The sequence below is a fragment of the Coturnix japonica genome, chromosome 5, assembly GCF_054131305.1.
Source record: "Coturnix japonica strain WE chromosome 5, WE-NBRP24, whole genome shotgun sequence".
Lineage (NCBI taxonomy): Eukaryota > Metazoa > Chordata > Aves > Galliformes > Phasianidae > Coturnix > Coturnix japonica.
The window spans coordinates 23828246-24073494 of record NC_140667.1 but is presented as its reverse complement, the minus strand read 5'-3'; the positions used below and the strand labels follow the sequence as shown (position 1 = coordinate 24073494).

Here is a 245249-nt window from a genome sequence, read left to right as displayed (position 1 = left end):
ATGAATTTTGTTTTTGCAGGCATTTTCTAGAAATCTATAGGGTTCACAGCAGAAACTGGTGGAGAGAACCTTCTAAGTATTTCACTACAAAGGTTTTAACTGGCATTGAAGTTTTGCTATGAATACTTTCATTTAACCACACTGATAGCTAACCCCTAAACTTTCTAAAGCATTGTACGTTTCTGTGACATCCAGAATTCATTTAGTTATCATTTTCTTGTAGGTTATACTCCCATAACAAGTATAAAGGATTCTTTTTGCCCTTGGTGGATAATAGGATGAAATTCAGAAGTCCTCATTAGTTAGTTATGCTGCTAACCAGAGGCCCTCCTGTACAGTTCTGAGCAACCTCAATGTCTACTGAGGAACCAGGTACAAAAGAGGCAGGGGGAATCACAGGAGCACTCTGCTACACATCACAGAATGATCAAGGAGAGAGCAAAAGTTATTAGACAATAAAAGCAAGAGAAAAAAAACAGATCACTGTGCAGAGCCTGGAGCTGGGTCACTCTGGGTGAGAATCCATAGGGCTAGAAAAGATCTTTGAAGTTCTGCAATGCAGTTTTGCATATCCATTCCAGGCAAAGCTGTAATGCCTTACTGTCTCCAGTTGCAGTCTACAGACAGGAGTAACTCCTGAGTCAGGAGAGTTACTGCTGCTTAATTCATTTTCTTGACTGTCAGAAAGAATTAGGTATTTTTCAGGTTTCAGATCACCTGCTAACTTCACACATTGTCAGCAGTTATTTTGTAGATACAAAAGATTTTCAGTACTGCTTGCTTACACTATCTAACTTTTTGCTTGCTTTGACATAGTAGAATCTTCAGGTGTTGGGCTCGTTATCTCTCCAAACAATTTGATTACACACCTGTAATCTGTGCCCTTTCTCCTGTGTGCCCTTCCTCTTATACCATCTAAGGACTTTTGTCCTTAGCCATGCTGTTCTTGAGCTGCCAGATATTTTATGCTGGTTTTAATAATATATGTTTATGACATTCTTAGTGATGTTTATTTAGTTTCAATTTCATCCCACAGCAAAGAATGAGCAATGAACCAGGTGGGTCAGACTGATCTCTATCTTCCCTGCTCCTGAAAAATCTGATCAGAAAACCAATCTGATCTAAAACCATAAACATCATCCTGACACTTCATTTTGTTCGAAGTTGTTCTGATACGTAACAGAAGTACTATGCTGCTCTCTAGTGGTTTGCCGTTGAAGTAAGTGGGACATTTTACAGGAAAAAAACAGGAGGAACTTCCCATCACAATTCAACCTGCTCACTCCTTTTTCTCCTGCTTATGCAGCATAAAGCAGTAGCTGCTTACTGCAGAAAACACCTGGAAACATAAGTACCTTACCTGTTCTACAATCTATACCAACAAGCGACCACCAGTTTTGGCCCTGAATACCTCAAAATTTTGCTCTGGTAACTGCAGCTTTTGACTTTGACACTCATCCTCTTCAGATTCACACACTGATTCAATTAGCAGCTCTCAGATGCTCTGGCAGTCTAATAGGAAAGCAAACCAATAAGCCCTCCTGGAATCAATTGTACAGTATATCTGGTGGATCTCAAGTTCTCTTCTGACTGCAGCAAGCTCCGCCTTAACATCATGAGCTCCACATTTCAACTTACCCATGTGGTTCCCTCACAGACCTTGAATACAAACCAAAGCATCTTGGCCAGGAGAGAACAGCAGAAGGGCTGCCCCACAGGGAGAACTCACTAGGATCTGTACCCCAGCACATTTCACTAAACATAATGTAGTCCCACAATATCTAAGAACTACAGGAGTGGGCAACCCACAAACAAGGCCAAACAAGACAAGGCACTGAATTGCACACAGAGCTTACCAACAGAGATAAGGCTAGGAACAAAAACACACAGAACTGAGTTCCAGGAAGGAAACTAAACCAGACAAGGCAGCCTAAGCAGAGTGAGTGCCCAGGACAGAACTATTGGAGCCATCCAGCTCTGACAGTTATGTGTTGCAACAGCCTTCCATGTTTCCTTTAGCCCTAGTGTGGTCTGCCCAGAGAACACAGCTGCAGGCTGGATAACCACATCCTTGGGGTCACCCTGTAGATCATCACCCAATTCTTCAGTGGCCTCTCAAACAATTATATTTTAGAATAGCTGTGAAAGCCATGTTGACTCAGCCTTGACATATGACATTTATCCCTGAGTCTAGTGCTTCTATTTTTACTATATATTTCTTCTAACCATGGGTATGAAAGAAACACAATCACTCATCCTGGATCCTGTCAATGTTCGATTGCACTTTCCCACAGCTCAGGCACAGCAGTGATTTAAGCTGCAGTTACCCTCATTTGGCAGCTGAGCGGTTTCATACGTGAGCTGCCTTGGAACTCCTGCATGAGCATCATCTGCTCCTGGCAAGTCATTACTCTTCATTGCACTGATTTGTGCTAAAATCTTTTCTTCTGAGTACAGATATATTTTTTTTATGAGGCATTCTTCCTGAATCTGAGATTTCTGCACACTCAATCTCCGTAAGGAATGATCCGGTCAGTAACTTTCCTGCCCTGCTCTGTCAACCTCGGGAATGCACAGCTTTTGTGCAGTAACCTTATCTTCCCTGAGGGCCTGTTTTATGTTTTGATTACCTATTGACAATGCTATCATTTAAATATATTTATACATATATATACATAGCAAATTATTACATTTTTATGTGTGTTGTATGTTTTCATATGTCAGAATGTATTTTAGCATTCAGATATGACTTCTACTCTTTTTATTTCTACTGTTTCCCATGTCTGAGTGTGAATGTTGCCTTCTACAGTGTATGGCATACACACATTATATTTCTACCTCTGGTACATCATTTTCATGCCACTTCTAAACTTTCATCCATTAGCTGCTTGTTTTATCTAACTTCTTGGTTTTTGTAAATTTTCCTTTTTAACACCTCACATTAATACTGAGCATTTTTCATCTCTTTCTGTACAATGAGAAGCATAAAACAACTATGTCTCTGGAGTGGCTTTTGAAGAAAGAAACATTAACTCTTGCTAAGAAATAAAGCTAATCCCATATTTAATTGTAGCAGAAATGCTAAGTTATGGCCTGAAGCAGTGATTGAGCACCTGGTGGGAGGCAGGACCAACCCAGGGGTACACAGGTGCATGCAATGCTCTTGAGTGACTGGAAGGGCTGGAGCCAGGATCCACCCCTTCCCAGACCTCATTAAAGGTCTGGCAGTGGGGGTGAGGGTGTTTTGCTGGAGATCCTTGTGTATCTGAGGTCTTCTGAAGGTGGGTGTCTTTTCCTTTTTTCTGTGCTTATGCTATTGTATTTGAGCAAATGCTTGTTGCTTGCTGGGGTGTTGCTATTCTGTTGTCATTGCTGCATTTTTTTAACTGCTTTTAGGTAAAATTTCTTAATGAGTAAGCATTGAGCAATTGAGTATTTTTTTCATAAATCCGTTAAGTTGAAGATTTGAAGGTGGAATAGCATGTTTTGTAGAGGTGCTATGTAGTTTGGAAATATGTGATGAAGATGGGCTATAAATGACACAAGGTGTTCAAACAGGTAATAAGAGTTGCTATTTTCTTTGTGGATTCTATCTGCAGTATTTTGAAGGTATTTTGAAGCACTCTTCTGAAAAATGGGATGTCTAGTTGCTCTTTATGACTACAGAAATTCAGATGCTGACTTGTGTAAAAGCTCCAAGGTTGTTCACTAATGGAATATAAACTGTGTAGAAGCTAAGAGTTCTATATTCCTTCCCACTATGGAAGGAGGAATATTTGCTTTCCTTGCAAGTAGTATTTGGTAAAGGAGCTGAGCATCTGGTCTTCATATGCTCTCTTACACAGGTTTATGAGGCAGTTGAGTACTATTAATGCTCTAGGTTAGGAACCAAGTATGTAATTAATGTCAGGTGGTCAAAGCTGACTGCTAAAAAAAAAGAACACCTTCTTGCAGATTTAGGATTGGAAACAGATGTTCCAGTTTTCAGAAGTTTTTATTACCTGTGGCTCTTGGAAAGCCTGAACATTCAGTTCTGAAAGCTTTATCTGAAGGGAGGTGACAAATGCTTGATAGGTAGAGTCTTTTCAGTGTTTCTGTGGCTCATTTCTATACTTTATTTGAAGAAGTGCTTTGCCTCAAATCCTGAGTGCTGTTGGTAGCAGTTCCTGTGGTTCTGGAGCATATAGTTTATAGTGGGAAACTGGGTATTTTGTATTTTGAGAGAGGAGGTGGTTATCTGAACATCATAAATAGTTATTGTCTTAGTGCTGAAGACTTTCAGTACCAAACTATAGTGTGTACAGTGATGTCTATTAATATAAAACAAGCACAGTGAGTGTATGATGTTCTAAGTGTGTATTATTGAAAAACCTAGAAGGGATCTTCTAGACTGAGTCTAGTTACAGCTGGCCTGTGTGCTATTATCCCGTTAGAAGAATGGGACAGTCAGAGGCAGTATTCATAAGCATAGGAAAATGGTGATTTTTTTTTTTCTTTACAAAAACATGGGAGAGACTTCTAGGGCAATGTGGTTATATGAGCTCCCTCTGTTTACTGATGTTTTTAATGTTTTGAGTCATTTATGCTGTGCATGGTGATGTGTTAAGAGGCCTTCTTGAAAAGCACATATATGAGGTATTAAAGATCTCTTTCAAAATGTGAAGCATACAGTCAGAAAGCATTTCAAACATAGAACTGTTAATGTTAGCTAGCTGTAACTTACAGGAGAGAAGGCAATATATTCAGTAATCTAGGGTTTCTTCTGTCTTTCTCAACTGAAAAATGTTTTTCTACAGGTTTGTTTGTTTTTGAAAGTTGATTGTCTTGCATAGTACTTGTACAGGAGATATGAAGGTTACCCTGATGTGCCATATTATACACACAATCCTTTGCTGTGAGTCAGGGATGAAGTGGGATTGCAGTCATAACAAGGGTTACATAGCATATCATCCCCTGGGAAGTGTTATCACCTATGCTGTCTGCAACTTCAGTTGCTTCTTCTTTATAGTTGTGAATATTCCAGAATTTGCAGGCGCTACATCCTACACAAGAAGAGAAGCCATGGAGAGGGTCTGTCAGAGCATAAGAACACTCTCCTGGTTAACTGCTTTCCTATTCTTTCCTATTTCCATTCCTAGCAGAGTGTTAACAACCTCCCACTGCCCTGAAATACTTGGTTTAAAGCCCTGCTACTCCTTGTAATTATTTCTTTTCTATGTCCTGTGTTCAAATGCATTATATAGGAGCCCTTGTTCTCACTGAAGTAAGACCAGCACCTAGAAAATGAAAATAACTCCTCTAGAGTTAGTTTACAAACCAAAGAGAGGAGCTGGCCTGAAACTCAAAGTGGGAGTCTGTCACTTGTGGCAGCCAGCAACATCTGTGTTGCTGATAAGCTGCAAAAGCCACTTGTGGATTGTGGATTGCACAGAATAAGGGCATATCTGTCCCTGTTGATTGTTTAGTACTAGTCATTCTGGAATACAAATTGTTGATTTGAAGTGTTCACCTTCCCTTAGGACTAGATATCATACCAGACACTGAAATTTGTGCTACCCTGAAATAGACAGCTTTAACACAGGCCTGTCTGTGGAAGATGTGCTGTAGAAAAGAAAGTAAAATTGCCTAATGATTGGACTTTTCCATCTATATTAATGTGTAGCATCAGCTGCTCTCAGTAGAAACTTGTTTTGAGCAGAGACTGTTAAATGTAGATAGTATTTAAAGCTACACAAAGCCTGCTTGTGTGAAAAGTGAAGTATCTCTGTCAGTTATTGTATCAACACAGTGACATTGATGTTCCTCTTCTTGCTGTAGATTGCCAGGCAGTTAGTCTCCGCCAGCTTCAGAAGGCAGTTCAACAGCACTGTCAGTTGCTATTCCAGAGCACATTGGAACATTAATATTGGCCTGATCCAGAGCAGTAGATGTTCTCTCCAGCCTGACAGTCAATCTACAGAAGGCCATGGGAGTGGTGCTGAGAGGGTGCTGTCAGGGTACTGGCACATGTCTAAAGCTCTGAGCAGATAGATCTGAAATAGTTCACAGCCCAGAGCAAGTCTGTAGGGATTCAAAGAGGTCCCTTGGTTTCCATCAGGAAATCCAACTACAGCTATTAAACTCTAGAACTACATTAATAAGGTATTGATCAAAGAGTGATTGGTATGTGTTTGGTGTATTTATCCTAATGAGCGATACATACTTATGTAGCTCCTTCCTGTCATGCCATTCAAAAAGCATCTGAGTCAAAATGCTTTGCTGTGGGATAGCAGATTGGCAGTAACTCCTGCTCAAGCTATGCTGGATGGAGTGTGGGAATTAAGCTGGAAAAGGTTCTTTGGAGGTATCCAGAAGCTCCTAATAGAGGTACAGGGTGGTATGAGAGATTGAAAAGACCAGCATTTCATGTCTTGCTTATTTCTAACCTACCATTGGCTGGGCTGAAGAGGCTCTGCTCTAACAACTGGGAAAGAGGTTGTTTTTACCTTTTATTCTCCTCTGTCTCAAGGAACAAGCTGTTTACCTGTTCTACCTGCAACTATGGGACAAATTAACTTAAAGCAATATGTGTGTGAGTGCAGGAGTGAAAAGGTGAGAGAGAGTATTTTGTGGTGAGAATGTAGGAAGAGAAAATTCCATATACTCCAGAAGCAGCTTGGAATCTCAACAAAACATTAACCAAGCCAATATCTAATTAAGGCTTAATACTGTAAGAAACAGCTTATGCTGAAATAAGTCTCACTATCTCAGTTCAGCTCCACTAATATTGTTCTTCCTGTGTTTTGAGCTTGGAGGCTGCTAGTTGACTTCTCCCCATTATTAATGAGAAGAAAGCTTAGTATAATGAAGGGAAATTGCAATGTGTGTGATAAGTTCATTACAGGAATTTGGCCAGGAGCACAGGTTAAAGAAAAACTATAGCTTTGCAAGCATTATGTATGGATGTGTCATGTTCTTGTAAAAACAGTTATATTGCTAGGGTGTGCTAAAAGGAAAAAACAAAACAAAAAAACAAACCTTTAAAATTAGAAGTTTAAAAATACTCTGAGGAGATGGGAATAACTACATAGATTGCATTGTTCATGATATAGATGAAATATTACCTATAGCCTTGTTCTGGCATCCTGAGAACAAATCGCTGGTGATTCCAAATGTCAGCAGAATCTAGCAGCTGAGTTTTGCTGCCTGTACTGTTCACAGTGTTTGGCACAGGTTCAGAGTAGAAATGTATCTGAATGCTTCTGAAATCTGGGAAGCCCATATGTGAATCCAGTTATGTATCCTGGCATTTTGGCAGGGAGAGTTTTCTATTACAAGACTCTGAAGCATACAGAAAAATATTGCTTTCATGCCCTGTAAGTAAGGGCATGTGGAATGTAACAGCTTTGTTGAAGTAAACTCAAAAGTTCAAGCCCACTTATTTTCATTTCTTTTTCCTCCCTTAAATTATCAGAAATGGCTTTCAGTGCCAAATACGCGACTTTTCATGAAACGCAGCTTCCAGTTTCTTTAAAGGCATGTGAGTCTGTAGATTTTTCAATTCATCTCATATGGTTTCAAAATTAAAGCTCAGACAAGAGTGCACGCTTTCAGTTTTCTTTGCATGAAATGCTCTCATATCTTTTGTTTTTCTTAACATATATTTAGTTTTGCACCATTATATGGTTGAACTGATAACTTCCATTAAGTTTTAAAATTAAACTTAAAATCTTCACTCACAGAGGACAGACTCTAATTAAGGAAGTGAAAATATGTGAAATTCAGACAAAATGCAGCTCTTGAACACTTTGAAAATGAAACACATGGAATATCTGAGATGTACATACATATATACTTTAAACTGAAGCCAAGTCTAACCCATCAAAACTAGAGGAAATTTTGCGTGACTTCAACAAAAGGATCTTACTCCTCAAATGCTCCTACAGCATTATCTAATGAATGTGAGATGCTAGCTGTGCTTCTATAATGACTATTCTTACCTTATTTTTTTTTTTAATCCTTCCAGTTGTAGTGTTCTCTACTAATCACACACATCCATGGAAACAATATATGTTACGTGGTGTATGGAAGGAGGGAAATGGGCTGTGAGAATCCTTAGCTGCCAATAGTGTGTCCTTTCTCATAAAATTCCCTTTGTAAAAATCTCCCTAGAAGGTGCCATCATCTGGCATAAATGCCTTGGCCATGTAATATAAGCACTGTGAAATTCTTCATGCTGTAGTGTAACTGGAAAATCTCTTTTGGTGTTCTGATGACAACCAGAAGATAGTCATAGTTGAGTGTCTCTTTGGTATATTTATTTACTTGTCATGTAACAGTTTGTGAAAGGCACTGCTACAGTTATTAAATACCTAGCCTCATTTGATACTTAATAAAAGAAAACACAAATCACAAACAAACCGATGAGGAAACAAAGAACCAAAAATGCCAGAATAAGTGGACTTGCATGTGGGGTTCAGCATTTCACACAACAGTGCAAAAAACGTCTGCATTCTCTTAAGTGGGCAGGCTGGTAAGTACAGCTCTAGAAGGTAATTAGCACTGTATCTTTATGCAGAAGGATCTTTACTAAAGATGGCTAGAACTGACTTTACATAAGAACTTTCCAAGTGAGAGCAAAAACATAACAGGCTAAAGTCAAAGTGCCATTTGTTATCCAAAGCAGTAATGTGTCCCGAGTTCCTGTCATATATCTACTTGATAGCTAGACAATTTCAGCTTGGAGAGAAGGCTAATAGGTTTTTCTTTTTATTACTGTCATTTTTCAGTATTGTATGAATAACACCTTTATAGTCTTGCTTAGGGCTCTTCTATAAGAGCAATACATTCATATTTAAAATACCCAAGCCTCTTAGTAAGGTAACAACACAGAATGAAGGGGGGAAAAGGAGAATTAAAAACACTATGGAAGTCAAGGTCAAATCAAAAGTAGTTTTCCATCACATTTAACTCTTAAAAATTCTACTATCCCAGTCATTAATAGTAACAATTTAAAAGAAATAGTTCAGTGACAAATCTGCCAGTGGCTTTGTTTTGTTCTCCCATGATAGGGAAAGGATGCTTACATGGACCTGAACCCAAGATAAAGACCATGAAATAGGTTCCACAAGCTCTGAACGCTTTCCTCAGGTGTTTTCTACCACACTGTACTGCAAGTACCTTCTAAACTTTCTTCACAGTGGAGTTACTAAGATGTCTCGGCATGCATGAGTGTGTGAGAAGTGACTACAAGCAAAAAGTTTAGAGCAGAAATGAAAATGACAGATCTCTTTGGAGATCTCTTTAGCTGTCTAGTACCTGTGGGGAAAAAAATACCTTTGAGGTTAAAAGAAATGTGTTCTTATGACTCTTTATTTGTGAAGAGGGAAAGATGTTACTGATTTAATTAACAGCTCTCTGTCCCTGCTCTTTATTTCTTCTTTCTGTTTGCACAGTGAAAATAGCAAGTTAAACCTGGCTTCCCCTTGCCAATGTTTTATGCTCTTTGTAAGAGTTAAGAGGTGCAGTTGTACCAGGGATATCTTCAGGGTTCTCTGTTCTCCATTTTCCTTGTAATGACAGAGCGTCAGTGTTCAGTCTTGAGTACACCAGTATACAAAGTTATTTCTATTTGAGGCATTTTTAAAGTAGATCTGCTCGCTAGAAAGATTCTAAGAGTCGCGGGGAGGAAAATGCTCCCTTACTTTTAGGTTCCAGTTGTTGCCTTTTGCATTTGTTTGTGCAGTAGTACTGTTCTAAGCATCCATTTTTAAGACTGCTTTAAACATGAGGAGTGTAATGACTTAAAAATAGCAAAACTCACAAATTATGAATGAAATAGGCAGTAATTTTAAAAAAAATTAGAACTTTATGGATGAATCACAAGATTGTTTAGGTTTTCCTTGTTACACTGTTAGGACTGATTGATGCTTTACAACAAATGGGCAAGTATTTAAAAGATGCAGGTTTCACAGTTAGGGTGTTACCAGTCCAGGATGTGAGAGAGACTAAGTGATGTTCCCTGCTCTGTCACTAATGTTTTGTGTACTGGATGCTTATTCAGGTTTTGATGTATGGTGTTGTTCAGGCAACTGACTGCTGCAGGTATGCAACTTCCCTTGATTTAGTCACCTTTATGCCTTTCACAACTCTGAACTTAAATTCTCAGAGAGAATTTCATGTGTACATTCCTGCAGTCCAGCTACCTAATGCAGCAGGCACCTCCTGGGGGTGTGGTAAGGGTCAAGGGAAGAGACTTAAATTCTACTGTGATGAGAGATCTATCTATATCTAAACAAATCTAATGGCTAATTTATCATTGTAAGGCAGGATTTTTTTTTTATCTGGAACAGGTTTTCTGGAGGAGTTGTACTAATCAGCAGCTACATTGCCTGGAAATAATTTCCTTTCTATCAGAACCCTTTAGCACATGAAACAACCACTCTTTTAATGCTTCTTTACCTGAATGCTTCATAATATCATTATTTATCCTTGTGTGTTAAGATGCATCCAAAGGAAAGCATTATAATTGTAGGGCTGAGATCTGGATTCTCTGTTATTGTTCAGATATTTATTGCTGAGCCATGTCTGTTCACAAGCATAGACAAAAAGTGCTGAAGTCTCACCTCCTAAAGTTAGCACATGTGACATGTTGTGCTGAATGATGTGCCTCCTAGTCCGCACAGCAAAAATTATGCCCATGTATCACTCACCATTCTTCACACAGGGCTAACTTCATGAAGCTGCTTTTGATTTTGTTATAAGTCATTTAGGGGTGTACTGTGACTAAATCTGGAGGTCAAAATATTTTGCTACTGGTTTTGACACCTTAAAAATATTTATTATGTATTTACACCATGCTGTATTAACTCAATGTTTTGGGTGCTCAGCCTTCACTGAAAATTCTGGACAGGAAAATCTCCTTGTCTTCTCTGTCCTTCAGAAGGGATGGGAGGGTAATTTCTATACTATAAAGGCACAAGCTCTACTGCTTGCAAATAATAATAAAATTAACTGCAGGTGTATATATGTACAGTAACATTTTTCTCATGCTTTTTGAGGAGATGCTTATGATCAGTGCTACTTGTCATGCTTTGCTTCATGTACCAGAGCAGGCTTGACTTGTGTGAAATGAATTAAATCCACCTGGATGGCTTGTTAAATTAAATGCAAGCACTAGAAAGTTCTTTGTACTCGTGATCTGACCACAACATAAATTGCTATTTAAAATGATGCAACCTAATTCTACTAATACTGCTGTCAGTTTTTTAAATATAATTTTATTAGATGATGTGTTGAGGGTATTTTAGTTGAGTAATTATTGTTAGGTGTGAGAGACTGTGTAATACTACACAACTGTGTATCTGAGTGCATGTCTGTGGAGATCTGTGCAGTATGAAATCTTTCCTGGATTCACTGTCTTGTGTTACTGCTCTTCTGAGAAGGTTCATATGCTGGAGTGAAGTATGTGCATGTATGGGGGAAAGTACCAATGAATTCTGCTGTGACAAAGGGCTAAAGGGTATTTCTCTGAGAAGTGACCCAGTTAAGGACTTAAGGAAGGGAGAAGCAAAGGAAAAGGGCCTCTGGGGATGTCAGCCCACGTGGGAGAAGGGAATTGTTTTGCTCAGTGTCACTCATGAGTCTCTAATTTAACTGAAAAACGAAAACTAAACATAGGGCACAGCATTACTACTATTGCCTGAGGGATTTCTGTGGATGAGAGGACAGCATGAAGCAGATCAAAACAAAAACCAATTGCTTTTCCTGTGTGCTGAGAGAAGGCACGCTGAGGTTTTAAGCCAGCCCTTTCTCACCCCCCCCCCCTTTTGGTTTCTAACTAAATAGGTTTCTTTGTACTGGAGAACAGCTAGGAAGATTTAGATAGTCAAGGGCACGTTATTTAGAGAAGGAACTGAAATGCTTCTCAGTAACTTGAAAAAAAACAAAAGGGAGCTCTCCTTTGGGTTCAACCACTTGTCAGGTTGAAGTTGTGCTGTGTATTAACCTCTTAAGTCTTCACTTCTGCAATTATGTGAAATCAGATCGAATGAAACTCATCACCATTTGCTTAATGCTGTTTCCCAGTTCCAGAGATGGTTGCTTCAAATCATCCTTTTTGCACCTTGTTCGGCTGTCGCTGATCGCATCAAACCGTTCGCTAGTAGAACTACCCCTGCATACAGATGCACGCCTGTGCATGGTGATGGTCTTAAAGCAGCACACCTGGCAGCACAACCTGTGCGCTGTTAAAGTGGTGCAGCTGACGGCTAAGGAGCGAGGCTGGCTGCCTCTCTCAAGGTCTGCCCTTCCAACTCTGCAGCACTAGATGAGATGCTGCTGTACATCTCAGACCACCCAAGGTGGGCACCTTCCCCTACGACGGCGCGGCCGTAATGACTCGCAGCGCAGCATCCCGACCCCGTTAAGATGGCTTCCCCTGACCCCCTCGCTTCCTCTTCCGGCCGAGGTTGCCATGGCGCTGCCCCCCCTCGGCCCACCCTCAGCCGCCGCCGTGTGTGTTTACATCGGGCGGGAGGAGCCGGAGCGCTGGGGGAGAAGGGGACGCAGCCGGCGACGACGGCCGCCCGCCCTCCATCCCCCGAGGGCGGTGCGCGGGGAGACGCGGCATGAAGGTAAGGTGGGGCGGGGGGCATCGGGCCGGCACCGCAGCGATGGGGTTCGGAGATCTCCTTGCAGGGCTCAGGGCTTCGCGTGTGGTTCTCCTCTCTTGGGCCCTTCCGTAGGCGTCCGTCCCGTTAGCTTGCCGTGCAGCCCCTGGTAGGGATGAGGTCCGTCGTCTTGTTTTGAACTTGGTGTCCGGGTGGAGGTGGATGCTGGGATGGGGTTATTAAAGTTGTAATGCAATAGCTCTCGCTGGAAAGGTTGTCTTTGCAGTTGTTGTGCTGGCTTGAGGAGTCAGACAACAGATTGCATTGCAAAAATGACTTAAGGTTGTGCCAAGGTGTTTCCTTCTATTGTGCTGGATCTCTTGTTTATAAGTACATATCCTTATGAACTGCTCCCCTCCATCAATCACTCTGAAATATGTGGCACAGCAGGTGCTCCCTGTCTCCTTGGTTTGTCTAGCAGTGAAAATCTTATCCATCCTTTGCATTGTAAGCTATTGGAGGCAGAAAAACTGTATGTGCCTATGGCCTGCACCTGTCGTGATGGGGGAATCCTGACTCAGGCCTTTCTGCAAGCCTCAAAGCTGACTGTGAGATGGAAGTTGCCCAGTTTATGAATGCTTTGAGTCCTGGGCTACGCGACTTTGCTCAGGTTCAGTCTCATCTGCACATGTATGAGGGGCTCCACCTCTGAGTGTGCAGCTCATGGGTGGAGGAAGAGAGGCAGTTTCCAAGCATATGGAGAAAAGTGTATATGAGTCACAGAATTGCAAGGAAGGAACCTCAGTATCTTGAGTCCAACCCCTTTGCTGAAGCAGGTTCAATAGTTTATATAGGTAGTCCAGATGGGTCTTGGCATCTCCTCCTACAGAGATATTCACAACCTCTCTTGTCAGCCTTTTCCAGTGCTCCATCACCCTTACTGTAAAGAAGTTATTCCTGCTATGCAATGTCAGTTTTTTATTTTGCTTAACAGCCAAGTGTGTTGATTTTTCTTCAGTTTGATTGCTTGTTCTTATAGAGTGGGATAACAAAAATATGTATGAAGGTATTTGCAAACAGCCTTATGGCCTTGGGTAAGCTGTTGGCTTGCACTGCACAACAGAAATGTTGGCATGTTTGCTGAGTAGTACATCCAGCTTGAGGCCAAAATAGAGAAAAGACTTCAGCTTCTGTGTTCCTGCATTCAGGGTAAACTGCTGATTATTCTTGCTAAGCCCCTTATTTCTGCTAAATTCCTCTTTTGCCTTGACCAGAGCAGGAAAGCTTATGGCTATTTTGAATGGCCTCACAGAAAATAGGGCAATATGTGAGTGAAGTCATGTTGTGGTTGGAAGGAATTTGTGTGTTCAGAGTGAGAGTCTAACTTCTTTCTTTTTCCCCCTTTTATCAACTGTGAACATTTCAGTGTAAGAAGCTCCATAGTTTTCAAGTAGCTTACTTCAGTGCGTATTGCTTTCCACGTGTACCACCCTCTGCTGTGGTTTTTGTCTGAGTTTCTTCAATGTAAGATGCATAATTTAAAGTCTTAAGATGGGTTGTGTGTGATGGAAATAATTATTTTTAATAAGCAACTGGAATACATCAAAATATTTGTGCCCAGTTTTATGAGCTCATATAAATGGGGAAGAAATTGAAGAGGAGGAGGGTTCTATGTGGCATGGGAAATGGATCTGAACCTTTTTCATGGACCTGCTCACAAATAATTTGGTTTGACTTTAAAACAAATCAATGTAAAATTTCAGTGGCTGATCAGTGCAAGGAAATGATATTTAAGAGTCAAGCCTTTTGAAAAGTTAGCTTTCCTATTCCTTCCTTAATTGCTGCTATGCCCTGGGAAGTGTACTTGAAGTTGTGTGCTTCTTATCAGCATTTGTTTTGAGTCTTTTTTTTTTGTTGTTGCTGATTAGCAGGTTGCTGAGAATGCAGGGCTGTCAGAGTAAAACAAGCTGATGCTGGCTTGTATAAGGATGGTCTGTCTGGTTGGAGGAGTGGAAAGTGGCTGAGGAGAAGTGGTAACATGAGGGGAGTTCTGCTGTGTGAGTAATCCTTCCAGGTTCTGTAACTAATGTCTGATGGTTGCTGGGGAAACTGAAGGTTGTGCTTAAAAATAAAGCCAATCAAATAAAATAAGTAATCTAATAAAAAGGTACAGGGAAGGCAACATGGCAAATTGGTTGTTTAAAGCTTGAAGTGCTGAAGCTGGAAGGGATTCAGGATCATCTCGGTGCTCACTTTGCTTCTGTTCCCATCTATTTCAGGCATTGGTGGGGCATCTATGGGGCCTTCCAGGTCACACGGAATATAAAATTGGTTGAAATCTCTATTTCCTGAGGTATAAGACAGGAATGAGATGCAGTAGCTTGAGGGTGGACCAGTGTTATATGTTGGAATACATATGTGATGTGTGAAGAATATCAGAATTGTAGGTGTTGGAAGGGACCTCCAGAGATCACTGAGCCCAAGCCTCTTCCAAAGCAGGCTGCCCAGGGAGGTGTCCAGACAGGTCTTGAATATTTCCATGGAAGGAGCCTACATGACCTCCCTGGGCAGCCTGTTCTAGTGCTCTGTCACCCTTACTGTGAAGAAGTTCTGCATATTGGTGTGGAACTTCCTGTGTACCACTTTATGGCTGTTTTCCCCTTGTCCTGTTCTCAGACCACTGAAAAGAGGTTGGGCATATCCCTTTGTCTCCCATACTTAAGATATTTATGATTGTTAATAAGATCCCCCTCTGTCTTAAGACTTAAATATGTCAAGACCAAATGATTTTCTACAAGCATTAGGAGCCTGGCTACCAAGCCTCTTAGGGCAGGAGGGCTGTTCTGTTTATTGGGGTTGTGGATAACTGTGGGGAGAGGACCTAGCCCTTGCCCATTGTCTTGTCAGCCACCTGTTACCATCCCACAGTGAGTTTCTAGTATTGTTCTGCTGAGCTAAACTCTGTATTTCTCAGGTCTTGTCAGAATTGAAGGATGTGCTTGTCTCCTAGCTAACAACCTCTTTATACCTCATCTTGAGCAGGTGAATGAATTAGGGCATTAGAGTCATCCCTGGTGGCTGCCTATTGCTGCAGCTGCTGCATCAGCTGCTTCTACCAATGCTGATCCTGTTGTTGCTCTAACTTAAAAGCACTCAGGAACAAAAGGCATTGAGTACCGAAATTCTTCTTTGGGAAGGCAGGCTCAAAGAGGTGATTTCTGTTGAAGTAGCTGCTCCCCTTTTCATTGAATTCAGGTGATTCTGAGAATTATAGGGGGAGTTGGTGGTGTTTGTGCTCACATTTAAGTTACAAACTTTGGAATGAGAGTGTGTTGTGTGAAAATGTTTCCACTTTGAGAAACTTCTATAGCTGTAGTTAAGAAAACAAATGGGAACTTGCTGCCTGTGGTTCTGTTTTCTGACTGCTTTTGATAACCTGATGCTGGCAGGTGAATACTAGAGATCTAACATAAGGAAGGCATTTTGAAGATGAGGTCCAATCAAAGGTTCGGGAAAACCAAAGTAAATATTTCTCTTGCTTGCAGTTTCAAACAGTTTGGTTCCTGAAGGCTGCTGTGGTTTGTCCTGCCAAAGCCTGATGGATTGTGTCTGTAATCTTGCCTAGCAGGACTCATGACAGCTGAAATGAAAAGCACTTTGGGAAGGAACAGCTCATAAAAGAGAGCACCCGTGTACCTTGGAGATCCACAGAAACTGCAGACAACTGTCAGCAGAATAAGTTTTTCCTTAAAATCAACAGGTGCAATGTCTGCAGTTGTTATGATCAAGTGTTTTCCTCTATCTGACAGTTGTTTTGTTGCTGGGTGAAGCAACTCTAGCTGTAATGCTGTATGCAGCAACTTATGGTCTTATTTACATTTCTTGCAGTTAATTTAGAAGCAAATGAGAGAGGTTCCTCTGATGGCTGAAGTGAAAGGAGCATTATTGCTAGCAGTGAATCTGACTTTGAGTCGATGCATGCTGGTTAGGTGTAAAACTGGAGAGCACAGGGCTAGCAGGTGTAGTGCTTGCCCTGTATGTTAAGTAAATAATCTGAGTTGCCTTTAATACACTATGACAATAAACACGCAGAACAGCAAGCAATACTCGGAGATTAAAGATCTGAAATGAGAACTCCTTTATGAGGAAGAAAATAGACTTTACTACCTAGCCATCAACAGAAGCATCAGGATAGTGATGTGCAGCTTATTACAATCTCCTTGCTAATTTTTGTCTAAATTAAAAGAAAAAGTTTTGAAGAAGTTAGTGTCTGTTTCAGGCTCTTCCATGGGAAGCTCTGACATTGGGAGTGCTCGTGTTGGTCAGTTTGGATACATGCTTAGATACTTTGCATCTTTTGTCACAGTAACCATTGAGTTCTAGCTGTGAAAGCCCTTGAAGTAACTGTTTCAGCTCATTAAAGCTATAGCGGTAGTTGTGCTCTGTTACAGAAATGCGTGCAGGTAATGTAATTCAAGTTGGCCATATGAAACCACTGTTAAGGAACGCTGCTTAGTGCAGCTCTCTGAGCTTTGTGAAATACTGTATGTGAAAGCCTCACCTTACTGAGGACAACAGCAAGGAAAAAAGTGTTGTCGGTAGTGTGCTTAAGACAGTATTAGTGAACTCTCCAATTGGCCTGAGTCATTAAACAGAGGGCTTCTCATCTGCATTTCAGACAAATTTCTCATGCAGTCTCTGGCTATAGAGATACTTGCATGTCTCATCAGGAAAATGGAAAATATTCCTTCTGTAGTATATGCTGTCCAGTTTCTTTAGTCATTGCCATTAATCACTAAATCTACCTGCCAAGAAACAAGGCAGGGAATATATACTGCTTTTTACTGCTTTTGCTATTTGGAAAAGTTGTGGGTCATAACATCTTGTTAGTGTTTTCTTTTGATGGTAGAAGTATTTCTTCCTCTTCTCTATGATACTACCTATTATTATGTATTATTGTCAGAGCATGACCAGTTGTTGTTAGAGATTAATCGATGTTTTAATATATTGTTTAGTTAATTGCTTTCAGATTTGTGTGCAGTGCTGTGGGATCATGCCTTGGTCCAATATCATTCTGTATCTGTGCTCTGTTTCAGAGTCTGTCAGGTGTTGCTGTAGTGATTTTTTTTTTTGTAGGTATTGGACTGTCTCCAACTTCAATGATTGTTAATGTTTGAATTATGCTGTACAATCACACTTTGCCTTCATAGAACTTATTTTTTTTCCAAGCAAGTGCAATTCTATGCAGCCAGCTTTTCAGTTTAAAAAGAAAAAAGGCATTCTGGATGAGGAATACTCTTCCTTGTGGAGACAGCAGTTCAAACTGGAATTGATAGCAAATTATGGAGCCTTTTTTCTGGGTAATTTTTCAGCTCTTATGCTGCGGCAGTATATTACCTCTTGGTGATTACACTGTTGAACCAGCTCCAAGTGAGAAGTGTTCTTTGGGTCAGGCCAGTACATGATCAGAAGTGAGGTGTTTTGGTTTTGTTTGCTTATTTTTCAGAAACGCTTTCTGTGCTAATGCTAATTTAGTTACTAAACTCAGATGGAAGAGATTTGTCAGTCAAAATGAAACTCAATAAAATTGCTAGCTCAGAAGTGTAGAACTGTCAGAACGACTGCGGACTGTATTGACTTTTTGCTGTGTGAGGGTAAGAAGTACAAAGCAGACTGTTTACTATCTTGCTGAATGGCAAATAGACTGTGGCGCTGCTTTGTTGAGAACTTATTTATGCCAAGTATATCCTAATTGGGATTACTCGCAGTGTGAAGTTGTTGTATTACTGTAGAAATAGGATTTGACTCTTCTGCTGAGAACAACAGAACTTGAGCTTGATTTGGGGTTAGCTGCACATAAACTCAGTCCTGTTGTCTCCTTCCTCTGCAGGCATGTTCTGCCCCATTGTTAAGGCAAAATTAAGTGTTGTTGAAATCACAGCCTTCCTAATGTGTTTGCCCAAGTACAGAGAAGAACAAGTAATCTAAGCAACTTTTTCAGTATGTTCTCAGTGTACTATGAACAAAGTGCTATAATTTTACTCTGCTGTCATCCTCAGCATTTCTATTTCTGTACTTTCCTTTAATGTTCTAGGGGATTTATAACTGCAACTCAAATTCCCCTTGGGCTGAAACCTAGCACAGAAGCTCTCATTATGAGCTAACCTTGTTTTGCAGAATTAAAAGCAAAGCATCCATCAAGAGGCTCTCTTCAACCTGCAGGAAAGTGGGGAGAAAACTGTTTATGGTTGCAGATCAATTTTCCTCTTCTCTACAGGAGAAGCGCAGCCAACTTTGGAAACCCCTGAGATGTGGGTGTGCAGTTAAGTGATGGCTGATTCACCAGAGCTTTTCTGTGGCATTTGGAGAAATTTAAATGGATGTCTTAATTCTACAACATACTGAAAGTTTATTGCTGAAATAAAACCTGCAGCTGCAGCAAACACCTGCCTCCAGAAGGTGCAGCAACAGTGCTGCCAGTTTGTTTCTGCAGTTGGAGAGCAGCTCCCAGTACTGGCATTCAGGTTGGTAGTGTTGGGTAGTTCTATGCCTTAGCTGATGTTAATTACCTGTTGACAATTAGCTCCTGGGAAAAGAGGCTTTGTGTTGATCTACCTATACAGAGTCTACTTGCTGAAAATTCTTTAAGAGCAAAGAAAAATCTTGTTTCCTTAGGTAGACAAAAAGCCTCAGTTTCTATAGATGGAGGAAGGATGTTCCTTCCATTCTAAACAACAAGCACACTTCCAAGTGTGAAAGGTGGGATAACTTAATTTGATTAAACATGAAACTTCGTAGGTAAGTTCTCTGGAGCTTCATTACAGTGGTTGGATAGAGGAGAGACCCCAAATTAATACCAGCTTTATTGATGTCATTGTAGGAAAAGCTGAATGAGATGTAGCTGTTGTTACTGGGTCTGAGGAGTCTTTTGTCATCGGCACACATTGGGCCTAACCATAACATGTCCCATTTCCTTCCTGTCTGGAGGATGAGAGGAACTGCTGGGGGCTTTTTGTGCTTTTAGGAATGGGGAAAGTATGTGATGCACTGGAAACCAATTGTATTTAGTCTTGTGGGCCATGAAATAAGCATTCTTTAAATGTAGGATAGAAAAGGTCAATGCTTTCACTAAGGTTCTTTGAAACTGCCGTAGTTGATTCCCAAAGCTCTTTGCAAACTCTCCTGTGGTTAGGGGTGAGTTCACTTGTTTCTTCACACATATCCATCTAGTTTTGTAACACTCTAGGGACACATCCATCCTTCATAGTTATCAGCTGAGATACATATTGTGCTACCATTTAAAAAAAAAAAAAGTAAAATGATGTTGGACTAGTGCTCAGAGGAGTAGTGGAGCCTTCATTTCTATTAATTTTCTTCTGCTAGCTTGCCTTATTGAATGGTGTTTATGTAGAATACCAGATGTGAACATTGGTGCTGGGCAGGACAGAGGATGTGTATAGGCCAGCAGCTGTAGGTTTGCATAGGATGAAGCAGGAGGTGTGATCTCATGGGTCACTATGGGGCTTTGCTAGGGGGAAGGCAGGTTTGAGCAGGGAAAGAAGTGAAGCTCTAATCTTAAGGGTGGAGCAGGGAAAAATTTGAAGATGAACACTGGAAAGGAGAAACGGCTGTGAAGTGTTCAGGAACAAGAATAGAAATGTAAAATTTAGGTCAGGAAATGTGCACTTTTTTTTTTCTACTCAGAGAAATTAGTAGCTGGAGTTTGGCCAGGAGGCCAGAGTAATTTTTAAAGGCTGGTCTAAGAACTGAAATACACCACTGCTGGTGCAGCCATGGCTTTAGGCTTTAAATTCCCCTAGTTTCAGCTCTGTGATGGGGAAGTGATTTCTAAGAGACTTCACTATAATGGAGAGAAGTATGAGAGTATTCATGCGTGTTGCCCAGTGGGCTCTTTTTTTTTTTTTTTCCTTTGGATTTTTGGCTTTTTCTGTGTGACTTATCTAGGGAAAAATAGTGTTTCTAGGAATAGAGTATGAATGACAAGCAGGGCCAGAATTGTAAGGTATGTGCCTCTTTGTTTGGGAACAGCAGTGAAGCTGTTTTCTAACTAGTCATAAACTGAAGGGAACTTGAAATATTTGCCCAAATTGCTTGACATTTCAGTTATTAAAAAAGTAAATTTTTACTTATTTCACCCCTTGCTGTTGGCCTTTTTTTTTTTTTTTCCCTCTTTCACTGAGCCTAATCATGGCTTGGTGAACAGTAAGTAAAAAGCCTGCAGTTTAAGAGTATACATTACTAGTACAGACTAGAGGAGTCTAAAAGGCCTGAATGTGTGTGCAGAGGGAACTGGCGTTTTCAGTTACTTCAGGAATGTTAGTAGGGACTTGCTAGAAAGCTTAACAATTCCCATGACTTACGTGTTTGGGTATTCACAATGACAGTCTTGTGTCACTGTTGACTTAGATGCGAAATGGGCTGATCATGGTTGCCTAGTGTTGGTAGTGCTCCTGCTCTTTTTATTTCTTTATAATCTGCAGAGAATTAAATGGGATAGGCTGTTTGTGTGGCCTACTGTGCTGAAATCATATATTGATACAGTTGTCCATTTCAGTGTCATCAAGATAACTCAGTGCCTTGTGGATGACCCTCACTGAGTGGGGACATTCTTTCTGTCATTGCAGCATTTGTAAAAATATAGTCTTTAAATATACTGAAAATCCTGGCATAACACTAAGTCCTGAATTATATTCAAGTGTTGTGTCCCAGGGAAAAGTATGAGTTGCTGATAAGTGATTACAGTCCCTTTCATCGCACTTATTTAATTCAATACTGGCAGTCCTCTTGATCCATAAATACACAGCCTCCTGTGAAACACAATGTGAGACAGCAAAATGCAGTTCTTTTCAATTGTATGTTCCTAGGCTCTGTGCCATAACCTCTTCCTATAATAGCACATGTTTAAATCAGTGCTTCTTCAGTGCCTCTAGTGAGGAATTGAACCACTTTCTCAATTTAAAAGACTATACAAGCCTATATAATGAAAAGAATATTGTGCAGTTAACAACCTACCGATGTTTCTGAACTGTTGATGCATCTTCTGGAATAGAATAGTTCAGTTGGAAGGGACCTACAAAGATCATCAAGTCCAACAGCCTGACCTCTTCAGGCTAGCCAAAAGGTAAAGCACATTATTAAAGGCATTATCCAGTTGGAGGAAGCATTGGTGTGAAAGCAATGTCTGCGTGCATTACTTCTGCCATAGCTGGAGCTTGAAATGATTATTACAGAATTGCTGTACATTGCATGGCTGCTCATCTGTAAGCCATTAACTTATACAGTTGTTTGTATCCCACTCCATTATTCATTTGTCAAGGATCCTTAAGAATGGAAAAATAAACCTCACTGATGCCTCATTCTGGAAATAATCATTTAAAATACAAGAAAGTGTAGACCAACAATTTTAGCCATAGCTTAGTTATAAATGTTGTTATAAGAGTTTCCTGTAATTTTTGTTTGCTGTATGTTACCACGCTCCCAGAACTATGGACATCTTTGCTAAATGTTGATGCCTAGCTTACAGCAGGTGAACTCAGTTGATGTAACTAAAAAGGCAATAGACATTAATCTAATGTATGAAGCTGATGTAAAGAGTTTCTATCTCGTGAATAATATCTGTCAATTTTTGAGCCTTAAGTATTACTTCCAGATATGGATACTAGAACTTAGCATCTCATCTGTTGTTAACTGTTTCTCATTTTAATTACTTAGTGAAATTCAGTACTGGCACTCTGCACACTTATTCTGTGCTCTCAGTGATTAAAGTGATATACTGAAGTTTGATAAACACAGATGTTTGAGACTGCATCTCCTAGAGCTCCTTACTTAGGGTAATTAGTGGCAAGATACAAATGTGATAAAATATCACTGAATAATTTGGCTTATACCGTAGAAGACGTTTCCAACTTCAGTTTAGGAAGTAAGAGACTTCAGGGCTCCTTTAAGGCAGCATTTTTATTTTTTGTTGTTAGTTTTCATGTTAAATCTTGAAATATGGGAAGTAAATTCGTGCTTTTTTTTTTTTTTTTTTGCTTTTTTTTCAGTGTTTGGAACATTTATCAAAAACACAAAGAAGTGCTCTGAAAACAGCTCAAGTTACTGTGATTTCTCATTAAAAGATTCACTTAAAATATTCTTTCTCACTGCTAAGAACATTCTATAAAAGTAGGAATCTTGGATCATGTACTTTTCATGCGTGGGACTGCAGTAGCAAATGTTAATGCTGTGAATTGAAAGTGAGTGTTAACAAACAGCACCTCAGCCGCAGACTTCATAGGGATCTGTTCTGGGCTCTGTCTTCTCCCAGCTGAATCCACTGCTCAAGGCTAAAGCTGACCATCAAGCTAAAATAAAGTTTCAGGATTAGTGTTGCTGGTGTTAATGGCTGTAGTGGAGAGCCATGTGGCTGGTGAATGCTAGTTAGATTGTGCTTAAGGAGGAAAACAAGGCATAGTGCCGTGACTCACTTCTATTAGCATTTTGCATCCTTGTGCTGATGGAAATGGCAGTAGATATAAACTAAAGGGACTTCACTGTCACTGACTGTTGTGTTAAATATTGAGCAGATTTGTCTAATGGTAGCAAAGTGAGGCTACTGACTCTTCTGCAGTAATTAATCTGTAGTTGATGTCTGTGTTTTTCTTCACTCCTGGGCAATCAATGTCTCATCAGGCAGCATACAATATTAGTATGGCCTCAAGTGCGCAGGATTCTGTAATTGTGGGTTGGTTTGCTTTGTTTTCTTAAGTAAATTTTGTCTGGCAAACTGGAGAGCACAGGTAGAGGATTAGGAGACCTTGTGGACTGGAACTATTACAGTTGCGTTTCAGAATGTTTGCAATGAAATATTGGTACCTTGTGTCCTACGTGTCTACACTTCTAATATGAAAATACATCTTGTTTTAGTGTACTAACGTAGTTCTCTTTTCCTTTCTCCCTCAGTAGCATTAATGGATAGAAATGTATTGGAATATACTGCCTGTGGCTGATACAGAAACTTACTGAAGTGTATACTCTATTCAGTTTCCTGCTTCTGTCTGGAATTTTCTTTGCACGTTCTTAAGAAAAATAGATCATATTAGTCAGGTGAAGTGATGAGAGTAGACCTTGTTGTCTGCAATTGATTCTTCAGTTTGAGTTTTTGGATCAGGTTTTTTCAGTCCAATTACTACTTATTTATGCTTTACGGTAAATATACTTTTTTTCTGCTTTCCATGATAACTACCGTAAGGAATGATGGAGTGTTTTAACCAGTGCATTGATTAGAGTGGTAAGACCAGTACAAAGCTGGCTGCTCTTGGTATCAGGTGTTTTTAAATGCAGAGAAAATCCTGCTTCAAGCCTCAGGTAAAGCTTGTGCAGTCATGGACAGCTGATATCAAGGTTGCAACAGTGGCACATGCAGTAAGCTTGTATACTTGTGTATGTTGATAGACATTTTCAGGTACTCTGGACTACGAGCCCATCTATGCTTTCAAAGAGCTTCAAAGCTTTGTTTCTAATGGGTTCTATGTTTTTTATTTCATTTGGATTGTATTAGTGTTTGAAAAACTTTTTTTTTAAAAAAGAAGCTCCTTAACTAACCCTACTGTTTACTCTTCTTGCACTTATAGGAGGAGTGGGAATGGGAGGACAGGACCTTGTTTGTTTTAATTTGATTCTCCGAAATAGAGCAATGATATTTTGATATCTCCGTGGTGGATTCAGTGGTGTTAAATATAACTGAATGCTCTCAAAGTTGACAGATCTGATAAATCGGCTCATATCTGTACACAGGCAGCGTTAAAGGCTCTTTCCAGGATCCTGAAGGCTGGGAAGAAGAATTGCAGGGCTTTGGAGAGCAATCTGGTAGTTTTCCAATAGAGATTTGTGCTGCATGTGCAGATACAAATGTGACTGATAGGGGAAGGTTGTGTAGTCAATAGACCTGGTTGGGTTAGGAGGCGATAAACAAGTTTGTTTTGTCTTTCTGTGAAAAATGAAGTGTCGGGGCCATTTGTGTAACTTGTGTTTATCTACTGCATTCAGCAGGGCACTGATGTTTAAGAACCTAGTCTTGGTGAGTTGTATGTGAATCCTCTTAAATCAAAGATCCTATTTCTTTTCTTGAAACTTCCAAATGATGGTGAATTCACTGCCACCCTTGGGAAAGGAGGATTTTAAATGTTTCCATTTTATGTGTTATAAATGAAAGGTGAAAATTTCTTAGGTTATCAGTTTGATCACTCAGACCCTCATACTTGTTTAGTTGCTGCTTCTGCTAGCTTGAAGATTTTTCTTTTTGCCCATCCTTTAAGTAATCAGACCACAGACAAATGTACCAGCAGCATTCTTGGTGAGCTGTAGGGAGCCCCTCGTGTCCTTAACGTCTGGCATATTATCTAATCCAGAAATTAGTTCTGTGGTTCCTTTCTGAATGTTGTCCAACTCACCTCCTCTTGTTCTGTTCTACAGGGACCTAGCATAGAAACACAGATGGTGGAAGATGAAACTGAGACGACAAGTGAAGATCTGCCCCCTCATCTGCGGGAAGAACCTCCTGAAGGTACTGTAATGGCATTCTGTACAAATTCTTTGCATTAAACTGGGGAAGTGATCAGGTCAAGGAAGTACGTTTGTGATTTGACTTGAAGGCCTTTATTTGCCTCTTATGTGCAAGGGATAAGGCTTTACTGAGAGCTGAGCCAACCTCCCACACAGGGCTCCGGCCAGCCCCCAAGCCTACTTTTGCATTTGAAGAGGGCTGCACCCACTGCAGTGCTGATAGTGTTCTGCCTTCTCTTTAACAATGTCTTCTGATTAAAATTGTTCTACCTGATCATCCTGCATGTAGGGTTAGGAATAAAAAACCTCCTGTATTGTTTGTGTTATCTTGATCTATTGTTAGGGAAGACTTCCAAGGTTGTCAGCTGTGTGCCTTTCTGCTATTGATACTGACTGCAGCAGAGCCTGGTTAAAGACGAGCATTTTGATTTTTGTTTCTTTCTGCCATCTCTCTTGGAAGCCAGTTTAGCCATCTGAGGAGGAGGCTGTGAGAGGCTGTCAGCCAGTAGGAGGTTCAGAAATGCCAATTTTAATTAAGAATCTTGTTTAGCGACATGCTCTGGATGTATATGGGGAATGGATTGTTTTCAACTGTGTTGCAAGTGTAGCATGCATATATATATGTGTGTGTGTAACAAAATAGGTGTTACCTTATCTTGAATAGAAGCTTGTAGCATTGTAGCAAGTGATGTTTTGAGCTTTGTTTCCAGTTCAGTGACTTGAAACACAACGGCTCCTAATCATTCTGGACAGCTTAAACAACCCCGAGTGTGCTGAGGTTCTCATTAGCATCTTACTGTTAAAATATCATGACATGTCCATGGGAACCATAAATGTGTTTTATTTTTATTTAAGAGCAGAATCTGTTCTTGATATAGCATTTGCACTGACAACCATTGTTAAAGAGCTTATGAACCAGATAGTTTTACGTGTCTGATGCTCGCTCTTGTTGAGTATTCAGTTACAGTTTCGACATTAAGTTCTGATTTGTTGCTCTGTCATTTTATATACTGTCTGGCAATTATGATGCAAAGTGAGAAGTTGCAGAGACCTGCATTTCACTTACATGGAGCCAGGAGTCGCATGTGGGAAAGCAATATCCTCTGTATGCATATATTAATGATTATAATCCTGATTTTGTTCTTTTAAGTAGTGCTAAGTCAGCATATAATGACAGTGCATAGTTGAAGTCAGAATTCTGGTCAGCAGCCTGAGCTGATGCTTACATGAGCTTGGAGATCAAATTCTGAAATGGAATGTGTGGGGCATCTTGATTCATTGGTTCATCTTAGATTATTGGACTATTTTTTGAATTGTGTAATTAGAAGGGGTTTTTTTTAAATGTGACTGTGTTTTGCAAGGCTCGGTTTATGTCATTGAAAGTTCTTGCTTCTGCCTGCGGTTCTGCTTGTTTGAATACTGATTAGAAGTGTCAGTATTAATATTCCATGTGTGACTTGTTGGGTGGCCTGGGAAATGTGTGTGTCCTGACCATGCCTCCTTTGCTAGTGTGAGGAAGAGAACTGGAGTACTGGAATTGGCTTGCCTAGGTAGTGGTGCATTAAATGCTGTGAGGTCTCTCAAAATCTGAGATGGGAACTGTTTTGACTGGCTGCAATACCAAGACTAACGAAATGGGAAGGATACTGAGAGCATGACAGGAATAGAGATGTCTTGGGAGAAATTGCTCCTGAAAAGTGGCTATCAGGACTGTGCTGAAATGACAGCTAGAATGGGTGGTTCTGAATAGCAGGAATGTTGCACAGAAGCTGCTATCTACCAGCTGGGCCCAACCAGAATTACTGTGGAGATTGTATAGTTGCACAAATGATTGTAGATACGCCATGACAGAAACAGATCTCTGAAGTTTTCAGTATGAAATACCATAAAATACTAACTTTCTGTTGTCGCTCTTTGCTGCTTGCTGGTTTCTTCTGATAGTGTTTTCCTAGTGAAGTCAAATGCCTTGCAACAGGTAAGCCATGTTGCTGTGCCTGATGACTGGGTTAGGGACTGTGCCTCTTGGTAGAGGATGCAGAAGACTGCATCAGTCACTGGCTGCCAGCTGGTGCTGTTTGTATGCCCTTCTCCTGAAAGAGGGCAGTTAGGAACAAGGTGCTTTAGGAATATTGCAGTGAAATAACAGGCTTCTTTTCAGGGCTTGTCACGTTTGTGAGCTGTACTGCAGCGTGGCCTTGTTCAGATGGAGGGGAGATTTAATGAGCTCGCCATGCCTGTAGCTCTTGGATAAGCAGATGTATGACACAGTGGTACAGCACACAATGCTTTCTGTGTGCTGGAGATGAGAGAGGTCTGCTGTGTAAAACAGAAATTGACATGGAAATCCCTGAGAGGTAAGAGTTAGAGATCCAGTGGTGACCTAAATCCATTTAATCTGAGTTAACTGTTTACTCGGTTTTTCTGACAATATTAAAGATTTCAGCTGCGGGAGACCCCTTGTGTGCCCCCGCGGCTTTTCATCGCGTAGTTCGGGTGCTGTGCGGCCGCGGGGGGGTGCTGCAGCACTACCCGAGCTCCGGGCGCTGGGACGGCCGCGGGGCTCCGGCGGTGAAACCCTGCGCTCCGGGTGTCTGCCGGCGTCCGACTTGTGTTTGCCTTTATTCCTTCTGTGCATGTGCATACGTTTCCTTTCTCCCTACCCTTGATAGCCGTGCCCTATATGTGTTAAAAAGCAGGTGTCGGGAGCTGTAGCGATTTGAGCAGTGAAGGGCAGCCGTCTCCGCAGAGGATCAGGTCTGTTTTAAGTAGCGTGAAGCACCTTTGTCTTTGCAAGAGGTGGCACACGGGTCTGTTGTGGTGTGTTTGAACACTGATCTGCTTTCAAGCAGATTGTCACCTCAAACGTGTGCTGTTAAAGGGCAGTGTGGTCACTTTATTGTTGCCTGGGTACAGCAGCTCCTGGCTGTATCTGTTGTTTCTTTTTCTGCTTGTCTCAGGGTTCTGTTGCTGACTGTTTAATACAGCATATTGTTAATTGCTACTACCACCTCACTTTTCTGTCCTTTTCCCATAAATTAACCAAGAAAGGTAATGGCATTGAAACCTTCCGATGATTAGTGTCTATATTGCTATCCATTATGAGTAGCTAGTGTTTCTTGTTAGATGAACTGATCTCTCCTGTTTGATGACTTAGTGACCCTGACCATTCTCCTACTTCTTCACCCTATTGCCAGGTTGAGGGAGATGATCTTTCCTTTTATTCAGACTTGGTGAAGCCACCCCTGGAGTACTGTGCTGGGTTCTGGGCTCACCACTGCATGAGACATGGACACACCGGAGAGAGTCCAGTGAAAAGCCACAGGATGGAGCCAGGCTCTTTTCAGTGGTGCCTGGTTGCCAGAACAAGAGGCAGTGAGCACAAACAGGAACATGCAAGTGTTTGTCTGAACATTGGGATGTGCTTATGTGCTGTGTAGGTATCAGATCAATAGCATAAACTGCCCAGAGAGGCTGTGAGGCCTCTTCCTTGAAGGTCTTCAGAAGCTGCCTGCATGTGGCCCTGTTCTTAGTTTTCCTGCTTAAGGAGGGGTTGGACGTTGTGGTCCAAAAGGCTGCTGCCAACCTAAGCTGTTCCTCAGTTATGTGGTCTTACACCCTGTGTGTAATATTTCTGTGTATTAAAAGTCCTCCTGAAATCTGTGTACACGCTTTGTCTATTACTCTAATTCTTAAGGGAAAAGTGGCTTTACTTTGTCAGACTGCAACTGTTACGCATTCCAGGAATGAACCCTTAGTACATCCTGGGGTATGGCTGTTCCTTTTGGCCCTGCACTGCTAATTAGCATCCGGTGTGCTAAACCTTAGCACAAGATTCTGTGGTCTGGTTGAAAAGCTGTGTTGCTGCTTAATGGCAGGAGGCCCCTCTTGGGAGCTTACAGACCAGTTTGTTCTTCCATGGCCTTCATGCATTAAGCATTAAAATTTTATTGGCCAACCTGCTATGATCAGTCTGTCAGTAAGCATGAGTTGTCTGAACTGTCTGTGTGATCCCTTCTGCAGACCTAGTAGAGATGTTCATTCTTTGTTGCTGATGGATTGAGCCTTGTGGAATAAAACTTTATTAAAAGCAGTGGGTCTTAGCAGCTCTGCTGTGTACAGCAAACCTTGGGGAATTTACTTTCCAAATAACTGTGCTGTTCCTAATTCAGATTTTTACGTTTGCTGTGAGTAAAGAGCGCACACAGTTCCTGTAAATCAGATGATTTACCCAATTTGAAACGTAGTATCTCGTGTGAGCCCTATAATCTGTCTCCATGGAGGCATATAGCCTTTTTTCCCCCTGCTGTTCCGTGTCTTCTGCAAGATAGAATTCTATTGTGTACTTCTGTGGGAAGCTTTAGGGTTATTTATCCGCAGTTTGGGAATCTCATTCAAGGAATCGGGGGATTTAGTGGATCACTCATTCACTCAAAGAAGTGCAAGCATGTCATATTTTACCTGGATGTATTAGTTGTGCAGATCTACCTCCAAAAGTAGAGTTGCATTTTAATTTGGGTACCACTGTGCATTTGAGGTTTCTGAAACTAGCCTGAGTTTTATCCTCATACTGGACTGATGTTGGCAAGAAGATGCCAGTGGAAACATGTCATCTGAGATGTGACGTTCAGTTTGCATCCACACTGTTGAACGAGTGTATTCCTATAAGCAGTTTGGTTTTCTCATGAATATTTTTCCTAGTAGTTAAAGTGTTGTTGACAGAGAGACATCTCCATCAGTGATGAAGTTTTATTGTCGTGCTGTGTCTTTGCCAGTAAGTGCCACACCAAGATGTAAATGCTGCAGACCTGAGCTGTGTCACATTTTCTATCTTTTTGTTCCAAGTAGTTTTGTGTGTTAGTTTCCAAACTGACTATAGCTAAATAAGTGCAAAGGAATCATGCTGGAAAATGGTGTAGTTATAGCCACTAAGTTTCCAGTCAGTCTTAAGCTCTGGGCTGAAAAATGTTACTTTCTTCTGGTATGAAGGAATTTCCTTATAGTTGCCTGTGGCACTTAATGTAATCCACTACATACATACATATGTATGTGCTTACACAGTCTACCATGCTAATATCATCAAGAAATTCTCTGTAGGTGTGCTATTTGCAAAGCCTTGCTCTGCTTTCCCAAGTCAAATCGCTCTTGTTGCTGCGCTGCCTACTGAGGTCCAGCAGTGCAATCCTTCCACAGAGGAGCTCTTTAAGCGACCTGCTTTTCTTGTCTAATGGCCAGTTGGCAACACTCTCAGCCTGGATTCGCCTCTACTCCTGTGGTCATACAGCTAGAGCGAATGGCTGGGAACTGGGACAACAGTGATCTATTCCTAGCTCTGCTGTTGACGTATTCCATGTTAGTATCCAAATGGTTCAAGTCTTCCTTGAACCACGTTACTCCTTGTTGTACGGAACAGAATTGACTCATCTTATGAGATGCTTGAAAAAGCAAATTGTAACTTTTTAAGCTTTTGGAGGTAGGAGATACTTGAGAGCTAATATAGGAAAAAAGAATCGCAATGTATAAATAATATAAAACTTGATATATTGACTTGTCAGACTTTTTTTTGAGCCTGTGAAAAGGTGATTGAGCATGCCAGGTAACATCAAATAGAAAGACAGGTTTCTTAAAGAGCAGAGAAAGAAATTAGCAGTGAGGCTGTCTGTTCTTTGTATCTGGGACTTTATGTACCTGGCATGTCTTCTCATCTGTAAAAACATTTCCTGAGCTGCTTCTGTGAATGTCCTGGGGCTGGAGAGCAACGATTCAGTATCATCTGTCTCTTCTTAAGGCACAGATTCAGTGCAGCCATACTCTTCTGCTGGCCAAAAAAGTTCTCATTTCTGCAAAAAGAAATGACCTGGAGTGTCAGCTCAGTTTTGTACTCAAAGTCTACCTTAGTGTTTCTGATCAAATGGTAAAGCACTTTGACATCTATCCAGATTCTAATACTGTATTTCTGTTTAATTTATTACTCTTATTGCTTTAGTGAAAGCTGAGATTCTTCCTCATTTGAATTCTCCAGTGGCTATATAGGCTTCCTCATGCTTTATTTAATTTTGCTCTCTGAGGGAAATCAGTGGTCTGAAATTGGAAGAAAATACTGACCCAGCGTGTACCCCATTTTCCCCCTCTTTCACCTGCAGCCCTGCTATATTATTGCTAGTGTGTACCTGCTGCTGACAATGTGCATCTTCTGTTCAGCAGCTATATTACGTGGTCTCCTAGAAACAGCATGAAAGCTATTTAAATTGTTTTTATTCCACTTCTCCCTCTGCCCTATTCTTTCCTCTTCACTATCTTTATATGATATAATGAGATGTTGCTTTGACAGCTCAGCATCCCTTTTCTCCAGCCTCCTCCATGCCCTGCAAATCATTCTGTCACTAAGTGTTGTATGTGTGCACAGCATATGCCGTTAATGGCAGCATAAATAGCCTCCAAGTGCCTGGTGGATTCCAGAAGAAAGGTTCTTGTAGCTTAAGTGTGGGGAAACCTCTTATCACTGGATCTTGTTAATACAGTAATGTTGGGAAGCGAGTCAATAACCATCTGTTTTTCCCTGAGGGTGTTTGCACATAGGATGGGGCAGCGATAGTTTTACCACTTGCCTTGGCACACTAAATGTAAGTAATGTGCATCACACAAATGTTAAGACATCTCTGGGTGAAGGGCCAATGAGAAGCTTCTGCCAGAAGATAAATCTGTATCTATTACTAGAGAATGTATTTTATCCTAGTAATAGGGTTTTGAATTGCAAGAGTGTTAGGATTCTGTTTTGTGAGTGAAAGTGGCATACCTTATTGCCTCGCTGAAGCGACAGATGTTTCTCACCATTTATGTAATAATTAGAGGGAGTCACAAATGCAGGAGAACATATATTTCTACAACACATTACTCATTTTGATGTGGATCTCAGCCAGTTGTTTTTTAAATAAATATTTTGGACCAGTAGCTATCGGTCAAGTTCTAAAGCTGAGAAAAGAAAGTGGCTTATATTTATTTCTAATGGGCTGGAAAAAAAAGAGGCAGGTGAATCTCACAGCTACAGTCTGAGGTACTAAATAAGAATGCAGTGCCATAAATCCAGGTCAGAAACGAAATTGAGTCGGTATATCAGTGTGTTAACAATGATGGTATCTTGAACTGCTAAACTATCAGTGTTATAGCAGGCGATTAAATCATAAGGCTGGTACATGAGGCTGTTAATTCTGCCTCAAAATGGAGTGAAATGCCCACTTAACATTTTGTAAGCATCTGTACTCCCAGCCTGGCTGCTTGTCTTGATTCTGGCTGTTTGCAAACAAATTGGAGCACTGCTCTACCTGCCAATGTGACTGTGTGATTAGCCTGGCCTCTCCAGGACTGGCTGCTCTGGATCACAAAGCTGCCCTTATTCTGAAGGGGAGGGCTTCTTTTCAAAGCTGTTCATGAACTTAAGGGTGAGCTGTAGAACTGAGGGCTTGATGTCCTTGCCTTCTCAGGTAGTGCTCTTTCAATAAATAAATAACATTCTTCCTCTGCTACTGAAGCATCAGGTAGAGCTGTAGAGCAATTTTTATTGGGAGCAGTCTTACTTGTGTGTGTGTGTCTTAGTTGTAATTTTCTGATCACAGTGAAGACAAAGGCACTTTATTAACGTGGAGGTTTCTCAAGCAGTTGTACTACTTTCCCATCTCACAGGAGACCTGTCCCCTTTCTATCCAGCAAGCACGTTGTCTAGTTTGGAAGACTTTATCTAAGACTGTATTGTATTTACTTCTGTCTTATTCTGCCCTCCCTGTACAACTAACACACTGGTTTTCAGTTTTAGCTCAAGGTATGGAACATTTGGCAGAATGTACCTGCTGCAAAACTTTTAGGTGACTTTGTGTTTTTTGGGTTATATTAGTTAAAATATATTTATATAATATAAAATATAAAATAAAAGGGGCACACACACACACACATATATACACATACCTTTTTTCCTAGGTCATCTCCAGAAGGAAATAACATGCATTTTCTTCTCATGAAATATTAAATCAAGCTTGCAGGTAATGGCAAAAACTTGGCCTTGATGGTTCTATGACTTGTGAGAGAATCTTAGGATCTGGGTTTTTTTGAAAGAGTGTCTTGGAAGCCTTGTGAAGTAGAGACAATAGATGAATAGACAGGAATTATTTTTTAAAAAAGACCACAAAAGAAACCCAACTTATTTTCTAGCACAGAGACCTCACCTTTGGAACAAGTCTTTGGGGGCTTTCAAGAGGCAGGCAGGAGATGAAGAGACCAAAGTGTGTATCTGTATGTGCCATTTACCAAAAAACCTATTCATCCTTGCATCAGTATCTAAGTAACTGATAATGTAGATGAGTTCTGCTGCTTTCACTCTTCTGGAACTTACCTTTTGTTGTGAAGGTGATAGCCCTATGCAGAATTTTGAAGCCCAAGACCATTTTTTTGTACCCTATGTAAGCTGCTAATGCTTCCTTCTCCCACCCAGCTTCTCCAGGGGCATGAGGAGGGGACGGCAGGTATTCAAGGCTTTACTGATTTATTTATTTTTTTTTCTTTATTAGCTTATTTCCCTCCTCTCCCCCCCCCCCCCCCTCCCCCTTAAAAAATTCTCAATTTCTTAAGCACTAAACTGGGATAATTTTAAGTAGTTATGTGAAGCAATTGTCTTAGACTAAGTCAAATTTGTAAGTGTTCAGTTCTGAAAAGTGATGGTGTGTAGTGCCCTGTACCTCTTATGTGTCTCTCCAAAACCTAATGAACAAGACCCTGAGATTTAATACAGTGTTACTACAACATTGTAAACTTAGGCTTCTGGGAAATGCAAATAGAGTCTGTAAGTTTACTTGAGCGTGGACTGTGTGCACATATATTTTCAAGTTACACATGTATGTATGTATAAATATATATACATACATGTGTAACTTGAAAATAGTGTTATTGTTATTGCAGTGTTATGTTATGAACCGAACTGTAATCAAAATACAGTTTGGTCCTTGGGTTAAGCAATGTGCCAACAGATGGTGGGGCAGGAGATGTTCCTGTGAGCCCTGGTGATGCTCTGCCAGTGCTGCCCCAAAGCAGCTCAGCAGCCAAAGAGAGAGCTTACCTCTTTCTTCAGGAAGTGTGGGCATCACTACATGGAGCTGACTTCTCCACTGGTCCCTTTTAATGTAGATGGAAGGATGTGCTGTCCAGCTGAGCAGAGCCTGTAGCATATGTGTGAACTTGTATGGAGTCTGAGGGCAGGGTTTGGGGATGGTAAGTGCTGTGAGGCTCTCCTGGCATTCTCAGGCTTTAGGGAGAAAGAGATGCTAGCACAGGTATTGTTAAAGATGCCTTATGAGAGCATACAGGAGGGCACTTTTTGATGACTACACTTCTGGCAGCTTGAGTGTAGCCCAGTGATTTAGGCAGTAGGGAAAGAGCAGGGATCTTGGCACTTTGACGTCACTTCTCTCGGCTCAGATCCAGGTATCATTAATATAGCATGAGAGGTTGGTGTTTGATTAACTGGGAGGTTTGCTCCTGTTTTGTGTCACGCGATGCAAGCTAACCACCTGGCATGCTGACATGTGCTATTAAAAAGAAGCACTTAAAGCTTAGTTGGGAAGGGAGGGGGTTGAGAAGCCTGCCCGTGTGCTCTCTGCTGGATTGGCACCTGCATCTTCCCAGTCAGTGCTGTGTTCACAACTGCTTTGAAGCACCTTCTTCAGCTGTCCTATGCAGTCAAGCATTCCTGACAAAACTTGTGAGCAGCAAATGCCAGATGAGTTGTACTGTTCAGGCAGAGATTTCTGCGGAAGTGGTGTCGGTGTCGCTACTTTTCCTTCAGATGGTCCCTGGCCAGCGCTGCGGTGCTGGGACTTGGGATAGGAGTGCTCCAGGGCTGGGATTTTCCACTCGAAGGCTTCGTGGAAGCTCCGGCTGCTGTTGTTGCCGCAGGCAGCCCAGTAGAGGGCTGCCGAGATCCGGGCCCGGCATCCTTCTGACAGCCCAGGTCTGCCTTTGGCTGTTGCTAACCGGTAGGGTTCGAGTTGTAGGGCGGCTCTTCTATGTGCGTTTGCGGCTTCTGTGAGCTGAAGTTTAAGGCAACGACCTAGAGCGTTAGTAATGCGGCATTTCCCTCTAGTTCACTTCTTTTTATTTGAAGTTTTCTTGATGCTTCCTGTTATGATGGTGTCCTGGTGTGGAAACCGTTCCAAATTTCCCCAACAGCAATATGATGATGCTTTTAAAAGGATGTGCTATCCAGACCAAAAATTAGGTTTACGGGTGCTAAATCTTGAAAGGAGTAAAAACTGTAGGTGCTGAGATCTTTGCTTTGCTTTCAGACCAGCCTTGCAGTGTAACGAGAAACCTCCTGCTGATTCAGTGGGTACTTTGAATTCCACTTAAAGTGAGATGTGCCCTCTGAACTGTTTCCAGACAGCTGTGTAAAGCTTGTGAAAATGCCCAAATTGCCTTGTCTGCATCACAGCTTCATGTCTCCTGGTGCAGCTGGAGGTGGGCAGCCCTGGGCATCCTGGATGGGCCAGCAGTTCCAGCGCAGCTCTCCACTGCCCCAGGGCATTTTAGTTTTGTCACCTGCACAGCTGAATGCTTTTTTCCTTGCTTTGCCCACTGATTTATTCCTGAAGCACTGCAGCCCTGTGACCAATGACTTTCTGTGAGAATCAGTTTAGATTTTTGGGAAGGGGAAAGCCCTTACATAAGATGCTCTTTCCTGTTGAAGCAGGTGCAAGAGGAGAATAAGTTTTTAAATGAGCCTGTTAATTTCCATGTCAAGGTTTTAACCTTTTACTTGGAATGTTGTTTTTTTGTTTTTTGTTGTTTGTTTGTTTTTTCCCTCAAGTGAATTGTGTCCTTGTAGATCATGGAGCGTGACTAGGAGAACAACAGCAGTGAGTGAGCTGCTGGCAGGTGAGGGATATGTTCAAACAGCTGTAGAGTTTCCAAGTAGTTGTCTGTCACACCAGCAGCTCTTTTAAATGACCTGTTGAATTAACTTCCAACTTGTAAAGTGTTTTCAGAGTAAAAGAACAGTGTTTTTCACTTCTTCCTGCCAAGTGGAAAAAAAACCAAAACATCAGATGGAGATAAGAGGTTCTGTGAGGACAGTTTGGTATGGAGAATAAAATGGACAGCTTCTCAGGATGATCTGGAGTCCATTAGTAGTCATTAGTTTGATTTGAGATCATGAGAAAGCTTTTAGTTCAGAGAAACTAACTGTCCTTGCCCTCAGTTTGTTCTGAACAAGCACTTGGACTGAGGTGGTGACCTATGCTGAATTACATCTCTTCACCACACTGAAAACCAGATCTATGAGCAATGAGTTGACAGGAAAATGATCTTCAACCCAACTTGGAGTACCTAGGATATATTTGGGCAGTTATACCTGATGAACAGGGGAAGGATGCTCTTCAGATTGTGCAATTTTTATCTGCAGCTTTAGCTTGTTTCTAAAAGTTATGGTCATATTTCTCATTTTGGGGTTCTAGTCCTTCAGGTGTAAGAATCAGTCTCCTATTGAACAACTAGGACATTGACACTTTTTAAGAGGGATTAAAAGGGAAATTTCACTCCCTTTTTTCTTTTCTTTTTTTTTTTTTTTCCTCCCCATTTCCTTCTGTGAACTTGGAATGGGTACTATTTGAATTTAAAGCTGCCTTCATCATAACATGGCAATATCTCCCACTTAGAGAAGGCAATGTTAAGAAAGTGAAGCAGTAAAAACCTCCAAAGCTGAGTGAGCACATGCAGGAAGGGAGGAAAGAGGTACGTAAACTGACTCTGGTCAAGACTTTGACAATAATGTAATAACCTTAAATGAGGTTTGTTCCCAGCAGACGTCGAAGACATCCTGACCTTATTTAACTCTGATTTATTCATCATGGGAACAGATTTTGTATCGCTTGTATTTTGTGACTGATGGGCAGGAGTAATTTCTCTCTCAATACAGATGAGTACACCATGGTAGACTCCATTTGCCACATTGACAGGAGCAGAATGCCATCAGCCATGGCAATAGCTGAAGAAATGTTTTCCTTCTCAGTCTTGCACTCTTAATGTGTGCATGATGCATGTGTAGCAGTAGGACAGAGGGAAGGTTACTGAGTTATATGAAACCTGAGTCATGAATTCCCTTTACTATCTGAGATCTCAAATCACAAGGAAAAGGAGTACAAAACCCTTTTTTTTCCTCTTTGATTTTTTAAAATCTGTGAAGAATTGTCCCTCCTTCCTCCCAACCCCACTCTCATATGCTGTTTTTGTACGTAGTACAATTTTACACATCTTCTGCTTGCAGAGATGCTACTTCTATCTGTAGCATTTCCAACTGTTATCATTCTCGTATGCCAAATTTGTTTCATATGACTACCTTATCACACACATGTCCTTGAAAGTAGTAATAGCCAGCCTTTCAGAAGGGGACAGTTGTACACAGCTTTTCATTTTTATTCCAGAAAATTGCAGACATCAGTTCCCACAAATAAATACCTGTTCTTTGTGGCTGATGCTGGAGCTGGAGTTGGGGAGATGTAGGGAGGGGGAGAACAAGGCAATTGAGCTGATGCTGAAGGAAATAGTGTTAACACTGTTAGTGTTACATTGTGATCTGTGAGCAGAATGAAGTCAGATATGTCAGGTCTCTTCCAACAGGATTCTGCTCTATCAGAGATTAAAAAAATCTTAAGAATTCTGATTGTGGATAAAAAGAGGGAATCTGTTGTGAACAGTTGTAAGGAGAGGGTTTATGAAGTTCTTTCAAGCACAAGTGAAATATTGGCCCTCATCAGCAAACAATCACTATATTAACAGATTATTTCAGGGCTGTCCATTATTTGTTGTACTGATGGACTCTGTAGGTACATTTCATGTCAGGACAGAAGATATCTTTATTAGCTCTGTAGAAATACTTCTATTCTGTGATTCTTTGCTGCTGACAAAAAGTCCCTTCAGAAAACATTGTATGTGATTTGCTTCTATTGATGGGAAGGTGCTATAAATGAAGAGGAGAGAATGACAAGAGACATCTGTGAAGATCTTGGCCTTAGTATGCCAAAATGGTTCAGTACTACCATGAGCTCACATGCTGAACTGCATGCAAGCTTTGAAAAACTTCCATTAAAAAACTTTCTACCAATGCAGTCTTGCATTTGAAGCATTTCTTTCTACTACCAACAAAGCCCACGTAAAGGTGGATAACTTCTACTGGATGTTCTAGGTTTCTTTAGTGGATTCTTCTGAGGTTCAGTAAAAATCAGTTCCCAGTGAATGGAAGGATCTTGGACTACAGGAGATTTTAAATGCTGTTTACTATGGGTGCTCTGCAAAGCAATCCAAATGTGAAACCATAAAGTCTATGATACCTGTCTACTTTTTGAGATTCAGAAGCACAGCTGGGGTGTCCTTCAAACTCAGAAGGATGCTGTGGGGTAGAAAGCTTTGGGTGTTAAAAGGTTCTTAAGAGTCACATGAAGCTGTGCAGGCAGTTGCTACTCTGCAGACATGTTTGGAGCTCTGCTGCTAGCTATTTTTCTGTTTGGAATTTGTTGGTTTTTTTTTAGTTTCTTCATTCGTGAGCCTTTAAAATGGGCAAGATAAGGTTTTGTAAACCTGTGACACAAAACCTGTGGTATCTGCCAAAGTTTGCAGCTTTGTCTGAAAGGCAGGCAAAGAGGAATGGTGGCGGTACCTTATTCATTTTGGTTTCTTAAATCATAATCATAGAATTGCTCAGGTTGGAAAATACTTTCAAAACCATCAAGTAATGTTTTGCTTTTCTCATTTCTAAGATAGCAAATGGTGATTTCATAGCATAACTCTGGGGTGCAATTTAACATTTGCAATGTGCTGTACAGGACTTAAGGTGGAAGAATACAGCAAGACAGTCCGATACTGCATTTCTTTGGCTGTGCAATCCCATCTATGTCACCAGACCATGGTCTGGTTTGTTGCGGAGGAGACTGTAATGCTCAGAACTTATTGAGAGACAGTGTAGGCCTTAAGCTGTCCAAGGACTTGATCAAAACTTGTGTTGCCTTTCTGCCATCTCATTTTTTCCTCTGTAACGACAGATATTTTAATGTAATTGACAATCCCTTTGAAAAATACTCATCTTATTGCTGTATTTATCACTCCAAATCAAAACTGATGTTTATGTTAACTTCACTGGAATTCCTAAATCTCTGATGCTTCTTCTGAGACTGAATTCTGCCTGTCAACATATGCTGTTAGTATGCCAGGATTCTCTGGTTTTAGTATGAACTTGATTGATACTGACCTTCATCTCAAAATTAATGGAGGTCCTGTAACCTGTGAGGTTTTTTGCACTCATATTTAAAAGGGTTTCCTTTTATTTGTATAAATATACCATTACAGAATATGAAAATTCCAGTGCTGAATTTTGCACTTGCCTATTCCATGATAAACAGTGTCTTGATATTTGACAGCTGCATGATAAAAGCTGTGGTATTTGCAGGAGAAGAATGAGGATGCTTGGCAGGGTGGGATGATTTAATTTCATCTTGCCACTTGCTGCTACTGGCATTCTCACGTTTTTTCCCCCTCTTTATTTTTAGTGATCCTTTCCTTCTTTCACTTTCGAAAGTTAATCTTCCACTGTCTCTTTGCTTTCAAGATTGTTTGCTGCTGACCTTTAACAAGCCCTGCAAATGTTAAAGTAGGTCGTATGGTTTGCATAGCTTTTAACAAATAAGGAATCTATAGAGCCGGTGAATGTTCTGACATCAGCCAAGCTTTTTTTTCCATTCTGCAAAGCCCCCAAAGAATGGTTCTAACAGGACAAAAGGGATGGCCATTACAGGAACTTCCTTAGCTGAGGGCAGTTCTCTTTTTAATAGAGGTTCCCTGTAATACCAGCTCTACTTCTCATTTCCCTCTTTTCACTTAAAGCAATGGCTGATATGATTCCTGCGCTTCAAGAACAACTGACACTGTGAATCATTTCAACCAGCTTTGGTTTCTAGACCAGAACTGATGATCTGGTTTGCATTATTTTCTTTTTTCCCCACTATCCATTTGCTTTCTCCCTCTATCTCTGTGAAACTTACGATACAGCTGAAATGTAGTGCAAGATGCTTAAGTAGTTTTTTTTTAATGTTTAATACATTGGGGTATTTAATTTCAAGCCTGACATTAAATTTAATAAGTTCAATAATTCTGTAAAAAATTGTCTTTAATTAAACAGTTTCACGCTGCTATTCAAACACGACTTCCCATTCTCTCTGAAATGTGTCTGCGCTGCTGCTTAGCTTGTGCATTAAAACCGTAATGGCCTGTGTGACAGTGTCCAACATGCTGTGATGTTCCCACTGCTTAAGATTCACTTCAGTTTCAAGAGTGAAAATCTATTTGTAAATAACTGAGTGATTCTGGTATTAACGAGACCTCAAGTGCTGTAGTATTTTCAGCGGATGGTGGGTAATAAGTGTATTGTTAATGCAACGCTGACACCTCTACTATGCGTTTCCTTCTCAGCAGGTTTAAATAATCTTTCCAAATCACTTTTGGAATTTTAATCCATATTAAGGTGCAGTGGTTTTTTTATTGTTTTTTTTTTTTTGCTTGAGTTACCAGAAAGAGGCATGAACCATACAATATTGTTTTTAGCATTGCTATATCAGATAACACAGTTCAGAATTTCTGCTGGCTTTCACGCCTGTAAGAGCAAGGTGTTTATTCCCCCCCCCCCCCCCCCCCCGCCTCTGTAGCACTGCTTAGATGTTCATGGGAGATACAGCTCCTGAAGGCAGATAGGAAGATGCATTTTTTTTTTCTTTGAAGTGAATGTGACCAAATTTGTCTCTCTTTTTTTTGTAGCCAAAATGTGCTGGGGATTGTTTCTGTCAAAGTGGCTAAAAATCTAGACTTGTAAGAGCTGCTGGTGTGTATCTCATTGGCTTCTAACCTACCTGCTGCTTTTAATTAAGTGTGTTAGTTGCTCCAATAATAATGCCTGCTATTTATTTCCATGGAAACTACAACAGTTACAAAGAACAGCCACCACACTGCATCATGGGCTGACATAACAAAATAGGAGGCATTACTTTCAGAGCAGCCCTCATAATCTTACTAGCAGCCCTCATAATCTTACTCCATGGCACCTGTTTATGTTGTAGGATTGCTGGAATGCAAACTCACTGAGGTGAAGAATTCCTCCTTGTAGCTGAGCAGTACCAATTCTTAAGAGATGTAATGTGTTGGGTTCCAGCTGTAGTTCAGTGTGTGTTAATGTCACTATCCAAAGTTGTGCTGTTATTTTGTCTAGTACCTCTCTGGCTCTGATTGATCAACTCCTTATGCTGCTGTCTTAATAGTTTCAAACTGGCATGTGCTAAGAAAGGAAATTCATCCTATTTTTTAATTTGCCGAAGAATTTGTGGTTTTCGTTCTCTCATTAGTCTTTAAATATATTTAAAGTAAAAAATACATATGTTAGAACTTATACTTCTAGTCAAGCAGGACCATTTAAATGTCAGCTGGAGAAGTTTTCCTGAGCATGATGAGCTTCCTAGTTAGACCCATCCAGCTTTTCTGATCCTCTTCAAGAAATCGGCATATCAATGTAATGATTTTCTTTTTACTTCTGAAAGACTACATGGATTCTTGTGCTCTGGTGGCAGTAAGTGTACTTGATCACAGACCGATCTCCTTTCTCCTGTGAAAGGTGTGAAATTGTCCTGAGAGAAATTTACAACAAATCTTGGAAAGAGGAATTCCTACTCGAGCGATGTTGTTTTTTCTATGGAGCCCAAGAGATGTGAATACTGTTATCAAGTTTGTACATATAATTATAAGGCAATGAACTGGGAGCCTTTTATAACTAAAATTTGCAACTCTGGTTTCTGACCTGAGTTTGATCCCTGGGCTTTGGTCTGTGGCGGACTTATCTGCGTTTGCTGTTTCAACATCTGCAACTTTTGATTTAGCAAAGGCAACTGAGTGCACAGGGGGGAAGAAAAAAACAACCCACAAAAACAAACCTGGAAAATGAAACAAAGCCCAAACAAATAATTGTGTAGCTCCTGATGTTATGTTTTAATTGGACTGTTGTATTGTGTAGAGGATGGGCCACAAGGGAACAGCCAATTACTCTGTTTATCTGTCTAAAAGCCTTTTCATTATAGAATACTGATTAAGATTATATAGCTTCATATTGTTTCATGTTATTGATTTCCACCAAACCCAAGTCGATGGTCTCATTAATTGACAATTACCTTTTTTCCCCATGTTTCAGAAAATTGACATGAGCAACCTGAGGTGTTAAGTTTAATTTGAACGAGCTATCAGTATGCCTGTTTAATCTTTAACAAGAGCCATTAGGTTCCCTCCTTTTAATTTTACTCAGGCCTTTAAGGCATCTCCAGAGGGAGGCTGTGACCCTTTCAGCATAAAGGGAGCGAGGCAGGTCTGTAGGGAAACGATGAGTATCTGTACTAAGGCTTTTTTGTCAATCAGTGCCAAAAGGAGGAAATCAATGTTTCACCCATCACAGCTGCTGCAGTAATGTTTGTGGCCCTCAGCATGTACCGGTTCAGTATAGTTCAGCTGGAAAGGACCTTCAGTGATGGAGTCCAACTGCCTGATTCTCTTCAGAGCTAATCAAAAGTTAAAACATGTTAAGTGAGGGTATTGTCCAAATGCCTCTTGAATGCTGATAGGCATGGGGATTCAGCCACCTCTTAGGAAGCTTGTTCCAGTGTTTGACCTTTTGGTTACTGGCAGTTTTCCTAATGCCCTATCTGAACTTCCTGTGTATCCTGCTATCAGAACCAACAGCAGACTGGCCTTGCAGTTGGCAGCCAGCTCTATCCATCCCCTATGGGCCTCAGCTGTATTTTGAGATGGTTGAGAAGTGTGTACCATACTGGCTGGTGTTGTTGCTACTGGGGCTGTTTGGAAGTGAGGGAGTGAGGCTGCTGCTCTGGGACAGAGTGTCATGGCTAATGACTGAAATGCATAACATACTGAAACACTAAGGTGTTTTTCAGTCCTGGATCAGGACTGAGCTGCACAGACAAGTGCAGAAAATGATATTTGGGAGCAATGGCACTTCAGATACTGATGAGAGTGTACCCTAGGTTAATTTCACTCTGTTTTGAGGGGAAAGCTAACAATGAAGTCCAATCAAACTCATAAAGGTGATTATGTATAAACAGGAGGGGAATTTGCATTCTTTCCCTCTCTGTGAGCTGACATAAGCTTACAAACAGAACACTTTTCATTCAATTAGGAGCAGCTCCTGAATGGTATACCTGGTTCTCTCGTGCTCCTGTTATTATGTTGTTTTAGCAAACTGTAAATAGTTTCTAAAAGGCGTTGAATTAATAACTGCACAGGCTGAAGTTCTCCATTTATATTCAGAACAGATTACATTACTGTAATCTTACCCTTCCTTTCCTGATCTTTAAGTGGCTCCCAATAAAGAACAGGAGACATAACCCTTATTTCTGGCATTAATGTCAAAGTACACAGTTATCAATCAAAAAAAGAGAAAAGACCTTCTCTCCAGTTACGGAAGTGAGACAATATGAAAAGTTAAAACAATAGTGTCACTGTTACTATAAAGGTCACATCAAGGTGACAGTTCTGAGTTTTGTTGAATATTAGGATAAAAACTAGAAATAAAGATGTTTCATTAGCCAAGGATTTTAGTTGTCTAGAAACTTACATACTATGATTCTTTTTTTTTTTTTTTTCCCTTTAACTTTTTACTGTTTGGGAATTGCCGGATACCAGAAGTAGAATCTTTTACGTTCCTTAAATTAAGTCATCACAGAAGTGGCAATACAGGGTCGGAGGACATCAGCATGCTAGTGGTAGCACCATAGCGTCATCTCTTCAGGAACTTTCTCAAGGCTTTAACCACAGTGAGCATTCAAGTTCTCTTATGTCTTCGGAAAATATGCTTCAGGACAGAAAAACAACTAGGGCAATAACCCTCTGTGTTTAATCAGAGGAGATAAAAGCATCTGCTTGTGAGCAGCTCTACCTTGCTAAGTTAAGTCTGTTGGACTTGCTTATGCAGGAGCATTGGATATTTCTCCCTGTGTGCATACCAAAGGTGAAATGCCTTATACCAAATGTGTAAAGCAGTGAAAATATTATTTTCAAAGGCTTAAAAGGATCTTCCACTCTATTTTCAAAGCATGATTAGAGATGGTCTTCTAGGTCCCATCCCATCTATTACAGCTATGTATTGTTCTACAGAACTCATCTTTGCCTTCTAGTTGTAGTTCTTTTTCACCAGATAATGTCGGTGACTTGAAATTAGATCATGATCTTGATAGGGCTTCTTAAGAATTTTGTGCAACTTTGATTAGTCTTCAGACTGTCCTCGGTACTTTTCAAATGGAAACTGCAGTCCTTTCCTAGAAGTTATTTGTTCATTGATTGTTGTATCAATGCTATTATTTTGTTTGGGTAACAGTAAGTGTATCGCTGTAAATACATTCTTTTGTTTAGTTCAGTCAATCTCTCTAAGAACAAAGGAGATTTATGGTTCAATTACAGACGCTTCGATCTCTAATGAGTTGTAGTAGAAGAGATGGTAGCAATCTTCTGTGAGGCACAATTTGTTACAACAGTTTTCTAACAATTATAATATTTATTATGCTGATGAATTTAAATACTCTTTTTAGCTTTTCTTTGCTCCATGCCCTCTGCTAGATTCTTTCGAGGAGATACCTGTCTTTCTAGACCCGGGGAGCTCAGAACTGGTTACACAGTACTCTAGATGTGGCCTCCATTGCTGTACTGCTTGTCTTTTAGCATTGCATCAGGCAAAGGCATGTTTCTGAGGGTACTGAACATGCATGCAACAACGTCCTTGTGGACTTCCCACAGCCTCATTTCTAATTTTTGTCTTGACCTGTTTTAGGACTGCATCTCTGTTATGTTTCATTACATGATACTTTATGGAAGAGCTGGTTTTTATTGTTTGGCTATTTTTAGAAGAACTTTTTATTTTTAATCACGTATCTTCATTTTATTTATTTCTTTCCTGGTGGGGTCAAAAGGATAAAAAGTACAATAAACTTCAGTCTCTGAGATTGTCGCTGAAAGAATTAGAAGCTTGATAGGTCTGCATTTTCTCTTCTTTAAGCCACTGAGACATACTGAATTGATGTGAAGCCTTAGGCCTTCCATTGCTGAATTTGTCCAGAGCATGAAGAATCACATTATTACAGAGTGCACTTGAAGCTTGAAGTATAGAGAGTGTGATGACTACATTGATGGTTAACTTCTGCACCCTATGAGTCAGTGTCATCAGCACACTTTAATGTCTAGGTTTGTGCCAGCATTTGCGTTCATGTGCTTGAGTGATGGCAGATGATAGTGACTCATGCTTCGTTTACTGATGTCCTATCACTTTTTCTCTGGCTTCATTGGTCTTTCCTTGAATCTCAAAGAACAATTACTGGGAAGGAATAAAGTCTGTATTCCTGAATAGCGTTAAAGGATTCAGAAGGACTCTGAATGTTGTTTTACCTATGAGAAACGGGTGTTTTTCTTTGGGTTTCCTGAAATACTGGTATCTGTCATGTCTTCTGCTTTTATCAGAGTAGGTTAAGGTCCTATTACAGGCTTAATCTTAAGGTGGCAGGTCCTTCTTTTTGGAACATCCCATGGTTTGAAAGTAACCCCCCCCCCCCCCCACAATGGAAATGCTGGACAGGAAAGCTTGGGCAACAGCTGCATACTGTAGCACCCTATGACTCATGCCCTTATTTAGAGAGCAGTGAATTAATTTGCTTGGGATGGTTACAGGTATCGACAGTTCTGTAGTCAGAATAAAATGTCAAGAGAAGGGTTGAGTTGCATCTGTACTGCATGTTATGCCGTATACTCTATGGGTTTGTGCTACTTCTAGGATCACATTGCATATTTATGCCTAGGTTAAAAATCCTAAGTCTGTGTGTGTATTAGCTGCCTTCTTGTGCTCAGGGCATCAGACTGGTGCTGCTGGGGCCATGCAATGCTTTGGATGCTGGTGACCTCCTGACTGCTGGTAACTTGGGGGTGGCTCCTGCACCTACAGTGTGTGAGCCTGGAAGGACTTGGTTACTCTCTCATGACTTTTCTTAAAAAACAGAGAAATAGATGTGTAAGCTGATTACACGATCTTAACTTTGCAGCAGAATCTTTGCATTTGTGTTGTATGGAGACTACTTTCCTGCTCTGAGAAGTTAGGAACCCAGCTGACCATTGGGATTGTGTCTCAGTTAGATGTGCATTAATGTGCTGGGCTCTGTTGAAGGCAGTACTTCTAATTGCGTATGTTACCTTTGAAACAAGATAGACTCCTTGCTCTGACTTTATTCTGTCCTTTTAGCCATCAATCTTCTAATTGAGTTGAAAAATTAAAAGCAATTAGAAAGTTTTAATAAAAGATTGAACATGAGATAAACTTTGTAACCATTAACAAAATTATCAGAAGAGTGCTTCCTATAGGGAGCAAGAGGAGATGTGAAAAAAGAGCAGGGTTGGAGTTTCTTCCCTGAATTATTGTGCTCTGTGTAATGAAGCAGAAGCTTACACAGCCATGAACTAATTTGTTACAGCTCCTCACGAGATCTGTACTCCAGCTGGAGAGAGCTAAAGAGATGACAGGGGTTATTTTGGAAATGGAAGGAAGAAGCTTTCTTTAACTCATTTGAAGTTTTGGGTTTTCTAATGCTATCTTTGTTCAGAAGCCATTTGATGTAGATCAGTTTGTTTAACCTCTGAATTGTTAGTGCTTGCCTGCTTTTTCTTTCCTTTCTTTTTCTTTTGTTTTTTGAAGGCCATGAATGCAGAAGAGGTGGTGACTAAGTATTGACAGGTGATGCTGTTCACATGCTGATACGATCCGTTACCAGCTTTAGCACCAGGATGTTGTTTCAAATCTGTATAAATGAGAAATATGTTTATCACAAGGGTGCTTAGCTGTGCTTCCTTTTTGATTCCTTAATTTTTAATGTGTAATGATTCTGCTGCAAGCACTGCTCATTTTTCTCAAGGCACCGCAATGTTCATTAGGAGCTGCAGTGTTGTATGGTGCAATGTGTTGCTGATGTATTAAATAATATATATTTGAAAACTACATTTAAAATGATGTTTAGAAAGTGAGTTTCCCATGAACAAAACAGAGGAACTGTCACTTTGCCCTTATCTTACCTTGTTACCTCATAGATTGCAAGAGATGCAAGAATAGAAACATTTGGAGAAAGTTATTTTCTTGTGTTTCTTACATGAGTTGTGTTCTTTACCGTAAGTTGGAGGGAGTTTTCCAGTAAATACTTTTATTAACAAATCTTAATTTATTTTGCAGTAAGAAATCTGACAAAACATGCATAGACAAGAATTTTCTCCTGTAGCTCAGAAATGTGATAGCATATTTCTAGTAAAATGGTATTATTCTTCGCTGTTTTTCTTTTAGTGATCCTTCTTTAGGATTATCAAGTCCTTGACTGAGACTTCAACACCAAAACAAGCATATGTGCTAGTGTGAATCACAAATGCTACCAGCTTTGTTTGCAAGTGGTCCCAGAGTGCAGCTCTGTCTCTTACAATCTGGCTTTTCTGGCATGGGGCTCATCTGCTTTCCCTTGATATGGAAGAGGGTCTTTTTTTTCCGAAGCCCTTCATCACTCAACACTTTTCCTTCCCCTACGTGAGCAGCAGCAAACCCAGGGGCACAGAGCCAAAGTCTGTCATTTGTCCTTAGCATCCCAAGGACTTTTGGAAGGAAAAAAAAAAAAACAAAACACAAATACCAACCGAAGCCTTCCGTGGGGGCAAAGGATATAACACCTGCTTGTCACTCACAAGTCATTCATTCCATAGCTTTTACTAAGTCTTATAAAATGCTGGTGGTTCTTAAGTGCTGAACTGGAATAATCCCAACCTGTCGGTATTACTTGGTATATGTAGAGAGTGCCACTGCTTTAAACAAGCAACGTCGTCTTGTTGTAAATAACTACTCAGGACATCTGTGCTTCCATTTTGAGTTTATCAGGATGAGCTTGTACATATTGGCAGCTGGAGCATATATATATATTTTTAAACATTGTAGCTCTAAACGTCATGCATTGGAAAAGCTATATGTTTCTATGATTTGAATCTGCTCGCATTCTTTGCCCTTTGCTTTTGTATGGGAAAACATGGTGAAGAAAATTCTGTTTATCCACGTTTATCAGGTGTATTTGCCTGTCTGGCTTTTAGCAACTGTGTCTACTGAAGTGCAAGACAAATTATCAGTAACCGGTCATCTGGTTTCTAATTTGTCCTCTGCAGACTTCATTTACCTCCTTGTTTGCTGAAATCTACATAAAATCAGTAGAAGGGAAAAAACAAAGCAGTGAATAGAACACCAGTGATAAATGAGATACTAGTGTTGGCAAAGGTAGCGAGTGCTGTGTTTGCAGCTGAATTCTCTGGCAGGCATTTAACACACAGAGTGTAGTAGAACAGTATCTCCAGGAAAAGTAGAATTTGGGGTCATAACAAAAAAAAAGCCTCATGCATTCTTGTATTTTCAAGGCAAAATATGGTCTGAGCTCCTGATGCTGGGTTCTGACAGGAGGAATCAGGATTGGTAATTGTGATAAAATCACAACTAACTTTTGTAATAGCTTTCTCTTGGGTGAGCATCCCTTCAATTTAATGAATCTGGTTGTTCTGGAAGTTGGTATAGAGGAGTAGCAGGGAAAAAAAGTCAAAGAAATCTAATCTCTACAAGGATTACATTTTGACTTTAGTGGTCCTGGGTTAAGTGTGTGGACCTTGTACAAGAACATTGTGTGCACTTCTCACTAAAAATACATACATAAAAATGCACATACTCAGCAGAGGAAATAAAAGCCTTGTTAGACTGAAGGAAAAAGATGATCTCATAAGAAAACCAAATATACTGAATGTATGCAGAAGTGAAGGATAATGACTGTTACTTAGGCAAGAGGAAGTGATCTGTTCCTTCATGTAAGACTATAATGAGTGGCAAAAAGGAGAAGGGAAAACCTTTTCCTTTTTTCCATCTTTCACACAATAGCAATCCAGAACAATGATTCTTTTGTATGATTAACTCTGAATATTGATGTCAGGTTCCAAAAATGAATCCACGTGGTTCCATGGTGGTAGATATTGCCCCCACTTGTGCTGTTGGCTAAATGAAATGTCCTCTGTGAGAGCCTGTTTAATAGCTCCTTCGATCATTCCATATAACACAAGGATTCAATCCCACAATGTCTGTTCAGAGTTAACGTACCATTTTGATTTCAGAACAGTAAAACAATAAGCTATTGCAACAAGTCAGGCATTTCTAGATCATGGATATGTACTGTGGGCATGGGAAAAGGCACCTCTCCAGAAAAGAAAAGTAAAACTTCACCATGACTCGGATGTGCTGGTAAATAACAGAGGGGGAGAGTGTTTTAATGATGTTCTTCTGAATATCATCTTAGGTTATTTTGTTCAGCATGTATCAAGCGTAACTTAGTTATATATCTTCCTATAGACACTGCTTTGATTTGTACTCTTTCCACCAACCTTCCTGGTGGTACTTGAAGAGCAGCTCACTTAAAATCTAAATAGGCTGCTGTTAAACTGCTTATTTTAGGCAGTTTACTTAAATGTTAAGTAAACATTAAGTACAGGTTTTAGGACCTGATGGATGCATTTCTAAAACATGCAAGAGCAGCAGCTTAAGGTGTCTATTTGCTATAAGCAACTATTTCTGTGATAGATGAGGGAAACATGTCTTTGCTAGCTGCTTCGGTCCTGTCCACTTTCTTTTGTCTTAAATTGCTGGTAAAGGTGGGCTTGACATGGATTGTGAAGTAAGGTACAGGCACACACTGGCTTCTCTTGGTTCTGTAATGGAGGTTGTGACCTCTGAGACTGATAACATTCCTACATCTATTTTCCTGGAGATTTTTTTTGTAGGTACAGTATTGCCCTCATAAGTCACCTCATTTGTAGCATGGTTTTGGGTCATGGAGTGCAAGGGTCGCTTTCAGTAGCCTAAATACTGGAGGATATTGTCATTGCAAAATGTCCTCAAAGTAGTGCTCTGGAAGAAAGATGCTTGCTTGAAGGAGTGTTGTATATTGGGAACTTTACTTTCTTCACTGTTTTGTTAACACATTTGAAACCTAGATAGAAACTTGCTTTCAGATGGTGTCGAGGCTTTTACTTTACATTAGCCAAGCAGGCTTACTGACTGCCTGGCTTCAATAAACAGTATGTATGCATGTGGTTTCAGAAAACACATAGGGTGCTATTCTTCACATTCCTCAAAACATTGCAAAGGAGTAATGGAGCTGCATGTTATGTTGCAGTTGGGCACCCTCTTGCTCTGCAAGGTTTCTTTCAAAAATGCAAGACATGGCAAATGTACTATGTTATTTAAATAGTGTATACAACCAGAGTCTCTTACTTCAGTTCTGCTTGTTGCTTGTCCTCATCCCACTGTCATGCTTAGTTTCCACTACTCTGACTTATAACTTAACTAAAAAAGTGATACTAGCTCTTTTTAACTTCAAAATAACATGAAAATGAGCTTAGAGTTATGGGGTTGTATTTAAAACCAACCATTGCAAATAACACATGCTTGTAATAAGCAGAGTTGAGAGCTCTGCTCCTGTGTTCTGGTTTCTTCTGAATGCCATCACTTGGCACTTTCTGTAATTATAAAATTTTCATAAGTTGATTCTAAAGCTGTAATACTTTGTTATATTTAGCTGTTTGACTTAATATGGGCTGAAGCAGTACTTCTCTTCACTGTGCTCCGTTGCTTCTCCTCAGAAGTCTATGAGTGAAACGATCTTGTCCGACTGTGAGAGCAGGGTCTTTTGACTGTTTTTCTGCATTACAAGGCAAGCAAGCTCAAATCCTTACTTTGATGAAGAGTACTTTATCCTAGCTCACGCTGATTCAGCTGTGCAGGTACTCAATCTGTGCTCCCTGCTTTGCAGGCTGACATTCTAATCTTTTTCTTTTGTTAGTCTCAAACCACAATCCAATTCTGAGAAATACTGGTTCAGAGCAGTGTTTTTCATCACATTTCTTGGTTAGTGTTCGTGCTGGTGAGTTAGGTATGCTGTAGATCTCCCAATTACAAAGGGAGGTCATTTTGTGTGGTACACTGTGGTCAGTGAGCTGAACTTCTAAACTGAAGGTCTCCGAAGTTCACAGCACTTGCTATTGTTCTCAGCACAGCAAGAGCTGTGGGTGCGTTTAGTTCTTCATTCCAGGGACCATCTGTAATGCTAATGGAACATCAGGAGTGTCTGAAGGATGCACCCTATCTCACAGTTTGGTGGTCCCAGTCTCTACTCTTTTTCCTCTAGGCTGCACTGCTAGATGCTATTGACATTGCATTGCTTCCGAAAGTAGCCTGCTTTGTTTTTGTGCTAATAGTGAAAACTGGGGCACTTCCTCAGTGTTTTTATCTAGAGAACTAGTAATGTCTGTGATATTAAAGCCATCCGCATGTTAGCAGCCAAATAGCTGTGGGCTATGCTGTTATTTTTTTTGCTTCTAAGGCGTTACCTGTATCTCCAAAAGAAAAGTACAAGGGCTGCTCCAAAAGTAATGCCTCCAGTGCTTTGTGCTCAGGGAGGTGGTGGAGTCATCGTCCCTAGGAGTGTTAAAAAAGTGTAGATGTGGGACTTAGGGACATGGTTCATTGGGTAGTAATGGTGGTAGGTTGACATTCGGACTGGGTGGTCTTAGAGGTCTTTCCCAACCTTAATGCATCTATTCTGTGATTCAGTTTTGTTACAGATGTCAGAGGCAGATGCTGTGGAGGTATGATAGTAGAGGGTGAATGAATAAAATAGGATACTTGAAATGAGGACAGTTGAAGACAGGAAGATTGATCAGTAATGGAGGCTAGTTGTACTGTTCTCCATCTAGGTTGTTCTTTGTCAAGTTATGTGACTATACCAAGCCCTAAATGCCAGAAAGCAGTGGCTGTAATCTGTGCTGGAAGGAGGGAATTATTTGTTTCACTTCCTTAATTTTCCCCCTCTCTACAGATTCTAATCTTTCTGGGAACCTGTAACTGTCTTTGAGGGACTGTATCCTTGGCTAGTGGCTGAAGCACGAGGTGGTGGTAGGGCCTTTTCACTGGCTCTTACCTTCTTCAGCCATTGTTTGATTCTGGAACTTAAGAGTTAAAGGTAGAAAAGTCCTTAAAGTCACACTGTCCATCCCACAGTTGATGCTTGTGGCACGAAGCATCGGACCCTTGTGGCATTCATTAATGCTGCAGCATGAGATTGTCTGGACAGATTTGTTCATCCACCTATCATTGTCTTGGCTTGGAAAATGGTGTCGGATGTGATTGTCATCCTGGTGCTTTGCGTTGGCAGATTAGTGTTGCTGGTTTCTGCTATTCCATTGAGTCAGACAAAGAAAATGGACTATTTTCTCCCCTCCACAAATTCAATTACAGCTTTAGTTGTGGATAACAAATACATTCATGATACTTAATAGCATCAAAGAAAGAAAATAATCCAAAAATGTTTGTCATAGCATCATAACCACAGGCTGCAATATTATACTGAGTCATTTCTGCATGTGGTAAGGAGTTGGGGGGGAGGAGGAAACAGGGAGATGAAGCAGTGTGCAGATGCTGTGTAAGTCTTCTAATGCAGAGAAATAGATGAGTGGTTTCTGTGGGGCTGGGCCTTTACTCATAGGAAACCTTGAATTTACAGATTTGTTCAAAATGATTTGATCTGTACTGTTTCCTGTCACACAATGTGCTGTGTTCAGATACTGCACTGCATCTGTTATGAGAGATATGGTGGATTTGGGGACTCATGAATAGAGAGAAGTGGAGAAGCTGAGCTATTCATAACACTTTCAGGATGGCCACCGGAACACAGCCACTTAATTTTGGGGATGGTGTTTATTCACTCAGTTCATCTGAGTGAAAAAACAACGCACTCTGGCAATCTGCATATTAACCTTTGCTGAACTCTTGCATAGAGCATTGTTGCTGCTGCTTTTGGTAGTGTTTCTGCCTGGGTCTTTTTTGCCTTCTTTGTATTGTACTTTCAAATGTCTTCTGTGTTCCTAGAGATAGGAAGCATGGCTGGTTGTCTATTTTGGTCAACCTGTAGAGGCTTTTTGAATGTGTTGTCAGGAAAAAAGGGGAAAGAAGAAAAAAAAAGTGCCTGCCAACTAACAGGAGAGGTTGCTTGTTCCCCTGTTGATACCTTCCCTGTTTGTTGGCATTGCATTACAAATGGATTTAGGAAGAGTTCTGTGCTAAATTTCTCCTCTGCCACACCTTTTTCATCTTCTGTTTCTGCTGTGTAGATCTTGTTAGAGTAAACCATGGCTGAATTAGCACTTCAGAGATTATATGATGCCTCAGATGTCTTTGGTTCTGTACTTAGGTACGTAGGTTTTCTGCCCTTCCTACCTTCCTCCTATTAATTAGTGCTGTGTGGAAAAGCTGACTGCTGGTCTTTCATTACTGAGTTGTAGCACTAAAGCAGTGTCATTATCCCATGAACCTACTTTGAAGCCCTTAGTCAATTCACTCTTGCTAGTTCATGCAAGGTGTATTGGAAAGGCTCAAGATGAGAAAGCACGTTCCTTCACTAGGTTGCATTAGTCTCCTTCTGAGCTGCTGAACCTTGAGCCCCAGGCAGAAGAACACATTTGTTTAAACCATGGCTTTTCAGAGGAAAAAATGGATGTGTATTACATTGGGTACCTCATCTTTGCAAAACAGAGTGATTACCTTCATTCGAATCACAAGCCTTATCAAGTAGCAGATTGATATTTTCCTTCTTCAGTTGAATGTGTGTTTACGTGTATGTTGTTGTATGTTCATGCATTCCTAATGTCAGAAATTAAATATGAGAGCTTTTTGCTCAAAGACAGGCTGGCTTTTCTTTCACTTCAGTTTTTAGTAGTTGTACAGTCTGACTATGCATCTGTGTACTAAGCAGTCCCACTAGGAGAAAAGGCACTCTTAAAATAACCTGGAAAGGTGAAGTTGAAAGAAATCTTAAAACTAATGCTGTTTTTCTTAAACTACTTCTGAATCTCAGCTCATACATGAACTGAGTCCCAGCTCTTCCATAAGCACAACAGAGTTAGTGAATCAGTGCTTGCTTCCAGTTCTTCAGAGCACACATATTAGAAATCCATCTTCTGAGCAGGAGTTTTCAAGCAAATCTGAAGTCTGTGCTTACAAGTAAGATTGATCACTCCATCCAGAAGGGTGGAGCAGCAGATCTGTGTGCATATTCTGACAAAATGGAAATGGAAAATGTGTCAGTTTTTAGCATTTGCTGGTCATTATAACCTAGAGATTTTGTTCTGCACTGATACTGAATGATAGAGTTGAGACCTCCGTCCTTACATTCATGACATCTTCCCATCACAAGCACAGGCAGAATGGTGGCAGCCAAGCTGATGTAATTATGCAAAACAATGCAATTGATTAAGGATTTACCAGGATTAGAGGAGTACTTTCTTTTGTAGCTATACTGTTGTTTCGTCTCCCCTACATGTGTTCATGAGAAAGACGGCATGTTTTTATCACATGGATAAGACTGATAACATACTGTTGCTGGCGTGGAGGATGAACTTCTCTGAGAAACTTGTAAAATCCTCTCCTCAGATAAAGTTATTGTGATTCCCTCTTGTGTCAAGTAACTCCATCTCTCAAGTACATGCTGCCTTAGTAAGGGCATGCCCTTCAAAGCCAATCTTTCATCTCTTCGATCCAGCTTTAATTTTTGGCATGTCAATCACTTCCATGGGTTGTGTCATTGTAACTGCAGGATTATACTGGATTATTCATTTATTAAACTTTTCTAAAGTAACATTTGGATGTAACCAGAATTAATATAGCTACAGAAATCTGAAGTAGAGTTGCATATAGGCTTAGAAGCTGTCATATTTTGGCTAAAGCTGTTTAGAGCAGCAAGTTCTCTAGTAATACTGAGCAACATGGAGACAGCAATACGGCTATTGGCTGCTGTTCATGTAATTGCCCAGTTTTCCTCCCTTTGGCATCCCCTCTGAACTTAGCAGCCTGCGTGGAGATCTTAAGATTGTTATAAAGCAAGTGATGAAAGTAGAAAGGTGGACCTGTGTTGGAGATAAGGTAACAAGGTAGTAACTTTGTCTTATCAGCCAGAGCAGATTGGGAAGGAAGTTGCCTTGGCATTTGCATCTTAATTGTTTGCTTTTAATAAACTCTCGATTTACTGACTCATAAAGGTTAGAGTTAAATTCATTCTCTCTCTTAGCGATAAACTTCCCAGGGAGGATTCTGGAAGTGCTCTGTGTGTGTAGTAAAACTGTCACATCTTATGGAAAGAAGAGGCTGAGGTGTGTGCAGCAGGGCAATGCAGGGCATGGCTGTTGCAGCCTTTCACGACCCATGAACTTTCTCCTCCTCAGTCTAAAGCCTACAAAACTGAATGAGGAAGAGTCTTTAGGAGGAGAAAGTTACAGTCATTTCTGTGCGTGCTTTGTTAAAGTATGGTTGTGAGCCTTCACTGAGTATTGATCCTCATGACTTTTGAGCAGAAAAATGCAGTTAATCCTGCTTCATGGGTGAGGAGACTGAATAGAAAAGAGGCTTATTGAGTTGTCCTAAACTACACAGCAAGACAGTGATGAAGGCAAGGAATCCCTAATACTCAATCTGTTACTCTGACAATTTATTCTCATGGCCACAGCAGCATTTATACAGCCTGAAAGTTGTGATCCAGCCGGGTCTGTTCCAGAAGCACATGATCTGCTATTGCAGGAATGCATGTCTTTGCTCATCCATCTCCTTAAATCAGAACAAATAAGGGCTGTCGCCCATTTCTGTCAATGGCCGTGGTTATTTCCCAGTGCCCTGTTCTGCTGGCTGTGCAGTGCTGCTGCTATCTGCTGAATCCTATTCAGGGCTCTGGCTCAGCATGATGCTGAGAACAACTTCTGTCTAGGGATGGAAGTTTGAGGCAGCAGGTCTGGGCTGGTGGAGTAAACCATCATGTTGAAAGGAGCACAATGCAGTCATGGTGAGATATGTATTCTCATGTTTATCATAGCTATTTTTAACTGTGCCTTCCTGCTGTTGCTCAGAATAAACAAGAACTCTGATTTACTGCTGAAAATAGGTTTTGTTTTGGAGATTGTTCTTGTCGAATGGGCTCTTTAATGTTTTCTTTTTTCCTGTTCCTGCAAGGACACAAGAGTAGCTCTTCTATCTAATGGAAAAGAGCTCTTTATTAGGTGGTAAATTAATGCAGGGTGTTTAAAGCTCTCAAGTGACTCTCTGGCTATAGTGAAAGTACTTTTTTCTTTTATGACTTCACTGTGTGTGAGCTTTGTGCTTTTTCTCTAAACTTAAGTAACGATACTTGGAGAATTGTTCTTCTATGCTACATCTTGCATAGTTGCAGGTGCATCTCTAATGTAACCTACTCTTTCTTTTCTTTAGAGTCTTCCTAGAAGTCTTTGTTTGAAGATGGCAGTTCTACTCCTTGATACTACCATGTAGCACTTCTTAGCTCAGCCTTTCCCTTACAGAGCTCCCCTGTGAGTGGCTTATCCCCTAGCTTAGATGTTTTAAATGCTTTCAGGCTGAAATGAAATGTATGAGTTCTTTGCCTAGAAGCAACTCCCTCCCTAAAATTCCTTCAAAAGCAGGTTAGCTGTAGAGTGTAATGTAATCCTCCGCCTGCTTTCAGCACTTCCAGCTGCAAGTGTTTAAATGCTTTTCAAACATTAATACTTGCAACACTACTGTCAAATCAATGTCTTGATGCAAAGGATAAATAGATTCGTTTTGCGCATCTGGAAAGAGAAGCTAAGAGCAGAGTGGCTTACAGAAGGTCATGATAGTAAAGCTGGGAGTACAATAGAGTCTAGTGTCAAAGTTTTAATCTGTTTTAAAAATTAGATTCCTTTAAACAGCTGACGAATTGTCTTATTTTTGCTGCATCTTTCTGAGATTATCTTATTTTGACTTGAGACCTGCATGTGGTGATGGTGAGGCTGTTTTTTAATGTGTGTGTATGGCTCTTGACTAATCGAGCTGACCTCTTGACCAAGGCTTCTAAAGGCAGCTTTAATAAAACAGTAAACTGACTTTAGACTCATTAACAAGTGACCTAATTACATAGCACTGTAGGTAAGAAATGCAGTGGTTTAGAGCTGCTCTGTCTTCTTTCAAGTACTTATTTTAATGGTTGCATACACAGGATGTGCACTGCAGTCAGCCACGATAAAGCCAAGCGTTACCTTGCATCTGCACTAAGAAACACAGCATGTTGAGGATGGACTGTTTTGTTTAAACTTGACATAATTATGTCAGTTTCTCCCAGAGAAACAAGCCTTTGCTGTCAATACTTCTGTGCTTGCAGGGTACAGCAAGATTGTTGGGATTTTAGTAACAGTTGAAAGAAGAAACTTACAGTCTATGTAGACTGGATGGATGAGATTTCTGCTTTAGTTTCTGTCCTTTCTTCCTTTTTCTGTATTCTGTTCTAGTTCTGGCAGATAGAAAAATCAAAAATATGCTTCTGATTTGATCTTTGTATGTCAAGTGAGCTGTCTCTGTCATTTCAGTGCATATGTCCTCAGGACACAACTTTAGGCTGTGATTTCCTCAGGCTGCTGTTCTTTTTCACTTGCCTATGGATGCTGGTTGGCCTCTTCCTTGTTTGAAGGTCCTTCCAAAAATGTCATTCTGTAAGCAATTGGTCAGTTTACATCTGTCCAGTGACCCAATCAAAAACCAGCAACTGCAAAGTCAGCTATTTGGAGTGGACATTTAGAGAACTGTGGGAGCCTGGGGTGTGCAGAAGCCTTGGCAGATGCTTGAGGTGATCGTTTTGTGTGTCTAACCTGAAATCTCTCATCTGGGACAAGAAGGAGATGCATTACATCAGGGAATGAACCATTTCTAAAGTGAATAAAAAAAGGAAATGGCAAATTTAAACTTTTACAGAGTCTTTAGCTCAAGCCCCATGTACCTGCCTGTTAAACAACTCTTTGCTATGCAGCAAAGACCAAATGGCAGCATTTATATATTTGTGTTTAATAATATAGAATTGAGTGCAGGTCTTTATTTTCATGCAGAGACATCAGCTGAAACCTGTAAAGTCTACCCAAATGCATAAAAAATATGGAAATTGACTTCCTTTATGAATTCCAGTAGGCCTCTGTTTACTATTGCATGCTAATAGGAAGATGGAGGAGGAAAGTGATGAAGGCATAGCATGTGTGAAAATAGAGTTTCCATTAACCTGAGGTCTTGTGGCTTCCGATGCCTGAGCATCACTCGGGATGCATCTGCTCCTGAGACCTCATTACTTCAGGGCACAACTTCATGTATACTGATTAAGGGATCCAAGGGTGGTTTCCCAGGTCTCTTCTGCAAGGCTACTGTAGCCAGACAATTGCAGTGACTTGAGCAATCATCTGAGGGCCTGACTACATCTCCTGCTTGTTGCTATGACTTAAACAGGGAGGAGATCTGAAGTAAGGAGGCTAAAGGAGACAGTGCATTCAGAAAGAGTAGCGGGGGGTTGTGCAGAGAAGAAAAGTCCAAGAACAACTAACTGTTTCAAGTCCAAAATGTACTTGCAAAGGTAACTTGTAGGGTTTTTGACTTGAAGGTGTTACTTTTCAATTATTTTCTCTGCTAATGAATAAATTAAGACAGCTTTCAAAGGGAAGTTTGCAATCTTTTCTCCCCTGGTTGCAGCTCTGTTTCTGTTCTGGTATTAATCTGCTTTCATGTGGCAACATATACTAGATGCAGCATTTCTTTTCAAAGTGGTTTCTGGAAGTGCCTACCCATAAGTGAAGGCATTGCTCCGTTGCTCTGCTTTGCCCGTGGGAAGTGATGGAGAACTTCAGGATACATATAGGACCCAAGGATCCTAGACTGCAACCAAACCTACTGTATTTTGGCAGGATTTTATTTATTTATTAGGGCAAGTCAGTGGGCTGAAGACAGGTGCTTTTTTTTTTCACTTATTCTATAAAGGTTACTGCTATTCCTAAAGTCAAGAATAAGGGATTTTGATGCTTTATCTGAACAGCCTTCTTTGCGTTTCTAGTAGTCTCTGTCATGTATTTGGACAGATGTGTGACTCAGTGATGAGTGTGCATGCATTTCAATTTGCACTCCTTTTTAAAACTCCCTTGACATACAGTCTCTCCTATGCTCTCAAATAGCTTCCTGTGCCCCAGCTCTCTGCAGGTGTAAGGCTGTAACCACCTGACAGGGATCCTTTAGAAATTCTTTATATAGTTTTGCTTTATGAGATCATTTGCACGTGAATCCTGTAGCAACACTTCCTGCAGTCACCTCACAGAGCAGGGGGCTATAGCAATATCTAGCACAATAAGCACTACTGGCTTTTGTGTTGTCTGGGCTTGCAGATCTGCTTTTCTGTATTGTCAGAAATCAACAATAAAAGTGAATGGTCGTGTTTAAATGCTTTTATAAACTTCAAGTAGTTCTTTGTTTATGTACTCATTGCCCATTTCTTTTACTGATAGCTGGAGGAGCTTTAGGAAAGTCATGCTTCTGTCTTATCCGTCTGCCTTTACTTCTCGATGGTATGTGCTCATGTGAATGTTGTTTTGTTGGTTTGTTTTGGGGTGGTTGGACTGAAAGATAATGCTGCTTTTGAAGAGAAAAACTTGGGGAAAACTGAGTAAGGGGAGGGAAAATACGTTATGATCAGCTGGTTGATAATATTCATTCTGACTTTTATGCAGAGAATTGCTCATTATTTTTTCAAATTAGCCCCAGAAGTAGGTAGTCATAAATTATGATCTGGAGGATTGGTTTGGCAGCCAGATTCAAGTTACTGCTCCTGAGGAGTCATACTGCAGAGAGGAATAGCGTCTGCACAGTTGAGCCAGGCGGATTTGTCATCCAAGAGGTCCTCTAGAATCCTCTCTTAGATCCTCGGTATCGGATTCAATGACAAACTAATTTGAATGTCTCAGCTTGTCTGTAACGAGCAAATCACCGAACCTGAGAAAACAGCTGAGCACACGCTGACCTTTCATAGCCACTAGGTGTTCCCGTGTGCTGTACTGGTCGCGGTGGTTTGTCCCCACTGTATAGCCCTTGGCTGTCAAACTTAGGGTACCATCCCTGCCAAGGGCAGCACATGTGTTCTGAGCACGGCGGTGTGGAGCTCTGCATGTCAGCAGTCAGTCAATATCAAGTGTCACATTAGAGGTGGCAGCTGCTTGTCACAGCAAGCAATGGGGGGCCACAGGGAGAACAGCAATTAACCTGTGAGAGCCAGCCATGTGTTGGCAACATGAAAGATTTGGGGTGTCAGCCTGTAGTAGGGATATAGGGATTTGGAGTCAATTGTCTGTCTTTTTTTTTTTTTCCAGCCTTGTCTTGAAATATCAGTCTGAATTTGTAGAAAAAATGTGAAAAACAGAACTGCTTTTTTTCCCCATATGAGTATGAATAGTGTCGTGCAAAACCTTTAAAACATTTTTGATATCTTGTTTTCTAAGGTGCTTCTTTCTCATTGCTTTGTATGTTCCTATTGGATAGGATATCCTTACAGCCAGTTAATCAGATTCTATACTCCTTCAAGATGTGTTTTATCTGAAAATCAACCAACATCAGTAAGGGCATTTCTATCAAAATTTAGTCTTATCTGGGCTCTTGCAGAATCTTTCTTTTAACCTTTTCCAAGCTTGCAACTGCATGGAGGTGTCCAGTGACAATCTGATCTTTGCTTATATAATGGTTTCTTAATAATGAGTGTCAATAGAAAGCAAGAATGTGATTATATTGTCACTTTGTAGGAAGATTATAAATAGAGTTTTAACAGATTCTATATCACTTGGAAGGCTCCTGCTGCTCACCAGTGGTGGTGATGCCTTGAAATGTTCATTAAAATGACTTGAAGTGTTGTTTGAGCCCAGTGTGTCTCACAGTCAGCTCAGTTGGCTGCTGTTTTCAATTCACTGTATCAATCAGACCTCAAGTCTCCACATTTTAATTTCTTTTGCAGAAGAAACAACTTTCTTGGCTCGTTTGTACACCACAGTTGCATAAATTGCCTTCTCAGCTGTCAAAAATAGGTAATGGACTGCTTTGTGAAGAGTCTGTACTCAAAGGAATCTGGAAAGCTGTTTCAGAGTCCTAAATCTGGGTTGATTATGTACAAAACTTTGTTTTTAAGCTTAATCTGAAGTTTAGATATTATAATTTAGCACCTTCTAGTATCTTTAGTAGCAAGCTGTAAAGGTTCAGCCATAGAACCTGCTGGTATGTTAGATGCCGGATGCTGACAAGCACTGTCAAACACTGAGCATGTAGATGAGTTTGGCAGGATTTTAGGATTCTCATCAAGCACACAGAAGTAGTTTCAATGGGTATCCACAGCACAAGTGTTTTTTTTTTTTCCTACCCACTTGAAAAGGTGAAAATCTAGGCTTTCACCTTGCAGATTAATTCTCCCTTTGAGAAGCAGCAAATAGAATGCTGAAAGCAATTGCCCCTGGACTGCCATAACCATGAGCTTCAGTAATTGTAGCATTTGATACAGACACTTTGTTTTAACTCATCTGTTATATTCCAACTGTAAAACCATAAAATTGATCAATGATTTGGTATTTTTACAACATTTCAACCCTTTGAGCAGTCTTTGGAAGAAGCCTAGCTCTCCTAGCTCTTCCTAAAAGTTCACATGAATGAGTTTTCTTCCTGTTTCTTCATTGTGTGTTACCATGTACAAGTGCAGTACCCTGGTTACATCAGGCAAGGCACATAAACTTCTATGTAAAATGATGAAAGGGTCTCTTGAGGCTAGTTAAATTAGAGGTCCTTGGAGTAAGCATCTCCTTCTGTACTTAGAAGTCTCTTAACTCCTTGCCCAAAAGGGCAGCAATATGCGTCAACAATTTGGATCCTGGAGACCGCACGAGTATTAGTCACAACTTTCTTCTCCAGCTTCAGAAGTGGCCCTTTGATGAATACAATCCCTGGTTTAGGTGCTAAAAACTAAAATGTACGTTTTGTTTGCCTATGTTCCCTCTTTATCTCTTAGACGAATAATTCAGCTTTGACTAGCTGACTCATCCAGCTATCAAAATCCTGTTGTTTTTCTAGGTAATGCATGCACCAAACATAGAGTATATTTTGTGATTTGAGGCTTCTGTTTTTCTTGCTCTAAAGTATTCCAGCTGTTTCAGTTTTGTGTCACCTTAAAAGGGGTGAGCTCTCTGGATGACTCCTCAGGGACAGCCAGTTCTAGCTCAGCTGCCCCTTGAGATGAGACTGCAGTGAGCTTGATGACTGTAGGAGTTGCAGTTTCTAATGGCTGTCAGGACAGAATGGTCTCTGTATTAATACAGCTTGTGGATACTGCTGGATGGCAAGCTGGATGTGAGCCAGTGATGTGCCCTCACAGCCCAGAACAGACTGCCTGGAGAGGTGGTTCACAATATTACTGAAATAGGCCTAGAATCATAGAATTGTGAAGGCTGGAAAAGGGCACTAAGGTCATCTAATCCATTCATTAACATCCCTATGATGTCCACTAACCACATCCCTCAGTGCCATACCTACATGGCTCTTGAGCTCTCCAGGGATGGTGATTCTACCACCTCCCTGGGCAGCCTGTTTCCATATCTCACCACTCTGAGAAGAAATTTTTCCTTATACCCAACCTGAACCTCTCCTGCCCCTAAAGTTCCAGTGGCTATATATATATATCCAGACTTAAAGGTAACATCTGTGAGCGGTGATAGTGAATGGTAATTTGAAGGTTTGTTTGAGGAAAAATTCCTTTTTGAGTTCCTTTTTTTTTTTTTTTTTTTAAAAAAAAAAAAAAAAGGAGACGGGAGCAGAGAACAAAGTGCTTTATATAGCTGAAATATGTGCTGGTCTGAGACTGGGATCTGTTGCATTTAAGGACAGCTGGTTTCACCCAGAGCTGTGACCAGGAGGTGGCAGTGAGCTCAGGGTAGCTGCTGGGCACCTCCTATTGCTGCTATGCCCCTGAGGCCTGGCTCTCACCTGGGCCACCCTGAACTGGGCTTGTTCTGCAGCTGGAAGGCTTTGTCAGTGTTATGGTGGCACAATAAGCAGCTCACACCAACAGTGTTTTCTTGGGGTTTGCATTTCTGCTGTTACTAGAGAAACAGAGCTCACAATAACCCCAAGCTATGAGTAGAGATTCCATTTACACATGATGCCACCCTCAAATTCTTACTTTGCCATGGTCATTTTTTAGTAGCTCATTGAAGTGCAGCATCCAATATGAAATGCTTCTTTTTGCAACTGAAATGAGATTGGTGAGACTAGACTGGCTTTAATTGCTTTTGGTTCACAACGCACTCTGTTGCTAGGTGCTACGTAGCTCAGCACTGCATCCGTCTGCTGAAATGAGTCCCAGGGGAGAAATAACAGGGTTGGGGAGCTTGCGAATTAGGTGTGATGTACATTGTCAATGAAGTGGGGGAGGAATGGGCTAGAATTGGCCTTCAGCAGCTTTGTCTGGTCCAGGATTAAGAGTCTGGCGTGGGGGTAAATGTAATGCATAGGGTCACAACTGCAGTAGCTGCCTGGGCCACAGGTCATGGCCAAGCTGTGCCATCAGAGCTCTGCCTGGAGGTGTTAGCAGCATCTGTCCTCTCTGCTTTGTTTAGTGTAAGAGCTTGCTTTCCTGAGTGCTAAAATATGCTTGTATAAAAATATCCACTGTATACTACACATAAAGACTTGCTATAGATTTCTCAAAGGAGAGGTGAGGAGGGTGTAGCTGCCTCTTGCTGTGTTTGTGTGGTGATGGCAAGTCAACTTTGTCAGTTCTGCTGACATCCTTGAAAGGGCATGCTCTGAGACAGCAAAGAGCAAAGCACTTAGGGGATAAAGTTAGGAAGAAGGGCGTCTATGAGATGAATACGTTGCTGACAGCCCCATTGTATTCCTAATAATCCATCTCACCAGAAGAAAAACTTCAGTTCACAGCCCTGAATTTATTTTGCATCTTTCACGTATTGTAGCTCTGCTGCTGTCTCTGATTCAGTTTTCTCCTACACTCCATCTCTCAGGTAAATGAAACAGTATTGAAACAGCTGTCTGTTGCCTCAGAGAGTATTGCTTCTATGCGAAAGACAGCAGTTTTCCATAGGATGGAAATTATATAGGCTCCTCTGGGGATAAATATTTGTAAGTCTGAATGTCAGCCAGCTGAGTGCAGCACCCATATTCTCATGCGCTTTTCAGCACTGGTGTCTGCTGTTATTGCTGAAAAGATGTGTCTAAGGGAGGCACCTAAGAATGAAAAGAGATAAAAAGATGTACTTCAGACAGTGTTCCTTTGGAGTATTGCATGTGTTTGACCTGAAACTTTTGCAAACTACGTATATCGGATCACTTTCATTCACTTACCGCAATAGTTCTACCACAAGAAGGTATGCAAGGCTTTTAGCACACAGGCCTTGTGAACATCATGCTGCTTTGTTTGCTCACAGTTTTTTATCCCCTAGAAACTGCAAATACCCATTTTTTAAATATTTTTTTCCCTTTAAATCCGTCTGTACACAGATCTTAGTGGTTTGTGTAGAACCTGAGCCGCCTTCTCAATTTTTTCCTTTCTCATTCTCTCCTTTTTCTATAATACTTGAAGAAAAAGTTATAATGCACTTAGCTGTGCTAGCCAATATGTTGACATTCTAAGTACTGCATATATGCAGACTATGTTAAAAGTACATGAAGTGATGCACTCGAGCTAAAGAATTGTTCAGGTTAGGCTCCCTTGGCTGCTTCCCCTTTTCATCTGCATTATGATGGTGATGGGCTCGCATATTTGTGTTGTTTCTTATGGAACGCCCACCTTCTTCAGTGCATTTGCTTGCTTTCATTTGTGTGAGTCTATGCTGTTAAGTGCCACAGACAGTGCAAGTGGTAATGTAAGGGCAGGAATATTTTTTTCTCATGGACAGCTCTGTAATGTTAATGCCATAGCAGTGTTGGCACGCATGCATGAAGCTGCATTTGTAGCAGGGACATGGGGAAGTGTTCTTATCCTGACTAACATAAATTGAAGCACAAAAGGATCTTCTATTCAGTTGCGTATTAGGTTCTGTGTTCCCCTGGGTCAGAGCCTTGGCCTGAGTGAGTGCTGTGGCTGAGAAGGGCTCCACTCCGTGGGGCTGGAGAGTCCAGAACTGTCTTCTTCCTTCCTGCCGAGATGAGCAAAACTGACATTTTCAACATCTTGTAGTAAAATAAAAACACGGGGCTTTGGATGTCGTAAGAGAATTCATGGCTGTCACTTGTTTTGCTTCCCTTTTGCTGATATCTTTAGAAGTTGATGAGTGGTGGCTGGCCTTTGATTGTGTCCTGATGCAAAGCCACCCTGGTGTTGACAGTCCTCAATAATTAATTGGTAGCAGACCAAGCATTTCAGTATGACTCATTCTCATGTTTATTTTCTAATTCCACCTGCCATCCGGAATGTTTTCATTACAGCAGCTTACATCACAAAATCAACTGGATAAACAAATTACTGAAGTTTTCAGCATCTCCTCCATTAAGGTGGATGAGAATTGTTTTCCTTTAACAAGAATCTACTTCTGCTAGAGAACTGTAGAGAGACTCTGCCTTATTGACACTTCTGTGGCTGTCTGTGAGTCTGTAAGAAAAAATAATGGCCCAACAGAGGTCCTAGGAGAACATATATGAACGTTTCATAAAATGGCTGTTCAGTGCCAGAATGTACAGAGGCAACAATAAACCACTTCTGTGGGCTTTCCTTTTGTGTTTCCATTGACAAGTATAATGGATGCTGAGGCAGATCCTGCGTAGTCCAAGGTTTCTTTTCTTTTTCTTTTAAAACAAGTGGATCTCTTCTGGTTATTCCATTTATATTTTTGCTGGAACGTAATAAATAGCAACCACACTGTGGAAATCTGTAATGCTTTGTTCAGTTATCATCAGGTTAAATATTTTTTTCTTTGAGGTCAAGGAAAAGCTTTGTCTTTCCATCCTGGATAAAACTGTTGGAAGCAGTTGCATTTAATTCTGATGTGCTTGAATAGCTTTTCTACCAAATAACTTTATTTCATATTCTGCCTGGAATCAAAACAAAAAACCACCCTTATTTCTACATTTAGCTCCCTTGTCCAACTCACTGCTACTAGAATGTATTCCCATTCCCAAAATTATGATAAAATGGATACTTATTTGATACAGGCAGAAAAATAATTTTGACTCTTAAAAATTCTGGAGCCATCTGACAGAAGGTAAGCACAGGAGATTCTTGGGCATCAGAGTGCTTTGCCCAAGAGTAAATGAGGATCACGTAAACAAATGGGATGTGGACAATTGTCCTTTTTCATTCTGCAGAAGCCAGGAAACAACACAGCCGTCTGGGAGTCGTGTAGCTGTCTTTATGATGTGATCCATCAGGCTGAGACCTAAACGCATGGAGCCAATCTTGCACGCATTTAACAAGAGAATTAGCTTATAAATCTGCAGCTGTTGTATGCCGAAGCACAGGATGTGTGAGTTTGCTTGCCAGGCTTTAGAATTTGAGCTGCTTTTTCGCATGAACTGGGAAATCAAGGTCTTATGCAAAAACAGGCAGATTGGCAAGAACAGAGGTGAAACTTATTGAGTTGGTACAGTCCCATCTATGCTCCTGAAGGCTAGTGATAAGAGCTTGGGGTCAGATGGGTTGTTACCAGCATGTAACATCATTAAATACAGTGGGAGTCCTCGTGCCCAGGGTAACCCCCACTGTTTTCAGGGTGCCTGATCTCTTGGCACAGAGCAGTGCTGCCTGAACCAGGTGTCTGCAGCAGTGGTTTGGGCTGCACACAGCCTGCGGGTATCCTCTGTGAGATGTACCTGTGCTAGCTCAGCGCTAAGGTGGATCTCTGGGAAGCTGCTACTTTTCAGTTTTTCATGCTTCATTAGAGCTGAAAGTTCCTTATACGCAGCGTGTATAATCCCCTCTGAAAGAGAGGCACTGGCACCAAGGAACAGCCTCCAGCTGCAGATGGTAGCTTCTGTAGCTCCTGGTTTGATCCAAAAACATAACAAAGTTAATGCAAGATGGAAATTTTCAAGGTGATGCTTGCATGATTTCTTTTGTTGGAGTGGCAGGAGGAGGATATAGCAATGTGGAAGTGGGGGGTGCAAAAGTTTCTTCATGGTACGTTGAAAGAAATGCTCAGTCCTAACCTTTACATGGCATGAATGAACCAAGTTCCTGATCGGATTAACTGATTGTCTGGGACAGTGAGCACTGTTTAAATTAATAATACCACCTGAATAGTAGGCTTTATGAGAAAATAAGCTGAAATTTAGTACTGTTCTTTGTTCACTGCCACAGTATGGCACAGCTCCTATCTTTGCTACTCCTAGCAGGTTTCTTCTATATTGGTGTTGGAATATATCCATAGATGTCCCCACTTCAGCTCTGTTCAGATTTTTCAGGCTAATCTTAATCCTAGGTACAAGAGGTAACAAAGACAGAACTGGGTCCCTCTGATAGGCAAGGCTGTCTCTACTCAATACTTATGAGGGCTTATCTATTTTATCCCTGAATATTTATCCATGAGTGGGTGCTTGCACTCCTGCCTTAAAGAGCATACCATGTTCTTGTTCCTTTAACAAGATTTCACAGTAGCAAGGCTCAGTTCTCTCCAAAAACGTTTTGAACGTATCAACAAGTCATTATGTTGGCATCTAATCTTTTACCTTCAAAACTGTGGGGTTTCTTTGTTGTTGTTGCTTTTTTTTTTTCTTTTCTTCATGCATCTTTTTTTTGCTCTTTGTGGTGTTCATGGCTACCTCTTTCCATTTGGTTTCCTTTTACCTGAAGTCTCTCACCTTTGGGTAAGATGTTGTTCAGACCACAGCATACTGAGCCAGATAATGCATTAATGGAACAATTTCAGGAGCCTCTCATTCTGCTTGCAGCACAGCACTGATCCCTCCCTCTTGCTCCCCCCCCCTCCCCCCCCTCTTCCATGGGCTAACTAAGTCAACTTCTTTCTGCTTGGTGAGGTCTCAGGAATGTCATTTCATATTTTGAGTAGCTTAATGAAGTTTGGACACGTTTTCTTAGCCTGGGTTTTCTGTTTTGGAGTGATAGTGTTAGCCAAAGCATTGTTGCTGTTGAGATGGCTGCTACTGATGCTTTGCTCTTTTCATTGCCCAAACCATGCATGTTTTATAGATAGTGATTTTGTAACTAGAGCAACAGGAGCGGAGTACAGAAATGGGCATATTTCCAGCCCATCATGATTTGAGCACCAAAGTGAGGTCTGGGAATTTGTTCTCAAAACCCCTCTCTTTCCTTAAGTTTTGGACAAGTTGTGTGTATTCCTTGTCTTGGCTGTTCTGTCATTAATAAATAAATAAAAGAAGCAAAACAAAACTACCTAATTCCCTCAAGATGTTGTGGAGGTGTTTTGTGCATTAATAAATGTCTGTTAGTTGCAACAAGCAATGCTCCAATAAAGCAGTGCTGGAAGAAGCCAGAGGAGGAATGATCCAGAAGTCTTCCTCAAAGATGTGCTGTGCAGCATAATGGCCCAATGGCTCATTAAAAGTTGACCATCCCTACCATCTATTTCATAAAAAAACAAACAATAAAAAACTAGTTGGAAACATCACGTTTAAGTGAAAGCTGGGAAGAAAAATAAATAGGAAGTTAAACTTCATTTCTGTAGCTGTTTCTTAACTTAATTCTTCAGTGCTTCCTGTAAAAATGTTCCAATTTCAGTCATTGTTGTGGATATTCGGCTCCCATTCGGACAATAAAGGGAAATGGTCATCTGCCATCTGCTAACAGCAGTACCAGCTCTCCCTGCAGTGTACACAGATGCGACTGGAAGATCCCACTAAACAGCCAGATATTGCATGTGTGAACTTGAAATAAAATTGGCGAGTACCCGGGGAGTGTTATTTTCTGGGAGTCATGCCCATCACCAAGTTGATTGCATCCATGTGTTTCAGTGCTGTACAGCCATTAAAAGAAGTCTGAAGCATTGCTTTTGAATATCTCTAATAAGGGAGGATGTGATTTCAAAGGCACTTCCAAAACTATCTAGGTAAAAATAAGTGAAATATGCTAGATAATGAAAAGCCTTTGAACTTCAGTGATGCATCTAGAGTGGTAATGTTGAGTACTTGTTTTTATCTTATGAAATGTATAGTAGCACTTAAATTGTTTAGCTTTAGCACCTCCACGTAGCACAGGCAGTAAAAAATGGAGAGTTGACTTCACAGTAACTATTAGCAAGGGATTCTCAAGTCACACAGCATTATCACTGTTATTGCTTATTTCTACGAATGCAGAGATGATGGGAGGGACTGCTGGATCATTGAAAGTGCTTTCCCCGTAACAGCAACAGCCATGTGCTAGGCATTAAGCTTGGGAGCATTCACAGAATATGAACCCCATGTATTCTAGGTGACTGTATGCTTCTTAACAACTTAGCAAGAGTCAGTAAAGTGTAGTTAAGAGACCAGAAGCTGCAACAGTGGCGTACCACAAATTGCAGTGGGAGGGTTTGAGGGTATCACTAATATCTTAGTCATGTGTTTGTGCATAGAGCTTGTTTGCATTAGCTAAAAATTGTAGGTTAATCTAGGAGTTATACCAAAGATATTCAACCTTTTGGCTTGCCTGGTCTGCATTGAATGAAGAGAAATTGTCTTGGGTTGCATATAAAATATATAATATAGTTTAACCAAGTTTTGTTACTTATTTAAAATATTTTCTATTAAAGTGTTAAAAAAGGGCAACAAAAGCATTAAACTAGCAGGACAGACACATGAATTAGACTGCATACCTCTTTAAAGAGGATGGCAAGAAATCCTTTCATTCTGATGGGGATATGGGGTAGTGGCACAGTATAGAGTTTCCATCTACTCCTAATTTTTGTGCATGATCTAATGTGAAATATTTATGGGGTGTACTGCTTTTACTTTTGTCCCTGTAGTTGTACTAACAGTAAAACATCCTACCCAAATTTCTGTCAATCTGTGGGCATTCTTTAGCACTGTGGAAGGGAACAAAAATAGAAAAGTAATATTTTCTATTCTGAATCCTTCAGATAACTTAGAATCTGAGTATGGTATTAATAGAAAGGAGAAATAATGCAAAATGTGATCCAGTCATTTATTTTTTTTTTTTTTTTTACTTCTTTAGAAAGCCAGTCACTTGTACTGGTTCTTTCATAACCTTGTCAAGATGTCTTCAAACAACGTAGATTTCTCACTTCTCTTCCTCCTCCTAAATGTATAAAAGCCATTCTAGAGTTTCAATCCTGAGCCTTCGTTTTCTTAACTTGGCTACCTGGACTTGGATACAACCACTTTTATAGGTGCTTGGTCTGTAAGTGAATCACTGTTCTTTGTTTGAAGTAGTTGGTAGATCTTTCTGGATGATTGTCTTATCCATCTTCTTTCTCTGCATTGGAAAGAGGTTGTTGTAATCTCATCTGTCTGTAAAAATGCTCAGGAACAATTAGCTGAAGCACACAGAGCGTGTGAGAACAGGGGATGAGCAGCCAGCCATGCCCTGGGGTGCCTAGCTGTGCTGCCTCTGCAGTGGGCTGGTCTGTGAGGACCCTGACATGGTGCTCACAATCTCTACTCATTCCACATGTGCCCAAAGTGGTGCCCTTTCCCCTGGTAGGGAGCAGCAGAGGCTGGAACAGTGAGCAGGGTTTTATCTTACAACAGCTTTGCTTTCAAAATGAGGAGATTTGGGAAAGCAGTTGGCAGTGGTCCTCCCTCAGCCCTGGGTTTGACGGGATCATTTAGGTTAGAGTGGGTTCCTCCATCCTGTGCTCCTGCCATCCCTAAGCTCTTTCAGCCTGCTAATCTCTATCTCTCTCTGCAGCTGTTTGAGTAAGCTTTCCTAGCTGAATTCCTCCTATCTTTTTGCTGCTTTTGTTCTGCTCGTCTGTCCTGAAAACAGGGTAGTGTTTTACCTTCTGATCTCACATGCAGTCAGCGTGCAGTCTCTGCTGAGGAGGGGATGTGAGACTGGAGTGGGAGGCTTGCGATGACAGCAGATCAGGTCCTTGCACACCATAGGAAACATGAAGCAGGTTCTGCTTAGGCTTAGAGCAGGTGCTACTGAGGTCAAATGTGCTGCTCATTTGCAGATCTGTCTTGAAGCACACACAGATGCCTACTGATCACCTGCGTCAGATGGAGATGAAATAGAAACAAATCTGCTTCATAGCACCTCAAGTTTAAAGTTAGCAGGTGTGTGATTTTCTTCATCCTGCTGTGAAATCCCATACCTCAGTGCTTGCGACAGAGTTACCAACATTGGCTGCCTTTTGAAATTTGCCTTTGTTTTCTTCATGCCTTTGAACTTTTTCTGTACTGATGTTTTTCACCTACTGGATGAGGCATTGACAAACAAAGGAATTTTCTTCCTTTGCTTCAGAATGGTGACAGATAGGGCTCTGAAGTTGCACCACCATTGCTCAGTTATAATATGTTGTTGCTTCCATTTTTTCCATTTTCATTCTAACAACCTGAGGGTTAGGGATGCTGGGAGAGCATGGGGCAAGATGCTACCAGAGGTAGGAAGCCTAAGGAAGTACTGCTGTTGTGGCTGGGTAGAAATGGAAAGAAGAAGGTGCTGAGCAGAGGCTGGTTGTGAGAGGCTGGGAGCAACAGCAGCAACATGAGGAGCCCAGGCGCTGGGGTGCTGGCAGGTGAGGATTGGGTTGGAGCTTATCACTGTGGGCACAGCGGTTGTGTTGAAGTGGTTGCAGAACAGAGATGGGCTTAAACTTGGCACAAACTGAAGCATTTCCTTAAAGCACACAGATTTCAAATTATTGTTTTTTTATTGCACAGGAAGAACTGTGTGTGCAATAGATCTCTACCAAAACAGAGAGCTAACGTGTTAACCTCCTTCTTCCTTTGGCTCTGCGGGTATTTACCATGATTTCCACAGAGCCATGGAGCACGTGCCCTGCTTGCTGGTGCCCTGGCACTCAAATGAGGTCCCAGCCTGCATGCAGCTGAGAGATGGACAGAGCCTTGCAGTGCAAGCATTTCCCTTCATCTTCTGGTAAAATGAATGAGGACCTCTTAATTGCTGGATCAGGTAGGAAAGGAGTTCTGCTAGCCAGGTGTTTCAGGCAGCACTGATGCCCTGTTGGAGTCAATGCACCTTGGGGATACGCTTGAGTGTAATACACAAATTTGACTGCTTTGCTGGAGAAGAATTTAGTATGGCCTTTCCAAGCTCACTTTTCTTTAATGCACCCATTATTACTCAGAGAAGCGACAGAGTAAACAAAACATTTGCTTTACGTGAATAAAATATTGTCTGTTGAATTTCTGGGAAACCATTTTTACCCTTTTCACCACTGGTAGAAAAAAAATAAATTTTCAATTTTCAATAGAGCTCTTGGAAAGCCGTTTTCATCCTTTTCAGCATGGGGAAAAAAAGAAATTAAACAAACAAACTATTTTCATTTTGGTGGGATTTATCGTTTTAATAACACCACATTCCCCACTAGCACTGCCATCCTACTTTGTTCCCTCTAAGGATCATTTGGAAATTAAAACGTATATCTGTATTTTGTAGAATAAATCTGATAATGCTAAATGGAGCAGCCATAGTTTTCATAGGAGCTGTGGCTATGTTTGTTGAATTAGACACGAAGAGGTTTTTTTTGAGCCTTTTTTCTTTCAACACCCAGAGCTCTCCATTTGAGTGATGAAGTTGAAGCTAGCCAGGCTGTGGGGGCTTGTATGTGATTTGTCTGATGCTGCATTAGTAACATTTTGCTTCTGGTGAACTCACTTCAGATGTACACAGTCCTTCATATCTGTATTTCACATGTCTTGCATGTAAACTGAGGAGCAACAACTGTTAGTGTGTAGAGAATGGAGGGAGAGTAGCTTTCAGTATAGCTTTCAGTAACTCCTCAAGCATATCAGAACCTGATGTTTGCTTATCTCGGGAGTGTTTGCAGTGGTACTGGAAAGACTTTTCCAGAATTTGGGTATTTTATTAGTGGGAAACACTAAAGCAGCCTGTTTTCTAATCTCTGCTTGTATGACGCACAGTTAAAAGGTAGAATCCATTTCGTTCCTCCCTCAGGGGGGGAAAAAGAAAGAGGTCAGTAAAGTTTGTGATCTCCTGTGTTACATGTGGCCAAAATCAGCGGGCCTGCTCTCCTGACTTGATGTATTATAAGTTTACAAGTTAGTAAATGACAAAAGCAACATGATGTGGGGTAGTGACTTAAGTACGGAGTTTGTATTGTCAGTTTTATTAACATGTAACCGTCTGTTATATTGCTGGTAGCTTACACTGCATCTCTTCCCAAATTCTCACTGATTCTCATTGCAAGGCAGTGCCTCTTGTGACTTTTATCAGATTAAGTATTTTCATTATCACAACAAAACATTTTCTAGTGAGTGTTGCAGGAGGAAGTCGTATTTCCAGTGTATGGTCCCTTGAAAGCCACAGCCCCTTGTTGAGTGTTTCCAGTTTTATTAGTCGATTAAAGCAAGGTTTTGCAATGTACGGTTCTTCTATTGTAAAGTTATTTTTCCCAAATGTAGCTCGTGGAGGTAGGCAGAAGGCTTTGAGATGGAGGATTAGAGATTACATTGAGTGAGATCTCCAGGTATTCTGAGTGTGAGATGTAAAGCTCTTTCAAGGATAGAAAATAAATGCTTTCTCACAGGTTGGATGGGAACTAATTCCCTTTGTTGCTCGGGGTGGTAAACATTGATTTCCTCTTGGATTCAACAAGTTTAGACAGTGTGAAATTGTCTTCAAGGCAAGGAGCACCCACTGCGTCGGCGGGGGCAGATTTTGCCGCGGTTACTGCAGGTTACTGCAACGCTCGTTCTGCGGTGAATCTAGCAAGGCATTTCTTCTAGTTTTTCTAAGTATATAAATTTGCAGAGATTAAGCTGGGAAGCAAAAGGTCTGTCTTGTGAAATGCTTTTGGAAGATGTTCTGCATGTGGCTGTTTTCCAGTTTTATTCTTAATTTTAAAATCAATACAAGTTTATGGTCTAAACCTCTCTTGCAAAAGATTAATTGATGGTTGGTTATTGAGAGCGAATTACAGCTGTGCTATTTTGGATTTTTAAGGGAGACAGATAGGTGTCCATCTAACATTATTACTGCCATTCTATTTTAGCAGATGTCTTCTCGTTCGCTATCTGTCACCATGTTGAAGAAATAAATGAGCTTGTACTTCTAATGAGCTAGATGCATTCCTCAAAAGCTAGGGTATGTTCTAGAATCCCAGGGTGAATAAAATGTCCTTTTCCTTTTAACTGTGATCTGAATTTAACAGCTGTTGGTCTCCCAAGTTCTGTGTTCGGTTCTGCCACGGTCACTAAATGTCTGCTTCACAAGGAAGTGTCTCAGGAAAGCACTATCATTAGGTAATATACTTCATCTTCTTTGGAAGTGTCACCTTTTTCTCAATTTCTCTGAAGTCAGATAATATAAAAACAAGAGCTGGAGCAATGACGGATGCATAGATAATATTTGTTTGACATCTCCTTGATGAAGGCTGTCAAGAACACTTTGTTTCTATGGACGTAACCAAATGCCTCAATTCACTTGAGGTATGGAGAAGCCAAAGCCAAGCCTGTCCTCATCTTTCTCAAAGAACATAGAAGTTAATATACAGTGAGCACTGTTAGTGCAAGTGTATTCATAAGCCCTGCTTTTGCAAGCTATAGAAATATTAAAGTGGTGGATTCTGAGGGGGCTGTCAAGTTTCCAGCACCTGCATTTGTTAATAGCATGCTCTTTTTAACTTCCTACATGTGAGGATACATCTGCTGGTATCTAAAGATGCGTTGTCAGATAAGGTTTGAGGTGGAGGTCCTCTGGTGAGGAGCTGCTAGATGGTTCTGTTTGTCTCTGCCTGCACAAATTTCAAAACAAGGTTTAATAGTAACTGGGTATTATTTTGGGAGCAGTTTGAGTGTCTGTTGTAGATACAGCTTGGGAAATAAAGCAGCAGACTCCTGTCACAGCATTTATATCTGGAAAAGAGAGAAGTTTGCAGAGGTTTATCAGCACGGTGGTCTCCAGTGTGAAGGACTGTATATTTGCAGAGTGCTGCAGAGGCTGTCAGCCTGCAGTGGGGGAGGCTGCAGTCTGCTATCCACCTCAGAACAGGGCTTTCAGAAAAGGATGTCAGGCTGTATCCTGGAAGATGCATGAAGGAATCTCTCATGCCTGAAGGTGGAGCATGGCTTTCGGTCCTGGGCATGGCCCAAGGGGATGGGGAGTAGTGCTAGATGGGCAGTGGGGAGCCGGGAGGCTGACCAGCCTACCAAGCTTGCTGTTTGAAGGGCTGAAAGATTCTTCTATGGACCTTAGGTGGACCAGATAACTTCTTATGACCTCCTGGTAGCCCTGCTTTTTTCTCCTGTAACACGCATGGGACTGCAAATCTGTTTCAGTTGCTTTTAAGGGCAATAAGTGTTGTAAATACCCTAAATGTGTGTGCTAATACAAGTCAGACTGCCAGTTCTGAATTTCTCACTGCAGTTCTGTGCAAGATTTGGAAGGAAAAATATCCTTAGAAAGAATAACAACTTTTAAAGGCAATGAAGACTGGGTAATTTTCCTCTGGAGAAGAGTGATTTGAGAACTATGACTAGGGGTCACATCAAAAACTGCAAGCAAATTCGAGGGTAAAATTGTTTCATTGTCCCTCGTTCTTTCCATTTTATCAAACTGACAATAGTGGAGGGACGTTTTAATTTTTCATATTTCACTTTTTAATTTCATCTATTAAATGAATTTTTAAATAGAAACTTACTGCTTGCACTTAAGACCCTTCTACAATCTGAATATCTTGGCACATTTAATGTAAGTGGTAAATTGTATGGAAGTTACCTGATCATCTCTTCCATATTGCTTTTAACTGCCAATCTCATCATTCAAAAACACATAGCACGTGCCCAGCTGGTGGAACTTAATTATGTTCAATTTGTCTACCTTAATTATTAAAGACCAGTTTTTAGAGAGTTGACTTCTATGCCTCATCCAGCTCTGTTGCCGGCTTAAGGGAACAGCTCTGTGAAAAAAACATGCTTTTGAGGAAGTGCACATTAAAATTAGGCATTTATTTTCCATTCCTTCTACCTTTTCTTTCTAAATATCTAATTTTATATTCCTTTTCTTTCTAAAATTCAGTTAGAGCAGTAGGATAGTATCTTAAAACAGACAAGAACACCAAGACATATGGAACAAACAGAAGTGGAAGGTATACTTTGTGTAAAATTAATGGGCAATCTGACAATGTAATGGCAGGGCAGTTTTTTCTCCTGCTTCTTGACAGAGCCTCCTATGAGTGGTTCTCTTAATGCAGCGCAGTGAGGGACTGGTTAGAAGTTTGTTGCTGGCATTGGGAGGTGACACAGCTTGCTATGATGGTCAATTTGTGGGGTGGGATCACGTTCTGTAGGGCTGGAACAGGAGCTCTCAGTTGACCACAGAAATGTTTCTGAGCTTCTATGATGAATGTTTATCAGCAGAACACGCATGTCGTTTTGAAACAAGACATCCGTAGTGAAAGTGTTGAGAAATGTTTTAATTGCTTTGCTTGAGGCTTGGCTTTATTCCAGGAGGAAAGATAATTTCAGATGCTTTTCATTTCCACTGATTCATTTTTTTCTATCCATTCATTAACCACAGCAAAAATGTTTGCCCTGCTTTGCTAGGTGTGTCCTCTTGGACTGCATCCTATAGGCTGTGCTCTGAATAAATGGAGAGGGAGCTTAACCATTTGTTCCAGCCCTCTAATTATAACCACAACAGTCAGAAAATTGATCCGAACTAAATTAAAAACCAAATTGCTGCTGCTGCTCCTACTGTTTGGATTTCCTGAATATTAATTCAGCTGGTGATACTTCTGAAATCGGAGGATTGTTTGTTTTGAGGAGAGAGGGGAGGAGGACGTTTAGCCCGGCTGAGCTTTGACATTGGGAATCTCTCATTCTTATCTGGAGGTTGGATTTGGTGATCTCCAGAGGTTCCTTCCAACCCCTGCAATTCCGTGACTGTGATTTTTTTTACTACTATTACTATTTTCTTTTCCCTTTTCCACCTCCTCCCCGTTCTTTTTTAATCCATTTGTGAACCCCCATGGCAAAGTACACGCTAGCCCTGCTGGGGAGAGGGCTTCAATAATTCAGAGCGCATTATGCTGGCAATTCAATCAAATACAAAGTTACCTACGTTTCAGAGACATTTAAAATTCCTAGTTACGTAGGAAGTTAATTTGAAGGAGCAGCTGAATGCCTCCTGGAAAACACGGAGTTTCTCTTTAGTACCCATTCTGCTTGCTTGCTCTTATCGTATATTTTCTGCATTTCTCTAACCTTGTTCTTGATGACAAAAGACATTTGCATGAAAACAGGATCTTTGTTTCTTAAGTGTTCATCTGTTCCCGCTGTTTATTTCCCACCTAAAGCCATAATCCTCTGTTTGTAGCATCACAATTGGTTGCAGTGGAAATTATTATGTCGTCACAAACGGAGGATTATGACTTCAGGTGGGGGGATAAGCAGCAGGAACAGATGAACTCTTAAAAGCAAAAATGCTGTTTCATGTAAATGTCCCTGGTAATGAAGAAGAAAGGGAGGCAAAACATGACAGAGAAACAGAAAATTGGTATGAGCAGACTTGAGCCTGAACAGTAGGGCAGCAGATTTTCCTGGAGGCAGGAGCAGCTATTTTAAATTAGGGACATGTCCATGTAGAATTTATTCTCTCTCTCTCTCTTTTTTTTTTCCCCTCAACTAAAAAAACCCAACAAAATACTTGTGTTGCTACTCAAATACAGAAACGGCTGCTCAGTTTTGAGGGAGATTTTCATCTTTGTCTTATTCCTTTGTGCATGCATTTGTCGAATAACTTTCAAACTTAGGGGGTTCCCCTTTTTGTGCCCGCTGATTGGGGTTTCCAGGCTGAACCCCACCATTTGCAGTGGAGCATCTGCGCCGTGTAAAGCAGGATGACCCTGCTGGAAGCTCATCTAAACCACACTGCTGAGCCAATCAGCCAAATGCTTTTCACGGACTGCTTCCATTTAAAACCACAAGCAGCAAGCTGACATTTCTCTTCAGCATCATAAGATGGAAAGCTCTGAAATACCCAGTAGCAATCTCAGCTTGTACCTTATTTTGGTTTTATCTGAGTTTTTTTGTGGTTTTTGTTTTTTTTTTTCCTCCTCCATGTTGCAGCTGCTCTATTCTTTTGTAAAAAGACATTAAAAAAATTATTGGTGCAAACCAAAAGGTTCATGAGAACAGAAACTAAAATACAGAATAGAAACGAGCATGGGGAAAGATTAATAACAAAGCCTATTGTGCGCTTTCTGTGGTAACAGCCAATTTGACTTGCTTTCATTAAAATTCTCCTTGTTAGCTCGGGTGATGTGTTGGGGTGATGGGCTATTTGATGTCTAAGAAGTGGTGAAAAGTTAGCTGTCTAATGATGGACTAATTAGAAAGCCCATCCTAGCAGGATCCATGAAAATTGATTTGCACAGTGCCATTTTTGCTAATGAGAATCATGAATACATGTTTGCAGTCCCTTACTTACTCTCCCTACACACAGCTAATGAAGGAGAAGCAATCATTAAGAGCTCGGCTACAATCTATCCAGTTTCCTTTGCCTTTTAGGAATAGCCATACTTTTAAGAAACTGAGCTTAAAATCATGCTTTTCACAGTGAAACAAGCTCTACACATCCCCCTCCTATAAAATGAATATATTTTCTGATGCTCCTCTCCTCAAGTTATCCTCACTGAGCAGGGAGCCTGTTCTGTGCGCAAGGTAGAGAAAATTGTCGTTAGGGTGCGAGATGAGAAGAAACCATAAATACACGGTTTGAGTAAATTAAAATTAATGAGATGATTTTTCCTACAAGGGCATAACATGTACATTCACAACTAGGTCAAACATCTTTAATATTTATATGTCTAAGACAAACAATAAACCTGTTACTTTTAGTATCTCATTGTATGTTTTTATTTATTTATCCAGTTGCTTTCAGATGCTTTTAATCTGCCCAGACGGTGTATGGCCAGCCAGGCCCATATGGCACAAAGGAGATTATCCACAAAATTAGAACTCTTGGCAAAAAAAGACCTCCTGAACAAAATGTGTTGTTGATGAGTGTGGTGTGGTTACCCTTAAGGAAATCCTCAGTTGTCCCTGGGACTCTGTCCTCCCTTCACCTCCCCAGCATCTTGAGGCTTGTGTCAAACTGGCTTTCCCAGGCCAAAAATGATCAGGAGTTGCCTTGCCTTTTGCTTTCACCTGCATATGTTCCTGTAAATTCTACCATAATTAAAGAGATCTGTAGGGTTATTCAATTATACTGTAGGTTAGCTCTTTTAAGGGCATTTTGACTGATGGAACCAATAGCTGTAAGTGTAGCATTGCACTCTAGGAACTGGCTGTTGAGAAGTTTTAATACATTTTTAGTGAAGTGAATGTCCCATAAATGCTATTGAGGAAATAGAAGCTGAAAGTGTAAGCAGATGAGGAGCTGAGAGTTACAGAGAGCCAACAAGGGGCTGATGAGATGTCTTTGTAGGGGTGCAATGAGGGAGTCAGCCTGAAACTCTGTTGTGAAAGCCAGGAACAGGGGGAATGGGTAGCTTGAAGGTAGTGTTGTGTGGATGGCTTAGAAGAAGGAGGCATAGCAGAGGAGTCTGAGAGTGAGTTATCAGAAGAGAAGAATGGAAGAGGAAGGAATAAGAGCGTACCAGTTTCTTAGGTTTTTTTGTTAGTCGAAAGGGAGATATTACTAAGAGGACAGTAATTTGTTCTGGGATGGAAGATTATATTCAGACAGTATCACAAATTAATACAATATTGGTGCCAATACTTTAAATTTGAGCAAGAAAAGTCCAATTTATTTTAAGGTAACTAATGAAACTGAGTTGTCTCAGTATAACCAAGAAGAAAGGTTTTTCCATCTTGCAACAAAGGAATTTGGGTGAAGTCAGCACTTCAGTTTCTTTCTGAAGTTGAGCCTGCCTGGTTTATCTTGCAGTAGGAGTGCATGCATTTGCTGTCTTAGTTCAAGGAAGCTCCTTTTGCATTAGTCCCCTGAAGCAAAAGCCTTATCTGTTTTTAGCAGTGAAAACAACTGTAAGTGCATTCATTTAATGACTTGCTTTTTCCCCTGAAAGAAGAGATTTTCTAATTTAAAAAATTACTTTTAACTCCTCCATTCTTGCATTGTGATGTAGCATCTGTAAAACATACTGCGTACGTATGTTTCATTTCCTTGTTTATATAGCTTCTAATGGTAGGTACAGGATTTTCAACTCTTTTCATTTTTTGCATTTATTCCTTTTTGCTTCTGTAATGGAAACTTCATGAGAGATTAGGAAGAAATGTCAAACCCATATGCACTTTTTGCACCAGGATGGGTTTTCCGTCTTCTTATAATGCACACCATTTAAGATCTTAAGCCTGCGACCAATATGTTAGCACATAAAAAGAAACAAAAACCTAACCCTTTTTTTAAAGTAGCCTTTTTTGGACTTTTTTTTATGTTCAGGGGGTTGAAAAAAAGCAAAAACAAAATGAGTCTGCAAAAGCAATTACATTGATACATAGCTCAAATAGAGATAATACAAAATGGCAATCAAGGAAGATTATCCAGTACAGCAAACTAGAGAAGATTTATTTGTAGGCCATAGTAGGACTTTCGGAACTAATAATTCTTCTGAAAAATAAATGATGAAAGGTATGGGCATGCAGTAATGTGGTCCACTAGCAGAGAGTAACATACAGTGTTGATGACTGATTATCTTTTTGACAAAATACTGCTAAACATGAGCTCAGACATTTGGGTTTAATTTACAGCTCATGTCATACAGCTGTTAACTTATAATGAAAATACACTAGATTAATGACTTGTTGGCCTGCTTGGGACAGAAAAAGAATGTTGATGTGGGGAAATGGTTTCTATTGTCATTTACTCTTGTACAATTTTGATAAACATATTAGTTAACTGTAATATATTGTGTAAAGCAAACATAAAAGCATATTGCCTGATAGGGTTTTGCTAAGATGCTGTTGAAATTGGACATGTAGCTAAGTATCTATTTACAGCTCTGAAGCCTTCTGTATTTTTTCTCTGTAGAAAACACCCATGCATACAAGGAGCTGCTGTGTCGTAAAGGATTTGGTAGCTGTTTAAAAATAGATGCAATGGGGAATAGGAAACCACTGGACAGTGAATTGCCTGTAATAACTATGGAGTGATCTGTGGACAAACTTCTTAACCTTCCCTTCCAGTGGTCAGGGCAGAGGCATAGGCTTCATGGACACACAACTACTTGGCTGTAACAAACCAAACCAATAAAGGAAATGCCACATTAACAAGAAAGCAAAAAATGATGTTAGAATCTACCTAGCAGGCATCTTGTGTCCAGCTAGTTAAGAAATTGTCACCTCTGTAGTTCTGTTCTCCCCTCAGTGCAACTTTTGTGATACTTTGCGCTCCCACCCCTTTACATGTGCTACTCAGCTTTCTTCTTTTAATTTGTCTTTTCCATCTAATTCTTCCAATGGAGCTGTGCCACCTTCTTTGCACACAGGCCAGCTTTGTGTGCTTTAAAACCAGGAGCAATGCCATGCACAACAGATTATGAATCTTTTGTGTTTTGCAGAAGATTTTACCTTTATGATAGTGTTAAAATGCAGCCTTTCCCAACCATGGAAATCAAAACCCTTAAAAAACAGTAAAGCAAGCATTTGTATTTTGAACAGTCTGTCCTGGATTTAGTCATTTATTTAGACTGGTCAAAAATTGGAAGTATCTCCATCATTTGCTGAGCTGTAGTTGTGGGAAATGATTACAGAAAGCCCAGTCTGTGTTTTCAGTGGAATGATTAGGAATCCTACTGCCATGGAATAGAGGAAGTTTTTGTAATTAAGGTGATGAATCATGTTAAAGTAGCAGTGATTATTAGAATAATTTTTGAGGAACTCATGGATAAAAAACTATTTTAATCATCGCACTTCATATTACACATTAAAAATACTGAAACCTTCATAATTTTTTTTATATATAAGGGATGCATATAATGATAAGTAATTTATATTGAGTTATGGGTACCATTACCTAGTTGTCAGTCATATAAATTTGCTGTGCATTTTGGTTTTATCAGATAGACTTTTGTTTATCCCTGGGGAACTGGAATGAGCTTGTAAGGCACCCTGCATTGTAGGCCTCCCCACCTGCCTTCCTCCAGGAACCTGTCACAGTTAAACCTAAAATCAATCTGCTTTGCACTTTAGGGTCTTCTCACCTTGCCCCATGTGTCTTTTGACTGAGTGAAGTCTGCTGTAAACCAGATGAGGTGTGGAAGAAAACCCCACAGGATTTTCTTGCTTGCCATGCTGAGGACCAGCTGGCTTATGCGCTCTGCCTTCCCATAGCTGTGATTTTCCCCCACCTCTTTTATCCTTTTCACAGTTGGGTAGTATCACTTAAAAAAAATAAAAGTAAATCCCCACAACAACTTGATAATAAGAAAGTAAAGAAAAACATCTGTAGCTTTATTCTAAACTTCAGTCAGAATAAAAAAGTCTCATTTGTAGTTTCCTTTGCTGATGTTTTTCAGTCCATGCTAAAAAGAAATGAAGACACTTGCCTAGGGAAATATCTTGGAGAAAATAGGGAAAAATAATTTAGTTGGTAGTACAGGATTTTTGATTCATTTCTTGAGTTTCTGATTTTACCCTAGAGCTTGAAGTCTGCAGGTCATTATGACTGGGTGGAAGTGGCTGTAGGTCTTAAAACTCCAATTTTTAAAACTGCATTTTATTTAGGATTAAGTCTTAAACTCTCGCTGTCTCAAGAACTCTGTGAGTTTGGTACACCAGAAGTTCTGTATATGAAAGTCAGAAAGCAGTGCTGATAATGTGATGATGATTGGATCCAACATGAATGTAATGCTTTGCTCCTATAGCCTCACTTGCTTTGTCCAAATGGCTCAGCAGCACAAGAGATGGAATTCTGAAAACCACAGCTCAGATATGAGCCATCTGTTAACACCAAGCAATTAATTAACTTAGCACTGATTGTAGTTGGTTTCCTACATTGAACGTGCATTGCGTATACAGGCTTTGTACGCATTGTCTCTGCAGCACAATAATTTAATTCTTAGTTAGGCATGGTTCCATTTAATTTCAGCATGGAAATTTTCATCCACATCCTGTTGCACAGAGTAGCTTCTGAAGTAAAAAGTTAAGTTTTGAATGTCCTAGCCCTTCGAGAGAGTCTGAGGCAGAAAATTCCTGCAGGAGCTCCAGGTACCTGAGTTCAGTACCCAAATTCCAGTAGGCACACTGTATCCTTTGTTTACTGTCAGAATAAGTAAATATTTATTTTCTTGTAACACTGGCTATTGCTCACATACTATATTTTCAGGTAATTTTCTTATTTCTGAGACTTCAGTGAAAGAACTGATGCTTGTACCTGTGTTTTTTTCCAAACATACCAGGCTTTATGAAGCCTGTTTTCAGTGCCTCATATCATATGCCACATAGGAGAGGGTTGCTCTCCTAAAGCTATAGAATACTGCTGGGCTGTGATGAATAGTGACAAAACAAGAAACTGCTTTATCACTGTTGGGGGAAGAAGAGGAACTCAGAGTGTTACTGTACTTGCTGTGACAGGTAAACCTTTTAGATAGCACAGTTATGCTTTCCATTGTATTATGCGTGCGAAGAAAGAAGTGGAGACATAGAGAGCAGCTTAAATGGGTTTTTGTATTTCACATGTTTCATATACTTAGAAACTATTAGTAATTGGTAGTGTGCATGGGGAACTGTATGTTTTGATTCTCAAAGCAACAGTCATATTCAAACCAAGTCAATGCAATCCTCTCTCTTTCTCTCTTTCAATAAATTTTAAATACGAGGTTATTTTACCATATAGTTATCTATTATATGGGATAAGGGATGTAAGAGGTATCTTCTTGTGCATTTCACGCTTTCTTCTGTGCAAGCTGATCTCTTCTAGGGTAAGGCCACTGTTATTGGAAAAAGAGATTGAGTGACTGACATCCATCCAGTGATTAAAGTGCTGGTTCTTCTGACACTACTGGCTGCTGTCAGGAGAAGCCAGAAGTGAGATGAAGTGAAGGACTAAGCTAGGAGAAATACCTCTCTTGACAGTAAAAATGTAGGCATAACGTTCTCACTTTCAATTGATTTTTTTTAATCTTAATTTCACTATGTGAAGCAAGTCTTGTGATATAGAAGAAGCCAAAGGGAGCAGGCAAGCAAGGTCAGGCAATAGACATTCATCTCAAAGCTACTGCAAAAATATTTCATTTGTATTTATTATTTATTGACTAACTTATATTTGTGTAAGTAGGTAGAATGTAAATATTTTGTTTCACAAACTTGGAACTGTATGCTGCAGTATTAGTTTCATCTGTTTGCCATGCTATGCCGCAGGCCAAGCATGAGGCAATCAGGAACATACCATGAAATGCCTTTATTAAACAGCTTTCATCCTAGGTGCACGTTGGACTGTATTGAGTAGTACAGTGGTGTTACTCTGAGTGTGATGGTGTACATGGTGCTTGAGCTACTACTTTAAGTCTTCAGAGAATGGCAGGGTGAGGGAAGGATGGATGAATGTTCATCTGCCTCCATATTTCTCTGTCAAGTTTTTAGCTGTATATTATTTGGATATATGATGAGCTGACTTTGTTGCAACAGTGCCACAACTGTCTTGTGAGGACTGTCCTCCTTCAGGTCCCCCCCTCTTTTCGAGTCTAGAAGCTTATGAAGGAAATTGGGAAAAAATTGGAGATTTACCTGGGCTGCACCTCCAAATGCCTGCTTTTCATGAGTGAAAATGGAAGATCAATAAGGTGAGGGTTCAGAACATGATTCTCTACTCTTGTGGGATGAGTATATGAGTCAGAGCAGCATGAGAAATGCTTTCTCTTGCTAGCAATATAAGTTGGACAATTACTTGGGTGAAGAAGCAAAGAATGCTTAGTGGCAGGTATTATGTTGCAGCACGGTAGCAGCCTGAATGTACTGGAGTAGAAAAATCAGATGAGATTAAACACTGTGTAGGATTGCTTCCAGTAGAGGTAGATAGAGAACAGGGACAGCTATGAAGACAGCTGTCCAGCTTCTCCCTATTCCTCAAAGGAACTTCACAACAGTAATTTTTGAGGGAGGAGGGTAAATACTAACCATTTTTTCTTGGGTGTTCTCTGAACATAAGGTGTTATGTTAGACTCATGGTGAAATGAAGAAAATCATGGCTGAACTTATGGCCATCAGAATTGAACTTAGGAAGAACACAACAGAAAAAAGCTTGCTGAAGCTCAGAGCATTCTAACAAGATCAGAGACAAGGCTTTCTGTTTTTTATGAATATAAATAGCATTCAAAATTACAACTAAATAGGCTTCGAATAAGAAACTTCATGTTAGGAATATTAGTGACTGCTAGGAGGGAAGCAGGGAATAAAATAGGAGAGACTGCTGTAGTGCAGGAAGAATTCATGGGGCATCGTCATCTCAGTGCTTCGTGTGGTTTGGGTTCCTTTGTTCTTCTTATCATCACTCCCCCCTCAGAAAAGAGATAGAAGGACTAGCAAAGATGTGGAGAAAACTGTCAAGAATAATTCAAGGTCTACAGCAATTTCCATATTGAGGAACAGTTGTAGACTGACTGTGCATTGTGAAAAAGAAACTGCCTGGAGAAAATCTGGGCTTATTAAAACATGAGTATCAAGAACAGGGAATGGTTGTTAACTAGCTCTCCTTGATGAAAGAACTGCAGAGATCGTTAAGGAAATTGTTAGCTGGTGGGCTCAAAACAAATGAAGGACGGTATCTTTGTTCAGAGCACCAGTGAACTGTTATCATAGTGCCACAGGTTGTTTTGATGCAAATGTTTGCATGGATTTTAAAAATGAAGAAAGAAATTTGTGGAAGGAAGATCCATTAGGACCTATGGAGCAAAAGGCTACTGGATATAGCTAAGTCCAAATGCCTTAGCTGGGAACAGTTAGGAACTTGGGGAGTATGCAGATGGAGTGTTGTTTGCTATGAACCTGCCTTGTACTTCTTGGTTGTGCTCAGGCAGTGTTACCCTGAGAGGCCAGTACTGGGCAAGGTATTTTTTTTAGTGTGATCCAGTTATCAATCCTTCTCCTTTAAAAAAGAAAAACAAAACAAAATGTAAGCTTGTAATTGATATTTTCTTTGGGCTAGGTAATTCCTTCGCATGCCTTTTTGACTCTGCCTGTGAAGCATCTAATAATGATGTTGGGAGCAGTCATGCTGAATGATACCTGTTGTCCATTTCAGCCAATGGATTGGATCTCACTGTGCCTTTGTATTCCACTGGGTTTCTTTTTTTAATCACAACTACTTCCATAGCTGTGGTACTTCAGTACAGTTGTGGGAGATGATAGAATTGTTAGAAGGATACTGGGAATTTGAAATCACACAGGTGCTTACAGGCTATGGCAATATGCTGATTAGGAATGCTTTATTGAGAGCGTTTAAATTCCTCTTCCTTTACTGACAGTCTTAATATAAAACTGAAGCGTAGAACTACAAAAATTATGGAGTGTTACTGCTTTACATAAGTACAGAATTCAGATCCTCATCCTGTGTTTGCTCTTTTTAAACTCCTTGTGAAATAAATGAACAACCAAAAATTCCCAGGTATGGGAACGCTTCCGAAGGACATCTAGACACCATTATATTGTGGTTATAAAAGCAGCAGCAGTGTACATGCAGCAAGAAACAATATATATGGGCCCATTTGAAACTCCAACTGCTCTGGACATCCTACCCACAACCTAGCTTAAAGACCCTCCGGTGGCCAAAGCAGGTGTGCTTGGATCTGTGTCATGCAGACCTCCCTCTGCAGCATTTCTGTCAGCCCTGGCTGGTAGGTAGCATCTTGGAAAGCATTGCCTGCCTTCTCATTTGTGTTTTTGCCAGATTTCTTCAAGTTATGGTGGGGCAGGATTATAATGGAGGATACAGTGAAATAAGCAGCCTATTTGTCAAGTAATACAAGCATTGCATGATGTCTTTTTATTCAGCGTAAAGCATTTACAGAACTGTAGATAAGTAGATACCCAGCTAGAAGAAAGTCCTCTGCCTTCCATCCCTTCCTGCAATTATGTACATCTCCCTAACCAAGAGGATGGGGTAAGTGCCTCCTGCTGGAGCTGGCAGTGGGAAGAGGAGCATCAAAGTGCCTGTCACAGGCTGTTTTGCACACATGGACGAAAAAGACAGGTCAGTAGGAAGGCTGCAGAATCAGTGACAAACTGAGCTACAGAACAAATGGTGGTTGCTTCAAGGCTGTGGAAGGCAACACATACAAATGTTACTTCATGATGTTGATGTGAATGCTGTCCTCGTCAAAGAAGCCTTGGGATGCCCTCAGCCATGTGGCTGTCATGTAAGAACACATGGCCCTTTCTAACTTCTTTATTAGTATTACGTTGCTAATGTGGATAATATTTTGCTTGAGCTGCAAATGTCTCCTCCTTTACTCGCTTTTTCATCCAAGTAGATTCTGTCTCTCTCACTGAGGGCAATTCAGGTAACATAACTCTCCTTGCCTTTGTGACTTTTCACCCCTCTGTACAAGCAGCCACAATGAGACTTTTGTTTAGATTTTCTCATTGTCGGAGTAACTAAGTATGAAAGTTACTAGTGTTAGTATGTTCAGGTATAGAAGGGTAACTGACATAATTGAAAGAGAATTCATGCTTTCTGGAGCCATGGTTTTGGGAGTAAGATGGTATTCAACTCATCTTACATCTGGAAAGGGTAAGGAGGAGTTGATTGTTTTCTCAAAGCTGGAATGACTCGGTTGAATCTTGGTCTGATACCTGCTGGGTGCTCTGCTCACTGAAGGAATGGAGAATTTTGGCAAACGGAGGAGACGGGAGGTCATTGGCATGTAGGACAACCAGAAACCTGCTGCTACTGGAATGCAGACAGCATTCCAAAGAAGGAGCAGTGCCGAGCAGTGTGGGTGGCCCAAGGCAAGGATATTAAGGCATTTGTTGGGTGAGGAGTTGGGGGCACTGGCAGCGTGGGCTTTGTTTGCCTTGGGTCAGTCTCACTGCTTTCTTAGTTTGAGCTCAGCTCAGGCTTAGCTCTAAATTTGCCTAGATTTTAAAGCAAGTTGGGGTGATTTTTTTTTTCATCTAAATGTGTCTATTTTGTTCTTTTCTGATAGTGAACAAGCCAGGCATGGTTAATAACAAGTGGCTAGTTCACTTATTTGGGATTGTTCTTTTCAAGCTTAAAAAAAAAAAAAGAAAAAGGTATGTTTGGAAACTGTTGTGAGCTGTCAGCTCAGATCGAGTATGGTCTGTAGCTCAGCGCAGCGTGCAGTGTTTACTGCAGACAAAAGAAGGAAGTATTGTTAATTCTTGCTGCACCATTTTCAGTGCAACCTGAAGAGAACTGTTCAGAACAAGCCAGGTGTCGGCAGAACCCTGACAAGAACTCAGCCCTGCCTTCCCCAGCATTCGTGGCGCGTTAGAAGCCTGGCACAAAAGTCCTACTCATCCATCCTTATTCCATCCTGTTTACCACAATTTCCCCTCAGCAGCAGCCCAGCAAAGTCCCATTCCACGCTAGTCCTGGCTGTGGACTTTTCAGTCAGCACCGATAATTAGACTTTGAGATAAGCCATCTGTTTGCCAGCCCCTGTGGTCCCTAGGTTTGGCACAGGGCTGCGCTGGCGGGTGACAGGCCTGCAGCGGGAGGGGGCTGGCGGTGACACAGCAGCTGCTCACCGAGATACCGAACGCTCTGGCAATCGAGCACCTACGTGCAGGGGGTTTTAAAATGTCACCGGCCAGCAGGAGAAAACAGTGCTCCCAAAAACAGTGCGCTCTGCTACTCTGGAGCTCTGGTGAGGAAATGGAAGGGAACAGCCTGCGCTAATGAGGGGAAGGCAAGGTGGGAGGGCATGGAGAATGGGTTTGGTAATGAATCCATGATTTCAGTGTGCTTCTGAGCATCTGGGAAGGGAAGGCAGGCCCAAGTTAATTCTGGCTGATTGTAGATGGAGGAGAGCAGGAAAGACCTGCCTCTGAGATGTTGTTTATTCAGTGTGTTTGGCAGTCCCATTCCTGTCCCTTTCATGCAGATCAGCACTACCTGAAGCTCTGTTTATGCTGAAGTGTCTCAAATTAGCATCTTCATAGAGAAGTTTAAAAGTAAAATGCACATGTACTGAGCTTTATACTGAGGCTGGGAGACCTGCTGACCCCTGCTTCCAGTTTCCCCTTTTATTTTTCCCCAGCCTGGAAATCTCTTTCTCATTGCAGACTCCTGTCTCCTCAGACTCTGAGGTTGGAGTGCAAAAGCTTAATTATTGCTGGTATTATTTGTTATTATTAAAGCTCCTATCTAGTCCAGTTCCTATAGGCAAACAAAATCTGTTTAGCCTGTTTTTTTCCTTCTGTTTCCTGTTGTGCAGAGAGCATCTCGCATGAGCAGAGAGGGATAAATATTTGGTTTCTTTCTTTCCAAAAGCAAGTGGAAGCTTAGCTCAAATCAGTCACTCTCCACCTAGCTGGATTAACAGCAGCACAGCTGCAGTGTTTGTTTATGAGCCAGGAAATTTCTTACTCATAAGGGTAACCCCATGAATTCCAGCTCTGTGGGCTGGCTGGATTCAGGGGTGCCCCAGAAGTGTAATGCCTCACTCTGGACCTAGGAAGAAATGGAAAACATTCTGTTGTTATAATGGACGGAAGTGTACATCCTATAAAGGCTGATTTCATTTATTTTTCTGTTGATGAAGTGAAATTGTCAACAATTGAGAAGGGAAGATGAGGGGTCCCTCTCTTCCTTAAAGAAGAAAAAAACAACCAACCCGGGTGCAGAAGTGTTAGCAGCATTATGCCAGTGACCCGGGAGGCACTTCATATTAGCCATACTTAGCCATGCCGACACGTGGATGCTGAAGCAGCTGCAGCAGCATGGGGCAGAGCGGCATGAGCCGGCGCCAGTCCATCGACCTGCCTACAGCTGGGCTCTGGCTCTCAGACAGCAGCTTGTCTTCGTGCCTTCCCTGCTGCAAGAAATGAGGCTGCTGGGAGAGGAGAGGGACTTAGGAACAAGCTAAGGATAACAGGGCAGAGGGGAAAGAAAAAAAGAAAAAGGGCTATCAATGGAAACCGTATCAGATTAGTGAACTTTAATTACATTTAATTTTAATCCTTAACATTTATCTAAAAGGTGATTGAGGGAAGGTTTATTAGGATTCTGCGTCCCTATAGCCCTTCTTTGAAAGAACACTGAACAAGATGATTGCTTGCGTGTCTAATTAGAAGTTTTTCCCCTCTTGATCACCGAAAGTCAAATTCATTTACTCTGCTTGAAACAAGGATTTAATTTGATATTTTTTTTTGCATCAAAAGATGTCTCTCAGACTTGATACAGAACCGCAGCCTGCTAATCAAGACGAAACCCATTACCAACCCTGTTTTATGAATATTCACATCAGAGGGCAGCACCAACCTCATTAGGAAGGGTGTTGCAATCATTATTAAACGGTTGGAGTCCATTATGATTCAGAGTACTGTAATGATGACAGATACCCACTGAGGGCAGCTGAGAAGAATACTGGAGCATAATGACCTCGCTTTTTTTTTTTCCATCAGCCTATGGGGCTTTTCAGGGCTTTCAGCTTATGTCGTTTGTATTTTTTTCATCAAGTGCGTGAATGTGGTCTTAAGATCCCCGACTCTCTTGCGCAAGTGGTATGGTGAGAAACAGAAGAGCAATTAGAGAGCCTGGAGGTTACGTCTGGGTGATGTGGTCAGTCAGTAATACTACTAATTCTTTTAGATCTTAGAACTCCATTAATGAGTTGTTTCTTGCCAGTTAAAATTGAAACTTTTAAGCAGGATCAAGCCTTTTCTATTCCTTCCTTGTAAAATGAAAAGACTGTGCTGCTGTTAAACCTGAGTTTGATCATTCCAGCAGCACAGCTGCTGTAGTTAATGGACCATTGGCACTGTCAGCATAAGCCCTTTCTCCACTCTCTTTTTGCTCTTCTGCTCTGCAAATAAAATCCACTTGAGGTTAAATGTTACTACAGACAATTTACTACCTCTGTCTTGCTTTCTTCGGATAACTGCTTTATTTGGGAATGGTGAAAGGTGAGCCTGAACTCTCCTGGCTTGGTTAAATTTACATAAATTAATGTTGTGCAAATTAGCATAGCATTTTTTATTTTTTTTGGCATTTACAATAATCAAGAGGGTTTATGTACCTGTCAGTATACTTTCAGAGCTCAGAAAGGGAGGTTTCTGATCACAAGCTTTGTGTAATGTTTAAGTAACTCTACCTAACCAAAGGAATTCATGTGACTCTTGCAGTCTCCAGATGTCTTCTGCTTTTTTTTCTTTTGTGTGTGTGTGTGTGTCCTCAAGATAATTTGCTGTCTTCTTTTAATGATCCTCCTCTATTCTCCTTCATCCTGGAGATCACCTGTCAACCTAGAAAGATGTTCTCTTTGGAGTCCTTTGCTCACCCATGAAGGGTGCTGGAAACAGTGTAGAGGCTGCATGTGCCACTTCTATTTCTTCTGCAGGATGGGGCTGGAACTGGGCTGTCTCTTGGAGTAGTGCAGTCTCAGTGCATCTACTGTAACGCGTTTTTAATTGACATTTCTTGCTACAATGTTCTTTTTATAAACTTGCAAGAGACTTAATGCAACTGGTGAGGCTGGCTGTAAATTATTCTGTGATAATGATGCTATGAAAAGGAAGCATTGTGGGAAATTAACAGTAAATTTTAAGCAGGGCAGGTACATGTCACCAAAGACTATCTTTCTTTGGTCTTTTTTCAGCTTGGCTTCCACACTAACTTGTGTGACATCTAACTTGAGAGCCTTCACCTCTCCAGCTCCCCCAGCTACCATCTTGAGAAATATGAATATGTCCTTGTTACTTGAAGCAGAGGCACTAGTAACATTGGAAAAGTAACATTGGTCTTAAAATAGAATAAGCTGTTTCATCCAACCACAATATTAATTAAATCTAGTGAGGGGAGTCGAAATGCAGAGGGTCTTGTAATAAGCAGGGCAGAGTCCACCCTTGATTAATGATATTGCCAAGTAGATTAATTAAAAGATTAACTTGAATACCACCTAGAGGAGTCTGTGGAGAAGAATGTCTAGCATTTCAACAAGAGAATCTGCATTAGATATCTTGAAGGTTGGGGCACATCGCCTTTACTGTGGTTTGGCAGAAATACCAAGCTGTGAAGCGGGCTGCCTCTGGCAGCAGAGAACACTTCCTAATTAGACTATTTGCACAACACTTGTTGGCAGGAGAACATGTCTTATTTAGGATCTTTGGGGACACCCCTTAAGGAAACCTTTCCAAGATGAGTATTTAGACCAAGCCATCACCTATTTGTCATGTCCAGATTCACTTTGGTCTCCAGAATGTAAAACTGGTAGCTGTTTATCCAGCAGTGCTCGTGTTTAGCAAAGGCCGCCTCTGCTCTGAGGTTAACCTGGGCCTTGGGGGAGGTAGATTTTGGGTAAAGCTTCACTGGGTGACAAAATGACTGTTACCGTTTGCAATGGGAAACTTTGTATTTTGCTGGCTAAAGCAAGGTCATCATCTCAGGTTGATGTGTTCCTTCATTATACATAGCAATATGCAACAAGTAGAAAAACTGCAGCCCAGACTTTTCCTTTCTCTTATCATTATAATATACTTCTAAAACAAGTGAAAGAGGTTCATGACAACTTGGTTTGGGAAGCAGCCATTTCTATAGTGAGATTTTCCCTTGCCCTGGATTAAACTGCTTTTTTTTTGTTTTGAACAGTGTTATTTCAGATAAGTCTATCTTAATTGATCCCCCGAGAGCCTATGAGAGGTTCCCTGCTGCACTGGCTCTTGCTTATTAACGCATCTTACTATTAATGAAGATATGTAAATACCAGGTTGTTTAATAAAGGGCTTCACTGTTATTGCACGCTAGGCCTGCCATTTTTGCAGATATTTGCTGATGTTGGCTAACCGCAATGCCTGCTCCTTATCATCTTTTTGCCATGTAAGGCTACTTGTGATGCATTGCAAGGAGCTGTAGAATAGGTAACATGTCATCTCTGGTAGCAACATCAAGTGTGCTAAGGGAAAGAGCAGTTTTATCTAGGTGTAAGTTTTCAGGAGACCCTTAAGATGCTAGCTTCCCACTTGCATTGATTTCTGAATGTATTTTAGTGCTTGACTCTTCCTCTATGTACTTCTACTTTTGTGGTTTGTGGAACCCTGAGGTTCTTAAGGAAATTCCATCCTTGTATGCCTCTAAAAGTTGTGTTACTGACTGTTGTTCTCACTCAGAACACAGCTGCCATTTGTTGTAACTCATTTTGTTTGTCTGCTGACGGATTGGTATAAACACCTTGCAGGAAGAGTATGGAAAAGTAGAGGAAATGCCACTCCCTTATGAGTTACAGTGATTGTCTACAAGACAGATGATGCAAATGTTTCTTAGCAGGTTCAATTAAAGCACTGACATGCTAAGTACAAGAACTGAAACAGTCTTATTAGTGTCCCTTCAGCATCTTTTGCAATTGGTCCTTCTTGCAGATTGTCCAGTTTCCTCTGTTAGGCATCAGAGGATGATTAATCGACTGCAGTTCAGAAAACCTAGGCTATTTATTGATGGTAGTCTTCCTATGCAGCGGTAATGCTATTTTTAAGTTATAACATGCATTATGCACATAAAACTGCTCTCATTTCACCGTACCTTTTTATTTATTATATCCTACAGAGAGCACAGTAGCCTAATTCCTTCTCTGACAGTTGATTTTAAGTTATTGGTGCTCCACTGATATCTAACCTGATGTTTTCAGGAGCGTAAGACATCTGCTTCTCTTAAAAATTTTAGTGGGATCTATTCAGTGCTTATGAGGAATGCGTTGCTTTAAGTGTTCAAACATACAGCTTGGAGTTCAGCTTTCAGCTCCTGACTTCAGCAGCTGTGATTCAGCTCTTCTGAAACTTGCTGTAGGAATTTTGTCCCTACTCAAATAGACAAAACTTATGTGCAGGAATTTCCAAGGGACTTGGTTATTCCAGAAACTGCAGGGATGATGGGAATGCAGTTATGCCTGTCCCTTCAGCTGGTCACAAGGACTGTGAAGGCTGGAGTCTGGCACCATTTCCTCCTGAAGCACTGAGAGAAGCAATATATACTGTGTTGTCCATCTCCCTCTTCCTACCAAATGTGAGGTTTCACAAGCAAAAGGTGTTAGGAATGTAGACTCTAGAAATGCTTTTCTTTCTGTTTCTCTCTGTGAAGTGACTGTGCTGTAAAGCAGGTTGAGTAGAAGCAAGCAGTTCTGTGGTATTCACTTACATTTATGGGCTCTTCAAGTGGTATGTCAATGGAAAATGAGTGTTGAACAGGTACTGGCTTATTTAGTATCACTTCAGATTGAAACACAGTTGATTTTACATGTGCAACTTCAACGTAACTGGAGGAAAAATGTGTTTCTGACATGTTCTTTTTGATAAACCCCTCAACACTCATTGTCTTGGGGGATAGGACACATTCCCCACATATAATTAGCCTGTCTCACTTGAGTCTTCACCAGAAAATGAAATGAGTACTTTTCCATCATATTGAAGTTATCCTCTTGCTTCCAACCCACACTCCAATTTCATATGTCAGTTTCCTCTGTGAAGCTGGAAGTCTGTTCTCAAAGAATATAAAGGAAGTGCGTAATGAATCCATAATAGACATTTTATGTCTAAATGCAGTTGGATGTATTGTTTTAGTATTTGTGCATATATGCATAACGGCGTGTAACAGCCCTCCCTGGCCTGCCAGCAGTGTCTGTTCCTTTCCCAGAGCAAGGATCTCTAATGCATAGCACAGAGGAGATTTCAGCCAGCTGGAATAGAAAGGACGTTCCTATCTGTGAAAAGGGGGAATGGCACACATTTTTGTCCATCCTGTTCCATGTATCTTTACACTATTTCCTATACATACGTGGCATCAATTCCCTTTGGACCTACAGTTACCTAAGTGTTCTCAGTTCAATAAGCTGCACCCAGTTACTTAATTTTGCTCATATTGTCAGACTAAGTTTTAAATTCTTGGGCATTTTCACTTAAAGGTAAATACCCCTGAGAAATTTCAAGAGGACAACTTAGAGTACCAAAGGGGTGAATAAAATGTCCCATTGGTCCTTGAAGGCAATCACTGTTTTCAGAGCTGTGTACTATCAGTAGGATTGCATGAGTAGGAAGTTAATGACATTTATCATGGAAGCATTCCTTGGTAAGATGTGATTCTGCTTGCTCCAATGAAGACTGGTTTGGTGCTTGCTGTGTGATTCCTTGAAGACCTTCTACCTGATTTTTTTGCATGACCTCTCCAAGAAAAAGTGTCTGGTTCTGAAGAAAACAGGAGAGACACACTTTTGATTTGCTGGCTTTATAGTTCAGAGGGCCCTATGATGGACTTTGGTGTTATGTATGGAGTCTTCTATCGCTACTTATCATTTCTATCTGTCCATTATCAAAAAGCATTGTAAAGAGAAGCCTAAGAATGCTGTTCATTCAGAAGTCAGGCAATATCAGTATTTGTGCTGCGTGTACAATCTGGTTTCTTTTTCTTTAAGTGAACATATATGTGCATACTGTATTCTAGTTACCTGGTCACGTAGTGCTTCTCAGATATGTGCATTTTTGTATAAACCTTAGATCCCTTGGATGGTACATTTTATACTCCTTTAATCTTCTCTATTTCTGCTCATTTCACTATTGTTATGGTTTCAAGTCTTTATAGATTTTTTTTTGTCTGTGACTCCGATCTTGTAATTGAATTCATTATATGCAGAAACGGTGACATGGAGAGAGTAGTAATGAAGTGAATGTGGTTCTTCAGAGGTACGAGTATTAGCTCAAGTGGTTACAACTGTGTAGGGTTGGGGCTGCAGGCCATGGGCACCGGTTGCTCACTTCTGTTTCAAATAGCAGCTTTGCCTATTTTAGGTAATTTCCAGAATTGCAAGAGGCATTAAAAGGCAGTTTTATTGGAAAATAAAAAAAAAAACAACAATGTTGCCAGAATACACACATTTGTTTCTAATCCTGGAAGTTGCCAGAATATCTGGGATTTTAATAAAACCCGATTTTATTTTATTTTGTAATATTTGAGAACTATTTTAGTGACGTTACAGGTTGTAAATATAGTTACAGTTTCCTTTTGCTTCCAAGGCGTGCACAGTTGGACTTGGAGTATTAAGGTGACCTGGTTTTATAGGCCATATGGAAAGTAGTACCAATAAAATACCTCAGAACTCTTTAAAATAGCCTAAAATAGAGCAGCGTGGTGGATGGCATAAAGAATTTATTTCTCTCTGTTTGAGATGACCAGTGCAACTTGTCTGCCACCTATTTAAGTCTTTTCTGTCATGTCACACTACCTTGTTGCTTGGTTCCAGTTCTTTGGAAATTCCTGTATTCTATGGGTTCTCAGGATATGAAATCTGTCGACTGATTTGTTTAACATGTGCACAGGCTGGAGGAGGAGGGGTTGAATGGAAGCTGGGACTGGGCTGCCAGGATCCTGGGGGTTGCAGTCACTGGGAGAGGAAAATCCTTGTGATGTCTCGTCCTGGTGAGATACCTACCTGTAGGGATTTTCCCATGGGTAATTCAGTCTAGTTACACAGAAGTAGTGTTTGAGTTGAGATAATGCGAATGTCGGTGACATGACAAGCCATCTGGTTTTATAGGCATTTGACTGCCTCATACCAGCACTGTTACAACTTCTCAATTTCCCCAATGAAAGTGAAGCCCTGATGATGAGCTCGTGTATTTGCTTTGTAGCTGTAATGTCTGTATTACTCTTTAGCATACATAAATGCATGCAGGTGAGAGGTTAGGACCCTTTTGTTAGGAAAGCTCCTACAATTGGATTTGCATCTCACAACTCAGACCCTACAGCAAATCCCAGTCATGCTGGGATTCAGATCCGGATGAGATCCTGAGGAGGAAAGGTCTCTGGGCTTCTTTGCGAGCAGTTCAGCTGTCGGAGCACTGTGGAGTAGAAGTGCACAAGCAGAAGCATTCTGTAAGGCTTGGAAAGTATTCTGTAGGGCTACTGAAGATACATCTGTTTTTGTTCTGTTTTTTAACCCAAATGTTGTGTGGGTGCTTCAGCCATATACGGGTGATGAATCCAAGGGAACCACTTATCAGTCAGATCACTTATCTCAGGGGCAGAGGGCACATGTGACAAATGGGTGTACCCTGTGTGTGGTAGCCTGAAAGGAAAGAGAGAGTAGCAATGTTTCCTGCAAAAAAGGACTCCTGGAATTTTAGTCTGTTGTAATGGATCGGGTTAGTAAACATGGCTGTTCGCACATTAACTAAAGCAAGTGGATAGGAAGGGTGACAAACTGGATTAAAATGCAGAATTTGTTTGAAGTGATAACCTTGTTGGTACGCATAGCCTAGCATTTCAGGCAGATAGCAGTGGGAGCCCGGCTGTCACTCAGAGGGAGAATTTGCATAGGGAGAGAAAGACTGGCGGCTGCCTTGGGATTTTTTTCTTAAACATAGCAGCAGGATGTGTGTCTACCAAATGCCTGTCTGTTTCTAGAGGATTTCATAGAGAACGGGTGTGCCACGTTAAAAAGCGCTGGAGCAGTGGCTGGGAGAGATTGACTATCAGGTAGTGCTGGGTTTTATGACATTTAGCTGTAGCAGAAAACAGATCACAGACCAGAGAGGAAACAGCCTAATGAGAGTATTCAGAGGTGTTGAAATAAAGTTAATATTGTCTAGGTGATGACATAAAAGATGACTTTGTGTCTAGAATGGTAATGAGGATGCTCCCACCTTTTTTGCTCCCGGCAGACTGAAGCGAGCAGGAAAAGCAATATAGAGAAAAGGGAAGTGTCAGTGCTGGCCTGAAGACAAGGCTGGAGAAATCATAAAGTGCTGGCAGTGAGAGCTACCAGCAAGTGCAGGGAACACTCCCAGCCTGCACCTTGCTCTGTGTTGCTTTGTGTGTTTTTTTTTTTAAAAGAAAAAATGGGAAGGTTCTGATGGCATCATCCATGGTCTTTGGCTGATGGTTGACCCCAGCCCACAGGACCATTCCCAGCACCTTCATGGGGGATCCCACAGCCCTGTGCTGCAATGATATAGCTATCTGCAGGCACTCCAGCCTGGGTCCCAGTGATGAAGCCTGGTAGCTTGACCTAGAAACTCAAAGAAAATAGGCTGAAGAAAAAGGAGAATTAATGGATTAACTCTGAGGAGACAGTGAGAGGAGGCTCTGCTTCGTTCTGCTGCTGCTGCTTCTACAAAGAGAGGGTTTTCTGTAAGCGTATGCTTCAGCCTGTGTCAATGGATCTCTGCTAGCTGGTGACCCAGAAGAGCAAAGCATTTTCCTCTGGAAGAAAGGAATGTACAGGCCCTTTTTCTCCCATTTACAGAAGCTTTCAAAAATACAGTTCCATCTCGTTTAGAATAATGAAATGCAGAAGTTGAGAGGTTAGGAAGACACAGGTAAACAGCAGAGGAAAAATGCTTTCTGATTAGCCTTATGAAGAACACACTTGGAAAAAAGAATTGTTGCACACGGTAGGGACTACAAGGAGAGATGCCTCTACACAGGAGAGAAAAATAAGCAGGGGGAGCAATTCAATGACCACGTTTTTCAGATGCCATTTAAAAATAAAATCTACAGTTACTGTTCGTGTTCTGAAAGTACTTGTGGCGGCTTTTGTATATTGTGTGGGAGGGTCAGTAGTAGTCTAATCTCCATGTTGTTATGAGGGGTTTGGAGAAAAAATCAGTATCTGCTTACTGCAATGCAGGTGGCAAAGGTCTGCAAATTTCATTCAGATAAGCCTGTTTCATATTAAGAAGATGCTGATCACTGATATTTGACATCTGTGACCAATACAGAAATCACAAAGTGCTCTGAGGAAGCTTAGGTTTGGGAAGGAGCCTTGAAAGGTTTGCCTGATAAATTATTCTGCTGCTTTGCTTGACTCTGTGACTCAAAAGAGGAAAGATAGTATTTTCACTGCTAAATGAAAAATGCAGGGACAATAAGTTGACTGTCTCTCTGTCTGCCTGTGCAGCGGATTTCTGCACTATCCATCTTGCACAACAGTGTGCTTGTTTGTGACCTAAGAGATAAACCCTGAGTCACAGACTGTACCCTGCTCCTGTCCGGCTGTAAAATGATCATTAAAAGAGCTCTGACCTTTCTTTTTCTTTCTCATGTAGTTTCTGGAGTGATCTAACCAACACTAAAGGAATAGCCATGGAGTTCTAAGTTTCCCTAAATAATTTTCATTCAGACCCATGGCATGCAGTTATTTTTAATCTGTCATTCTTTCTTTTATTTTGAATATGAAAACTTTAATTTGATTCTCTTGTAGCTTTTTAAATGGAGAAAAAAAAAATTGGTATTTTTCTTTTAATCTTTTGAGAACCTTTGTGTAAGTTCAGTCTTTTCAAGTCAAAGGGCAGCTCAGGTACCTGTTCTTTCTTTGCATTGAAGCAGTGTTTGAGTTGTAGGTCTGCCATTTATGAGAGAAATGTGATGTCGCACCCCAGCTCCCTTGGCCCTGCAGGTAATACTGATTATCCAGATTTTCTTACAGTCTTGTCTCACTTCTGAAGCATTTCAATGACAGCGTCCAGGATCATCATCTGCTTATGATTTCTCTTCTGAATCAGGGACTCGTGCTACTGTCCTGGAATGAGTGTCCCTACTTTTGTTAATGGCCAGTTCATGAATTTGTGCCCTGTTTCAGGTGGTTTGCTCTCATTTCAATCTCTTTCATGGTCACTCCATACCAGACAATGTATTTAGCTTTGTAGACCACTTGTTGTAGATGATAATGTAGCTGAACCTCATGTGCATTTCTCCAAATAGAATAATGTTTCTGGTGTTACCCCTATATCATTAGCCCTTGCCCTTTCTCTTTGTACTGGATTGAGACTCTATTGTCAAGCACAAAAATCCGTGTGTTGGGAGTGGTGGAGGTTTTAGCCTGATGCACATACAGAGCTGATCTTCAGTACTTTGTATAATTCCTTACCTGTACATTGGCAGATTTTCTAAATCATGACGTAACTGAAGTTATTCTTGTGCTAAGAAGATAAAAACTCAAATATTAGAGTGCAGACATGGGAAAATTAAATAGGCTCATAATCTTGTCCCATGTCATAATACCCAGTGTCTGTTTTAAATACTCTGAGATAGGCTTACGTCTGAGAAATAATTTTGCACTTCATTTGGCGGATGATGCGGTCTTCTTGATCCTGATACGAATGAAGGCTCAAGGCAATAGGTAGCACTTTTTTTAAAACAATAATTAAAAATGTACGTATGCCTACAAGAATTGAAGTTAGACACCAGAGGCTTTCAGCTATGGTCTGTAGAGAGGACAGTCTAGTCTCACTGTGAGAGGAGAGAAGATTCAGGAATGTCAGATGTCATGCTGAGATTGCCATAATAATGAGTTGATACAACTGTGAATTTATGTGTGTGTGTACACAAATAATACAAAGTAATATCATATGTTATTTATGTATTATATTAAAATAATGTATGTGATTTGGTTTTCTTCTTAATGATCAGATTAGACACAAGTTGTTTTTTTACTTATACTTGACATGAGATTCTCCTCTCATATTCTCTCACATAACTGGGATCTTAGGCTTCATGCATAATGCTAATATTATACGGTGTGTGTCAAAATCCAAACGACTGGTAATGTTATAGTTAGTAGATTAAGTTGCTTGAGACTATAAACACAATCAATTTGCAAGACCTATGGTGACTTTCAAATAATCTTTTGTTCTGTGTTTTTGAAGGATGCGCATGAAAATGAACTGAGAGCAAACAGCATGTAGAATGGCACAGGAGGGAGTTTTTCATTACTGTTGTATTTATCATTTAGTACAACCCTGAGCTCTGTCAGACTTAAATGGCAAAGTCATTGTTAATTTCAAAGTTCAAAGTGTTCTTTAATCTTTCCCTCACTCATAAATAACATGGTTTTCAGTGCACAATTCCCGGGCTCTCTCGCCAGTATTCTCAGGTTGTCCTTGATAGGTGGGAAAATCCGTCTCGCTAAAGGAGCTGTGATTCAAGAGGTCAGAGCATTGTCTGTCTCTGGAAACAAGGCCCATAAAATACTGCTTAACAAAGGAGTCTATTTGCAGTGTGGAGCCTCAACATATATCTGGTAAGTGCCTGGATGTCAGACCTGAAGAAAGAGATGAAAATAAAGAAAATAAATACCCTGCGCTGCTGAACACTTGCCAGTACACGGAGAAGAAGAAAGAAATCCACGAAGGGAGTCATTTCTTCTTTTTATTGAGGACTTTTCTTAACAAGGATAATTTCTTTCTTTTTCATGGGTCCAGTGTGTTTTCATTTTTAGCTGAATGGAAAGGAACATTTTGTGACAGGCTCTCTCATTCATTTACAGCTTTCATACTAATAAGGCACACAGTTCCTAGAAGCTGTTTTCAGTGTGGCTCTAACAGGTCTGCTAGTAGATTAAATGGTCAAGGTGGATTTATGAAGGGATTTAGTATGGTTGGAGCTTCGGAGAAATTTTGAGTTCAACTGAAGTTAGTTATTCCCAGAAGACAGAAAGGTTTGTCAAAAAATAAAGAACATTTTCCATTCTAAGCCACCCATTCTGATCATTCAAGATCTAATTGTAGTGAGGAGAAAGATACTTATGACTTTTTACATTGCTTTGGTGAAAATTCAGTAATTCTGTCTAGAAACTCCACTTAGAACAGAAGACTACATTTATCTATACATATAATATATATATTTGTATATATATTATATATACAATATGAAGATGTGGCTGGAATCCAGCCTAAATTATGTTCAGATTAGTAAACTGGAAATGAAAATATCCACTGCTGATGTGCTGAGCTGGCCCTGTATTATACTGATTAACGGTGTGCAGTCCTATGGACCAAGCCCATGTCAAACTTGAATGAACGCTCATGTAATGAGTTATGTCACCCCCTTCTTAAAAGCCACTGGAGTCTTATGATGTATTGTTATGCATTCATACAGACATTCACAAGCATATAGTCTCTTTCTCCTTGCACTAAAACCTCTTGAAGTAATTCTAATTATTTTGTCTTAGATGTTGTCTGTATTAGACATGTTTTCTGTATGGAGACCACAGGACTGAAACTCCTGTCCACACAGTGTCAGTTGCAGAAGACCACTGGTTTAATGGAAAAGCTCTTTAAGCCATTTGCCTTTTTCTCATGTCAGTAGCTGCAGAACTCTCTTGAATCCCAGCTCACTAACCCCTTTTGGATTGCAGGCTGCCTGGGATGGCACAAGTTAAAGCAGTAGGGATCAAGGGGAAGATGGCATGCAAACCAGTTCTAGCAGGGAACTAAGAGATGATGGGAGCAAGAAAATGTCTTCATCAATGAGTTGCTAAATAAGGTGATCTTTTTATTGAGTGGTTGACAACTGAAGTCTGTCTAGTCATGCAGAGTTCTGGTTGGGCTTAGGGAAGGTAGACAGGTTTGCTGGTTTTAGGTTGTCTATGTCTTAAGGCCTATTTTTCCCCCTTTAATCCTGAGATTCCAGAGCAGATCACAAAGTAAATTCCTTTTAAATGATATCTATTTCATATAGATTGGTGTGAAAGAAGTGAGTGAAGAAAAATTCCTTCCTGATCACCCAGTGGTCAGTTTAGGCCAACCAGCCTAAAATTATTTTCTCCTCTCATTTATGCATATGTAGCTGACTTCTGTGTTAATTAATAGACTCTGAAGAGAAAGAGCAGTTAGCCCCTAGAGCTTCCTCCCAACCCAAGCAATTTCCTAGTTCTGTGCTCAGGCTCTGCGGGTTCCCAGCCCCACTGTAGCCACTCCTTGCAACAGACAGCTCGATTTGCTCTTGTGCTATCTGAAGCGACCAGCTGTAGTCATTAGAAATGTTGTCTTTATGGAATAAATCACGAGGTCTTTTGTTTCCTAGCATGAAGGGCAGTGGCCATTTCCAAAATGATATCTATTTGTCTTTCATGCCTAAGTTCTCCTTTGCCTGAGACTTCATATGCTTTAGGATGATTATTGCTGGTTTTGGAAGTTATAATACTTCTTCAGGCTAGCAATAGCTTTGTTCTTGCATAAATGTTGTGGTGTTTTCTGCTTGTTTGAAAGAGAATTTCTGAAACTCTCCGGCTTCCGTATTATGATGAAATATAATTGTTCTCAAAGCACAGATTATAATGTGGAAAAGATGCCAATTCCTATGAATGCTTTTAGTTGCAAGTAAATTCACACTGATGCGTGTAATCTTGTTCTGATGTAAATAAGGTTGCTGTTCTATCAGTAGATGCCGCAGTACCTTGTCACAGACTAGGGAGATGATTTACTTGATGCAAAGTGGAGCAGGTTTTATTTGTTGTTGTTGCTGGGTTCTGAGCTTTTGCATTTTGCTTTGTGGTTGTGTTTGTTTTAAGTAAGCACATCATACAGACTGCAAACTGGGTGTACAATGTTTTCTTATTAAGGACAGCTCTACTGCCGTCTGTTCGCGGCTTTTATGGTAAACACACTGACAACTGTGAAGCAGATTCTCTGCTTTCAAGAGGGGAAGCTCAACTGTGGGCTGTAAGAAAGCCATGCTGGTTAGGTCTGCAGTGCAGGTATGTTGTTATACATGTAATTACGTGTGTGTGTAGCTATTTGTCACCAGAACCATTCTCATGTGAGAATGGATTTGCTGCTGCCCCTGTATTCAGAAGTATGTCAAAGAATTTCTGCTTTACTCGATGAAGCAGCTCAAATACTTCTCTTAATGTTTCGGCTGTGGTTCAACTCCAGCATGATAGAGTCTGTGGTAGCTTTGCCTCCAAAAGAAGTTGCTTCTGGCCCAGCCATACGTTCCCTCAGTCCTCTCTGCTGTCAGTGCAGAGAGCTGTGCAGCTTTGCGATTAATCAGTCCAGGAGCTGACTGTGAGTTCCTGCCCAGCCCCATTCTTTCATTCCCAGCCCCGCGGGATGAGAAGAGGCCGGAGCAGGATTGCTCCCAGCAGTAGTGCCAGCTTCTGCCAGCTCTGAGAGCTCGTGGGACTGAGCCCAAGGCCCTTGGTGCTCTGAGGCAGGAAGCATCAGTCTTTTCCCAGAAATTGTTTTGCAGACAGTATAGACTTATGTGAGGTGTACTGGAAAAGCAAACCTGTCCAAATCCAAGGAACCTTTTTCCTCTTGTTAATACCTTGGCTGGCTGTAGTGTGTGTTTGACCTTTTCAATCATCCTTTGCATTTGCCTTAGGTGCATATGTGCCTGCTCTAACAGCAAGGGATTACAAACTTAGTTTCGGGCTCCTCGGTTGTGCTCTGAATCACGTCATCCACAGCATGACACAGCTCTAATTCACTGTGTGGGTGAAAAGTACCATGCATTTTGCTTAGGGAGTTAGGAGTCTGTGGGCTGACCAGTTGGCTGGCAGGTGCACAGCCGGAAGGGACTGAGAAGCCACACCAATCAGTTGCTTGTTTAAAGAGTAATGGTTATGTTCAAGAGGATAAAGCACACATAAAAAGAGAGAGAGACAACCCTTTCCCCTTAACTTGTGAAGGTTTTGGATTGCAGCTGGAAGTAAGTGATAAGGGACATAGTAGAGCTGGAAATGAACAGTGACCATCTTAAGTCATTTCAAGTGTGTTTTGCCCACGTGGGATATGAAGCAGCTTTCTGGTTTGCAAAGGCCAGCAAATGGATGATTAGTGAACGTAAGGAAGCTCTAAGTCCTTCCAAAAACATTCTTTGTATGTTTATTAAATAGAGTCGTTGTGAATGACATATGATTCAAATGTCCTTGTATTTCATGCTAACAAAGCTGATTGATATAGCTGCTCACTGCATAGAAATGCTTTTTCCCTCCTTTTATGGCTTCATCTTAGTCTGTTCTAGATAGAAAGCGGCTCCTTCTTAGATACTGGCAATGACCTTCAGGGCCAGTAAATGAGAGAAGCAGAAATAAAATCCTTTGTCCTTTTTCTGCAAAAAATCAAGATGTCCTCTAAGGCTACCCACTAAATATGGCATTATTTATGGGAGCGTTTGCTCATTCAGTGCTCTAGAAATGAGGAAAATCTTAAAGCCAGATGAACTTCATTCCACTTGAGCTGTCAATACAGTCATGCAAATGGTCACTAAAATTAGTGAGCATAGCAGAAATAGGTAGGAGCCACAGATGGCCACCAGTCCCTTGACAGCAGCTCTTTATGCTGTCAGGTGAAGAAAACTGGACTGGGATTTTGGTGCCACCAGGCTAAACTGAAGCATATCTTTTGAGAAGTGGCCCTAGTGGACTGCAGGGCTTTTGCTGACCTGCCTTGATTCTTCATTGCTGGGAATGGTTTTGAAAACTTTCCCTGTTTTCAAGCGAGATAAGTTAACCAGCAATGAGGCTGCATCCAGGCTTTTCTTTTACAGTTACTTGAACAGAATGTATTTATTTCTTAATTAATTGAATTACAAATGTGATTAATTTTATTGAATTACATCAATTGGAATGAATACAGTCGTGTGGAGAAAATACCTTGAAGTAATGGACCTGAATTTTTTTTGAGCATTTGGAGTCAAGGTAATACTTAGTTTCAGTGCACAGAACAAAAATAGTTTGAGTTCAATTAGTTCTGTTTTTTAGGCTGTTCCTTTAAAATTCTTAGCAGCTGGTCAAAGAGGACAATATTTTACGAGTTTGCTCTGCTTTAGTTGAGTTTGGGGTGGTGATTGCTGCTGCAGTAGCAAGTGAGTAGCTTGTCCCAGTGCCTTTATGAATATCTATAGTATTATTTGCCTGACATTTTCAATCCTCTTCCCTGTTTCTTGCTATGTAATAACCCATATGCATTTTCTCCATCATCTGGGCATCCTCTCCCTGTTCTTTGCTTACTGATTCCTTTGCTCTTTTCTTAAGTGTGCTTATTATTATCCTGTGCTTACGGAATCTTAAGTGCATATGGCACTGCTTGGAAGACTTGACTAGCACCTTATTGTGTAGTCTATGACTATGCCTCACAGAAGAATTGTGTGCTAACTGTTGGAGAGGGTCTCTCAGCTCACCTGATGCAGTCATCAACATCAGAGTGAAGGAATTTGCTTTGTAACATGCTGGCATAGCTCCTTGCTTTGTTTTACATTAACTCAGTAGCTTTATCTCCTCTGTCGATTTGCAGACTGACATGGTACAAAACGTTTTTCCTGTCTCTAATTTTTGTTTCTTCTCCTATCTGGTTGTGCTGGGATACAGAAGAGATTCACAAGGTGCAGTAGGGTTATGTTAGTGCTTGGATGCTGTAATTGCCTACATAAAACCGGGCTGCTCTTTGAACTGAACCACTGCACTCAAATGTTGCTTTTTGCTATGCTAAAAATACTAGAAAGCTGTATATCTAGGTCTGCTTTTCTTCTTTTTTTTTCCCCCTCTAATTTTCTTTTTTACTCCACACCACAGCAGGTAGGATTGCCTATTTGCTTACTTTTTTCCTAAGAGGAAAGAGATGCCGGGCCCTGTGCTGCATTAAAGCAACCCTGATTTTCCGTTTTCTTTCACTTTGCATAACAGTAACTAAAGAATTTGTAGTGCACTGAGAATCAGCAGAGCTATTCTCTTCCCCTCATAAATGCGCTGTTCCCCAAATGAAAGGAGAACAGGACGGAGGAAAGGAGAAGCCATAGACCCTTCCTGCAATAAAATGATACAGTTCACCTTGGTTTTAAGAAACTGTCAAAGAAAAGATGTGAGGATAGTGCTGGATTTGGAGATTTTAGTCTGATAGTCCCTAGAATAGATGAATCTTTGCTTGTGTTTCTTGATAGTGTGCTTCTGATCTACTCCAGTGAGAAAGGAAGTAGCCGGGACTTCAGATTGAGACAGTTAGGAAGTGTGATTGCAAATCCACATGGGTTGGTTGGTTTGTTTGTTTTTCTCTCTGCATGAAAACAATAGTTGTTTCTTATTGGTTTTTCAACCAAAGGAACTGCAAGAGCTAGTATACATCTTATCTTGTAGAAAAGAAGCTAAAACCTTGTTTCTTCCCTTTTTCTGTTTTCCTTTTTTTTTCCTTTTTTTTTTGTAAGAGTGTGTGTTTGTGTGTGCTTTTTTTTTCATATGGCTCTGTTTTTTATTTCCCATGGTTGGTAATCTAGCAGTGCTTCCAAAGTGCAGCTTTCAGTGCACAATGCCTCTACCTAAAATCGAAGGGAGACTGAGGGTTCACAAAAAGAAGCTCAAGACTTGCAGAATCAGCAGTGATGCTCTGCCCTGCTGTCTTCCTTTTTATTTCTTCTAACTCCCCATTATGTCTCCTTTCAAAACCTGCCTTTAAGTCATCTTCTGCAATGGTCATAAAAGCAGCAATGAATTCTCAGAGCTACCTGAAGGAAGTGGTAGGTCTGCTGAGAGAAATGCTGGCTGTTGGCCTCTTTCCTCTGTGCTGGGAAGTAGGCCATGCCCAATATCCTCCAGGGAAAGCCAGCATGTTCTGTGGCCCATCCATTGAATGAAAGCATCGCTACATCTGTTTATTATATAGATAGAATTGCAACAGGAAATGTGACCTGAAGACAGAGGAGAAAGCTTTGTGCAGGCTTCAGAGAGACCTTGCTGCTTGGCAGGGTGGTTGGTTCTCCCTGCCAGCTCATTGCCTCCATGCCATGAGGTGCCTCCAGTTCCAGGAGCCTTCTGTTGTGTCTGTGATGTCAGTCATCTGCTTCTTTGAGCAGACTGTAACAATTGCTGGAAAGGGAGTGAAAAAATGGAAAACGTTATTTGGAAGAAAGAGATAAGAGGTAAAGGAAAGGATCGCAATTTAAAATCTTTAATGATTCAGTAGTAATGCAGCATTAAGTGATGTATTTTTGTAGTCAAACAAGGCCTTCACCGCATACTGGAGATTATTTAATGCTTACTTTGCTGTCTTGAGGTTGACTAGAACTTAGAAAAAGTCCTTAATGGGAGAGAGGTGATCGGACTTTTCACTATGGTTGGTACTTTCTTTTCTGAGTCTGAGACTCAGAGCATGAGTTCTTGATAAGATCTATGAACTGCTTTTCTCCTGTGATTATTTTCGTAGGGTGTCCGTGCAGCTGAGAGGAAAAACAGAGCATGAGTGCCAGGTATTAGTTCTGGAGAGCTTTGCTGTGCGACAGAAACAGAGTGGTTTGGGTGGTGGTTCATCTGTTTCTTCTGCTGACTTGGAAGGGAGTGGATTCAGAGATGAATCTACTCAGTTGTTCTCTAAACAAGTCTCAGGTTCTCAGTGTCAGGGAAAATCTGCTGGGGAGAGCAAGCCATAGCAAAGAATCAAAATGGGAATGCCTTGAGCCCGGCTAATCACAAAAACAAACTGAATACATCAGAATTCCCTAAGTACCGCAATATGATTTTTATGCTAGATGTGTATGAAAGTGCAGGCTTAAAAAGAACTAAGCTGATGAGTTAAGCTGTCTGGAAATTTTTGTTTGGTTTGGTTTGTTTTAAAAAACAAAACAACAAAACTTCCCCATGTTTGCCTAAGATACTCCAGACCAGACCTAGGAAGAGGGAGTGAAGTAGCAGGATCCCACATGTGTTCCCCTGTTGGTGTTTTTGCTGGCACAGCTAAGAATAGGGTAGTTGTGAACCGTTACTGAGGTTTCATAAATTGGAAGCGAGAAGCACATTGCGATGAGATGAAGTTGTAATGCCCTGATACGTATGGTCCTGTTGTGCATTACTTCCCCTTTTAGTATTCTGCCTGCATTGCATACAAGAGTCTGTAATCTCCTGAAGTCAGTTCTGTTATCTTGGAGATTGTGAAGCACAATGCAACTAGAAAAGGGGCACAGGACTTCCAGTCAAAAGAATTAATTCATTTTCCAGCTCTGCTGCTGATTCTTCTTAAGCTTTGGCACATCACTTAATTTTCTTGGCTCGGTCTCTGTGTCTTTAAATGCCACCGGTCCCTAAAAACAACTTTGTAATTAAAATGTTTAGAGCTTCCTTAGGAGAGAACCTGAGGGCTGTGGTTGTATGAGACCTAGTTTTTGTAGGACTGCTACACATTCATAGGAGAGCCCTTGCATTAGCAGAAACTGAATTTACGAATTGCTTTCACCCTTTCCCAAATATTCACTGAGTTCTGTTACACTTAATCTGTGTCAAGAGACCCCCTACTCCTGTTGCTTTAAAACCAGCACTCTGAATCTGACGTTCTGTTTCCCTTTAAGGACGCTACTCCCTGTGCTTTGTGGGCTCTCTTCTCCACCTCAGGCTCCTGTCTCTCGCTCTGACCGTGCTGCTGATACTGCTGTCTGGAAGCTGCACAGCCTCCTCTCTGTCCCTTCTAACTCTTATTAAATGCAGTTTATCTCTCTACTGTTAAGTAGTCTATTGATTCACTTTAGAGTTTATTAGATTATTACTGTCTGGGGTTTGATTTTTTTAGCGTTTTTTCTGGTGTGTGCATGTGCACATATGAGAACAGATCAATGAGCAGGGACAATGCACAATTATTTACATGGCTACAGCCGCCACTCTAATGTAATATTGTCATTTAAATGCTTGCTGTGTATTCAGACAGTGAAGGTCTGTACTGCCTGCTCTGCAGTGCTGGAGCCCTTGGGTAATGTTTTTCATAGCTGTTTATTCCTAAATACTCTTGATGGAAATACAAATACCACCAAAGCTCCGTATGTGGTTTCAAGTACTGGGAAGAGAGAGGACAGAGGGGTCCACACTGTTTCAAAATCAGCACTGAAACTTTAAATCTTGTCTGAAAAAAGGAAAAAAAAAAGAAAAAAAGAAAAAAACCTGAAAATCATCAGGTCTGCTTGTGAGAAAAGAGTGATAAAACCAAGTAGAAAATTGATCTGCAAAGCCTGCAAGTTTATTTGTAAAATTCCCCTCCAGTAGAAGCATAGACACTTGAGTAAAAACGTACTGCCAGTGCTGAGCTTAACCCTGTGCAGCCTGGCAGGTGTTGGGAGGACCTGCATTGCTATTTTGGCAGGTTTTCTCTGGCTAGGAAAAGTAAATCATTCTCAGCATTGCCTTACAGTTGAACAAGTGATTTGCATTTGTGAAATTTACAAGCACTCGGCGTTGTTTTGTATTGTGATGGAGCCGTGTATTTTCCCTGTGCTCACAACAGCAGACTTCTACTGGATTGGTTTCCTTTTAGCTGACTGGTGGGAACAGTGGCAGGAATTTGAGGGTTTCAAGTGGTGTTCAGCCAAAAGGGATACAAGCCATGTTCAAAGGGATGTTAAAATTCTATCCCAGGCACCTGGCTTTTGTTCTCATGAATATAGGAAGATCTCCAAAGGCCTCTTAGCATTGCCCTCCTTCCACCCTTGGTGATCTGTCCTCCAATAAAATAATCTTCATCTGGAGATCTTCTGTGCAGCTAAAAGGACTCCACCCTTTTATGTGCAGCCTCCGTTTGTTGGTGTGTTTGGCCAGCCAAACTCAAAACATATACCAAAATACAGCCAGTGCTGACTGAACATCTACTGCACTTGGGGCTGCACTACTGTATTGACAAAAATGTGGAACTATGCACATGGGTATTTACCCAAAGGAAAAGAATTCATATCTAGCGTTATAACAGTTGATGTGGGCTTACGGTTTATTTGTGGAATGAAGTCTTTCTCTTTGTCACCTGATTTTTTAACTAATTTGTTTCTTTACTGACTCATTCCTTCTCCATTGCAGCAGTTCTTTTCTTTCTGTGGTGCAGCCATTGGTGCGCTCCACTCAGAGCTCCTTACTTCTATTCTTCTCCTAACTTAAGCTCCACTGTAAAGTTTGGATTAGTTCAGCTGGGAGAAAGCAGCTGGTCTCATTCTATACCCGAGCTTCTCTGCTGCTATATAGCATGCTCTGTTTTATGTTCATATGGTTCTCACCTAGGGCTCACCGGCATAGCCTTGGGTTTTCACTTTGTTGTCCTCTACCTGTGGTTTTGTTTATATAAAACCAAGGGTAAATTGTTGATGTTATCCAAAATAGATTGCGTCGCCTGAGGTGTGCAGTTTTCATTTAGGGTGTTAAGAATTAGAATTCTGTGCTCCACGCTTCTTTCTGCTTCTCCCCTTTTCTGCACCTGCTTTGCTGGAACAGTTTCCATAGCAATAACCTCTTCAAGTTTTCCAGGAGTGTTATAGGAATGATTTTCTATCTCCTCCTCCTCAACAATTCAGGAAAATGGAGCTTATTACAGATACTTTTTGTCCTCTGCGCCTCGATGGGAGCCTGGCAGGGGCACTCAGCAATCCCAGGTAAAGCTGTCTGCAGCGCACAACTGCTCTTCTGTGATGAGGAGCCCAGCTGGGCTGCCCACTGCTGCAATTTGCTTGACCTGATATAGGTTGTCTTTCCTCCTCTGCTGACTCGGCCAGTGGCATTTTTACACCGCTCTGACTTTGTAAGTAGAGTGAGCAGGACAAATGTAGCAGAGAAGCATTCTGAAAATGAGGAAAAACTCTTATATATCCTTTAGAATAAGAGGCAATAATTCAAGTTTCCATCACGTTTCTTTCTTCTGGCAGACATGTGAGATTCTACACAATAGTTCAACTTGCAGCTCACTAGCATATGGGAAAATATAAATCCCTGGAGAAAGCAAGCATTAAGCAGCTGTCTGGAAACCCTCAGGAGTCTGACAAAAGGGGGAGGTGGATGTTAACATGTGACAAATGGTGATTATTTGGAAAAGCAGGGCATCCAGGGGCAGCTACCGGGTTGTGGTTTGAATGTGAGAGGTAGGAGGTATCTGTGAGGCTGATCCTTAATCTGTGATCTGCTGGGCCAGAGAGAAATGTGCTGGTCAACTTAGGTATCTGTGTTAGGAGCATCCAAGGAGTATCCTGAGGTTCAGTCAAGACTTGCATGACTAGGACTATATTTTAGTTGTATATGATTGCATACATGAAAAGCGATCCCAAGTACAACTGGATTGACTCCACTGTAAGATGTGTTTGTGTAACAAGGAAAGGACATTGGAAAGAGCTGATTTTGTCTGAAGGACTGCCTGAGATGAGAATCTGTATGGCTTGATGTTCACAATTGGAACTGAAATGATAGGACTTCACTTTAATTCCCATTCTTCTTCCAGATTTGTCACCAGATTTGTGATTTCTTTGGGAAAAGCCTTTCCTTGGACACAAGAGATGAACCCCATCCCAATGCTAAGATCCTCTGTATGCCCTTATCCGAACTTTGCCAGTCCCCTCACTGTGTAGGCTTTGTATTTCACTACTAGTTTCAGCCTCAAAAAGACATTTTTGAGTGTTTTAAAATATCCATGTTGTCATTTCTTAGTTATCAGAGCTTTTCTTCCTTCTGTTTTCCCCCTCAACCTCAATTGTTTAGACTCTTTAATAATTCATATCCCTTTTGACTTCACACGCTTTCTTGTGCTGCCTGTGGTGCTCAGTCAGAAAAGTGCTCTTTGCAGAGCTTGAAAAGATCAAATGAGAAATTAGTTAAAGCCAAGTAGGTGGAGAGCATGTTTCACCTGCTAATTGGAGTACTAAACCTACAGGTGTTAGGGCTTCTACAGCAGCACAGCCAAACTGCCCATGCCGTTTATTACTGGCTGATTTTTCTACTAATTATGGATCCGAGCTTTGTAGAAGTGAGTTGCTGCTGAAGAGACTATGAATTCAGATTTCCCTATTTCTTGTATTACACCTCAGCTGTAGCACTGTGCTACTGTCTTTTGCATGCAGTTATATGCACAGACTACTAGAGCTGGGGCTGGAGAACTTCACTAGCCTTTCATCCCCTTTTTACAGTTTCTTTAAGCTTCTTTTACTTGAAATCCCGTGTGATGCTCTCTCACAGGCTTTCAAAAAAAAAATAAAATATCATTTTGACAACCTAATCTTGCAAAAAGACAAAGTAAGAGTATTTCTTCAGGAAAGTGTCATAGCTGCATACATACAAGATCTGGTTTTTAATTATTGCTACACCCTCTAGCTATAATAAAAGACCTGTCAGTGTATTCATTCTGTCCCTATTCATATTCAGAGGGTTGGAAACTAGAGTTTGAGATTCGTTCTGGATTGAGGTTAGGCAAGCAAGGTCTTTTCTTCAGCATAATGACTTTCAACTCAGTTTGGTGACTGATCAGTTCAGCCATCTGAATTGCGTATGCGCAAAGAGAAGCGGGGTTGTGCTTTTGCATACATTCAATTTTCATATTTATAAATCAGTATCTGCCTTCATTTAAAAAATGAAGTGTCGTTGCCTTCAGCTTATAAAGAGCAGCTGCCACCTCCATTAAAACTTTGAAATGTTCCCTTGAGAACTGTGAGAGCGCATCTGTCTGCGCCCAGCAGTGGTCTGAGCTTACAAGTGGGAGCAAAGTGTCCCTTATTACTCGAGAGTTTAGACAATAGATCAAAGATTTGAAGTATAAGCAGCTATCTTTCTTGGATGAGCCTGTCTACATGGGTAATTGCAAAGTTCTAGCTGATAAGGATAGTCTTGCTGCTGCTGAACTTAGGTAGAGTACTGTTGTTATCTTCTGTGGAAACACACCTTCACTTGACTGTATGAAAGACTGAGGTAGCAGGGGGTGGGTTTGCTCCAGAGCTGGGAGCTTTGGTGCAGAGCTGCAGTAGCACTGTGTGGGTGATGTGCAGGGTGGAGGAGCTCAGGCACGCTCCCTTGGTGACTGCCTTGCTTCTGTCAGGACATAGGCTGGTGTTTCAGAACTGCTGGGGTATAGGCACTGCCAACAGCAGGAGGGGGCAAGAATGAATATCTCTTCCTAGGGCCGTGCTCTGCAGGGACTGCACTGCCACTAAAAGCCCATGCGCAGCTCTGAGCATCCTGTCCCACCAGGTTTTGGCTCTTGGTAGCCAGTTGTGCCCTGACTGGGTGAATCACCCGGGGAAGGAACCCTTTGTTCTGTTCATACAGATATTGCTTGCTATGGCTGCGCTGTGAGGGTTTAACCGTGCTCTTGGATCACATTTGGAGATGTTGCGTTTACCCCTAAAGAAAAATACATCACAAGAGATTTAATTGTGTAGTGAAATATCAATATGCCGCAGCTTCTGCAGCTGTGAAGTGGAGACTACAGCTTGTGGATATTTAAAAATTAATTTTTAACTAGGACATCTTCATCTATTAAGTATTGCAGTTGTCTGTACCTCTTGTCTTGGCAGGCACAGTCACAAACAACCACTAGTGCTTCAAGTTTGAGTTAAGAATCAAATTAGTTTTAAGGACTTTTTCTCCTGGACTGAGATCTCCTCTGCCTTCATACTTTCTGTACATAAAGTTGTTCGTTTGTGTAATTTCATGGTGTCTTTCAGCTTTCTGGGTTTCACATCTAATTAATGAACTCCCTTGGCATCTATGTAGGTTGTTCAGCTCTGAGCTCATTATTGGCACCTTCCAAATGAGGATTGTAAAATGCTCTGGAGAAAGTGGTAGTGGCTGGGTAGTTTTTTATTTGCTTTACTAGCAAGGTCACCTAGATTGTCTTCTTGCGTCTTTTCCTCATTCTTTTTCTTTCCCTCTTTGTGTTTGAAGCTCTTCTCAAAGAGCAGCATGTGACAGAGGGCTGTGGTGAGTGTGGGTGCTCCTTCTGCATGGGGCACTTGTGTGGGTGAGCTTGAGCCTTTGAGACCCCTGTTATCCTTGTAATTTTGGTGGCTTCATTCAGAGCGATGGGCTCACACCAGTGCTGTTTGGTTAGATGAACAGGCTGTGAAACAAGCATAAGCTCGGGCTGTGACATCAGTTATTTCACCTCATGGATTGATGGGTGTTATCTGGAGCTCAGCAGCAGAGGTGAGGCAATGCTGGCACTGTCCGGGCTCTGGGCTCTTTGTGCGTCAGCGTCCTTGAGGCCGAGGGAGGCCAGGGCGGGCTCGGAGGTGCTGGGCACAGGGAACGGTGGAGTCACAAAGTGATACGTGTCAAACCTGCACAACTTCCAAGTTCAAGTGTCTGACTTCACTCGAATTCTCTCCCCTTGGGGGAGAAGAAAAAGCTTTAATTTATGAAGTGTCACAACACATTACAGCACATCACATCCCAGCACGCCGCTGCATGGAGCTGACATTTGTTTGCTTTAATTCCTCAAAATAGCTTTTATTTAGAGCAAATGTTCCCTGTTAATTCAAACAGTTCTCATTTTCCTGTGCTCTGTACTTGCCAGTTCCCATGGGGATAGTTGTTCCTGCAGCGCTTTGCCCTGTGTTGGTGAGCTGTCAGGCCTCGTCAGGGGTTTTAATTATTTTTCTTATTAATAATGAAGAACTTCTTTGTTGCCTCCAAACCCAAATACTCACCAGATAGGGCACAGCGATGCTTATGCTTCTTAATTTAGTCCTCTGACATACCAAGCACTTGAGTTCTGCCAGTCTGGGTAGGGATGGGGTGAGGTGTCAGAGGAGCAAATGCCTCATCAGGACTGATGTCCTGTTGCTGTAGGTTGTGTGCAGGTGCTGAGGAGGCACATACCTAGTGGAGAACAACAGAATATTGCAGCTTTTGTATTCAGCAGGAAACATGGTCAGACTATAGAATTTTTCTCTGCTTTGCAGAAGGGTGGGGAGCTGTTGTCCCCTGAGAACAGAAAGCACTGCACACCACTTGAAAGGCTAAAAAGAAAGGAGATGGGAAGCTCAGTCACCCATCTTGTGGTGTGCAGTATGTCTTTTGCCTTTTGTGTGAACAACTTCAGTACAGTTACAATATTCTTAATCTTAAGAACAGGCAAACATTGCCTTTTAATAAATCTAGAATGGCCCATTTAACACTTGTCACATCTGTCTTTACCTAGAGATTCAGTGTGATACTTGCTTTTTAAAAGGTGGCCAAAAATACATGGTAGCTGTTTTGGATGTGCCTATTTTCTTTGGAGAAGGAGGTATCTTGTCTGCTTGGAAATTAGTTGTTGGACTGTTTGCACAACTGTATGTGGACTCTTGCTCTTTTCTAACAGCTTTGACAGTTTGAAAGTTCTTGGAACAGGAATGATCTTCAAGTCTCTTTTAATTTGGAACAAGCAGATAGATCAGATGTTTGTCAATGGTATTGTTCTTTGTTTCCTTAATCTTTTTTCTTTTCACCCAGTCTTCTGTTGTCCTTCATTTTGCTGTGTCTCCTTTGAGGAAAAAGCCAGAGCTGCCTGTGTTCAAAAAGGATTTCTGCCGCTCACTTCTCCGAGTGGTTCAATACATTAGCAAATCCCAGGTCTGTGTTGCATCAAGCCCCGTGTCACACTAATTCTACTGGAAATGCTGCTGTCAGAAAGTGTGACTACAAGCAAGGTGAGAAGAGCACTAAACAAGCAGTGGAAAGCACTGAAAGTCTTGATCGTTCTTACTCTGTGTGCATTCTTGGAAACATTTCTGCTGTTTCCTCTCTTGATACCTGGAACCATTTGCAAAAGCAGAATGGAACAATTTCAATATGACCAGCAAGCTTGAAACAGTCAAGCATAGTAAGTGAGGGTCTCCGTGAAGACCTTGTGTCTCTGGTGCCATCTCAGATTACCATCTGCTGGGCTTTGGGAATTTCAAATTAAGATTTCTGCAAACAACCCCTCATACAAACAAATCTGCCTCAACTTTCCGAGCGTGTTTGGATACTCTCCTTGAGACTGAACAGCGGCTTGAACTGTTGAGGAAAGTGAGAGCTTGAGATCTCAGAATAACATCAGAACAGTTTTATTTTTAGAAACATTTTCCCTTATGGTTGTAAAAGCTAAATGAGTGAAGGAGACTGTTTTGGAAGAGTGAGTGGGGGAATGGTGTGAAACAGGAACGGATAAGTGAGTGAGCAAGTTGGTCTGTTGATATGGGAGTCTCAGCACAATCAAAAACAGTGCTGATGTAATTTAATAGCAGAGTGTGCCTCTTGCCTTCCTTTTCCTTGCCTGAAACCTGTTTTCTCATATTACGTTGTAAAGTAACCTGCATACATTTAATCGTAGATTGTCACGCTTTGTTTTCAGTAGTGTCTCCAGATGTCTATGTAGGACTTGGCTCCTCTCCTGAAGTGGAAAACAAGTCTATAAGGAGACTAAAATGTTATGGCCCAGGCTTTGAGCATTGGGAACAGCCCTTTGTGAGAAGGAATCAACAGCTGCTGCTGCTGCTCAATAGTTATCGAAATATGCCCACTGTGAGTGGAAGACCTGGTTCCATAAGATGTTTGTTTACGCCACAGTGGTAGACTGCCTTTAGGCCGGGGTTAAGGGATTGTTTATAGATAAGTACTTATAAAATTTGTGTGTTTTTTTTTTCCCTGTAACAACATGTTCTTCCTCCAGTCTGTTGACACTTGTATACAACTGATCTTGTCCAACCAAGTATCGTCCTCTTTCGCTGGTCAGATACCCAAGTCCCTTCCTTCCCCTTTTCCCCATTTCTATTCATCACTATTCTTTGTGTTGAAAGGTAGATAAATAATATCTTCAGTAGAAACCATGATAGATTGGTTTATTCCATGCTGCTTTTGCTCCCTTTTCTGCTCATTGAGATGGGAATCTTTTGTTAGTTTTGGAGCTGTTATTTATGAGAAAGCTTTCCAAATGCTACCGTTTTCCTTGCTCTGGGCATGAAAGACTTTAAAGTACATATATATGTACTTTATATGTACTTTATATATATATATACACATGCAGACATATGTATATATATATATATATATATATATATATTTGAAAATAATAATTTAGAATAAAAACAAATCCACTCAGTTAATGTAAACCAGTTTCTAGTTTGTATTTGAGGGACCCACTATATTACCCATTGAGTCTCTCACACCCAAGAGCCATGGCAAAATTCCCACCAGTGCTGATTTTCTGTCTGTGAGGATTATGTGTGACACTGCTTTTGACTTGTGCATCGTCTGAGATGTGTTTCTCTCAAGGGAATATGTGACACTTACGCCCCATGCCTGTCTTGCATTCCCTGTGTAATTTAAGGTGTTGGCTTTGACCTTTAAAGCCTGAAATAGGATGAATTGTGTGCAGTGAATAGTTGAGGTGCATCTGTTTGTTTCCCATCCTACTAACAGGCAATTGCTTTAAGGAGGAATGGGTTAACTAGGGGGATTTGATTCTGTGGTACCTGATGTGTATTGACTTGCCTATGTCTGAATTTGTAATCTTTTGAGATAGATGATGGATTCTCCTGTCTGTTGCATTGAAGGCAAGGGAATGTTGGCTGTGGTGGGGGCACAGTGGGGGAAAGTCCCTGGCTCTGCACAGCTCTGTGGTACTGTGTGGACTATAAAGCATTACTGGCTCATCCCATGATATTATAAAAGCATGAGATAGGCTAAATTGTAAAAGCTTTGAAAGAAAGAAATAAAAGTGGGGGACAAAGGCAGACAGCTGTGGAAATGGGTCAAATTGACACACCATGGTGAAGAACCTGGTGCTTTACACAGCCACCTGTCTCTCCTCTTTCTCTGGAAAGGTTCTGAGCCAGATCCCCTCAGATTCTGTGCTCAAGCTCATTTAGGTAGAGCCCACAGATTCACTTCCTTTTGTCACCTCTGACCTGTTCCAGGATATGTACTTCATTCTCACCCAGCCCTTGCTGTCTGTTAAAAGGGAGAATGTGAACTTTATGGAAAGCTTTCTCATTTAATGACACTGTTTTTGTATTGCCTGGTGCCTTAATCTGCTGCTTTGCCTTCAGCAAAAAATAAAGAGGTACTTGAATGAAAAGGAAGAAGTGATAGCAGTCAAAGAAGAGGGTTGTTATGTATCATAATGTTAGCATTCTTCGGAGGGATGCTACTGTAGTTGGACAAACTAATCTTTGCTTGCATAAGTAGACAGAAATGCTGGCAATTTACAGCATCCGCTTATACCCAGATGTCAACTCACATTTCCAAAAAGAATCATCAAGTCAGGAGATAAACAGCTGGTACAGGCAAAAGGAAAATAAGCTTGTGTTTAAAGGAAAAAAAAAGTGTTAATTTGTATGAAGTGTAGTGTGCTGGCATCTAAACAAATGGAAGTTAACAGCCGAGAGCGGAGAAATGAAAGGGCTGGGGTTTTGTGGTGTTTTTTTCTTAACATATGAGAATTAAAGTCTTGATTTCTTTGTAAAAGCTTCTTGGCTTCCATTTGTTTGTTTGTTTGAGTTTCCATCCAGTAAAACTTGGTGTGCTGGTATCAAAAGGGATAGCTAGTGGTGGTGCATTTTGGACCTCCCCACAAGCCTGTCTGCCTGTGCTTTAAGTTGGCCGGGGCCTCAGGGTATGGCTGCAGGGTATGTGCCTCTGATTTGAGATTTTGCCCCTGGAGCACAGAACTCCCAGCTGTGACCAAAGGATCCAATGGTCTGCAGACAAAGCAGGGCTCAGGGGTAAGCACTGGGTGCCACACACTGAAGCTTTTTCTTCCTGAGAAACAGTGCGTTTGTCTAAGCTGATGAGTATTGATCTCTGGATAATTATTAAACAGCTGTATGTAAAAACAAAGCATTCCTGCAGTCACAAAGCACAGAATTGTAACTGCATGGAAAGTCAGGGCTGGGATTGTTGCTGAAAGAGCATCTTACAGAGCACACTGGCAGGCAGCATCCTTTGCAGGGAATGAGAAACAGCAGGACTCCTGCTGGCCTGTGGACCTCCGTCTGTATAACGGGAGGTGGGTTTGCATGCTATTTGGCTTGATAACAGAGCAGAGTAAGCAAGTCTTTACTACAACATCAAAACAACCCCAAAACCTTAAGTAAAGAACCATAAGTTCTTTACTCCTTGAAGCAAAATAAAGGGCAGAGTATTTACTGTTTTCCTCCCTCCCTCCTGTTTGTTCCTACTCCAGTCTTCTAATGCTCACAGGGCCCAGCAGGGTTTTATGTGGAAATCGTTGGGATTATCTCCCAATTTTTTCTCAGATAATTCAGTTGAGAGGTTATACAGAACTGAATGGTTTGGAGACTTGGGATCACTGAGCTAGAGGCTTTAAGGTGTTCGCATGCTCCTATACAGACAGAACAGTTCGATATTTATTGGATGTGCTGCTAATTGGCTGAAAAATCCATCGTTCCTTCTTTTTCTGTCTTTTCTCAAGGTTGTTTTCTGGGCTGGCAAGGGCAGGAGGCATCTGGATATCACTGATATCTATAGTGGCTGAAATCTCAGCCACTTTGGGCACCTGTGAACTATGCTACGTGTTCCCACCTGACACTTCCCAAACTAGCAGAGGTGATGGCCATCCCTGTGTTGTCCTAGGGTACAGCAGGTTGTGTGATGTACAACCTGAGTATGTGATGGTGCACGCAGAAAGGCAGCCTGTGACTCAGAGAGTAGGCATGGGGCCTTTTGTCTAAGTGGAACTGCTCACCCCCAGCTCTGAGCACAATCCCATGTCCTTTCCAGTAACAGCACCCCACAGCCTTTCCCTCCACTGGTGACTGAAACAAATAAATTGTAATGAGACTAGCTGTCTTAGCTGTTACAGTATTTACAGGATAAATAGTTTCCACTTCATAGCCATCAATACCCCCGCCCTTTAAATCCATTAACTTTCTGACTGCTATATGCTGCCTTGGTAATGGGCTGACACTGATTTAAGGCTAGAAAAACACCGCTTAGAGCCCTCCATTAGAGGGAGAGAATGTAAATTGTGACCACGCCATTTGGTCTGGGACTTAAGATGTCTACAAGTGACAAGTTTCAAGTCATGAATTAGGCTGGGATGGCGACAGTATAGAATCTTCTGGTCTCAGCTGAAGAACTAGCAGGAAACTTGGGAATTAGCAATGCTGGCTTTGCTGAGCATCTGTACTCCTACAACCTCTAAATGTGGCTGGGGTGGGCTGCTCTGCAGCCTCAGCTGATGCCTTAGTCTACCCTGGACCACCATGTTTGCAGATGCTCGTGGTTTTGACTACCTATGGCAGTGAAAGTCTTCCAGAAAGAGAAATACTTTATCAGAGCTGTCTTCAGTTCCTCTCCTGTACCTGTCACGGTAGCGTCAAATGGTTACTGTTCTTAATCTTTTGTAGCTGATTGCTGACTCTTCTTTGCTTCCATTCTGCCTTGTTTTAAGGGAATTGAAGCAGACTTTACTTATTTATTGATGGCTGGAAAGGAATACCTTGCAGCCTCCCTCCTGCATTACTGTTGCGACCGAGAAAGAAGAGGTGGGGAATCAGAATAGAAGATCTATCACATTCAGCCTGCAAGGCTATTATTTGAGCTGCCTCAAAAAAGGTTGAAGTTTTTGCTGCATGTTAAAGCATTGGCGCCTGGATTTTGTTAAAGATGACACAAGTGGAGAGGTTTTATTTGAATCCCACCCACATGATCTTCAGGGATTTATATACAACAGAAAATGAAGCTGCTTCTCATTTTTGCATATCACAGGCTGGCCTTCTTATCTTGTGATGCAAGGAGAGTACGTTTTTCAGAGCCTGGGAGGGAAGAGCAGGGGGAGCAGAAAAAGAAAGGTTCATCCCTTTTATCTTCCCCAGTATATTTTGTGCGTGTTAGTTAAAGCCTCCGCAGCCAGATACAGCTGGACACGAAGCGATCGAGGCTGCATAAGGACAATTCAGCCACACGCGGGCTGGTAATGGGATGCCATTTCTAACTCTTTTTGGCCTCTCTACAGCAAGAGAATTGAGTTGAGCTGTATCCGTGGGCAGTGATTTTGCAGATAGAAGCATATGACCCCAAGCAGCTAATACGAGAGCAGCTATTCTGGCTTCATCCTGCATGAGCAACCAGCATTGAACCCATGTTCTGAAAGAAACAAACCTCGTGTAATTTTGCTGCCGGTGTCTTTCTCGTGAACCTTTCTTCTCCTGCTCAAATTGTTTCAGTAATGTAGATGGGACAGACAGTGCAAATATGATTTCTGACACTGCATCCGGCAGTATGTGGTGAGGGATAGTCTGAGAGTCTTTGTTCTACTTGTGTCCTTGACATCATTACAGTACTGGGAGGTCATTGTTAGTCGCCATCAGAAATAAGCCTCTAATTCCATTTGAGGAATAACAGTATAGAGCAAAGCTCAGGCAGGAATTTGTGAGATGTACTTTCAGGTTGTGCCAAAGGGAAAGGTAGGTAGTTGAGCAGCCAACAGCCAAGTGTGCTTGGGCATGCTTTGGAGCGAGCGAGGAGGGTGGCTTTGCTCTGGGGCTGTTCGTGCACAACACAGCCAAGCATCTGTTTCATTATTAAATCATTATCATTAGCTAATTTCTCAAAGCCCTGACTCTGGAAGAAAGGAAGCGTCATGTCTTTCATTGTGTGCATACCTGCAGGTTACTTCATTTCCTTTGGATATGGTTCTTGATGGTCATTAGCTGAAAAGCACTGAAGTCATTAAACGGCCATAGGTGCCCTCTGGAGCCACTTGCTGGATGTTGATAAAGGAAAATGGCAGTGCAGTATAAAGTATAATCTAATCACCACATCTAATTACAGACAAGCATAAGCAGCTGAAGAATGCTTCTCTAAGAATATCATAATTGTCTTCATCCAGCATTTCCAACTTGGAAGCTGTGAGCAAATATCGACTAATCCTCCCTGTAGCCCCTGAGGGTGGGAAGGTAAATCTATTACTGTTTATTAAGAACTTGTTTCAATTAGCCTTAACCGCTGTTGAAATAACTATGAATTGTTGGAAGAATTAACGGCACTTGCCTTGCAACAGTGTTGACCATCTTGGATGTCCAAGTACTGAGCAGCATTTCTGATTTCATTTGGCTGCAATTAATGCTTGGAAGCTTCAGATAAATGCCTGTTGCTTTTTATTTCCATTATTCTTTAGTGTCTTATTAAATGCTAAATATTCTTATTTGGTAAATATTTAACAAGCTCTCTGGGGCTTTGTAAAATGTATTGTTTTCAATAAACATACACAGCGCTGTATTATTATTACTACTATTATTATAATTTGAGGGAATATTTTTCTGTGCAGCATAAAACTGCAAACAGTAGCAGTAATGTCATTTTTTCTTTCTTTCCTTCCTGCTTTCTTTCTTTCTTTTTTGTACAACATAGAACCACTGTAATTTAGTTCCTATAATTGGTAATGTTCTCTCCCAGCTCTGGGTTAGGGGGGCAGGGATAGAAATTATGCATAAAATCATTAAACATTACTTAACATTTTGTGCCTTGCACGAGCTTATTTTGACTGCTTCTGTTTTGGGGTTCTTGATGCTGGGGCTCATCGTTGCTTGACTGGCTGATGGCCCCTTCATGCTCCCAAGGATGGTATTGTGCTATGGATGCTCAAACCTTCCACTGCAGAAATGGCATTTTGTATGAAAGGCTACACTTGGAAATATGGTATTTTGAAGCTTTCCTCCCATCTTAGACCGCAGCATTCATTTTTCTTCTTATAATGCGTGCATCTCAATGACAAGTCAAAGATGGGGAGTCATTCCTCAATCTTTGATTATTTTTTTTATCCAGTTGGCTTTTTTTTTGGCAATAGTAGAAGCTTTAGTCCAAATTTATATCTAATGTATCTGCCAAAAAAATGGAATATTCCGTGTTTGGAGGAGAAAATGGAACATTTTTATTAGTTGCATGAGAACGTTAGCTTAGCTTAAGTCTGTTCAGGCTTCTGAGGATTTATGCCCCGGGCAATCTCTTAAAAAATTGCCATAGGTTTTGAGCTTTTTAATGTACATTATCATGCATATTTATCATCTTTTTGGAACTGTCCCTTCTATGCAGAAAACTGCTGCAAAGCTGTAGCATACCATATTCTGTAGCATTCTCAGCAAACGTTTCCTGTGTGATTTTGTTAAACTGCTGGATGTGACTCCGTGCTGAAATAGCTTTCAGGTGCTTACAGTGGGTGGCTGAGTATCCCCTGCCCCCTTTTTACTCGTACAGAATGAAAAACTGCAGTTTGTCGCCTGTTGTTTGGCAAGCTCTTGGTGCCAGTAAGCAACCCACATTAATGTTAATGGAAGCTGCGTGCACAAAGCTACCCAATAAGCCAGGTTCCTCCTTAGTCTGGACTACCAGGTGGTGAATGCCTTGCTGTGGTGCTGAGGGTTGCCTCTCACTGCCCAGAAATTCAGTCTGCCGTGCCCTCATGGCCTAAGCTGCACCTAAACCAGATTCCTCCCTGTTGTGATGGGTGGGAGATGTGATGGACAGCAGCAACCATCCAGCAGCAAATGGTGCATGGTGGAGGGGCCTTCCTGCCAATAAGCGCTGGAGAGCATTGGACTCAGGTAGGCACTAGGAACTGCAGGATGATGTAGCTGCTAGCTCTGGGCAGCTACCATGTTTGCACCTCCTCACCTTCCTGCCTCTGGCTGCAGCTGCACTGGGCTCAATGTGGGGCTTTAATAAGAAGCCATCAAAGGAGAAGTGCAAGCAAGCAGCTGCCTCCTCAGCAGCACTGGCTCCCCTGAACTCTTCTTACTTTCCTTTTTCTTGATCTTTTCAATGCCCCAGCCTTCTATTGTATGCATGATTGTTAAGAATTGCCTTTTCTTCTCCCAGGTCTCTCAAAATACCAAAGCAGTTTGGATGGGTAGAAATGCTGCTGGAAGCTGCTTGGGAGCAGAGTCAGCACTTCTCACCTAATCGCTTCTCTTACAATCGTATTTCTCCTACACACCTATTTCTGAAAAGTATGTTGTTGTTTTTTTCCCCTTGGTACAATACAGTGTTTTGAAGTTTGGTCATTTTAGTGCTTCACCTGGATTTCCTTTCTGTGACGATCCCAGCCCTTAAGTGCAAATTCAAGTGATTGGACTTTTTGATGGCCTTTATTTTTTATTATTTTGTCTTTGGAGGGCGTTGATTAGACTCTCAGCTGAGACTGAGCACATTGTGCTCTGCCTGCTCCTACTCTCTTGTCCTGATACGATCTTGTTGCTCCTGAGTAGCCGTGGTGTTGCCTCTCCCTCGCTCAGAACTGGTTACAGTGATGCTGAGGCAAGAGGGGCTGTTTGATTGCCCCCTGCTGCCCGAGCTCAGCTCCCACTGGAGCTGCTAACCTGCTGTGTGCGTATGGGCTGGCTGAGGTCTGATTCCGAGTTGTGCATTTTCTGCACAGTAACCTTTGCTCTTGTTGTAGAACGTGATCTTAGAGGCGTGTTTGCAAGCTGCTTTGATAATAAGGAGTGGGTGGGTGTTAACTGGGAAAGTGCTCTGGTTCACCTTCTTTTACTCTGTGAGCCAATTAGGCAGCTTCCTCCCTGTTGTTGTTAACCATAGGTGGCAGCAGCTTTCTAATTCTGTTATTACGTGTGCAAGCTGCTCAGTTTCTCCAAAGCTGAGGTGATGCTTCCTTCAGACCTCAGCTCCTATTCCCATTTGCTTAGCTGAAGCTTTTTGAGCTGCAGTCTTCAGGCCCCTGGGGACTGCTGCCTTCCTTGGAGGCCTCTCTTAAAAGCAACCAAGAAGAACAACCAGTTGTTCACGGACTCAGACTTTCTTATACGATTTTGCACCCTCCCTATAAAATGCCTTGAGGGATATCTAAATTGCAGAAGGCTGAAAAGGACTGAGTAATATACTGTAAAGCAAAACAAATCTGTGCGCTAGGAATCACCATTAAATCTGTCAGTACTAATGCTACAAATATGCACATTTTGAGCAGCAAAGCACAGGCACCTCTTTTAACAATGCAATGGGTTGTGGGGCTTGAGGCAAACATGATAGATGGTGATGGATGCTCTGCTGAAATATAAGAAACAGGCATCGCTCTTAGATCCCTTGAATTGAACCAAATTATTTTTCAGTCTTATTTGCTAGATCAATTTATTTGTACGTTAATGGTTGGACTTGATGGCCTTGGAGGTCTTTTCCAACCTAAATGATTCTATAATTCTCACAAACTTCATGCTTCTCCTCACATCTAATTTTTTCTTACACGTGCTGCAGGCTGCTTCTCACACTCAGGGTTCCCTCAGCAGTGTGGCATATATGGTGAAATAGAGACAGCAGCAGGACATTTCCAGGATCTCATACCTGAAGCTACGTGAATACATCTGGAGAAAATTAAATACTTAGGCAGTGCCAGTTTAGCCAAAGAGAATGGCTCATGTTACAGAAACTTTCATGGGAAGAATATTCTGTCTCCGGGAAGGAATTACAAACCAAACTCACAAAACTCCCTTCCATGTTCAGTATTCTCACTTGAGATGTAAAAGATGGCTTCTTTCACTCCCTTGCTAGGTAGAAGTCCTGGCCAATGGCTTGTTGTCATTCTTAGGTGCTGTCTGTCTTGCACAGTGTCTGTTGGAACAAAGAACTTAAAAAGCTTTATGGTTTCATTCAGAGAGGGAAGAAGAAAATGTGTGAAATCCTGGAGTGGCGTGGGATGGAAAAGCCGTTGCCACTCACCTGTAGACACAGCATGTGTTGCCATCTGGACATGTGTTGATTCCTGCAGGCTTGCTTTCAGTACTTTGGCAGATGAGCATATGCTTGTTCTGCACAGTGCATAGGTGAATTTCCCCATAAGGACCTTAGTGTTAAATGCAGCTGCACAGCTTTCAGTAGACAGAATAACTGCTTAAAGCCGGCTTAGCTATCTTCTCTGCACAGTACCAGTGAGAGTACTTGAGATCTGAATCAAACCATTCCTGCACAGCTGTGAAGGTAATGCTTCCCATTCTGAGGGCTGGGTCTTTCCTTGTAACTGTGGTGATGCTGCGCTGCCCCTTGACTTCTTGTGCTGCTCTTTTCACCACTGGTTTTACCTGTATTAACTTCATTCTCTAGTCCTTAAGCATCAAACCATTCAATGGTAGCATTGTCTCTCATCCTTACGCATACATGTGCTCTGCAGCTATCTACTGAGCAAGGAAAAGCAGCAGCGTGTCTAACCCACAGTACGTCTGGCTGTTGCTTGATGAGATCCTCCATAGCTTGAGGAGCCGTGTCTTGTTTTGCAGGCCAGGCTGAGGAAGTGGTGGTTATCAGTGAGCAACAGTTTGTAAGTTGGTATTTTTTTGCCTAATAATAGAAATTGTGAAGCCTGAACACTGCTGGTTTTGTTCACAATCATTGTTCCCTCTTTTATGTGTGTGTTTGCCATGTACTGTTGAAGGGAGACTGTGGCAGGACAGCGGATGAATGCAACCATTAAATTTTGCTGGAAATGATGAAATGAAAGCGCATTTTATATTCATACCTGATGCATCATTCTCCCGCCTCCACCTTCTGGCCCATCGCATTCCAGTCTGTTTCGGAGATTTAGATGCATTTAAGTCAGATCTCCCATTCCAGAGTATAATCTACATCCAATTATCAACCCTTAGGGATACATTAGATGTAACTATTATATCTTCTTCTGTCAATAAAATTATAATCGCTGAATGCACAAATGTCCTACTTTGGTTTCTAAAAGCATCATGGAAAAGAATGAGACAAAATGAAAGGGCTGTTATGCTGCATCTTACACATGCTTATATGCAGAAAATTGCCAAAATCTCTAGCTGAGGTATGTATCTCCTCTTTCTGTCTGCTGCTGACAAATACTCAGCTGTGAACAAGCAAGTGCCTGCATAAGATCTGACAAAATTAGATGCAGAGATGAATGAGGTTTCTCCTCCATTTGTCCCATGCCATATCCAGTGGAATCACAAAGGCCCGAGTGCTTGTGGAGCTTCACTCAGGCCTGTCTGCACAGAAACACTTGGTTAAGTGAAACCAAGTTAATGACAGAGCTGAATTTCAGATGTGTTAAAGCTCAGTAAGCCTCCTTCAGCACTCTCCTTGAGAAATAAATTGCTCTGAGTTCTCATTAGCTTGTTCAGACCCCGTTTTACTTCTGACTGAAAACATCTGCACAGGAGTTCCACGTTCCTTAGTTAACACACCTTAAACTTACACCTGCAATTAATTTGGTTAACCATTCCTAAGTTTCCTCTAATTGCAGCTACGCCCTAAGTGAACCAAGCCATATTTAATTAGCTCAGCACAGCCCAGAAAGCAGTAGTCACTCTTATCAGATAAAGTCCCATTTCCCTTTCAGCCAGGCATGGTTAGTTACCTGCGCTCCTGAAACAATCTTCTCTGACAGTAAAGGAAGAATTTCATCTCCTAAAGAAAACTGCACAGTACTTGAAATTAAAGGAATAAGGGGAAGGGGAAAGTTTATTTTGTGTGAAGATAATTCTGAGATAATCTGCTACATAGTGTTTTTGCACCTTGATTTAAACCTTCTGGTATTGACTGTTATCTGAGACAGAAGAGAGGAGTGACCCCTCATTGGCTGAGGAACACAGACATTTTAGACCCTGAGTTCAGCCCTGGGTGGCAGGACTGCAGGCAGGGCTAACAGTGTCTTTCTAAGCCAGTGCATCAAATGGAATTTCACTTTCAAATGTTTCCAACCCAAGTATTTCACCAGCCAAAAATACTTGCTCACAATACTGGTAGGTGGTAATTTCTGTTCTTCTCAGATTTTAAGCTGGAGCTTTAACCCGAGTGCCAAGGGAAAGGAGAGATGTCCTGAACTGAAGAAACACCAAAATTACTATGATTTGGTTAAGGTTTTGATGGTCATCAGGATTAAGGGGGAAAAAATGGGCGAAGTGCAGGTGCATTTTGTATTGTTTTGTTTTGCTTTAAAAAGGCAACCAAAGCTCTGTTTCTTTGTTTCCATTTGGAACATAATTAAGCTTTCTTGCCAGGTGTCAACTTAGGAAACAGCTTGCCACAACCAAAAGGAGGTGATAACATTTGTTCTGCTTTGCACTATCAGGGAGAAAGATGGGATTTGTGCGGTAGCTTTCTATACAGGGTGAATGGAAGAAATGGGATTTTAGGAGAGATCAGGAGTGTGAATCAAGTATTCAGTGCTTTTAAGAGTGTGGATTTTAATGAGTGGTCAGATTTTCAATTCAGTGCTCACATGGGAATTTTGCTGAGGGATACCATGGCAATTTATGTAACTCAGAACAAATTGTCCCATTGCTGTACACCACCACTGCATTGGGGCGGAGGACTTATCTCCATCAAAACCTGTATGTTGGTCCTTCTAATTATCGCTGTTTACGCCCTCACAAGGGCTTGATACTGCTATCTCTAGAATCACCAGCTTTTCTCTGAGATGAAGATTAGTTTTCTGTGTGCTTACAACTTCCTTATAAAATTGCTTTCCAATGTCTATATGCATGCACATGCATGCATGTCTGCGCTCTGGTATATTATGTAAAATAACTCTGCTTTGGGAGGATGCTCTTCTTTCTTTTACTCTTTTCCTTTCTCTGACTCCAATTTTCAGTGTCCTATGGGCTGTTTGTTCTTGAATAGGTGACTGCAATGTAATTTCAGGAAGAAAACAAATGAGACTTGGAAGCAGCAGAACAGGTCCAGTTGCGGGAGGATGGGTAACAAAGGAAATGTGCTGGAAGAATACTCTCCTGCCTTCTGTCTTTGGAGGGCTATATAATTTATAACTGTTCTCTGCAAAGCATCTGAGGCAGTGCCAGGTGGTGGGGAGTTGAATTAACCCCTGTGGCGTGTAGTTATCGGCAGAGGCCAGACCTGTGGATCGATACCTCCGTGCAGTGAGTCACCATATCAACTGGGGAAAGTGAATCTGTAAGCTCCTTATTTCTCCATTCTTCTAATCGCGAGGCTGTGTCTGGCAGTGATGAAGATGGAGCAGACGCAAATGCCTGATGCTCGAAGCTCTTTGATTTCTGAGTTGATGGGGTGAAGCCAATGAAAAGCCATGAGAGGCTCAGAGCTGATAGCTAATTGCTTCTTTCCACGACTCCAGCACCCCCTTTCTCTTCTCCCTTCTCTCCTTCCCCACAAGTCTGGTTACACTCAGTAGCTGTACAGCGTGTGCTTTGCTTGACCGCCAGATAATTTCCAGCATCACTAGTTAAGCCTGTTTTTTATCATTATTAATAATAAAGGATGTTTTAGTCTCACTTAAGTGGATTAGCCTTGCTCCTGCCTGCTTTTTGATTGTTTTTGCTGCTGGAGGCTCACTCTTCCGATGAGAGTACTCACAGATAGAGTATATTGCCAAGCTGGTTTGCCACTGAGGCATACCTAATAGAGGCCAGTGTAATTGCGTTTTCAGGGAGCAACTGCAGCACAAGAACACGTCTCGCTCCAAGAACAAGACTTTCATTGGAGCTACAGAGCAGTCTTGCTCAGCTGCCGAGTCAGCCGCCTCCGCTCACGTGCCCTCAAAGCTTGTGGGAGCACCAATCTTCTGAATGCAACCTCCTGAAGTCGTGCCTGTTGACAGCTCAGTCTTCATGCTTTCCTGAAGACATGTGTGCCTTCCAAATCTATTACACCCCCTCCACCTCCCTCTTTAAGAAAGAAAGAAAAAAAAAAAACACTAAAAAAAACATCTAAAATTACGTTCTTTTAAGTTTTTCACATCTCAGAGGTACCCATTGGTTGCCCATGTAGGGTGTGCTAACAAATCAAGTGATGTGTTGTTCTTTTCTAGCTGCACCCACTCTCTGGAAGATTGGCATCTTGGCCTAAGAAAAATAAACCTGATAAAACAACTGCACCAAGTTTCTTACGAAGCCCGGTATAACATGTCCATCATACCACTCTCCTTCCTTACCCACAAAGTAAATGAATTATTTGTGACTTTTGAACAATAACAGGTGTTGCCAACCTTAAAGCTAATTGTCCCCCAGGTGGGACGTGAAGCAGTTAAAAGATTAGCAAGCCCTTAAGATGAAGGTGGCGGCTGTGAGCGGGCACCTGGGGTGATTGGCTGCAGTGATTAATGAAGACTGAACTCTGGGTTGCTCCTCAGGTTAACAGCTGAGCTTCTAGCTATTGTTCTAAATCTTCTGTCCCTTAGCTTATGTTCTGACTTCTAACCTTGCTTTCTAGTTCAATTGTTGTTCTACATCCAGTTGCAGACGTTTATCCTAACCACTGGGCATGACTGTGCTTGCCCTGGTCTCTTTCTCTTAAACTTTCCTCGTGCTGGGTTTAAGCTTTCAGGGTTTTCTATTGCTTTATTCTCAACTCATCGCCATCCCCTGCCAACTGTGGTGAGTAAATACATATGTGCAGTTTTCTGTTTTATTGTTCCTGCCATAACCGGAGACATTCCTGCATGACAATGTGGAGTTATTTACCTCTGTGTGCTGACTGTGTTGTCCAAATTGTTTGTCCCCATCTGTCTTCTCCCCAGCTTCTTGCATGCGGTCAGTTCTACATCCCTGAGCTCCCTTTTTCTGGGTTCATATGCAAAGGCACACTTTAATACTTACTAAATTGAGGTCAAATCAAAACCAGCTCTCAGGCTGAAACAAGAATGCCTAGAGAGAGATTTGCACTGCTTAATTGAGGAAAGTGTTAGATTAGATAAGGCCTTTAATAGACAAGAACATGCTGTTTTTAGCTACTTTGATTGGAAAATGTCTGTTATGAGCTTGAACAGGAATAAACAGTTTTTTTCCTATTACTGTTACTTCAGGGATAGTTTGCTTATAGTCCCAAGGCATTGGGCGAGGCTGATGTGCAAGGCTCAGGGTGAGTCTGTGGGTCTTTGAGCTCTGATGACAATGCTGTGCTTCATTGCAGCCATAACAGAAAAGTGACTGTGGTTACAGGAATTGTCAGCCACAGGCAGAAGGCTAATGCTGTAGCAGGGCTGCAACAGGGACGTTTTCCTTGGCTCACCAGCACGCGAGGAGGGACAGTAAACAAGGCATTGCACGGAAGCCAGTGGACAGAAAGGTAGACAGTAGGTAATGTTGTCTGAGTCCTGCAGATGGGAAGCTAGTGGCTTTACTTCTGACTAGGCATTCATGCTTTATGTGTGGGCACAAAGATCCTTGCAGAGAAGGAGGGACTGAGATTGTAAGGGGATTGATATGAAAATACCAGGGAGCGGAATCAGGTGCAGGAAAGGGGGGGAAGAAGGATCACTGTTCCCTTTGTTCATCCCAGAATGATTTGAGTTTGGAAGCCTGTCAAGATAATTGTGAATGAGTTTTCCACAGACCAACTCCAACTGGCTAGGTGAGGTCACTGTGCTTTTGAAATATTTGAGGTAGTGGTTTTAAACAAGTGCCTACCTCAACACAAACAGGAATAAAGCAATCTTGTATAGTCTTGGTTATACAGTGACCACTTTGTTCTGTTTTCAGTGCTCGCGGTGAAATGATTTGGCTTGCTAAAGTGGAGACTTTGCATCCTTTCATAGAGATCTACTCCCATCTGAAGTCTGCCTGACTGTGTGTTGCAGACGCTCTATGCTTCTGCTCTCCCAGAACTGAATTTATATTTTCAGTTCTCATAGTGGAAGTATTGAAGCTGGGGTGAAAACCTAAATGGAATTAAAGAAATGTTTTGGTTTAACCCTGGCAGCTCCAGCCTGCAGTCCTATGCAAATATCTGCAGGAAAGGGAAACTCCCTACATCCCGATTGATGCAGGAGGAGCCAACAGCTGGGTAGCTTGCTGAAACCAGATGCCTTGTGGTAACAGTGCCATGGTTACAGTTGCAGGCTGAAAGAAGTTTTAATTGGTGTGTACTTCTTTCCTTGTGAAACTAGCTAGGGACAGATTAGCTTGGGAACTTGTGTTCTCCAGAGTTTCTCTGTAATTGTTGTTTGTTTGTTTGTTTTTCTTTATAAATGTTTAATATGAAGTCGCTGAGTTGGGATTAAGGCTGAATTATGTTTTTCTTGGCAGCCGTGGTCTTTGTTATTGACCAGAGGATTTAGAAAGTTGCATTGCCCACAGCTGTGAGGATGCCTCAGGAGTGCATCTGGAGTAAATAGGCCACAGACTGTTTATCATCTTGAGATCATCTTCTGTTTGTGCACATTATGCATAAGCCGAAGTGCTGGAGGGTTGGAAACCTACAAGATGGAATGGGTCAATTGTATGAATTGGCAAACAGAAGATTTCCTCCTTCACATGCTGTACTTCTCTGTTAAATGTTCCGCTTTAACAAAGAAAGATGAAAGGTGGGTGAAGGATTTCTTATAGGCTTGCTGTTCTCATCCAAATCTCTATCCAGAGCACTTCAAATTAGTAAATAAGGCAGAAGTTTCAAGTGCAAACCTTACCTGTGAAGCAGCATTAACTTGCACATGTATCTAATGCAAGCCAGCAAAAGCAAAGAAGTGGAGAGCTGAGTCCTAGTTGGGTGGTTAAATAGCCTTCCAGCAGCTGCTCAGAGCCCCCTTCCATCACTGTGCTTATGGCAGTATCTCTTGGGGTACTAGTGAGGTGAGACACAGTTGTGAATCAAGCTGCTTCAAACCACGCTTGGCTTTTATTTTTTTTTCCTTTGTAATGGGGGCAAAAAGGGCAAAAAGCCATCTTGTACCATCTCTTTCATGCAAAAAAGAACTGCCTGAATATTTCAGAGGCTTGCTCTCACGTACTCCTTTTTCCTGCCTGCTTCATACTTGATTTTCAGACAGACGAGGTCAGTTGGGCACATGGCTTCCCCCCATGAAATGCAGGTGCCTTTCTGTCATACAGAGTTGATCAGCTTTGGGCCAGGGGACAGCTGTTGGCCCAGCTCTGCACTCCCTTTTCTGTTTGTCAGCAAGCTCTGAGGAAGGTATTAGTCACACTTGTGCCAGAAATACATCTGCATTTTCCCATGGGGTCTCTCCCTGAATCACCAGACCAGCTCCACCTTGCCCTAGAGCTGCCGCAGAAGGACACCGCTGTGCTTCAGAGCATGGCACAGCCTTGCTGCCTGCGTGGGAGCCACGTTTCCCACTGCTGAGGTATAGCTGCCTCTCAAGAGGAACATAGCAGCTGTTTTATGACAACACTATTCGACAAAACTGCTTTTGCTAATGGTGAAGGGTTGCAGTACAGCATAGCATTAGTATTTCTTTCCAAACATGAAATGTAAGTGCAGCCTATATATCTCCTGGGTGCTGATGAGAGAATAACTCACACAGACTAACTTTTTGCACTGAGAACACTGGCAATAGGCTGCAAAATAAGGGCAGCTTTGGGGTTGTGGAGCTCAAAGTAATGTATTTCATAGTAGGATGTTGTGTTTCGTAGTGTCTCTGTGAGCTGTGCAGCATTGTGTGGTCCAAACTGAGGAGATGTTGTGAGCCACACATATCCACTTGTACACACGTGTCCTTTGCAGACCTTGCACTCTTCTGTCTGCACTGTGGGGCGCCCACAGCATGCTCAGAGAAAGCCTGAGTGCTGACCAATAGCTTGCATCTTACTTCTGCCTTGTCTGCCTCTGCCAGTGGCTTTTGAAGCAATTCATTAGTAAGCTTCTTCAGCCCTTGTGGTTTTGAGTATGTGGAGTTTGGGATGACATAGCTGCTGGTATAGTGCTTTGTTGGCAGCTTGCAACAGGCATCTTGCTACAGAACTGCCATTCTCCTTTCTGCATCCAATCTACATCCCACTTGTGTGACTGTCATGCAGTCCTCTTATCTTACCAAACATCTTGGAGTAATTTGAGTTACTTTCACAGGAGCATCATTCCTGCTACAGAGAGGATGGTCAGTATTCCATTATAGATGGAAAAAAAATGCTGCTTCCTCCCTTGTAGCAACAAGGCAGTTCATCAGGTTATGCTTTCTTACCCTTCCACCTTAGAGGGCAGCTGTCTGATCACTGAGCTTTGTAAAAAGACAAGGTGAGCACCAAGGATTGAATTTGCATGCAGCTTAGCTATTGCATTGGTAACAGAGCCTAGATGGGTGTTGTGTGCTAGATGTCCCAGAATCTCACATTTTCATGTAGCTGATCCAGTAATTTGTGAAATGCCCGTAACTCCTGAGTCAGTGAGCTTCATGGGGTAATAGTGCTCTGTATCATGGGAGAATAGCTCACAAAAAGTTGAGAGAGCGTTCTCTGAAAGAAAGCATTGGAAAAGGAGCACGTGCAGTATATTATCATGCTCTGTGGGATCACAGATTTTCTGGAAATTTGAGCTAAGTAGGGCTAGAAGTCACTTGTGTTAAGTCATCCGAGCAGGGTTCTGCCACCTGGCTGGGGATCTTCTGACCAGCTGAGCCGTGTGGACTTTAATAAAAAAGGCTTGATTTTTATTAGAGGTGGCTCTTTTTGCCATCTTTGAGGTCAGCAGAGGTTGAGAAGAAAAAAAAGAAGTATAAAATGGAGGGACTTGGAGCAATAATAGATTGAGTTAAATATAACATAGATAGGGAGAATGCTGTGTGTAGAAATGGGGAGGCCTAGGTTGCAGATGGTGGTCCCTCTGTTGCTGGGCTTCCCTTGTAGATAATCAGTTAACACTGGCAGAGAGCATAAAGCCTGACTGGGAGCTGAATGAGGCAGGGAAGCTGGTATGCATCATGTATCTGCAGGTATGGAATGTTATGATGTAGGCTGGTGGGATCCTAAGTTCTCCTTCTCTGTTGGCACTTTGCCTCTGAACTGAACTGAACTATCCTCCATGTGGATTTCAGTGCATTCCCATGTAACTGTAACCAAAGGCTTAGTCTGATCTGCGTTATCCTCAGCACCCCCAGAGACCACCACAGCTGGACTATGCTCTGCACAAAAGCTTTGCAGGCAGCACACAGAGGATATGGCATCCTCTGCCAGGATCGTCACTTTTGATTCTTCTTGTGCCAGTAGTCACAGCAGCACGTGACAAGAAAGGTCTCAGGAGAAGTATGAATTCTTAGTCAAATTTTCGGTGGAATGATACAGGTTTGACTTAGCTGGTGTCCAGATGACTCTTTCCACTTCCCTTCCCTTGCCTTGTCATGAGAGAGCTGCGCTTGAAGTTAATCCTGGGGCTCAGGGCTTTTTCCCTTTGACAAGCTCCCAAGGTAAAGTTCTCCATAGATAATACCTACTGGCTGTCACTTGTTAGGAACTGTAACAGTTGGTGATGGTAATAGCTGCAGTTTGAAACTAGCAGGGAAATGCAGGTCTGGCATATGGACATCTAAAAGCTATGGAGTGATGGAGCTGAGGAAGAAGAGATGTTCGCTAGCTTTTGAGTTTAGCATCAAGCTGTCTTGGAATTTGGCTGCAGTAAGCAGTTAGTGCTTCAACAGAGAAATTTCCAGCTAATCTTTTTTCCTGAATTCGCCGGGCAGACGGCACTGAGTCAGCTCAGCCCGGTCCCCACTGTGCAGCGGCTGTAGCCAGTCTCACTCCATCACTTTTAATGAAACCGAGTCTCTGTGGTTTTCACTAATTTACTCATACGCAAGAGAAACGAGGAAGTATTTTCCTGTCTCTCTCTGATAATGAATGAGATATGAAAGAGCTTCATGGCCAGTAAGCACCCTGGAGGGACTTGAGTTTGTCAAAATGTACAAGGCGTCTTCATCAAAGTAACAAAATGATTTTCTTTCCCCTTATTCCATGAAGTGAAAATTCACATGGCAACAGCCAGAAACGTGCCTGATTTTGCTTAGACAATAGAATTGACTTTGAAAAACTGAGTGTGTGGCAAAACCAATAACATCTCTTGCATCAGTATTTTTCGGAGGTGTATCATGCAATAATAAAGGGTTGCTGGAGGCAGACTTTAATGTGGGGCTTTTGCTGTAGTCTGGCTTGGCGTCTGCACTACAAACCCCCGCTTGCACAGTATAGTAGGTTGCGCTCAGAGCACAGCGTGGGCAATAAACATGCTTCCTTCAAGGGATATGTCAAGTTTTGTTTACCAAGAATTCCCATTTCTGTTTGCAGCCCTCCTCCGATGTACTTTGTGTACATCAGAAGGACAGAGATAAGAGTTTACAGAAGATTAAACAGGCACAAACACATTAAGAGAGACAGTAAGGGATGCAAATTGTTAAACAAAAATATTGAAGTCCACTTTAGATGTCTTCGGGGCTTTTCAGTACCCAAGCGTAATGAAATTAGCCAACTATTGCAGCTCAGCTCATGTGCTTAGCGTCGCTATCAGAAGGAATCAATAGGAAATCCAGACAGTATGGTTTTAGGGTGCAAATTGTAGGCAAGTGGAGAATAGCTCCTCGGGAATATTGTCAGCTCTGCAATTTCGACGAGGTAACTTGGTGCATTGCTCCTTAGTGCACTCTTATACTTGAACCATTTCTAAATCACAATCCTCTTTGAAAGGAAAAGTAAACAATTTACTTTTCTCTACAGTTTCATATATAGAAACAGACAATGCTTGTAGAAAGTACAGACCTTGAAAACTGAGCTGAACACACTTGTTAGTCCAAGGATGAAATTATCTGGCCAAGAGAGAATTTTATCTACGAGCCTCCCATTGAAATCTGAAGGACTACAGATATTTTTTGTAATTGTATTTGAATATTCAGCAGAGACAAATACTCACCGAATGTACCTTTTCACCAACACTGCATATTAATTGTTTAAAATACTACGTCTGTAGCATGTAATTTGAGTGTCATTCATTAGTCCCCTTTATTATACTTACTGCTTCATTCTGATTTCAGCATTTCCTGAGCTTTTAAGCAATTGTCACACATTGATTACCAAAGGCTTCACAGCTCCTCATCGCCTTGGGGAGCCTACCTGTGTTGGGCTGTGATGGCAGAGGGGAGTTATCCTGGCACGGTTGTCTTTGAATTCTGGATGTAAGTTACATCCTGACTGGATGTGATATTATTTGAGATGTGTCCAGCTTTTATCGTGGTTTTCTTTTTTTCCCACTTGTATCAGGCAGATATTGGAGCCAGGAGGCTCCAATAAAATCAGCAGGCAGTTGGGGTAGGCGCTTTGCATGCTCATGGCAAGGCACAGTGTCTGGTCCAAAGAGCTTGTCAGTGTCTTAAGACAAAACCTATCAAGTGAATGAAAGAAGGAAGCTGAGGCTAATCATGACAGAAATCTCCCAGTGTGCAAGTTGTCTTCTTGCTCCATGGGGACCTGATAGTGGCCTTTTTGTATCTGGAGGGGGACAGTAGAAAGAAGGGGGCAGACTCTCTAGCAGGGACTGTTGTGAAAGAACAAGGGGAAATGGTTTCAAACTAAAAGAAAGGAGGTTTAGTTTGGATAGTAAGGAAGAAGTTTTGTACAGTGAGGGTGGTGAGGCACTGGAAACAGGTTGTCCAGAGAGGTGGTGGAAGTTGTCCTTGGAGACATTTGTGGTCATGCTGGATGGGGCTCTGAGCACCTTATCTAGCTGTAGGTGTCCCTGTTCACTGCAGGGGAGTTGGATGAGATGGCCTTTAAAGGTCCCTTCCAGTTCAAATGAGTCTATAAGTCTATGTTTTGCCAGTTTAGAATCCCTTCTTAGGTGAGTGAACTGCTAGTATCATTCAGTTCTGCTAGCAGAGAGAACAGTGCTCTCCAGTGCTGCCTTCTGGATGTGTAGCAGTTAGTGTCACAGCAGTTAGTGTGGCTTGTCCCTCTAGAAAGGAGTGTGCAGCACACATTCTTCTGAGGAGAGCTGAATAATACAGAGGAAGCTGGATTGCTCCTGCAGTAAATTATCTTTACTATTAACCTAGCTTAAAATACACGCCTGGGCTCCATCGAGCCCCCTAGGCTTTGTGTGCTGGCTTCTGGTGTGCCAACACAACCCCAGCACTTGGTCTCTACAAGGGATGGCTGAATAACAACAGAATTTATTGGAACAAACCCTGTCATCTCTGAAAGGTCCCTATTGCTGTTGGGAGTCCTCTCCTCAGCATGACTACCAGCTTCTTGGCTCATCTCTTTGCTCTGCACTATGGTGTGAAATCCTTTCAGCGCTCAGAAGCTGCGTTAGAAAGTTAGAAGATTTGCAGTGCAGTTAGAAGATTTGTGTATGGTGGTGGTTGGCTGTAAGGAAAGGCAGGGGATGGCACCTTCTCCTATAGGAGCTGATGCTCGTAGGTGGAGTTCTGCCCGTGTTGGCAGGCTGACTGCCTGGACATCTGTGCCCTATCAGCGCACATCGTCAGACTGAACACGCTCGCAGCTGTTGACCTTTAAGAAGCGATCTCTGAGGTGATATTTCCCTCACAACAAGATCTTGAGCAATAGACCTGTCACCTGTGATACCAGTTGCAAAGCGGTGTTAGTATGATATTGAATTTCAGGCACTCTCATGCTCTACGCATCATCTCTAATTCATCACTTCTTGTGAGGAAAAGCTTAGCACAGTTCCTGTGCCGAGCAAAGCTGAGTTCTGTGTTAATCAGGAGCATGAAATATATCTCACCTATAGAGAGCAAAGTTCCTCCGGATAAATATTCAGATCATTAAGAATGCATTGCATGGAGCAAAGGCTCCAACCATGGTTTCCACACTGTGGGTCCTTTACCAGCAGAAAGATTTTTTTTTTCTTTTTTTTTCTGAAAATCTATTTAAAATTAACAAAAAGAATCATTAAGCAGAATAAGACTTTTAAAAATGCACTTTCAAGCTGGGAAACCACCTCGTTTAGTATAATGAGTGAGCAGATCCTTGGGCCCCGAAGAAAAGCAAATTGAAGCAAAATGGCTCCAGCTCTGACTTGCATAATGATGGATTTGGGCACGTGTCCTGGCAAGTAACGATCCCATCTTTCCCACGGGGCTTCAGAAAATTGAGACAGAATGCTCTGGCCAGGATGCTGTTTCCAACAGGAAAAAGGAAAGGGCTGGTGGCAATGTGAATACAGAGTGAAAGACAAGGCGGAACCAAGTTGAAGAACTTGAAGTCTGCAAGCACTGGAGGAGAGAGTGATGATAATGCTGGCAGAAGAGTGAAAGGGCAAGAAAAGGGGATGGGCACAAGGCGCTGCAGATCTTGGAGGAGGGGTGACTTGTGGCACTGGGGAGGAGCTTCCATAGAGCAGCTGGTTAACTGGGTTAAGAATGAATGAGCAATCACTGGTAGGAAAATTAATTCTCATGTAATCTCTTATTAGTGCTGAAATCTTATTTCCATCGTGTTTTGAGAGAGGAGGAACTGACTCACAGAAAATGTAGTGGCACAGCACTGACAGCAGCTGTGCACCTGTATCAGCCCCACGTTCTCATGTCTTCTCTGCACAGTGATGGGTTTCTTTATGTGGTAGAAAGAGTAGACCACTTTCATCCTTCTTAGCCTTTCTGCTGAAACATTGCCCAGAAACTAGAATGTTGAATGGCTGCACAAGATACAGAGTTATAAGATGTGGATGCTGTCTCCTGGGAAATGGACTGGCCCCCTTCTCTGCTATTTCAGGCAATCTGCTGCACGGTTGTGAAATGTGAAAGGAGCAGTGAGTCTCAACTGATGTATGCTCGGATTTACCTCTGCCACTCCCCAAACTCTTTGGAGATCACGCTCTATTTATAGGTTCTAACTGCTGCATGTTCTGTTCTGGCCAAGTACCAAGTACATTTAGTGGCAAAACCACTTGTCCACTTTGCAAGTATACTCTAAAGGGATGAAGCTTTGTGAGGATGGGAAGGGGATCGTGTTCTCCAGAACAGTGTTCAGCTGTCCCAAATAAAGCATCTGTCATGCTGTAGGCATTTTAAAGTTAGTTACTAGCCTTCAGAATAACATCAGCAAATGTCCAGTTGTCCTCAGCTATTCTAGCTAGGAGCTCAGTAAAAACATGGGAGTGGTGTAGCAACTGCTTACATGCCCATCAGACTTTGTGGTCCCAGTGGAAAAGGGCAGTGCACTGTCTGTTCTGCATGCAGCCTGCTTGCTGCTTGATCCTTCATCCATTCTCTTTTATCTATCGTTGTGCATGGGAAGCAGGGAGACTTATTTGTTCCTCTGTCTGTGGCTTCTGTCATTTTTTCATTATTGCACACTGTCAAAATGTTGCCTCCCTACACCTCCTTTTTGCCTGGCTCCCTATGGAATTCATGCAGAAAGATGAAAGTAAAACCATCTTTCTTGGCTACTGGAAAGGCAGAAGGTTCATTCTGATATGCATGGCCTGTGGGGAGACAGAGACTGCGCTGGGGATGAAGAGGAGAATATTTGAATGGAAAGGAGCCATCTGTTTCTTTGGTAAGGGCATAGCCTACCCTCTCATGGGCTCTGAGATGTTTATGTGCTGAAAGAGCACCTATAGTCCTGTCTTCTTGAGCATCTGCTCTGCCACTTGAATGCATCCATGGTCCGGTTGAGACTGGTATTAAGAGGCAATGCATCAACTTCTCTTGATAGCAATGCACCAATCAATGTTTTATCCTCCTGTGAATCTTCACTCACCACAAGACTGTCCTGCACCCCAGCTAAAGCCTTTCACATGGATGCCAACACATGAGTCCATGTGCTGTATGCAAAGTTTAGAACCACCTCTTTCTTGATAGACTCTTGTCTCCAAGTAGAGAATCCTGCAGAGTTTTGATGCTGGGGAGGGATGTGTGCCTATGGCTCCAGTTGCAAAGGCATTGCCAGAACTCTCACGTTACTATTCTGGATTCCAGCTGCCAAGCAAACCACCACCCTAAATTTGACTTGATCCTGAGGTCTTCTCAGACATGTTGTGGTTGCCAGCAGTCCTGAGTCTCTTTTCAGAAAGGCTGAGCTGCTGAAGCCTCATGCAGTGGCTGGGCTTCAGTGCGTACAGTTCAGCTCCAACATATCTCTGCATTTTCAGCTGGATTCTCTCATCTTTTTCTTCCTTTCTTAAATTTTTTTGTATAACATTGTTATGTCTGTTCCCTCACATACCTGATTCCAATGGAATTTAAGGTTTAGAAACTGCTGCTTGTTTTTTTGTTGTTTGATGTTTGCTTGTTTGTTGGTTTGTTTGTTTTCTTTTTTCTATGTACTGACTGCATTCAGTGCTGTTCAAATTCCGTCACTGGTCTTCAGGAAACTGTTATATTTGGTTTTGACAGTAAGTTCTTAGTTACTCTAGTGCTGCTAGTGTAAGTCACAGAAATTGCTGGCATCCCTGAGATTTCCTGCAGCCTTTGGAAGAGCAAAACAACCCCTCTACACCATCCTGCTCTGAGTGTCCAGCAGCCCAGCAGTTGCATGGATGGCATGGCATGTCCCCAGGTAATGGCTGCTGGCATGGGGACGGAGGGGAGGAGTGGGCTGTGCATGCGCCAACTGAAGGAAATGAGTGACAGCAAGAAAAAGGAGCCTATCTGAGCTTGAGAATGAGCCCCTCTGAAACAGGAATCTTTCCTCTTTCATTGGCACATAGAGAACTTCACTTATTCTGCATTCACAGTCCTCACATCCACTGGAAGGAGCCAGATATCCTGTCTAATACGTTTGCAATTTGAGGAATCAAAGGTTTATCACTGTCCTTGAGAAGTGGAATTAATGCAATTGTTTCTATAGTGCCAATTAAATCCTCTGTTTAATTCTGGGAGCCAGCTGGAGATGTTTGTGGCTGAGCTGTACTCGTCTTAATGTCTCTCCCTTAGCTGCTGCTGGTGTTTTCTCTCTCCAATGTTTTATATTCCAGGCCAGTTGCTTCTGAGGTCACTAGTGAGCCCCACTTTAATCTCCCACATTTATGACCTTCTCATTCAACCCTTCATGATCTCAGACTAAGAGCTCCCTGCATTCACTTGCATGTATATCATGAAGCGTGGGGCAGTCACATCCTTACATATGGAAAGGAGCCATTAAAAGCTGGTTTCAAACTGCCCAACTGAACAGAAAGCTTTTCTGGTTGATGGTTCCCCCTGGCAAATTGTACTTTCTGTGTAGAGGTATTGGGAATAATGCTTGTTAGTCCCAGACTTCTAGATGTTGCCTGATGCTTCATGAAAAGCTTGATGTTACACACAACGTTTCTCTGCAGTTCCTGAGCAGCTGTCCAAGCCACAGCACCTGGGAGCTTTTAACGCTGCATATTTGTGGGTTTCATAGTCTTAGAATCATTTCAAAACTTTGCAATCACCAAGTGACAATGTAGCAGATTTAGTTATTTATTTTGTTCCCTTTCTAGGTTAGCTTCTGTTTAAAACTTAGTGAAGACATTCTGAGTGTAGCTTTGCAGACTGGTGGTTATTGTATTCAGAAGTGTTGTTACAATGACAGCTCATTCCTCGCATTAATTCAGCTGGTTGCTTCTCTTCTTGCAGAGCTCTGAGGTGATCTGTGGCTGGGAGCACAGAAGCCTGATCAGCCCAGTTTTCCAAAGAACTCACCTGAGATTTTCTGAGCAGAACCAAATGCCCTTTCTTTTGGACTTTTCATAGAAATTGAAGAAACAAATGAAAGGAGAGCTAGCCTCAATGTGTTCTCTGGCAGCAAGTTAAATCACAGTAGCCTGCACTGTCAACACAACATGGAGCAAAGAGAAGTCAGTGCTTTCTCTAATCACTTTCCTCATGTTCAGGCTTCCACTTCAGTCTTGCCTCAGTGGAGCACTTGTCAGCTGGCCAAGCCAACTTGTCATGGTGTCTGTTGTGTTCCTTTGTCCATTCCGTCCCCCTTGCATGAGTGACAACTGTTTAATTAGCTTATTGTACAAAGACGGACCTGGCTGCAGGTCTCTACTAGAAGCATCACCACCAATTCTCAAGATGAACACATTGCCTCATTTCTCCAAACCTCATATTACGAGAGTTTGCTTCACAATTGACATTTTTATTTTTTGAGGAAGCAAACACGCTTTTATTTTCTTAATTTTCTTTTGTTCTCCTTTTATCCTTTGACAATTTTTTGTTTGTTTTGTTTTGTTTTCCTTTTATTCTTTAATACTTTTTTTCCTCTTTTTTTTTTTTTTTGCCTCAGGGAGATCTGCTATTAAAATATTCAGCCGTCTCATTTCTCAATGTGCAATTTGTCAGGAAGTGGGTTTCCATTAAATTCTTGATAATTAGCATACTTGGACTTTGATAGACATTTTTCCTTTCCGCAACAATATTTTTTTCTCTTCGCTCATTATCTGCATACAAGATCAGTCAGCTAAATTTCTGTCTATCAGACGTCTCTATCGGTTCATTTTTAACCAGTTTGAGGCCTGTAAGTATTGTAATGAGTTACTGTGCTGGATCTCGGATTTAAATGGATCTTAGGTGAAACGAGTTGGGAAAACTCTGCCTAGAATATGCTGTATAGTTCCTCCTTTCATGCTGCCTGTTTTTTGAAGTTATTTTCCTGTTTTCTGTGGTAAAAAAGGGAGCGGGAGTTCAGGCCTGGATGTCACTGGATGCGCTACTGGTCGGCACCAGGGTGGTGTTTACGGAGCCCAGTCATTTAAAACAGGGAATGTAGTGTTTGGAAGGGGCTGGCAGGGCTTCAGGAGCCTCTCTGTGTACGTTATGATTAGTTCTAGCTGGGCACATTGAGCTTGTTACTATCGCAGGCTCTGGATTCAACTAATTTTTTATTATTCATCACAATGTGTTTTTTGACTAAACTGAGTTTTCCATTGCTATTGCAGCTGTTTTCTCAAAAGAGCCAGCTCTAAATGCACAGTGTTGGTTTTTTTCCCTAAACATATTGCTTAAGAAGCACATGGACATGGCTGCATTAACATAAAAATCTCTTCATGCTCAGTTACTCATCAACTGGCCTTTTCTCCCGTGGGTGGCTGTTGCAAAAGAACTTTTCAAAGTGCAAGCACTGATGCAAGTTCCCAAGTAGTTCTGTCCAGCAGCTTGTCAAAATGTCAGAGAAGAAGACAACTGCGGCAAAAATCCAAGTCCTTCCCTCAAATGACATCCATGGAAATGTGCAGTAAGCTTTGCCCCAGGGTTGTGCGCAACGGAATGATATATTAAATATGAGGTAGGGTAGCTAATCCCAGTAAGCCATGGGCTAGAGAGAGCTTTCTGCCAGGAGCAGGGTACAAGTTGGTCACAGCTGGCTGCAGCAGGCCATCCAGTCACATTAACTTCAAAGGGGGTCTCAGCAGCTCTAGGTTCTTCCAGGCATACTAATACCATTCAGGAGCAGGGAGAGGAGGAAAAGATGCTCAAAGAGGGTAGATCAGGTTGCCCATTGGACAGTTAGTGAAAGGAGATTAAGAGGAAAGTAAGAATTGTCACGGTTCTGCATGAATATGTTCCTTAGTGAAGGAGCAAAGAGACTCTTGGGGCACTTACACAGCATGGCCGGAAATATGAGCAGCAAATGACATAAAAGTGCTTCTGAAATTCATTTTCTAATCAGCCCTTTCCATGCACGTCTGCTGTGGTCCCACTCGGTATGAGGTGCTGTGTAGCTCCCACGTTGAATCCGGGGCAGACAGAGCACTGGTGGATGGGGGTAGCATGGCCTGCTTTACATCCCTTCGATCTGGAGTGCAGATGGAAGGATGAGCCAGCTCTTTGGACTTTCCTGGCCCCAAGCAGCAGGGCTGCTGATGGGCCTCAGGTCCCCTATTTGCAACTGATTTGAATCTTGTGCACTTCAAAGGTACTGCCTGTGAAAGATAATCCCTTGCTATGCATCAGCCAGTGGCTTCTAGCAGACTCACTTTTAAAGAGACAGAGCGAACTTTGAAAATAATACCAGTGGATTTGGATTCCTGTCCCTCTTTCCCATAGCCAAACCTTGCTCAGACCACTGATTGACTAGTGAAATGTGTACTGAGATAAACGGATCGTAAGAAAATCAATCTGGAAGTTGCACATAAGCTAGAGACCAGAGTCACGCTGTGAGCTAAACGTAATTGCAGGAACCCCTTTCCTTTAGGGAGCCCTCATTCTTCTGTATGGGGTACTTGGAGAGACAGAAAGGAGAAGAACAACACTCTCAGACATAGGGCTTTAATTTTGGGTGGTGCTTTGTGGAGCTAGGGGTTGGGCTTGGTGATCCTTGTGGGTTCCTTTCAGCTCTGAATATTCTAGGATTCTGAGATGGGGACAGGCTGCTTTCACTAGAGAGGTGGCTGCAGGCCACTGCATGCAGGCCTAAGGGTGCAGGCAACATGCAAATATGCTGCAGAGAGAGAGCGGGCTCCCAGCTGCTGGCTCATCGGTCAGCGCTTCCTTCTCTCCTTCAGAAGGGGACCCTGTCCTGGTTTCTAAGCTGCTGCAAGCCGAGTGGCTGCTTTTAATAGAGTGTGCACAGACGATGGTTCTAGGCAATTGAATTAGGGTTGCGTTATTAGTCCATCTGTGCAATATGCTCTGTTTATTGACAATCTGGTTAGGGTGGCTGAAGCTTGTTAAAGGTAAAGTGTTTCCTACTGCTGAATTTTGGGAGGTGTCCACCTGTTCAGAGGAAGCAGTGCAGGAAGAAGGGCTCTCTTTAAGCTGGAAAGGTGCTCAGGGCAAGCTGCTTATTTGCCCTGTGTTCTGACTTTATGTAAGGGAGTGGGTACGGAAGTTTCAGCAGCCAGTGGAGTTTTGCTTTGCAGTCTTTGGTGACATGCATGCTTCCTCTGCACCTGCCTGCAGCAGGGGCTCACCACTGGGAAGTGGGATTGTGCGCAAGGTGCCAGAGAGAGCTCTGTTCTGCTCACATTTCTAAAGGTAGTCCAAGAGATTTCATCTGCGGCAACCAGAAGCCAAAGTAGATCTCTGAATGTCAGTCTGCCTGCAAGATATCTTTGTGATTGAAATGCACGTACATCACAGAGGAGATCTGGATGCTGCTTTGTTTGTTCTGATGGCTGTGGCTTGACCTTTTGCAGCAGGTTTTACACACGTGCTGTAGATGTCAGGCTCTTGCCTATAACAGCAGCCTTGCTGCGGTATTTGAGATAGAAGGCTTATCTTTGAGGATGATCATTAAGAGAGTAGGGGACAAATACAATTTCTCATGCCACAAGTACATTGCTTTTTGAAGACAGCAGGTGTCTACTGTTGCCTGGGGGATAGAAAAGTGACCAGAATCATAACTCTTCACCAAAACCATGATTCTTGTTAAGGCTTATGATTTCCGCAGAATTTCTTGTTTCAGAGCTTGGCTGTCAATGCTCTCCTGTCCTCCTCACCAGCACCAGATGTTTTTTCTTGTATACCAGGGCTTTCCATAGTGGTCTAAACAGCCTGCATATAGTCTTGATTTGTCATTTTCAGTATTGGATCCCATGAAATGTGATTAGTTGTTGCATGTTATGAGCTAACACAGCATGTCTTTCTATCTCTCTCCGTTTATAGGTTCATAGTGAAAGCACTGATCTGAAAGAAGCTGCAAGGATGAGTAAAGAGGGTGTGGGGCTGGTTGAAAAACTAAATATATGTAACTTGACTAGAAGGCAGTTTATAAGGCCTATGGTGACTGTGGAGTTTAAAAGTAGCAGGAAGAGGGAGAGTTGTTTAGGAGGCACTGACAGGGATTCAATTTAAGCAAAAGATCAAGTACAGATATTTTTGTGATAGAGATAAAATCTTATCCCGGAATAAGAAGAGCCTCTATTCCTTTCTTTGTACCAAACAAAAGGTAATATCAAAGCATGGAACAACAACTACATAACATAAGAGGTATGTCTAACCTTAGTAAGGTTTATATTGTTACTGAATTTGAAGTTGAGTTGCAAAGCAACTTTAGTTTCTTGAAGTCCAAGTGGGGTCTCCAGGTGTAGAAGTGAGGTTCTGGAACTCCAGGTGAGGTCTCACCAGCTCTGAGTAAAAAGACAGGATCACCTCCCTTGACCTACTGACCACACTTCTTTTCATGCATCCCTGGATATGGTTGGCTTTCTGGGCTGAGAGAGCACATTGCTGGCTAGAAAGCTTATGGCAATACTGGTGAAGCACTGGAATGGATTTCCCAGAGACATGGATGCTCTGTCCCTGGAGACATTCAAGGTCAGGCTGGATTGGACTCTGAGCACCCTGATCTGTAGGTGTCCTTGTTCATAGCAGGGGAGTTAGACTAGATGGCCTTTAAAGATCTCTTCCAACTCAGATGATTCTGTGATTCTAAGTCAAAGCTCCAGAGATTAACTGTCTCTTGAGCACTCCAGGGTTTCTTATTGTGGCTGATTATTTTCAAACAGTCAGGAGATAGATCACAAATTCTTACTGAAACTGTCCACAACTTGAAAAAGTCAAAATATTAAGCGATATAGTTTGTACTGGCATGAAAGCTGACAGGAACCTGGGAACATTTATCTTCAGTTACCTGACAGTGGCCTAAAGCAATGCGATATAAAAAGGAGAACAGGAAGGGCGCATAAAAACTTGCTATTCTTCAGACCATATGCGTTACCATAATGTGCTAGTCCTGCCTGGGAGCTCTCTTCACTGGGAGCTGCAAGGCTGCAGAATTCAGTCCGTATGAAAATGAGCAACACAGTCTAGAGACAGCCCGCATTTCTAGGGATCAAACCTTGAAAAGCAAAGGATCACATAAAATGTCTGCATCGTGAATTCATTCACTTCATCTGGAGTAAGGAAAAGTTTATAACTGAAAGCTAAACTGAGGAATCCAATCCATCCAGGTACTACAGAGACAGAAGACTGTGGAATATCAATGCGCTTTGAAATCGGTATCTTCGTAGACCCTGGTGTATTTGTGATAATTTGCAAGTAACCTGACAGTGCATGAAATAATTGTCTTTGTAGATACAAAACAACATTGACATCCACTTTGAAATTTAAATGAAAGAAACACAGTAGAGTACTTTCAGAAGCACAACCTTGGTGCATTGACTTATTTTTTCTTTATAATAGGTTAATTACTTGAACAGGTATCGGTTAAAGAGGTTCTATTTTGTTATAAAGCAGAAACACCCACGGATGGCTCTGTGTTCTCGAACAGTCACTGTATATTGCTTCCCATTCTGTATACAAACATGACCTAAAACAAACTGATTTAATCATCCGGGAGTAAATAATTGTTATTCAGGAAATGCTTTGTTTGTCCTGTCCTGTTGCCACTCTGAAGTGCAAGCCACAAAGCAAATAGCAATAAAAAAGCAGTCTCATTTGATTATTTGCCGTGTGTGGTGCACACAACAAATGCACATACAGCAGATTTGATAGCTGCTCAGAAAGCTTCACTGGTGCCCAGTGTCTTTAATGCAATTTCTTAGAAATAAATAGTTGGATTTGAGCAGAAGCTTTCACTGAATAATTCTGTGCTTTTCAATGTCTGTGGCTTGCCATTGTATGGCATCTGCAGATGAGCAGGGAGTTATTCAATATTAATAGGTTTATTTTATCAGGTAAAGTGTTTATTAAAGAGAGCTCCCTAGTATATGATAAAATCTTTATTCGAAGCTATGAAGTAGAGATAGAATTTGATGATCCTTCTAATGCATTCGGTACAAAACCATTTCACATTTCCAACAAAGACTATTGCTGCCCTAATTACAAACTGTTACACACTAAATAGTAGAATTTAATCTTGTCTAGGCTCAGTATCAGTACTTGCTTTATCAGTCTTGTCAGGTGGCATTTATTGGGGGGGGGCACTCAATTTCATGCCATTTTAAGCAATTTCACTGGCAAAGCACATAGTTTCACAATGTGTTTAAATGGAAAATGGAAATTCTCACTGAAAACTTGTTAAAATCTCATTTGCGTTAGCATATAGTCCTCTGTGGGACATGAGGCCATGTAATACTGCAGTCCCTTCTATAGCAGCGCCCTTCAGCAGTCTCCTCAGCATCGCTTTGTGTGAGAGCCTCGAGTTTAGTTTTACATTCAGTACCTGAATTCCTGCATTCAATAAGGGAAGTATATTCCCAGTATAAAATGTGCCAAATTGAGAATGTCAGGGCAAACTGCTCTGCCAGTTGAGCTCTAGCTGTTAGCCAAAGCTACCAAGCAGTGTGCTACCCTGTAGGTAGCTTCAAATCTGTTATTCTCCCCAGATCCAACACCAGATCTCTGCTGTTGACATGTGCTTTGGTGGAGGGGGGTCCGGTGGCACAGCCTCCCATAGCAGTGCTTGGGTGAGGATGCATGCACAGTGCAACTGCTGCCTGGTAAAACGTTCTCAAACCCTGATAGCAGTACGTGTGCAATGCAATAAATGGGTTCCTTGGCTATAAAATGTGGGGAGCTCCCAGCAGAGGAGTGTGCTCAGGTAGGAGGCTGAGGAGGGCAGAGAGACTTTTCTCACAGGCTCCCAAGTTACAGGTAATGTGCACATTCCCTTTTGTTCTTCAAACCATTTCCATTGCTGTTGCAGGCATGCTGCATTGCTGGGGTGTCCATCATGCAGATGTGAGCATCGCCTGTCAGCCTACAAAGGATATTTGTTTACCCAAATTTCTTATTATCTCTTCCTTTTTCTTTCCCCCACATAGTATGAGGGGATAAATTGGTAATAAGTGAGAAAATACGGCTTAGGTTTATAGTTTTATTCCCTCAATGCTTGATTTCTAAAGAACATAGGTTTATTTTAAAGCAGTCTCCAAGCCACAACCTGGCTATAATTCATGCTGCTTTTTCATACCAGGACACAGGGAGCCCTAGGTCTTGACAGAGATGAGCCTTCTGGAGATAAAAACTATATCCTTGTTGCTTTTAAGTGTGCTCAGGGTGGTTTGTCATAGAATCATAGAATGGCTTAGGTTGGAGGGGACCTTAAAGATCATCCAGTTCTAATCCCCTGCTGTGGGCAGGGTTGCCAACCTCTATATCAGGCCACCTGATACTATAGGCAGTGGGAACTGGAATTCCAGGTCAGTCACACTTGGCTTCAGGTAGGTTTTATTTGACAGTTGTTTTTTTTTCAGAAGTTCTTAACAGGAGGGCAATATTGAGCTCCCATAGAGAATCTGGCTGTACCTCTTCAGTGTCTCCCTGGGAAATATGTTTTGAAAATCGGGCTCGTGTTGGTGCCTGATGAGCAGACAGAACATACTTTAGAGGTTGCTACTCAGTCATTTCATTTCATGTCTTGCTGCAGAAATCATTGGGATCAGGAGAGGCAGGAATGCAGCTGGCAATTTGTGTTAGCCGGTCTTTTTAGCTTCTGGACTTTGATGAAAGCAGTATCTCAGTTTGGTAATACTACCAGCTAAGCCTGGTTTCATTACTTCTTGCATGGAGTTTTGTGTAAAAGAGATCAGGAAAAAAAAAAACTGGAATCATAACTAAGAACAGCAAAAGGAAGTCACAGCAGGAAACGGGCATGTCGTGTCCCATCATGTGCCAGTACATCTTAGTCCTCAATTGTTGTAAAATCCATATTCTATTTCTGTTTATCCATCCTTTCTTCTGCTTGCTCAGAATAGCTTTACTTGTGATATCCTCATCTGTCCCAGCTGCGTGCTATTTTGGAGCAGAAGTTGCCATTTGCAGCAGACTTCCATACTTCCGTACTGAATAACCTCTTGTGATGTGCAGATATCTAGCAAAGGCTATCAGGGCAACACTGGAATTTATTGCATGAGTGACCTCACTCAGTTCTCCAGGGGTTGAAGATCAGTGCACTAATTTATGGTATCAGTCTACCTTCAGCAATTGGTACGGTTTCAAATACCTTTTGTGTTTCAGGAAGTGTCTTGAGTTCAATACATTTAAATCACTTTTATATGATTTCAAGTTCCATAAGGTAAATTTGTTGCCAATATAAAATGTCTTCAAGTACTTCAGGAAGAAGGCTTTGTTTGAGCTGGTGTTCATTATGGGAAGATTAATGGGGCCACTGATCCCATTAATTTGCTTTTGACCCTTAACTTCATATAATAGGTCAGGCATCCCTACTTTTGGCTTCAGGGCAAGTTTACTCAGTGAACAAAATTTCATCTTGTTGTATAACATCTTCCTTCAGATAAGTTCAGTTTGTCTTTAGCATCTGGTTTCAATAGGGGTTCTGCTTTATATCCAGTCCTACATCTGTGTAACTTGAGCTATGGAGGCAGTTACACAACTTAGGTACAATCCCATGGCACATCCTGGTTTCTCCCCAGTACAGTAATGTAACCGTGTAACCGTGAAGAGATCTGTGTTTGTGAAGTCATATACGACACCATTCTGTCTTGGTTCACAGCTTTTCTAGTTCATATGTACACCCAGATACACGCACGATATGTTTTGCAGGTTGGTTCAAATTGCACCAGCTTGCTTCCATTGTAGACTGACTGGAGGAGAGCTACCATTTCTCTAACATGGTGTGTCAGTACCAAAACTCAAGCACACACAGAGGTGTATCTTCAGCCTCTGGTGAAAATTGGTTAAGCTCTATTTGTTGCAGTGCTGACATTATCATCTCGTTAAGCTGTGGTGGCAGAATTGGGAATATAAACTGCAGAGTTTATGACTGCAGGTCATCCAGTCGAGCATGGCTGCCTAGAGCGTGCTTGTCCATGTCTGATTGTGGTATTCCCAATCCAGAGCGTGATTACTGGCAGAGAGGGAGGCAGCATTTGGATGGATGGGTAAAGCAAGAAAGGGAATTGATATGCTTTTTTTTTTCTACTAAGTCAGTTTGTCTTTAATCTTCAGACAAATCAACCCCTTTCTTGATGATTCGTTCATTGTCAGGAACTCACAGGTAGTGAGCCTGGATTTGGGTCAGGATGCTCAGGGTGGGACTCTGAGCTCCCACCTCTCCGTCTTCTCTGAAGGCACAGGAGGTGCCCCACATCGTACTGCACAAGACTTAAGTGCAATCCTACAAAAATGTGAGTGACAGTCAAGATGCAGCTTACCAGCTCGCATTGTACTGCCCTGGCTTTGTAAACAGAAGCAAGTGGTATCTGAATTTGCCTTTTACCCGACTTTCAGTCTGTGCACCTTACCAGCACAGTGTGTCCCCTCAATGCTCTTTGTGTCTTTGTGCCCCAAAAGTAGGTGATGCTGTGACAGTGCATCCCAGCTCATGCTGCCTGCAGTGCTCGCTGGTTCACTCAGTGCTGCTGGCCCATCATGCACAGTGCCTTCTGTTCTGGCTCTCTTCTTGTCCAGCTGGAACATTGCTGCTATATGGGAAACACTGCCATTCTTCCCTGGCTGTTTGGGATGGTCTTTCGTCATACTGTTTGCTCTTTTAAAGGCCCAATATTTCCTTTAAATACTTTGGTGGGTTTTGGTTATTTTGTTGGTTTTTAGTTGTTGTTTGTTTCAAGTAAACAATTTCTATCATCTCTTGAGTTCAAGGTTTTCAGTGAGCCTTTTCTATTCAAGGATGTTATTTATATACAGGAGTGCAGTAAAAATGTGAGAAAGCTGTACCTTGCTAAAGCATATTGATTAGAACTTAAAAGGCTTTTCTAAGGCTCTGTTTTAGTCTCTGCATGCCTTTTATTTCTTAAGTTCCACAGAACAGCTTCCTCTGATGCTCTCTGCTTTGGGGAACTTCTGTAATCTAACTGGTTTCCACCATCCTCTTGTGTCTTTTATCCTCTGTCTCATAATTTAAAGGGATTTTGTCGGCCACTTTAAGGACGTTGCTTTAGCTAGAATGTACCTTACTTTTAAAGCCATTTAAAAATCTTTTAAAGCCTCATATTTCTCATGCTGGCTCTTACGAGAGAGCTTGAACCAAAAATAATCTTGCTGAAGCCCATATCTTTCCTGAAACTCTTGGAATGAGAAGTACTTCAGTGCTTCCATTTGCAGATAGGTTCCTCTCTGGGCACTGGCACAGCTTTTGCTCTTGGGCTGCACATCTGGACCTCTCTCCAACCTGCTCCCCACCGTGCTGCCAAGTCCCAGTCTGTATGCAGCCTCTGAGCAAAAGGAAAAGATGCTCCTGCTAGGGGCTCATTCCTCACACAACCTTTACTGCTTCTGCCTCTTACCTGGAGCCATAACCCCTAGAGTGAGTGCCTGAATAGGGCCACATTTTCCAAGCATCTTTTTTCTCAATTTAGGATCTTGTATTCCTACGTAACCTCTTGAAAGAGCTCATCTTTTCCAGAAGCTGTGCTTCTACTAATACTGCTTAACTGCAGATTAATAATGATCTCTTAGCCAGCATGCTTCCTATTAAATATTGATGTTGTGGTAGCACATAAAGGCTGTGGTCGGGGTCTAATTGTGCTGATTTATTCAGACCAGTTCTGAGACCTCTGCTACCTCTGGCTCTGCAGCCAACAGCCCTCCTTGTCCTTCCCTGTCATTTCCTCGCTCAGGTCAGCACATGAAACCCATCCCCGATTCCCTGATGTGGAAGCCGAGCGGCCAAGAAGAGCACTGTGCTGACAGCTCTGCACGGTTCTGCTCTCTTCATCCCGCTTTTCAGTTATTCTTGGACTTTTCAAAAAGAAAGGGACAGGGCAGGCTGTCTGCTGAAATCCCCGGCAAGTTTTTGCCCTCGTCGGTGTATCTTTTATATTTCTGTTGATTGTAAAAGTATCCAGGCAGCTCAGGTGAGCAACTCCCTTCTTCCCCCATGCACAAATCCGCTTCTCCACTCAAGCTACTGAGCTCAGCTGCTGCTGATGCCTTATACACGTTGAAGAATCTTAATATCTTTCCCACTTAAAAAAATTAATCTACTTTAATCCTGCCAGCACTGTAAGGTTCAGAGATGTTTTACATTATGTACAGGTAGGATTATGGCTTATTCGTTAATAGATGGGAAAGGGGGATTTTTTCGTTACATCCCTGGTAGCTTTCTCTGTGCTGAAATCCTAGCTGATGCTTTTTTCTCTGCTCAGCTTGGCTGCAGAAGGTGAAGATACAGAATATGAAAAGTAAATGCCACAAGTCTTGTTGAAAGCAGCAAACTAGCATCACTCTCTGTGACAGAGATGCAGTGTTCTGAATTAAGCTGTGCAAGGGCACCTGCCCTTACACCCTCTACTTTCCTGTTAGACACTGTATTAGCATCTTAAGTTTTCGTAGTTTTTCAGTGGCTTCTCTGATCTGGAACAAAGAGAATTTCAGATCCACAGCAAGACACAAGCTTATCAATAAATAAGGAAATCCTGAAGCAGGAAGAGGATAAACTCGTGGGTCCGGTTGTCAACGCAAATCTGTCATGTCTTAGGCAGCACATCACTCTAAGGCAAAGCAGAAGGAACTCTCAGCTTGAAGTGCCCCCAAACCCTTCTTACAGAGCTAGGGACACTGCAAGACGCATTCGCCTGGTCTCCCTGGATGACTGAGAATGGAGCTTTGTTGACAGGCCATAGACCAATTGTTTATTTTAAGAAAGTGGGACAGAATACATTGGTATGTTACAGAGCAAAGTCATCTAGCTGAAGTAACAAAGGCAATTCTGAAATAAGACAGTTGTTTTTTAACTTTCCTTTTTTCCCCTCTTTTTTGTCTCCATCATAGCTGGAAGCCTTTATTAGCAGTGCCTGGAAGGTTGCAAGCTTTTGTTTATGCCCTTACATCTTGTAAGCAGTAGGCAGCCCAAAAGGCAGGTGAGCTTTGAAGTAGTGGGTCCTTGTAGGTCCAGCAGGTTCTTTCACACAAGCACATGAGCTGTTGCATACGAAGGAGACCCATAGGGCTAAAAGTTGTTAGGCTCCTACTTACAGCTCAGTAAGTCCTGTTTGTAGAATACAATTGCAAAGATTTGAGATGGGACCAGGTCTGCGGAGAGTTCTCATAATTCAAGGGGATTCTGTCTGCGTTCTAAAATGGATGTTTATTGTTGGTATAAGGAAAAGAGGAGCAGAATCTGGATGCTTTAGAATTTGTAAAAGCACTAATAGGAAGGCTGTGCAAAACTGAAGATCTCTCCAGTATTTCCACAATTAGTGTGGTGAAGGAGAAATTATGATCACAAGAAACGAGTAAGCAGTACAGAAATAAACCTTTTAGCAGTCAATCTGGGAAAACGTTTGGCATGGTTCAATGCCTGCTGATTAATAAACAAGGAAGATACAGAGAAAGAAATCTAAAAGGGGGGAGGAGGGGGGAAATGCAAAACCGAGCAAGCATACAATAAAAAGATTAGGAAAGTTGTGTGGTCATGCAGAGTCAGATGCCTGAGATGAGGATTCCCCATCTAGAATGAGGATTTAATGAGATCTCTGATGTAACCAGAAACTCAGTTTGAAATGGGAGATGCTGGCACCGGGGCATGGTCATGGCTGTCCCAGTGATCCCAAGCAGTGTTTTGCAGCACCCGATACTCACAAAGGCAGTCTGTGTGACACAAAAGCATCTGCAGGAGGCAGAGGTTGGGTCTGGCTGGAGCAGGGCTACTTGTGGCTTGTGTGCTGGATGCCTCCAGGTAGCTCTGCTTAGGGCCGTTGGGTGATCCACGTGGTGTAATACTCAGTTCCTGCATCCTGCTCGTAGCCTCACTCTGCTGGGGTAGCCCACAAAGCCACTGTTGACAGCAATGCCAGCCCAACGTTTGAGTTTACAAAAAGGAGTAAAAGGCACAGAGGCCAGTTACCTAAGCTGCAGCCACAAGTATGAAAGATGGGGATTTTAGACTCTCTGTGGTAACTGGAGGAACATTCTTTTCCTTTCTAAAGAATTCCCATCGGTCAGATATGAGATAAGCTTCTGTTCTGACCACTATCAGGTTCATGCCCTCAAGTACCTTGCTCCTAAGGATTTTGATGCCAGCTTTGTGAAGTTAAACAGTTCTGCTTTGTGACTGTGAACAAGTGCATCGTTCATCAAAAGAACCAGCTGAAAATGCACAGGGTGCTTTTCCTGCCAGTGGGCTTTTTCCCTGTGGTCCATCCCCCACGCACCTCCAGTGGGGCTGCTAGGAGTGAGGCACCACTTAGCAGCTGCAGAGTTTGGACTGTTACTGTGTACCATTCTGCCTATATCTAGAATCTTAGAATCATAGAATAGCCTAGGTTGGAAGAAACCTTAAAGCCCATTCAGTTTCAACCCTCCCCCCTCCCCTCTTTCCTGCAGTGGGCAGGGCTGCCATTCACCACACGTGGCTGCCAAGGGCCCCATTCTGCCTGGCCTTGAGCAACTCCAGGGATGGGACATCCACAGCTTCTCTGGGTAACCCGTACCCTGCCATTCTATGAGTAAAGAATTTCTTCCAAATATCTAAATCTCCCCTCTTTTAGTTTAGATTTATTCTCCCTTTTCCTGTCTATATCAGTCCATGTAAAAAGTCAGAAATGGGCTGCAAGCTGGTGCCACACACAGTGGAGCCTGAAGGCCAGGCTCCCTACCACTTTCCTTACCAGGGAAGCAAGAAGAGCTGTTCCCCCTGCCCTCAGCATACAGTATCTGCTGTCAGCCTGAGTATGATTTAGTGCTCACAAAGAAGTGGGAGACGTGATCTCATTTCAGTTAGAACCTGGAAATGGCCCCTGGAGGCCCACAGAGGAGCCTGGCTGCTCCTTGCCACATCTTCCCCACCCCACTGCTGTAATTCCCACTGCCAGATCCCCAAATCCAGCACCAGCTCAGCTTTATGGAGCATTAAGTGACTGAATTAAATCCTCAGCATTCTCTCGGCATCAGCCGGGCTGAGAGAAGGATTTCACGGGCTGGGGTGCTCTGCGAGACCGTAATTTATAACATTATGCAAAAGCTGCTCCTCTGAGTTTTATTTTGGCTTGCTGCAATTTCTTTTTATTAAGGCCCCAATAGTATTTGTTGTTTTTCTGTTTGCTTTGATGTGGGAGTTTTAGATTAAATCTAAATAAATAAATGAGGTTTAAAATTAAATTAGGTTTTATTTGCATGAGTTGGGGAGTGAAGTGCATCTTTCTTCCACCGAATAAAACCTAACGGACCCATTACCCATCCCAGAGCCCTCACTTGCTCCTGAGAAAAAAATGACATTTCCCTCAGCGTCGAAAATACTTAAAAGTCCCAAGAATAGATTTATAGGAATATTTTAACCTTTTCTTTGATCCTTGAAATGTCATTGTTCTGTAGGCTACATTGCAAAACGTGACCTTTTATAGGAACCGTGGGATGGATTTGATCTTTGGAAGACGTTTTAGAGATAATGCACTACAGGGTGCAAGGAGCGTCTGCTCCTGAAAAGGAGCTGAAAATGCTTTTGTCTGTGGATATTTGTGTTTGTGTTATATCTTAAGGACAAAGGATTGTGTACAGTGAGACTTGTGCTCCGGGGACAGCAGCACAGGAAATAATAAGCGAACATGGTATCTTCCTCGATTTTAATGTGCAACAGTTTGGGTTTTGTTACATTCATAAGAAAAATGTAAGCAGCAGATTTTTCACACGGGAGCTGCTTGTACATGGATGTTTGTAATGTAACGGGCTTGGTGGTTTTTATGTTGTTATAGGCACAAGGCTACACCTTGGCTGGGAAATCATAATGCTAAGCAGTTCAGGAAGGAAAATGTTGACCCTTTGCTTCAGGTTTGCGTTTGCTGTGGTGCTGTCCCCTTCCTATGCAGCTTCGCTCCTGAGTTGTTTCTCTCTCGCCAAACAGTCCCCATGCTACCACACGTGGATCCCAGAGGACGTGTTGGTGTAGAATGCCTGGCCTGATGTGATGCTGAATGCAGAACGCTGGGGAAACAAGGCAGCTGCAGGTCCGCAGGTTCCCACCAAGAGCACTAGGTCTGTGCTGGCTGGTGGCTGCTCCAGGCCAAAGCTTTTTGAAAGGTGTCACAGCTCTTCTCACCACTATGATAAGGTGAGGACAGTGCTGGCACAGAGCAGGTGAGATTTCAGGTGGCAAGGACCCTGCTCTTCAGGGACTGGCAGCCATGGCATGACATGGAGCTGGAAAGCTATGGAAGCCTGAGCAGCTCACAGACGCTGGGCCTGAAAGGTTTGTATACATACCTAATGTGCTGGAAAAAAAATTAGTGTCTGGGAGTCACTGGCCTTTTTCAGTGTGACATGACTATCGGGAAGTGATGGCTGGTGACATTTTGAATGTAGGAAGTGAGGTGAGCAAAATCAGGATATCTCCACAGCAAGTTGCAGCAGGAAATGCTGTACGCATTGTACCTTAAGTAGAAATACAGCAAGTAAGATCAACTTGCCTCACTGTGTTCGAATCAGTGAGCTGTTACTCTGATGCTCTGACAGGCAGGGCTCAAACAGACTCTGCACGGGACACAGTCCCGCTTCCTTAGATCATCTTTTGTCACATCTGTGTATTGTGTTTGGTCTCTGCGTGCTGCTAGAGACAAACTGGAAATCAGAAGTGTGGAAAGATGTTCTGTGAGCTTTTCTCTGTGTGAATGATAATAACGATGAAATGCCCGAGTATGACTTAGCCCTAGAATGCTTTGAACAGCTGAGAACAACTTCCAGGAGAGCAGGGAATGTTTCATTTGTGTTGCTGCAAAAAGACAACTGCATAAACCCTGTGTAGTCCAGAGAGTCATCAGCAATGCTGATGTGATTTGGTTGCATCTTGCAACTTCTTAGAGGTTATAAGATTGTTATAGGATACATATATGCTGTATGACTTGCACAGTGCTGTAAGATCTAAAAGAGTATTTTGTTATCCAGGGAAGAAAAAATCTGTGATGATCCAAGTAAGAGTTAGGTCATAAGAAATCGCTGCATGTAAAAACTCTCTGACAGCCAAAGATGTAGTTGTCCCCAAATGCATTTAGGGTTGTTTCTGTTGCCTTCCTCCTTTATGTCACTGGACTCTGCCTGCGGAGTATTTATCTCTATTAAAAAGTGACTAAAGAGTAGGGAAGGGAACATCAGATGCCTTTGACATCATCATCTGTCCTTGCCCTGCGAGAAAACAAGTTCACTTCTGGGCAGTTAGTGAGATGCTGCTTTTAAGTCTCTGTTTTAATACATGGAACACTGTATTGCTTTGGGAATTCAGCTCCTCTGCCCCAAAGTCTAGGAAGCAGTTCTCCAAAATAGTATTCTGTGGCAAAGTGTCACTGGATGCGTCCTCTGCACCTTAATGTGAGAGGAAGCATTGGAAGGAATCCAGAGCAGAAATTCAGAATTAAGCTTCAAGTAGATAGTCACACACTTTGTTATTTTCCTCATTTCCCCAAGAGACTGAGAGCCATCCCACTACTCTCTCAAGATTAAGGGCAGGCAATGGAAGTCTCCAGCAGAGTTCTTCTGGAAATACTGCACCTGGTTTTCTTCTCGGTTGTGTAATCTCAGTAATTGCCTTTGTTCTGTAAGACAGTAAAATTGATCTATCCTCTCCTTAAATCTCTTCGAGCCAGCGCTCTCAGGGCAATGGGAGAAGCTGGCTGTGCCGGCCCGCAGCCCACGTGAAACACCCGCAGCGGTGACCAGACTGAGGGAGCAAGACCTTTCTGAGGCTTTTAAGTGTTAGTATGCGTTCCCCACTCTACTGCTGGAGAAGCTTTGGAGTCATTTTTTCCCAGTCTATCTCTCTAGCTTCTAGCAATCAGCAGCTTAAACATTTCCCCAGCCAAAGACTCCATCTGAAGCATCATGTTTAATAGTCACTGATAGAACCATTCTCCATGAATTTATCTAATCACTTTTGGAGCCATTTATGCTTTTGACCTCCACAGAAATCCATGGCAGTTTAATTCCACAATTCAAGTATGTGTTGTCTGAAAAATCGTTTCTCACATTTGTTTTAAACCTGCTGCTTTCTCATTTTACTGGCTGCCTCCTGGTTCCGGTGTTATAAAAAATAATGATTAATCATTCCCTATTCAAATTCTGTATGCCATTCATGGCTTTATAGCTTTTCATCATGTTCATCCTCAGTCGTATCTTTTCCAAGCCGGAGAGATGTAAACTATTTTTTTCTCATCTGGAATCTGCTTTGTACCTCACAACCAACAGCACTGCAACATTTCTCACCCCTTTTCATTATTTTCTCTGGTCCTATTACATCCTTTTCAGGGTGGGAAAAGCATAATTATGCATAGTATTTTAGATGTGCACTTTCCGTTGATTTATACAGTAGCGTATTTAGGACTTCTTAACTTCTTCTTCATAGCTCCTTCATGATAGCTACATCCCTGGTTTAATTCCGCGGCAGAAGAATGCTGAGGGAAGTAATTGGAAAGCTGTGGTCTACCACAACCCAGTGGAGTCAGAAGAAGCAGTGTTCCCTAGAACTGCAGATCTGTAGCTCAGATCATGATTTATCATTTTCTTTGGTACGGTCTCCATCCATCGCCCCTCATTTCACATTCTAATGCTCTCATTTCTTCAGTGTCGTGAATTGTTCATCTAGAAAACTTACTAATGGAAGATGTCAGAAATGTAGGTGGATTTTGCTTTTTTTTACTTAGAGAAATTAACTCCTGGATGCCTTTCTGAGATGTTTGTTTTCGCTTAGGATGTTGTGCTTTCAAAGAGTTATTGCTTAATAATACCAAGTTGCTCTAGGGTAGAAGGCCAAGTGCTACGATTTACTTTGTTGTATGGATGTAGTGCAACTCCCACCCCTCAGTAAAGACCGCTTTCCTCCCTTTTTAAGAGGTACTGAGGAGGGCATGTGAGAAAAAAATTATTTCCTGAGGTATTTTGTGCCATGAGCCACATTGCATGAGCACGCATTCTAATTCAAGAGTGAATTTGTCATTCCCATTGGCATTTGGAGGATTTCAGAGCACTTAAGCTTTGCCAGCCCTCCTACTCATAAAAGGTAATATTTAAGCTGAAAGTTGAAGGAACATGAGTTTGGAATTCTCTATTGAATGACTAAGTTCAGAATGTGTTGTCTTCATATTGCCAATTGCACCCACGTCTAGAACCCTTTTTTTTCATCCTCCTCTTCCTCCCACACCCCAAACTCCACGTCCTACTCAATGACAATCAGTTGTACCACGTTTCTCCACCTGGGAGAATGTGACCTTGCAGAATGTCCTCTGAAGCAGATGTTCTAGGGAACCTGCTGCAGAAGCATGACAGGGGAGATCAGAGGGGGAGAGGTGGCTGTGTCAAGAGCAGCTCAAGGGCTGCACAGATGCCGTTGTCTAAGAAAACAGCAGCTAACAGAAGGATGAGCTGAGAAAAGAGAAAGCAAAGCTTCCCAGAAGAGTAAGAGCATGATGCTGTGTTATTATGATCAAGTCCAATCCTGGCCCATCTCCCCTTCTACTAGAAATCACAAGGTTCTTTTTCTCTTCTACCTGTCTTCCTCCCAGGAACAGATGGGAGCTCTGTTTCTCCATTCTTGTTCCCAAACCAGCCCTCTCTCTTCACTGTATCCTCTCCTTGCTACCAGATGCACAGTCACAAGGCAAATGACCCAGTCCTCCGCAGGGACACAGTTTGAAACCCACCACACTGGCATGGTATTTACATGCAGAGGAGTTTGGACTAGAAACCGTAGAACATGAGCAGGCTGTGGAAAGCATTCATAATTACTTCAAAGTAGACTGAGAGTTTTGCAGCCAACAAAACTTGACAACATCGAGGAATAAAAAGAGGAAAAAGTAGATGTATCAACATGTGAGTTGAACGTTGTGTCACCTAGTGCAAGGACAGAGAGCCTGTCATAGGATCATGCCAGCAGGCCTGCAATATGCCTTTAGTCCCCAGTGGTGTAAGGTCACTTGCCATGCTGAAAGGAAAGCTAGCTGACTGTGTAAGGAGACACCTGAACATCTTGACACTTTGATTACCTGCTTACCTGATCCCTTTTCTCTCCTTCTGTGCCCTCATTTGTGTTGGAGTTCTTTGAGCAGCATTTCTTCACAGTATTTGAAAAATACTGTAGAAAAGTGTTTCAACCCAAGGACCTGTATGTACTGTAGTGGAGCATAATTGTGTGATTCTTGCATTGGAAGATCACTACCCCCTTCAACTCGCAAAGCCCAGCTGCAGAACTCTGCATTTATTTCCTTCTCCCTCCCTTCCCCATGTTGACAGCAGCATACAAGTGATGCATCCAACTCATGGCTGTCTGAAATTTCAGCCCTTATGAAACACAACAGACCATGGCAGCCAAAGATTTTTATTGTGCCCTAAGGTTGTTGCAAGCTGATCATCAGAATAGCATGAATCAGTTGTAGCCATCATGTTGTTTTTTCCCTGGTGTCACAAGCAATGGAAATGCAGGATTGATGTGTTCTGCATTCTGATCGCAGGTGTTCTTATTACTGGGAGATCTGGTCAGATGGTAGTTTCAAGGCTTTGCTTGTCTGCCTGCATCTGGCTCTTACCTGGATACTTCTCACAACTGTGTCCTGTGCTGTTTCAAACCTTTCTAACCAGAACACGTATGCGGAAGTGCTGAGAAGTCTGCAGTGACGTGTCAAATAAACACCTCCCACACACTTAGCAGACAGCTGTGCTCAGGCACTCACACCACAGGATTTGTCTTGTCTTGTTACAGAATGACTTGTGCTTCACCAGCCTGGGCACTGAGACCCTAAGTGCGTAAGGAACTGCGTCAGGAAGAAGAGGTGCCTGGCATGGCCATTGATGAAGATTAAGTAATTCTAAAGGCTCAGTTTCTTAGTACAGCTCGGGTTAGGTTTGTCAGATTGTCAATCTGTAGCATGATTCACTAGTGAGATGATAACTCCGTATCTGGCTCACAGACTAACAGTGTGCTTGCTTCCATCCTTACCACGATGACAAACTATCTTCCTTTCCTGTCCCTACTTATAAAATGTGTCATACCTGTCAAACCGTGGAATTAAACCCTCCATTTCAAACCAGACAGGAGCTGCAAAAATCCATGGTGACTCCTGAGAAGAAAACTATGGGGACATTTTTCTTTCCCTTTCTGGATTTCACTTGTGTTATTTCTGTTTTCTTCTTTCCTGCTCCCTTCATCTTTTTAACTTCTGAGAGCAAGCCAAGACCTCTTTGAACACATTTTGACCCAGTGAGCACATTTCCTCTTAGGCTCCTCCAATGGCCTCCACACAGGACTGCATTCTTGCCTTCAGACTTGCACTTCTGCCATAATTGCATGAGCCTTCTGCTCTGTTCCTGCCATGAATCAGCTTTAGTACTATTCATTATTTTTCTGTGTGTGTCAGGAAACCAAATGGAAGTCACCCCTTTAGATCATTTCTTTCTCTCTCTCTTTCTCTCTCAGTACTGGAGATGATGAACAAATGAAGATCTCCACTCCAGAAAGCTTGTAAAAGTTCAGAAAAAGAAAATAAAAGCCCCACTCAGCTTAGTAATGCATTCTGAGCATTACTGAGCTACTGTTCAAGGCGATGCTCTGTGTGGAGCTGGAGGAGTCCATTTACCTCACCCATTAGGTGGAGATGTGCTGGGCAGGATTTGAGCATTGTACCCACAGAGGCATGTGTTCACACAGGGACCTCATAGAACAAGGGCAGATAGAGCAGAGGGAGAGGATGTCTGGAATAAACACTGGAAGAAGCTGCAGGACTCTAATGGCACTAGCATCACTTCTGTGTTTTCAATGCATGGGCTTCTTGAGCTGGCTCCTGTTTACCAGGTCTTATTTGTTCCTCTGAAGTCACATGGCAGGAGACCTGGAGTAGAACTTCATAGACCTTGAGAGCCATGTAACTGATGAGAGAGGCAGAACTGGTCCCTTGTAATCCACTAATTTCCAAATGTCATTAGAAAGCTTTTTTTTTCTCTTTTGCATCTTATATTCCTTGCTCTTTCTGCTACTCCTTTATGAAGATATAACCTGACAAAATTTCCACTTTTTACTCAAATCAGTACAAAATCCTCCGTGAGTCGCTTCATGTTGTAGTGTATTTTTCATGCTGCTCTCAATCCTTACTGCCTAATTTTTGTGTTTAGTCTTGCATCATTCCTTTCAAAGACATCCTGAGGACAAAATCTAATGGCAGGATTCTTCTAAAAGGTTGCTGTGAGCTTGGCAGAATCTCAGCTCATGGACAAGAACAGTACATCAGTGTAACACAATGTCTGGGCAGTTCTTACAGAGCAAGCAATTAAACTACGACAACAGTGACCTCTGAAATGCAACGTCTTGGCGTACAGTAAATTTTTCCCTGTTAAAGGTTTATATTATTTCCTCAAGAACTGGTCTTGGAGGTTTTTCACACCACAGTCTGGATGTAATTGGTGCATACTGCAGATTTATTCCTCCAAGAAGTCAAATAACCTGTATATTTCATTACTGAGCTGAGTGGGGCTTTTATTTTCTCAACTTATTTTCCTATCAAATATTAATTTCTCTGTTTTATGGTCCACAGAGGATTTGGACCATTTGGTGCTTGCAGCAAGTGGAGGCAGTTCATGGATTTGCTTCTCCTTCAGTGACAGTGCTGCCAATGGATTAGTGGATTGAACATGGATATCAGTATTTCGTTCACCCAGCCAGGGCTATTTCCCCCCAGAATGAAAATGTATTAAGAACCATCCCAGCAGATGGTTTAGAAGCTCTTAGTATTGCTGAGTCTGGAGTCTTGCAGCAGTTCCTTTATATGCTGTCTTTTCAAAGAGTTGGAGGCTTCTGGTGACTGTTTACACGATCTGATAGTGACAGGACAAGGGACAATAGTCTAAACTAAAAGAGGGGAGATTTAGATTAGATGTTTGGAGGAAGTTCTTTACTCAGAGGGCGGTGAGGCGCTGGCACAGCTACCCAGGGAGCTGTGGGTGCCTCATCCCTGGAGGTGCTCAAGGCCAGGTTGGATAGGGCCCTGGGCAGCTGAGCTGGTGGGCAGAAATCCTGCCCATGGCAGGGGGTTGGGACAGGGGTGCTTTAGTTCCCCTCCAACACAAGCCATTTTGTGATTGTATGAACTTTATCTTGATAGGCTGCCTCCTGCCATGGATCAATGGCAGACTTGAGGCATCCTCAGGACAAGGCTCTGCACAGGAGGAAAGTATCCACTAGGAGAGCCTTAAGGGGAAGTGTGGAAGGATAAGAAAATGCGTGTCATTAGTTTTTGCAATGAAACCCTATCTCCACTTTTTGGTGGTGCATTTGCATTACAATATTTTATTTAATAATACTGTGACTTAATAGTTCTCGAATAATACACTGTAATGGAATATGATAATTTGCATGCAAGTTTAGAAACATTCATAGCATTTTAATTTTCTTGCTCTAGGTTTCCCATTATTGCCTGCATGAATTAGACCTCTAACAGACATTTTCAGTAAATCTTTTGCACTAATAATTTTGCAAGTAACCTTATTATATGTGTTCTTTCCTGGAGATGAGGCAGCTAATGATGAACCAGATTTGACCATTTGTACATATGCCCGACGCTGAACTCCTTAGCTGTAATTTAGAGAATAAGGTAAATAAATAGGGAACTAAATTATCAGCGGTCTTGCATTAACCCTGTGTGCAGTCAAACTTCCTCTCTTCAACTGTTCTTCAACTGCCATTATTTCTCTCTAAAGTAGATCGTGGTAACATGATACATTTGGGGAGAGAGATGGGAAATAATTGCTTAACCTTTTCATAGAATCACAGAACCATTAAGGTTGGAAAAGGCCTCTAAGATCATCCTGTCCAACCAACTGGTGCAACTTGAAGCCATTCCCTCTCATTTAATTCATCATTCTCTTGCTCATTTAAACCCAAATTTTCTAGTCAGAAGTGAGAGTGTAAGAAAACACCACAGGAAACAAGCTCCTTATTGTATCCTACCTTTTATCTTAGGCTCTATCTCAAGCACTCATGGAGAAAATGAGAGAAACAGATGCAAGTCAAGTCTTTCTGGATCAGAAGACTTCCCACCCCTTAGGAAAGCTCCTTTGCCAACAAGGCGGAGGGTGCTCTGAGCCTGACGCTCTCAGTTGTGCTCCTAGCAGCCTGTTGAAGGTCCTGGTGGAAACCTGGATCCTGCTGGTGACAACGCAGAGCAGGCAGGGAGCGTGCCTTAATTCCATGGCTTGCTCTGCTGCATGGTTAACTATTTTTGCACAGAAGAAAACACTAAAACAAATCCACGCCAGAATACAAAATTGCCTAAGTATACAGTACTCTACAAGCAATTTGAAGATAAGAATTTGGATCTTTAGGGCCATTAAACCTAGTTTTCTTCTATCCTCAGTGAACGCTTTCGCCTCTGAGCTATTGCATAAAAAAGAAATGCACCACTGGTTTTGTGAATCCAACCATTCATTTTCAATATTTTTTTTTTCCATCTAACCAGCACTATAAAGGGCATGTTTTATTCTGGATAAACTAGGATGTTTCCTGTGGAGCACAGCAATGGCTTCTGGTTTCCTCCTGTCTGTGCTAAAGAATTTTAAATTGAATTTGATTTGAAGGAAATCTTTATCTCAGTTTTTTTCTTTATTTTTCTTTTTTTTTTTTTTTTTTCATACAACAGCCATTTCGACACAATGGGGGGCATCATTATTTCTAATGATAATAATTATTTTAAAGCATTTCATTGAATAGTTTGGGATCAGTTCTACTGCACGTCCTGGCCCAGTGTTTTAATCTCTGATGCCATTACAGTCGGGAGGCTCTGGTTTACTTTGAGTGGATCTGCAAAGTTAGTTAAGAAGAGCAAGCTCATTTATGCTATCCTAAATGTGCAACGTTTCTGACACACCAGGGTGTCGGTGTCTATTATAAAACCATTTGGGAGCACAGACCGCATTCACTGACAGCCACAGCCCTTGTCTGATCCAGCAAAGCACTTCGGCACCTGCTTAATTTTTGGGAATATCCTGTGGGCTTCTATGAAATTAGTCTCAGGGTCTTATGAAACATCTTTCAGGACTGATGTAGAGCACACGGTACAGGACAAAATCCAGTCCCTAATGAGCTTACCAGAAAACCCCACCGGCACACTCAGCGTGTGCTTTTTAAATGTGTATAATTGGGTCAAATGAAAACTAATTCCCATTGGAGTCAGGCCATGCCCAAAGAACCCTTCCGGGATTATTCTTTGAAATCCTTCAGGCAGAAATGCTTCCGCGCCAATTTTGACTTCAAAACACTTTGACTGTAAAGCTTGTTCAAGAACAGACTAACAGGAATTCCTCTTCTATGAGAATTTTTCCTGTTCTCCATCCCCTCTCCTAACAGAATCCTCCTTACTTTCCTCGCAGCCTCTCAGCATACTAGAAGTTGTCAGAAACAATTTGATCAAAGTTCATGAGGAATGAGTACCTTTGAGCAGAGTTCCTGGCTGCAGAATTTGAATTTAAGAGGTTAATATTTTGAAGAATTGTTAGGCTGTGGAAATTGAGCTTTACAATGAAAAACCACCTTTGGACCTTACATCTCCCCCTAACAGAAACCCTCCTGTGTGTGGAGGTGGGCTGTATTTCGAGCACTGCTGTGCTTCTTTCTGATCTCAGCGCTGTGATTTCCCCATGTTGTGCTTTACCTGAGGTCTTCCTGTTTCTCCTGAGCTGATGTGGGCTGCGATGCTCCTCACAGGGGATGGGGGAGTGCTTGCTGCAGGACAATGTTAGCCCTTTATGGTACAAGTCCTTTAATGTGGAGCCTCTGCTGAGTGTATGCTCTGATCTCCTCTGGGATAGCTTTCATTCTTGACAGTGAAAACAGACTTAATCTGTCGGGAACAAAGGGGAATGATTTCTCACTTTCTGGAAGGGAGGTCTCCTTTTGCATTAGGACCGCTGTGCAGAACAGGTGGATTCCATCTCCTGCTGAACTCATCTTTGCACTCCTGTAGGGATGCCTGCGGGCAAGCTGTGCTGCCATGCGCTGGCAGAGGAGGCAGCCCACTAACAGCCCTTCCCCAGCTGCACCTCATAGTGTGATGGAGAATCGCCCCTTTCTCTGCTCCAGACTGACGGCGTCCTGCAAAGGGTACTAAAGCACTGATGCTTTTTGAAATTTTAAATGGAGTACTGGAGGCTTCTACTTTGCCTCTCAGCCTTTTTTTTTTTTTTCAGTTGTGAGGATATCTTAGTGCTTTTGCAAGAGCTGGAGATGGCAGGCGATGGATGGATGGGTCAGCGTGCTGGAGCGCAGCCACCCTTCAGAGCTGGCTTTGCCGCAGGCTCTCAGCCCTGCAGTGCTGCGAGCTTGGAGAGGAGGCTTTGCACGGCCAAGGGCAGTGCTGGCCTGCAGCATACAAGCCTGCTGCTGTGGAGCAAAATCAATGGGATTTCCCATCAGGCAGCAGCCCCGATGGTTGGTAAATTTGTAGATGAGGCAAACTGCAGCTTAACCTAATACGCACTGCTGCTCTGGGAGCCCCAGAGCTTAATAGAGTTGCTGCATTTAAACAAATTAACATAGTTGTGATAGCGAACGACTTTGATTTTACCTAAAGATGAACAAACTGGGAGTCTAATGAAGAGCTGCGGTTTCTCGGAAATCTCACAGTGCTGCTTCCCTGAATGAGGCCGAGGGGGTTGCTCTGTTCAAACCTGCCTCCATTTGGACATAGATGAAAGGTCACCCTCACATCCTTTTCTTCTTTTTTTACATTTTTTTCTTGTCACAGTGAATAAGTCTTAACTTACCAATAACACCTAAGAATGGTGTTTTTCCTGCTTGTTATCCAGCACTGCTAAATCTGAAGTTAGCCCTCGGAGATCTGTATGTATCTGGTGCGGCGTTTGCGGAGTTCATCAGAACAAACCAGAACTGACGACATCTTTAGGGAGGGAAAAAAAGAAAAAAGGAAATCAATTGGTCTTCGTGTCAGAGTTGATCAAATGTGTAAGGAAGGAAAGCATTGCCAGACAGTATCTGGAGCTGGCTGGCTTCTCATCAAAATACCGCTCGTGTCAAACTCCGATAGTTTCTGCGATAAGAAAATAATTTACCACAGTTAAGAGAACATGGGATATTGAGCACTAAGATTTTCACGTCCTCTTAGAAATCTCGGACTGTTTGTCCTTATCAGTGCTGTTTGGCTTTGTTGTTGTGTTTTGGGTTGTTTTTTTTTTCCACTGGACAAACATTGATTTTTCTTGCTGCCAAACTCTGCATTTCTAATGGAGCTTGAAATTAACATGATTTTTTTGTTGTTGTTCTTGTTTACCTCCTTGATTGCGCACCAAGAACCTAAATGATGCTGGCACAGCTTTGGGAACGAGGTTTCCTCCAGTCTTAGTTGAACACAGCAGAGACAGCACAAAGCATCTGTTTCTGCAGGCATCACACAAGTAATGGCTCCAACATGGTATCAAGGGGCGGTTTTATGTGTCTGTGACATTGATGGAAAGGCCTGGAAAAGCTTGCATTTGTTCAAGATATTTGGGATCCAGAGGATATTCTTTATCCTTCTCTGCTGGGATGATCTTTGTAGCATGCTGCACATATAATCTTGAGGCAGCAGCCACTGCAGTATCCTGTAATTCTGCAGTTGAGTTGTAGAACCTATTCTGTGTTTCAGAGAAAGCTTTTGTGAGGTCTGTAAATCAGTCAGAAATATCTTGATTCAGAGAAAATGGCAATTAAGCTGACAGAACAGTGTTCCTAAAGCCTTCTAGCCAGCCAGAATTTGCGGTCCCTCTTGACCTTATAAATTGTGATGCTGAATTGAGGTGCTCCCCTCGTACAAAGCCTCAGTTGCTGCAGTGATCCACTCCCGGCTGGAGTGCCTTGGAGCGGCTGGCTAACTCTGAGCAGCTTCAGCTGGCTCTACATGACAGTGTGCACCTTGTAGAGTAATTAGGAAATCTAAATGTCTGAGTATTATTTTGAAACTTTGCAGCTGTCCTTTGGCCCCAGCGCCAGTTCCCCATAATCCTATCAAATATACTTGGAAGAATCCTTATAGTCAGAGATCATGGTCTTATGATATATATGGCTGAATTTCCATGCTGTAAGTGTGAATGGATAATAATAGCACCAGATTTCTCCTTTCCTTTGATGTTCACAAAACAGGTTAAAAAAAAAGGAAAAAGAGACAATTCTAAAGCCCTGTAATTAGAAATAACTAAAGATAAGATACTCCTGGGTCCTTGCACTCAGGACCTTTTGCTAACGTGGGTGAGTTGAGAGAGCTTTTCACCTCACCGCGACAAGAAAGCCTATGATTAAATCCCAACTCTGCTCTCTGCAATTTGGATACATATGGGCCTGGTCTCATTTTCTCAGCTGTCTGCCAAGAGGAAGATGTGATCTTTGGCAGGAGTTCGTGCTCCTAAGCATTGAGAGCAGGAGATATCCACCGCAGAACAATTCTGCATCGCATCTGACTGGCAAAGTGGCCTGAATATTGGGTCAGCAATTTTTCCATCAAATTGCTATCAGTTATTGTTGATACAGAATAAAGGTTGTTAATTAAGCGGAAAGGATTTGGGCAGTTCAGGGTCGAGACTTGAACAGCTCTTATTCAGTAAGAGGCTGCTATCAGCATCCTTGTCAGCTATTAGAGCTGGAAATTCTTTTAAAATTAATGTGTTAATGTACTGTTCTACTTAGGAAAATGGCCGAGTGTGAATGTGACACTGTACATTTTGTATTTACTTTCACTCGCTGACTTCAAACTGTAATCTGTTTGCTTTCCAACGAGAGCAGTGATTTTTCTTTCTACCAGAGGCACAAACTTTACCTGGAATCTGGAAAAACTGCTCTATGGAGTCGTCATCACCAGAGGTGATGTGTGAAGCAGCCATAAGGCAGGGCTCACAGCACACGTTCCAGAAATGCAGAGCATCCTTGGTGGTGCTGCACGCCAGATTCCATCTTGTTCTCCTCTCTTGTCTCTGCAGGGCCGAGTGGAGTTGAAAACTCTTGTACACTGGTAGTCAGTGGTTTAAAAAGTGAGGAGGGGCTGGGAGCTGAGATGATAAAGCCCCCAGGGATGAGGTTATTGTATGGAAGATGGCCAACAGATTTGTACTCTAGGACAGAGAATTTGGATGAAATCATTTAGAGATAAGTCATCAGTACTCCATCTACAAGATACAGGTGTTAAAGAAGCAGCACCATTGTCCTGTCAGGTTTATTGCATGCCAGAAACTTTACAAGGTGTTTTGCATCTCTTGGCTGTGATGCTGTGGGCCTTGACTCAGCAGCATTCAGTGGCGTTCCTTGCCCTATGTTTTACTCCTATTTGTTTCTGCTCTTAAGATTAAAATGTCGTATTAGATTAAGAGCTCTACAGATGTCAGCAGCGTGAAAGGCTTCCCTTTCACTTTAGCAGGAACGGGGACTGAGGTGCTGCGTTCCTGAGGGCATCTGATGGAGTTTTGCTAATAAAATCTGATTTCATGAGGTTTGCATCCTATTAAGACAAGAAAGGATCAGGCCTGTGAGCATGATAGCAAAGTGCAAACACAATGGAAAGTCTTTTATGAATATTAATAGGCCATGCAAAAATACAAGGCAAAAATGGTGATGTGGTGGTGGAAGCAAATGCTGCAAAGTGCAGCACAGGGACCTCCCTTTCTCCTGGCTCTCCACACTCTGTGCCCATGGCTGTCATTTTCAAACACTGGTTTTAGAGACTGGGAAATAGAAGCAAAGGAAAATGGCCAACAAGTTGGCTGAGTTGAGGTTACATGTCCCACTTCCAAAGGGTGCTCCCATGAACAGCCCTTCAGCACCTTCTGCCCACCATCCTGTGCCAGGGTGGGCTCTCCTGCTGCTGATGCAGCATGGAAGTTGGCAGGTCTCTGGGCTACTGGAATTCATGGCACGTCCTGGCCTTCCAGTTTGTTCATGTTTCACTTCTCACAATGCTCATCTCTCCACAGAGGGATCTGAGAATCCCCGAGACATTGATTATCTTTCTTTACACACGTTTCTTTATCAATTGAATTATTTAGTAAAGAAGTACAGTCATATATTATTGATATAATTTGAAGTGTAATCTTACTCTTCTGCCCTTAACTGCTTGTTTCAAGGAAATAACATTTCCTTTCATTCATCCCTGAACCTCTGAGCATTTCATTGCTTTACTGGAAACTGAATCATGGAGGACATGGGATTTGCTGCCATTCATAGAAGAAGCAGCCGAGAACTAACATCCAGGTGCCATGCCTGCTAGTCCAGTGCTAGCCACACTAACATGTCACCAGGCAGCAGATGTGCCAGGAGAGCTGCCCTTATATTTGTTAGCAAAATGCACACTGTGGAGCTCTTATAAAGTGATCCTTACCTAAAGCAATGCTTGTGATCTCTCACTAATGGTTTGATGACTTGGATTCATTTCCTTCCTTCACTGCTGTCTTCCATCATCCTTGCTATTACTTTTAGAGTAATGGAATCATTAAGGTTAGAAAAGATCACTCCCATCAACAAGTCCAACCATCAGCCCATCCCCACCCTGTCCACTAACCACATCCCTCAGTGCCATATCCACACACTTCTTGAACACCTCCAGGAACTCCACCACCTCCCTGGGCAGGAGTTGCTTTCTGCCTCAATCTTCCATGTGCTGACAGGGACCAGCAGCAGTTGCCCATTGCACAGCAGATGTAGGAACATCAGGGCACTGAAGAGCTCTGCTGCAGCAGTCCTGTAGAGCTGGGTAGAACAAGGTACCCTGCTCAGGAATGTGACTTTACATCTCAAGTAGAATGGTGCACAGCCAGGTCTGAAGCACCTACAGCCTGTTACAGGAGTGAGTAACTGACGTAATAAAACTGTCCTCCTCTTTATTTCTCTGCTCTTTGTTAGGCAAGTGAAAAACAAAGTCATGCTCCTGTGCTGGTCTCTGGCCCTTGGTGGGTGAGAGGGGTTTTTTATGCTTGGTCTCTTCAGGGAAAGGCTGCTTGTTTGCATTGTATTTGTGGCATAATTACAAATGGTACAGATCATTTTTATTAGCCAAGCTGTCTGCATTAAAGTGATAGATTCTTTTGTATTATTAAGAACATCCAAGGGAGTCTCTACAGCAGCAGGAGAAAGATGATAATTTTTCGTTTAGCTTAAGAGCAGATGGTTACAGAAATATTCTATATAAATAAATTAAGAAGCCACCCTGGCTAATAGTTAAGTAAACAGGTTTGGAAACAGCCAGCACAGGATCGGGCTTTTCTGTTCTCTTCCTTTCCCTCTCCAAGCTCCGTTCTGCTCTGCAGCTTACAGCCCCATATGGATAGGGTGTTAATTAAACCAATTTGCTTTTGGCCCAAAGTCATCTAAACAACTTGAGTCCTGCTAAAACAAACTCCCACTCCCAAGCAGCTTCATGAGTACTAGAGAATACTTACCTAGCCTAAGCATCTGGGCTGTAATCAATGTTATTGATAAGCATTTCCAAATGTCTTTTGTCACGGTAGCAAGGCTCTGAGAGCTCTGAGGGAGGTATTACTTACATCCTTGGATTTTATAGCCAACCTCTGCAGTCTCTGATGAGTGCTGTAGTCACAATGCCGTGCTTGCCCTCGAGAATTTCTGCTCAACAAAACAAGTAAAGTAGAAGTGGAGAAATGGGAGGTGATTAGAGGAGGGAAGTCAGATTCTGTAGCACAAAGGCTGCAAATGCTACAGCTGCGACAGCCAGAGATGGTGGATCTTTTCCTGGCATACAGACTCAAAGGAGATGTTGAAAAGAGGGCCTTGTGAAAAGCTTGGGCCTCAGTGGCAGTCTGTCTGCTGTGCCTACAGATGCCCATCTGCCTTTCCCCAGGCCCTTGGTGGCACATCACGATTAGTGGCTGGTATCAGGAGAGATTACACACAGACAGGTGCTGAGTTGCTCCGTTGGTGCAGACTGGGTGGGACAGGCCTAGCCCGGACAGATGCTTCCCTCAGATGACTGGAGAGCTGTTTCTAGATCCCTACACAGATTTTCCACTGGGTGTGTACTGTACAAACGGGCGGTATAGGAAGCAGTTTGTGTATTACCATTCCTGATAGCAATGCTTGGATATCACACAGCAAAACCAGCGACTGAAATAGTATAAAATGACGAACTTAAAGTAAAACTAGTGGCTGCTTCTCAGTTACAACAGCATACTAACTTGTGGGAGCAGGCTGTTTTCTTAAAGCAAGAAGTTTGGAAATGCTCTGATGCAGGTGTTAACAGCTGTAACATCAGGTCTGAAATTGGTATGTGTGCACAGTGAGAATTTTGCAGCTAACCTTAACTGCTCCTGATGTTTCACCACCCAAAGCCAGTGACAGGCCCGTTCTCCAGCAACATACATCTTCACCGCATCAGTGACTCTGGAAATTGAGAAGTGATCTGTGTGTGGTCTACCTCTCTCTTGCTTGATAGACTGATTTTTTTGTACCTTACTGTAGCATTTAAACTGAAGTCTATGTGTCTCAAAGCAGCAAACGACTTTAAAAGTAGTTTGCAGTGAAGAAAACTCCATTGTTCACTAGAAGAAGTCATATCATGGATTGCATTGACCAGGATAAAATATGTATGGTTTTGTTACATTCTGTACATTTCGGTAGATAACAGAAGTGTGGACTGAGGTAACGTTTATGCCAAGGAAAGATCTTTGTCTACACAAACAACATTCATATACTTCAGATTTTAGATTTCAGCAGCTGCAGACCGATAATGCCTTACATTTCTTTTCTAAACCTTCTTGCTAACAAGCCCTTATGCGAGTGCTGTGGGCTAGGAAGGAAGGCTGAGCTGTGAGTTTGCAGCCTTTTGCTGGCCAGATTTGCAAAACTGGAGGATTTTTGCTTTGATTAACAGGATAATTAGAGCTGTACCGTGAGCATAAGTTTCATTAAGCTTTGTAAGTGCTCATTTCTTGCTGTGACCTCAGAGCTTCATTGCCATCCTTAATGCTGTGCAGAGCGGACCCGATATGTCTATTTAAAGACCTCCCGCATGCTTAGGCAGGGCCTCTTGCTGCCTTGCGTCCAGCTCCCCTCTGGCAGCAGTGCTCTTTCATCACTACTGGGTTTTTTTTCCAGGTTGCTGTCAGTCAGTGTAAGAAATTCACACTGAGGTCATTGATGCAGTGAAGCCCTGTGAGCGGTGAGGGCCAGGGTCAGGAAGTCATGAGCCCCAGTGTCACTGGGGACAGAGCTGAGGACACCACCTGCATTACAATGGGCCTGCGTGGCTGCGCTCCCCCTCGCCAGCCTGATGCCACCCCTTATCTTTGTCCCCTGTTCCCTGTGCTCTTTCTTTCACACTGGAAATCAGTCCCACCTGGTGAGTCTAACTTGCAATAAAGTCTTTGCGGTGAAGCTGCTGACTTCAGAGAAAAACTGAACTCCTCATCAATCATTTTGCCTATGCGGTGTCTCTCAGTAGGCAAATATTCTACTGGCAGCATCTGCCGTTGCACTTGAATTTTTCTGCTAAGGGCCCATTTGCTAGCTCCCACACATACTCTAAACTGGAGAGAATCCATCCTCACATCAGGCACCTATGCAGTTCTGAGCTTCCAAAACTGAGTGAATTACACAGTTCTTAAGCAACAAACTGATGACTGTGCCCCTTGAGCAGGGAAGGTGTGGGGCAGGAGGTGATGTGGCACGCATTGCCATTATCTAGGGGATCTCCTGGAACCAAACAGATGGCACAACAATGACAACTTGTTTAGCCAGAATAAGTAGTAAAGAAACAATGGTCCTGCATTGTAATTAAATTAAATGTGGTATTGAGATGCATGCATGGTAAATACATGAATCTGAAAGTTGGCAGCCTGTGTTGGGATGTTAAAATGGTGGATGCCAGGTGAAGTTTGTCAGGATATGTGACATTGCTGCTATTTTGACGTCTCAGAGAGAATGGGCTGTCGTACGGTGCTTTCTGTGAAATCAGGTTCAGCCTTTCTAGCCAAATTTTAGTGTTTCCAGACCTAACCACTGCTTTTCCATCTCCTGTTATTTATGGATGGAAAGTTTGGCGTTCCCACATCTGTCATCTCAGTAAAAGTCACTTCCCAGACAACCTGCCTTTCCATGGGATCCCCCCCAGGTGCATGTGGAGGAGGCAGGTGGGGGCAGAGACAAACATCCCACAGTGGTGCATGGGGCTGTACGGCAGCTCACTACCTACTCTGGCAGCTGCACCCAGCAGGGCTGAGTACGTGGAAGAGCTCAACGGTGCACACCAGCTCTGTCTCGGTGTGCTGGCTCCTGAGAAGCTCTGGTATGTATAATCCACCCGTCATCAGGGTTTGCCGTAAGAATAAATTTGCAAGCAGACTTTCTTGGCTCTGGCCATAGCAGCTTCTTAAAAGAAACCTTTTTTCTGCCTTTCCTCCACCTCCCTTTCAGAGACATGACCAGCGTTTTCCACAAATGGAGAAGTTTACACTTCCCCACTAATGGCGGTTCCTGCCAGAAATGTTGCTTTAGTTGCCACAGCAACAACTTAACGCATTTTTAAAGCCCCTGCCGCTGGCCGTGCCTCTGCCCTGTTTGTTCTTCTTGTGCATTTCCCCAGCACCACACAGGGCCGCGCAGGCAGTGACTGAGAGCTCTAATAACCCCCGTAATGGATCCAATTATGGCCGTTAGTGCTTCTGTTGTGAATACATGAATAAGTAAATTTGTGCGTGAGGATGAAAGAGTGTGTTTTTAAGGCTGTCCGAGCCATGCTGGGGAATGGTGGGGCAGCTATCACCAAGCCCTGATGGAAGACAGCAGCCAGAGGCTCTCAGTGCTCAGCTCCCTTCCAGACCAGGCAGGATCCCTCAAGCTGTTCCATGGTGGCCCATTTTCACAAGAAAATGTCACCATGTTCTCATGGCTGTGGGGGTTGTGGCTGAGAATGGACTGAGCAGCACAGCAAAAGCACTAGCAAATTCTTTGCTGCAAATGTTCCGCTCTTTGAGTGCTCTTCCCTCAGTGCAGGATGATCTTTGCACCTTCTTCACACCCCAGAAAATCTGTTGCTTCCTCTAACTGTTGCTGGGCCTTCCTTCCCAATGTACTGTTAGCACAGAAACATCTGTCCTCACCGTGCTGCAGGCACATCTTGTGGTCTCTCATCATCCTGCAGTCAGTCAGATGGGAAAGGTATCCTCTCCTCGATGATTTCCATCCTCACCTGCCTCTTCCTAGCTGGAGTGATAGGAAAGTAAGCATCTTTTGGGCAGCATGTGGTAGAGTTAGGTGAGGAGGACCTGAGTGCCAGCTCAGGAGAAGAGAGAAATGATCTTGTCAGTGAGTGGTCACCTTCTTCAGCTCATAGGGAGTAAATTCCAACACTAAGTAGGACTGAGAGCTGTAGGGAGGATGTTAAGTGGACAGTGAGCTTGTTGCACCCAAGGTCACAAAAGGCTCCAACTCCTTAGGATGTGGATCATCAGCCAGATATTCTTACACTTGTGGTAGCTCATGTTTTCCACCTGTGTCATTGTCCATCCCAGAGCTGCACTGCCTGGGTTTATTTTTCCATTGCTCTCATACTGAGTCTGTCCAGACTGATTGCCACAGACTGTGGTGGTAATTCCCCACTCTCAGATTTACATGTTTTATGGAGTAAGAGCTGCTGAACATCCAGAACATTATGTCCTGTAGGGTACCTGGTGGCCCTTGTGAGTCTGTGAGAGCCAGGCTGATGGTCCTTCATTAGCATTCAGAGGACAAGAGCAAGCTGTGAAATGGAAGCAGCCTTAGCTTTCCCTGAATTGCAACTACTGTTTTCTGATGAGCTGTTGGAGGGCCGCTTTACAAATCAACATGTGAGGGATAGGCTGGCACAGGCTAACAACGTGTCTGTTATTGGCCATAGATGTCCTCTTAAAACCTGAGATTAATTTCTACATACTGGGCTCTGGTTCTATATAGCCTTTCCTTTTGAGGTTTTATTTTCCTGCCCCACAGGGATTTGCAGTATTGGCTTGCTCTTGTTAACTGCGGGGAATCTGAAATACTAGGGTAGGAATTACAGCTTGGAAAAGGTCCTTGAAGGCAGTTTCCAAGGAGTGAACTTGTTTTATATATAGATCTGCGTACGCTATCCAGGTCCCAAGAAAAGTTTGAAGTACTCATCAAAATGAGATGTTCTCTGCCATCTCCCAGCCATCAGGAGTGGCTGAGAAAGGAGTTAAACCAAGTGTGTCCAACCTTCAGCTCAGTGGGCCACATGCGGCCCCACAAGGCCTTCAACTTCTAACATGATTATGTGATTCTTAGTGGCATTTTTCATGTGTTGATAGTGGAAGGGAGGACTTGGGGCAGTGCTCACTTCACCTCTCACACCCACCAATGGCACCGAAACCCACCTGTATGGCACAGTACATGGTGAGTAAAATGCAGTGATTGCTGATTATCTCAGCTCACCTACATGGGTGTGGGCCTGGTAAGACACAGTTTTTGTTAATAAGGAGACATGTTTGTTTTCTTATTTAATTATTATTGAGCTTGTGTTCCTTTGTAAAATAATTTAATAATCTAACGAGTTATCACATTCATTAGTTACACAAAAACAAGGTAAATCCCACTGGCCCAAGGTTTTTGTTGCCTTCCCTGTTTCATGCTTTAATAATATATATATGTTAAAAAAAAAAAAAAAAAAAAAAAAAGTTTTGTTACTTATATAGTGAAAAAAAGAAGTTTTGTTACTTATATGCTTTAACTATATTATATGTTCTGTATTCAGCCCAAGACAATTCCTCTTTATTCAGTGTGGCCCAGGCAGGCCAAAAGGCCAGACACACATGAGTTAAAGGAAGGCTCATCTCCTTGAGGAAGAAGCAGTGATTCTTTTCCCCCTTACCTGGCCTCACCTAGCTGTATTGCTGGAGAGCCCATTTCTGTTATGAATCATTAATCTGAATTTCTAATAGCAGTAAAAGACTCTGAACTTGGTCGACAGAGAAGTTAACAACCAGTTTGCCTGAGTCCTAACGGTTGATCACTTAGCCTTGGTTATTAACTGCAGGCAAAGACCAGTTTCTGGGAGATAATTGGGGTCATAAACAATAGCTGTATAATGGAGCCGATGCCCTAGGAAGGGGACTAAACATATTCAGCTGCAGAAAAACTTACTGCCATTGGCTGACATCCAGGTGCTGCCATCAGCCAGCCAGAGTTCAGACAGCCAAGTTGTTGCTGGAGGGGAAGAGAGGCCTTTAGTGCTCAGCAGACAGCGTCGGTCTGTGCTCGGGATGGCCCCTAGCTGTAGAGATGCTTTGCGTGCGGCCACAGGAGGCTTGATAAAAACTCATTAAGCAGGAATCTGGAAGGTGTAGGTTAGAGGCCACATGGCTCTTCGTCCCTTTGAGAAACAGGGCTCAGCATTTAGGAACGGTGTGTTCTGCACCCTGGGCTGAGGTTGTGGTGTCAAGCAGTGTTTTCCAAGTCAAAGGTATGTGGGGGTTGAATTAGTCCCATAAGGTTGTTCTGGCTGAGCAGTGAACAGGGCTGCACGCATCCCGCTGCAGGAGCCATTGCTTGAGCAGATGTGTGCTTATGCTCAGCAGGTAGGAAATGTGTTTGCAGGGTCTGCTCAGCCATTTGGGCTCTGCTGCGGAACTACTGGAGAACTGAGATTTCTCTGCCTGGAGTTTCCGAACATGGAGTTGTTTTGTTGCTAAGAAAAGAGTCCAGAAAAGCACCATTAAGAGCTAAAAGGACACTTAAATAGAAACGTTTTGATTTTTTGGTGTTTCGTTGTTTGGTTTTTTTAAACTTTCTACAGTAAAATCCAGTTTCTGATTCCTGAATCCATTAAAATTCCCTGCTGAGGACACAGTGTACATGGAGGTCCTCCAAGCCATGACAAGATGTTTTCTTTCCGTGGAGGGCCTGTTGGGACTAGATGATAGCTTGATGGGATTTCTGATGAGCCGTCAGCCTCTGACAAGATTCATGTCACTCCAGTTGTTCCCTGTAGGCATCTGATTGGAAACAAAGGGAGGAAAATAGAGGTGCAAATGAGTTTCTGTAATGATGACTCTAGCCAAGCTGGAGTGTGGCACATTGGGGTCTGGAGTTTTTGAAGGTTGTATTCTGTGTTGAGAAAGAGCATAGCATGGGACTGCACATGGACCACAAGCAGAGCTGAACACCCTGATGTGAAAGCTGGGATGGTAGCTGACTGGATCCTGCAGCTCTGTACCAGGGTACTTGGAAACATCTTTGAATAGTCACTCATTTTTAAAGGAATTGACTGTCTTGTTTTATTGCTTCCCATGTGTGCAGAACTGCAGGAAAAAAAATAAATAATAAGGGGTATCTGTAGAGAAAGAGTAATACTGTACTTCATTTCCCAATAGCAAAATCATAACTGCATTGCCATGCTGGGTTGCATTATAGAATCAAGACAGTAAAAACGCAGTTTTAACGTGGAGACCTGAAAGGCTGCTGTAGGCGTGCAGCTGAATTTTTCCACTGAGCCCTTTGCTTTGAAAGAAGCCAGCCTTTATCTTGGCTTTGATTCAAACCAGGGTGGCACTGAAGAAGGGCAGTGATCCCAAAGGGGTCTGAGGTCCTCCAGGCTGTCAGCTTTCCCTGGCACTCCACTGTTCAAGGCAGGCATAGGAGAGGTTTTTCAGCAGTTGGTAAAATGAATGAGAGCAGAAGTATTAGCGGTATTTCTCGTACTGGTCTGAAGTACTGATCTCAAAGGAAGGCTTAGGTATTTCAGCTTCTCTGAGAGCATCAAAGAAAAATGCTACTTTATCTGTAACCCATGTCACAACACCGGGTAGAGCCCATCCGTACCCACTGGGAAGCTGAGCTCGCTGAGCCCTGCTGTGCCTTACTGAAATCTGCTATGAGAAGTAAGAGAGCATGAATATGGAAGAAGGTGAAGGGAGCTGCCACGCTCATGGCTGCACATTCCTGAGCAGCAGCTCTTTGTCTGTGCAACACAAAGGAGGAGATGTGATGTCTCCTTGGACAGTGTTAGTGCTACCATTAATTTATGCGTTCGAGGCTGAGATTTTTGGGTGACAGGCTCGCTAGGAGCACAGCAGTGGGAGGGCTGGTTGTCACACTTAGATGTGATAGAGGTGAGGGGACATGCAAGAGGTCTGGACATGGTGCTGGGGTGTGATTTTTGCACTGGAATAGGTTAAATTGTCTGACACGCAGCTTGCTCCTGTTCTGCCAGCTCATCTGCTTGCTCCCAGAGGCAGCGTACCTGCCCACTCACCAATGCAGCGCTCTCCCCCTGACAGCTGAGCTGGGAAACAAGTTTTTGAGGCTCTGCCATTGAACACCTACCAGCAGCAGAATAACATGCCCGTTGCTGGCATGCTAAAGCGTGAGCAGACAAACACATCTGAGCCTCCCTGGTGGACTCCCAGCTCCGCTGTTTCTGTAGCAAACAGCTTTTAGCTTAATTGTCTTCTTCTCCTTTGGATGGACAGAAAGACTCCTGGATAGCCACTGTGGTGAACGGGTCACTTCTCTGAGTCAGAAATCTTCACTCAGACCTTAGGTCAGTTAAAATTTGTGCCTTTGCATTTTGAGCCTCTCTCCATTTTTACTTCAGTTCCTCCATGTGCCTTTAGGGCGGAAAGTAGGCAGATAATCAAAATAAATGGGCAATTTCTAGATTTCTCTGGTGCCAGCCATTCTGCTGGAAAACATCAATGCCCGTTGCTTAGTTGCTCCAGGAGCAGCAAGAGGAAATGCCTGAACCTGGGTCACCCCAGTCAGCACGGCAGGACCTGTTCCTACATTTTCTGGGACAAATTCTTGGATGCCTCATCTGCAGAGTGTCTGAGTGGCAATCGTGTGCTTCCTTAGTGTAGGCAGATTGAGCCTTCAGTAATAAGGCAAAATTCAGATGGCAGCTGATGGATGAGCAGAGCAGACTTCTGATGTCCGATCTTCCAGCTTAGAGCTCCTTTCTGCCAGTTAGATGTGACCATCTTTCCTTTCCGTGATCCTTCCCAAACAGCTGCTGGGACCGAACTCAGGCACCTTTTGATAAATGGTGAGGTAGGCACATTGTCATGGGAAGGAATTCTAGCCTCACAGGGCAGGGGAGGCTTAACCCGGTCTGCCTTTGTGTAAAATCCACCAGGTAGCACCAGAGCATGGAAAAAAAGTCGTTTCTTACATAAGCTTGGATTATGTTATTTACTCTCCACTGTTTGTAAGGGCCTCATAGAACCATGAAAATGACCTTTATTTCTCTGCAGGTTTTGTCCTTTTTCATTTAACAAATATTGATTTTTTTTCGCTTGCGTCTTCATCAGAGCTGAATTAACAAGGCTGTTTAACAAGAGCGTGTGATTCATTTGGGGTCTTTTTGTGCCAGGTGCTATCACGAGCAGCTGAAAGCAGCTCAGCAAAGAATGTGCAATCACTGTTAGAGAGCTGTCGGAGTAGGCGTATTGCCCTGACAAGAGCTGAGCTAACATGGGTCAAAGAGCAAGCTTTAAAAGATGGTCTCTTCAGCCTAGGCACAAATACAAGGAAAGGTTGTTTTTAAGGAAAGTGCTATTTTGTGTGAAAGCTCCCCTCCTCAAGCCATTAAAGCCTGGAGGCACTGAAAAATCATCATGGCCACTGGATGATTCCATTTCCACCCACAGATCTCAAAATGAGATTAAGAACCTGCTGTGCTAGGCCATATTCACAGCAAGAGGTGATCCTGTCCTTATGATCCAAAATCACAGTGTCACGGTGATGATACTTCAGCAGGACGAGGAGCAGGAGCCACTGGCACAGCTTTCTGTGCTTCCTGCCAAGCAAGCCTCTTGACTGAATCAAGATCTTGTAGGTGGAGTAGAGAGTGGAAATGGAAGGTAGACAGGGACATAAAGTTCAAACAAAGTAAGCCTGATGGCCACTTCTGATGCTTTTAATGCACTGGAGAAGGGAAGCAAAGGCCATCTGATAGCTGTCCACTGCTGTTCATGCTTCCCATAACATGTCATTCTGGCTTCTTTTGCAGGACCTGGAGGTTTGTGCAGGGGGGGGAATAAGCAGCTGCCACAGTCAGTTGGGCAAATTGAGATCTCATGCCCTTTGGGATTGTCTCTCTACACAGTCAGTGGCCTTGAGACATCCTGTAGGCTTTTTAGTGGGCTGTATGGGCAGTAGCAAAAGCCTGACCTTCTGTGTGTATTTCACAATGACAAAAACAGTCATTGTGTTGGAAGCGGAAACACTGTGTCTGGATTCATTTGTCCTGTATGGGCAGTGCCCATGTAGCTTTGCTCCTGGGCTCTCCTGTGGGCTCACCTTCCTTACAACATGCGCCCTGTGGTCAGAAATGACATTTGTTTCAAATGAGACTAGGGTCTCATTAGGGCAGAAGTTGAACAAGCTGGTAAAAATGGAGTGTCCTCATCCTTAAGCACTTGTGATTTATGTCAGAGGATGACAACCTTTTGAGGACTTTGTCCCAGTGTGCACTTTTTTCTCTCTCAGATTGGAGGTTAAGCATGCCAGTGGGAGCAGGGAGATTGTCTCTAAGAAGCTCCCTGAGACCAATCAATTAGTGCTCATTATTTCCCCTCTGCAGCAAGAGGACACTTGCCTTCCTTAATGTTCCGCAGAGGTGGGACAGGCTGCTGCTTCCTGGTGCTAGGCAGCATCTCCAGCTGAAAGATGACTATGGTAGTTCCTTACAGACTGTTGCAACCGCACTTGCAAAATTAGAGAGCAAGCTTACATTCCTCCTCCAGTTAATGTCTGTTCCTACAAAGTAAAAGGGAAAGAGAGGACATGGCATTCAACTGCAGTTTGGGCCACTGAGCAGGTGTTTGGGCAGACCGGAGGCTGACCTCGTGCTTCACCACTGGGTTATTAACTGCCCTGAGGCCAAGCTCCCTGAATGCCCTTGTCAGTGGTGGTTTCAACAATACTACCACGTCTTTACAAGGAGTTTTGGTGATGTGATGTTTCCCAACAAAATGGAAATTCCCAACAGAAAATTCCCAACCAAGGTGAAGCACTGTACAGCTCCTCACACTTCCAGAGTCAGAGTGCTTTTCCCCCAGGCTCTGCTGAGGAAAACAAGCCATTCTGTATCACTGTTCATTTACCCTCCTGAACCCTCTCTTGCAGTGCTGCAAGGAAGATGTTTCAGCAGTTAATAATGCTCCTGGGGCATGTGCAAGGAACAATTAAAGCTCATTGTGCCAGTGAGGAGCCCTGGGGTGAGCCAGGCTTTGGAGACAGCTGCCCCCATTTTGCTGTGTGCAGCAGGATCTCACAAGCCATCCTGTATTGAAGAGGCAAATACATCTTGCTGATTGCAGACTCTGAGAATTAGCATTTAAAAGTCAAGGGGTAAACTCAATGTGGCATTTCTAGGCTTTTTGCTGGTGGCAACCACCTTGGTTTGCAGTGGTTGGTGCTTGGGCAAGCAGGGCTGGGGGGGGTTACATCTGCAGAGCCCAGCTGCAGCATGAGATATGTGGCAGGAAGGAAACACAAGTGTGTGAGGATTCTGCAGTGCTCCCTTTAACTCTTTGCCTTTGACACAGCCAGATCTAGATTCTTGATCCTGAAGTGCTGGGAAAGGCAGGAACAGCAGTTCCTTCATCACAGGCACTGATGCTTGGCACAGCTGTGCCCTGCAAGGGTCAGCTCAGTCTTCTCTAGAGCCATGGAAGAAGGCAAAGCTAGCCTTTCCCTGGAGAAGGGTCCTCCTTGGAGGAGTGCAGTGGGGTTTCATTGATGCCCAGCCCTCAGAGCAGTCTCTGCCTGCTTTAGAGGCTTGTGCAGAAAAAGCAGCATCACTCCCAAGCTGGGAATCTGAGCTATACAGTCAGCAGCTCCACAGCCGGCTGGTGTGCCTGGGAGGGGGCAAGCTTTTCCCTTGCCGCTGTGACTTGTCTGTAGGTTGGAAACCTCTCCAGAGATAAATTGGAAGTTGTCGCTGGCATTTCTACTGAGAATGTCAACAGGAATCTGTCAGCGCCAGCCATGATGATACAAACACGGTTCCCCGTTTAAAGCTCTGCACCAACTGTACCTAATTAACCTTCATGACAGCCCAGCAATACGAGGAAATAGGGATCATTAACTTCAGCATTGCTTTACAGAAGGGGAAGGGAAGCAGCGGTGCCAACCCCACGCGTTTCAAATTGAGGTAGGCTCAGAAAATCACAAGGTTAAAAATAACAATAATCCATGTGGGACTCTTGGAGCTTTAGGAGTGCACTTGAACCAAACTCCAGCTTTTTGTCCAAGAAACATCAGGACTGGAAAGTTCTCTCCCATGCACATTTTGGTGTGACTCAACAACCGAGGCTTTTAGAAAATCACGTGTTCTCAATTGCAGTGGTGCAGAGGCATTAAATGAGAGAATGATTTACTCAGAGTTGCTTAAAATTCAGCAGCGAAGCTGAGACTGGACCATGTGAGTCATTGACCCTCCACTCCTCTCTTGTTCCTCCAGACCAGACATTTCTCCAGGTAGAGGAACCTGTCTCGGTGCACCAGCTGCCATCACAGGGTCACTTAGTGGCTGCCAGAGGTGTCATTGAGGCAGGAGCTGAGACCTCACCCCATCTCACCTCTGTGGAGGGACAGATTGGAGCCAGGCACTTGTTTGCATTTTGGTCTTTGAGCCAGCCCAGCTCCTTGGCCTGGAGCTCAGCTAGGACAAAAGTGTCCTATGGATGCAGAGCTGTGCATGCAGCTCCTTCTCCTTACCTTCCTGTCCAGAGGCTGTTTATATGACTCAGTAAGAAGGAACAACTGGTACTAATCCTCCTTGAAGTAGAGTTTTCACCTGGATGGGACCCCATGAGGAAGCACTGCTCTGTATGGTATGCAGCAGTGAGACCCCAGCTCTGCACTGACAGCATGGGGACAGGGAGGCTGTGGACAGGAGGAGCATGCCGTGTGGGAGAGTGACCTCAGCACAGAGAGTCAGCATTTGTACATCAGAGTGCTTCACTCTTTTCCTCTTCCTTTTTCTGTTCTGAGCTGTCGTGGGGCGAGGCGAAGCTGAATGGACCCTCAAAAAGGCCAGGTCATTGATGGAAGAGAAAAGGGCCTGACAGATGGTGAAGAGCTTTTATGAGCAGCATGGGCTGTGGCCGGCTCCAGGGAACAGAGTTGTTCCCGTGCTCTGGCTGTGTGTCTGTCTCTCTGATTATTTTGTGTATTTCATCTCTGCTGCCTGTCTTGCCCTTAATCTGGGCTCCTCTGTGCCAACAAAATGCTTAGCTCACTCCATTGTCTGAGAGGCTAATTTGCACTGTAAATCCGATGCTTATCTTACATGACAGCTTACTATGGGGTTTATTGCAGTCCTGAAGACAAACTAAGCAGGGCTGGCTGGAGAGCTCTCTGGAGTATAGTACAAATACGACTTGTTACAGCACACTGCCACGATAGGATATGTCCCTTTGCATTTTGGGGCCGTAAGGGATTTCTCTTCTTCTTTTCAAATATATTCAAATTCAAGGGTTCTTTTTTTCCCTGTTATTATTAATGTTTTTTTGTGGTACAGCATCTGCTCTGTGTTGAAGCCCTGGAGATGCTGCTGGAACAGCTTCCCACCCTCCTAGGGTCAGGTCCTTTGTCCCACCTCCCTGCTGCCTGTGGAGTATAAGGACTATGAGAGTGGCTGCAGAGCAGGTGCGGGCAGTGTGGAAGCACTGATGCTCCAGGATGCTGCAGCTTTGTTGACTCTGCCTAGCTTAATCAGAAAGAACCTTTGTCCTTGTCTCTCTTCATTAGTATTTCCTGACACTTTCTCCAATATATTGTAGCTCTTTGCTGGCAGAGTAGCACCCCCTTCAATCTCATCTGCAGTTGCCTCCTCCCCTCTGGTCCCTAGGCTGTCCACCTGCAGGCAAGCACACAGCACCTAAGTGATTTTCACAGTGGTGTTGGTCAGTGAGCTGGGCAGCTCCAGTGGCCCCAGAAATATGTGGAGAGGGCTAAAACCTCAGACAGATGGGTTCCAGGTAGCCTCGGACATAAGTTTACCCAGGGAGAGCCAGGGAGATTATTGCTGCATTGATACAGCACTTGGTTCTGCAGCTGAGCATTCTGCTTAATGCCCAGAGCTTCTGCATTGCAGTCCTTTGAGGGACACACAGGATCCTGCTTCCATGGCCAGCAGGAACACAGGGACCCTGTGGTTCCACCCCACCCAGGATGGCACACCCATCCTTCTGGGTGCCGTCCTGCCCTTGGGCTGAAGACAAAAGACAAAAGGTGCCTTACTGGCTAAGCAATGTGCAGTGGCTGGGCAGCTGGCAGCTGAACTGGAGATGGAGCCAAAAGGTCTCAGCAGCAACAAGAGAAAGAGAAAAAAAAGCACTTAAAAACTGCTGGGGAAAAGCCAGGCAACGTGTTGGATACCCAGTAGAAAAGTTGCTGCTTAGGGTTATATCAGAGAGTCTGTATTAGCCCTTCTGAAGTTCCATTTTGCTGCCTAGATGATTAGACAAGTGTGTAATCTAAAGTTTATTGCAAGTCACCAGAGCTGGCAAGAAAGAAAAGAAAGAAAGAAAGAAAAAGAAAAAAGAAAGAAATGGAAAAAAAGGAGCAAAAAACTTGTTTTCCAGCAGTACTTAGAGATCCTACTGTGTCTGTGTCATGTGGACGGTGGGAAGACAGTCTCTGCTCCAACAAATTCACGGTATTGCTGAGCAGAAGCACACTGAATAGCAGATGTGGTAGGGATTCAGGGTGAAACAAGATGCTAACAGTAAAAGGAAGATGTTTGCTCAGACTGAACAAGTCTGACATCTCCATCAAGCAGGGCAGCAGCACGCTGAGGCCCTGCACCTTAGTGAGCTGCTTCTTGGCTTTCCAGCCTTCACAGGGCCTTTGCTTGCTAGCAAAGGAAATACACTGCCTGGAACAGTGCTGGCTCCAACCTGCATGGAAATGAGACGGGGTAGAGGCTTCAAAGAGGGTGACCAAGTAGAAGATTTCTGGTGCCTGGAATAGTATTAACAACCAAAGAAAGAGGCTGGTAGAGAGCAGGTAAACACGAAGCTTTCTTCTCAAGGAGCTTCAGAAAAAAAGGGGGTGGGGAGGACTTGAGTGCTTGGAAGAGGCAACCAGGTGTGGATGTAGCGGGGGCTAGGAGCCCTCCTACTGCAATAGTGCTGTGCAGCCTCTTCACCTCTCTTCTGAGTAGGCAGTGGATGAGGAGGAGTGCTGCTGCTCCAGGGCTGCTGCCTTCCCAGCTGGTGCTTGCTTTTTTTCCTGCCACAATTGCTTTGTTGTATTTCTGCAATTATTAGTAACTCATCTCCTGTACGGAACTGGCAGAGAATCAGAAGGCAGAGACTCCAAAATATCTCGTCCCACGAAAAGAGCAGCTCCTCCTTTGCTTGGCTCAGCGCTGTCAGCTGAGGCAGCAGGGAGGGCTGTGCGGGGGCTGCCAGGAGGGCTGCCAGTCTTGGATCCCCCCGCAGCAGTGCGGACTGAGCCCCTTCTCAGGAGCTGGCGAGCTGTGAGTGCTACGTCTGCAGGGCTGTGGGCAGGTGTGATGGCAGCTTGGGTGGGCACAGCGTGCTGGCCTTCCTCCAGCTGGCACAGGTAGACAGCATGACAGAGCGTATCAACTTAAGCTTAACAGTCTTAACACTATTAAATACGGCGCTGAGCTCTCTGGAGGGCTTGTACAACCTGAGGTGACGTCCGTGTCACTGTATCTTTACTGCAGTTTGCTATCTGTGCGAGCTCAATTACAGCTTCGGCACATAGGTGTGTGTTGCACCTCAGTCTCTCATCTGACATGTGTGCAGGGCCGCCTCCAAACAGCTGCTTCTGAGGGCCTGTGGCCATGCCAGCTTCAGCTGCTGCTGTCAGCAGCCCGTGCCCCTGTGCTGGCTGTGATTTACTGCTGTTAGTCAACATGCAGAGGATGGAATTGCGTCTCCCATTAGTGGCATTTGCAGCAAGTTGCATGCAGGAGCAGGGCCATGGTGGGGAACACTGCCTGGGGAGAAGGCCTTCAGCTCGGCCCCACTGACTGGTCCGTCTTTTTCTCCCACAGATGCCAGCAAGGACCATCCGCAGCAGCAGGCGGGGGTGATCTGGAGAGTGACGGGCGGCCTGTTCAGCATCACCCGAGGAGCGGTGGGGGCCACGCTGGGAGGAGTCGCCTGGGTGGGCAGCAAGAGCCTGGAGCTCACCAAGACGGCTGTGACCAGCGTCCCTGCTGCAGGCGTTGGACTGGTGAAAGGCAGCGTCTCAGCCGTGACCGGCGGCGTTGGAGCTGTGGGCAGCGCAGTCGCCGGCAAAGTCCCTTTCACCACAAAGAAGAAGGACAAGGCTGACTAATCCCCATCACAGCCCCTTTCCAAAAGATCTCCCTGCCTGTACTCTCCCCCACACAGCACCTCTTTGAGTTGGAACCAGCCGCTTCAGGGAGGGTCAAGCACCTGAGCAGACTTGGGCAGCAGCCTGCTCAGCACCACCTGCTTGGCTCAGGGCTCCCAGAGCTGTTGTCTATGCCTTTCACTCCCATCACCTCCTGGGAACCATCTCTGCTCCGAGGACTTCAAAGGCACAGTTGTCTCTGTCATGTGGTTTCCTTCCTCCCTTCTTCCTCTTGTGAGCACAGGGGGTGGGAGAGGCTCCATCTGCCTGGAGCTGGGGACAAGGGGACAGGGTGAGTTACGCCTGTCTCGAGGTGTGGGTTGTGCAGTTGAATTCAGCTTCATCAGGGAAGACAGCCTTTGAAACAGCACTTCCTTCAGCCCTGGGAGGTGTGCTTGGGGGGTCTGTCTGGGGGAGAACGGCAGAAGAAAGTCCCATTGACACAAAGGAGAGATACTGTGAAAAGGGGGAAACCTCATTCCTACCCTGCATCTTTTAGGTTTTCTTTGCAGGGCCCACCCACAAGCTGCTCCCAATCCCTCACTCCCTGGCTGAATTGCACCCTTCAGAGAAGGTACCCTCAATCTCAACAGAGCAGCTCCAGCTATTAGGCCACATGAGAGTATCACATGTCCCAGGGCATCAACTTCTATGTGGATTTTTTCAGTGGGAGGCATGAAATCTGCTGTATGTTCCCATTGGGGGAGAGAGCTGCCAGTAGCATCTGCCAGGCATCTGTGATGTTACAGCGCAGGTAGTGGATGTCCCACTGGTGAGAGAGGAGAGGTGTCCTTACAAACCACCTTACAAACGACACAAACCAGCCCCTGGGTTTGACCCTTCAAGTCCTTGCAGTATCCCCATCTGCTAAAGGGACACTTTGGCTCTAGGCCACACTCACTCCATAGATGTCACTGGTAACCACAAGCAAGCATGTTCCCAAATGCCACCCAAGTTCTGCTCCAGGGAGGGAGGGAAGGCTGAGAGCCTCACTCTCCTGTGGCTCTGCACCCTTGGAGCGGTGCTTGGCTGGGAGTGGGATGCACTGCTTTGGGGGAACATGTCCCTGAGGAGCTGCAGCCCGGCTCCTCTGAACCACCATATTGCACTAAAAGCCCACCCAAACTCTCAGTGCCGCAGAAACCCAGACACCTGCATCCATCTGGGAGCAATAGCCATCCTCAATCTGACTCGTGATGCTCGGGGGTCGGTGACATCGTGCACTCACACACACACACACACGTGCACACACTCACACTCCACGGTCCCCTGCGATTCTCGGGATGAGGAAAGCCGCAGGTTCCAACGTTAACTCTGCCTTCCCTGGCTTTGGCAGGTTAGTAGCCTAGGTTGTTAGCTGTTGGATGCGTAGGCAAGTGAAGCAGTGTTTGTGCTGTGTTATATAGATATGCATATGTGTTAGCGTGTGTGTATGTAGCAACCCACAGGCATGTTTTCAGCCAGGTGAGCAAAACTGTGCCACTGCCGTGGAGGTTCACATCATCATCTTTGGCACTTCTGGCATGTAGGTTTGTATAGGGTCCTTGTCACAGTAATCACAGTTCAGAGGAAGATGTCCTCTCTGTGGCCCAACAGCTTAGTTTACTGAAACCAAAGGAATGTGAACAATCTCCTTTCTCCTGTCTGTGCCGTTTGTTTACTTTCTGCCCTATCTTTGGACGTCGAAGCCAACTTCCTTGGTTTTCATTTCCTCTGCAGGCTCATTGCATTTCCTGGCTGCCTAGGCCTCAAACATCAGGGAATATTTAAGTACAAGTCATCCCGTTCCCCATCCTGCCTGAATGTTCTTGGTCTTGTGAAGCCGTTTTGATTCTGACCTTTATTCTATCCACATTTTGGGGCCGCCACAAGCCGCTGTGTCCCTGTGCTCATCATGCTGCTGTTAGGTTCTCCCTGTGCTCCTGGCTGGGCCGCAGACCTGCTGTTTGCAGTGGGAAGAGCTTCCTGATCTCCACACTGTTTTACTTTGGATAGCATGAGAGAGGTTTAACCTACATCTTTGTTTCTAAAGAGGAAGCAGCGTTCAGTATGAGTGCGCATTTCCTCTCCTTGTCTCCTTTGTTCTTGTGAAGGCCAAGTTGACCCAGATGTGTTGGTTCTGTCTTTGACGGCAGCAGCTTCACAGAAAGATCAGGTCTTGTGTGCCTGCACTTTTGCTGGGATGCTCATGGCAGTGAGCAAGACCAGAAGAAACCTTTTCTGTTCTTCCTTTGTAGCGAATGCCCTGCAAAGCGGGAGGGCAGTTTGCACTGCATGGATCTCTGCTCACCGCTCTCCCTCAGTGTGTCTCATTTCTTATTCCAAATCGCAGACTGCTTCTGAATCCATCTCTAGCCCCAAAGCTAAAAGCTGCTTGTGCATAACTGGCTGTGCTGTCACCAGCCCTCTTGGAAAGACACAGTTTCTTACCCACTGGGACTCCTCACTACCTCTCCAAGGCTTTAGGCAGGAGAAGATGCTGTGAAAGAGCTTCACATAACTAGGCACCTCTGGACAGATGATGGGAAGCTGATGGTGCTCTGGTGACCAGTGTCCCACATAGGCCTGATCTTCCTGGGGAAGCATTAGGTCCTTCTTGAGCTATTGTCTGCAGGCATGGAAAACGTGATAAAGGTGCACTGAGAAAGGCTGTAGGGGACCTAAGGGTTTTCCATCTTTGCAGTTCTGCTCTTTGGTGAGTCCCTGCAGTAAATGGAGTGAAGCTCCCCATTTGTTCTCATTTGAGGGATGGCCTGCAGAAGAGGTGTGAGGGAAAATCCCAGCTTGCTCTGCTGTCCTTTGAGCCCAATTAAGACAGAGCTCATGCACCATAAATAGCCAAAAAAAAAAAAAAAAAAAAGGAAAACTAGCAGCTGGGGACAGAAGATTAAATCTGCTCAGAAACCAGGGTCTCTTGCTGTTTGATGAGTGTTCAGGAATATGTGAATGTGGGGCTCAGAGGAAGGCCTGTGGAGGTACAGCTGTTGGTTGCTTGATCTGGGTGACCCAGTCCTGAGCTGCTCTTCTGGGCACTCTCTGTGCCAGAGCAGAAGGAAACACTGTTGGTATCCATCGCTGTAAGCACAAAGGTGCCTCCTGACAACATCAGTGGCATGATGGTGGGATCAGGTTGGGATGGGAAAGCTGCTGGGTGCTGCTTTTCTCCTCCCTTCTTATTGAGACTTCACCCAGCCCAGAGCCCCCCCCAGGCCACTTCTCACACAGCCTCTTTGAGGAAGAGGCTAAGAACTACGTTTTGCTTAGATCCCATTGATGCCACCTGGGGGGATTTGGGGACAAGGGGACAGTGTGAAGGTGGATGGGGGGATGAAGGGAACTCATTCAAGGAAGATGTGGGTCCTGGTGTTAGGAGGGGAAGACTGGGGAGCAAGAAAGGGAGGAGCACAGAGGGAATTTGATTCTTAAGACAGGATCTGAATCAGAGAATGAACGTAAGAGAGTTTGCCCTAGGGAAGAGTGTGGAAGAATATGAGTTTTGGGGTGTGGTGTTTTTCTGCTCCTGGCTGGAGCCCTGCTTCCACAGCAGTGATGGTAATGAGGTTGTTTCCATTTGGCTGGATCAGTGTGCTCAGTAGAGGGTCCAGGCACCAGGTCAGCCCCTCTTCACTCCCAGATCTCCCCCAGGCATTTGCCAGGATACCCACACTTCAGGGCCAGGCCACAATTCTACACACAGCTCAGTGCCTCCACCCCACCCCTCCCTGCCCCAGCTGGGTGTTCCTCTGCCCCAGGGGCTTACTCTGTCTCAGAGGAGAGCCCATGGGCACTTCCTTTCCTCCCTTTTCCCTTGCTCATCCTGTTAGCATCCACTTTCTATTTTTCTTTCCCTTCGCTTTTTGTCTCGCCCTTGGTGCAGAGCTCTCCAAAGCGCCCCCAGAGACCTCAGTTACACATCCACACTCACATTGGCTAGGAGGGCAGAGAGGGTGACTGCTCCCATGGCTGCCCTGGCTGGAAGAGGAGTGCATGTCTTCCACCCCTTTCTGTCCGCTTGTGTTCATGTCTGGAAAATCTTAACCCACTTCTTTCCCTCTGGGTTCTCTTGTTGGCTCTTGTTCCTGTGGGTGGGTCATTCCTGTGTCTCCATTGCAAAGTCATCCTGGTGAAAATAACAGCACGAGCATAAATGTGGAGATGGATGGAGAGAGCCACAGAGCTGCCAGGATGGATGTCAGGCCCATCTCTGCTCCTCCAGGAGCCAAGGAGCCCTTTGCTCACCTGGCACTGCCGCTGCGGCCATGTGGTCCCATGCATGGCACCAGGCTCCAGAGGACACTTTTGTTCTTTGTCATTTCATTGTCTGTAATTGGTTTCCAACTGAATCTGTTTGCTTGGTTTGTTTTGCAGTGTGTTTCTGGGAATATTCTGCATCTCTGTATTTTAATTACAGTAAAATTTGAGGATAAAAATCTTTGTTGCGCTGTTTCTTGTTTCCAGTGAGAGAAAGCAAGCAGAGGAAGTGCAGCTGAATGAAGATGTTAGAGATTCCTTGGGAAATAACATCTCTCCCCTACGGGCTCTAAATGAGGCACCAAGCAGGGCTGAGGCTCAGTCCCCACTTAAACTGGGACACGACTTTCAACCGTGATTCAAAAGCCATTTTGCTGCAAGCAGGTTTCCTGATTGGAATGGCAAGAGCACTTTTGAGAAGACTTTTAAACTCTGTTTCTTCTTTTGGTTTAAAGACCAGAGCAGATGAGGACTTTGGTGCCAGGGAAAGGCTAGCTGCTTCGAAAGTAGAATCTCAGCAAAGGTGGAAGAATTTGCCTCTACAGATGCTATTTCTTGATGCAGGCTTGCACAGCCATTTCTCCTGGCTGAAAAGAGAAGCCTCCTTCCCCCTGCAGTAGCCTCCTGTTTTGAAGCTCAGGGGTGTTTTGCTTCCCTCCATACAGCTGTGAGGAGCCTCAGAGCAGCCAGACCCACATGTTTGTTCACTGGCAGGCAGTGTAGGTGCCAGATGAGCACAGCCAGTCACCCTGGCCACTTCACCCACTGCACAGGCACTTCCCATAGCAGAGCTGCCCCACGCTCCTGGGAACATGCAGGCCTTGAACAGGGGTGATGACAACACAATGGAGGAGCCACCAAGCTCTGGGACTGCTGAGGGAGGAGGAAGTTGGCAGCTCTGCAGACTGTGTCCCTTTCACTGGGATAAGGCTGGGAGCCAACAGCTCAGCATTTGTTAAGTGCTGACAAAAGGATTAATTTAGTAGCTAATAATAGGGCAATCAAGCCATTTATTTGGTTGATGCTTCACTGGTGGTGGAAAATGAAGGAGAAAGTGCCTGGGGTGGTGGAGCTCACCCCAGAGCTGCCCCCAGACCAGCCAAGGGCAGTGAATGGAGCAAGTGTTCATTGCAAAGCATGCTGTGCCCGTTCTGCTCACAGGGCTAGGCATGTCACCATGCAGACAGCAGAGGTGGTTGATGAAAGCCATCAGATTGACCACCACTGTTCATAATTTCTCCACCCCTACCCAGCTCAGGCAGGTTTGCCAAATTAAGCCAATTTGCTACATGCCCCTAACAAGCTGACCTTGTGTAGCAGCTGCACCTGTTCCTCCAGAGGTCTTTAAAAGAGGGAGGAGAGGAAGGAGCTTCCCTTCTTCTTTCCCTTGGGGTCTGGTTCTGCAGCCAGTCTGTGGACCCTGCCTGCAGGGTTAGGCTGTCAGGAGAGTGGTGTCCCTGTTGGGTTGGAGAAGTTGGTCAGCAGGCAAGGTTTGAACAGACAGGCATCTTGTGTTAGACTCTGAGTGCTCTGCAGCCTTGCAACATCACTTTGTCCCTGTCCTACTGCCCTGTTCAGCCCCAAGGATGTGGGGTGCCTGGAGAGGGTTCCTGCCTCTGCTACCAGCTACCAAAGGAGATCTCCAGGAGAATCTTTTTGGTTGCTTGTTCTTATTCTGGCTGTTTAATGACCTGACCTTGGAGAACTTCTTTCTGTCCTCCAGGGTACGAAACAACAATACTCATGTGAATAGTATTGAATGTGGCATAGGGCACATAAGACCAACAGGAACGTGGTGGGGACAAGTTGAAGGGGCTGTGCTGGGGCTGCGGGTCTATTCAGCTGAGCACATCAGCAAGCTATCATGCCTGGAAATAACCACAGGTTCCCACTTCTGGCTTCACTGCTTGCATTGCTACATGGTTCAGATGCAAACGTGTGCTTGCTGAAGGAAGCGGCTCGCAGCTCACTGCCATCCTTGTGGGGATGTGTACTGGTCTCCAGCCCAGCCTGACACCACTGCACTGGGAGCCAGGTGGATCTGCAGGTGCCGGTAGGTACACCCACTCATAGTGCTTACTGAGGTCTTTCAGTCAAACTTCACCTCCAGGTCAGTTTTATTGCACTTTTATTTACAGAAAACACAGAAATAAAGCATTTGTGTTGGGCTTCTACCAAACCACCCAATCACTTTCTTCCCTTTTCTTTTTTTCTTTAATTTTTCCTGTTGTGGGATTTTGGCACAGAGAAGTATCACAGGTGTTACCAAACAACTATGTAGGAGCAGCTGACCGCCCATTCAGCCCCATAACGTAATTCCAACAGACATATTGAACTGAGATCTGAGACAATGAGGTTGCTCCGCGTTCAGCTTCCAGTCTGACCTGCTCATTGGGGGACAAGGGGGATAATTCTGGAGGGGACAATGCCATTCATAAATTATATTTACCTCTTACATTGTAAAAGTTAACAGTGCAAAAGTACAGTACCCCAGGTACCCTTCGGTTTGGAAAGCTTGAAGGTTGCTTTATACATTTTTGTGTGTTTTGTAAACATTGTTACCCATCCACAGTTCTAGCTCTTGATTGGAGAGACCCAATTCCTCATGCGCCCAAAACGTGTAGAGAGGCAAGAATCGCTTCCTCTGAACTCCATTGAGATTCCCGCTCAAGATTTAGTGCAAATTTTGGAGAGAAGAAGACGAGAAAGAAGGGCAGGGAGGAACCAAACAAAAGAAAACAAAATAAGGCAACAGTTTGAAATGGTCCGTATCAAAAACGGGACCCGGACTTAGGAGAAGGGCAGGAAGTCTCTCTCCTCCACCAGGCTGATGGAGAGATTCTTCAGCTCCTCCTCAGAGCGGGCGGCCCGGTAGCCGAGCTGTGCCAGCACCTGCTGACAGGCGCGCTGTGTGAACGCCACGATCTCGTAGGACAGACGGAAGCGCCACTTCTCCGCTGTCGCTGCCGAGTTGCGCACCGTCCCATACTTGTGCTTGGATGAGGAGCGGTCCCCCCGCGTGTTGTTCTGTATCCAGCGCTCAACGTTGCCATCCATGGGGATGCCCAGGAAATCGTAGATCTCCTCGGTCTTTTTCATGGGGTTCTTGGCCAGGTCTTCGTACCGCACCAGCATGTATTTGCCCTTGAGCCACGGCGGCCGGTTGAGGCCGGTGGAAACAGAGTTCCAGAAGTCCTCACACACTGTGGTGAGCTGGGTGACGTCCAGGTTGTAGGGCTTCCTGCCGGTGCCGTCCCAGATCCTCCAGAGCCGGTAGGTGTCCCGAAAGGTCTCACTGCGGGATGCCAGGATGCCCCGTGGGTCCCTCACCAGCTGGATCACCTTCAGGTTTAGTCGCGGGTCCTCCACCAGCGCCCTCAGGTCATTCACCTCAGGCACTCGCACAGTTTTGATGGCCACATGCCCATGTTCCCTGCAGGACTCAGTGGCCAGTGTCAGGTTCAGTGCGCCGCACTTCTTCACACAGTCCCCTTCCTCCAGGTGGAGATCAACGGCACCCAGGGCCTCGCAGACTGGCGGTGAGCACAGGGCCTTGCTGGCTCCCCTGCGGAAGAGACGGTCGGTGGTGTGGTTGATGGGCTGGGGCTTGATGTAGTTCTCCAGAAAGTAGAGGTCGCAGTCATACAGGCTGCGCAGCAGGTCGCGGCTGGCCCCCAGCATCACCCGCCGGTCCGTCGTGCTCTTGCTCTGCGTCAGCTTCGGGATCAGCGTGTACTGCACGTGGTAGAGGGGCTCAAATAAATAGAAGACGTCAAAATGCTGGTTAAAGAGCTGTCCCACGAATGAGGAGCCGCTGCGGGTGGTGGCAAGGATGAGGACATGTGTTTTCCTGGTGGAGAGGTTGTAGGTGAAAGTGGGGCTCTCATCACACAGCCGCTCGGCTGCATCAGCATCCTGGCTCAGGCTGCAGTTCACGGGGATGGGGCAGCTGTGGAAGGATTTGGCGGTGAAGGTGCGGATTGCTGTGTACTGGATCGCAATGGATGCCAAGGCTAGTAGGAGGACAGCCTTCCAGGAACATTGCATGGCTGGTCACCTTCATGGAGCTTTTTCACAGGTCGTCTTGGTGTCTGCAACCCAACAGAGAAGGCATGGGGTGAGCAAGGACCGGAGCATTCCTACTACCGGCAAACGCCCTGCCATAGTGCACACACATGCGGTCTCACCACATGGGTCCCAGCCACATGCAGCAGAGCCTGCCTCAGGAGAAGACAACAGCAAGAGGCTGGCACGCCACCAGAGATGCTTCCAGCCAGGACTTCCAGGCATATAAAATGTTCTTCAGAAAAAGTGTAGGCCTGGAGGCTCCACAAGGTTCTCCAAACTCTTTTGGAGCTCCAAGTCGACACTTTTTCCAAGGCTTTTCTATTTTTCCAGGTCTGCCTATTCGAGAGAGGTCCGGGATGTGCCATCTTCTGAGTGGAAGCTGCCAAGCAGGACCTCTTTCCTGCTCTCTAGTGCTGGCCAGCCACACTGCACCCTTCACACAGAGCCCCAACTCCCCTGCAGCGGGAGGACGGCTCGCACACGGTCGCCCGCCCTCCCAATCTCTGTTCCTATTCCCCGACGGGAGGTGCGGAGCTTCGGGACGGTGCAGTGCCGGGCTCACGCCGATCCCGCAGCCGGCACCCTATACCCCCCATCCCATCACCGCTTGTTTCCATGGAAACCGCGCAGTGACTCAGGACTTTGGGACCAGCTGGAAACCGCAACCCAGAGCGGCAGCCGCCCAGGGGGGGCGAGGAGGGCGGGGAGCGGGGCGCGGTCGGCCGGGCGCGCTCCCAGAGGCGCGGAAGGGGACGCGGGACGAGGTGCGGGACGAGCAGCTCTCCCGGCACCCGCGCTGCCGCAGCACCCGGCGGGCAGCACTGCGGCGGGCTCCGCAGGGAGCGGGTCCCCGTGGCGCTCCGAGTACGTGAACCGCGGGGTTCGCGGCACGGCCGCTACGACGAGCGGCGCTCCGGACGCGGCGTCGCTTCCCCGGGCAGCCCCCGAAAGCGGCTGCGACCGCTGCGGCCAAGCTCCCTCCGTCCGGGCACGAAGAGCCGCAGCGCTGCAGAACAACTCTCGGTCGGGCACCCGCCGCCGCTCCCGGTGTCCTCCGACTTCTCCCCGCGACGGGATGGATACGTTGCGGACGGGCTGCGGGGCGGCATCCCACGCGGTCGGGTCGGCTTGGTCGCGCCCGCTCCTCCGCACACCCCGGCAGCCCACCCGCCCGGGGCAGAGGCACGGCCGAGCGGCGCGGCTCAGCGCCCGGCGGTGGGACCGCGGCAGAGGCATCCCGGCGGGCGGCAGCGAGCGCTCGGCACCGCCGCACAACACGCTCCGAGCTCCCTCCGGCCGCGGTTCCCCCCGGTACTCGCTCCGCTCCCCCACGTGCACCGCCGCTCCCACGGCACTTCCCGCAGGACAGGGCTCGGGGCGCCGCGCTCGGGACCGACCGCTCGCTCCGCCCACGACCCCCGTCCCCATCCCGGCCGCGTTTCCGAGGGACCGAGAGATCGTTGGCACTGCGCGCACCCCGCAGGTCGCTGCCCGCTCGGAGCGGCACTGAAATCGCGGAGCTTGTCGCCGGGGCTTCTTTTGTTTCCCCTCCTCCTGGCATTTAGCGTTCGCCTTCTCAGTTAATTAAACGCTCCCGAGTCGGTCCCGGAGTTTTCTTATCGCAGCATCCACCTGCGCCTGTTTATCTCTCATCTGCTCAACTGCATCGCTCCTCCCGAGGATGCGGCCGCCCGGATGAGCGGCTCCGCTGGCGCTCCCCCTGAGCTCCCAGCTGCCAGCGAGCATCATCATCCCTGCAGGACCCGGGGGGTTTCTCTCCTGGAGGAGCGACCCCGGCCCACGCAGCCGCCCCTTCCCGCAGCGCCGGGACCCGCGCAGCTTCGACCCCCCGAGTTCCGCCGCATCCCTTCCCCTCCTCCCGGACGCGGGACGGCGGCGATCCCGCCGCCCTCGCCCGGCACGGCGAAGTTGCCGGCCGGTGAAGGACCCCGGGCAGAGCCGCGCCGCGGGGCACCGTTCTCGCCGCCCTTACCTGGCGCGGCGCCGCGGCCAGCTCCCCCCGCATCCCCGGCGGCCCCGCGCCGCGGCTGCCGGGCCGGGCACGCCGAGCCCCGCTGGCGGAGCTCCGCCGAGCCGAGCCGAGCCGCGCCGCGCCGCGGGGGCCCAGCGCCGCGCACCGCCCTGCCCGCGCCCACTGCCGGCCGGGGCCGCCCCTCCACGCCCCTCGACCGCGCTCGGTGCCAGGGAGAGGCGAGGGGAGGGCCGGGAGGGGGCTGCGTTCCTTCTCCCCTCCCTCCTCCCCCGTTCTCTCCCTCCTCCGGGCCGCCCGGCAGCGCAGCCCCGATCTCTGCCGAGCTGCGAAGTCCCCCCTGAGTTTTCCCCTTTTTTCTTAGTAGCGATTTTACAGTTATTTTTCTGTTTTTTTCCCCGGGATGCGTCCCGGAGCTCCGCAGGCGCAGCACAGCGGAGGGCCCGGGGGGCGGTCGATGGGTGGGGGTGTGAGCTGCCCTTCCGTTTGCCGGCATGTGCTCGTTTTGCGGCGTGCTCCGCTCCTCAGACTGGTATATATGTATACGTATCTCACGGGGGCTTGTGGTCCTGCGTCAGGAACCCACCGCAGCCCAGGGAACGCTACCACGAGAATCATAAAATCGTTAAGGTAGGAATCACCGCGTCCGACCACCAACCCACCACCACCGCCGTGCCCACTACCACGGCCCTCGGTGCCACATATACACTGTTCATAAATCTCCCTGGGGACAGGGACCACCCCGCCTCCTAGGCAGCCCGTTCCAATAGTTATCCCCCTCCCCGCAGTGACAGCCCCCATGGCAGCTCCATGCCCTGTGCCAGCCCTCCGGTCCTGCTGCTTCACACAGGGCTCAGCCAGGCTGCTAGCGCTTCTCCGAGCCCAAAGGCCACCCCAAAGACTCCCATTCCCGCAGTCACCTGAGCAGATTGCCACGGAGCCCTTGTGTTTTCTCCTGTTGCATTGAGTTATGGCTCAAAAAATGTATCTTAACCACATAACTGCCTGGGAGGGTCTGCCATAAACCAACGGTGAAATGGGAAGAGGAAAGTGCCCATGGCCATTCCCATTGCTTACGTGCAGCCAGGGATGGGCACAGCCAGGATCTGGGGGCAGAGGGTGCTGCCACTGAGTCCTCCCCATCCCCTCTTCTTCTCCCATTGGGCAGCAGTGAACTGGATTTTGGGTGGACCTTGTCCAACTGTGAGCAGTGGGCTTTCACTGGGTGGTTGGAAACCACCAGTGCTGTGGTGTCTTGCTGGCAGCTCACCAGCAGGAACTGTCCCAAGACCTTCCTGTGTAGATGTATGGGCACGGAAAGCCATACCTCAGTGCTGGCAACAGAGTGCCTGCAGGTGGGTGATGTGGTACACCAGGCATGACAGACACAGAGATGCACATTTCATATTGGCACATGCACAGGAACATGGCGATCCCATACAAACCACATATCAGAGCATTATACTACTTATTTCAGTTTTTCCCTAGTTAATGTGTTTGTGATAAAGAGTCAGAGTTCTGTTTGTTAATGGTTCCTTTGGTCCCTCCTCAGCCCAAGCAGAGCCAAGCTCCGGCTGCAGCTCTCTTCCTTCCACCTGCAGCAGATTTAGGGGCAGGACCTCAGCTGTGAGTCATTGGGCATCCTCGCCCACCTGCCTCCTATCCAACTCACCCTACCCTCCTCCCCAAAGTGCTTGCTGGGGCTCATGCAGCTCTGTGAGGCTCCCATCCATCATTCTACCTCTGTGCTAATGGCTTCAGGTACTGGGCCTTCAGGGTTGGCTGGGTAGGGTGGGTTGGTCGGTCGGTCGGTCGGTCTGTCTGTCTGTCTGTCTTGCTGCTGCATGAGGGTGGGCCACTGGAGCATTGTTGGTTTATGTTGCAGGCGACGATGATAATTTTCTGCCTGCTGCCTGCACGCTTTTAATTAACAGCTCGGAGGATGCAGGGTGAGAGCAAGGTGTAATGAGCGCTCCGTTTGCATATCAAAAGGAGCATCATTAATATCGCTGCTCACAGGGGCTCTCTGAAGGCAGCCAGCTTGTGGGCAGACACCCAGCAGTGGCACCATGTGTCACTGTCCCCATGCTGGTGGCACTGGCAGCAGGGAGATGGCCTCTGGGAGCTTGGTAGCCCAGTTCATGTGGGAACAACCTCATCCTGGGGCAGCAGAGTTTTGGCACAAGGCTCAGCTGAAGGCCTTGACTCCAGACAGAGGGGAGCTCTCAGGGATTTCTAGCTCAGGATCCAGCAGCATCCACCATGTTCTGTGTTAGCTCTGCTCTGGGGCTGCCAAGCCCAGCTGGAGGTGACTCTGGGTGAGCCTGTGCCCAGGAGGCCAAAGTAGTGGTGACTGGAATGGAGCTGTCCTGCTTCCCTACAGGGGTGCATCCAAGTGAGTGGTCCCGCATGGGTGGGCACGTCTCTGCAGGATGCTGTGCACTGACGCTGAGCACTTCTGTCTTAATGTGTCTAGGAAGTCTGTGCACACAAACTCCCTTGCCATCCCAAAGGATCTCACTTCCTTCTCTAGAAGCTTTGTGGTGGTGGTTGTTTTTTGGTGTTGTCTCTGTTCCAGCAGCGCTGCTCCACACGCAGCCTTGTCTCAGGAAGGAAAGAGCTGTGCCGGCACACAGGCACAGGAAGGCTATCAGGCACACGCAGGCTGCCAGCTGCTTGTTTGCTGTTTGCAGAGCTGCTGTGATTTGCAGCGGGTGCTGCTTTGGCGTGCAGATGGCTGGGAGGCGGCCAGGAGCTGCCGCCACCTGCACAGCGGGGTCGCGGTGAGATCCTGCTGAGATCTGCTTCCCCGGGGAATGTCCGGCAGTGCGTTGCTGCAGCAGGAGGGGGATGGGCCCGGGCACCTCTCACCGAGCCCTTGGTGCTGGGCCATCCTGGCCCTGTGAGCTGCTCAGGCTCCAGATGTGCGCAGGAGCTGCCCTATAGGGGAAGTTGTGCCCAGCCCTGGGTCCTTGCCAGGGAGGTTTAATCGACTTTCCTTGGGGAGAAGCATTTCCATCTAATTTGGCTCTTAATTAACCCCTGCACCCCAAAGAAGATCTGCAGCCACTTGTAAATTAAATATGAAAAGCATTATTTATCCAGGACCAGCAGCCTAATGGCTGCGGCTCTGACGTTTATGGCTGCTAATGATGATGGATGTGGAAGAGAGGAGCAGGGAGGGGAGCACAGGGGAAGAGTTCTCTCTTTTAAGAGTGCAGACAGCCTCATATAGGTTGCTCACTGGGGCACCAATGGACTCCTCCCTGCTCTGAGAGGAAATGGATATGACAGGAGCATGTGGAGTGGCAGAAATGCTCTTCTGTGTAATAAGCTCCATCTCTATGGTGCTGAGCAAGGTGAGACACTGGGCTGGTGTGAAAGAGAGGAAAGTGGTGTCCACTCAAAGCGATCAGGCACATTTCATACTGTATCCAATGTGGGATGGGGCAGGAGCATCCCTCCCACCCTTCTCACCCTGGGATAGGGCAGCCTTAGCCAGTTGCTGTATGGTGCTTGCATCCTGCTCAATGGCAGGGTGACCCTGGAGCAGTGACAGCTCTCACTCTGCCAGAACACAGGGTGGGATGTTGGTGGCCAGCCCCATGCACAAGGCATCCCATCCCCATCACAGAATACCACCGGTAATGGGGATGCTCTGGCTTCTGATGACATTTGTGTGTATGGTTAATCCAGCACAGAGTCTCATTGAGTTTCTGGTCTCAAACAGCTGTTTCCTGGGGAAAAAAAAAAAAAAAGAAAAAGAAACAACAAAAAAAACCCACCCTGTAGTCAAAGTGACATTTTCCTTTCATGTCTCTACATGTCATCACCTGGCCTCCTGCTCATGTAGGTGCTGGGGAACACCCAGCTGCTCTTCCTGGTTCTGCTGTGGTTCCCTTGCACAGACCCATTCCTAGGGCAGCCCATGCCCCTCTGCACCTGATACTGAGAAGAAAGTGTGGGGACAGGTCAGTGGCTGGACTAAATGGTCTTTTCCAACCTTAATGCTTCTATGATGCAGGAGCCCTCCCAGATCCATCAGGCCCATGCATTTCTCTACTTTTATTGGCACTTATGCAATTTGTCAGTGTGGTTCCCATCCATGTGGCATGTCAAGAGATCATTAGAGCTCCTCACTCTCTCCAGTGGTTATGAATCACCTAAGCCAGGCTGTGCTCCCATTCCCTACCCCCGTTCCTCCATCTTTGCTGCTAATAACTTACTTAGCAGTGGAAGACAAGAGCAGATCCAGACTCACTGCAGTTAATCCCTTTACCAACCCAAAGCCCAACCTGCTATTCTCCCACTCACAGCTCCTCGCTGGCCTCCCAAGCAAGAAGGCCAGAGTTTCCTGCTTCACAGCAGCTGCCAGCACTGCTTCGTGTCAGAGAAGCCCTAAACAAATACTCACCTTGTTGTGCCTCATCCATCACCGGGCTGCGGTGTTTGAGGAAATCCAGGAGATTAGTGAGGCGGGAGCTTCTTCTGAGATGAGCACACTGGGCCATATTATGAGATGTTCTGGTTTTAATTATCATTCCAATCAATTTGGTGCACACAGATGTGCAATTTACTGATCTGTAATTCCCCAAATTACCCCTGGAGGCTTCGTTTTTATTGTCGGCGTAACATTTGCTTTGTTTCACAGAATCACACAGAATTATCAAGATTGGAAAAGACCTAGAAGATCATCTAGTCCAGCCATCACCAATACTTCCCAGCTAAATCATATTCCTCAACACAACATCCAGATGTTTCTTGAACACTCCCATGGTGACTCCACCACCTCCCTGGGCAGTGCATTCCAATGCCTGACTACCCTTTCTGAGAAGTAATACTTCATTACCTGCTGTGATGTTCTCTTCCAGGCATTGGTTTCCCCATTGCGGCTCCCCCTGTGTGCCTCCTACAGGCGTCTGGCCCTGTTCCCGCAGGGATGCATGGGATGGTTGGCCCTGCAGCACTCCCCAGCAGCAGGCAGGAGTACTCCCAGCAAAGGTATATGACTTAATTAATTAGTGTTTGCAGAATGCAGCCAGGGCACTGTACGGGAGGTGTCAGGGAAGATGAACACATCATGATAAGTGCTCTCTTTATGGAGATTCATAATTACTCCTTCTGAGGGATAGAACCACTTCCAGCACCGCACTTCCACTGCTGGCTGTTGCTGTCGCGGGACGAGATGCAGGGGCATGAGGGGCATTGAAGCCAGCCTTGATGGCCATGGAGGTCCTGCTGGGAAGAGGGGATCAGACAGCCCCATGACCTGGCCCCAGCTGTGCCTGTTGGGCTGCAGATAATCCCTATTTAATTCTCGTGCAGATGGTAATCCAGTCTCAGATGTAGCCCTGTGCTTCCTGACCCCTTAATCCCATTGCCACAGGGCCCGTTTTATGGGGGAACTGGTGACATGATGTAGGAAGTCCTCTGGTTCTCTGCAGTTGCCTGTCCCTCTTTGCTCTCCATTCCCTCCTGGGGATGGGAAATCGGGCTTTGCTTCCTTTCTTGGCTCCTGGGCACCATTTGGCAGCAGGGCTGCCTCCCAGGGAGCTGTTCTGGGGCTCTGCAATAAAGAAGTATTCACTGGTGAACATGCCATGCTTCAGTGCCACGAGCCCTGCCTAGCCTCAGGGTCAGAGCTGCTGGGCTTGGGAGTGGGAATGCAGATGCTGGGCTCCCTGGCATCAGACAGCAGGGGAACAACCCGTTCTGTTCCTCTTTATGCTCCCGTGGCCTGGCATTAAGGGCAGATTCATTCATTTGGGGCTCTTTGTACAGAGCTGAAGCCTCCTGTAGGCACGTGTGGTGCAGCCTGGGAGCGGCTGCTTCTGTTTGCGCCATCCCAGCCCTGCAGCGCTCAATCCTTTGGGTGTGGAAGGGCTCGGCTGAAATCCTCTTTTGAAGCCCAAGTCCTGCGGGCAGATGCTCCGTCGCACTCTCTCCCTCTTGCATGCATATTCATCCAGAGAAAGTGCTGCTCCCCTAAGGTGAAATGCTGGATATTAATTTTCTGAAGTTCTCGATAAGCTATTGAAGATTAATTTTAGGGAAAGCCGGGGGATATGACGGATTGGAGCCCGAGCCTGCTTAAATATGCAATATTAAAAATTGATCGTTGTCTCTCCTTGTCATACACCCTGCCCCGGTGTCTGGGGCAATCCCACCACCTGACTAAAGCCGTGGAAAGGCTCAGTAAGCCCAGCGCCCAGCTGAGCGTGGGTTTTAATAACGTGTGTTGCCTTTATTATTTTTAAAATCACTTTTATTAGTTCGTGCTTTGGCTCTTCCGCATGGGTTGGCAGCTGGGGCCATCAGCATCCTGATGCTGTATCCCACAGGCCCCTGGCAGTGGTGCTGAGCTGCTCCCACTGCACAGTGCAGGGGCTCTGGGAGCAGAGAGCTGGGATGGGACACCCCTCACCTCAAAATCACCCCATGCTGCTGGAGCTGTCCTGGCAGTGATGAACTCCTGTGGGGAATTTGGAGGCTGCAGAGCCACGTGCTGGCCCCAGGGAGCGGCAGTGTGGCTGCTTGAGCAGTGAGTGCAGGAGAGCAGCACACTTGAGCAAAGAGCTGTTATCTGCCAAAGGCCCAATCTTCCCTCATTTGCGCTTAGGCTGTAGTAGCACTTGTCCTAATGATTCATCCATGCTTGTGGTTGCGGAGAGCTGGCAGCGAGGGATGCACGGTTCTGCAGCTCCTGGGGCCGGCCCCAGATCTGTGATGCTGGGCAACCGCACCATCCTCAGCCTCCTCCATAGCCACAAGGACAGGAATGGGATGCAACTAGGGGAGCAGAAGGACAGCAGCATGCCTGGCTTCAATAGATGACCTAATGAATGACCCCCATGTGGTCCTTTGGACCCAAGATGTGGTTCGAAGAAAGTACTGATGAAGAGAGATGAGCACAGGTAGTGTATCAGTATTGCCTTGTGGAGTGGGGCTCAGAACACAGTGTTTTTATGATTGCACTGACAAGCATCCAGTGCCGTGCCCCTGCTGGGCACCAGCCTTTTGTTCGCAGCCCTGGGACTGAGCACAGTGCTGTCTTATCCCAGGGGAAGGCCAAGAGAAGGGAGGAAGGCAATGGGAAAGAGTGAGGAGAGTGGTTGGTTTCTTTGTGTGTTTCTTTTCTTTTCCTTCACCAAATGCAGTTTTATTTCTGTGTTAAAAATTTATGGAGCCCTTCATTTAATATTTATAAAGTAAGTGTCTTGGTGATAAATTGCTGAGGAACACAACAGGGCAGCTGTGCTGTGGGTGGAGGAGAGATGGGCAGCTGCAGGGTACTCCCCATGTGCCCCTCACCCCTTGGCCAGAGGGATGGAGAAGGTCCCACGATGAGGCACTGCTGCCTGTGGTGGCCACGTGGAAATGTGGCTGGGAATGGAGAGCCAGGGGCTGGGTCTCAAGGTGACCCCAGCATCGCTGAGAACTCTGCCAGGTCGATGCGATCGATCCTTCTCATCTTTTCCTCCCCATCAGAGCAAGGAGCAAAACCTCTGAGCTCAGCCTCGTGCCACTGTGACCCAGGGGTACAGGAACTGCTCCCTGAGGATGGGAGCACTCAGGGCTGGCTATGAGCTCTGTCCCAGCCTTGCACACTCATCCCCGCATCTTCCCATTGCAGGCACATCACGGCAGTGGGAGCACTGGTGCAGACAAACCATCCTGAGCTCTTCGAGCTGGAGTCACAGCTGCACTGAGCGGGCTAAATGACCTCCCCAGGGCATTTTGGGATTGTTTGCTCCCCGGTTCTGGCTCTCTAACTGGTCCCAGGGTGGCAGGCTGGGAGGAAGCGAGGTGGCCAAAGGCGATTCCAGCCCTTGGAAGGAAATAACTGGTGTATAACAGTGATGGGAAATTGTGCAATTAGTGCAACAGGGCAATGTCAACAAGCTCTTAACGCCAGTTGTTATGGCAACACCAGGGAAAGTGATATCGGGGCTGGAAAAACAGAGAGGCTGGGAAATAGCTGCGGCAGCGGGCAGCATGGAGGGGGCTCAGCTCTGCCATCCCACAGCCCCGGCATCAGGTGGGCAAGGGCTGGTGACACTGTGAGCAGTGCAGACAGGTGCTGACAGGACTTTCCACAAGCAAGGTGATGGAAATCTTGTCCCAGCAGCAAGCTCTGCCATCATGGGGTTCTCGGGTCTGTATGGGGCTCCAGGTGCTGCTGCAAACAGTGAGAGCTGAATGCCCGTGGCTTCAAAGGGAGAGACATCCTAGTCCTGTAGAAAGTGCCAAGTGATGGGAGGATCAAAGCACTGTGGAGAATTGTTTTGCTTAAAACTGTGGTCTTATGGCAGCTTTTGAGTGAATCTTAAGGAAATGTAAAGGGATCTCTCAGAAAGCAGTGCTATGAGCCTTGCAGCTGGTGCAATGAGGAAGAGCGGAGACCTCTGTGCATTGTTCATGGAGCATTGTTACCCATATAGTGATAGCTGAATGAGTAGTTCAGGTCAAGTAGGACACAAGGTTTGAATGCAAAGGGTGCGTCTGTACATGGTTCTGTGCTCAGCTTTGCCCCCCACACACCTCTTGCCATGGGAATGCACACAGTGGGTTTGCTGGAGCTGTTGGTAGAGCAGAAACTGTAACTTATCTGCAAGGGAGCACAGCTGAGATCACAGGGAGGGGAAAGCTCCCTTAAAGCCAACAAGTTCCTGATGAGTGTGGGTGACCACCTGAAGCTCTCACCCATAAATGCAGTGCGGTGTGTGCGCTGGTGTCAGGCTATAGAATCCATCTGGAGAACCTCTAGCATCAGCTCTAGCCAAAGGTGCCACAGGCTTCAGGGCTGTGACAAACATGGGCAGAAGGGTGGCCCAGGAGCTCCCCAGCTAAGTCCCCAGTCCCTGGCAGAGAAGGGAGGAAAACCATTCCCTGTGGAAGTGAATTCTTCCCCAGCAATTCCCATGTGCTCCGTCTTCCCACTCCTTGGCCATACCCCATGCGCACCACTGCTGTGCAGCTTCCTTTGATTGCTGCAGGAAAGCCTTCCCCAACAGAGAATGTGTCTGATTTCTCTCGCTCCATGGCAGCAGCTTTGGAGCTGTTGAGATCCCTGGAGACTGAGCAGCTTCAAACAGTCGGAGGAGAGGAGCCCTGGTCCCCTGAGACTCCTGAGCGCAGCACAGCATCCGCTTTTTTGTGACGATGCTATCAAGATGTTTCTCTATATTTCTTCCTTTGCAAATCAGGAGAATGGAGCTCCTTCCCTCCTGCTGTTGTCAGTGGCTGTTGGGGAAGGTGTTTTCATTTTGGCTCTTGAGTTGAAGAATAGAGGAGGAGGATGTGGGGGAGAGGCAGCAGGAGGGAAATAGCAGAGAGAAGGGTTCACCCATGGAGGGAATAGCAGCAGGTGATGAGGCTGTGGGATGCTGAGCATCCAGCTCTGGTACCAGCAGGTGGGACAGGTGAAGCTGCCTGCCTCTGGGGAGCCCTGAGGTCTCAGCTCTTTGTGCAGTACTGTCCCATGGCACTCAGGAATGCCCACTCCCAGACTTTGGAAGCTGACTCTCCCTGCAGAGGGTCCCAAGGGAGCCGAAGCCCCCATCACACACAGCACTCCATTCTCACTAACCCATAGTAGAGGGCTGAGCAAAACCTGGCAGTCGTTAATTCCGCTGGAAGGATGAGCTAATGAGAGGCACCTTGTGAGCTTCCCTCCCAGCTCCTGCTCGCTTGGTGCATATTAATCTTCCCCACCACATGTGCCAGCAGCATCCCCGGCAGCTGAGCGCACTGCTGCGTGTTTGCTTTATGGGCCATTGTTCCCGTGTCCCAGACCTCTGCTTGACTCGCTATAGTTCTTCCCAGCAAATTTGTTCCAAACCGGATGATTTAGTGGCACGCAGAGACCTGGGATGGGACAGGAAGGCCATTCACTGTGATGGAGTCCCTGCTCATGCTGCTGCAGGGAACAGGAAGGACAGGGTGCTTGCTGCAGGGACAGCTGATCCTGATTCCCCTGGCATCTGGTGGCATAGTGTGGGGTCTCTCTTCCTGGTGAGGGGCTCTGGGGCAGGGATTGGTTGGTTTGATGGCAGTTCTGCTGCGATAGGTCCATGCTAGTATGCAGAAATGTAATTAATTCTGTGCAGCGGCCAGGGAATAAAGGGGAGTTTGAGTGTGGAGGCTGTAAAACCCTCCTGGGTGAGCACATCCATCTCATCTTGAGCTTTGTAAGCAGTCCCAGTTGCATACCTCCTAAAATTACTCCCATGGAGCCACAAATTCCCACAAGCTGGCTGTAAGGCTGCTGACAAGAGGCTTGCTTTTCTTAGGCTGAGAAATAGCTCACAGCACCTTCAGGATGCATTGACCTCAGGCTGTATAACACTGACCTGCAGCTTGGAGAGGAGAGGAATGGGGGATCGAGGTAGCGAATCCCACACGGATGCACTGCACACCAAAGATGCAGAGCAGGAGCCACCCCATTCCCATCTGGCTTGGTACATGGTGGGCTCCTCATGCACATAGCTTACAGCATGGCTTTTCATTTGCCTCCTTACCAACATGATTGATGTCTCTTTACAGGAGCATTTTGGAGGGCTTGGTGACAGGGAGGGCTGACCTCTGGGTGCAGAAGGGAGCACAGTTTGGTGCCATCAGACCCCAGCCCCCTTTGGGGCTGAGTGTGGGAGGGCTTTGTTTTTTCTTGAGCTCAGATGTCCAGCATGGTGCCCAAGCCCCAGAAACAGGATGTAACTAAATAATGCTGCTAGTTGAATGTGCTTTAGGGCTGTATTTCTCTTTGAAATTAATTCTTTGGATTCAAAACATCAACTCATGGCATGGATTTACTGCAGGATATTAGAGCCATGCGTGTATCAATGCTTACACAATGCATGCTTGTTGCTCAGAAGCTAATGCTAGGTTAGCAGCTCAGGAGGCATCTGAGACCTGAAATGAAATACCAAATAGATTTTGGCAGCAGTAATGGGCTCTCTAAGTGCAGAGAAAGTGCTGTCAGGGATGAGCTCGGTCAAATGTGAGAAGCTGCGAACCCAAAGCACAGAAAGGCTCGCTGCCACTCTTGTCCTAGAGGTGACATCTGAGAGACTGAGGTCTGTCGTTCTGAAAATCCTTCAGGATGCAGAGCCAGACAGCGAGCCCAACTCATCTGCTGCGCTGAACGCTGCCCTTAATGAACGGTGTGGCTTTCAGAGAGCAGCGCATGTGAGAGAGCCTTTTGTCCTGTATCTAGGACAGGTGAGGCAGGCCAATGGAATGCAGCGCAGATCCTGAGTTTATACATGTTTCCGTTAATCACCATCCAAATTAAAGCTTATTCAACTGATGAGTTCCTAAAAAAAAAATATAAATTAATCAGCTAGTGAATAAATGCAGTATTCATTCTCCCAGCGCTAAGTGAAAAAGAAGAATCAGAAGAAGCATTAATTGCACCATAGCTGGAAGGATCAGGTTTACCTTTGGCAGAAGTGGGCAGAGCTGTGTTGGAGCTGCGGAGGACACGGGGGGGCAGCAGCACCCCAAGACCCCCCATGGCACAGTGCAGTGATGGGCAGAGCCATGCCGGGCTGCCAGCTGCTGGTGGCTGCGTGTTGCTAAGCAGGGGGAAGTTCTAACGCCTTGATTAATGCCCTGACTCCGGGTGAGTAATTAGAATTAATGTGGGATATCAAATCAGGAAATCAGGCATTATTAGGAGGAATTAGTGATTTATTTTCATTTTACGCCTGGCTCACCCCAATTCCCCAACACAGACAGGGGATTTGGCAGGAGACAAAGCTCCTTATTTACAGCAGGGAGTGGTGATGGGAAGGGGGTAGGCAAAGAGCTTGGTGCTGAGCCCCCACCTGAGGGATTAATGGCAGAAAAAGCATGCCAGGTCTTCTGGAGGTCCGTCTGCACCCCTGCGACAGGTGACAGCAGCAGGAGAGGGGAATGGTGCAGGTCTGACCCACCGCACCCCTGTGACCTGACAGCAGTGGCTTAGTCAGGAGGAATTAGCCCAAGGTGGAGGTGTGTGAGAAAAGTCAGGAGAAAGGACCCAATGGGGAGAAGAGGCAGGAACCTCAGGTGACAGTACCCCAAGGGGCAACCCCAAACGACAAGCAGATCCATCTGCAAATTCATCTTCTTAGGCAGGGGTTTTGAGCAGTTTTTCCCATTCTTTCTTTCTTCCCAAGTTGAAAATGTCATTGGTATGGTTCTTAGAACCTTCTATAGCATCTCCATGGTATGTTACTCTGCCTTTGATGTACCTCATGTGCAGAGCGCATCCCAGACAGCAGCGGGGGGGAGATGCAAGAGCAGTGCACAGTGTGCCCAAAGGCTGTCTCTCAAGAAGTTATCTACACTGAGAAAGGTAAGCAACCTGTTTCTAATTATTTTGAGTCTGTAAACAGGGTGGAGATAGATAGATAGATGATAGATAGATAGATAGATAGATAGATAGATAGATAGATAGATAGATAGATATCCCTTTTCTTTCTGCCCATCCACCAGAGAAGAGAAGCAAGTTAACACAGAGATCACAGACTCATAGAGTCATCTGAGTTGGAAGGGACCCTTAAAGGCCATCAAGCCCAACTCCCCTACTATGAACAGGGACACCTACATCTAGATCAGGGTGCTCACAGTCCTATCCACCATGAGTGCTTCCAGAGATAAGGCACCCATCTCAGCTCTGAGCAACATGCTCCAGCACCTTACCATACTTAAAGGCAGATCTGGGTGACGTGGTCCGGCTGTGTCATGTAAAAATAGGGTGTTGCTGGGCACTGCTGGCTGGGCATGTGGGTGGCAAGTGGTGGAGGCCTGGGGACATCCCACCCTCCACTAAGTCCCATTGGATATGCAGCCAGCATGCCCAAGGAGGCACAAGCACAGCTGAGTGCTATAATGTATCCTGCTGCAAAGCATCACAGGTTGGCATGTAGATTCTCATCAGAATGGAGAGGTATTTGTTTGGTTAACAACTTTGTAACACAGGCTTGGTTGGAAGAGTTATGCATGGCAGGTGGCTCAGCATGCATCTGGGCTCCAGGGACACAACCTTAGGAATCATTGCTCCTGCATGAACGGCTACAAAATGCTCTCTGATGTGGCATTGAGCAGCTCTCAGGTTTGGCAGGAGCTCTGACTGCATAGCATGGAGCCCTGGAGATGAGTCTTGCACCAAATGGGGTGGCCATGTCCTCCCAGCCAGCTGTGGGTACCGCATTCCAGAGCTGCAGGGTAGGAGCAGCCGGGTCACCTTGCCCTAGGGCTGTGGGCAATGAGGCAAAGCACTGCCTGCGGGCTTGGTGGTGGGTGGAGAGGAGCTAAATAGGACACAGGACTGTTGTTATCTTGCTTATACACATCACTGAGGAGTACAGCTGAGTGCTGAGCAGCAGAGCCAGTTGGCAGAGTTCACATTATGCTCTCCCCAAGTACAAGACCAAGTACAGGAGCAGCTCAGTGGTCTCACCTGTATGTCTTGGGTTTCTTTCCAAAGGGCAGTTCAGAAATAACGCCATCAGCACCCAAGTCATCCCATTGGCTTCAGCAGTACACACGCTGGACTTCTGGTCCAAGGTAGTGATGCTGGTGATAAGAAAGAGGCAGGGGCAGAGGGCTTTTTGTGGGCTCCCAGAGGACACAGAAAATCCCAAAGAACTTGGTAAAGCATGTGGCAGGTCAGACCTCGCTTCCTAACTGAGCGTTTCTGTAGGGAGTCAGAACTGGCAGCAGCTCCCTTGGGGCCATGGGTAGGTGGCCATGGGTGGAGGTGCCACAGGGGCAGCGGGCAGCACCGGCACTGGTACCTTCCGCCCTGCAGACCGAGGCAGGCCCTGCTGCAGCAGATTGATGGGTGTCTGGCAGGAACATCCTGCTGATAGCCTGAGAACAAAACACAAACAGGGAGAAATGACAGCTGCTCCTGTAGCTTTTCTATCATTGCCGCCGATAGCAGCGCGGCGCCTGCAGCTCTGCGATTGATGCGTCCCCAGGGATGCTGGGAGCGTGGACGCCACAATCAGGGAGGATAAAAGAATCGCTGCCGGGACCCGGAGGAGACTTCGGATCCTTATCAGGAACAAGAAGGACATCAATCTGGTGCCAGCATGGGGCTGACAGATGCAGCCCATGTGCTCTGCAGCAGCACATGCATGGCACGTGCTGCTGCCCCATCCTTGTCCCCTCTCCATCCCAGCCACCCAGTGCTAGGCAGCAGCTAGAAGGAAGGGCAAAGAGGCAAGGTTTTTGTGTGAAGTTTCTTGGTTCTGCGGTACCACTCCTCATGAGTCGTTGATAAATGACAAGGCTTATAGTGCAGTAATGAGCTCTGATTTTTACAGCAGAAAAGGCATTTTGTTTGCCTTGGTGCATGCACATATGCGCCCAAGTGCATGCACCTCCAAAGGGGAAACTATTCCAGCTGACTTAAGCATGACAAGGCCTCGTTACATCGTGGGGCTGGCACTAATGCCAGGTAAAGACTGTTAATTAGTTTAGAAGCAAAGCCCAGCAGCAGTTTTCATCTACATCTTGAGGAAACTGCATTGTGACCATTTAAATCTCCACTGCTGCTGCCCTCTGGAGAGCGCTGGCAATTTTTCTCTCTCCCCTGGAATAATGTTTGTCTCTATGACTTTGCTCCATCTTTCATCTGATGGAGGGCTACTCTAGAACTTGAGCAGGCGAGGAGGTGGTTGGGATCCAGAGCACACAGCTCACCCACTTGAGGCCCAAATATGGTGGGGAAGGAAGTGGGTGAGATGGTAGCGTGTCTCCTAACTCTTTGGGGCCTCACTGAGAGTGGATTTCATAATTATCATGGGATGATAGAATGGCTTATGTTGGAAGGGACCTCAAAGAACATCCAGCCCCAGCCCTGTGCTGTGGGCAGCTGCCACCCACCAGATGAGGCTGCCCAGGGCCCCATCCAACCTGGCCTTTAATGATGGGGTACCCACAGCTCTCTGAGCAGACCACACCAGTGCCTCACCTTCTCTCCTGCTAAGGCTGCTGCCTCTGCAGGATGTGGGGTGCTCCCTCTAGCAGAGAGGGTCTATTTAGGATGTGAGCAGGGCAGCTGAAGGTGCCCTCTGTGCCTGCTCCCAGCTCATGTTCACCAGCTGCAACTCCTGGCAGGAGATCTCCATCTAAAAGTGGGCCGAAAGCCACAACCAGGTAATTGCTAAAGCAAGCAGGGCCGTGTTAATTGAGACAACTACAGCCAGAAATGTGCTCCCAGTTAAGTCCTGGCTCTACTGCAGCTGCTGGGCAGGCACTGATGTTCATCCTTGTATCCCTTCTGTGCCATGCCCTACCATATGGGCACAGAGCAGTGTCACTTCCCATGGGGGCTTGGGGAAATGCCGGTGCCAGGGGAGGACGGGCTGGACCAGGGGCTCACCCTGCTGCACCCTATGGAGGAGAGCAGGGAGGGGTGGTATGTGGCTGTTATGGCAACGGCAGCTCTGGAGATGAAGGGAAGGGAAAAGGCATGCTTTAACTCATGTTTCCATGGCAACAACCATCTTCAAAGACCAGGATAAAAGACTAATTTTTTTAAAATAGAGGAGGTTTCCATAGAAGGAGCACCTCTGTGGGGGTCTGGGAGGTGATCCAGGGGCGTGGGACCCCCCTGGCAGGGGACGGGACCTGGCCCTGCAGGGCAGTCAGGGCACTGTGTGGTTCAGGGGTTGCAGGGTGCTGCACTCCTCCCCTAAATACTCCTCTTGTTCTCTGGGTCTGTGCCCAGCACACCACAGCCTGCAACCCAAGCACTGGAGAGCACACTTTTGGCCACAACCACAGCCCTCATGTTGCAGCGCTGCAGCAGAACTTGGCCTCTCACAGCACAACTGCTGGGAGATGAACTGGAAAGGACAAGCAGAAAGGCAGAGTGCATTCGAGGGCCTGGGTGAAGTGCATGCAGAACACTGCATGACCAAAGGGGCGTGGGCTGAAACATTGCAAGTGCTTGGGCATGTGGTGTGTTGTTTCTCTAGATATGAGGCAGCAGCACAGAACAGTCCCATGGGTGCATCAGCGTGATGATGCTTGGTGTCTTAGGTGATGCCTTCCCTGCGTCCTAGACTTGGAGTCAGCCAGGGACAAGACCCAGTGTCTGCAGTGGGCTGTTGGCAGGATGCAGCCTGCTCCATGCACCATTTGCTGCCCATAGCCTGCAGCGTCATCAACCACAGCAAGATCACAGCCATTGCTTTGGTTCAGGAAGGGTGTTCAGCAGACTGCTGAGCAGTGTGGGCTCCTCGCCCAGCTCCATCCACTGCCTCCAAAGCACCCCCGCTAGCATTGGCAGCATGGTCTCCATGCTAACCATAACAGCCAAGGCCCCATGTGTTTCCTGGCAAGCTTGACCTAAATTCGGCAACAGGGTTTGTTCTGCAGCTTGCACTGCAGCGGACAGGAGAGTCTGCAGAGGCTGTGGGGAAAAAAACAAACCTTGAAAAGGGGAAGCTTGGATTGAATCAAATCTGGATCACATCGCAGCTTTCTCTTCTATGTTTCTTTAATTGGAAGAATGAGAAGTTCAGATTTCGTTTATTGTTCCCAGCTCCATCATTTTCAGTTTCTGACATGCTACAGGGGTTGCTATCTCAATCAGCAGTGTTGACTGTGTGGGGAAATTCTAGCTGCTGTGATTGCTGCAAGTTCGGGAAGGGCTGGGCTGTGTTCTGGGCAATGTTTTGTTGGGTTTCAGAGTTAAAGCTCAACATCTTCAGAAGGTATTCACTGCTCTGATTTGGGCTATTGCAGTGCAACACAGCACTCAAACAAAAAACATGGCTTTAGCAAGTTCCTGTCTTGGGGAACAAGAAAAGAGCCAGGGCTCAATGACAACAAGCTGAACAGGTCTGCATGCATGTGCCTTTAACTACCCTAACCTCCAGAGGACTCAGCAATGATATGCTTAATCCTGGGTGTTTGGCCAGCTCTTAACTTTGTTAGGCAGCTCCCTGGAGGGAGAACAAAGCTGCTCACATACACACAGGTCTGAGCCGCTGGCAGTGCTCCAGAAAACACTACTCTTTGCTGCTGGAGAAGGATGCTCAGTGAGGCTGTGCTTGTGCTGATTCAGGCACGTCCCCAGGACGGATTAATGCTTGGCAGAGCTGACCTGGCACAGGAAAAGAAAGGGAATTGCTGCTCTTCTGTGGAGAGAGCCAGGGGGGCTGCTGGCTCCAGGTGTGGCAGGAGGAAAGCTGGGAGCTCCCAGTAGGGCCTTTCCTCTGGGCAAGCTGGGTGCTCTGGCAGCCTCCTGGGTTGGCATCACATGGCTCCGGGTTCTGCCTAAAAAACTGACCTCATCCCAAATACAGAGGATAAAGACAAAGCAGAGTCACTCTTCAGTTTCCCTATCTGACCTAGCCGTAAAAACTCAATTTGAAGGCAACATTAGGGAAGTAAGATATCGTTTATCAGGAGCGACAGATCCAATCTATAAATTAGCATGCCCAGCTGGGAGTCAGGAGGCAGAGATATCTATCAATTCTCCTTGGCAGGTGGACACAGGCACACAAATATGGTCAGTTCCCAGAGCAGCACTGGTCTCCAGCAGGTCTGAGGACCCAGAAGAAGTCTGAGGGCAGAACCAATGACAGGGACATGACAGGGGAGAGCCCTTCACACAGGCACGTAGTAAGAGGCCTTCAACAGAACAGGGCTGCTTCTCAGTCTCAAGGCATGGGATATTTTTAAATGCTCCATCAAAGCATTCGGTATATGATGAGTTGCAAAACTGCAGCAGTCCATCAGGGAAAAGCTGGCTATTTTAAGATCTACATCTATATAGCTCGCCCCCACCTTCTGAAAATAAAAGTTAAACCATGGAAATAACATCTATAAGACCCACACAAACACAACCAGATGTGCATACAAAGTGCTGCCTTTGTGGTTTGGGGTTTTAGGGCTGCTCATCTCCCAGCCCCAGTAACTTCTGGTGATAATTGGTACAACTGTACGGGGAGAACTTCCAGAAGGGGAACAGCACCAAAACAATGGAGTTTAGGGGATGCCACCAAGATTGTTTGAGGTCTCCATAAATAAAATCCCATAAAGACAGCAGGCACTGCCAGCCTTTATAGGGCTATAAAACACCCCCAGATACCACGAGGGCTGGAATGGATGGGTGAGGAATCTCATTTTCCAGGATTTAAAGCAGGTGAGAGAGTTATCTGTGTGTGTTTTTAATAGCAATTAACGCTGCCATTCAGGAGCGCTTAGTTCTAGCCACGCAAGGCTCCAACCGTGTGCCAGCGCTGCCCTCTAGTGTCACTTGTGGCACTTGGCTCCGGCTGAGCCCCAAAACGCAGCTCTTGATGCCTGCTCCCAGCGCTCGTTGTTGCCATCTTGTCGGCTGGGCTGCATGTTATCAGCTGAAATGCTTCCTTATAAGTAGGCCACGTAACTGATAGGGGAAGGGGAGGGTTTTCTGGGCAGTAACGCCTGTCTTCTTGCAACAATATACAGCAGGGTGTGAAGACGGAGCTGTCTTGTGTACATAAGGAAGTCAATCGGTGCTGCTATAGCATACTAAACATGCACTATAAGGAAGCTAAATATATTTAACTTCTCAAAACCAAGGTTAAAATGTAACTTCAGCCTCCCCTAAGTGCCAGCCTGTGGAAACCTCAGCAAACTGTAACAGGAGCCAGAGGGTGAAATCTTGAAGTAGGCGGGCAGCTACAGGCATGGAAAGTGTGTATTACTCAGAGGGAGATACCCAGCCATCAGAGTCCCACTGAATTCCACACCCCTGGGCACAGTTTTAAGTAAAGTGGATGTCTTGTGTTTGGGAGCCTGGTCCCCTCTGCCACAATGGTCCCAGCTCTCATAACCAATTAATAAGCACCTTCCCCTGCCATCTCAGAGGTGCCTCTGCCCTGAAGCACGGGCAGGCAGGCAGTGCTCTGGCACAGTAACACTGCCAGACAGCTTTCCACCCAGGCAAGCCTCTATTCAAAGCACTTGTCAAAAGCATTGCCATGCTGCAGATGAGCTCTGCCTGCGGAGATTGACCAGCTCAGCTATCACAGAACTGTGTGATTATTGGACAATAAATCACTTTTATTTTGGAAAACACTGTCAGCATCGGGGAGTTATATTGTCAGAGCTGAGATAGCTGTTCTGGTCAATTTTCCCATGCGGACGTGCCATACATTTACTATAAGTCTGGAGAATCATCTCCTGAGAGAAGCAATGAACACTTTATTGATTGGGATATTTCAAACTCGTGCGGGATGAAGCAATCTTCCCCGTGCTGAAGGAACAGACAGGATGTGACTGAGGGCTGGGGCTTCTTTTTTTTCCATTTCTAATTTCTGTGCTTAGTTTGGAGAAGACAGCTTGAAAAGCGTGAGCGAAACGCAGAGGAAAAAAGATCTCTATCTGGCCCTCGCACTGTCAAACTTGCTTCATCACTGGTAGGAAAGGTATCTTTGAAATTCAAGGTGTGTGCAGTACTGAAGCCATGTGCATGTGTAAGTGCAGAGCTGCTGGGAGGGCAGTAAACACCGCAGACCTTGCCCTGGAAATCACTTGAAATTGTGCTTTCTGCAGGTGGCAGCCCCAGGTCAGCCAACATGAGGTCCTCCAGCAGAGCCTGCTGAACTGGGGGGTCGGAATTGTACAAAGCAATGTTTGACACTGAGCTCAGGGCTGCCTCCCATCGCCACGTGCTCTCCAGCTTTTCATTCAGCAGCCTGATTGTTCAGCACTATGAATTTGCGACATGATGGAGGGTTTGGTATTGAACAGGCTCCTTTATTAGAAAGCGCTGTTTAGAGAAGGTGGGACACGTTGGCGGGTGGGCGCAGGCAGATGGGGGCTTTATGCCCTATGCCATGATCCAGGGCTGCGGGTCAGTCCCTTCAGCCTACATCCACCCCTCGGAAGCAGCGTGTTGCTGCACACTTGCATTGCAGCAGGAGGTGCAGAGTTCAGCACCGCCCACACGCCAGTCACGCAGCAGTGAACAGCAGCGACATTTTTATGCTTAGATTTACACGTTGGCACGGCAGGAAGAGCAATAAAGCAGCCAGCGCTTCCCCGTGCTGCCTTTATGAGCTGTGTGCGGATGTCACGGCGCCTACTTCACTCAGGTCGTACCGGGAAGGTTTGATTTACCTCCACACAATGAGAACTTTATGCCTGCAAGTAAGACTGGCACGGGAGGGATGCTGACAGGAGACAGCAGGGCCAGTATTATTCCCAGCACTGCTGTGTGCAGCTCCTTAGTATCCAGGCGTCTTCATCCCAGCCGGCTGCCAGCCCTGGGAGCCTGAACAGGCTGCTTTGGGGAGAGGAGTTGCCTAAGAGGTGGGGAGGGGAACGGGTAGATGAGGTCTTTATTTCCCACAGTAGAACATGTAGGCTAAGAAGCCTACAGACGTTATGAGCTACGAAGTAGGTAATTTGTGCCTGAATAATCCCCCAATAAAAGAGCTGCCCTCGTGTGATGTGACACTCCATTGAGCAGAACGGGCAGCAAGAAAGGCAAGCAGAAGGAAACCACCCCCAGCCAAGCACTGGGGAGTCTATGAAAAGCGGCTGGAGCGCAGAAACTGCGATGCTGTGGGCTTCAAGAAAAGAAAAAGAAATCAAAATCGGGCGGAGCATCGGCACGGGCTGCACAAGGACCCTGTGCTCTGCTCTGCTCTGCTCTGCTCTGCTCTGCTCTGCTCTGCTCTGCTCTGCTCTGCGGAGATGCCCGGCGCCGGCCGTCCCGCTCCGTCGGGCTGGAGGTGGTTGGCCGGCCGGACGCGCTGCTGGCCGCCAGACCTCCATCGCCACTCCCCCCGGCGGGGCCCGGCCCGCCTCTCCCCGCGACCCCGCGTTCCCTCCCGCTATGGCGGCGCGGCCTGCACGACGGGGAGGCGGCGAGCGGCGCCCGCGGGGCGTGAATAAAGCGCGGCGGGCGGGGCCGCGGCGCTCCGGGAAGCGCGGGGCCGGCGGCGGCGGTGGAGGCGGCTGTCGGAGCGGAGGGTGAGCGGGGCGGGCGGCGGGAGGAGGAGGGAGGCGGCGCCGGGCCGAGCCCAGCCGGGCTGACGGGCTGCGGCCGCCATGAGCAGATCGCAGCTGACGCGGACCGGGATCTTGCGGATGGCGCTGGGCGGTGCTGCCGACCCTCTGCTGCCGGCGGAGGGCGCCGGGGGCCGGCGGGTGCCCTTCGTGCTGCGGGCCCTGCGCATCGCCCTGGTGGTCAGCCTCTACTGGTTCGTGTCCATCACCATGGTGTTCCTCAACAAGTACCTGCTGGACAGCCCCTCGCTGCGCCTCGACGCCCCGCTCTTCGTCACCTTCTTCCAGTGCGCCGTGACGGCCGCCCTGTGCCTCGGCCTCAGCCTGGGGGCTGCCTGCGGGCCCTGCGCCGCGCTGCCCAACCTGCGCCTCGACCCCAAGGTGTCCCGCAGCGTCCTGCCCCTCTCCGTCGTCTTCATCGGCATGGTCACCTCCAACAACCTCTGCCTCAAGCACGTCGGCGTGGCCTTCTACAACGTGGGGCGCTCGCTCACCACCGTCTTCAATGTGCTGCTCTCCTATCTGCTCCTCAAGCAGACCACCTCCCTCTACGCGCTCCTGGCCTGCGGCATCATCATAGGTGAGTGGGGATGGGCCTGCACCTGTCCTAAAACGCCAGAGAGCCCAAGGAGATGCTCCTGGTGGTTGGAGGGGGACCTGGTTAACGGGACTGTGGTGTCTCCTTCTGGGCTGCAGCATGTAGATGTTCCACTGTGCACAGTAGAATTAACGCCTGCTAAAAGGTCCTTGGTTGCTCTCTTGACTCTTCGGTCCTTCTTCCTGCAGTACAGTGGAACACTAAGTTCCCACTTCCCTGCTGAGGGCTTCCTACCTGCTTTTTACAAGCATTGCTTAGCACCTCTTGGTAGGCAGAGCCACGGTAAGGGGGCTGCAGTGGCAGCTTCCTCAGGTTGAGTGGTGATCCTTTTCCTTGACTTGCTGTCACTTTAAGCACTAACAATTATCCACTTTTAATGAAGTTTCATTGCCTTTGCTTAGTACCATTCCTTTTCTGCAAAGACCACAGGAAAAACTACTTGTTTTCTACTTATTTCCAAGTGGATGTTAATGATTAACTTTGAAAACAATATCAGTGTTTATTTAAATTGCCAGCACTGTTGGGACCGTACAATGCAGAATGCCAGTTGAGATAGGATTAGTTAGTCAAATCAAGCATAAATCACCACCAGAAAATCTGGTTGTGTGGTAAGAACGTAGGGCAGGGCATTAGTGGGAATTGCTCACAAGTCTTTTGTTCCAAAGGCTCAATAAAGCCAAAAGCTGTTGTCCATCTTGGGGCCATTCACTGTCAGGAATGTTAACTTCAATCCATTTCCTGATGGACCTGTGTTCATGCTGGTGTTTAGACAAGCAGATGGATTTCAATAAGGCAAACATAGTTCTCTCCATAAGAGCTAACAGGGGGCCACTCTGGCTGAATAGCTGCCCTCCCCAGGTGATGCAAGCAGCTGGCATCTAGTCTAATCTGACCTAGTCTAATGGTCAGATGTTCTCCAAGTCTGTGGTGCTTTCCAGCCTTCCAGGCTACTTTAAGGCTCAATCTCCCAGCTCCTTCTTCTGCAATAGATGCATTGTCTGTATGCCTGCCAGCATAGCCAGGCATCCTTTGTACCCTGACACAGGGTTCTTCCTGTCTTCTTTCTATGCATTGAACTTGTTTGGACTTAGGCTTAGTTTAAAGCACATGTAGGGTGCTTTGCAGGCAGCTTCCCACATGGCTCCCAATATGAAGCAGCTAATGCAAAGGCATTGCAATACTCCATCAATAGATGATCTCCCTGTTTATATTCTGCTGATAAGGTGGATGGGGAGAAGTCTCTCTGCCCTGGAGCCTTCATCTCCCATTTCAGAGATGGTTAAAGAGTGAGCATCAAAGTTTAATGCAGTGAAGACATCTTTCTGCCTTGCGCCCTCTTTTTGATCAAGTTCTTTAGTGTTACACCCATATGTAATACTTTCCATCTTTCCACAGCTTATCTGTCTGTTATTGCTAACAGCGCAGCAAATCCTGGGTGGGGGTGTGAGGCTTTTATTCTAATTTTCTTTAAACTTTCAGGATAAGAGGAATGTGTCGCTGTGTGTCCAGTTTGATCTCTTTGCAATTAAAATCATTCGGTCTCCTTCTGAAAGTGACCCATATACAAAGAATAGCGTTAGCTTTTGTTCTCAGCTTTTTGGAGTAATAGTTTCTGAGCTCTTGCTGCTTTCTCAGTGTGGGAATCAGTCCTCTGAGGCCAACAGATAGCACAATTAATTACCTGCACTCCTAAAATAAATCTTCCCAGGACAGTAATCGTGACACTTTGTGGGTTAACATAATAGAAAGGGGAAGCCTTCAATCCTGTCTCTGCTTGTGGCTGTGGTTTTTCAGTATAAGGTAGATGATGAATCACTGACTTGTGTGTTTTGAGTCCTTTGGCAGTTCAGATGATACCTGATTTCTTTAATTGCAGGTGGCTTCTGGCTGGGTGTTGACCAGGAAGGAGCAGAGGGCACTCTGTCATGGACAGGTATCATCTTTGGGATCTTAGCAAGCCTGTGTGTCTCACTCAACGCCATCTACACCAAGAAAGTGCTGCCTGTGGTGGATGGTAGCATCTGGCACCTGACCTTCTACAACAACGTGAATGCTTGTGTCCTGTTCCTCCCACTCATGATGATCACGGGCGAGTTCCACACCCTCTACCACTTTGACAAGCTGGGAAACCCCAGCTTTTGGGGTATGATGACCCTGGGGGGATTGTTTGGCTTTGCCATTGGGTATGTGACTGGACTGCAGATCAAGTTTACCAGCCCACTCACCCACAATGTCTCTGGGACAGCCAAAGCCTGCGCCCAAACAGTTCTGGCTGTTGTCTACTTTGAAGAGACCAAGAGCTTATTGTGGTGGACCAGTAACTTGATGGTTCTGGGGGGTTCCTTTGCCTACACGTGGGTAAAAGGGTTGGAGATGAGAAAAGCACAAGAGGATCCTAATCTCAAAAGCAGTGAAAAAAATGAGACTGGTGTGTAGGAAGGTCCAGCCTGCACCTCTGTTTCTACACCTGGGGAGTTAACTTTCAGTACTCCTTCCTGGGGAGAAGAGCAAGGAGCAGGAAAAGTATTCACCTGCAGCAAATGGGGAGCTGTGTCAGGAACCAGAGCCAAAGAACTAACTGACTTATGTTTTATCCATGGATCTCCCCATCTCAGAGGCAGGGTGAGAGCACGTGTTCTGGAGAATTAGCAGACTGGGTTGTTTTTTTTTTTTGTGGTCATTTTGTAAAATGGATATTGCTATTGACCTAGTCTGACTAATTTCTGTCATTGGCTGGGGAGGGGTGGGGGGTGAGGGGCCATGGGCAAAGAATGGGGTGGGAGCTCTGTATAGTTAGGAGTCTAGAATGAAGTAAGGGTCTGAAGTTACAAAATCCTGGAGCTCTGTGTGTGGGAGGATCAGGTGGCCGAGCTGTTGGGGATGGTTGCCTGTAAACTCTTCTGCTGCACAAAAGGGGAAAAGAAGAAAAAGAAAGGAAAAAGCAAGCAAACAAACAAAACAAAAAAAAAAGTAGATGGCAATAGCAGTTATTCCTATTGCCTAGTTCAGTGCCAAGGACTGGAGATTCCCTCCCTTCTGGTTCTCTACAAGCCGAAGACACAGTGGTGCCTCTCGATCCCCTTTCCCAGAGTCAATGTCTTGTCCTGCAGAGATCTATACTGCCTGTTTCTCATATCTGGTTTCTTACTTGGGGAATTATGTTCAGAAGCAGGGATAAAACTTCTCATTCCCTTTTCCTGAGAGGGAGAGCATGCTCTCTGAAGTGACCGGCCTTACATCAGCCCTCTGAAACACAATGGTAGCACGGTGAGTTACCTGTGCTACTCCTGCAGAGGAGCAAGGTTGGCATCTGCCTTTCTCAGTGATGAGATGGAGAGTTGTTTTCCATTGTGCTTCCTTCAGAAGGATGTGTGCTGCGCCATCTTTGGTGTCTGCGGTTCGGTTTATCCCCTTATCCCCTCCGTTCCGGCGAACCCTTCGCTAAAAATAACACCTTCGGAATGTCGCATTTTGTAATCCCTAAATCCAGCCCAATAAAACCCGAGTCGCTCTGCGTCCGTTCACGTTGAGGTTGTGGGAGGGGCGTGCGAGGGTGCCCGGCTGTCTCCCGTCGCGGCCATAAGGGGGCATTATAACACCGGGCCGCCTCGCCCGCCCCGGGTCCGCCCCATCTCAATCACGGCGGGGCGGTCCCGGCCCGGTAGAGGCTATTGCCCGTGATGGCGGCGGCCCCGTCCCCGCCGCGCGGCTTCTGCCGCTCCGTGCACTGGTTTCGCCGCGGACTGCGGCTCCACGACAACCCGGCTCTGCAGGCGGCTCTGCGGGGCGCCGCCTCCATCCGCTGCATCTACATCCTGGACCCGTGGTTCGCCGCCTCCTCGGCCGTGGGCATCAACCGCTGGCGGTGAGCGGGGCTCGCTGGGGGGCTGGGGCTGCAGGGAGATCCGCGCTGGTGGTGCGGGAGGCGGCCGGGAACTTTATGTAACGTTATTAGACTTTCCCTAAGCCGGCTGCGCCTCCCCGCCTCCATCTCTCTTGTTCGTTTGGGGAGGGGGGGGTGTGTGTGCTGGGCCTGCTGTGTGGTCAAGCTGCCCGCTTCCTCCCTCTGAACGTGGGCAAACGTTTGGGGTGAGTCACGGCTGTGCAGAAAGAGAGCGCACCCAGTAGGCTGTGACGTTACATAACGCTGCCGTGCCGAGTCGCGGTGCTCCAGCCTTTGGAAATGGCGGGGCAGGTAGGGGTTCACCTGTGCGAGGCTGCCCCGTGTGCAGGTGAGCACATCCCTGCCCTCGTGTCATCCGCCGGGTGCGCTGGACGGGGCGCCCGCCTGGCTGGAAATCCTCCTAAGCGTTCCGCCATGTCACATGGCCACGCGTCAGGCTGGGGAAGCTGTGGCTGTCGCTGGCTGCTCGCCTGGCTGCGTCTGGGGGCTGCTTTGGGGCTGCTTACAAAGCATTTCTAGATGGCAGGTTGGAGAATGGCTGGAGGTCCAGCGGTGTGCTGCGGTCACCACAGTGCGGGTGTAAAAATCACAGCAATTGGTGCATCCTGGTACTGCTCGCGGCAGGAATCGGGCTGTCCGTAGAGCAGACTTTCAAGAGGCTGAAGTGCTGTTTGTACGCTGCTGACATTACTCATCTAGGAGAGCCGGAGCAATGCTCCCAGCACAGCAGTTTCTTAAAAGACCTTTATTGCAGGTGTACAGGTAGCAGTTGGTGCCACTGGCTGCTGGGCAGAAGTGTCTTAGCAAACTGCTTATGTTTATTGCAGCCCTCTTGTTTCCCAGAGGGAACCCTGGCTTAGTTTTGCTGTTTTTTCCCCTTCATTTACTTGTATTCTGAGGTCTGCGCTTCAAAGCGAGTGTTTCCTTTTAACCTGGCCTCCAGAAATGTGTCATGTTGTAAATCCCTTAATTGCATACCCTATGTAAGCTGTATAAGGCTATAACCTATGTTTGATCTTCAGAATGCCTTGGAAGGGTGCTGTTCCTGTTTAACAGATGGGAGGTGGGCAGGGAGTAAGGAAATAGTTAATTCTGGTTATCCAGACCCACTTCTGGGTCTTCTGTGCCTTGATGCTTAGCCTTTGTTGCCCCAAACCCTCAGCCCCTTCTCCAGAAGTGCAGAGGGATCTTGTTCTACCACCAAGCTTGCAATTCCCATTACAGTAATACAGCTGAGTAGAGAGCTGACCTTCGCTGTTTGCAGAGCAGCTGTAGGTTAGCCTTCCTCTTAACTGTATGTGGTTTTAAGAGAGCTTTTGCAGATACCCGAGTCTTCCAGGTCACACTGCATAGTGGGCATGTAGGAGTGGGGGAGAGGCAGAGGTTAGCAGACGTGCTAACCAAGGGCTGTGAGTTTCCCAGCAGCACCACGTGCTGTTGCAGAGATTAAAGTTTTAAAGCTGGTGTCTTTCTCAGGGCTAGACAAACAAACTGGAGTTAAGACATATGGTAGTGGAGGCAAAGACTGGACAGATTAAGTTGTTTCATGGCAAAATGAAGAGTCAGTAAGATGCAACATTAAGAATTAAAACGCATAAATGCAAAAAGCACTGGCTGGTGCAGCAGTCTCATAACTGTAGACAAACTAGGGATGAATAAGAAGTTTTGCTTGTTTGGTGTTTTTGTTTATTTTTGTCCTAACTTTCAGTTTGATTGGTGATGCAGATTTGTTGGACTCCACTTGAGCTTCCTCACTTGTCTTTGGCTGTAGCCGGCCTGGCTGGTGGTAACTGCTCTTTTTGCTTCTCTGCAGATTTCTGCTCCAGTCTCTGGAAGATCTGGACAATAGTTTAAGGAAACTCAACTCTCGCTTGTTTGTGGTACGAGGACAGCCGACAGATGTCTTCCCAAGACTTTTTAAAGTAAGAGAATACACTCTGTTTTCCTCGCTGTACTTCAGAAAAGTGATGTCCCATTGTTGTAGATGACTTGGCTTCTTGTTAGCTTCAGTGCTATCCATTATGGCAAACTTAGGAGCTGTACATACTCTTGTACACAACCTTACAAGCAAGTGAGTAGAGTGTAATCCGTTGCTGGGGTACCTGTACTTCGCATTCTGGAATGGTGGCTTTTTGCCTTTGCTTTTGCACGTCAGGCCTCACAGGACTGTACTGCAGTCTTGCTGCCTTTACTCAGTAGGAGCGTCATATCCATGTGCCTTTAGAAACAGCTGAAACAACAACAACAACAAAAAGCATATTGATCTGCAGGTGAAGTGCGAATGAGGCTTTGTGTCATCATTTCAAAATTCAGAAGCTTTTGTGCTAGCTGACCTTCCTTGTCTGCTTCTATTCAAGGCTGCAGTTAGGCACCTCAGCAGCAAAACACAGCTTAGGTCCAAGCTCCTTGTTGATGTACTGTTTAGGACAATGGAATATGCACTGACCTCTGTGGTCGATGATGGATTGGTGGGGTATGTTTCTAAAGTGATACTTCAGTACTGCAGACTGTGAGATGGGCAAGGCTGGCAAGAGTATCTCCTGTAATACAAAGGCTCCTCAAGTGTTAGAAGTGTATGACTCATTCTTCTCTGTCACATCGTAACGTTGTTTTGCCATCATCTTTGAAGCTTTCTGGCAGCATCTTTGCTGGAATGACAAAGCTACAGGAAAACAGGGTTCACCATGGTCTTATAAGCTGTGTTTGTCATATAGATTGTACTTTAGGGATGGTTGACAGAAGTAGTGCCCCCAAAGCCTGCTGTAACCCAGCTGCAGAAAAGAAAAGGTAAACTTGAGTCAGCACCCTCCTGCTGTATGTTATCCTGATGTATATTTGTGGGAGGAGTGCAGTCTTGGGGAGGGGAATAGTGTATGCAGATCAGAAAGTGCACCAGTGTTTATTTTGGCTTCTGCAGGTTAGCACGTGACAGAACTTATGTGCTTCTTTCAGCCTTTTTAGAGACTGCGTTATTTTTATCTTTTGATCTGCAAACAAGTCTAAGCTATTAGTAGCCCATGCCCTCCTTATTTTAGTTCAAGGACTGGGTACTTGCAAGCTAAGTGAAACTGTGTGGGAGAAATATACCCATTCTGATCAAAGAAACAGAGAAGTAGTCAGTAGGGTCTGAGGTTTGGACATATGGTTGTGAGATCAGCCAGGCCTGGGGGTTGGTACAATCTCTTCTGACTGGGCAGGCAGTTCAGTGGATATCTTACATGTGCTCTTAACAGAGTTGGTGGGTTTTTTGTTTTCTTTTTCATTCTACTACAAGGTAATTGTGTGGCTTTTGTGGGAATTCAGGCCTCTCCTGAGCTGATAAACTGAGCAGCAAATACTGGATAAATGAATGGCAGCAGCTTGTGCTTTGCTCTCAGCTGTTGTGTGGAGCTGACACATGTGGTAATGCAGCACTTACGTCCAATTAATTTCTGCTCTTGCTGCTGGGAGCTGAGCTGTGTTGTTGGTAACAGTTGCTGCAGTGGCACTGTGTGCATGGGTACAGTGAGGCAGGCAGATGAAGTGTACACATTAGCTCTGCTTTAAACTTCGTAGTAATATAGGATTTTTGTCACCTGCTGTGGTACATACGTGTTGTAGTTCTCTTTCCTTCCTAATAGTAATTTTACGATTCAAGGCAAGCTTATATGGTTGTTTTCTGCTTCTAAACTCCCATCCCAGTCTTGAGTCTTTGTTTTTAAATGATCATTAATGAACTAATAATGTCTGTTCCTTGTGCAGTGCTTGTGTTTCTGATGCCTCTTAGGTCTGGTTCTGAGATGGAAGAGACCATCCTGTGCTTACAGAAGTGACTCACTGTCTCACTTGGAGACTGGTTCACATCTTGCTTGTGTGCAGGTTTTTTTAAGTGTCTCTATAGATTTCTGGCTGTGTTTGACTAGAGTGTTTGCTAAACAAATCTGTGGGCTGCTGCTCTGTTTGATGGATGCCTCCTGAGGGTCACTGTGGAAACCATTAAGCCTCTTCTCATAGGATTCATTTTCTGAGGAAAACTAGGCCATAGTCTTTGAGAGGAAACTATGCAGTGCCAAAGCCTGGAAGAGGCAGAGAGCTATTTCATAAGGCCTTTGTGAGAGATCTGCTGCAGGTATGAGATAAAAAATGGATTTATGGATCCACTAGGCTGAATAGAAGTTCTACCTTTGGAGAGTTAATCATTTCAATCTGAATTGTAGTATCATACATTACTTTTTGGAGCAGAGATGTCTGCTAAGTTTGTCCTTTTCCCAATACCACATTTCTTGCTTTTAGCTTGGGCAGTGGTCTTCTATTGTACAATGGCTTTATAGGGAGACATGGGAAAAGAATTAAGTGTATTCTCTTTAGTTGATAGTAGTCTGCATGCAATCCTTGCTCAGAAGTTTATATTTTTGTATTGAAAGATTTCTCTGAAATCATCTTTTTGCAAATACTGGAATGGGATGGCAGGGTTTCTTTTGGATACAACCAAACAAGGTGGTGTTAGGTCAAGTTGTAAGCTAAGAACATAAATAGAGAAGAACTCCAGCCTCCTTTTGTGTGGTTCAAACCCAGCTTTCAGGAATTTGCACAGCATTTGCCAGAGCTGATAAAATTATTGGTTCTTCCGTTACTCCAATGACAGACTGCTGTTCTCCACAGGAAGCTTCCCTAAGTTCCCAGGAGCTGACAGTAGCAATTACAACTTCAATGATTTAGTAATAGTGCTGGTTAAAAAGGTTTTCTTTTTGGCACCTGCTTGTGTTATTTCTTACAGGAATGGGGAGTCACTCGTCTCACCTTTGAATACGACTCAGAACCATTTGGCAAGGAGAGAGATGCAGCTATTATCAAACTGGCCAAGGAGGCTGGTGTGGAAGTGGTCATTGAGAACTCCCACACGCTCTACGACCTGGACAGGTAAGGGCAAAGTGCTGCCTCAGCTGGGATTGCTGTGGCTGGGAAGACCTCGGTCTCCTCATTTACTTCGGTTACTGTATGTTGATCTCTGTCATCCCTTGTGAGCTTGGAAGGTGTCGCCAGGATTACTCTGCGCACTCCAGCTTTTGATTAGAGTGCGTCAATATGCAGACAGTGACGTGAATGTATAGAAAGGTGTTGCCTCAGGCTAACTAATCTGTACTTTACTGTCATTTAAGTTGCTCCGCTGTGTCCTATTGATTGATTTCCTTGGGCATGACCTGTCTGTGTGGACTGCTTTTTTTTACTTCACTGTATTAAAGGTGTCCGAGTTATTGTCTCAAACAGAGACAATAAAGGCAGGGCTTTAACAGATGGATGTGCCAGGACAACTGGAAGAAGTAGAACAAGGTAGATTGGGGCAAACTTACCTTCTTCTAAAATCTGAAGGCCTTGTCTTTATTGTGCATTTGTTATGGCAAAGTCTTTCCTATATCTTGAGGTTGGTTTATTTATATGTAGGTAAGGTTGGCTTAAGACAGTTTTTCAGCTAAGACTATACAATATGCTTGACTTGAACCATGTTTCAGTGTTATTCTTATAGGCTGATTTCCTTTTCTTTTTTTCCTTTAGATGACTCATATCAGTAATGTTGAATGTAGTTTTCCTCCTTTAAATCTTTAGTATATGTAATTTCCTGTGTGAAAGAGCACTGCAGTTTAGCATGTGCTATGTGGAAATGTTTACATGTGGGGTAGGGGAATTCTTCACCTCTCTCATAAGGAGGAACTCCTCTCTACCTTTCTTGCATTAGAAGATGCTATGAACACTTAATTTATCCTCACTTCTTCAGCACCCCTCACACCCTTAATTCTGTCCTCCTTGTCTTTTCCCACTTGGAGAGTCTTAGCTTATTTACATTTTCAATTGGAGTCTGTTCTGCAGCTGTTCTGATGTTTTTTTGTTGTCTTACTTTGTATTTCTGTGTGCTTATGGGGTGATATGGAGGGTGAAGAACTGTAGCTGGTGTTCAAGGTGTAGGAGCAACACGCATTCACTTAGTGCTGTAATATCCTTCTTTCAGCAGTCACCAGTGTTTTTGTTAGTTTGCTTTTCTGACTGTCATTGGGCTGATGTTTGTGAGAATCTTATCAGGTGCCTTCCAAAACTCCTGGTGGAATCTGTTAGCCAGATATGCCCTGCTCCTGAGCTTAATATGGCTAATAGATTGAGGGGCACAACTTCCCATTACCAAGGCTAGTTTAACCCTCCAGCATATTGTACATAGCCATTTGTTCACTGGTCCTATTAGTATTTTCTACTAATCTGCCCAACATATCAAGCTTTCTGTTCAGTAGTCCCTCTGATGCCCTGAAGTGCTTTTTAAATCTCACTTCATGCTCACTTTCTTGCCTCCTCACTATGTGGATAGTTTTAAGGCAAATGATATTTAGTTGCAGCAGCCTGGCTACTTCTTTACATCCTTCAGAACTCCTGGCTACATGTTGGCTGGTTCTGGCAACTGTTTCTGTTCAATATCAGTTTTGTTACATGCTTCTTGTTTCTGCTTAGCATGCTTTCTTTTTTCTAATGCCGTCCTCAAAATGAAAGCCAGTGTTGTGTAATTGATCCCAGGAGGATGCTGAATTGATGCATGCCAGAGTTACGCTTGGAGCAGATGTGGTAACTAACACTTTTGGCTATACCATATACCTCAGCTATACCTGCTGCCTAAGACAACATTGTAAGTTGTCTTTCCATCTTATGGACCCTTGATCAGTTGTTCCATGGAGCATTCATTTATAGCAGCTAGAAAACAGTTCTTGCCAGACCATGGGTTGTGACAATTGCCTGGTCTCTGCAGAGTCAGTCGAAGTCTCCAATTACTCTGACATTTCCAGGTTCTTGGTGTCTCTGGGGTTTCTCAGCAGGTAGTACTGCAGTTCTGAGACTGTATTCCTCTTGGAAGTCTCTCTCAGGCAGGGCGTATCGCCCTCCGGTCATGTTATCCAGTCTTCTAACTCATGGAATGTATTATTCCTCTGCTTGTTCCTTTTTTTTACTTGTATTGTTTGTAACTGAGTGTTGGTGGCCTTATCTTGCTTTAATCAAATTTCTGACAAGACTATCAGGCCTGTTTTTGAGCAACACTGACTGATCTTTCACTTAAATTAATGGTTCCAGCCATCCTTCCCTTCTCACCTGCAGTATGTTCTGAACACTACCACCAGAGCTCCTTTTTGACATCTACCAAGAACCTGTTCTGTTAACTTGTGAGTCCTCTCTGGTACCACCAGTGTAGCTGTTTCGTTATCAGAGCCTCTTTCCCCTTCTCTCGCCCAGACAAAGTGAGGGCTGTGCAGAATCAGTATCAGTCCTGGAAAAGAACCCTAAAAACCTGGAGACACGCAGTCCAGATCATCTGTGTTCGAGCTGTAGGATTCAGACAGCATAGATAATCTCTTAGATATCAGCTTAGCCTGCTCAAAGGCTTTCCTTGACCATTATTCTGTCTGACAACTTCCAGCTGACGGGTTGTTTTGTCCCTTCTCTGGATCTTCCTGTTCTCTTCTCCTAGGGATGTAAATCCTCTGCAGCCTGCTTGCTGACAGTCAGTCTATTGGTTTCTGTAATCCCAGACAGGCCTGGGTCGTGCTGGGCGTGCGGTGTTGGCCAGAAAGGAGCACTGTGAACCTGACTGTATGTAGCACATATTAGGAGTGGCTGTACCTCAGACACTCCTGTCAGATGGAAGTAATTAAATGCCTTTCAATAGCAGTGCTGGCTAACTCAAAGGAACCAAGTTACATATTGTGGTGGTTCTGCCATTTGTGATTACACCGTGCCAAATAAGTGCTTTGATTCCATCTTTGAAGTCATTTAAAGTTTTTTATGCCAGACCTTGGTGCCCTGGGGGCAGGTATTCTCTCCCTGCGCTGACACTCAGCCTGTTGTAATGTCACCACTCCGTCTCTCACGTGCTTATACATCTGCAGATGTTGAATTGTTCATCCTCTGTCCAGTGTCTGTTGTGTAACATATCAGCTGATTATCTATCTTCTCTTTGAATCCAGAGAAATGCTGTTCATTTCATCTATGATTAGCCCTACAAAGGCTTATGTATGGGTGCAATTGTATAAGCTGAAGAGGTTCATTGAATAGTATTGGTGAAATCCTGGGAGTGGTGGTCTTGTTAATCTGTGACCTGGGCTGTGTAGGAGAAAGTCTTGTGAGATTGTATGGCTTGGGTTAGAAGGATACTAGGAGGAGGGGATGGAATCTGCTTGCAGGGCTTCCCATAAAAGCTGTGTGCATTAGGTTGAACTGTACGACACACAGTATGTATTGTATAATACCCAATATTGTACAAAGCCTGGGATCTGGTACTTCTTTTCATGGCAGTATTGGGCAAGATGCAAATTTTGTTGCATAATAGCAGTGTCAGGTGCTGTAAAATGTGCCGTTTGTTCTAGTCCCATCTCTTAATGATTTGTGCCCCAGATCCGGCAGCTGGCTATTTGGGAAGCTGTGGCAGGGAACTACTGATGATGTCAGCCAGGGACAGCAGCGCTCACCTGCAAGTCGCCATGCTTTGCTCTATTAGCTGTTTGCTCACAGAACCTGTGGGTCTCAGGCTGAGCTGTGGTGGTTCTAAAGCCTTCCTGGAGCGCTTGCTTCACTGGAAAGATCCTGTGGCCTGGGTGGCACTGAGGAGCAGAGCCCAACATCACAGTTCAACTCAGCATGGCAAAGCAGAGCACACGTGAGGGCGGCTAAGGGCTGGGAAAGCCGGCATGTCGCTCCTCCTCACCACACGTGCAGCTGCCAGGAAGGGCAGGGAAGGCACATGGTGGTGGCTGAAGTGCTGGGCTCCAAGCCCAGCCCCTTGCATAAGCTGTTGACTGTACGGGGTGGGGAAGGCAGTGCTGCTGCAGCTCTGTGTGAGCTGTGGGGTTGGCCGCCTCTGCTTTATGTAATGCTGGCTTTCCTCTGCCGCCTGCCTTGCTGTTAACTCCTTCCTTACTTTGGGTTCCCAAAGGTCTCTATGCAAGGCAAACTGAAGCAAACTAAGTCTGCACTAACCTAGCAGGCTGCAGGCGCTCAGTGAACAGAGAGATGAGGAATTGTAGCTGCTTGTTTTGTCCCGTAGTCAGACACAGGTGAAAAAACCTGAGACAGGTCTGCCCATGACTTCATGTTGTGGGCAAGCACGGTGCCTGCTCTAATCAGAGAGGAATGATGCAAAGTGGGATTTGTCTCATCTGGGATGGGTGGAGGGAGGGATCACCATCAGTCTGGGACTTGTTGTGGCAGACAGGGAGGGAGGTAAGGTCGGAAATGGGCCAGGACATGGTGGGGAAACAGATGCAGGTCTGGGATTTGTCGGCTTAAGGAGTATTCAGGCTGAGATTTCCTTCAGAAGTCTGGTGAAGAGCGCTGGGAGCAGTAATGGTAAGCCTGATGCAGCAGAGCTGGGTTTCTTTTTCCCATGGAGAATGATTACTGCGAGGTTTTTGTTTTGTGTTTTCATTTTAAATATCCCTTTGAGGGATGCATCAAGTGCAAGCTGTATCTGTAAAGATTTCTGTATCCGAAGTGAAAGGCTATCGTGAGCAGAGACAGCAGTTTGGCTGTCATTTTCTTGTCCTTCCTGTGGCAGCCAGGCCGAGTTATGTCACTTTGCTTATTTTGTTTCCAGAATAATAGAGCTGAATGGCAACAAGCCACCCCTCACCTACAAGCGCTTCCAGGCCATCATTAGCCGTATGGAGCTCCCAAAGAAGCCAGTGAGCAGCATAGTAAGCCAGCAGATGGAGACGTGTAAAGTAGATATCCAGGAGAACCATGACGACGTGTATGGGGTCCCATCCCTGGAAGAGCTGGGTATGTATTGTGAGTGAAGCTGGGGTTAACTGCCAGTCAAAATGGGCTCTATTGAAGCTGCTTCTGATGACTGGCACCTACCCAGGACAGCTCCAGTGTTGTCTTCCTGCCCTGCAGGCAGCTTAATGTTTTCAGCAGGTGCCAGGCTTTGTGAGAGGAAAGTGCTGCTGCTTTTGCACTTTCCGTTGATGCACAACATCCCTTTTAGCATTACTCTGAAATGTTCTGCATCTGCCCTTAGGTTTTCTGCTATTCTGAGCACATAACCACTGTATCAGTGTCTCATGTCCCTGCCAGCTGCTGTCCTCCTACTGTTGTCCTCAACAGGTTGTATAACAGACCCAGAGAGGAAAACTAACGGTGTTCCAGGCACATGTCACTTCATTCACTTACTGTCAAGCACTGCCAACTTGAGAGTTTAGCTTGCTGTGGAAGGACTGGAGTAGCAAGTCAGCCATATTAAGCAACCACAGCATTTAGTGTGTATTGACGCTGCTAACATTTATTCCCATCTGTACTGTTCATATCATACAAAGTTCTTTCCCTCAGGCTTCCCTACAGATGGTCTTGCCCCTGCAGTTTGGCAAGGAGGGGAGACGGAGGCCCTGGCACGGCTGGATAAACACTTGGAAAGAAAGGTAATCCCTTCTCCTGTTTAAGGGATCATTCCTGCAGCTTTGGGCTCCAGTCGAAAAAAAAGAAGTTGAACATTAGCCATTGCTCTCTCTTCCTGCTTATCTTAGCAATGGCCCTTACATTGGCCTATGCAGGCCCACGTGATGTTGTTGGAGTACTTCTGTCATCTTGGATTGTGTGGGGATGAAGGAACTCCTGGGTTTCTTCAAACCCAATGTAGTAAAACTGTATTAGCTGTGCCACTGTTAGAAGCACATAAGATTCTACTCTTTTTTTTTTTTTTTCTCGCTCCATTTCATTTAGAGGAATGCAAACTTGGAAACTCTCATCCAAGTTGCTCAGTTCCTGCTGCATGCTACGTGCCAGCTCCTTTTGTCTTTATCTGAGGTACTTGCTCATAGACAGTTACCTCTCCTGCGTATTTCACAATACTCTGTGCTCTGTGCTCAACTATCTCAGTTTCTCCTGTCAGATCTGTGTTCTTCGCTATACTGTGCATGAAGCAAACAATTTTGAAGTCATGAAATTAGATTCAGGTGCAGAAAACTTCTAGACACTTCTTGTTTTTTTTAGTTCTGGTGACAGCCATAGAGCTCAAAGTGTAAATTCTTGCCAAAGAGGGATTAAACTGTCAGCACTGAACGGGTCTGAATTTCCCCAGATACTCTAGTTTAGTGTGCAAAATGAGATAGGCAGACTTGGATGTAAACAATTGCATTAATATGCATCCCTGGGAGATCTCAGGGTTATTAGCTCCTGTATGCAAAGCAAATTTAGTCATTTTCTTGACTAAAAGGACTAGTTTAAAGCAAAGATTCTGTCTTTTTTGAATAGGGTGTGGGCACTGGAGTTGTCCACTTGAGATCTCTCCCAGCAGTAGCTGGGAGAAGTGAATAGAAGAGACTGTGCTGCCAGGCCTAAGTAAGCTGACAGATTTGGATTTGTTTTGGCTAATTTCTCCTGAATATGTTTAGGCATGGGTTGCAAATTACGAAAGACCAAGGATGAACGCCAATTCATTGCTGGCCAGCCCAACAGGACTCAGTCCCTACCTGCGTTTTGGCTGTTTGTCCTGCCGCTTATTTTACTATCGTCTCTGGGAGCTGTATAAGAAGGTAAGATAAGAAGTTTGTGGGGAGGGCAGGCTGGTTTGGAGCGTAGATGGATGCCAGTTGCCAGACACTGTGTCAGAACAGCTGCAAAAAAATGCTATTGCCTCACTTGTGTTTGTCTATTGGATAAAGCCTGTTGCTGCTATAAGAGACTTTTGGGTAAGGAAAAGGGATTGTTCTGTACCTAATTGAGCAGGTCTCGGACCTTATGGTACTCTATTCTTCAGGCTGGACTCCTGTTTTGTGAGCCACGTAGAGCTTTTTACTGTTAGTTATGGGTGGTTCAAGTCACTTGTCGGTACAACGAGTGGGCATAAAGCATGTTCTGAATCCATCACTTGGGATTTCTGGAGAAGGAGGATTCAGAATCGAGCATTATGGCAGTTGTCAGTAACAGTCTTGGGAACTGGGTATAAAGGCATGGGTGGCTTGCAACTCATCTGAGTGAAGCCAGTCCTCCCCTGCTTGTGAATACTGTTGCTCCTTCCTCTACAGGTGAAGCGAAACAGCACTCCTCCCCTCTCCCTGTATGGACAGCTTCTCTGGCGAGAGTTTTTCTATACAGCAGCCACAAACAACCCAAAGTTTGATCGCATGGAGGGGAACCCCATCTGCATCCAGATTCCCTGGGACAAGAACCCTGAAGCCTTGGCAAAATGGGCGGAGGGCAAGACAGGTTTCCCTTGGATTGATGCAATCATGACCCAACTGAGACAGGAAGGGTGGATCCACCATTTGGCCAGGCACGCCGTGGCCTGTTTCCTGACCAGGGGAGACCTCTGGATCAGCTGGGAGTCAGGAGTCAGGGTGAGTCTGACATTTCCAGAGGCTTGCAGGAGGCCATAAGGAAAACAAAGTCTCCCTGGCACTTGCTGCAAGGATGGGCACACAGGTATGGCTTTTGCTTAGCATGTAGAAGTTGCGTGGAAGAGAGGATTTGCCAGCAGGCTCCTGGCCTGCTAGCAGTCTGCTTTCCACCATAAGGGCCCAGAAAGTATTGAGTCTCCAGTTGCTGTAACAAAATGTTAGTGGAACCCATTGGTTAATATGGACTTTGGGGTTGGGTGGGCTGCCTTTTTTTTTTTTTTTTTTTTGATAAAAGTTCACTCAGTCCATCTGTTTCATTTGAAAGTTCAATGTCTTTTTATAACCGGACCTTTCTCCTTATTGCTTATTGTGTAATCCATCACCGTGCCGGTCAGGGAACGCTCCATGACTGTGAAATCAGAGTCTAAATTCTCACAAGAAAAGAGGTAAAAGACAATCCTTTGGGGACATCTGAAGGGACAAGCAGCTTGAACTTAGTGGGTGTACATACCTCCCATGAAAAAAGTGGAGGTAGATGCATCTGGTCAGAAGGCTGTCAAAGCAGAGCGCAGCTGAAAGAGCTTCAGGGTCAGATGCTAAAAGCGCTGCATATGTGCATGAATGTGAATGAGTTATTGCTGAAATCTGTCCGTCTCTTGGAGTGGAAACGAGATCTGGGACCTTCAGAGGGGTTCATTCTTCTTACTTTGGTGCTTGCTCTTCTGTGCAGCATCTGCCTGCTTCCCACAGCTGGTGCTTTGCATTTATTACACCTCTCCGGTTAGGATCAATACCCCAGGCTTGCTGTAACACTAGGTAGTGATTTAGTCTGTAGCTGCATGAGGGATTAGCCAGCATCTTATCAGTGTGAGCAGGCAGTGCCTCCCTATGTGAAGGTGTCAGGAAGTGAGATGTATTGACCAGCCACCTGGCTTCAGCCAGCAGTTTGCCTCCTTGCTGCTGCTCTGGTTTCTGAGAGCTGTTTGGTGCCTGCCATTTAATATGGCATATTGAGATGGCACAAAGTCCTGACTGGGGGAGCTCACACTCACTGTCTGTTCCTCCAATTGCTGCAGGTGTTTGATGAATTGTTGCTGGATGCAGATTTCAGTGTAAATGCAGGCAGCTGGATGTGGCTTTCGTGCAGCGCGTTCTTCCAGCAGTTCTTCCACTGTTACTGCCCCGTGGGCTTTGGACGTCGCACAGACCCCAGTGGTGACTATGTGAAGTGAGTAATGTGACTTGAGCTTCTTTCTTGCTTGATCTTTGAGCTTAAGTCAACTTGGGGCTTTCTGTGCATTCTGAATGCTGCCTTGCTGTGCTCTAAGTGACGTGTGCATCTTTTTACTTGTTGCAGGAGGTATCTGCCCAAGCTAAAGGGCTTCCCCTCAAGATATATCTATGAACCATGGAACGCACCAGAATCTGTACAGAAGGCAGCCAAGTGCATCATTGGAGTGGACTACCCCAAACCCATGGTGAACCATGCGGAGACCAGCCGGCTGAACATTGAACGCATGAAGCAGATCTACCAGCAGCTGTCACGCTACAGGGGGCTGTGTAAGTACCAACAGTTGCAAAACATCGTGCCTCTAACATGACATAAAATGCTTGGAATTAGGGTCATGGTTTAAAGTACATAGTAATAGTCTCTTTCTTGTCCTTGCAAGAGCAGCAGTCCCTGCCAAAGCTGCTCAGTTTCCAGATAGAGCTACATTGAGCTCTTGAACAGCTAAGAGTTGGGTTTTGTTTAAGAGTTGGTGATTGGTTCTGCACTATGTGCTACCCATGGTATATTCTTCACTTGGGGAGGGACGGGTGGGAATAGGCAGAGCATCCTACATAAATATGCTGTTAAGTCACTGTGTCTGTCTTTGACCAACCCTGAGGAAGTACAAATCAGAGCCCATCCTCGCTTGGCAGTTTAGGTGTGCTGGCTGGTGATGGCTAAGGTGTTTCCATGTGAAAGTCTTCTCCCAGCCCAAATATTTCTTGTTTCTGTTATGTTCTTCTTGCTTTCCTATAGGTTTATTGGCATCAGTTCCTTCATGTGCGGAAGACCTCAGCGGCCCAGTTACAGACTCAGCTCCAGCACAGGGCAGCAGCACCAGTACAGGTGAGGTGGGAGCGTTTGTGTATTTTGGACATAACTTTGTGTCAGCTTAAAGACTGTGTGCAGGAGAGATTCCTTTTCTAATAACAACACAAGGGGGAATGGTTTTTAAACTGAAAGAGGGGAGATATCTATTAGATGCTAGGGGGAAATTATCTATTCAGAAGGTGCTGAAACACTGGAGAAGCTGTGGGTGCCCCATCAATGGATGCACTGAAGACCAGGTTGGATGGGATCCTGGACAGCCTGATCTGCTGGGTGGCAGCCCACCCATGACAGGGGGTTGGGCCTGGATGGTCTTTAAAGGTTCCTTCCAACCCTAGCCAGTCTGTGAAGTGTTGCAGTGACTGTTCTTTCTCCACAGCAAGCAGACTGCCACAATCTGAACAGGCATCTCCAAAGCGCAAACATGAGGGAGCAGAAGAGCTGTGCACTGAAGAACTGTACAAGCGAGCCAAAGTGACAGGTCTCCCCGCTCCAGAGATCCCTGGCAAGAGTTCATGATTGTGAGTAGACCCTGGCGTGATCTGGCCTAAAATGTATTGTTCCAACAGCTAGCAAGGCTCGATTTTATTTGCTACCTGCATTTTAATGAGCAAAAATGGACTTGTCTGGGGAGAGAGGTGGTTCCTGATTGTATCTGCATAGCCCTGTGATTTGGCAGTGGTCTGCCTTCTAGTTGCTTTGCTTTTGCTCAACAAGCTGTTAACTCAGTAGTCCAGCAGAGAGCAGTACCCTATTTCTACAATAAGCACAGAGCACAGGAATGTTTGGGTTTGAGCTAGTGAGGGTTTCTTCCCCTTCGTGAAGGGTTTGCAGGCAGGTTTGCACGTGTCATGAAGACACAGGCTGGAGGAGGGGAAGGTTTTCTGCCTGAAACGCTCCATATCCCAGGATGGAAAGAGCTGGTCATATCAGCTTTTTGGTATGAGGGGAACTCAAAGTAAACGCTTTATTTTGCTTTTTTTTTTTCCTGCAGCCGTCCACAAACAGCTTGCAAGTGAAGAGTGAGGGTGCTGCAGAGGTGACCAGAGGAGCAGGAACTGCTGCCTGTGCAGGACTGGAACGTGATCTGCGACAGAAAATCGGGGGCCTCGTAAAATATGAAATTCCAATAGCTGCCACAAGGGGGCGCCGTGTAGTGTGTACGTGGGGGTGTCGGGCTTTCTGATCTCCAAAGAGCCAAATATGTCTCTTCTCAGCCATGCGCTAAATCTGCCTGTGTCTAGGAGGGCAGGAGCTTTCTTTCAGCTTGTTCACTCTCAAGTGTTTCTGTCTTTTCTGACAATGGATCAATGCATGTGACTTGCTGCATTGATAGAGAGAGCAGCATCTGCACACGTCAGCAATAGTGAATATCCTTTCTCATCGTTAGTACTAGGCAACGAGGTGTGCTAACTTCAGTTCACATTGTAGTTGGAACTGAGAAGGAAGCTGCTGGAATATCCAAAGTACCCGTCCTAGAGATAACAGGGAACGCTCTGTATCTGTTTTGTTAAGCTAGACTGGTTGGGATGAAAATGCTTCCCGAGTAAATCCAGTGATGCACTTGTCAGATGAAGAAGAAATGAAGGATAATGTGGTATAGGAACAAAGAGACACAAACTGTCTACACATTTAAAAGGCACTTAAAACTTGCCCTGCAGAAGAGTCTTGCTGCTGCCAGGTAAGCTGCAGTGCTGTTGCCTGCAATGGGCAGCTTCAGAGCAGCGTGACACGAAAGGAAAGGACTGAGAGAAGGGGAGATTCTCTGGAGAATAAGACCGTGCTTTGATGTGATTAAAGCAGTCTCTCCAAAGCTTTCTGATCCACATAATGTGGGAGCTGTACCTGGTGGGGAGAACAGCCCAGGGCTCAACGCTTTGCCACGTTTCCTTCCCTGAGTGAGAGCTCTCAAATGGAATAACCAGTATGTAGTGAGTAGCCTGTGGGGTGCCTCGTACTGATAGAGGATGGTAGCTCCTTGAAGCGAATCTTCCTTGGGCTCAAGTCTGTTGTCAGTTCTGTGTGGATGTTTGTTCTTTCCTGTATTGACATCTGTGTTTTTTGAGTTCCTACACAGTATTGTCCCTGTATCTCGTACTATGTGCGCTGCTCTGAGTTCCTATTCACATTCATGCTGGTGCAGTATAGTCTGGCAGGACAACCATGTAGCTTCCCTGCCTCTTAACCATGCACTTTTTAGCCTGGTCCTGCTACAGAATGTCATTTCAGCGCAGTGCTGGCTGAGTGCCCCTGCTTGCCTGCACACCTGAGAGGAAAAGGGATAGTGGTAGTGCAGAAGAGCCTCTGTTCTGATAGTTGTTAAGAGGGATCACATCAAGTAGTCAGTCCCATGCAGTGGGCTGCTTCTGGCACTGTTCTCATTTACTGTCCAAAACCTTTCATCCCCCACCCTGTCATAAATAGTGCAGAGCTAAACATGAGCTTATGCACCTGACAGCTTGGGGAGCTTAGTCCTTGTGACCCACTCTTACTGGGATCATCAGAGTCAGTTTTGGAGCCCAGAGCAATGGGAGCTGCAAGCAGAAATTGACTCAAATGTATCTGGGGAACCTGAAGTGGTGGAGGAAGCAAATTGGTGGTACAGCCCAGTAACCTTTCCATCCAAGTAATCTCCCTGGGACACTCACCTGTTGGGTAGACTGTCCAAGTAAGTGAGTCACTTTTCCAGCTCTTTCTTCTAAGCTACTGATCGGAGTCTCCCTAACCCAGTAATCAGCAGGTTTTGTCTCCTTCTCTCTTACCCAGACCTTGCTCCCACTGTTGGCAGGAAGGTATAAGGGAAAGGTGACCTTCCCCGCCCCATCTTCTGCTGCAGAGGGAAGAAAGGGGAAAAACATGCACTTTGTTTACTTAGACTACAGAAATAGTGAATTCTGTCATTTGGAGAGTTTTGTGCTTAGGAAATGGTCTGTAAATATGACTTTTTATATATGTGTATATATAAATGTCTTTAACCTTCTCTATGCTGTCATCTAAGTTATTTCATTTGTTAAATGGTGTTATTTTTGCTGGATCCATGGGGATAAAGAGTGCAAAATCTCCCAAGCGATCCATCATTCTTAACTATCAAAATGATCAAGGTGTGTAAAACTGGGATGAAGAAGCAGAATAGGGGATGATTGTTCTCTGTTTCCTGTAGTGTTTAGGTTTGGGCATATTCAATTAAGTTACCAGATGTAGATCCAGCACAGCTGCTGCTTCCTTACGTAGATGTGTTTGTGGGTGCTGAGCTTGACCAAGCTAAAAAACCTAAATTGCTCACTGGTTGACAGCTAAAGGAAAAACATCGATAGCTATTAGTGAAGATACCATCTTTGTTTCTAGAAAGAGCAAAGGGTTGCTGGAAGCTGTGATAACAAAGGAAGCATCGTGAAATGCGTGTCAGTAAGGAGATTTGCATTTCATGGGCTAATGTCTCAAGGCTGGCTGCAGGCTCTGACTCCATACAGGCATCCCAAAGAGGGGTTTTGTTTTCTGTCACTGAAAAATGACTCAAGGTTACAATATTTTCTTAGTAACCAGCACAACTGAGCAATTTGTTGGGAAAGCCTGACAAGAAAAAGACCAGTTTTGAAGACGGACTCTTAGCAAAGAGGTGCTGGAGACAAGAGGCTACGTGTGGCCTGTGAGGCAGGCAGTGTGTGCAATGCATTGGTGACCTGAGAGAGGTGTGGTCAAGGTGCTTGCTATTGCTCAGCTGTTCTCAGTAAGGGACTCGTGGGCTTGAGAAGTACACTGCAATGCTTCAAGTCACCGACGTAACAAAAGTGCTCTGAAACGACAGCCTGTGCCTTAGAAGATAAGAGCAAACTTGGTGCAGCTGTCTCTGCGCAGAGTGTGATAATGCAAATTAAACCTGGGGAGGTCAGTTTTGAGGTTTCGCTGTGCTGCCACAATATCTGTTCTCCTTGGCAAAGGAATTGCAGTGACATGGTTGAAGATGGAAAGTGGAGAACTGAGGATTTCTAGCAGAGTAAGTGATTTCTTCTTGTACCGAAGGTTGGGGAAATTCCCTTCTCCTGTGTCTCTTCTTTCTTCTCAAAGGAGGAGCTGGAGTGGCTCTGGGAGCAGATGGCTGAAAGGTTTGGGTGCAGAAATTGTGCCTGGGTGTGAAGGGCTGGGAGCTGGGGCTGTAGCTAATGGGGCAGGGAGGAAACTGGAGCATGACTGTACCTGGGGGCAGAGGGAGCAGCTTGGGTTAGAGCAGCTGGTTCCACTGGGGCGAGGAGTGGAAAAACCCTTCCTCAGGCCTTAATTTAAGGCTGAATTGCTCTGAATTGAACCCGGTGGTCAGACAGGCAATTTGAAAGGGTGAGACAATGGATGCCTTGTGAGCAGAGACACTGGCTGCAGCAGTTACATAGTCTCTGATTTGCAGGATATATACACGCACACACATTGCTGGGGGAGCGCAGAGGCTTTTATGTGGTGCCTGGGGAAATTCAAGATGTAACTCAATCAACTGTTTCTACCAAGCCCCTTATTAACAGCACTCTGACATCTTAGCAAAGCCTGTGGTACAAAATGAGCTGACAGCCCTTCTCACGTTGGGTAGATTGTTGTGACTGTTGTCCAGGAGTTAGGTGCAATCCTTTGCTGCAGCGTGAGGAGTTTTGCATTTTCCTGACAGCAGGAGTATGGTGTTGTGCAGTGCAGCCCTGCTGCTTGGCACAGATGGGTGCAGGTCTGCTGGGAAGCCAGCAGGTCCCAGCAGCCGCCAGGTAAGTAGTGCCAGGTGCTATCAGGATCAAGGCATGCAATGTAGCAGCAGCAGGTCACTAATAACCTTCCTCTTCCAGACCCTACCTACCATGATTGGTACCTCCATGCCAACACAGAATCAGCTGGAGAGGGGCTTCCAGAGGTAGCAGCCAAGGGTCCTGCAGTGTGTGAGTGGTTGGATGCATAGAGCAGTGGAACAGACAAAAGGCTTAAGCAGATCTCCTAGCTAGGGACACCTGGCCCCACGGGGTACCACAGTCACCCAGTGGGTGGGTGCTGGTGTCCACGCTGGCTGGGAGTTACATCAGTTCTGAGTCTGTCTGGCAGGAGGCCTAGGCTCCCATCTGAGAGCAGGACTGTGTGCCTGGAGGGCTCTGCTTGCTCTGCTCTGGCAGAGCAGCTGATGGCCTGGGTCTTGGCCAAGCAGCAATACCAGCACCTTGAAGGCAGTCAGCTCTGCAGTTTGAGACACATAGATGGACCCAGTGTCACTAAGGCAGTGCCACCCACACCAACTGGTGTTGTGGACCGCTGTATGCACTGC

General features: G+C 44.3%; 4 protein-coding genes across 6 annotated transcripts; 3 read left to right on the top strand and 1 right to left on the bottom strand.

Moving 5' to 3' along the window:
* Positions 1-12503: 12503 nt before the first annotated feature.
* LOC107314792 (transmembrane protein 263-like) lies at positions 12504-194133 on the top strand. Its single transcript, XM_015864459.3, has 3 exons — positions 12504-12614; positions 25065-25155; positions 189378-194133. Exons 1-3 carry the CDS (start codon positions 12609-12611, stop codon positions 189662-189664), a joined length of 384 nt encoding a protein of 127 aa, XP_015719945.1. The 5' UTR covers positions 12504-12608; the 3' UTR covers positions 189665-194133.
* A 1932-nt stretch (positions 194134-196065) lies between these two features.
* CHST1 (carbohydrate sulfotransferase 1) lies at positions 196066-200213 on the bottom strand. Of its 2 annotated transcripts, none has more exons than XM_015864455.3 (2): positions 200016-200213; positions 196066-198045 (listed from the first exon to the last, which is right to left on the bottom strand). In XM_015864455.3, the coding sequence occupies exon 2, from the start codon at positions 197999-198001 to the stop codon at positions 196745-196747; it is 1257 nt and encodes a 418-aa protein (XP_015719941.2). In that variant the 5' UTR covers positions 198002-198045; positions 200016-200213; the 3' UTR covers positions 196066-196744. The 2 variants fall into 2 exon arrangements, with proteins under 2 accessions (XP_015719941.2, XP_015719942.2); XM_015864456.3 differs by lacking the exon at positions 200016-200213 and adding an exon at positions 199499-199947.
* Positions 200214-220687: 20474 nt separating this feature from the next.
* On the top strand, positions 220688-225136 carry SLC35C1 (solute carrier family 35 member C1). Its single transcript, XM_015864390.3, has 3 exons — positions 220688-220988; positions 221075-221604; positions 223499-225136. Exons 1-3 carry the CDS (start codon positions 220852-220854, stop codon positions 224056-224058), a joined length of 1227 nt encoding a protein of 408 aa, XP_015719876.2. The 5' UTR covers positions 220688-220851; the 3' UTR covers positions 224059-225136.
* Positions 225137-225277: 141 nt separating this feature from the next.
* CRY2 (cryptochrome circadian regulator 2) lies at positions 225278-242942 on the top strand. Of its 2 annotated transcripts, XM_015864389.3 has the most exons (12): positions 225278-225487; positions 227340-227448; positions 230283-230425; positions 235125-235309; positions 235859-235947; positions 236920-237060; positions 237553-237864; positions 238941-239092; positions 239222-239424; positions 239891-239980; positions 240342-240483; positions 240957-242942. In XM_015864389.3, the coding sequence occupies exons 1-11, from the start codon at positions 225303-225305 to the stop codon at positions 240479-240481; spliced, it is 1749 nt and encodes a 582-aa protein (XP_015719875.2). In that variant the 5' UTR covers positions 225278-225302; the 3' UTR covers positions 240482-240483; positions 240957-242942. The 2 variants fall into 2 exon arrangements, with proteins under 2 accessions (XP_015719875.2, XP_085406392.1); XM_085550266.1 differs by lacking the exons at positions 225278-225487; positions 227340-227448; positions 230283-230425 and adding an exon at positions 234856-234877.
* Positions 242943-245249: the final 2307 nt, after the last annotated feature.

Coding starts and splice junctions, on each gene's coding strand:
- CRY2 (XM_015864389.3), top strand. CDS start 225,303: ATGGCGGCGGCCCCGTCCCCGCCGCGCGGCTTCTGCCGCTCCGTGCAC. Junction 227,449..230,282: donor TCTTCCCAAGACTTTTTAAA/GTAAGAGAATAC, acceptor TATTTCTTACAG/GAATGGGGAGTCACTCGTCT. Junction 235,310..235,858: donor CCCATCCCTGGAAGAGCTGG/GTATGTATTGTG, acceptor TCTTTCCCTCAG/GCTTCCCTACAGATGGTCTT.
- LOC107314792 (XM_015864459.3), top strand. Junction 25,156..189,377: donor GCGGGAAGAACCTCCTGAAG/GTACTGTAATGG, acceptor TTTCTCCCACAG/ATGCCAGCAAGGACCATCCG.
- CHST1 (XM_015864455.3), bottom strand. CDS start 198,001: ATGCAATGTTCCTGGAAGGCTGTCCTCCTACTAGCCTTGGCATCCATT.
- SLC35C1 (XM_015864390.3), top strand. CDS start 220,852: ATGGCGGCGCGGCCTGCACGACGGGGAGGCGGCGAGCGGCGCCCGCGG. Junction 220,989..221,074: donor GGCGGCTGTCGGAGCGGAGG/GTGAGCGGGGCG, acceptor CGCCATGAGCAG/ATCGCAGCTGACGCGGACCG. Junction 221,605..223,498: donor GGCCTGCGGCATCATCATAG/GTGAGTGGGGAT, acceptor CTTTAATTGCAG/GTGGCTTCTGGCTGGGTGTT.